Below are 258,757 nucleotides of genomic sequence, written 5' to 3'. Positions count from 1 at the left end.
CGGCCTCTTCTCTCTTTTCTCCCTTCCCAGTTTGCCCCCTCCCCCGACCCCCTTCCACCTCTCCGCGCTTTTTCTCCCATTCTTTCCTGCTTTTTTCCTCTTTCTTTACTTATACTCCCTCTCTTCCCTTTTATTTATTTGCCCCCGTTCTTTACTTATTTCTTTTTCTCCTTTCTGTATTTCCTCATTTACCTCCTTTTGCCCCAGTTCTTCTTTTTCTCTCTTTGACTTCTTTCTTCCCCCTTCGTTTCCCTCATTGTATTTTCCCTTCCCTTTTCTCACTTCAACACACCCCCTCTTTCACCTCAATTTTCTCCCCTTCTCCTCACTTCGCTTATCTTACCCTATTTTTCAAACTTATTCTCCCTCATCTTTTCTAGCCTTCATCTGCCACCGTAGGTGATCTCTACCCTTACCCTTTCAAGTCATTTGTTGATTGGCTCTTCATGAGCACAGGAGTGTCCTTAAACTGCCAGCTGAGGGGTTCTTGGCTCTGAAAATGAGGTTACTCTGGAGTGTCTGGTGTGAGGTTAAAGGTCATATTTATGGAGAGCACGGCAGGTTGGTGCCAGGGATCATACCCCAGCTTTGTGAGATGAAGGAATGTGTGCTGTGGTAGACTTTCAGGACCTGGAGACTTGGAATACTTTGAATATCTAGGATTCAATAATTATTTGTTCCTCCAAAAATTTAAAGTATTTATTATGTTCAGTTTTCACATAAAATTCAAATGGATTTCAGTTTCAGTCGGCTCACTCCCCTGCCCGCCCCGCCCCCGTCCCGTCCCCGCCCCCCGCCCCGCCCGCGCCTTCAGCTCGCTTCCTACACAGGTCCACAGCCCTTGCAATAAGGCAGTATATAGTGCCATCTTGTGTTTGAGACATCGAACATTTCCTGCCTGGGAAACATCTTTGGGAGAGCCCTGAGGTGCCTTCTGGTACAATACACACTGCATTGGTTCTGAGTAACAGAAAAGGGAAGGAAGATCTTTTACACTAAGAGGTCCCAAGGCCAAGCTGTACACCTGGACACCAATCAGGGAAGAGCCATCCTCTTTCTAGTGGAGCTACATTTGCCTCAGTCCCTGTAGACTGGACTGCCATAGATTTGAAATTCCCTTCACATGCCACAAACATCAGCCCTGTGATTAGGAGCAAAGGGCAGTCAACAAACTCGTGTTCCCAACTGGTCTTATATGGGATCTATAAAGCTCTGTGGGCCTTATATGGGTCCCCACAGTTTCTGGAAATGGAGGGAGGGCAGTACTCTCTCTGCTGTATGAGTCAGAAAACCAGAAACAAGCTGTATATCTGGCTTTTGACAAGATCCCAAGACCAGAGATGAAAGAAGCATTTGAAGTTCATTGTCCAGACCAGCAGAGCTAAGGGTATAGTCTCTGTATATTGACAGATTGCTGAGGATTCTTTGGTTTGATCTCTCAAAAGCCAATCCTTTAGATGCATTAATTTTCCCTTTTCTTCTTGATTATCTTTTTAAAAAGTGTTCTTGGGTAAAAGCCAGAGAGGCAGTAGAATATGAAATTTCATATGCATCGTGTAGACTTATACCCTACTGAATTGCTTTCAATTACAGGTTTTATGATTTCCCCTCTTGTTTATAATTATTTTATGTTAAATATTTTAACAAAATATATTAGCTCCATAAATGTTTATTTAAGTTATGTTTTCAGAACCACTGGGGCCTTTTGCTTTTATATGTGCTTTGGTCATCTTATCTTTATGCATAACCTTGGGATGAGGTCCTGGTGGAAGTATTTTCTTATTGGCATTAATCTCAAGAGTTTGTCCCCTTGACATTTATCTTGTTGTTGTCCTTGCTCTCAAATAGTATTGTTAATAACTCAATACAGCTTTGCATACTATACCCAGGCTGATCAAGAGCAAATATAACTAAGATATAGAAAAATCCAGATAGTTCAGAGATAGAGCTCAGAAAGCTGCCATGTGTTTGCATACATGTCTAGCTTGTATTGAAATATAGCCTACCTCCACTGAAAGGCTGACTGGAGAGGGCTTTTTGGCTCCTCTCTGTGAAGCCTTGCTTTGCTCACATATATTGTGTTGGATAGGGAGATTCCAAGCAGAAAAAGGTTTTTGCTTAAACCCAGTGGTCAGAGAGGGGGACGCTTTCAGAGAGCACTGGTGACTTTCTAGGTGGAGCAGAAAGCAGATAATAAGGGGTCCCTCCTTCTCTGATGAAGTCATTTGACAATCACTTTGCATTTGCCCTGTGCCTGGTATAGTGTTAGTGGAGATTCAAGCCCCCAAAGAACTCTGTGTCTAGTGGGCAAAACAGATGTGTAAACAGATAAAAACAGTACAAACAGAATGTGATGATGGAGGCTTGGTGTGTGTGTGGGAATGTGGAAGAGGGGTTAGCCCTGGAAGGTGGGAAAGGCAATCCAGGTGGAGACAGTGGAGAACAGAGGCCTGGAGGTGAGAACAGTGTGTATGCTAGGGGCCAGATGTGGATTAGAAAGCAGGTCAGTGTTACTAGAAAAAAAGATGTGAGAGATAGAACAGTGAGAGTGGAGGCTGGGACGGGATATGGGGACCAGGTATCAGGGAGCCTCATGTGAAACATTAAGGAATTCCTCCTACTTTAAAACTTTGTCATGCATTTAGCAATTATTTTTAAAAAAGAACAGTTATCATTTATTGAGTCTGAGCTATATGCCAGGTACTTTACATATATTATCTCATTTAGTCCTCATAACAACTCTATGGAGTAGGTATTATGATAGTGATGAAATGGGCTTGGGAAAAGTTAAAGAAACTCTCGGGTCACATAAATAATAACTAGTGGCATTTGAATTTGAATCCACAGCTTTATGACTTCAAAGCTTGTGCCTTTAACTACTAGGCAACTTTTTAATGAGGGGTTTACCAAGCATTTACAAAAGCATAATATCTGTTTTAAGAAGACTGCATACTCAATGATGGATTTACTGACAAATATATTTAAAGGTTTTTTATCTATGCTGTAGAGAACCAAGAAGAAAATTGACAAATCTGGTATAATAAATAGTATTATAATAGCTGAATTTTTGATTACCTACCATGTGCCAGGCACTGCGCTAAGTGCTTTACATGGCATCATTCAATTTAATTATCACAACAACCCTTGTGTGATAGATATTACAATCATCCCCACTTAAGAGATGAGGAGACTGAGACACAGAGAGGTCATACAGTTCCTCTAGAGAATAGGCAGCTGCCCTCTATGTACTTACAGTCTAGTTAGGTTCAAATTAAAGCACATGGCAGTGATTTTTAGGCAGACCTATTTCCTTACCATCGATATCCAATTTTATTAAACTTTCTTAACTGGGAAAAGAAGATTATCCTTCCTGAAATTTTTCACAATTGTTTATCACACATTTGTAGACTTTATATCTAGTAAGGGTTTAAAAACTTCTAGATCAGCAGTTCTTAACCTTGTTTTTTGTGCAAAAGGCCCCTTTGATAGTATAAGGAAGCTTATTGGACCCTTTCTCAGGAGCAATGGTATTAGATACATAAAGTGCACAGGATTAAAAAGGAAATAATTATATTGTTATACAATTATCACAATATTAAAAATATATTTTCTCTTACAAAATAAAGATTCATGGTTTTCCTTCTTTTTTTTTGTCTCATTTTTTCCTCTCATTTATTCCCCTCCCCCCTGCACCACCCCTTCTCCCAGTATCCCCCGCCCTTAGTTCATGTCCATGGGTCAGACATATAAGTTCTTTGGCTTCTCCATTTCCTATACTATTCTTAACCTTCCTCTGCCTATTTTGTAAACTACTATTTATGCTGCTTATTCTTTGTACTTTTCCCCCCATTCTTCCCCCTCCCCCTCCCCTCTGTTTTACTGTTCATAGTTTTTGATCTATTTCTTAGATAAGTCTCTTTAATATTTCATACAATAAGGGCTTGGTGAAGACAAACTCCTTTAACTTTAACTTATCTGGGAAGCACTTTATCTGCCCTTCCATTCTAATGATAGCTTTGTTGATAGAGTAATCTTGGATGTAGGTCCTTGCTTTTCATGACTTTGAAAACTTCTTGCCAGCCCCTTCTTGCTTGCAAGGTTTCTTTTGAGAAATCAGCTGACAGTCTTATGGGAACTCCTTTGTAGGTAACTGTCTCCTTTTCTCTTGCTGTTTTTAAGAGTCTCTCCTTATCTTTAATCTTGGGTAACTTAATTATGAGGTGCCTGGGTGTGCGCTTCCTTGGGTCCATCTTATTTGGGACTTTCTGAGCTTCCTGGAGGTCCTGGAAATCTATTTCCTTCTCCAGATTGGGGAACTTCTCCTTCATTATTTTTTCAAATAAGTTTTCAATTTCTTGCTCTTCCTCTTCTCCTTCCGGCACCCCTATGATTCGGATGTTGGAATGTTTAAAGTTGTCCTGGAGTTTCCTAAGCCTCTCCTCATTTTTTTGAATTATTTTTTCTTTTTTTTTTATTTATTTTTTCAAATACATTTGTCTCTGCCTACCCTGCACCACTTTCCCTTGCCCCTCCCTCCTTCCCTCCCTCAGCTCTTACCCTTTGGTTTTGTCCATGAGTCCTTGCTATATGTTCCTTGACTTTCCCCTTCCCATCCTTTTCCCTGCCCGCCTTCCCTCCTTCCCTCTTGTCTCTGTTGATTTCTTTTCCTTTCAGTGTTTGAATTCTTTTTTCTTCATTCTGTTCTGGTTGAATGTTTCTCTTCCTTCTGCTCCAAATCATTTATTTGAGTTCCGTTTTCCTTCCCTTTACTGTTGGTTCCCTGTATATTTTTCTTTATTTCATTTTGCATAGGCTTTGCCTTTTCCCCCATTTTGCAACCATACTCAACCAATTTAGTAAGTATCCAGATTACCAGTGTTTTGAACTGTGCATCTGATAGTTTGGCTATCTGTTCATCATTTTGTTCCAATTTTGGAGCTTTGATCTGTTCTTTCATTTAGGCCATATTTCTTTGTCTCAGTGCCGAAGATTTTGATATATAAATCTTGTTATTAATGTGGTGACTAACAAGATCTAGATGCAGCTCTGATAACCATGGTAACTCCAAATTAATGATGAGTGTAAATATATTTAAAGGCATCTATAATGACAGCAATGTGAGATAAAGCTCTTTTTGATTTCTACTGGTGACAAAATCACAGGTACTGCTTGTATTACTGTGATCTGTTCTCTGCATTTGTAATTGAAAGAAATTTAAATGTCAGTTAAAGATTGTTGAAAATAAAGGTATAGTGTTTTTCCATTGAAGCTTATTGTGCTCTGAATTTTTAAGAATCTTTATTTTAGACCAACCAATTATAATATTGATAACAATAGTTAACATGAATGAGACTTTGCTATATTCAAGTCACTGTGCTAAGGGGTCTTATAAATGTTTTCTATTTCTTTCTCATAGTAAGCCTATGATGTTACCTTGTGTTACAGCTTTCACAGAGATCTAATTAATTTTCCAAGGTTATACAGTTGGCAATGGAAGAAAATGATAGAAATTTATTTTCTCACATTTCTGGGGGCTGGAAGTCCAAGATGAAGGTGTTGGCAGGATTGGTTTCTACTGAGGCCTCTTTCCTTGCCTTATACATGGCTGTCTTCTCCCTGTGTCTTCATATGGTATTTCATTGTATGTGTTTGTGTCCACATTTTCTTTTTTTATAAGGACAACTGCCATATTGGAATAGAGCTCACCTTAATGATTTCATTTTCAAATATATTTTATTATTTATGCTATTATAGTTGTTCCAATTTTCCCCATTGTCCCCCTCCACGTAGACCCCCACTCCCTCAGGCAATCCCCACACTGTTGTTCATGTCCATGGGTCTTGCATATGTGTTCTTTGGCTACTCTATTTCCTATGCTGTACTTTACATACCCATTACTATTCTGTAACTACCAATTTGTACTTCTTAATCCTTTCACCTTTTTCACTCATCTCCCCAATGCTCCTCTCCTCTGGCAACCATCAAAACTTTCTTTGGCTCTGGCTGGTGTGGCTCAGTGGATTGAGTGCTGGCATACGAACTGAGGGGTCACTGGTTTGATTCCCACTTAGGGCACATGCCTGGGTTGCAGGACGGTCCCCAGTTGGGGGTATGGAAGAGGCAACCGATGGATGTTTCTTTGGCACATTGATGTTTCTTTCCCTCTCTCTCTCTCTTCCCCTCTCTTTAAAAAAATAAATGAATAAATAAAATCTTTAAACAAACTTTCTTTGTATCTATGATTCTGTTTCTGTTTTGCTTGTTTGTTTATTTTGGGTTTTAGATTCAATTGTTGATAGATATATATTTATTGCTATTTTTATTGTTCACATTTTTTATCTTCTTCAAGAAGACCCTTTAACATTTTGTGTAATACTATTTTGGTGGTGATGAACACTTTTAGCTTTTTTTTGTGTGGGAAGCTTTGTCCTTCAATTCTAAATGATAGCTTTGCTGAGCAGAGTAATCTTGGTTATAGCTCCTTGCTTTTCATCATTTTCAATATCTCTTGCCAATCCCTTCTAGCCTGCAAAGTTCTTTCTGAGAAATCAGCTGACTGTCTTATGGAAGCTCCCTTGTAGATAACTACCTGCTTTTCTCTTGCTGCTTTTAAGAGTCTCTGTATTTAAACTTTAGCTTCTTAATTATGATGTGTCATGGTGCGGGCTCTTTGAATTCATCTTGTTTGGGGCTCTGCACTTCCTGGACTTGTATGTCTACTTCTTTCACCAAGTTAGGGAAGTTTTCTGTAATTATTTTTTTCAAATAGGTTTCCAATTTCTTGCTCTTTCTCTTCTCCTGACACTCCCATGATGCAAATGTTAGTACACTTGATATGTTGTCCTAGAATTTTCTTACACAATCTTCATTTTTTTTAGATTCTTTTTCCTTCTTGCTGTTCTTTTTTTTTTTTATGTTTTCTTGTTGTTCTGATTGATTGTTTTTTGCTTCCTTATGTTCCAAATTGTTGATTTGATTCTCGGCTTCATGCACTCTACTGTTGATTCCCTGTAAATTGTTCTTTATTTCAATTAGTGTATACTTTGTTGCTTTCTGGATTTTTTTTTTATGCTCTTGAGGTCTGCACTAAGTTCCTTGAGCATCCTATAAGCAGTGTTTTGAACTCTGCATCTAGTACGTTGCTTGTCTCCACTTTGTTTAGTTCTTTTTCTGCAGCTTTGTTCTGTTCTTTCATTTGGGCCATTTTTCTTTGTCTCATTTTGTCAGCTTTCCTCTGTTTGCTTTTATGTATTAGGTAGAGCTGCTACATCTCCCAGGCTTGATAGAGTGACCTAATGTAGTAGGTGTCCTGTAGGGTCCAGTGGCACAGTCTCCTTGATTACCCATGCTGGGTACTCAAAGTGTGCTCACTCTTCTGTTGTAGGTGAACTTTGATTGCTGTTGGCATGTCCAAGGCCATCTGTCAACTATGGTCTCTCTGGGTTCGCACAACACAAGCTACGAAGAAATCTGTGGATGGCTGCTACTTGTGCTGGGCTTGGAGTTACCCAGGAGAGGCCAAACTGAACAAAGGCCAGCTGCTGCTAGTGCCAGGCCTGAGGCATCTTCACAAGAGGTACATGGCTCACTGAAGCCAGGTGCTGATTGTTTGAGAGAATTTAGGAAAATCTGAAACATGGGCCAAGGCAAATCTTTTGTATGGAAAAAAATCACTGGAAACAACTTGAGTGGGCCTGAAAGTTGGGTGGGGCAGGACCTTGGGGAATTACCAGGGTGGGGAAAATACACAATCCTCAGCTAGGTTGTGAGCTAGGTTGATGAGGCCTCAGATATGGCACCTGCCTGCTGGCTCTGTGGCTCTGTGTCGGGGAAAGCTCAGAAAAGTAACAATAGCCTCTGCCATACTTCTGTCTGGGAGAAAGCTGTCCCCCAGCTCTTTCCCTGATGCTGGACAATTCAGTTCCTCCATGTATGTGTCCAACACCTTTTAATCTGCTGCCCTGGCACTGGAGCTCAGAGAGAGAGAGTCCAAGTAAGTCTGCATGTGTGCCCTTTAAGAGGAACTGCCTGGGATTTCAGCAGTTTCTGTCTTCCACAGACTCAACCCCCTCTGGTTTTTGCAGACAGAAGTTATGGGGACTTCCTGGCACTAGAACATTGGGCTGAGAGGCCTGGCTTGGGTCTGGGACCCCTTGATTCTGAAATATCCCTCCCAATTTTTATCTGCCACACATGAGTGTGTGATCAGCCCATTCCGCAACTCCGCCCCTCCTACCAGTCCTGCTGTGGTTTCTTCTATATTTCCGTAGTTGTAGGACTTCTATTCAGCTCAATTTCTGATGTTTCTGAATCATGGTTGTTATAGTTTACTTTCAATTTTGATGTGGTTGTGCGAGGAGGCAAGCCATCTTGATCAGAAGTCCTATGACTTCATTTTAACTTACCTCTTTAAAGCACCCAACTCCAGACATAACAAATTCTGAGGTACCTGGGGTAGGACTTCAACACTTGGGGCACTTGGGGTTTGTTGGGGAGCAATATAACCTGTAACTGACCCCAACCAGAAGAATTCAGATTTAGTAGGTCTCAGGTAGAGACAAGGGGTCTATAATATTTTAAGTTTTATTCTTTAAAAGATTTTATGTATTTATTTTTAGAGAGGGGAAAGAAGGGAGAAAGTGAGGGAGCAAAACATCAATGTGTGGTTGCCTCTCACCTGCCCCCTACTGGGGACCTGGCCTGAAACCCAGGCCCATGCCCTAGACTGGAAATCAAACTGGCAACACTTTGGTTCACAGGCTGGCACTCAATCCATTAAGCCACACCAGCCAGCATGTGATCTATCATTTTTAATGGTTCCCAAGTGATTCTTATAGACAACCAGGTTTAGGAGCTATTATATTCCCAACCATAAACTTTTTAGCACAGTGCTTAGGCATGGTAGATTCTCAAAAAGTATTCATTGATTGATTGACCAAGGGAAAATAAAATATGGAGATGTGTAACTGGGAGAAATTTTAAAGTGTCTTTAGTGAACATCAGTAGAAATTAGTTTGAGATCTCAAACAGTATCGACATCTCTGCTTGCAGATAAGGAGGTGGGCCAGATAATGTCAGTATCTATCCCTTCTTCCTTTCCATTTTTTTCTATGCAAAATAATAAGGTGCAAATTTATATGCAAGTATTAAGGAACATTAACCAAGAACTGATATAGAGTTAATAAGAGAACAAAAGTAAGATTCTATATATGTAGGATATTTGAGTCTTTGTGATTACAAATATATTTCTATATGGAGATTCGCCTCTGTGTGAATATTGTGTATGTGTATGTGTGGGGATATTGTGTGTGTACATGATGTGTATTAGTAAGAGGTATTTGTGTAGAAAGGTGTGTGGAATGGCACTTTTTAAAAAAAAATATTTTTAGAGAGAGGGGAAGGGAGGGAGAGAAACATCAATGTGTGGTTTCCTCTCATGCACCCCTTACTGGGGACCTAACTGGCAACCCAGGCATGTGCCCTGACTGGGAATTGAACCAGTGACCCTTTGGTTCACAGGTCGGTGTTCAATCCACTGAGCCACACCAGACAAGGCTGGAAGGACACTTTTATCAGGTTTCTTAATCTCATGTGAGAGTCACTTTACTCTTCCCCTGTAGAGATCAATAAATGATTACCATTATAATATTTTTAAAAATTAGTAGTAATAATAATATAAGTCCTTGGTACTCAAGAATCTCTAGCTTTTGGATCTTTAAATACTTATTTATTTTACTATCATTTGGTTTTCCATGCTCCTATTACAACTTGGATTTATTGTATTCAGAATTGACACATTTTCCTCTTGCTTAAATTCAAATACTTCCTCCTGTGGAATGATTCCAACTACAATTGTTGGCAGTGGTTACTTCTAAGGAGGGGGTGAGGTTAGGTGTGGGGAAAAGAATGAAAGAGAGGCAGATTTTAGTTTTATCATCTACCACAAAATTGATATGTTCTGTTTATCTAAATTAAATATTTTTTATTATAAAAGTAATAAAATTCCTGGCTGGGTGACTCAGTTGGTTGGAGCATTATCCTGTACACCAAAAGGTTGCAGGTTCCATTCCCAGCCAGGGCACATATCTAGGCTGAAGCTTTGCTCCCTTGTCTGGGAGGGTACATGAAGCAATCAATATTTCTTTCTCACATCTCTCTCTCTCTCCCCCTCCCCTTTTCTCTTTCTAAAATCGATGATCTTATAGTAAGCCTATGAGGTAATCTTGTTTTACAGGTATTGAAGAAGCCTCAAAATTCACTCAAAAGCAATGTTTTCCAGTCAAAATTGAGGCATAGGTAAACACACTTCACCTCCTTGCACAACTACAGTAAAAATTACAACTAGACTACAAAAGAAATATCATCCAAGTTCGTCAGAATCGAGCTGTATGGAAGTCCAACAACCACAGATTTAAAGAAGCCACATTCATCCAGATGGGTAGGAGGGGCAGACACTCAGAGAGGCACAGAGAGGTGCAGAGACGTGGAGTAGCTCAGAGAGGCATGGAGAAGCAGGACTGTTGGTCCCATATTTATGTGTGGTGGATAAAAATCATGAAAAATACCTCAGGAACAAAGGATCCCAGCCCCACACCAGACCACCCAGGCCAGGGTTCCAATTCCAGGAAGATAAATCCCCATAACTTCTGGCTGTAAAAACCAGTGGTGGTTGGGGCAGTGGAAGAAACTGCAGGATTCTCAGGTGACTCCTTTTAAAGGGCCTGCAATGGTTTTAGGACTTACACAGACCCACCGCCTCTGGGATTCAGTACCAGGGCAACAGCTGGAATGGCACCAGGAGCATACAGGGAAAAAAATATGTGACTGGTATTAGGGAAAATGCTGAGAGAGAGCTTCCTCCTGGGAAAATCTCCGGAGGCCAGGCAGTGGCACTGTCTCCTCTTTGAGCACCCCACACAGATCCCAGAGTGGTGACATGGGTTACCTCACCCTATCGACTACCTAAGGCTCCACCACATATAACTTACAGGTGCACTTTTCTATAATAGGCCACACTACAAAGACAGGGAGTCAAAGCAGCTCTACCTAATACACAGAAACAAACATAGGGAGGCTGCCAAATTGAGGAGACAAAGAAATATGACCCAAATAAAAAAACAGACCGGGGGTGCTGCTCCGGGGAGGTTTTGCCCTCATGCCCAGCGGAGGTGGCCACGGCACTGGAGATGCAAGGTGTGACGGGGCCTGCCCCATGTTCCCCGGGATGGCGGCTTTGAGTCCCACAGGGTTTGCATTCACTGAGACTAACAGCATCTGGTGAATGTGAGCCTCAGGGACTGGTGGCTGGGTGAGCTAACAAAGGAAAATGAACTAGGGGGAAACCTAAGGAAGAAGCCATATAGAATATAAACCTCTCAAAAGTCTATAGTAGAGCTAAAGAAGAGGACAATCAACCAAGGGTCATCCATCTGAAACTGTAATTGGCTCACTTATAATCCCAGGACAAAGTTATAGATCACAACTCAAGCCTAAGCCTCCCTTTCCTAAGACCTCTACAGAGATGTTTGATATAAAGTCTTGGGCTGAGTATGTTGTGGAATGGGCTGCAAAGGACCCATATGGCTTCCTTACAACAGTTATTTTGGCCCTTACACTATTGTTTCTAGCAAGTGCTATACTGTTATGGAAGTGGGCTAAGATAATTGAGGCCAGGGAAAAGGAGCAAAAGGAAAAACAAAAACTTCAAGAAAATATTGCAAAAACTAAATGACTAAAAAAGGATTGAAGGAATGAACAGGAACCATAGAAAACTTATTTGGGAAATAACGCAGCTTTGGAAGGACCCTCTAAGGTTTCTTTTCTGGATTTATGACTACTCAGTAAACAGTCTGAGCATAAGATTCATGTCAGTTCTGACCCTTACTATAGCAACTTAGGCTTTAGTATTGAAGTCTGTTGACAGTTACTGTAGATTGGCATTTATTATGCTACAGATTCTTTATAACTGACTTAGTAATTTGCCATTTTGAAGCTTATTTACTGAAATTTAAACACCCTGTGGGGGGAAAATGACTTCAGATTATGAACTCTGTTCAAATATTGGTTCAAAATGGAGTCTTGTTCTGGACGAAGGAAACTAAGAATGTAAAACTGAGAATTTTCTTGATGTGAATAGTGTGCTTTGGCTTAAAAGAGATCCATTACATTAATTGCATCTTTTATACTTATTGTTTATTTCTTAGAATTATTTCTGGTTTCCTCAAAGCAAAATATTATTAATCAATGAGTATTTCTGAATTTTCTCATTTTAGCCTTTGAGATACTGGTAATTATCAGATATTTTGCATTTTTAAATTCTAATTTTATTAAAAAATTCTATTATCTTGACTATATAGAATACCACCTACTGGATATAACAATTTTTGTACTTATCAATACTGCCATTTATTTAGAAATGACTTGTTGAATAGAGTAACACTGATTTAAAGCTTGCAATAAAAATTCCAAACCTTGTAGAAAAAAAAAACAGACCAAAACTCTAGAAAAAGAACTAAATTAAATAGAGATAAGCAACCTATCAGATGCAGAGTTCAAAACACAGGTTATCAGGATGCTCAAAGAAATCATTGGGTACTGCAACAGCATAAAAAAGACCCAGGCAGAAATGAAGGTTACATTACATGAAATAAAGAAAAATCTACAGGGAACCAACAGTGGAGGGGATGAAGCCAAGAATCAAATGAACAATTTGGAATATAAGGAAGAAAAATACATTCAATCAGAACAGCAAGAAGAAAAAATAATTTAAAAAATGAGGATAGGTTAAGGAGCCTCTGGGACATCTCCAAACATACCAACATCCAAATCATAAGGGTGCCAGAAGGAGAAGAGGGAGAACAAGAAATTGAAAACTTATTTGAAAAAATAATGAAAGAAAACTTCTCTAATTTGGTCAAGACAATAGACATAGAAGTGCAGGAAACACAGAGAGTCTCAAACAAGATGGACTCTAACGGGACCATACCAAGACACACAATAATTAAAATGCCAAAGGCTAAAGATAAAGAGAGAATCTTAAAAGCAGCAAGAAAAAAGCAGATGGTTACCTACAAAAGAGTTCCCATAAGACTGTCAGCTGATTTCTCAAAAGAAATTTCGCAGGCAAGAATGAACTGGCTAGAAGTATCCAAAGTGATGAAAACCAAGGACCAACAACCTGGATTACTGTGTCCAGCAGAGCTATCATTTAGAATCGAAGGGCAGATAAAGTACTTCCCAGACAAGATAAAAATAAAGGAGTTCATCATCAACAAGCTATTATATGAAATGTTAGAGGGAATTATATAAGAAAAAGAAGATCAAAACTATGAACATTAAAATGGCAATAGATTTACAACTATCAACAACTAAATCTAAAAACAAACTAAGCACACAAGCAGAATACGAACAGAATCATGGATATGGAGATCATTTAGAGGGTTATCAGTTGGGAGGGGAAAGGTATAGAATGGAGTAGCCAAAGGACTTGTATTCATGACCCATGAACATGAACAAAGGGGGCATTGCTGGAGAGAATGGTTATACTGGGAGGAGGGGGGCCAAAGGGGGAAAAATTAAGACAACTGTAATAGCATAATCAATAAAATATATTTTACAAAAAGAGCAACTTTTATCTTAGCCTCTCTATTTATAGAACTCTTTCATAGAGGTCATATATTATTACATCCTAACATCTACAGTGTTTTCTTCTGGAGCTCACAGTCTGGTATTTCAGTGAGTATGTATGTATGTGTATTATTAGATAAAATTGTGGCAGAAGAAAGCACAGGGTGGTAATGGGAGGAATTAATAGTGGGCATACCTAACCCAGACTGGAAGAATCAAGGAAGGTTTCCCGGAAAAGGTGATGCTTGAACTGAGTCATGGATTGGGAAGTCAAAACATTTTCTAGTGCCTAGTAAGTACACCTAATAAGATAGTTCACTTAAAAACACTTAGTGCCTAACAGATAGTATGGACTTGATAAATTATAGATTTCATTATTACCTGCTCCTTTCATACAAACTTGAATGACAACTTGTGTTTTCTATGAGGAATAAATGTGATAATGCATGTAAGGTACTTAAGATAGTGTCTGGCACATAATAAGTTCACCGTAAATTGGGCAGCTGATTGTGTTGTTGGTGGTGGTTTTATTACTTTTAGATTCTACTTCACTGAGATGGAATATTCTGTCTCTGATTTTCTGGTTTGTCTGACTCTGCTGTCTGTCCTGTCACATTATTTCAGATATGATGTCTCCAAGCATGCTTATGTTTGGAGCTATTCCTTATAACAACCATTGGTCCAACCATTAATACCACTATCACTGACCATGTGGTGTACTTAAGTTATGGTCTTCAAAAGCATACAGAAAATAGATGCCCTGATCATAGAAGAAATGAAGCAGAACCATGGTTGCCTTAGAAAATTTTTTCTGTGTAATAATAGGATTGTCTCTGGTTTTCAGAGCAGTACAGCTCCTGTATTGCTAAGCTGCAGGTGGTGGAAGTGAATCAAAAGCCTACCCCACATTTTTGGTACTTTCCTTGTCTGGATCAGAGGGTAGAGTATATGTAAGTCACAAGTGTGCTCCTTAGCCAAATCCCATCTCTCCACCAGAGCCAGTAGAAACTCCTTCCGCACTAGCAGTTGGAAGTCATTTTCCTTCCAGTTTCCCTAGCTAGTGCAACCCTTACCAGGGAGACCCAAGTCAGGGGGCTCCCGCTTCTCAGTTCTTGCCTTGCTTGCAAGAGAAGAATTCAGTTAAGAGACAAACATATATAGTGGAATGAGATAGCAATTTTATTTATGAAAACACACAAGCATGAAGCTGCAAGCAGATACCCAGCTAATCTCAATGCCTCACATATAGAGGAAATAAACTTGTTAATAAATTTGTTGGTTTGTTAGTAAGTTTATTCTATACATTTGAGCACCTGGCTACAAGGGCACTCAGCTAACCTGAGTGCACAGACTATTGGGGCTCAGGGGTTACATACTTTAGTGAGTTTCTAGGTTCTCCCTCCTTCTCTCTGTTCCAGACCTCGAGACAGTTACAAAGGCTTTCTTTTCCAGCTAGTATATATGATACACACATAATTTCAAGGGCTCCCTTCCTCCCGCACTATCATAGTTTTGTTTGTGATGTTTGGAACACCTGGCAATCTTAATCAAACTGGGCTCAGGACTGCTGAATCAATGGGTGAGACAGGTTTCCCTTTTGTTTCTAGCCTCCTGTTTTAAGCTCTGTATTAGATTGTACTGGTCAGGTTCCCTGTTTTATTTCCCCTTCATTCCTGGCTGCTACCTAACACAACTCTTAGTGTTTGTTGGGTTTTTTTTTTTTTTTAGCTTCATGGATATTTTAATGGGCATTTGTAAATGGTGGATATCAGATATTGCTACCTCGCTGCCTTACTAACCCAGGATTCCTTTGGATATAATCTATCTTCTCACTAAAGACTGCAGTGAAAAGACACAGAAGTCCTTGGCTTTTCCTTTGTCCTTTGTTACTAGCTTTGCATCCATTCTAGGGATCTTGTTTTTACCGGTCATCTGATTTTACCCAATGCAGGAGCCCTCTTCCTTTTTATAAGAAAAACCAATGGGGTAAAAATGGGGACAACTGTAATTGAACAACAATAAGAAAGTAAAAATAATTAAAAATAAATAAATACTTTTTTAAAGAAAAAAACCTGTGTTGTACTTTCCCGAAGCCTTGATCTCCCCTGGAAAGAAGGAGTGTAAGGGCAGAGGGAAGCTGACTAAACCTCGGGGGGGGGGTGACTGTCAGGGTGTGGGGGTGAGGAGGATTGGGTGGTGGGGATGCTGCTTTCTGTCTTCTTTTTTTTTTAATTCTTAGTCAGCAACTCTGGTTTTACTACAAAGTTGTAAGTAATAATTTCATAGAGAGGCAAGCAGTTTCATGAGAAGAGAAGAGGCTTGGAAGAGGGAGAGCTGGATTCTGACATGTACTCAGTCACTGTGTGTCCTTGAGTATCCTTTTTAAAAAGGATATCCTGAGTATCCTTTTTAAAAAGGATATCCTTAATATCCTTTTTCTAGTCCAACATCCAATAGGATCCCACGCTGCATTTGGTTGTCATGGCTCCTTGTCTCTTGTAGTCTTTGATAATTCCTCAGTTTCTCCTTAACCTTTCATCACTTTGATACTTCTCAGTAGTAAAATGTCCCTCCATTTGAGGTTGTCTGACATTTTTTTCTATCATGATTAGAGTTACACTTTTTTTGGGGGGGCCAAGAAAGCCAAATAAATGATGTCATGCCCTTCTCAATGCATCATATGAGGAGATGCACATCAATATGTGTTATCTGATCACGTTCACTTTAAGCACTTAAGGTGGTGTTGACTGGGTTTCTCCACTGATCTATTTTTCCTTTAGTAACTAATAAGTATTTTGTGGAGAGGTATTTTTAAACTATGCAAGTACTTTGTTTCTCATCATAATTTCGTACAAAAATTTTAGCATTCATAAGTGCTTATTACTGGGGTATCCTAATGGTGAATTCCTATTTCCCTCATTCCTTTTACATTTATTAATTGAAAATCTTTTATAAGAGCTGTACATTATCCTTCCCTCTCAATATATTTATTAAATTATTAATATTAGTACAAATTCATGAATATTTATTTTATTCTACAGAATATAGTCCAAAACTGTGATTATTACTTTTGTTGTTTAAGCTTCACTTTCTTCTTCTTTGAGTCAGGAACACTGACGATTGCCTTATTAAACTGTCCTCATTAAATCTCATCACAAGATCTTCAAGAGCATTGTGTTCCTCATTACGGGAGTTAAGAATTGATGCTAAGATGGATGCTTTGAGGCAGGGCAGGGACCTCTGATATTCCGGAGTGCCCAAGTTCTGGGTTAAGAAGCAAAGATAGTCAACTGGCAAGACCCTTTGGTAAATATTCTGCTCCTGCTCCATCAGGATGCTGGCAACTTCCTCAGGAAACTGGATGAGGGGCTGCAGATCAATCAGTTCCTTGCTGATCCCAGCTGAACTTGAAGGGAGGGCACTGGAATTGGCCACAGATGTGCCTGATTGGCGTTCTTCAGGTCCATCCATGCTGTTGCAAAAGGTGATATTTCATTCTTTTTTTATGGCCAACTCGTATACCATTTTATATGTACCAAGATGTGCACTTGTCTATTGATGGGGACTTGGTTTGCTTCCATATCTTGGCTATTGTAAATAGTGAAGCAATGAAAACAGGTATTCCCAAAAGTGGAATAGTGGGGTAAAGAGGCAATGTCAAAAGGCAATTCCTTTTTTAATTTTTTGAGGAACCTCCACACTGTTTTCCATAGTGGCTACACCAATTTACATTCCCATCAGCAATGTACAGGGCTCCAACTTCTCCACACCCATGTCAATCTTTGTCTTCCTTGATCTTTAAAAAAATTACAGTCATGCTAGTGGGTGTAAAGTGGCATCTTGTGGTTTTGATTTGTATATCCCTAGTGACTAATGATGTTGAGCATCATTTCATGTTCTTATTGGTCATTTGTCTATATTCTCTTGAGAAATATCTATTCAAGTTTTTACCCATTTTTGAATTGGGTTGTTTTTGTTGTTGAGCTTTATATAAAGTCTAGATATTAATCTTATCATATATATGATTTGCAAATATTTCATTCTGTTTCCTTTTGTTTGCTGATAAGAGTTCTTTGATGCACAAAAGTTTAAAATTTTGATGAAACCCAATTTGTCTATTTTTTCTTTTGTTGCCTTTGCCTTTGGTGTCATATCCAAGAAAGCACTGCAAATCCAATGTCATGAAGCTTTTCCCATGTTTCATAGTTTTAGATCTTACACAAAGGTCTTTGACTTATTTTGGATTAGTTTTTGTATATGATGAGGTCTGCCAGGAAAAATCCAGCCATTGTTAATATAACAAGAACAGTATGTGTGACATTGATGTAACCTGGCAGCCAAGGAGAGTGGATTGGAATGCACATGCATGAAAAATGACGACTTCATTGTACTAGTCAGTGGGGGTGGTAGGTGCCATTGAGTGAGCATGTGTACTGTGTGACCCTCACATTCAAAATGACTGAATGAGTAAAGCAGCTTATCTGCATCAGATTTTGTGTTAAGCTTGAACATTCCTCCACGGAAACTATGTGGGTAATACAGAAGCCTACAGCTATGGGCAAATGGTGATTGGCAGCTTCATCACAACGAAGTGCCTACTCATGCATAATGTCTTGTGCAGAGTTTTTTGACAAAACAGTAAATTACCAAGGTGACTCAGCCCTCATAGAGCCCAGATTTGGCACCCTGTGACTTCTGGCTTTTCCTAGAACTAAAATCACTTTTGAAGTGGAAGAGATTTCAGATCATTGATGAGATTCAGGAAAATACAATGGGGCAGTTGATAGTGATTCCAACAAAGAATTTTGCAGAGTGTTTTCAACAATGGAAGAGATGCTGGGAGAACTGTGTGAGGTCCCAAGGTGCCTACTTTGAAGGTGACTGAGGCATCAATGTCCTATGCACAGTGTTTCTTGCATCTTGTATCTACTTCAATACATGTCTCTATTTTTCATAGTACATGGCTGGTTACTTTCTGGACAGATCACGTATGATGTAAGAGTCCACCTTTTTTTTTCATGTGGATATCCAATTTTCCTAGCACTATTTGTTGAAATGATTGTCCTTTCCCCATTTAATGGTCTTGACATCCTTGTCAAAAATTACTTGACCATATATGCAAGGGTTTATTTCTGGGCTCTCTATTCAATTCCAGTGGTCTATATGTTTTTCTTTTTTTTAATTAATTGATTTATTTTTTCATATACATTTGTCTCTGCCTTCCCCCCACCACTTTCCCTTGCCCTCTCCCTTCCTTGCTCCCTCCCTCCCTCTCTCCCTCAACTCTTCCCCTTTGGTTTTGTCCATGAGTCCTTGCTATATGTTCCTTGACTTTCCCTTTCCCTTCCTTTTCCCCCGCCCCCCTCTCCTTCCCTCTTGTCTCTGTTGGTTTCTTTTCCTTTCAGTGTTGCTGATATTATTTTCCTTGCATCTTTGTATTGTTGCTTAGGTTCCATTTACAGAGGAGATCATAGGGTATTTGTCTTTCGCTCCCTGGCTTATTTCACTTAGCATAATGCTCTCCAGTTCCATCCATGCTGTCGTGAAGTTTAGTAGTTCTTTTTTTCTTTCTGCTGCGTAGTATTCCATTGTGTATAGGTACCATAATTTTTTGATCCAATTATCTACTGATGTGCATTTAGGTTGCTTCCAACAGTTGGCTATTGTAAATTGTGCTGCTATGAACATTGGGGTGCATAGGTTCTTTTGTATTGGAATTTTGGTATTCTTAGGGTACAGTCCCAGCAGGGGAATCACTGGATCAAAAGGCAGTTCCATTTTCAGCTGTTTGAGGAAATTCCACACTGATTTCCACAATGGCTGCATCAGTCTGCATTCCCAAAACAGTGTACTAGTGTTCCCTTTTCTCCACAACCTCCCCAGCCCCTGTTGTTTGTGGATCTGTTTATGATGGCCATTCTGACTGGTGTGAGGTGGTACCTCATTGTAGTTTTGATCTGCATTTCTCCGATGGCTAGTGATGCTGAGCATCCTTTCAAATGGCTCTGAGCCCTCTGTATCTCCTCCTTGGAAAAGCGTCTGCCCAGGTCCTTTGCCCATTTTTTGATTGGATTGTTTGTCTTCTTGGAGTGGAGTCGAGTGAGTTTTTTATATATCTTGGAGATCAAACTTCTATCTGATGTATCATTAGCAAATATATTTTCCTATAGAGTTGGCTCCCTTTTCATTTTGCTGATGTTTTCTTTCGCCGTGCAGAAGCTTCTTATTTTGATGAGCTCCCACTTATTTATTCTTTCCTTTATGTCCCTTGCTTTAGGAGACATATCAGTGAAAAAATTGCTGCGTGGGATATCTGAGAATTTCCTGCCAATGTTCTCCTCTAGGACTTTGATGGTGTTGCAACTTATATTTAAGTCTTTTATCCCTCTTGAGTTTATTTTTGTGTATGGTGTCAGCTGATGATCCAATTTCAATTTTTTTGCATGTAGCCGTCCAGCTTTCCCAACACCATTTGTTGAAGAGGCTATTATTTCTCCATTTTATGCTTCTGCCCCCTTTCTCAAATATCAGTTGCCCATATAGACCTGGGCTTATTTCTGGGCTTTCTATTCTGTTTCACAGGGTCTATGGATCTGTTCTTGTGCCAGTACCAGATTGTTTTGAGTATAGTGGCTTTGTAGTAGAGTTTGATGTCCAGTATTGTGATCCCTCCTACTTAGTTTTTCTTTCTCAAAATTGCTGCAGCTATTTGGGGTCATTTATGGTTCCATATAAAATTTTGAAATGTCTGTTCCATTTCTTTGAAATATGTCATTGGTATCTTAGTAGGGATTGTGTTGAATCTATAAATTGCTTTGGGTAGTATGAACATTTTGATGATATTAAGTCTTCCAATCCATGAGCATGGTATATGCTTCCATTTATTCGTGTCTTCCTTAATTTCTTTCTTCAATGTTGTATAGTTTTCTGCGTACAGGTCTTTTACCTCTTTGGTTAAATTTATTCCTAGGTACTTTGCTTTCTGTCTTCTTATCTGAGCTGATAATCCAGGCAAATCGCAGAGCGCAGGGCAGGAGGAAGGCAACCATCTTGCAAAGATCTCTTGCAAAGTCTTCATATTATTTGTAGATCCCAGGCTGATTAGGGTTCCCTTACTTAATAAAATATAAAGAATGGCTTGTGTTGTTGCTCTTTTTCAATATCTTTCCCAAGGTGTATCTCCCATCTTATATTAGCTTTCAAAAGCTTGGTAATGTGCATTCAGATTTATCTATTTGCCCTATGTTCCACTCCTTGTATTCCATCACCTCTGGAATCCTGGATTTGGTTTATCTATCCCTTTGTCACTCCTCCAATATGTTGACATACAGGCAGACTCCAACTTGTACACCGGGTGAGATCTCAAAGTTCATTCTGAAGTCAATTGTTTGGAAGGTGACATATATTTTTTATTGGAGAAAAAAAAACTTTTTTAAATGATTGTTATATTTCCAGGCCAGTCCACAAAAGATTTCTTTTAGCTTTAATGTACTAGAACTGTAGTCCATTTGCGATGAAAACGTAGAAATCTTACTAATTCAGCAAATACCAGATGATGGCCCAATGGAATAAGAAATGCTTTTGCTTGACTGCTGGCTGGCCCTGGAATCAAGGATTTGGAATTAGATGAGGTAGATGAGGACTTTTATGGAATTTGGAAGGCTGGAGATGGTCATAATACCAGTTCTTCATTATTTCTAAGTTTACTTCAAAACTGACAACTTTAATTAGTAATGACTACTATATACTGAGCACCTACTGTTTATCAGGCAAAGTGCCAGACAGTTGACATACCTGCTTCTCATTTTACCATCAGAACAGCACTATGAGGTAAATACTATAAGGACCTTTATTCTATAGATGAGGAGACTAAAGCTCAGAAAGTTAATGAGTTTGATGCAGGTTACTCAGATAGCAGAATTGGAAACCAAAGCAGTAGTTTCCCAGTCTCCAAACCCGTACTTTACAATATGTACCTGGCCACCATTTTCTTTTCCTTATCTGGAGCACTATTCCTTGGGCTATTAGCCATAATTAGAGTTGTTTATTTCCTAAAGGAAACAAATATCAGAGGAATCAAGAGCAGTGGAAGGAGGGAGAAAGGGAAGCAAGAAGAAAAATTCAATTAAAAAGTCAACTAAAAATTCAGGTACAGAAGTGCTTCTCAACTGTGCTGTGCATACAAATCACCAGATGCTTGTTAAAATGCAGAGTATTACTCAGCAGTTCTGGGGAGGGGCCTGAGATTCTACATTCCTAACAAGCTCTCAGGTGATATTGCTCCTGTTGGATCACGGGCAACGTTTTGAATAGCCAGTCTATATGGTGCAAATGACAAATAGACAAAAAAAATTAAGCATCATTAACACCTCATTCCTAACTTAATCAGGATCAACTTTTACACTAAATAGTCACCAATTATTACATTTTCTCCTGTAGGCTGTCCCCAGTCCATTGCCTCTGCTTTGGTTCTGCCCATCTGTTTTAGCTTATGCTGAAGTACTTTTTTATTGTTATTCTATTACAGTTGTCTCATCTACTTTTTAAAATATAAGTGTTAAAGACATATGTGCGTCTTCTACCACTCTGAGCTTTAAGCAGTCTCAATCAGGCATTGGTTTCCCTTGGCACAAGAATAAGTCTCTGGCTATGGGATTCCATATCTCAAGAGCTGTTCTTAGCTCTCTCTTTCTACCACTAGGAACAGTCGTATGACATATAACACTGTTGTCCCAGCTCTTTTTAATTTCCTTTCTCAGAGCTACTGCCTTAATCTGGAGCAGGAAACAGCCTGGATTTTTAGAGTCCAGATATTTATTTTTTTGCTGCATAGTTGAAATAATACCAAGAATGTACTTAAGGCAGCCATTGAAAGGTTCTTTGCAGAGTCCTCCTGGCAATTCAGAAAGCCAGTAAAATTTTTTTCCTGGAAGGTTGTTTGCTTTATCTTGACACCTTCTTTACTCCCTACCCTCAAGATTTTGACTGTAATCATTTTGAACCATTCAAGTTTTTCTTCTATTTTTAGATTTTCTGACTCATTCCTCCCCAATAACAAGAATCAGGGAGGGCCTTCTAGCCAAGCTCTATGTTTTAAAGTAGGAAATAATTTCTCACAGTCTCTACAAATCAACTTGATGATCTGTAGCCCACAATGACTTCACTGCTTTTACACCCTCTCTCTCTAAACCGTGGCATTTCTAACACCCTTTGCATGTAAATATTCTTCTAGCCACCACTTGAATATACTAGACAGGTTCACATTTCATTATGGGATAAGTAAAAACTGCTGAAAAACACTTGCAATCTTCTCTTTGTAACTACTATCCATTAATCTAACTTTTAACATATGGAACAGAAATAACCCTTCAAATGTTTTACAATGGCTGTCATATTTTCCTTTAACCATCTCTTTGCTAGACCAAACATGCCCAGTTCCTAATCAGTACTTGATAGTTTCTTGACCCTTATCTAGATGCACTATAGTTTGTAATTGTTCACTTTAAATATAGTCCCTAGAAATGGACATATTACTCCATGTGTGTTTGACCAGTGCTGAGACCATTAGGACACTTCCTTCCTGTGAAATTCTAATGCAATTTTATGATTGCTTTGGCTTAAAGAGTAAGTCACTTCTTCACATTTATCAAACTCCTACTTTGGATCAGATACTTAATATTTACTAAGCAACTTTTCCAAAGGTTCAGAGGTAGAGGTTCTCTGTTCTTTCTTAATGCATGGCTCCAAGAGATGGTACAGCTACCCTCCTCCATTCCTTCTTACCATTATCTAGTGTCCTCCAGGTCTCTCACTTACTGAGGACCTCTGCACCTCACTTATTGTCTCCCCAACACTGGCCACCTTCCTGAATGACTTCAATATCCTTGTAAATGACCCATCTAAAAGTTTCATCCTTTTTTTTCTTTGTTTTAATTTTATTTTTAAATCATGTTTATTCTATTACAGTTGTTTCAGTTTCTCTCCCTTTGCCCTCCTCCACCTATTCCGCCCCCCTCTACCCGCCTCCCACAGTCAATTCCCACTCTGTTGTCCATGTCCATGGGTCATTCATACATGTGTTTTGTTAAGTCCATTCTTCTTTCCACCATTGTCCTCTTTCACCATCCCCTCTGGTCACTTTCAGTCAGCTCCATGTTTCCTTTCCTGTGGTTGATTTTGTTTATTAGTTTATTTTGTTGAATAGATTCCTCTTATATGTGAGATCATATGGTATTTTTCTTTCACTAACTGGCTTATTTCACTTAGTATAATATTCTCCAGTTCCATCCATGCTGTCGCAAAGGCAGAAGTTCCTTCTTTCTTTCTTTCTTTCATTTTTTTAAATGCAAATTGATTTTATTTATTTTTTTAAATGTCAAGATCCATTATAAAATATTAAAAAATTTAAATCCATTATAAAGTGTCAACAATTAAGACCAGAAGATACCAGCACAGAAATAAATCAAGTATATCAATGAAATAAAATGAGTATCATAGAAACAAATGTATATATCTGCCTAACAATATAATATAGGATTAAATTGATATTTCAAATCAATGGGGAAAATAAGGCTTATTCAACAAATAAGGTGCATAGACCACTAGGTGCAATAGGGTATAATAGACCCTATTATATGGATATTATTATGCTTCAGGATGTCCTGCATTTCCCTCAATGCCTCTTTGTTCTTTTTGAGTCTATTTTAATTTTCTTGCTCTTTCTGGGAGCATTTTTCTTCCTTATCCTCCAGCTCGCTGATTTGAGCCTCTGTTTCATCTATCCTGCTTTTGATTCCTTCTACTATGTTCTTCAATTCAGAAATGTTATTCTTCCTTTCCTCTTGACTGTTATTGATAGTTTCTATGTCCTTTTTCATGCTGATGCAGTTTGCAGTAAGTTCCTCATAGTATCCCTGTAATTCTCTCTGAGCTCACTGAGCTCATTGAGCTTCCTTAGAACTGTTTTTTTGAACTCAATATCTGATAGTTGACTTGCCTCTATATCATTTATTTCTCTTTCTGGGGATTCCTTCTTTCTCTTTGACTGGGGGTGTTTCTTTGTCTTCCTATTATTTGCGAGGCTCTTCTCTTTTGCTTCTGCTTCTTAAATTGATCTGTCTTGATTTCCTGAGTTTGTGGTATGAACGCCTATGGTAGGAGACCGCTGTTTTTTTGTTTGTTTGTTTGTTTGTTTGTTTTTTGTGGATCTGCCTCTAATGATGTTAGATGTTGACCCTGTCTGACTTTGAGCAGTCTGTTTGAGACTTTCAAGAATCTATACCTCTGTTGCTGTCTCCTTCACCTGTTAATCTAGTCACTCTGCACTCAGCAGGCCTGCTTAGAGACACCAAAGGGTAGGGCAGAGTCCCTCCTGGGGGCCAGGCTATTTGGACCTCTCACACTGCTGTCACTCAGGGTAGTGGTTGGCTGAGGAAGATCGCTGCTGCCATAGAGGGGAGGAGTGGGCACTGGGATCCCACTGGCTACTCTCTGAGTTCTCTCCCCTAAGCCTCCTTCCCCAGTCTCTCTTCAGGTGGCTCCAGGCCACTCTGTCCCTGCGTTTGCCAGAGCCCAGGGTAAGTAGCTGTCAATAAAATTTATGAGTTGGGCCTTTAAACAGCTCTTTGCATCGCCAGCCGCCTATCTCTGGCAGAGAGCAACCCTGCTGCTTTTTGTAGCTAGCTGTTATCTGTAAACTTTTCTGGGCTCTGGTGCTCATGACATAGCTGGGAATCCCCACCTATGGTTCAGACCCCACTATTCTCAGGGGAACCCAATTGTTGGTTTAAATATCCATACAGTGCTGCCTCCCATGGGCGCTCCGCCTGCCTTCTCGAGTCTGTACAGCACTCCTCACCAGTTAGGTTGTGCTAAGGCCAATTCCTCTGTCAGAGGTTTTAAGGCTCCTCCCTCACTATTGTTCAGTTGTTTTCCAGGTTATTTCTCCATTTAGTTGCAATTCCAGTTTGGTCCTGGGAGGAGGTCAATGTGACTTCCATTCAGTCCTCTGCCATCTTGAAGTCTCCAAATTAAATATATATATATATATATATATATATATATATATATATATATATATATAGTTCAAATACATTTATCTCCAGTTTCCTGCCACCACTTTCCCATTATTATTTTAAATTATGAGAGATTATGTCACAACTGTATTTGTACTTTGACCCTGGTTACATATGTGCCCTATCTGATGTCTAGTCCTTGATCAGGAATGATAGTAGTACTCATTGCCCATGAAAATTAGATCCATTTTTTACTGTTTTATGCCATACTTTCCAAGAGCATACTGTTATTAAATAAATTCTTTGGTAATAAATTAAGTATGTAAGATCTGAGTCAACCACAGACAGCATAACTTCCCTTTCAGAAAGACTTTCTGATTTCATGACCATGTTCTTGGGACCTGAAACTTTCCATTTGGAGTTTGCCTTGACATGATCCTCCTGGTCAACAACTGAGCCGTCAGTGCATATTGGCACAAACCTCTTAAATATCCACAGGTTTTTATTTCTTCTTCCCTCTTTGTAACTTTACTTTAAAAAAAATTTAATTTAGCATTTTGTTGGTGTCGCTGCTGCCAAGCTGGATCATCATCTGCTGTCCTCACTGAGCTCATTGGGCATCATGTCTAAGGAACTGAAGAGTCTGTGCAGCGACTCCTACCTGGAGCTGAGGAAGGATTGGTACCAGCATTTCAGTGGCAATAACAAAGAGCATGAAAAATTACTGAAAGAATGTTGCCCTCTATATGGGGGGAATCTTTCTTTTTTTTACAACCAAAGAGCAAATATTTGAGCTCTTTAATAGATGTGGTGATGTCAGGAGTGTATTTATGGCTTGGATAAAATAAAGAAAATGACATGGGATTTCTGTTTTGTAGAATACCACAATAGAGCTGATGCTGAAAATGCCATGTAGTTCCTAAATTGGACCCTCTTAGATGACTATATCATCCACACAGACTGGGTCTAGGCTTTAGAGAGGGCAGACAGTATGGCCATGGCCAATCTGGGGGCCAGGTAAGAGATGGGTTTCATGAAGACTTTGGTGCTGGCAGAGGAAACTTTGAAAAAGAAGCTCAGGCCCATGATAAAAGAGGAATGCCTTAGTGAAAAGCCTTCAGCTCTAGCCCCTCAAAAAGTTTTAAAGAATTTCAGGTAAACAAATAGCTCATTATCTCATAACAAGTTTAAATTACTTTATTTGTTGATCAGAAATGCTTTTGATATATTTTTCTCTTTGAAAAACAATTAAATGGCATAAACACGAATGTTCTTTTATACTTGTATTTTTGAGGCTGACTGTCAGATTACCACTGTGACCATCAGGTCGTCAAAAGTAAAATTGTATTCAGGAACAAATTAGGTGTGCAAGATTTGAGTCAACAAAAGCACAAATTCACTTTTAGAAAGACATCAGTTAGATTTTATGACCATGTTCCCAGGACTTGAAAATGATCAATTTTTAGAGCTTGCATGAAATAAAGTCAAATAAATGGAAAATTTTTTAAATGAACAATAAAACAATTAAAAAAATAATTATGTACACTTAAAAATTATCAAAGGAATAAGAAGCACATTATTTTTTTAAAGATTTTATTTATTCATTTTTAGAGAGGGGAAAGGAGGGAGAAGGAAGGGGAGAGAAACATCAATGTGTGGTTGCCTCTCATGTGGCCCCACTGGGCACCTGGCCTACAACCCAGGCATGTGCCCTGAATGGGAATCGAACTGGTAACCCTTTGATTTGCAGGCCAGCACTCAATCCACTGAGCCAAGGTGACCTTATTTTAAAACATAAACAATTACAGAAGAGTTTTTAATGAAAGCAAAAATCCTCCCGCCCAACTCTTCCTACCTTAGACTTATTTCCTGGGCAATAACTTTTCATTCTTGGTAGTTCTTTTTCTTTATTTCTTTCCTGGTAGTTTCCTCCAAATTATGAATAACATGATTTTCTATACTATTTATTTTCATTTTAAACATTGGTTATTGACTTCCTGCTTTCATAGATAAGGATTTAGCTCAGTTACACTCCCATTTACAAGTCTCTCCATCCTAATATAGTTTACAATAATTTACTTACCTTTTCTATTGTTATATAACATAGGTTAGGAAACTGTGTCCTTCATGAAATTATCCAGCTGCTGAATCAACTAACCTTATGGCACACACTATGTTTGGATGTCCTATTATGTAAGAAAATACATTATTTTATTGTTTGAGCCAGTTTGTTAACATATAGCTGAATGCACTCTGATACCAAACTTTTTTTAAAAATTTCATCCTTGTGTAAAGGATTTAAATTGCTCCCTTGTGAACACAAGCATACCTCAACATGGTTCATGCCTTTTCATCTGCAAAGTTAGGTAAAATCACGTTTTTACTCCTGACTCCTTCACCCTGTGACCTAAGGTCATCCTCTTTGCTCAATAAGAATCTTTCTTGGGCGGGAGAGGAAAGGGGATGCTTATTTTTATGGAAGACTACTAGGTGCTGTGCACTTTGCTAGAGGCTTTAAAACACAATCTCCTTTACCTTTAAAAACCCTGTGCCCATTACTTAGGTGAGATAAGTGACTATTGGCTAGGAAAGGCTCCAACTAGTAAGTGTCAGAGCTGGGTGTCAAATTAAGGGAGTCTATGCCAAAGTTGGTGCCCTTAATCATGGACTCTGTTGTCTCTTCCCCTCACTTTCAGTCAGATTACTAGGTCCAAACCTATGAGTTTCCTTTATCTCAGGAAATTCCACTGACCACAGCATATCTGAGCTCTCTCCCCCGTCAAAACAAGCTTCTCAAATATATTCTCCTTTCTGCCTTGCTGTCTAGGAGCACACAAACTCCACATTTAATGCAACCCAGCCATATTTATCTTTACTCTCTGGGAGAAAGAGGAGCACCTGGCATGCATTTCTGGCCAATTTAGCAAACTTAATTACAACAATGGAGTTTACTAATTATTTAGCATCTTCCCTTTGCAAGTTCCCTAAAATAGATTAAAAAAGAATTTAAAAGTCATGGGATTAAAATTTGCTTCTTATCACTGGAGGTTCCTGGAGGAGCGCCTTGGCATTATTTCAACCACTCCTTCTTTGATGAGGCTAATTGATAGAGAAAACAAGAAAATGGGAATATAATTTTGAATTTTTTAAGATGTTAGCAAATCATTAAACAAAGTCTCTCCTGAAACCCTTATATTACTTACCTTTTAGTGCTATTTAATACTGTTGCTCTTTTTTTTTTATTCCATGACACCACACTTTCCCATTTCCTCTCTATAACTATTCTTATTTTGGTTCTTCCCACTTTTCAAATTCTCTCAGATGGTCCCATTCATTCTACTGTCCCTATTTCTTATCTTTGCTCTGATGACATAAAAAGCTTATCTTGAGGCCATAACTTTACTCCAAACTTTAAAAATCCCAGAGGTACTTCAAATTTAACATATCCAACACCAAACTCATTATCTCCTCCCCAAACTTGTTCCTTTTGTTATATTCTTTGTCTCAAATGATAACATTACCCAGTCACCCCCACACCAGTAATCTGCCAGTCATTTTGCCTCCTTACTTTCTCTTAACTCCCCTCATAGCTATACACTGACCCAATCTTGATTTTACTTCTCAAATATTTCTCCATTCATCACATACTTAGTAGCTGTAACCAACCCTTAGCTGAACTCTCTGCCTCCAGTTTTCACCCTATCCAACTTTCCACACAGCCACCAGAACTAGCTTTTTAAAGTGCAAACATGATAATGTAACACCCCATTGCCTAAAAAATGGAGTTCAAGCTTTGTCAGGACCATACAGATCTCCTCAAAGTTGCCAGATTCATCTCCCAGCTTCAAACCTCACTCATAGCTAATGTTTCAGCAATACCAAAATGCTTGCAGCCTTACATTTCTCCAAACATTTCTATTCCTTTGCTCATGCTGCAGCCTCTGCTTTGAAGCCTATCTCTCCACTGTTTACTCCCCCCACTTTGCCTGGCTGACTACTTACCATCCTCTCAGACTCAGCCCAGGCATAATCTCTTCAAGGAATGCTTCCCTTAACCTAACACCCTGTCCTGGACTGGGTTAGATACCCTCCTTCTGTGCTTTCAAAGTGTCCTGAACTGGTCTCCATTGCAGCACTTGTCCTGCCATATTTTTCTTGTCTGTATGCCTGTATCCTTCATTTGACTATGATCTTCCAGAGGGCAGTGACTACCCTTTATTCAAAATTGTATCCATCACATCATGTACAGTACCTGGAACATAGTAAGAAGCCAATTAATGTTTGACGAGTCAGCTATTTTGTGGCTATAGCACACTGTCGGCTCATTGAACTGACTTATAACACCCTTATTCTTTTTTTCCTACAAAAATCATTACATAGTGTGGTAAGTACAATGATAGAAGTAAAACAAAAAAATAGAACTGGGACTCCTAACTTGCCCTGAGATGAGGGGAAATAGAGAAAATGTACTAATTCAAATTTAGGATGCAGTGATAGAAGTAGAATTATGTAAAACCAGAGAAGAGATAGTTTGGGTTTATTCTGTATGGTTAAACTATACCTGAAAAACATTTCAACCAGTGAGCTAAGTTGGATTATTCAATAAATAATGCCAGTGGTTTGGAAAAAGAAAGCCAAACCTCATGAATGGTTGAAGGAACAGGAAAGGTTTAACCAGGATAAGGAAGCCTATAAGGTATTTAATGGTTTTCTTAAAATATTCGAAGCATTGAACTATAAGTAGAATTGTGTCCTCCCAAAAAGATATGTTGAGCCCTGGCTGGTGTGGCTCAGTGGATTGAGTGCCAGCCAGAGAACCAAAGGGTCACTGTTTTGATTCCCAGTCAGGTCACATGCCTGGGTCGCGGGCCAGGTCCCCAGTAGGGGGCGCGTAAGAGGCAGCTACTCATTGATGTTACCCTCTCTCCCTCCTTTCCCCTCTTTCTAAAAATAAATAACTAACATCTTTTAAAAAAAGATATGTTGAAGTCTTAACCCCTGGAACATCAGAATGTGACCTTATTAGAGTATGGAGTCTTTGCAGATGCAATTATTTCAGATGAGGTCATATTGGCATAAGGTGGGCCCTTAATCCCACATGATTGGTGTTCTTATAAGAAAAGGGAATTTAAGTCACAAGGGGAGTAGACCTCCATGCAAAGACAAGGGCAGAGATTGGAATTGTGCTGCCACAAGGCAAGGAGCAAGAACCCCCAGAAGCTAGAAGAAGTCAGGAAGTGTTCTCCCCTAGAAACTTCAGATGAAACATAACCCTGGCAACACCTTGATTTCAGACTTGTAGCCTTCAAAACTGTGAGACAGTAAATTTCCGTTGTTCTAAACCACTCAGTTTGTGGTACTTTGTTACAGCAGCCATGGGAAACTAACATAAGCTGTCATGGAGTAGAGGGAGCAGAATTGTTCTGTGTAATTCCCAATGAATTGAAGATACGGAGAGACAGAAATGCTTCTATGCATTGAATAGAAATCGTGTAGTAATGCTATCCAAAGACAAAAGGAGCTGCTATGGGAACTGACAAGCTCCCAATCACTGGAGGTCCAGGATAAAGATTTGTGTGACACAAAACAGAATAATAATAATAATAATAAATAATACTAATATTACAATTTCCACCCCATCCTGATTTTAACAAGCCAACTTCAAAAATATTATAAATATGTGAATGCTGATTGGATAATTGATATTAAGGATTTAGTGTAAAAAATAGGTGAAAATAATGTCTTAATGTTTATTGAGAGAGGGAGGGAGGTAGAGAGTGTGTGGGGAAGAGAGAGAGAGAGAGAGAGAGAGGCAGAAGGAGGAGAAAGAGACATCTTATTTTTTAAAGATGCACACAGAGTAAATGATATGTCTAGGATTTGCTTTAAAATAACGTGGAAGAGGGAGAGATGAGTTAATATACAGATGAAACATGATTGGCCATGTGTTGATAATCGTTGAAACTAGGCTATGAATACATGCAGGTTCACTTATACTATCCTCTCTACATTGTGTGTTCAAACATTTCATAATCAAATATTTTTTAAAAATAGCTACCAGTTACCATATACTGAGCACTTATGATGTCTGGAAACCCTGCTAAATACTTTTAAAGCATTATTTAATTTATTTAATTTAATTTAATCATAGCACATAAAATAGACTTAAATAAAAGGTGACATATTCCCATATCAAAACGCATAGTACTGTAAGGATATTACCTTTGAATTATTCTGCATAATCAATTATTACCTTTGAATTATTCTGCATAATCAAGATATTTTGAATTATTTTAATTTGTTTGCATTGTTTGAATTTTCTAAAGAATATATCTGTGTCAATTTGTATACTTAAAAGAAATCTCCACAATGGTCCAATGAGGCACTAGTGTTTCAATTTTATAAAAAAAGAAACTAAAGATCAGAAAGTGAAGTAAGTTGCTCAAGGTTGCACAACTACTAAATAGAAGTAGGATTTAAACCCAGCATTCTTTGACACCACTGTTGTGTGCTTTCAATGCCCTTGTTATTGAAGGTGTTGCCCAAGGACCCGAATTATCATAGGAGAGTTCCCTAAAAATGCACACTCTCACCCCCCTTCCCAGACCTATGAAATGAAATGCCACATTAAAGTTTTTAAAAAATTGTGCTATACTACTATCCAGGGTATTTAAGAACTGGTAGGATGATTAGACCCAATCAAAGGTTTTAAACCCTGGCTGTTCATCTGAACTAATTTAGTGTTGCAGGGAGCAATGTGTTGTGGGAGCACAGTGGTGGAGTACAGGGCTCCTGGATCTGAGGGTTACTGACTGGAGACAGCTGAGGAGGGAGTGGGCTCTGAATCCTGCAGAGCCCATGTCAGGGTTGTCATGGATGGGAGGAATAAAGGCGAGTCATTGCAAACACTTCTATTTTTGCCAGGAGAGGGGACAAGGCTCTTCCCTCTAGGGGAGAAGGCCCCAAACCCCCATGCCCAAAGGCTTTTTTTGAGAACCATATGCACAGGGGTGCACATGCAAAGCTCATCAATCAATGTCAAAAAGCTATATTTACAGAAACAAAAAAAGATCATAGATAACAAGTGGAGGAACACAAGAGATCTGCCTCAGGTCAGGGTCTATGAATAATGTAAATCTCCTTCCCAGTATGAGCCGGTTATCATCACTTTTAAGGGAAGAACAAAGCATACTTAGAGGAACTTACTTCTAGGCCTGATTGTCCCTGGGAACTGCCCGATCCAGTTTAGAGCTGTACCTGTTTTTAGTATTGTTTCAAGCCTGAGCCAGCCAGGCAAGGCAGAGCCACCAAGAGATAAGGAGACTGACTTCTTTCAGATAGAATGAGGACTCTGGCCATGTCCAAGCCGAGCTGAGGAGTGAGGGCCTTTTTGCCCTTTCTCCGTGTCCCCCAAGTCCTTCTCCCGCTGCCCATACTGGCTGATGTCTGACTTAAGTCATCTTTCCTAGTGAAGAACTTACCCGTCATCAACAACCTATCATCACAGGACCAAGCAGGGTGATGTGAGGGAGGCAGGGACTGTGCCCTTGCCAGAGAGACAGGTTTGTCTCCTCAGTGGCCTGTTTTCCCAAGGCCTCCTTGATTATTTCCAGCCTTGGGGCCCTCTCACCTTTCAGCAGGGCTACAGTCCCTGAAACCAGACAGGGCGTTTCCCAACATCTTAGGGAAATTTTAGAAATACTGATCTCAGATTGTACTGTATTGTACCTCTCAGGTGGGTCCTGAGAATCTATATTTACAGGTATCCACAGATGAACTATCTGTGTTGGGAAGCACTGGAAAATGAGACCTGTAAATATCTTTTTCAACTCTTAGATTATCACATTCCTGATAAGTTTGCAAGAAAGAGCAAAGAACACAGTTATGTGCAACTGTAGAAAATTACATACCAGTTCACTGAAGATACTAATTTAGAAGAGACTTTAAGTTTTTTTTCCTAAGGAAATATAAGCTTGAAGGAGTGAAAATGGAGTCCAGATGGACAGAATGAGAGGATTAGCAAATATATCAAAGCATATGATCATTAATAGTAATATGAATCATCATATTAATACTAATATCTGGGGTGGCCAAGAATTTGTGGTTCAAAGGATATCAGAAGACCAGTGTGTCTGGTTTGTAGCAAGCAGGGGAAAAATGAGCAAGTATAGCAAGATGGAAATAGGATGAGATTAAAGGGGTAAGCAGGGGCCAGTCATTGCTAAGTCTTATAAAACAGTTTAAGTAATTTGAATTTTACTTTAATGGCAGTGAGAGGATGGAATAAAATAATCAGATTTTCATTCTGGAAAAAAATCACTCTTGTTGCAGTATTTATTGCAAGGGGAAAAAAGGAGAAGGGGTAAGACCAAGATAAGACTTGATGATTGATTAAATGTAGAATGTGAGAGAGAGGAAAGTGTCAAGGATGATATCCTAATATCTGGTATAAACAGTGGATGGTACCATTTAATGATACTGGGAGGAGGACTTCAAGATGGCGGAGGAGTGAATAGAAGTCACATTGAACTCCTCCCAGGACCAATCTGGAATATAACTAAATTGTGGAGAAATCACTTGGCACAAACAACTGAACAATAGCAAGAGAGAACCTAATAACCTCGGACAGACAGAAGAATCAGTTTTAGCACAACCTAATTCATAAGGAGTGCAGTAGAGACTTGAGAAGGTGGGCAGGGCACCCACGGGCAGCAGTGCCAGAGGGATATTGAAATGGCCAGTTGGATCCCCCTGAGAAGAGTGAGGTATAAACCATAGATGGGGATCTCCAGACTATAGCACCAGAGACCAAAAAGTGCACAGGTAACAGCCAGCTGCGAAAAGCGGCAGGGTTGCTCTCTGCTAGAGACAGGAGGCTGGAGATGCAAAGAGCCATTTAAAGGGCCAGAGCATAAATTTCATTGGCAGCAACTTACCCTGGGCTCTGGCAACGGCGGGAGCAGAATGGGCTGGAGATGCCTGAGGAAAAACTGGAGAAGGAGGCTTTGGGGAGAGAACTGAGAGAGTAGCTGGTGGGATCCTGGGCCTGAGTCATCCCCTGTGCAGCAGCAGTCAGCAGGCTCAGTCAGACCACTCCCCCGGAGTGACAGCAGTATGAGATGACACAATAGCCTCACAACCAGGAGGGACTCTACTCTACCCTGGCCCTATGATGCGTAAGCCTGATGGCTGAGTACAGAGCGGCAACCAAAGATAGTAGATCCCTGGCTAAAGGGGGCACAGATTGTTTAGAGACACTTGAGGAGAGTCTGGAGATGAAGGTTTTGGGGAGAGAACTGAGAGAGCAGCCGGTGGGATACCAGTGCTGACTCCTCCACCATTCTGCAGCAGCCATCTTGCTCAGGCAACCACTCCCCTGAGCAAGAACAGAGAGAGAGGACCCAATAGCCCTGCACCCAGGAGGGACTCTGCCCCACCATGTGGTGCCTATGCCTGACTGCTGAGTACAGGGTGACTAGATTAATAGCTGAAGGAGACAGCCACAGAGTAGGTTCCTGGAAGTCCCAAACAGACTGCATAAGGTCAGACAGGGTCAACATCTGACATCATCAGAGGCAGATCCAGAAAGAAAAAACAGCAGTCTGCTACCATAGAAGTCCACGCCACAAAGTCAGGAAGTCCAGACAGATCAATTTAAGAAGCAGAAGCAAAAAAAAGGAGAGTCTCACAAATAATGGGAAAACAAAGAAACACTTCTCATTCCAAGGGAAAGGAGGAATCCACAGTAAGTGAACTAAAAGAAATAGAGGCAAGTAAACTATCAGATATTGAGTTCCAAAGAATGGTTCTAAGGAAGCTCAATGAGCTCAGTGAGCGCAGAGAGAATTACCAAAAATGACAGGTAAACTATGAGGAACTTACTGCAAACTATATCAGTATGAAAAAAGACGTAGAAACTATCAATAAGAGGCAAGAGGAAATGAAGAATACAATTTCTGAATGAAGAACACAGTAGAAGGAGTCAAAAGCAGGCTAGATGAAGCAGAGGATTGAATCAGCGAGCTGGAGGATAGGAAGCAAAAGGCTCCCAGAAAGAGCAAGAAAATGAAAATAGACTGAAAAAGAATGAAGAGGCATTGAGAGAAATGCAGGACATCCCGAAGCATAATAATATCCTTATAATAGGGATATCAGAAGGAGAAGAGGAGTAAAGGATAGAGAACCTGTTTGAAAAGGTAATGATGGAAAACTTCCCTAATTGGAGGAGAGAAAAAATCACACAAATCCAGGAAGCACAGAGGGTCCCATTCAAGAGGAACCCAATGAGGCCCACTCCAAGACTCATCATTATTAAAATGACAAATACCAAAGACAAACAGAGAATCCTAAAGGCAGCAAGGGGAAAAGAGGTAGTAACATATAATGGAGTCCTGATACGGCTAGCAAATGACTTCTCAACACAAACACTACAAGCAAGAAGGGAATGGCAAGGAATATTCCAAGTAAAGAAAAGCAAAGGCCTGCAGCCAAGACTGCTCTACCCAGCAAGGCTCTCAATTGAAATGGAAGGTGAAATAAGGAATTTCCCAGACAAAAGAAGCCCAAAAGAATACACATCCACCAAACCAGCACTGCAAGATATGCTAAAGGTACTGCTTTAAGAAGAGGAAGAAAAACTATCTGTGAATACCCAGTTCCTTTCACAGTCATTAATACTTGATGTTACCAATATTTTTAATACTTACTAATTTGATTGTGTCAATGATGTGTTATTTTTTCTGAGCTTTTATTTATTTTCTTTAATTTTATTTCTTTATTTTTCAAATACTAATAATTTTATTTCCACCTTCCCACCACCACTTTGCCCTGACCCCTCCCCCACCTCCCTCCCTCAATCCTTTCACACTTTGGCTTTGTCCATGGGTCCTTTATACATGTTCCTTGACTTGACCCTTCTCTTCCCTTTGCCCACACCCCCCTCCCTCCTTTACTCTTGATTCTATTGGTTTCTTTTTTCTTTCAGTGTTGATGGTTATATTTTCCTTGCTTGTTTGTTTTGTTGGTTAGGTTCCACTTACAGATGAGATCATATGGTATTTGTCTTTTGCCTCCTGGCTTATTTCACTTAGGATAATTCTCTCCAGTTCCATCCATGCTGTCATGAAGGGTAGTAGTTCTTTCTGCCTTTCTGCTGCATAGTATTCCATTCTATAAATGTACCATAGTTTTTTGATCCATTCATTTACTGATGGGCACTTAGGTTGCTTCCAGCACTTGGCTATTGTAAATTGTGCTGCTATGAACATTGGGGTGCATATGTTCTTTTGGATTGGTGTTCTGGGATTCTTAGGGTATAATACCAGCAGTGGAATGGCTGGGTCAAAAGGCAGTTCCATTTTTCACTTTTTGAGGAAATTCCATACTGTTTTCCACAGTGGCTGCACCAGTCTACATTCCCACCAACAGTGTACTAGGCTGAGCCTTGCCAGCACTTGTTGTTTGTTGATCTGTTTATGATGGCCATTCTGACTGGTGTGAAGTGGTATCTCATTGTGGTTTTAATTTGCATTTCTCTGATGGCTAGTGATGCTGAGCATCCTTTCATATGTCTTTGGGTCCTCTGTATCTCTTCCTTGGGGAAGTGTCTGTCTAGGTCCTTTGACCATCTTTTAATTGGATTGTTTTTCTTCTTGGAGTGGAGTCATGTGAGTTCTTTATATATTTTGGAGATCAAACCCATGACTGAGGTACAACTGGCAAACATATCTTCTAATACAGTTGGTTCTCTTTTCATTTTGCTGATGTTTTCTTTAGCCATGCAGACGCTTTTTACTTTGATGAGGTCCCACTTGTTTATTCTTTCCTTTATGTCTGTTGCTTTAGGGGACATAATGATGTGTCAAATAATACTTGATTATTTGTTGAAAGTAAGCCTTTTTTTTTAATATTTCTTGACTATTTCTATTATTTTAAAAAGCTTTAAATGACTTTTTGGTATCCTTTATCCATTTTTTATTAAATGTTTATAGAATATTTTCCCTAAAAATACTATTAACCCTTTTTTAGATGCAAATACTTTCCTAGTCTATTACTTGTCTTTTATTTTTTATCTATATATTACTGTATAGTCTTAAATGTTTAATATAGTCATATTGTCAATATTTTACTTTATAGCTTCTGGGTTTGAACATGTTACTTCAGGGTAAGAAAAATATTATTGTGTATTTTCTCCTAAAACTCCTTAGATTTCACATATTGATTTTTAACTCGAATATTTTTTTGTATAATTAGTGAAGTAGGCTTCTGTATCTTTTATTTCGAGTAATAGTGGTCCATGGACTTTGTTAAATAAGCTTTATTTTCCCAATTGCTTTGAAGTATCAATTGGATCATATATTACATTTTTAGATAGATATATACATTTGTTTCTGGAATGCTTATTATATTTCATTGATCTACTTGATTATTTCTGTGCTGTTGTCATATTCATCGAGATAAGAAGTTTCTGCAAGGCTAGAGAAAGCATCAGCAAAATGAAAGGAGAACCAAATGTATGGGAAAACATATTTGCCAATGAGAACTTGGTTGAGGGTTTGATCTCCAAAATATATAAAGAACTCACACGACTGTGCTCTGGGAAGACAGGCAATCCAATTGGGGAATGGGCAGGGGATCTGGGCAGATACTTCTCCCAGGAGGACATACATAGGGCCCAGAGACATGTGAAGGGATGCTCAGTACAACTATCTCTCAGAGAGATGCAAATTGAAGCCACAGTGAGATATCACTTCACACGGGTCAGAATGGCCATCATAAATAAATCAACAATCAACTAGTGCTGGAGGAGTTGTGGAGAAAAAGGAACACTGGTGCATTGTTGGTGGGAGTGTTGAATGGTGTGGCCCCTATGGAAAACAGTTTGGAATTTCCTCAGAAAGTTGGAAATGGGACTGCCTTTTGACCCAGCAATTCCACTGCTGGGATTGTACCCTGGGAAACCCGAAACACCAGTTTAAAAGAACCAGACACACCAATGTTCATAGCAGCATAGTTTGCAATAGCCAAGTGCTGGAGGCAGCCTAGATGCTCATGAACAGATGAGTGGATCAAGTGACTGTGGTACATTTATAGAATGGAATACTATGCAGCAGAAAGGCAGAAAGAACTACTACCCTTTATGACAGCATGGGTGGAACTGGAGAGCATCATGCTAAGGGAAATAAGCCTGAGGGTGAAAGACAAACACCATATGATCTCACCTATAAGTGGAACCTAATCAACAAAACAAACAAGCAAGGAAAATATAACCAGCAACATTGAGAGAAAAACAAACTGACAGTAATGAGAAAGGAGGAGGGAGGAGGGTAATGGGGAGAAGAAGGGGAAGGATCAAGTCAGGGCACATGTATAAAGGACCCCTGAACAAAGCCAAAGTGGGGAAGGACTAAGGGTGAGAGGTAGGGGTGGGTGGGGCAAGGGAAGGTGGTGGTGGGAAAATGGAGACATATGTATTTGAAGAATTAAAAATAAATAAATAAAAGTTAAAAAAATTATAGTGGGAGGAGTAGAAACTAAGAGTTCTTTTTTTGGTCGCATTATTTTAGTGCTGTCTCTAAAGCACCCACATGGAAATGTTAAACAGTTGTATACGCAAGTCTGGACTCAGGTGAGAGTTCTGAACTGGAAAGATAAAATGGGGATTGCACTTTAAACCATGGGACCGGAGGGGGTCACCTAGGGAATGAATGTAGATGGAGAATACAGCCAAGGATAAAGCCTGGGCCACCCAAACTTGGGAGGTAGAGGAGCAGCAGGAGGAAACAACAGAGCCCGAGGAACAGGTAGTGAGTTGGCAGAAAAACCAGGAGGATGTGGTGCCACAGCAGCCAGACTTTAAGTGACCTCCTGTGTTGATTAGGAAGACATGGCCAACAAGTAGATTAGCCTTGGATCTGAAGACTAATTAAAACTCCAGGAAAATGTTTACCAACATAATATAGATATCCATCATACATGTTTATTGTAACAAGCAGAGAAATTTAGATAAATTATAAAATGAATAAAAGCAATACTAAAATATCAAAGGAGAACAAAAAGTACCTGGAGCATACCATTTCTCCATACTAGGAGCATATTTACTTTGAACCACTGTTTCTTAAGCAGCCAACAGACCCATTCACAATTAGTTTTAGAACAATACCTTATTGATTAGCCCATGCCAAAAGTACTTATCATCCTGTTAAGATCCTCCTGGTTACAAAAGCTGTCCATAAAGCACCCAGACAACCTCTGGGTTTCAGAGAACCAGCTGCTTCTTTTACAAGCAGTATGAAGGTTCCCTTCTGCAGAAGGAACAATTTTCTTATGTAACAAAATTTTCCTTCTGTGCTTTTTCCCTCAGAAACAGACTGGACTCTGCTTCTCTCTGTAGAAAGTAACCTACAGCTGTTCCCCTCTCCTTCCCCTTTCCTTAGCTGGAAAAGAAAAGAGCCCATGAGCTGTCCCTTTCGTACTCTAGGACTGTGGTATAGTAAGTCTCCCTCAGATTAATTCAATTAAACATTTCAAGCTGAAGCTGTCAAACATCTTCCCTCCCCTCCATGGGTCCGATTTATTTTGTTAATAAGATCAACACATATTATATGCAAAAGTAACCATGCAATAATTATAAGCAAACAATTTCATCACGTACTCCCAGCCCATTCTGCATTTCCTGCCAGATACAAAACATTTACTTTCATGCATTTACAGTGATATTTGCATAAAATCACTGAAAGTGGGGATATGTTCAAAGCAGCTGCTTATGTGATGTTATTATTAAAATCTCCCCTCACCCACACACACTATTATTTGTCTATTCAGTTCATACATTGAAGGCCTCGTTAAAATTAAAATATTATTTACCAATAGACAAATAAAGCTATTAACAGTAAACTCAAATTAACTAATCCTTAATCAGTGAGGTCCTTTGTAAAAGAGACACAAAAGCAGTTAAGTTTTGATGAGGAAAGGAAAGGTACAGAATATGGGCTGCTGCCTGGGGAGGAAAAGTAGGGTTCAGCACTCTGTAGATTGCTCTGGTGATCCAGGGACTTGTCTGAAAGCACTGGCAGTTTAGGTAGAGGGGACACTGCTAAAAAGTGAAGGAAAGGGTAGTTTCTAGAAGACTATAAAAGCCACTAAAAGCAAATCTTTATGTGTCAGTTCTGCCAAGAGCTAGTTAGCTTGTTCAAGCATGTCTGAGATGAAAATGGTCACTTCTTTGCATTTTAGAAAATTCTCCAGCTCTCTGCAGGGATCATATCAAATAAGGTTAAAGAATTCTCAGGGTTCAATTGACTCAACTATGGGGGGGCGGTCTGAAGCATAACTTTAAAAACTTTTTTAAACTACAAAAGAGATACTCATTTTAGAATATTCAAACAGTTATAAAATATGTAGGACCAATCCCTAAAGATTCCCCTCAACTCCTACGACAATTTTAGGCTCACTATTTACCGTGTGCCCCCCGCCCCGATTCTTTTCTGTGCATTACTGGCATATACAAATGTCTAACATCTTATACAAATACCAAAATATCTATTATGCATATGTTCTTGTTCTTTTATTTTCTTAAAATTTGTTTTATTGTGGAAAAATATAGGTATAGTAGTCCCCCACCTTATCCACAGGGGATATGTTCCAGGAGGTCTGAAACTACAGATATGACTGATTCTTATATATACTGTGTTTTTTCCTATACATACATACCTATGATAAAGCCTGGTGTATAAATTAGGCACAGTAAAAATTAACAATAGCCAGTAATAAAGTAGAACAATTGTAATAATATACTGTAATAAAAATTATGTGAGCGTGGTCTCTCTCTCTCAAAATGTTTTATTGTACTTCTTGTGATGATGTGAGAAGACACAATTCTTATGTGATGACATGAAGTGAGGTGAAATTTTCCATTTAATATTTTCAGACTGTGATTGACCTCAGGTAGCTGAAACCATGGAAAGCTAAACCATGGATGAGGGTGGGATCTTCCCTAACATAAAATTTACCATTTTAACCATTTTTGAGTTTACAGTTAGTGGCTTTAAGTACATTCACAATGTTGTGTGACCATCCCCTCTATTTCCAGAACTTTTTCAACATTCCAAATAGAAATTCTGTACCCATTAAACACTAAGTCCCCACTATCTCTTCCCATCAGTCCCTGGTAACATCTATTCTACCTTGTCTCTATGCTGTCCCTTCTTTTAAACTTGTTTTTGAAAAGGTAATACGCAGATTTTATTTAAAAATTCTAACAATAGGAAGGGCATATACAATGTCAAATACTTTTGCCTCCTATGCTTAAACCCCAGGCAACCAGTGTAATCAGGTTCCTGGGTATCTTTACTAAAGAGTCTTTGTATAAAAAAGCATAAATGGACATATGCTATCCTTTCTTTTTTTTTTTTTTTTGAAATTGCCAAGGCTATTGAGAACAGTCCAAATCTATTGCTAGAGATTTTATAAAATTGTAGAAATGGTCCTTCAAATCTGAAAATATTTGCAAAACAGGAAATGATTACACAAAAGATTAGAAAGAAATAAGTAAAACCTAAAAATTTCCCATGTAAAACACCAGAATTTTGTTCACATGCACAAGAGGAATATGTTAAAATTCATTGATTATCATCAGCATGAATTTTTTTTTTTTCTCCTTAAAACAAGGTGGTTGTGAGTAGATAAACTGGGCAACGGTCATTCCAGAATCTCTCCTTCACAAGTTGGCTTTCAGAGAACTGGCCTGCACAGAGTGGCCTCCCATTTTGGCTATGAAATCTACGTCAGCTTCCAGGTGTCTTTCTGGATTAATGCTTTTAACGCACCACCTCTCCAGCCAGGGGCTTCAGCTCCTGTCCCCCACCCTGCCCAGTCCCCAATCCTTAAATATGCTGCAACCTATTCCTTCAGACCAAGCTGTTGGCTTTCTTAAGTAAAGTCTACCCCCAGGTAAAACATTAATGAGTTCCATTGATAATATCAAAGCAGGTTAATTCACACAGCAACCCTATTACACAGGCATCATCATTCTTTACATGGGTCACACAAGCAGGTTAGAAAATATTCAAACCTTAGTCTAACTATTTCAAGACCAAATATGGCCATCTAATCAGTCCATCCCCTTCTGACTATAAGTGGGAGAATTGCTTCCTTCTCAAAGCCTTTGGTCACCATTCTGTACTTCAGTCATGGGATTCTGGATACTGTAACTCCAAGGAGGGGCTATGCGACTCCTTATGAGAACTCCAGGTTGGGCTAAGTGTTGGATTTGCCTTTGAGGGGAGACTTCTTTCCTAATACCTTCTTAACTGTGTACACTGTGGCTGCAGTGTCATGGGCCATCACCTTCAAACCCACTGACCTGGGGTCCATCTTGGGGCCAACACTAGCCCAGGGCAAAAGTGTGGAGCCCAAATTTTGTCTTCGGGATCTTGCCACCCCTTCCCTTTCCATAGCCTCTGATTTTGGTATTTCTTGCTTTATTCCATGTGTGATGTTTATCCTGAAGAAGTAAGGATTTAGATGCGCTGGAAGACGATGGGCTTGGATATTATCTTTGTTGAGTTATACCCTGGTCTCAGGCAAAGGCGGGGGAGAGTGAGCTAGAGACGCCTGAGGAAAGACTCCATCCCTCCTTTTTTTTTACAGAGTAGTAACCAACCATACACAGGTTTCTTTTTTCATTTAACAATATCTGATATGTATATGTAAATAATGAATATACAATATGTATATAATGTATATATATAAAATGCACATATGTATAATTCTTATTTATCTACTCTCTTATGCTAGGGTCAGCTTACTTCTCTCCAATTAACTTTTTAAAAATTAATTAATTTTTATTTTTGCAAAAAACACATAACATAAAACTTACCCTCCCAACAATTTAAACTGTACAGTACAATATTGTCAACCAAATGCACATTGATGTGTAACAGATTCCCCAGGACCCCCCCAATCCTGCATGACTGAAACTGTATTCCACGTCTCCCATCCCCTGAGCCCCAGGCAACCTCCATTCTACTTTCTGTTTTTATGAGTTTGGCTACTTTAGATACATCCTATAAGTGGGATCATGCAGTATTTATAATTCTGTGACTGGCTTATTTCACTTAGCATATTATCCTCAAGATTCATCCATGTCATAGCATATGGCAGGATCTCCTTTTCTAAGGCTGAATGTATATGCCACATTCCACTGTATGTATTGCCACATTTTCTTTATTTACTCATCTGTCAGTTGACACTTAGGTTGCTTCTCACTCTTGGCCATTGTGATTAATGTTGCAATGAATATGGGGGTGCAAATATCTATTTGAGGGTCTGCTTTCAATTTTAAATATATTTCCAGAATTGAGACTGCTGAATCATATGTTAGTCCTATTTGTAATTTTTTGAGAAAACTGCAGACTTCTGAGCTTTTTCCATAGTGGTTGCACCATTTTATATTTCCACTGACAGTGTACAAGGGCTCCGATTTTTCACATCCTTGCCAACACATTTTCTTTCTGCTTTGTTTCATTTCTTAATAATGGTTATTCTGACAGGTGTGAGGTGATATCTGATTATGGTTTTGAACTGCATTTCCCTGATAATCAGTGATGTTGAACATTTTTTCATAGGCTTATTGGCCATTTGAATATCTATATCTTCTTTGGAGAAATGTCTATCCAACTCCTTTCCCTATTTTTTTAAATCCTCACCTGAGGATATATGTATTGATTTTAGGGAAAGGGGTGGGGAGTTAGCCGGGGAAGGAGAGAGAGAGAGAGAGAAATATTGATCAGTTGCCTGCCATATGCACGCTGACCTAGGATTGAAACTGAAACCTAGGTATGTGTCCAAACTGGGAATCAAACTCAGCAACCTTTTGGTGTCCTGGTGGATGCTCCAAGCAACAGAGCTACCTGGCCAAGGCCTCTTTGCCCATTTTTATTTGGTTATTTATCATTTTGTTATTGGGTTGTAGTTCTTTATATATTCCAGATATTAACCCCTTATCAGATATATGATTTGCAAATATTTCCTCTTCATTCTTGTCTTTTTAGTCTGTTGATTCTTTTGCTGCACTGAAGTTTTTAAGTTTAATGTAGTCTCACTTTTCTATTTTTGTTTTCCTTGCCTGTGCTTTTGGTGTGCCTCATTAACTTTTACTTCTCTTAGGGCCAGACTTTCATCAGGATGACCTGGTTGTGATTTTTTTTCTTTTGGGTTTCCATCCCAATGTTCTCTAGCACATTGTTTAACAGGGGTATTGCCTAATTACTATTAGTTCCCTACTGGGATACGCCCAGAGTTACTTTAATTTTTCTGGACTTGTTCGCATGCATAGTAACGGAAAGCCTATATGTGTGTGTGTGGGGGGGTGTTTTGTCCCATTTTTTAACTTCTTTCCCTTTCATCTTTCCTTTACCGCATGTTTGGAACAGAAACTACCCTATACCTCCTCTCTGCTCTGGAATCCTCCTTGTGAGAGGGGCGTGGTCTCTGAGCCAACGACAGGTCAGCCAAGAGGCTGATTTCAGACTAGTGAGGCTTCTAGGTTCCAGATGAACCAATTAGCTTACTAGGGACATTGAATAACTGGATAGCTGGCATCTTTTTTATTTTGTCCTCTTAGTAAGGACCCTCTTGTTGTGCCCATAAAAGATTTGAATGTGCAAATAAAACTTTACATTATTTTTGTTGTTGCTGTTGTTTTGAAAATTTTGGTGGCTTTAGTCCATCCCACGGCTTTTTACTAAGGCCAATAAAACACAGCCATTCACCCTTTGTAATAGGAAAGAGGGGTTGGGTTTCCTTCAATTGTCTGCCTTTTTCTGTCTCCTCCACTATTTTTGTTTTACTCTGTAGTTAACTTTGCATAGAGCAGATTCATCGGAGGACCTGTGCTGTGGATCTAGGCTCTTACCTAATTGCCGGTTGCAATGGCCTTTTTGTTGTTCTAACCAGGGAGTTTGTGTGTCCAGGGGGGTGACGGGTGGGAGAAGAGTTTCGCCAAAGTCTGCTTTCTGTATTTCACACACATTCTTTGCCCGGCCTGTCTCCCCTCTCCCCTCTCCCCTCTCCCCACTTCCCACTCCCCTCTCCCCTCTCCCCTCTCCCCTCTCCCCTCTCCCCTCTCCCCTCTCCCCTCTCCCCACACACTCGCGCGCGCGCGCGCGCGCGCACACACACACACACACACACACACACACACTCGCGCGCGCGCCCGGCCAGCCCCTTTCGGTGTCTTCCTTCAAGATGACAGGGCGCTGGAGGAAAGGCTGCTGGAGTCAGCTGGTAGGTACAGTAGTAACCCGAACCCCACCCACCCGCTGCCTTTGCTTGCTCAGGTTTCTTTGGTCACTACTGTCCAGGGAGAAAACAAGTAAACGCGACTCCAGAGGAGGGGCTAGGGAGCTGGGAGCTGCGGGGGCGGCGGAAGGTGAGGCCAGGAAGGTGGTCGAGTGCCCCTGCTGCTGTGGACCTTCCCTATGCTTCGTCGGAGCCTCAGACCCAGCTCTGTTTGCCCCATCACACCCGCCTTTTCTAAGGGATTGTCTTTTTTTTCCCCTCTGCGGCGGCGGAAATGACAGTGTGGTGCTGCCTTGGTGTCATGGTGCTACCCTTGGGCTGCGGGGGCGAAAACTCTTAAGTTTGGCTCCAGAGACCCAGGCGCAGGAGCGTTGCGGCTGTGTTGCTGTCCGTGGCGGGGCGCACAGGCTGGGGGATCCCGGTTGCTGCGCGGCGGCAGCGTCTAAGGCGAAGGCGGGCGGCGGCCTAGAGGGGCGGCGGTAGCTGCGGCGGCAGCCCGCGAGCTCGCGCAGGAGCCCGAGCCAGGTCGCAGCGGAAGCAGGCAAGTGCCCTGCGCTCTGCGGCGCGCTCAGGAGATGGCTGGCACCCGGGAACGCTCTGGGTAAAACGTGCCCCTTCGCCACGGTCCGCGGGGTCGCTCGGCCCCCAGCCCCACTAGGCTCGGCCCCAGTTCGGGCCGCCTCTCAGGTGTCGCTGGAGCCCGGCGCGGGCCGAGGGCTCCCGGGCTCGGCGGGGCAGGGTGACGGGGCCCCGCGAAGCTCGAGGCGGCCGCAGGAGCCCCGGCCCGGCCTTGGCACCCTGTTGAGCTTTTGGAGCCCAGGCGCCTGTCACTGCTGCCCTCCTGGGACGGAGTCTGCACTCTGAGGTGCGGGCAGGAACGATCCTAGGCCTCCGGCACAGCCTGGCAGGGCCCGGCTTTGCCAGTCTAGCCACTCTTTCCCAGGAGCGCCTTCCCACGCTCAGGCGGCCGGCAGCCTCCTCGGCCCAGGCGGTGCCCTCCGCGGTGGCTGCTGTGGCAGCCAGGGATGCTGCAGACACCCTGCCAGCAGGGAGGCCTGGTGAAACTCCATCCTTTTCTGCCAGGGGAGCGATCCTTTATTCTCTGTCTGGGTGATTCCTTATTTCTGGCCTTGTTCTGAAACCAGCTCAGTGGGAGAGAGAGGGAAACTTATGTCCACTGGATAGACTGCGACTGAATCGCGGAGAGGTGGGGGTTTTCCATTTCTGGTTCATAAGAATTAAGTAAGTAGTGGCAGAGTAGGTTTATAGAAACATCTTTGGTGATGATAAGGTTTAGGTTACTTACCACTTTGTGTGCAGCACTTTATTTCTTGGAGGTGTTTCTCAGAGTAGGAAATTTGTATCCTGGAGTCCCTGGGTTCTTCACTCCCACCCGCCTCTTCCACACTCCCCACCCGCCTTCACACTCATTCACTTTCCTCCTGCAATATCATACTATCTGCCCACCCAAATCTCCTACCAGAACCTGCCCTTCCTGCATAGCTTCCCTCCATCAACCTGTTTATTCCCAGCTTCCCAGCCACGTAGTCTCTTGCTTCTCAGCCACTTTTCCTTTTTCAGGATTTCTGAGTGTGGTGCGGGCGGTAAGTGATGGTTTGTATATTTCTGAGGAGCTCTTATAAAAGAATATATTGGAGACTATGTAAACAGATAAGTACAGTGTGATTCTTCTGACTCTCAGGTTGGGCCGTAGGGGTTGCCTTTAAACCTCTTCTCTTCCCTCCCAGTGCTGTAATCAGTTATCTGGCCAGGCTCCAATAGAAGGGAAATGCCGAAGAGAGAGAGTTCCTCACCTACTTCCCGCTCTACCTCTAACCTTCACATTGCCCCCAACCCTCTCCACTCATCTTGCCCTGATGGAGAAACATTATGCTATTTTTATATATTTCTGCCAAATCAATTAACTTAATACAGATATGTAATGTGAATTAGTTTTTCCTGATTGTTCCCCACAGCTTGATTTATGTGGTTGAAATACAGGTCAAGGGCCAAGATGATCAGAGAGCTCATCCTAAATCTGATGTTTCTCTCTTCCCTCTTCTCTCTTCTCTCTTCTCTCTCTCTCTCTCTCTCTCTCTCTCTCACATACATACACACACACTCACGCACGTATGAGACTTTATGGTCTTAGGACATTCCTATGACCTTTCTTTCATAGTTTATGCACTTGTGTAAAAGGCATAATACTGTGTACTAAGTATTGTGAGCATTGTTTTGGTCTTTCAAAGATAAAAGGGTTCTATAAGTTTTTAGCATTACATTTTTCAAAGAAAGTGTTTCATTTACTTTTTTATTGGTAATAATAGATTGACTGGGTGTAAGTAGAAAACTTAGATTCTGGAAACCTTAATTTGCCATTATTAGTCCCCCTGGAGCCAAATCTTTCACAGTACTTAGGTCCAAAGTCTGCTCCCCCCGCCCCCCGCTGCAATGAACATACAATTAAACGAAACATACATAAAACTAGATATACAGAAGAACGATGATTATTTTAAGTCGAAGATTAAATCATATCTAATGTACTCCAACCTAACAATTGGAGTCAGGCTCATTTGAAAACCTCACCCATTTTTAGCCTTTAAGGGGGCAATTAGTTAATTTCTATTAAAAAGTGGCATAAATAATTTTAGGCATGGCTATGTAAGTATGATCAGTATCTAGCAGTGGTGAGTGAATAATGTTTATTTAGTAAGTGCCTACAATGTGCAGATATTTCTGCTGACTGGGCTGAGGCCCAGCCTTGGCCTAGTATTTTGGCCTCCTTGTTTGAAGCCTAACTCCTTACTTGCAGCTCCAGGATTAGGACAGGCAAGGGCTGTGAGGAGCAGGGGTAGAGGCTAGGGACATGAAGGGATGATTGTTTCTCTATTGTTTACTTTCCTGGCTACTAGACTTCTCATCTAGCATGTTGTGCCTTGCATGGCCATCCCCTAGGAAGTACTGCCGCAAATCAGATCGACTTGATTGCTTCACAAATGTATCATCTGAACAGTGCAAGTTGATTTAGGTGAAGTTGGTTTAGTTAATCCCTCCTCTTTAAGTGCAGGACAACCTGCTCCAACTTGCAGATCCTAAAGCAGTGCCAAAATCGTTTTAGGTAGTGAGCCTATCCATTTCCTCATCCTTCCTCCCATAAAATCTGCTGACTCCATGACAGTTGAGAAGGAAACTCTAGGAGGAGTATGTCTTTATCATTCACCAAACCTCATTGGGTTGGTGAAGATGTGAGAATGTCTTCTTTTCATTGTATCCTTTAGCACTAAGTTTCTCTTTCCCAACAGGAACACAAAGCCCTAAAAAGAAGGTAAAGACAGGGCTGAGTCACAGAATGTGTCTCAAATGGCTGTTCTTAGAGGTACCTGCTTGGCTTTCTGTGTGTCTGTCACTCAATTTTTATGGATTTTGGAAACTCCCTTGCTGTTGGGCCATGGGATCTGGGTGCTAGTGGAGGCACCCAGGGGGTGCTGCATTTTCATTTACCATTAAGTTTTTGACTTCTGTGCAAAGGGGAACATGAGACAGTGTGTTTGCAAAGCAACTCCAGACTTAAGCTGGGTGTCTTGACTTAGAGTCCTGCATCATCAAAATATGACATGTAACATGTTGATACTAGATATATGATAGTTCAGGAGAGTTCACAGTTGTTCACTTTTTGATAAGTGAAATTTTGGTACCAAGGTGGTGTTGCACTAATGTTTGTGTTTCAGGTCTATCAAAAAATATGTTAATCACTGAACAGGGTAGAGAAAAGACTAGTAAAGTGTTTCTCAACCATTTTATTGGATCATGATAACAAGGAAGAAAACCAGATAAATGGTGTTGAGAAAATTAATTTAAACCCAATTATCTCCCTGTGCAGGCTACTAGTCCACTTTTCATATTCCCTGTTTTCCAAGGATAAACATATGCTTCTCTCTCCATTTTTCATGAAATAAAAGTCTGCTAAGAGTCTTCTGTGGGCATTGGAGGTCTGTAGTTGTTTCTACCATTTGTCTTTTTTCATCTTCCTCTTCTCCATGGCCATAGGCAGACATCTTTTCAAAAGTCAAATCTCCCAGCTTTTTCATTTTCCTTATAAATCCTATAGGCTTCTAAAACTATCATATGATTAGAGTGTGGGTGATGGAGGGATTCTGAGTAATGTGACAATATCCTACCACTCCGTTCTCCATGTGGGGTTCACCTGAATGCACACTAGGGCGTTGGTTTAACCTAAGTGGGTTAGCAAAGTGTCCTTTGTGAGACTTGTCCTCCTAGGGTTCTTGTCTCCCTGCAGAGCTCTGACAGACTGACCTTGGGCTTTGTCTCAGCCTCTTTTCTGCAGGTCAGACTCCTTTAGCTGATGAAAAGAACAGCGTCTCCAGTCTCTGGATTTTCCTCTTACAGAGACCAAATGATCTGATAACAAACTTATGTAATCTAAAATCCTCCTGTAAGAGAAAATACCAGTATTTACAATTTGCTTGGTTAGGAGCATAATGTTTGGGCATGGTATACAGTGCTAATGCAGGACAGTGAAGTATCTGAATGTATGTAGTCAAGAAGTAAATGGTTTATGATCCAGAATCCTCTATCACTTTGTCTATAGCCCTTTGTTCAGTGTTGCTAGGATCCATGTGGTTCCCAGAGGAGGAAAAGCTTGATTTCAAATAGGCTTCTGTTCTCTGTCCCTTGTTTCTGACCTGAACTTGGGGTCCTTTCAACCTAACATTCAACAGCATGCCCTACATACATATACTGCCAATTTTATTCTGTGGAAGTAGAGGTGCCTGTCCATTCAGGTGTGCCACTAAACATTTAAACATTTACAAATGTTTCTTTGGGTGACAGAGATTGGGAAAAACAGTCCTAGAATGGATGGAAAGCTGTATTGGTAGCAGTAATTAAGTTTGTTCTCCACTTTTTCCCTAACTTTGCAATTGCCAATACAATCTGCATTAAGATAAAGGTGTTATGAATTGTATTTAGAATTCCTGACAATTATCATGTGTTACCTTGGCAAATCTGTTTCCTGGTTACTTAGATTATATTTTTTTGCAGAATATTTAGTACTTTTAGTTCTGCTATTGTGATGCTCATTTTAATGTTTATGATGACTATATTGCATAAAATACCCTATGATTGGATTTAGGATATAATTATTGTAAAGAAAATATTATTAAATCCACATAGTATAAAATATTAAGTAGACTTTAATACCCTATTAGAAAGAAAGTGACTCTGATGATCTCTGCCACTTGATAATCAACTTCTAGTTCTGAGCTCTCCCTGTGCATGATGAAAGCTTTAGAGTAAAGAAGAGAGACAGTACCTCCCTTGGGGAGTTCCAGTCTAACAGGGGAGACATATGAGTACAATGAATACCACAATCAGACACATGGTCCTCCAGAAAAATTGTGGGGGAGTGTGATTGTCCTCTATTATGTCAACCATGTGTTTGGGATAAATTTTCAAACATTTATTGCTTTCCTTAGTAACTTGTTTCACATCTGTCATCTGTGAATGCATGATGAGAATATATTTATAAAGCAAATTAATTATTTTATTCTATCTGATCCTCACAAGAACTTCTGAGATGGGTAAGTCAGGTAGTTTTCATTTGACAGATGAAGAGGCTGTGGCCCAAATAGTTTACAGGCTTTACCTAAGATCACTCAGCTAATTAATTTTAGAGTCAGCACAACGACCAGGCTTTATCATGAGGATCAAATGAGATACTGGCTTTGGAACTACTTGAAAAGTATAAAATGGTACACAAATGTAAGATGACTGTTATTGTTAATTATGCTTACTGACCAACTAGTCTCTTATTTGGGGGTTTCTGTTTTCAGCCTTTATCCTTTCTCAGTGAGAATTCTATGCATTGGTTGCCTTTTGTGTTCCCGAATGATCTTTTTTGAGCTCCAACAAGGTTTTTTTTTTTTTGTTTTGTTTTGTTTTTTTGTTTTTTACCCATTAATAGTATTCTAGGATTTTGTTTTCCTCTTTTTCAGTTCCAAAAGGTGTTCTCACTCATTTATACACCTATGTCCCTTTAGTTGCCTCTGGAACACTTATATCTTTCTTGAGTTACAACAGGCAAAACTAGGTACTGCCCTTCATCATCTTGGCTTAGCCAAGGAAAATTAATGCATTTTGTTTTTTTTCCAGTTCCTCTCATGATGATGCCCATTGCTTGTTAGTCTTGCTAGTCACTCTAATAAAAATAAGAATTGTGTTTTGAGGGGCCAGTTTTAAATAATCCAAGATGTTTTTTCCTATGTGATAACAGATAGCAAGAGCTCTGTAATAATAGGATGTCAGACCTAGAAAGCATCTTAAAGAGATAGTCTGGTGATTTTAGTCCAACTTGAATGACATTTTATAGTTAAGGATAAAGCAGACTAAGTCAGGACTTATTTGCTTATATCCAAGGCAAGGAGACAGTTTCTGGCATTTTAAGGAAGAGCTCTTAGGACATTAATGCTGATATTCCAAATAATATTTATTTTATATTAACTTTTAAAACAAATCCAACAACTCAGCTCAGTTTTCTCTCTACAGCCCAGAGGTTAGGCTTGGTTTCATACTCATGGCTTTTCTCTTAAGAAGGGGAGAAGGTGGCTCCTCACGGAGGTAGTGAGAACCCAGAGCCATGCTCTGCAGATATAAAAGATGAAAACTAGTTAGAATATAAACTTTTGAAATAATTGGGTACTTAATTATGTTAAAATAACATTTGAAATAATAGAATTCTGCCAAGTACAGATAATGAGTTCTCTCTAATCAGAATTAACTGAATGCTGGATTTGAATGGTGATACTGAAATTGGTCTTTTCATTTTGTAATGTAGAATGTATTATTTTTATCTTAATCACCTGCTTTTAAACTCCTCTTTTCTATTTCAACCTACTCACACAGCCTTATACCTTCTTATATTTTATTCTCATCAACTTTTTTTCAGAGTCTGAGCCTGGGAGGTGCGGGATGAAGATCAGCCATGGATAAACAATTTTATAACAGAGCAAGGGCAAATACATAAACATGCTTGTTTGACAACATGGAAGTAACTAAATTATATGGGAGGAAATAAATCAATGTATATGGACGTGGACATTTGTTTCTTAACATAGCAATTGGACTGTCCCATGCATTTCATCAATGCATTTTTATGACAAACCATTGTGTTTTCTGGAAAATGCTTTATTATTACTTGTCATTGGGTCACACCCTATCAGGCTCACATCCTGTATTTATTCTTAGCAGACACCCTGATTCTGCATAGATTAGTGATTCACAAACTTTGAAGTTGCAACACCCTGCCATTGTTTTATTTTTGTTATAGCATTCCCCCCTGTACTCTCTAAAAGTATTTTGTGACATAGGCATCAAATATTTTTAGGAGTTTTATATTTTTAAATGGATAAAATTGGGAGCTGAAAATTTTCTAACACCCATTGGTCATTAAAGTTATTTCAGAATATTGCAAAACCCAGACAGGCAATCACATACCTAGAAAGACAATTGAAAGGAGTAAGCTATCCAGAAGAGTTTAAAAATGCTACATAATTACATATTTCCCAGTATAGTATAGTAGTTAACAGTTTACATTCTGGGGTCAGACCTGGGTTTGAAACTTTTTAAAATTGAGATATAATTCAGTATGATACTATTCACCATTTAAAAATATATAATTCCTTGGTTTTTAGTATATTCACAAAGTTACAACCATCATTACTATCTAATTTCTGAACAATTTCATCATCCCAAAAGAAACTCCATAGCAATTAGCAGTAACCCTTTATACCCTCAATTCCCTAGCCCTTGGCAACCACTTAATCTATTTTCTGTTTTGATGGGTATGCCTGTTATGGATTTCTCATATAAATGGAATCATATACAATTTGAGTCCTTTTATGACTGGAGTCTTTCTCTTTAAGAATAATGTTATAGTTTGTATTAGTACTTCATTCCTATTATTTATTTATTTATTTATTTGAGAGAGGGGAGGGGAGGGAGAGAGAGAGAGAGGGAGAGAAACATCAGTGCCAGAGAGAACACATTGATCAATTGCCTCTTGTAAGCATCTCATCTGGGGACCAAACCCACAACCCAGGCATGTGCCCTGATTGGAAATAAAACTGGCAACATTTCTCTTTGTGGGAAATGCCCAACCAACTGAGCCACACCAGTCAGGGATCATTTCTTTTCCTTTGAGATGAACTTAGAGAACATTATTCTAAGTGAAAGAATCCAGTCATAAAAGTCCTCAAATTGTATATGATTCCATTTATATGAGAAATCCATAACAGGCAAACCCATAAGAACAGAAAATAGATTAAGTGGTTGCCAAAGACTAGGGGATTGGAGGGAAAAAGAGTTACTGCTAATCGGTATGGGGTTCTTTTGGGATGATGAAAACATTCAGAAAATAGTTAATAGTGATGATTGTATAACTTTGTCAATAATATTTCATTATATGGATATATCACATTTGTTTATCCATTCATCAGTTGACGGACATTTGCGGTGTTTCCATCATTTGGCTATTATGAGTAATGCTGCTATGAACATTGTTTACAAGTTCTTTTTAAAGTCTATCTTACCATACAGAAAGTTCCCCATTCCGGCCACCATCTCTGTTGCCTGGAGCGTGGGTCTGTCAGCATCTCAGAGGTTTGCTTTTGTGGATTTCAGAAAAGCAATAACGAGTTTTGGATTTGGGCTCTTGAGACAGTGGAGGCCTGCCTGTCATGTTTCTAGCCTGCTGTCTTTCTCTCTTGTAAGCGTTGAGACTATTAAAACTGCTGTTTTGGATGTGCAAAAAAAAATATTTTTTTATTGTTGTTCAATTACAGTAGCCTCCATGTTTTCCCCATTGCTCTCCCTTGCTCTGCCCACCATCCCTCTCCCACATTCAATCCTCCCACCCTATTGTTCTTGTCCATGGGTCCTCTATACATGTTCCTTGAATTGACCCTTCCCCTTCATTCCCCCATTATCCCCCTCCCTCCTGCACTCTGGTCACTGTCAGTTTGTTCTTTATTTCCATGTCTCTGGCTCTATTTTGCTCACTTGTTTGTTTTGTTGAATAGGTTCTGCTTATAGGTGAGATCATATGGTATTTGTCTTTCACCTCCTGGCTTATTTCATTTAGCATAATGCTCTCTAGGTCCATCCCTGCTTTTGTGAAGGGTAGGGAAGGGTAGGAGTTCCTTCCTTCTTTCTTCTGTATAGTATTCCACTGGGTAAATGTACCACAGTTTTGTGATCCATTCATTTACTGATGGGCGCTTAGGCTCTTTCTAGCACTTAGCTATTGTAAATATGCTTATATGAACACTGGGGTGCATGGGTTCTTTTGAACTGGTGTTTCAGGATTCTTAGGGTATAGTCCCAGCAGTGGAATTGCCAGGTAAAAAGACAGTTCTATTTTTACTTTTTTGGAGGAAATTCCATACTGTTTTCCACAGTGGCTGCACTAGTCTGCATTCCCACCAACAGTGTACTAGGTTTCCCTTTTCTCCACAACCTTGCCAGCACTTGTTTGTTGATTTGTTAATGATGGCCATTCTGACTGGTGTGAAGTGGTATCCCATTCTGGTTTTAATTGGCATCTCCCTGATGGCTAGTGATGTTGAGCATCCTTTCATATGTCTCTGGGCCATTTGCATGTCCTCCTTGGAGAAGTATCTGTTCAGGTCCTTTACCTATTCTTTAATTGGATTGTTTGTTTTCTTGGTGTAAAGTCATGTAAGTTCTTTATATATTTTGGAGCTCAAACCCTTGTCTGAGGTATCACTGGCAAAAATATTTTCCCATACAGTTGGTTCCCTTTTCCTTTTGCTGATGCTTTCTATAGCTGTGAAGAAACTTTTTTATTTGATGTAGTCCCATTTCTTTATTCTTTCCTTGATATCCCTTGCTCTAGGGAACATATTGGTGAAAATATTCCTGCATGGGATATCTGAAATTGTCCTGCCTGTGTTCTCCTCTGGCACTTTTATGGTGTCACAAATTATATTTAAGTCTTTTATCCATCTTGAGTTTATTTTTGTCTATTGTGTAAGTTGGTGGTGAGTTTAATTTTTTTTTTACATGCACCTGTCCAGATCTCCCAACATTATTTATCAAAGAGGGTTTTTTCACTCCAGTTTATGCTCCTGCCCCCTTTGTCAAATATTAATTGACCATAGACCATAGATACATAGGTTTGTTTCTGGACTCTCTTTCTGTTCCATTGATATATGTGTCTGTTCTTATTCCAGTACCCAACTGTTTTGATTACAGTGGCCTTATAATTTAGTTTGATATCATGTATTGTGATCCCTCCTACTTTGTCTTTCTTTCTCAAAACTGCTGAAGCTATTTGGGGTCATTTATGGTTCCATATAAATTTTTGAAATATTTGTTATATATCTCTGTGAAATGTCATTGGTATTTTAAGAGGGATTACATTGAATCTATAAATTGCTTTGGGTAGTATGGACATTTTAACAATGTTAATTCTTCCAGTCCATAAACACAATATATGCTTCCATTTATTTGTTTCTCCCTTAATTTCTTTTTTCAGTATTCCGTAGTTTTCTGAGTACAGGTCTTTTACCTCCTTGGTTAAGTTTATTCCTAGCTACCTTGTTTTTCTTGTTGCTATAGAAAATGGAATTTCCCCCTTAATTTTGATTTTGGATATTTCATTTTTGTTGTACAAAAATTCCTTCTATTTTTGAATATTGGATTTGTATCCTACTGTTTTGCCAAATTCACTTATTAGATCAACCAGTTTTGTGGTGCAGTCTATGGGGTTTTCTACGTACACTATCATGTCATCTTCAGACAATGAGAATTTTACTCCCTCCTTTCCAATTTGGATGCCTTTATTTCTTTTTCTTGTCTGATCGCTGTAGCTAGGACTTCAAATACTATGTTGAATAGAAAATGGTGACAACGAACACCATTGTCTTATTCTTGGTGTTAGGGGGGAAACTTTTAGTTTTTGTCATTGAGTATCATGTCAGCTATAGGTTTCTCATATATGGCCTTTATTATATTGATGTATGCCCCCTCTACTCCCACTTTGCTGAGTGTTTTTATCACAAATGGGTGCTGTACTTTGTCAAATAGTTTGTCAGCATCTATTGATATGATCATGTGATTTTTTTTTACTTTCCTTTTGTTTATGTGATATATTATATTTATCGATTTGTGAATATTGTACCATCCTTGTATCCTCGGAGTGAGTCCCAGCTAATCATGGTGTATTATCTTTTTAATGTATTGCTCGATTCGGTTTGCCAATATTTTGTTGAGGATTTTGGCATCTATATTCATCAGCAATATTGGCTTGTAGTTTTCTTTTTGTTATGTCTTTATCTGGTTTTGAGATTAGGATGATGTTTGCCTCATTAAAAGAGTTTAGGTGTCTTCCCCCTTCTTTGGTTTTTTGGAATAGTCTGTGAAGGACAGGGGTTAGCTCTTCCTTAAATGTTTTGTAAAATTCTCCTGTGAAACCGTTCGGTCCAGGATTTTGTGTGCCAAGAGTTTTTCCATTACTGCTTCACTTTTACTAGCTGTTACTGGTCTGTTCAGTGTTTCTGACTCTTCTTGATTCAGTTTTGGAAGATTATATTTTTTCTGGAAACTTGTCGTTATCACCCAGGTTTTCAAAGTTCTTGGCATATAGTTGTTCATAGTAATTTCTTACAATCCTTTGTATTTCTGTGGTATCTGTTGTTATTTTTCCTCTTTCATTTTTGATATTCACTTGTGCCCTCTCCCTTTTTTTCCTCCTGAGTCTGCTTAAAGGCTTGTTGATTTTGTTTATCTTTCCAAAGAACCAGCTCCTGGCTTTGTTGATCCTTTGAATTGTTTTTTTAGTCTCTATGTCATTTAATTATGCTCTGATCTTGATTATTTCCTTCCTTGACTCACTCTGGGCTTTGTTTGTTGCTGTTCCTCCAGTTCTTGAAGATGTAGTGTTAGGTTGTTTATTTGAAATATTTCTATATTTTACGTAGGCCTGTATGGCTATGAATTTCTTTCAGGAGTGCCTTTGCTGTGTCCCATAAGTTTTGCACTGTTGTGTGTTCATTTTCATTTGTTTCCAGGTACTTTTTGATTTATCCCTTGATCTCATCATTAACCCATTCATTGTTTAAAAACGTGTTATTCAGTCCTGTGAATTTGATTGTTTTTGAGTTTTTTTTCCCTTGAGGTTGGTTTCTAGTTTCAAGCCCTTGTTTGAGAAAATGCTTGTTAGTATTTCAATTTTCTTGAATTTGTTGAGGCTTGTTTTGTGTCCTATCATGTGGTCTATCTTTGAAAATGTTCCCTATGCCTTTGAAAAGAATCTGTATTTTGCTTCTTTGGGGTGAAAAGTTCTGTATATATCAATTATGTCCATTTGATATAATGCATCGTTCAGTTCCACAATATCCTTGTTGATCCTTTGTTTGGAAGATCTATCCATTGTTGACAGTGAGGTGTTAAAATCCACTACTGTAAGTGTGTTGCTGCCTACACCTTTCTTGAAGTCCTCTAACATTTCCCTTACATATTTGGGTGCTTCTATGTTGGGTTCATATATGTTTACAATGTTTATGTCTTCTTGATGGGTCAACCCTTGAGTATTATGCAGTGTCCTTCTGTGTCTGGGAGACTGAGCACTAATAAGAATAGGAAATTGGAACAGTGTGAAGAGTGAAAGTAATATGTACATGGTCTTTGTTTTGAAATCAATTTTGTTGGATATAAGTATTGCTATGCTGACTTTTTCTTTCTTGTTCATTTGCTTGGAGTTTTTTTTTTTTTTTTCAAACCCTTCACTTTCGGTATGTGTAGGTCTTTTGATCTGAGGTGGGTCTTTTGTAGGCAGCATATGTGCGGGCCATGTTTTGTTGTCCATTCAGTGCCCTATGTGTTTTGATTAGAGCATTTAATCCATTTACATTTATTGTTATTATTAGTAGGTATTTACTCATTACCATTTTTCCCCTTTGTACCTTTGTTCCTCTCTCTCTCACTCTTTTCCTTCATCTCTTTAAAACAGTTCCTTCAGCATTGCCATGCTGGTTTGGTAGAGGTGTATTCTTTTAGCCTCTTTAGTATGGGAAACTCCCTATTTTACCTTCCATTTAAGTGAGAACCTTGTTGGGTAGTGTTTTTTGCAGGCCTTTGTTTTTCATTACTTGGAATATTTCTTGCCATTCCCTTCTGGCTTGTAGGGTTTCTGTTGAGAAGTCAGATGCTAGCCATATTAGGGCTCCCTTATATGTTACTACCTCTTTCTCCCTTGCTGCCTTTAAGATTCTCTCTTTGTTTTTGAATTTTGCCATTTTAATTATGATGTGTCTTGGAGTGGTCTGCACTGGGTTCCTCTTGAATGGGACCCTCCATGCTTCCTGGACTTGCATGAGTTTTTCTCACACCTCATTAGGGAAGTTTTCCATCATTACTTTTTCAAACATGTTCTCTATCCCTTGTTCCTCTTCTTCTCTTTCTGGTAGCCCTATTATATGGATATTATTATGTTTCAGGGTGTCCTGCAGTTCTGTTAACCACTCTTCATTCTTTTTAGTCTTTTTTTCTTCTTTCTGTTTCTGTCTGTGAATTTTTTTATGTTGTCCTCCAGCTTACTGACTTGATCCTTTGCATTATCTATCCTGCTTTTAATTCCTTCTAGTGCGTTCTTCAATTCCGAAGTTTTATTTTTTTCATTTCCTCCTGTCTCTTATTCATAGTTTCTATGTCCTTTTCCATGCTGATGTAGTTCAAAGTTAGTTCCTTGTAGTGTCCCTGTAGTTCTTTGTAATTCTCAGTGAGCTCAGTGACCTTCCCTATAACTATTGTTTTAAACTCAATGTCTGTTAGTTTACTTGCCTGTATTTCATTTATCACCCCTTCTGGGGATTTCTCCTTTCCTTTCAATTGGGGGTTATTTCTTTGTCTTCCTCATTTTAGAGGAGACTCTTCATGTTTGTTTCTGCTTCTTAAGTATCTTCTTTGACTCCATATCTTTGTGGTGTGAACTTCTATGTTAGGAGATCTGTGGGATTCAGTGGTACAATCTCCTTGATCTGCTGAACTTGATGCTCTTTGAATGCTCTTTGTGTTGGCTCTCTGGATGTAATTGGGTTTTGATTGTTGTTGGGTGGTCCTTTGGTGGGTCCTTCCCTCCAGCTGGCTGACTGTGTCACCACACACACCACATCTTGTAAGTTGTTGTGCAGATGCTGCCAGACCAAAACCACACAGCTCAGGAAAGAAACCCATACCAGTAAAAACAGCTCCCATCCACAATCCCACTATCAACAGCAAATGAATCAGTAATAATAAGGGTGTAAAGAGATTAAGGCTATTATAAGAAAGGAGAAGCATATATGAGATGACTAACTGTAAGAAAAATGATTTTGAAAAGATAGAGGGAGACTGAGCACTAATAAGAATAGAAAATTGGAACAGTGTGAAGAGTGAAAGTAATATTTACATTGTAAATAAAAAAGATAATGAAGAAGGCAGAATGGAGTAAAAGAAGGAAAGTGTATAATATTAGGTTTAAACATAAATTTTAAAAAGATTAAGTGGGAGAGAGAAAGAAAAAGGAAAAAAAAGTAAGTAAATAAAAAATAAGGACCTAATTGGAGAAGAAGATCCACCACAGCACTGTCAACAACAAATGAGCCAAGATTCATATAGGTGGGATGAGAGCAAGGGGGAGGAGGAGGAAGGAAAGGCTTAAGAGATGTCTAGAAGAAAGGGAAGTGATTTTGATGTGTACAAGTTTTTGAGTGAGCATGTCTTCACTTTTTCTCAACCATTTGGTAACTTTACCTTTATCCTATTGAGGAACTGCCAACTATTTCCCAAAGCTGCATGATTCTATATTACCACCCACAATGTATAGGGGTTCCCGTATCTCCATATCCTGATTGACAATTTGGTATACTTAAAAAATTACAGTTATCCTAGTGGCTGTGTAGTAGTATCTCTATGTGGTTTTGATCTATGTTTTCCTAATGGCTAATCATGTTGAGTATCTTTTCATATGCTTATTGATGATTTATATATCTTCTTTTGAGATATTTCTATTCAAATCTTTGCCCATTTTTTCTTTTTATTGTTGAGTTGAAAGAGTTATGTATATTTCTAGATACTAGACTGTATCACATGTATAAATTGCATATATTTTTCTCATTCTTTAAGTTATCTTTTCACTTTCTTGATGGTATAATTTGCAGCACAGAAATTTTAAATTTTGATTAAGTATGATTTATCTATTTTTCCTTTGGTTGTTTGTACAGTTGGTGTCATCTAAGAAACCGTTGCCTAACCTAAGTTCATAAAGATTTACAACTATGTTTCCTTCCAAGAGTTTTATAATTTCTGCTCTTATATTTAGATCATTGATCCATTATGAGCTAACTCTTATGTATGGTGAGAGGTAGGGCTCTAAGTTTATCCATTTGCATGTAGATATCCAGTTTTCCCAACCTCATTTGTTGAAAAGATTATTTTTCTGCCATTGAATGGTCTTGGAACCCTTGTCAAAAGTCAATTGACCATGAATATATGAGTATATGAGTTTATTTCTAGCCTCTCAGTTGTATTCTGGATTTAAATCTTAGCTCTGCTTCTTGCAAACAAGTGTAACCCTGGACAGGTTACCTTTCTTTTAAAATATAGTACATACATTTTAGAGGGATGTTATGAAAATTAAATGAGGTAATGCATATAAATGTATGTAAAGGCCATTATTTAGTTCCTGGCACATAGTAAATGCCCAATAAATTTTAAGGGGAAAGATACTTAGATAATCAGGGAAGTAGGAAAAATGGGGAATAATTAAGGATATTGAATAAATAAGGATAAGGATATTAGGAGTCATTAGATTAGAATCATTATAAGGTAGCCTTATAATTAAGAGATGAGATGAACAGATGTTTGAAGAAATTGAAAAAAATATTCAGCTCCCCCAAATTAGCTAAAACAGTTACCCCATGATTGGGGACCCCCCAAAACTGGGAATTATCTTCTGGAGGACAGGCCCTTTGTAGTGCAGGCTTCCCCCATTATGTAAGTGTTCTAGGGATCCATCTGTATCAGTGTACCAGCTGGCATTGTAGTGAGAGGCTGTATTCACCTTCAGTGAATTTTGTTTGAAGACTCTTTCAATGCATTTGTCCATTTCATGATGGGTGATTTATGTGTGCAACTTCCCACACTGTGCTCAGTGTTGACCAAAAATGGCATGACCCCCATGCCCCACCCTCCCTATTCACCTGATCTCACCTCGTGTGACTTTTGTATTCCTGGATTTAAAAAAAAGTCCTCAAAATGAAGCATTTTACTGATGTGGAAGAGGTGAAACAAACAAAAGAAAAAGCAGAATCACTAAAAGGCATCAAAATCAATGAGTTCAAAACTGTTTTGAGCAGTGGAAAAAAATATCTCGATAGGTGTATTGCATCAAATGGAGGGTACTTTGAAGGCAACAGAAGTTTAAACATGTAAGAATAAATACACAATCTTTTACAAATAAATTCTGATTTTTTGGGGTCCCCCCTTGTATGATGATAAAATAAAACCATATAGAAAAGTTACTTATCATAAGCAACAGACTGTAATCACCATGAATTATTCATTATAGAGCTGAAATCAATTAAGGTAGCTTATTTTAGAGCACTGTGTTTGACCTTTTTCTATGTCAAGGATACTTATGAGAACATATTGAATGCTATGGCCAATCCTCCCCCCATGAAAATGCACATATGACATAAACACAACATTCTTCAAACAGTTCTAGAAGATTCAGAAATCCCTAGTTAAAAATCCTATTTTGATTTTATCTAAGGCAATCCTGACCCATACCATACTTTCCCAAGCTTAATTTCAAAGTGATGTTCAAGTGTCACACTTACTTGGGAACAATTTTTATGATTCCAGGAAAATTTATAGAGCTTTTCCTTAGTACAGAAGAATTTATACAACACCATCTTAAGACTTAGAATACTTAAAAGACAGTTAGGTACTCCAGTTGTTTTATATAGGTTTCAACACATAGACATATCTTTTAGCAATGCTCCTGACCAATTGTCATTTTGGTGGGAGGCCATACTCAACCCTCTCATGTAGCTTTCAACACAGACATTGAGGGATGAAGGCATGCAGTCCTAGAAGAGAGAGTAATAGAAATGCATTGTGAGACAGAGATAAGCTTAGAAGAAAGGGATCTAATTCAAGAAGGGACTCATAATAAGAGGTAGATTCAGAGAAACTCAGAGGGACACAGAGACAAAAATAGAAGTAGATATATGCTATTTAGAAACCCTCTTGTAAATAGTTAAGATAAACTTCAGTGAAGGAGGTGAGGTGATTGAAATAAAGATATAGAGAAAAGAGTACAGGTATTGTGACACAATGTTCTGAGTATGTATGTTCTTAATTTATTTACTTAGCAATGCTGAGCACCAAATTCTTAACTATAATGTGAGTATTGTAGTAATATCTTCCTCACAGCCTTCTTCATAGAATTTAATGAAATAAAGTGTGTAAAGTATTTAACATAAGACTCAGAATACAGGATGTGCTCTATAAATGTTAGGTCCTTTTCTGACTCCTTCTACTTTAAGGAATCTTTTATTTAACAATTATTGAATACCTGGTGTGTGTGAAGCACCATGCTTTGAATGAAAATATGAAATAGTTCATGCCTTCAAAGAGCAGAGAGAGTTACCTGAAGACACAGATATGTAAGTGAAATAAAACAGAGTGTTCTGGAAGCCACAAGTGGTTGAGGTGATAAACACGCAAATGAGAAAACTGGTTTTCTAGACTTAGATGGTGATATTCACCAGATAAGAAAAACTGAAAGAGGTGCAGGTGTTTTTTTTTGTTTGGTTTGGTTTGTTTTTTGTTTTTGTTTTGTTTTTTGCAGGGAGGGAAGAATAACAAGTTAACTAATAGACATGTTGAATTGAGCTGTGGAGCTATCAAAGGCAATATTCCTGCCCTAAGTGGAAGTTGGAACCTATCATCTCCCAAGTCTCTTCTAATCTAAAATTCTATGATATATGTACATTTTAATTGTTTTACTTTATCTCTGTAGGTGAATGCTGATAGATGTTATAAGCTACAGAATATTAGGCCACAATTTTTAAGCAATGCAAAATAAAAAATACTGCATGTCTTATTAAAAAAGTGGTTATACAAACATTTGAACTTACCAAAACTACTGAGAGTGACAGCTTTACAAATATATTCTTGACTTTTACAGCCCAGTTTCCTATAGATTTCTACAAAATAGTTCAATATACTTATAAGGTTTGATTTAGAAACAGCTTTTAGTTATACATCTATTTTACTTTTGCAGAAGGTATAATCGTACTCAGTATTTTAAGTATCCTGTGAGAACGCTATCTGTGGGTATCTCTGACAGATGATCAAATCTGAACAAATATCAATGGCAGAGTCACATTCTCAATCCTTGTTGAGTGTTTCCAATGATAGTGAGAAGGCGAACAAAAGTTCAAAAGCAAAAGGATGTCTCTGACTGGTGTATACCAGTTGGTTAGAGTGTCATCCCATAACCAAAGGGTTGCAGGTTCAATTCCCCATCAGCGCACATACCTATATTGTAGGTTTGATTCCTGGTCAGGACATGTATGGGAGGCAACCAGTTGACTTTTCTCTCTTACATTTATATTTCTCTCTATCATTGTCTCTCTAAAAGCAATGAAAAAAATTCTCTGGTGAGGATTAAAAAGCAAAATGATAAATAGGACAAACCCTTTCAGTCAATAAGATATGTTATATTGCTCCTTAGATAAATATAGCTTAGAATATTTATGTGTGTTGATTTTAATTAATGGAAAATTTATGGCAACAAGTATGTATATGTTCAGTTCAGAACTATCTGTGAGAGAAGAAATAGATTGGCCAAGTGGTTAGTTTCTTTTTGGTTGGGTGACTTCTTTTACTCTAATGGACACTAAAGTGAAGACTACCATGTCGTGACTGGTGTGGCTCAGTTCACTGGGAATTGTCCCACAAAACAGAAGTCTGCCCATCTGATTCACAGTCAGGTCACATGCCCAGGTCGTGGGTTCAGTGCCAAGTTGGGGCATATGAGAAGGAATTGACTGATGTTTCTTTTTTGCATCAATGCTTCTCACCCTCTCTTTCTCTCTCTTTTACCCTCTCTCTAAAATAAGTAAATAAAATCTTTAAAATGAAGATTACCTAGGGATCCAAGATGATGGAGGAGTAACTGGAAGATAAGCTAACCTCTCCCTAAGACCAATCTGGAATTACATCTAAATTGTAGGGAAATCATCCTGAATGACCAGCTGAAAACTAAGTAGAGAGAAGCCTTATAACCAAGGACAGACAGAGGAAACAACTTCACCACAACGAGACTGGTAGGGAGTGCGGAGGCTGTGTGAGAGGGCTGGCTGGGCTCCCACAGGTGGCAGCTGAAGTTCTGGAGGGATATTTCAGCAGCCATGGGGTTCCTCCTGAGAAGTGTGGGCTCTAAACCTCAAGCTGGTCTCCCCAGTCTACAGCACTAGAGGTGGAAAGGAACCAGAAAACATCCAGCTGTGAAAAGCAACAGCTTCTCTGTCTGCCAGGGGGAGGTGGCTAGAGACATAGAGAGCCTCTTAAAGGGCCAACACACAGAATTTCATTTGCAACCACTTACCTTGGGTTCTAGCAGAGGGATGGCAGAGTGGATTACAGACATTTGAGGAGAGTCTGGGGTGGGTAGCTCTGGGGAGAGAACTGAAGGAACAGCCTCCAGGATCACTGTGTGAGTCATTCCCCATACTAAAGAGGACACCTTTCTCAGGCAGAGCACTTCTCTTCAAGTGACATCAGCCTGAGGGAAAGCACTAGTCCTGCCTGCAAGAATTACTCTGCCACACCCTGTGGAATTTAAGTAGCTGCTGATTACAGTAGAAGCTATATCACTAATTAGTTTAACAACTAAGGTGGATCTCTGGGAGCTCTATGAGACTTCAGCTGACCCTCCATTGGACCTGGTGCTGATAAAATCCAGGCTTAGTGCACAGCTTTGTTCTTTCTGCACACAAAGAGGCTCAGCAGAGGGAGCCACACACCGTGGATGGCTGATAGCTCCAAACAGGTGGACCAGAGCATCACAAGCAGTGTCTAACAAAAGCTTACAAGAGAGTCTTTGAAGATCTACCTGATACATACAAACAAATACAAAGAAACACCCAAAATGGGAAGTCAAAGACACAGACCTCAAATGAAAGTACAAGAGAATTCTCCAGAAGAGCTAGATTAAATGGAGGCAAATAATTTATCAGATAGTTTAGAGTAATGACTATAAGGATTCTCAGCAGCATGGAAAAGACAGAAATGATAAAAAAGGACCAGTTAGAAATATAGAATGCAATATGTGAAATAAATAATACACTGGAAGGAACAAATAAAAGGTTAGATAAAGCAGAGGATTGACTCAGTGATTTGGAAGATTAGGTAGAAAAAAACAGGCAGAGCAGCAAAAAGAAAAAAATAATTAAAAAATGAAGAGAGCTTAAGAAATGTCTAGGACAAAATGAAGCATAGCAACATCCACATCATAGGAATACCAGAAAGAGAAGAGAATGAGCAAGGGATCGAGAACCTATTTGAAGAAATAATGACCAAAAAATTTCCTACTCTGGAGAATGAAAAAGACACGCAAATCAAGGAAGCACAGAGAGTCCCAAATAAATTTGACCCACAGAGGCCTACACCAAGACACATCATAATTAAAATGACAAGGCTTAAAGACAAGGAGAGAATCCTAAGAGCTGCAAGAGAAAAGCAGGTAGTTACATTAAAAGGAGCACCAATTACTGTCATCTGATTTGTCAACAGAAACATTTCAGGCCAGAAGGAGGTGGTGTGAAATATTCAAGGTGATGAAAAGCAAAAACCTACTCTAAGGCCACTTTACCCAGCAAGGTTATCATTTAAAATTGAAGGAGAAATAAGGAGCTTTCCAGAGAAGAAAAAGCTAAAGGAGTTTGTTAACACCAAACCAGTGCTGTAATAAATGTTAAAGATTTGCTTTAAGAAGAAGAAAAAGAGAAAAAAAATAAAACAGAGGAAAATAGTCTAACAATAAAATGGCACAAAATACATATTATCAGTAATCACCTTAAATGTAAATGGTTTAAATGTTCCAACCAAAAGACATAGGGTAGATGAATGGAAAAGAAAACAAGACCCATATGTATGTTGCCTTCAAGAGACCCACCTCATATCGAAAAATACAAAGAAACTAAAAGTAAGGGACTGTAAAAAAATATTTCATGCAAATGGAAAGGAAAAAAAACAGCTATCTGTACTTATATCTGAAAAAATAGAATTTACAACCAAAGCTATGGTAAGAGATGAAGAAGGACACTACATAATGATAAAGGGAACAATCCAACAAGAGAGTATAACCCTAGTAAACATTTATCCACCCAGCATAGGAGCACCTAAATATGTGAAGTAAATCTTGATGGAAATAAAGGGAGACATAGACAGAAATACAGTCATAGTTGGGGATTTTAACACCCCGTTGACTTTAATAGATAGTCTTCCAGCCTGAAAATCAACAAGAAGATGGTGACCTTAAACAACACACTAGATCAAATAGATTTAATTTATATCTTCAGATCATTTCATCCCAAAGCAGCGAGTATGCATACATTTCAAGTGCACATTGAATATTTTCTAGAGTAGACCACATGTCAGGACACAAAACAAGTCTCAATAAATATGAGAGGATTCAAGTCCTATCAAGCACCCTCTCTGACCAGAATGTTATAAACTAGAAATTAATCACAAGAGAAACACTGAAAAACATACAAAGACATGGACTAAATAACATGTTCTTAAACAATGAATGGGTCAAGAACAAGATCAAGGAAAAAAAATCAAATGATACTTTGAAACAAATCAAACTGAGGATACAAGAATCCAAAGTCATGGGACACTAGGAAAACAATCCTGAGGGAAATTCATACCATTATACACTTATCTCAAATACACAGGCGCGCACACACACACACACACACAGAAAAAGCCCAAATACTTTAACTTTACTTTTAAAGGAACTTGGAAAAGAACAACATAAAAAACCCAAGGTGAGTACAAGGAAGGAAATAATAAAGATAAAAATGCAAATACATTAAATAGGGAGAATCAAGATGGCAGAGGTGTGAGTGGAAGTCACACTGACCTCCTCCCAGGACAAATCTGGAATTACAACTAAATGGTGGAGAAATCACTTGGAAAAAACCACTGAACAAGAGTGAGAGAGGAGCCTTATAACCTTGGACATACAGAAGAATCAGCTTTAGCACAACCTAACTGGTAAGGAGTGCAGTACAGACTTGAGAAGGTGGGCAGGGCCTCCAAGGGCAGCAGCACAAGAAGGATATAGAAATGGCCATTTGGATCCCGCTGAGAAGAGTGGAGTATAAACCATAAGATGGGATCCCCAGCAGCAGAGCCCAAAAGTACATAGATAACAGCCAGCTATGAAAAGTGGCAGGGTTGCTCTCTTCCAGAGACAAGCAGCTGGAGATGCAAAGAGCTGTTTAAAGGGCCAATGCATACATTTTTATTTACATCCACTTACCCTGGGCACTGGCAAAGGTAGAGGTGGAGTGGCTGGGCACTCCTGAGGAGAGACTGGGGAAAGAGGCTTTGGGGAGAGAGCTGGGAGAGTGGCTAGCAGGATCTTGGTGCTGACTCCTCCCACATATGGCAGCTGCCATTGTGCTCAGGCAGACCACTCCCCTGATTGGGAGCAACATAAGAGAAACCAATAACTCTGCTCCCAGGAGAAACTCTGCCTCTCCCTGTGGTGTCTCTAACCTAACCTGCTGAGTGTACAGTAACTACATAAACAGCTGAAGGAGACAACCACAGACAGTGGATTCCTCAAACACACTGCCTAAGTACAGACAGGGTCAACAGCTGACATCATCAGAGGCACATACAGAAAGAAAAAAAAAACAGTGGTCTCCTACGATAGAAGTTTACACTACAAAGTCAGGAAATCAAAACAGATCAATTTAAGAAGCAGAAGCAAAAGAAGAAGAGTCTCATAAATAATGGGAAGACAAAGAACCCCCAGTTGAAAGGAAAGGAGGAATCCCCAGAAAGAAAACTAAATAAAATAGAAGCAAGTCAACTATCAGATATTGAGTTCAAAACAGTGTTTTTAAGGAAGCTCAATTAGCTCAGTGAGCTCAGAGGGAATTACCAAAAACTAGAGGGAAACTACGAGGAACTTACTGCAAACTATATAAGCATGAAAAAGGACACAGAAACTATCAAAAAGAGACAAGAGGAAATGAAGAGTACAATTTCTGAATTGAAGAACACAGTAGAAGGAATCAAAAGCAGAGTAGATGAAGGAGAGGATCAAATCAGGAAGCTGGAGGACAAAGTAGAAAAAAGCTCCCAGAAAGAGAAAGAAAATGAAAAAAGACTCAAAAAGAATGAAGAGGCACTTAGGGAAATGCAGGACAAAGTGAAATGTTATAATATGCATATGATAGGGATACTGGAAGGAGAAGAGGAGGAGCAAGGGATAGAGAACCTGTTTGAAAAAGTAATGATAGAAAATGTGCCTAATTGGAGGAGAGGAAAAGTCACACAAGTCCAGGAAGCACAGAGGGTCCCATTCAAGAGGAACCCAAAGAGGCCCACTCCAAGACATATCATCATTAAAATGGCAAATATCGAAGAAAAAGAGAGAATCCTAAAGGCAGCAATGGAGAAAGAGGTAGTAACATATCAGGGAGCCCCGATATGCCTAGCAGCTGACTTCTCAACACAAACACTAAAAGCCAGAAGGGAATGGCAAGAAATATTCCAAGCAATGAAAAACAAAGGCCTGCAGCCAACACTGCTCTACCCAGCAATGCTCTCAATTCAAAAGGAAGGCGAAATAAGGAGCTTCTCAGACAAAAGAAGGCTAAAAGAATACACCTCCACTAAACCAGCATTGCAAGATATGCTAAAGAGACTGCTTTAAGAAAACGAAGAAAAAGAGTCTGAATACCCAGCTCCTTTCATGGTCACCAATACATGATATTAACAATATTTCTAATACTTATTTATCTGATTGTGACAATGATGTGTTATTTTAATCTTTATTATATGTTGAAACTAAACCTGTTTTTTTTTTTGTATATTTCTTGCCTATTCCTATTATTTTTAACAAGCTTTAAATGACTTTTCGGTATTTTTTATCCATTTTTTTATTAAATGTTTGTAGAATTTTTTCTCAAAAAAACCCCCAACTATTAACCCTTTTATAAATGTGTTGCGAATACTTTCCTGTTCTATTACTTATCCTTTAACTTTTTTAACATGAATATTAAAGTATAGTCTTAAATGTTTAATATAGTCATATTGTCAATATTTTACTTTATAACTTCTGGGTTCAATATTTTTGTTCAGGGTGAGAAAAATATTATTTTGTATTATCTCCTAAAGGTCCTTAGATTTTACATATTGATTTTTAACTCACCCGAATATTTCTTGTATAATGTGTGAAATAGGGCTCTCTATTTATGTTATTTCAAGTAATAGTGACCTATGCACTATATATATATTTGTTTTTTTGGTATTTGCAGTCTTTATTTTCTGACTTCCTTTAAAAAATGTCCAGGTTGTTTCAGCTTATTATTTTTATTTACTTCTTTTTTAATTTTTTTTATTGTTCCAATATATTTGTCTCCATTTACCTGCCACCACTCTCCCCTTTTCCCCCAACTCCCACCTTCCTGCCCTCAATCATTCCCCACACTGGCTTCATCAACTGGTCCTTCACACCTGTTCCTTGATCTGACCTTTCCCCTCCCTGCTACCCCCCTCCCTTACTCCCTCCCATCCCTATTGGTTTCTTCTTTCTTTCAATGTTGCTGGTCATATTTTCCTTACCTGCTTGATTTGCTAATTAGATTCCACTTATAGGTGAAATCATATGGTATTTGTCTTTCAAAACCTGGCTTATTTCCCTTAGCATAATGTTCTGAAGTCCCATGCATGACATTGTGAAAGGTAATAGCTTTCTTTCTTTCTTTCTGCTGCATAGTATTCCATTGTGTAAATATACCATAGTTTTTTGATCCACTCATTTACTGATGGGCACTTAGGTACCTTCCAGCACTTGGTTATTGTAAGTTGTGCTGCGATGAACATTGGGGTGCATAGGTTTTTTTGAATGGGTGTTTTGGGATTCATAGGGTATTATCCTATCAGTGGAATTGCCGGGTCAAAAGACAGTTCCATTTTTAACTTTTTGAGGAGATTCCATACTGTTTTCCACAGTGGCTGCACTAGTCTGCATTCCCACAAACAGTGTACTAGGGTTCCTTTTTCTCCACATCCTGGCCAGCACCTGTTGTTTGTCACTCTATTTTTGATGGCCATTCTTACCGGTGTGAAGTGGAATCTCATTGTGGTTTTAATTTGCATTTCTCTGATAGCTAATGATGATGAGCATCCTTCCATATGTCTCTGGGGCATGTGTATGTCCTACTTGGAGAAGTGTCTGTCTGTTCAGGTCCTTTGACCATTTTTTTTATTGGATTTTTTGTCTTCCTGGAATGGAGATGTGTGAGTTCTTTATATATTTTGGAGATCAAACCCCTGTCTGAGGTATCATTGGCAAATATATTTCCCCATACAGTTAGCTCCTTTTCATTGCTGATGTTTTCTTTAGCTGTGCAGAAGCTTCTTATTTTGATGAAGTTTGAATTCTTTATTCTTTCCTTTATGTTCCTCGCCCTAGGGAACATATCAGTGAACATATTGCTGCGTGGGATAACTGGGAGCTTCCTGCCTATGTTCTCCTCTAGGACTTTTTGCTGTTAAGTCTTTTATCCATCGTGAGTTTATTTTTGTGTATGATATTAGTTGGGGGTCGAATTTCCATTTTTTCACGTAGCTGTCCAGCTCTCCCGACACCATTTGTCAAAGAGGCTATTTTTACTCCATTTTATGCTTTTGCACACTTTATCGAATATTAATTGACCATAGAGACATGGGTTTATTTCTGGGCTCTCTGTTCTGTTCCATTGATCTATGTATCTGTTCTTATGCCAGTGGCCTTGTAATATAGTTTGATGTCAGGTATTGTGATCCCTGCTACTTTGTTTTTCTTTATCATAATTGCTGCACCTATTCGGGGTCGTTTATGGTTCCACATAAGTTTTTGAAGTGTTTTTTCTATGTCTGCAAAATACATCATTGGTATTTTAATAGGGGTCACGTTGAATCTATAAATTGCTTTGTGTAGCATGGACATTTTGATGATGTCAGTTCTTTCAATCCATGAACATGGTATATGCTTCCATTTATTTGTGTCTTCCTTAATTTCTTTCTTCAGTGTTGCTTAGTTTTGTCTGTACAGTTCTTTTACCTTCTTGGTTAAGTTGATTCCCAGGTACTTTATTTTTCTTTTTGCTATAGCAAAGGGGATTTATTTCCTGATGTCTGCTCTGCTATTTCATTGTTAGTGTACATAAATGCTTTAGATTCCTAAATATTGACTTTGTATCCTGCTGTTTTGTGAAACTCACTTATTAGGTCAAGTAGTTTTTTTTGATAGACTCTATGAATTTTTCTATGTACACTATCATGTCATCTGCAAGCAATGATAGTTTTACTTCCTCATTTCTAATTTGGATGTCTTTTATTTCTTTTTCTTTCTGATAACTATGATTAGAATTTCCAATACTATGTTGAATAGAAGTGGTGAAAGCAGATATCCTTGTCTTGTTCCCGATCGTAGTAGGAAAGCTCTTAGTTTTTGCCCATTGAGTATGAGATTGGCTGTAGATTCTTCATATATGGTCTTTATTATGCTGAGGTAAGCCCCCCTTTAGCCCCCTTCTGCTGAGTATTTTTATTATAAATGGGTGCTGTGCTTTATCAAGTGCTTTTTCTGCATCTATTGATATGATTATGTGAGTTTTGTCTTTTGTTTATGTGATGTATCATGTTTATTGATTTTCAAATATTGAACCATCCTTGCATCTCTGGGATAAGTCCCACTTGATCATGGTGGATGATCTTTTTATTGCTGGATGCAGTTTGCCAATATTTTGTTGAGAATTTTAGCATCTACATTCATCAGCAATATTGTCCTGTAGTTTTCCTTCTTTGTTGTGTCTTTTCTGGTTTTGAGATTAGGATGATGCTGGCCTCATGAAAAGTGTTTGGGAGTCTTCCCTCTTCTAGGATTTTTTGGAATAGTCTGAGAAGGACAGGGGTTAGCTCTTCCTTAAATATTTATAAAATTCTCCCATGAAACCATCTCGTCCAGGGATTTTGTGTGCCGGGAGTTTTTTGATTACTGTTTCAAATTCACCAGCTGTTATTGGTCTGTTCAGGCTTCTGCTTCTTCATTCAGTGTTGGAAGGTTATATTTTTCTAGAAATTTGTCCATTTAATTGAGGTTTTCAAATTTCTTGGCATATAATTGTTCATAGTAATTTCTTACAATCCTTTGTATTTCTATGTTATCAGTTGTCATTTCTCCTTTTTCATCTGATATTATTTGAGTTCTCTCCCTTTTTTTTCTTGATGAGTCTGCTTAAAAGCTTGTCGATTTTGTTTATCGTTTCAAAGAACCAGCTCCTGGATTGTCAATCCTTTGAATTGTTCTTTTAGTCTCTATGTTATTCAGTTCTGCTCTGATATTGACTATTTCCTTTCTTGTACTCTCTCTGGGCTTCGTTTGCTGTTGTTTCTCCTGTTCTTGAATCTGGAGGCTTAGGTCGTTTATTAGAAATGTTTTTGTCTTTTTGTGGTAGGCCTGTATTGCTCTGAACTTCCCTCTCAGGACTGTCTTCTCTCTGTCCCATAGGTTTTGGACTGTTGTGTGTTCATTTTCATTTGTTTCCAGTAACTTTGTGATTTCTTCTTTCATCTCATTATTGACCCATTCATTGTTTAATAGTGTTCTATTCAGTCTCCATGAGGTTGAATGTTTTTGAGTTTTTTCCATGAGGTTGTTTTTAGTTTCAAGCCTTTGTGGTCCAAGAAAATGCTTGTCATGATTTTGATTTTCCTGAATTTTTTGAGGCTTGTTTTGTGTCCTATCATGTGGTCTATCTTTGAAAATGTTATGTACATTTGAAAATAATGTATATTTTGATTCTTTGGGATGAAAAGTTCTATATATGTCAGTTAAGTCCTTTTGATCTAATGCATCATTCAGTTCCAAAATATCCTTTTTGATATTTGTTTGGATGATCTATCCATTTTTGACAGTTGGGTGTTAAAGTCCCCTACTATCACTGTGTTACTGTCTGTATCTTTCTTGTAGTCCTCCAAGATTTTCCTTATATATTGGGGTGCTCCTTTGTTGGGTGCATGTATGTCTACAATGTTTATGTCTTCTTGATGGAGTCTTCATTTGATTATTATAAAGTGTCCTTGTAGGTCTCTTTATGTCCTTTGTTTGAAATCTATTTTATCTGATATAAGTTTTGCTACACCTACTTTTTTCCCCTGCCCATTTCCCTGGAATTTTTTTTCCCATCCATTTGCTTTCCATGTGTGTAGGTCCTTTGTTCTGAGGTGGGTGTCTTATAGGCAGCATATGTGAGTGTCACATTTTCTTATATATTCAACCACCCTATGTCTTTGATTGGAGCATTTAATCCATTTACATTTAAAGTTATTATTGATAGGTACTTATTAATTTTTTCATTTTGTATCTGTGTTTTTCTCTTTCTCAGTCTTTTTCTTCATCTTCTTAAACCAGTCCCATTAGCATATCTTGTTGTGCTGGTTTGGTGAATTTTTTTAACCTTTTGTCTTGGAAAGTCCTTACTTCAGCTTCAATTTTAACTGAGAGCTTTGCTGGATAGATTAGTCTTGGCTGCAGGCCCTTGCTTTTCATGACTTGGAATATTTGTTGTCATTCCCTTCTGGCTTGTAGTGCTTCTGTTGAGGAGTCAGCTGCTAGCCATTTCAGGTCTCCTTTGTATGTTACTACCTTTTTCTCCCTTTCTGCCTTTAGTTTTCTCTCTTTTTCTTTGATATTTGCCATTTTAATGATGATGTGTCTTGGAGTGGGCCTCATTGGGTTCCTCTTGAATTGGACCCTTATGCTTCCTGGACTTGTGTGACTTTTTCTCTCCTCCAATTAGAGAAATTTTCCATATTACTTTCTCGAACAGGTTCTCTATCCCTTGCTCCTCTTCTTCTTCTGGTATCCCTATTACATGGATATTATTACCTTTGAGGTTGTCCTGCATATCCCTCAATGCCTCTTCATTCATTTGAGTCTTTTTCCATTTTCTTGCTCTTTCTGGGAAGTTTTTTACCTTGTCCTCCAGCTCACTGATTTGATTTTCTGTTTCTTTGAACCTGCTTTTGATTCCTTCTACTGTGTTCTTCAATTCAGAAATTGTATTCTTCATTTCCTCTTGCCTCTTATTGAGAATTTCTGTCTTTTTTCATATTTATGTAGTTTTCAATAAGTTTCTCATAATTTCCCTGTAGTTTTTGGTAATTTTCTTTGAGCTCACTGAGCTCATTGGGCTTCCTTAGAATCACTGTTTTAACACAATATCAGATAGTTGACTTGTCTCTATTTCATTTAGTTCTCTTTCTGGGAATTCCTCCTTTCCCTACAACTGGGAGGGTTTTTCTTTGTCTTCCTATTATTTGTGACTCTTCTTTTTTGCTTCTGCTTCTTAAATTGACATGTCTTGACTTCTTCACTTTGTGATGTGAACTTTTATGGCAGAATACTGCTTCTTTCTTTCTCCTTCCTTCCTTCCTTCCTTCCTTCCTTCCTTCCTTCCTTCCTTCCTTCCTTCCTTCCTTCTTTTCTTTTCTTTCTTTTCTTTTCATCCATCTGCCTCTGAAGATGTAAGCTGTCTACCCCATCTGACCTTGGGCAGCCTTTAAGAGACTACTAGGAATCTGCTTTCTGTGTCTGTCTCCTCTAGTTGTTAATTTTGTCACTCTGTCCTCAGTAGTCAGGGCCGAGCAGAGTCTCTCCTTTGGGCAGGACTATTGGGTCCTTTCACACAGCTGCTACTCAGGGGGGTGGTATGCCCAAGTAAGATGGTAGCTGCTGAATGTGGAGGGTGATTCAGCACCAGGGTCCCACTGGCCACTATCTGAATCTTCTTCACAAAATCTCCTTCTCCTTTCACAACAGTCTCTCCTCAGGCGGCTCCAGCCCACTCTTTTCCCACCTCTGCTGCAGCCCAGAGTAAGTGGCTGCCACTATAATTTTTTTTGCTGGCCCTTTAAATGGCTCTTTGTGTCTTCAGCCGCCTGTGTCTAGCAGAGAGCACCCTGCTGATTTTCACAGCATCCTGTTATATGTGTACTTTTTGGGCTCTGGAGCTGTAAGCTGGAGATCCCCACTTATAGTTTAGACCCCACTCTTCTCAGGGGGATCCAACTGGCCATTTCAATATTCCTCTTGTGTTGCCACCCCTGGACACACAGCCCACCTTCTCAAGCATCTACCACACTCCTTACCAACTAGGTTGTGCTAATGCCGATTACTCTGTCTGTCCAAAATTTTAAGGCTCCTCTCTTGCTATTGTTCAGTTTTTTCCAGGTGATTTCTCCACAGTTTAGTTGTAATTCCAGGTTGGTCCTAGGAGGAGGTCAGTATGACTTCCACTCAGTTTCTGCCATCCTGAATCTCCTTATATGTGGAATAAGCCTATTTTCCCCATTGATTTGAAATGTCAATTTTATCATATATTACATTGTTAGATATATACATTTGTTTCTAGAATACTCATTTCATTTCATTGATCTACTTGATTATTTCTGTGCAGGTATCATAATTGCTGAGACTTTATAATGTATTTAATTTTTTTTAAATTTTTCATAATGGTTCTTGACATTTAAAAAATAAATAGCCCTGGCTGGTGTGGCTCAGTGGATTGAGCACCAGCCTGTGGACCAAAGGGTTGCTGGTTTGATTCCCAGTCCAGGGCACATGCCTGGGTTGCGGGTCAGGTCCCCAGCAGGGGGCCCATGATATGCAACCACACATTGATGTTTCTCTCCATCTCCTTCTCCCTCCCTTCCCATCTCTAAAAATAAAATAAATAAAATCTTTAAAAAATAAATAAATAAAATCAATCTGCATTTTAAAAAAAGAAAGAAGGAACTCCTACCTTTTGCAACAACATAGATGGAACTGGAGAATATTATGCCAAGCGAAAAAAGGCAGTCGGTGAAAGACAAATATCATATAATCTCACCTATAAGTGGAATCTATTCAACAAAATAAACCATAGACAAGGAAACATGGAGCAGACTTAAAGTGACCAAAGGGGATGGGGAAGGAGGACAATGGTATGAAGAATGAGAAGGGACTAGACAAAGAACATATATGAATGACTCATGGACATGGATAACAGAATGGGAATGGACTGTGGGATAGGGGGGCAGGTTGGGATGGGAGGAGGAGGGAAAAGGGGGAAAAATTGAGACAACTGTAATAGAATAAACATGATTCAAAAATTAAAAAATTAAAAAAAATACGGCAAAAAAGAGTTCTTAGATGTAACACCAAAAGCACAACCCATAAAATGAAAACCAGCCTTCAGATCAAGACAGAAGGAGGACAGCCACATGTCCTGTCAAGGCGATGGGGAAAATGCAAAAGCTCCATTCTCATCTTATTTCTGTGGAAGTCACGGTACCCCAAGGTAACTGAGCACAGAAGGACAGGTGAGCCTCCTGCTTGGTCATCCCATTAATGTGCCAGAAATGTGGCATTAGGGACCGTGGCAGAACTCACCCTAATGTGTCTCTCCTTAATGCTGGTAGTGATATTTATCCCTTATAAAAAAGTCATAATCCTAAAAAAAGAAGTAAATGAAATAATAAAAAAAATGCTTCAAAAGATCAATGAATCCACGAATTTGTTCTTTAAAAATATAAACAAGACTGACAAACTTTTAACTAGACTCATGAAGAAAAAAATAGAGGACCCAAATAAATAAAATAAAAAAAATGAAAGTGGAGAAATTACAATTGACACAAATAAATACAAAAGATTGTATGAAAATATGAATAACTATATACCAAAAAACTGGGTAGCCTGGATGAAACGGATCAATTCCTAGAAACACACTATTTTCTAAAACTAAATTAGGAAGAATCAGATAATTTGAATAGACAGATTACACCTAGTGAAATTGAAGCAGTAATCAAAAAGTTCCCAACAAACAAAAGCCCTGGACCGAATGGTTTCACAGGAGAATATTACCAAACATTTCGAGAAGAACTAACACCTCTTCTTCTGAAACCATTTCATAAAATTGAAGAGGAGGGACGTCTCCCAGACTCGTTTTATGAGGCCAGCATTATGCTAATTGAAAAACCAGATAAAGATACTACAAAGAAAGAAAATTATAGGCCAATATCCCTGATGAACATAGACTCTAAAATCCTCAACAAAATATTAGCAAACCAAATACAGCAATGCATCAAAAAGATCATACACCATGATCAAGTGGGATTTATTCTGGGAATGCAAGGTTGGCACCACAATCAAAAATCAATGAATGTGATTCATATAAACAAAATGAAGGATAAAAAACGTATGATCATATCAGTAGATGCAGAAAAAACATTTGATAACATTCAGAACCCATTTATGATATAAACTCTCAGCAAAGCTGGATTAGAGAGAACCTACCTAAACTTAATAAAGAGCATATGTGACAAACCCACTGCCAGCATCATATTCAATGGGCAAAAACTACAAGGGTTTCCCACAAGATTGGGAACAAGACAAAGATGTCTGTTTTCACCTCTCTTATTCAATATAGTACTGGAAGTCCTAGCCACAGCAATGAGAAAGAAGAAGAAAAGCAAGACATCCATATTGAAAAGGAAAAAAATAAAATTGTCATTATTTGCAAATGACATGATACTGTACACAGCGAACCCCAAAGATCCCACCAGGAAACTACTAGAACTGATAAATGAATTCAGCAAAGTAGCAGAATACAAAATTAATATCCAGAAATCAGTTGCATTTTTATGTGTCAATAACTAACAGGGGTCAAAATTAAGAAAACAATCCCATTTTCAAAATAATTCCTTTAAAAATTCCTTTAAAAATAATAAATACCTTTAAAAATAATTTAATAAATTCCTTTATAATTCCTTATAAATTCCTTAATAAATTCCTTTAAAAATAATAAAATACCTAGAAGAAACCTAATCAAGGATTTAAAAATGTGTACTTTGAAAATTATAAGACACTGAAGAAACTGAAGAAGATACAAATAAGTGGGGGCAGATACCATGTTCATAGATAAGAGGACTTAACATCATTAAAATGTCCATACTACCCAAAACAATCTATATACTCAGCACATTTCCTATCAAGATTATAGTGATGTATTTTACAAAACTAGAACAAATATTTCAAAAATATATGGAACCAGAAAAGGTCCAGCATAGCAACAGTGATCCTGAAAAAGAAGAACAAATTTGGAGGAATCACACTACCTAACATCAAACTATAAGGCCATAATAATCAAAAAAGAATGGTACTGGCATAAAAACAGACACATAAATAATGGAGCAGAATAGAGAGCGCAGAAGTGCATGCATACCTTTATAGTCAATTAATGTTTGACAGAGCAAGGAAAAACATACAATAGGCTAAAAGCACTTTATTCAATAAATGGTGTGGGGAAAATTGGACAGATACATGCAGAAAAATGAAACTAAACCACCTTCTTACACCACAAACAAGAATAAATTCATAATAGATCAAAGATTAAATGTTAGACCCAAAACCATAAAAATCATAGAAGAAAACATAGGCAGCAAAATCTTGGACATTGCTCATAGCAATATTTTATCAGGTATATCTCTCCAGGCAAGGGAAATAAAAGAAAAAATAAATACATAGGGATACAGTAAACTAAAAGTCACAGAAAAGGAAATCATCAACAGAATAAAAAGACAACTCACTCAATATTCTCTCATTCAGATATTCACCAATACATCTGATAAAGTGTTAATATCCAAAATTCATAAAGAACTTCCAAAACTCAACATTATAAAAACAAACAACCCAATTAAAAAGTGGGCAAAGGACCTGAATAAACACTTTGCCAAAGGGCACATACAGATGGCCCATAGATGTATGAAAAGATGCTCAACGTCACTAATCATCAAGAAATGTAAATTAAAACCACCATGAAATATCATCTCATGCCTCTCAGAATGACGATCATCTATACATCAACAAACTGAAAGTGCTGGCAAGGATGTGGAGAAACGAGAGCCCTTTTGCAGTGTTGGTGGGAATGCAGATTGATGCAGCCACTGCGGAAAAGCTCTATGGAGATTCCTCCAAAAATTAAAAATGGATCTGCCTTTTGACACAGCTGTCTCACTTCTGAGACTATATCTGAAGAAACCCAAAACAGTAATTCAAAAGAACATAAGCACCCATATGTTCATTGCAGCATTATTTACAATCATCAAGATATGGAAGCGGCCCAAGTGTCCATCAGTAGGTAAGTGGATAAGACAACTATGGGACATTTACACAATGGAATTCTACTCAGCAGTAGAAAAGAAGAAAATTTTACCCTTTCTAGAAGTATGGATGGACTTGGAGAACATTATGCTAAGTGAAATAAGCCAGACAGAGAAAGACAAATACCATATGATCTCACTCATATGTGGCATCTAATGAACAAATTGAACTAACAAGGAAAATGAGGACAGGCTCATAGATGGAGAGCAGGATGACAGCTAAGGTTGGTGGGGGGAGGAGGTTAGGGGGTGGAAGGAGTGAGCAAAAAGGAAAAAGGACTCATGGATGATGAACAACAAGTGTGGTGATTGCTGGGGGCAGGGAGTATAAGGGGACCAAATAATAGTTGAAAAATATAATAAAGATTAAATTAAGAGAAAGAAGATTACCAGATCTGAAAATTTTTGGCTTCTCACTTTGCTAATTTATATCTAGATCTTGATATGTACCTTGTTATGTTTTAGGAACTATGAAAAGACATATGGAGAGGTAAGCTTCATAGCAGGCTTGTGCTAGTTCAGCAGGTGTTAAAACCAACTGAAGCCACAAAGTAATTTGTTTTCATTACTGATCAGCAACTATTGCTGAATAAATTGAAAATGTGAAATCATTGCTCATTTAGTTGGATGAAATGAAAAATTTTCTGAAGGTGAGGAGATAAAGTGAAAATGAAAACTATTATCTTTTGTTTCTAGTACCTCAGTTTACTTGAAATGGGATGGAACAGAAATTTCTATGTGTTAATAAGAAGTAATTCAAGTTCACACTCTGAAGATCTTATTATCCTGCAAATAAGAGCTACATTTTTCTAAAGCTCTCTCTTCTTTTTATGGAGGCTCACAGAATGGAATCATTTCAAGAACTGGAGAGTTAGTTTGTAATATAGCCTTGTTTTCCTTTCACTAGATGTGTAATAGGAGCAGCCCCTATATTTTACCTTGAAATAAAATACAGAGTAATATTGGAGAATTGAGGTACAGAATTTTGCAGGGCCTCAGGCTCATCATAGTCGAAGACAAAAAATGTCAGTGGACAGTATGAGAAGGAATGATGTATGCCAGTGTTGTGAATTGGAATAGTAGTGTTAATCAGTAAACCAGGATTCAGAGGTGGCCACTGGGTTCTATTTATTAATACAGGAAAATAAACTCAGGCATTTGTCAAAAACAAGGTTTGAGGGGGAGAAAGTCTTTCTAATTAATTCCTGAATCGCTTTCCCATTACTTCAGCATTCCTGGGGAATCCAACTTGTAAAGTCCCATTGGTTAGTGAATAATTATATTGCATCCACTTTCCCTTAGAAGTGCTTAAGGACTCTTGCTTTGTATTCCTTGCAGGTGAAAGCCCAGCTTCTGTGGTTGTTAATGCCTCTGCAGGATTATTTTCACTAAAGATGGAAACACTGGAGTCTGAATTGACCTGCCCAATCTGCCTAGAGTTGTTTGAAGACCCCCTTCTGCTCCCTTGTGCTCATAGCCTCTGCTTCAGCTGTGCCCATCGCATCTTGGTCTCCAGCTGCAGCTCTGGTGAACCCATTGAACCCATTACTGCTTTCCAGTGCCCTACATGCAGGTATGTTATCTCGCTGAACCACCGGGGCCTGGATGGCCTCAAGAGGAATGTAACTCTGCAGAACATTATTGACCGCTTCCAGAAGGCTTCAGTCAGTGGGCCTAATTCCCCAAGTGAGAGCCGCCGGGAGAGGACTTACAGGCCCAGCACCACCATGTCTAGTGAGCGAATTGCTTGCCAGTTCTGTGAACAGGACCCACCAAGGGATGCAGTGAAAACATGCATCACCTGTGAGGTCTCCTACTGTGACCGTTGCCTGCGGGCTACACACCCCAACAAGAAACCTTTCACTAGCCACCGCCTGGTGGAACCAGTGCCAGACACACATCTTCGAGGGATCACCTGCCTGGACCATGAGAATGAGAAAGTGAACATGTATTGTGTGTCTGATGACCAGTTGATCTGTGCCTTATGCAAACTGGTGGGGCGTCACCGAGACCATCAGGTTGCATCACTGAATGATCGATTTGAGAAACTCAAGGTAAGGGATCTGGGAAATATCTCTTATATAACTTTGTCTCTTTATACAATTATATATTTAGCAAGTTCTCTAATAAAATGGGTCACTTTTAAAAATATGGCAAATTAATTAATTCCACTTGTCATATAAGCCTTGTGAGGAATAACCTACTCACCTGCAAGCTTCCACTGGAACCTATTTCATCTATTGCATAAACCTGCTTGCATATGACCAATTCTGAGGAAGTTAGCCCATGGCCCACCACACCAGTAGTCCACTCAAGGAAACAGTAACTTCTTTCCTCTTTAAGTGACATATTGCACACTGCATATCTTTGTGCTGATTTGCATATTTATGTGTATAGCCATGGGAAGGTTGGGTATATCTCTGTGTAGGTATGGGTGGAGGTGTCTGAGTATATCTCCATAGGTGAGATATTTTTATGGAGGATGGTAGTGTATGTTTGCATACTCAGTACTCTAAAAAAAAAGTTTGGCACTGGCTGCTACAAATGCCCATCAAGCTCTTGACATGGGGCTAACTCTAAGCCTGCTTTAAAAAACAAAAGGAAATAAAATTAAAATTAAAAATATCAAAACAAAACAAATGAAACTTCAGGGTACCATGAAATCAGGAGGAATGATTAAATACCTGAAATAAACATTTAAACTGAAGGCCATAAATATTCAATCCAGTATTAGATTTTGTGCCAGTGTTCATTTTTGTGGTTTATGGACTGAAGCACTTGTTTGCAGTCCCCGCCTTAGAAGTTCCTAGTCTTTCATTTGTGGTCAGTAGGCAGTTTTCTGAAGTTGTTGGGCCATATAATATTTATGTGCAATTCTAAGCACCTATTATTAAAGCCCTGTTACTTCATGTTGATGTTTAAATGTCAGATCCAACAAATTGTTTTATTCCGATTGCCTGCCTGATGTGTGATTTACCTTCTCTTAAAAAGGGAGCAACTTAGAAATTTTAGAAACATAGAATGTCTAAATGAGTAAGATTACCATTGCTAAATAGGGCCTGAATAAATAAGCCAAGCTCTAAGGAAGATCTAGATAGAATGGAAGGAGGTCAAGAGTGGGTAGAGAATTTCTTCTTGCCATACTCTGGAACAATCTATGTAACTTAGGTAAAATTTATGATGTTGGTGAGGACAGCAATACTCAGAATAGGATAAATATGTTCTTCCATAATTTGTGGCAAGCAATATTGACAGTAGTCACACTGAAAATGCTTTGTGCCTTTTTTATTGTTATTTACATCTAATGTTTATAAATTTGTACAAAGTTCAATGTTTTTGTTGATTTCATTCAAGGTAATATTCTCATTCATATCAAGACTGCAGAGAAGAATAATCTTATTGACTTCCATTCTTAGAATCATAAGAAATTAGGCTTTGATCTTGCTCTAGTTGAAGCCCTACACTTTAAAATGGTATAAACTGAAAGTCTGATAGATTAAGCAATTTGGTCAAAGTCACAAAATTGAAACTGGAGCTCAGCTTCTAGATTGTGAATTAAGGATCCTTCCTACTGCAACCTGCTGCCACTTTATTTTAGACCTAAGTTTTACCCCATGAAATGTATTTGAATCGAAACATTATCCTCCAGCAATTGCACATTCTTTGGGTCACAGATAAATCATTAACAGCATCAAGGAAAGGACAAATTATATAAACTTACAGCTTCATAATGGCAAGAGATGGGAGTGGTTTTGCAGGAAGAGTCGGGTATATGGAGAGGATGAAACAATCTCTGCCAAATATTTGCAGGTGTTGGAACTACAATAAGGCATTGGCCTTGAGAACTACTCCAAACAAAAAAAATCTATATCCATATGTACTATTGAGATAACAAAAGACTGGGTAGAATAAACCTGTAACTACAGAACTTCAGCTTTTTAAAAATATCCAAAAACACGAAAATATTGGATAATTGATTAGATATTTGGCATAATGCAGCTATGGCCCTTGTCTTTAGGGATGGATGAAGCACAAAAATATTTTACAAAAAGATACTTTAGTTTATAACTAATCAGTAAAATTTGGAGAATGAAAGGCCAGATTTTGAATTGTTCCCTTTAAGTTTTTAAGGAAATGTGCAGAAAAGTCTGATTATTAATTAAGTGGAAACTTTTTTTTTGCTCATTTTTGGATTGGAAAGTGGAAACATATGAATCATTACAAACCGTGAGGTTTGTTATATTGTCTGGAACATCTTGGACTTTGGGGAGGGAGAGGGAGGTGCTGCTTGTGTGTGTGTGTGTATGTGTGGAGGTCACTTTGGTTTGATGCCAAGTGTGAAAGGATATTAGTTCTCCATATAAAGCAGAGAGAAAATCTGACTTTCAGTGTCACATATACTCTCCTTCTTTAAAGTTAATTTTAATTTAGAGAAGCATCTAGGATTATCCCCTTAATCTGCTTGATTCTTCCCCAAGAAGAAAGGAGAATGCTGGCTGTCAGAAGATATGGAGGGGGATGGCCTTGAGCATACTCCCCTGGCCCTGAGGAAACCACAGCAGTTCTATCACAGAAGTGGAAGAATGATAGGTTTGACTTTCTGGTCAGTAACTGATACGGTGTTTATTTGTATTTTTTGGTTCTGAAGCTTCATTATTGGAGTTTATAACTTTCCTTTGTAAAAATGTCCCTGATTAGGATTACTGGTATCTAATACTTATTTGTTCAACAAAGAATAAACAAACCATTATATAATATATATATAATAATATATATTATATATATAATAATATATATAATATATATATATATAATAGCTGCAAGGCCAGAATAACCAGAAGCTACTCTGTCTTCTTAACATGTAGTCAAAGTGGATTATAGGGTTTGGGATACTTAGCATAGCTTATTATCCTTATTTAGTTATCCAGTCTACTTACATGTCCTTTGGAAGACTACTAGTGGTTTAATTAATTCTCCAGTTTGAAAGAATAACTGTGTTCATGACAGTTACTATAGTAGTAAGACCTATCAAAGTAGTTATATTTTCTATTACCTATCTTTTTACTTACTAGTCCAAGTATACAAATTAGTTCATTATATGTGCTGTCTTTCTATAAAACAGTTTCACATTTTAGAGTTTTCATTGTCATATGAGTTTCTCCCCTTAGAAAATACTGATATTTTTGTATTAATAAGTGTTGACTTTATAAAAAGATGGTGACATATCTCAGCTTTATGTTATAAGTCCTGTATATCTTGGTCCTCATGCTGCCCTTCTCTTTTCCCCGCTATGACTTTCAAACATGCTACCTTCATCTACCCAGGGTAGCCTTCTAACTGTCTGCTAAACATACCATTCCCTTTTCCAACTCTGAAATTTCACTTTCACTAATGCTCTTCTTTTGTCCTGCTTAGGAATTTGACCTATTCTTTAGTGCTCAGTTGAAAACCCACAAGGCCACTCAGCATACTCCAGCAATACCATAAATCCTTTGAGGTCAGGCACAATGTCTTTTATTTATTCAATATCCTCCTAGTGTCTAGCACACATAGTCTATGCTCAAGAAGTCCAAATGATTAAATCTTTGTAATGGATTTGCAGGATGTATACCAGCCTCCCTGGCTTGCTTTGGTGCTCATCTTATAAGGTATAAATCTGTCGTGCCATTATGAATACTTCAGAAATCTAAAAAACAATCTCCTTTGAACTACTGATAATGTTAAAAACCAGAGTGTTGGCAAAAATATGACATGTCCTCAATTTTAAGTGCCTATTCATTTTCATTGCTGGATTTTCCAACTGCCTAACCCTATGTTGACATCTGTATAAATCAGATGTGATTATTATAATTCTCTTTGAGAGTGATGTCTTCCATGCCCTCAGCCTGCCAAAAATATAGGTGATGAAAACCAGGGAGAATAGAGGAATTTCCAGAAAGGAATAAACAAACACATTTTCTTTTTCTCATTACATTTCCATAAATTCATTACTACAAAAAATTCTTAAATGCAGTCACATTTACACATCAGGGATCTCGTTGTTATAAAATATTACCTGGTACTAGGATTAGCTTTTTTTTATGGGAAAGTAAAACATGCACGTGCACACACACACAGGAAGAGAGAGTGAGAGAGAGCTGAAGATTGCTAGACAAAGAAGGAAGATATGATGAGACTTGGAGAATGTTAAAAGGAAAGCTACACTGAGAATTAAAAGGTTGGAAAAATATGATATTCTAGAACCTTATCATAGTTGGTTGCTTGTCCTTCTTCCTACTCAGTCACTCTGTCATCTACCCACCTATTCTCAATCAGCCACTGCTTTCTCACAGGCATTTGTCTAATTACCCACTTGACACCCACTTCTGTCAGCCAAGACAGATACCCTTTCAATTTACCTACAAATGGGCACTTGACTGTTTTTGAACCAGTATGAATATAAATATAAGAGAAAGAAAGAGATATACCTTTATGAGACTGACTTGAGAGGGTATATTTGCATATACATGATGTGTCAATATACAAAGGTGTGTGTTTCTGCATGTATGAGTGGCTGAGAATGACTCTGTGTCTGTGTGTCTATGTGTATCTATAAATGTGTGTCACTGTGTGGAGGAGGATATAATGTTTGTGTTAATTTTCTGTGTGTGTATCTGTACATAAGTTGGATATGAGAGAACACTGAATGCAAGGCAAGTTTTCTGTGGCCATCCTAGGGAGGTTAGGACCTATTATTATACTAAAGATCTCCCTAATAAATGAGCAAGTTCATATATCCTCATGATAAGAAAAAGTCTCCAGTAGAAACTGGGGCTGGTTACTATAGGTGGGGGAACAAAAAATAAAGTTGTTTCTTGCTTTCACTCACTTAGGTACTGAGTCACAGTAACTAAATATAACAAGAGCAAAGAATTTGAGTTCAGATTTGCACTCTCTAAGGTATGGTGGTAGATGGGAGGATGAGGTTGGGGGTAATATCTGTAATGGGGTGTCTTAGCAAAATCAGCCTTCAACTCACAATTGTAAAATCATTATTTCTTTAGATTTGGCTTCTCTGTGGTTTCTTAATTATTTAGGACTTAGTCCTTATTACATATAATATGTATAAATCTTTACATGTTTTGCTTGTATATGGGGATAAAAATGCATTATATTTCATCTCCACTCAAACTGTGTGCTAAGGCTCATTTGAACCTCTGTTCTTTTCCCTCTAATAATTATATTGATTCTCTGGCTCTGTTCTCATGTAGTATTAACAGGGTCCTGAGTTGGAAGATGATTTCTATTATTTCTTAGGTTCAACAGCAAATTTAGCAAGTAGATACTCCAATTATCTGTGCTCTTATCTTTCTGTTTTTATGTCACTTCTTTTGTTCTAAGCCTTCTCCATCAGCACCTGAAAGGAGCTAACGATTGTCAGTCTGAGAACAGTTTACAAAGTGTTGACTCAGAGATTGGTCTTGGGTGGATGGAAATCCTGTGTTATCATTGGATAAAATAACATATTGCAGAAATATAATATTAGTGAGAAAATATTAAGGAAACAAGAATTATTGAGCCAAAAGAAGTGAAGTTTAAAGGGAAAGGTGATAATGACATTCAAGTTCATAAAGGTTTAATATAATGATTTAATATTGTGTTCTTTATCTCCTGCAAAGATAGAGCAGGCAATAAATTAAATTGTAGTACTAGGGATGTAAGCCAGGATTTCATTCATTCATTTACAAAAAAAATAGTGAACGCTCATTTTGTTCACTGAACACTTAAAATGTTCAAGTAATTGTAGAAGGAGCTGGGGACACAGAAAATAAGGCACAGTTCCTGCCCTCAGGTGCTCTGAGCTTAGTAAGTAAGGGAGATAGATACATACACTGAAAATTCTAATTCAGTATAGTAAGTGTCTTGGTGGAGGTTTTCACAAATACTCTGAAGCACAAAGAAGGAGTCAGGGGAAGGAACTCACAGAGCTCAGAAACAGGGAATTATGAATGGATTCGTTGGAGAAGAGAGCAAAGTGTAGAAAGATTGTGAAGAAAGAATTGAGAGGACCTGGTGAATGATTATAGTGGTTATAGACAATGGAGAGAAAGAATTTTTAAAGTGGTCTTTGAGTGGATGTCTTCAATAATGATGGTATCAGGGACAAAAATGGGGAAATTGGGAAGGGGCTAGCAGTTTTGGTGGAATGACTTGACTTTAGATTTGAGTTTGATGTGATTGTGAGTCATTCACTATTCACTCATTTATCATACTTTTACTGAACACTTATTAGATACCAAGCGCCAGAAGAGATGCAGGGGTTACAATTATAAAGACACCATAGTGCCAACCTTAGTGGAGTTCTCAGCTTAGTGTGGGGAGACAGACAAATAAGGACACAGTTACAAGACAGTGTGGTGAGTGCTATGACAGCAGAAGCACAGGAAGGCTGTGAGAGAGCCTATGAGGGATATCAAAATAGACTTTGGGTGGGCTTTTGGCCCCTCCCCCATTGGGAGAAAGGGCTACAGTAAGGGACAGGGAGTGCTCTAGTGAAGGTAAAAGAGCTTGTTCAAATATCTGGGGGAGAGAAAGCATGGGGTACTCTTAGAAATGAAAAGGCGAATGTTCTAGGAGTTAAAATTTAGACCTTTATGGTGGTTGAAAGATCAAAGCTAGAGAATTAAATTTGGTGTCTTTAGTGTGGAGATAAAGCTATGCAGTGGTGAACTAAATGAGAGCACTTCATTGAGCCTTGTGGCACACAAATGGTCTAGAAGTTCAGCATGAAAGAAGAGCAAGAGGAGGATGTATATGAGAGGCAGGGACTGAAGAAGAATAGTGCAAGTGAAATATAATTTTGAGGCCTCCAGGAAAGTAGGATTGGCTTTGACTCACTATTCTAATTGTTATCTAAATAAACACTGGATTTAGGATTTTAGTACAGATTTTCATTTAGAACATTCAAATGTAATAATTTACATGTATAAGCTAGAGATTTAACAATGTTAATGCATCTGAAGAGAGAGGAAAGAAAAACACACACAATGGATTGTGTAGCATTTCTGATAAGGTAACTGGGGAAGTATGGGTGTTTGTTGGATGATTTTAGAAAGTTCTGAAAAGAAGAGGAATGGCCACCAGTTTCACCTCGCTTGAGGACCAGTCTGTGTATCTCTAACTAACCTCAGGCAGAGTAGATCTTATATATACAATATATCATCCTGGGACTTAGCTTCTGTCTGTGTAGCAGCAAATAAATGTGTGGGGAAGGAATAAACTCTAGCATAAAGGTAATGGGCTTCCATTTGTGGAACAGATGCTGTGTCCTGCTGTTTAAAGGCTATATGTGATTAATACATAAATGTGACAGACTGAAGCAAAAGCAAAGTAAGTATTTTAAGACAAGCAGTTAAAAAAAAGACAAGCAGTTTAGAATGCGACCCCTAAAATGGTGCTAAGGTTTTGGTTTGCAGCTTGTGGAAGAGCTGGAAACATCTGTGAGCAGACAGGATATCAAAAAAGAATATGTTGAAGAATAGTAATGGGGCCACTGGCTTGGGTTATTTTTAAAAATGAAATTATCTTCTGTCAATTAAGGCTCAGGTTTGGAATGAATTCACAGTTTCTCTACCTTCCTTTCTCTCCCTGCACCCCCAAGTTTCAATTCCCACTTCACAACAGTTGGGATTTTGTCTAGGTTTAGAAAACATCTCCCATATACCTTTTATTTATTTAGTTTTAAAAATCAGCTCTGGTGGGATTTGACCCCTTGCACCTTTTAGAAAGCAAGAGTGCATACAGGTGCTCAGTGGCAATACTACATGTTTTGATAAGACATGTAGTATTTTAGGCTTCAAGACTTGCTGTTTCAGGTAAGTGTCTGTAAGTGTGCTCATATTGTTTGTATACATGTGCCTTCATGGAGCATGACAAATGGAGATCATGGTCAAGTGTGTGTCATCAGGGGAATTGCTCTGGCTTTAAGGAAGAGCTGGTGTTTTGATGTATAGTTAGGTTTCTTGAGGGAGCCAGTGAGAAAGTAACCAGACATAACCTGTGTCCAGGAAACTGGAAAAAAAAACCCTCGGCAATTACTTGAGAGGTTTAGAGAAGTTGTTTCTTTTAATGGGATGCTGTCTAGAAGAATAGCCTTGCCTGGTTTACTCAGAAGTAGCAAAACATTTTCCTCTTTAGCAAGGGCATAAAGAAGACAAAGAGGCTAAGTCTGTATGACATAAATGAAGTGGAACTTGGGTAAAAATGTCATCGGTGTAAGAGACTGCCAATTTAGCTAACTTGGGCCTTGTAAAATCTCAATTATACAAATAAACCTAATCTCAATTTGTGCTGTTTAGACACATGTACAATTTTGTGAGAGCTCTAATGATACAATCATCTAAAGCGGAAGATATTCTCATAGTTTCATATCTAAAATGGCTTCTCTAATCTTCATACACGAGAAACACAGGCAGACTCAGAGGTAACCTCCTGCAGCAGGAAATGCGAGCTTCATCCTGCTCCCCGTGCCAACCTCCTGTCTCTGTTTCCTCCCAGCAGATATCTCCATTCCAATCCCTACCACTTTGGCTTTCTCTCACTGTCATGCTTCAGCTATTCTTAGAAAACTGCACTAACCAGGCTTACACAGAGAGAACCTGGCCCAGTCATTAACTGGAATGCAGAAGAAAAAGAGCAAAGTAAACCAATTTTTTTCAAAACCAAACAAAGCAATAAAGACATGTTTAGTTTTATACAAAATTGCATATATACACATGTGTGTATACATACGTACATATACACATATCCTCTTTGTTTATTTAGCCAGAGTATAGACATGATAATTACTTGGCCAAATCTGTAAAACCTAGAGTGGCCCAGAATATCTAGTTCTAATTTATTTGTCAGGGTTGGACATAAGAAGTAAGGGTAAGGAAAGAGACTGCAAAATTGCTTCACTTCTTCCCTTCCCTGTGCATATGTTCATTACTGAGAATCAATTCCAGTTTTAGAGGAAGCATTAGTGTGAATAGCAAGTTAGTAAGTAAATACCTGGTATTTTCCTCAAATTATCTCTCATAATGTAAGAAAACAGTGGCAAAAAGTCATCAACAGATGGTGTTTTATTAACCAAAGATTTATTTTTCAAAGCATTTTCATATTAATTAAGTCAGGTTGAAATTGAAGTCATTTTGTCAGTTCTAGTTGTGTGTTGTTCAAATGTGCTGGCTTTCTGCAAATTGTTCGGGAGCACAGAACAAAATAACCATTTGACATAAATTTGTGATGGTAACCCAAGGTCCATAGTCTGATCAGACCCTAATTGTGTGTTCAGCCATGATTTTTGTTTTCAGTGGCTTTACAGAAGCTGTAAGTCTCAGTTCTGGGTCATAAATGAGGAACACATAGCAGGGACCTAAGATATCAGTTTCATGACAAGTGTTGCAACAGGTTGGATGTACTTGTTAGAAAACCTCCCCATGGCATCTTATGTTTGAATGGAAACATATTACAGTTTGAAACACAGATTTCTAATATTATATCTGCTCTAAGTTCATCAGTCTACATTATGTTTACTTAATATGTCAGTATAACCATTCTTGATACATGGGGTTCACATTGATCTAGGAATCTGGACCACTCTGCAAGAGGAAATCACAAACTGATTGGGTTCATTACTAATACATACTCTCTAACTTAAGGTGGACATTTTCACCAAACTACAGCTCTATCATATTCATCTTATGGTCAAACTTTTTAAAAGGAGTCCAGACTTGAAGCCTCCGCTTTATCCATACTAACCCTGTACAGTTTGACATCTGCTTCCAAAACTCTACTGAAACTCATTTTTCAAAGATCACCAGTGACCTCTAATTACCAAGTCCAGCTTCCTTTCTTGCAGTCTCTATATATATGGCAGTGACAAATCCTTTACTGATATAAGCTTTTCTCAATTATCACCTTAGCTTAGCTCAGACCTGCATTCCCAACTGCCTTGAAGAATGCAGCTTCCTCCTAACCAGTGTCCCTGTCCTCAGACTTTCCTGTTTCAGTCTGCCCCACATATTGCTGGTAGGTTAATTTCATAATTGCAGCCCTGATTATATCATTATCTTGCTCAAAAGCCCTTGGTAACTCCTCACTACTTAAAGAAATAGGCACAAACTCCTCACTTAGGCATTCAAGACCTTCATAACAGAGCCTTGATCTCCATTTCTAGGCTTTCCCTCCTCCACTATTCTTTTGTATTCTTTGTTCCAGCCAGACTCAGAGTCTTTTGAAGTCTGGCATCTCCATGGGCTATTCCTTAGTGCCAAAGAAGGGAAACTGAGATATGATGCAAAATTTTGATGAATACCAAACTTAATATACCATTTTTCCTAAACAAATCTACTGATAAATATAAAATGTTATCAATAACAATAACAACAAAAATAACCAGAAGAAAGTATGGAATACTGTAGCAAAGCTGTGAATGAAGGCTACAGTCCTGGGTTCCAGCCCTAGCTTTGCCATATACTAATTATATGACTGTGCAAAAACACTTTACCCCCACTCTAAAGCTCAGTTTTCTCATCTGCAAAATGCTAACATCTCCTACTTAATGGGTTTTTATGATTATTCAATTATATATATGAAAATGTCTAGCATAATGTCTGGCAAGTAGTAATCATTCAATATAGTTTTCTTAGTCTGCTCATCTGTAAAAGAAAACAATACATGTAATCCCTATGTCACAGGATTATTATGAGGGCAAAATGAAATATTGATTGTGAAATACTTAAAAAGGTTAAAAATATTACAGAAAACATTAAATTGTATTAATGTCATTAAAGTCCTACATCCACAAAGTCATGAATGTCAACTTTTTATTAAGTGGCACCAAGATTACTTAAGCCTATCACATGGGCACAATTATTCTTTGAAATAGTATATTTGCCAGCCGACTGATTTCTACATGGTACTGATTCACAAGCTCATTGGATGTATGTTTTTTTCCCCCTCTTTCCCTTTTCCATCTTGCTTCATACTCTGCAATGACAGCAAACTCTGGAGATGAACCTTACCAACCTGGTTAAGCGTAACAGCGAACTAGAAACTCAAATGGCCAAGCTCATACAAATCTGCCAGCAGGTTGAGGTATGTAACAGAAATATTTGTGATTTCTTCAGAGGACCTGTATAGATTCTTTGTGTGTGTGTGTGTGGGGGGGAGCTTGAGTCAGTTTGTTTATTTATTTATTTACTTACTGAATCTCTTCACCTTTTTCACTCAGCCTCCCAGCCTGCTCAACTCTGACAGCTGACAGTCTTTTCTTAGTGTCTATGAGTCTGTTCCTGTTTTGTTTGTTAGTTTATTTTGTTTATTTGATTCCACATATGAGTGAAATCATATGGTACTTGTCTTTCTCTGACTGGCTTCTTTAACTTAGCATAATGTTCTCCAGGTCCATCCATGCTGTTGCAAAAGGTAAGAGTTTCTTTTTTTATGGCCAAGAAGTATTACATTGTGTAAATGTACCATAGCTTTTTTATTCACCCATCTACTAATGGGCATTTGGGCTGCTTCCACATCTTCACTATTGTGAACAACAACGCTGCAAAGAACATGGGGGTGCATATATTCTTTTGAATTAGTGTTTTGGCATTATTTGTATATATTTCCAGAAGTGGAATCGGTGGCGGTGGGGGGGGGGGGTTGAGATTTGTCAGAATGTAGCTCAGCCATTTGGAATGAAGGACTGACTGGTAATTCTATGAAGTCTCATACCTTTAGGATGCTTGTGTTCCAAGATAGGTATTGTTAACCAAAAATAGGTAGGCAGTGGTGATAAGTTGTTGAGACAACAATGCAAGAGGCAATCCCCTCTCCTTTCTAAATAACAGGCAGTATGAGAATCTGATATAAAGTGTGTTTCTTCCTTCATCAAACTAGATATTATAGCTGCTTGAAGAGATTGTTGTGATGCCATAGAGAAGTTGGGAATCTGGGTCCTCATCGTAGGGTGAGGCTTGCTCAGTGCAGTACTGTTTGTGCGACAATATTATCAGGAGTGCTTCTCCTCTTCCTAGCCTCTTCTGTCTTTTTCCCCATCCTCCTTACCTTGTCCTCACTCATCACTTTTCCACTTATTCTTGTCATCAACAAATGATGTCTATGTTAAAGCTGTGAATTATAAAGTGTTACACAAGTACACAGTTTTAAAAAAATGTTACATCAAATCTCAAAGCACAGCTTACAAAAGGAGTCAAACTCTTCTTAAGTGGATGGAATAAAAGGAAGGTATTATTTCTTTTTCTCTTGAGCATGAAACCTTAGCTGTGGCATTTGGTTTTCCATTGATTTTGTTGGAAAGCTGATGGTAGTGCTTAAAGTATAAACAAAATCAGGTAAAATATTATAGAACTCCATGTGGGTCAGATAAAAGTGTTTCTAACTCTGTATATTGTACAATCCGATAGTCTAGTTCTAATCTTACTTGTATGACAAAGAAATGTAATGGTTCCAGTTTTATTTTAATCAATCAAAAGATTTTATTATGATCTCATCCCTTAAACCCACCTGGGGATTCCTATTTAAGGGAGTGTAGAGAATCTTGTAAGACAAAGAATCTTATTTTATGGGCAATCACTCATGGTTGTTTGGATTTCTTAAAGTATTGGGCTACTTTTTTTTTGTACTTTTTTACTGAATTTATTGGGGTGATATTGGTTAATAAAATTATAGAAGTTTCAGGTGTATCATTCTATAATACATCATCTGTACATTGTATTATGTGTTTATCACTCCAAGTCAAGACTCCTTCCACCAATATTTATCGCTCCTATACCCTCTTATATCTCCACCCACCTAACTTTTCCTCTGGAAATCCCCATACTGGTGTCTGTGTCTTTTTTTTTTTTCCGCTTAATCCCTTCACCTTTCTCAGTCAGCCCTGCAATGCCCCTCCCCTGTGATAGATGTCAGTCTCTTCTCTACAAATGAGTATGCTTCTATTACGTTTGTTAGTTTATTTTGTTCATTAGATTCCACATATGAGTGAAATAATATGGCATTTGCATTTCTTGGACTGGCTTATTTCACATAGCGTAATGCTCTCCAGGTCCATCCATGCTGTCACAAAGTTTAAGATTTCCTTCTTTTTTATGGCAAGTAGTATTCTGTTATGTATATGTACCACAGTTTTTCTACCCACTCATCTACTGATGGACACGTGGGCTGCTTCCAAATCTTGGCTATTGTAGATAATGCTGCAATGAACATGGGGTGCATACATACTTTCAAAGTAGTTGTATGAGATTTCTTCAGCTATATTCCCAGAACTGGAATGATTAGGTAATGAGACAGTTCCATTTTTAATTTTTTGAGGTAACTCCATAGAACTTTTCCACAGTGGCTGCACCAATATGCATTCCCACCAATAGTGCATGAGGGTTCCTTTTTCTCCACATTCTTGCCAACACTTGTTTGCTGATTTATTAGTGATAGCCATTCTGACAAGTGTGAGATGATATCTCATTGTGGTTTTAGTTTGATTTCCTTGATGATTACTAATGTTGAGCATCTTTTCATATATCTATTTGTCATCTGTATCTTGGATTGTTTTTTTGTGTGTGTTGAGTTTTATAAGTTTCTTATAAATTTTGTATATTAACCCCTTATCAGATATATCTTTGGCGAATATGTTCTCCTATTCAGTGGGCTGTCTTTTAATTTTGTTGATGGTTTTCCACGTTGTGCAAAAAAATTTAGTTTGATGTTTTCCCAATTGTTTATTTTTTATATTCTTTCCCTTGCCTGAGGTGATATATCAGAAAAAAAAATATTGCTATGAGAAATGTCCAAGATTTTTACTGTCTATGTTTTCTTCTAGGATTCTTATGATTTTGTGTCTAACATTTAAATCTTTAATCCATTTTTAGTTTATTCTTGTGTATGATTTAGGAAGGTGGTCTAGTTTCATTTTTTCCACATATTTGTCCAATATTCCCAATATAATTTATTGAATAGGCTGTTCTTACCCCATTGTATGTTTTGCTGCCTTTGTCAAGTATTAATTGATCATAGAGGCATGGGTTAACTTCTGGGCTCTCTATTCTGTTCCATTGATCTATATGTCTGTTTTTATGCCAGTACCATGATGTTTTGATAACTATGGCATTATAGTATAGTTTGATATCAGGTGGCATGATTCCTCCAACTTTGTACTTTTTTTCCAAGATCGCCATGCTATTTAGGGTCTTTTGTGGTTCCATATATATTTTTGGAATATTAGTTCTAGTTCTGTGAAATACACCATTGATATCTTGATGAAAATTACATTGAACCTATAGATTACTTTGGGTAGTATGGATATTTAAATGATGTGAATTCTTCCTATCCATGAACATGGCATATGCTTCCACTTATTTGTGTCTTCTTCAGTTTTTTTCTTCAGTATCATAATCTTTTTGAGTACAAGTCTTTTACATCCATGGTTAAATTTATTCCCAGGTATTTTATTTTATTTTTTAAATTTATTTATTTTTAGAGAGGGTAAGGGACAAGAAAGAGAGGGAGAGAAACATGAAAGTGTGGTTGCCTCTCGCACACCCCCTACTGGGGACCTGGCCTGCAACCCAGGCATGTGCCTTGATGGGGAATTGAACTGGTGACCCTGTGGTTGGCAGGCCGGCACTAAATCCACTGAGCCACACCAGCGAGGGTGGTATTTTATTTTTTGATGCAATTATATATGAGATTGTTTTCTTAGTTTCCTATTCTGATAGTTCATTATTGGTGTATAAAAATGAAACTGATTTATGGATATCTATTTGATATCCCTCTGCTTTCCTGAATTTATCAGTACTAGTACTCTTTTATGGAATCTTTAGGGTTCTCTATATACAGTATCATGTCATCTGCAAATAATTACAGTTTTACTTCTTCCTTTCCAATTTGAATGACATATTTCTCCTTGTCTGATTGCTGTGGCTACAACTTCTAGTACAATGTTGAATTAGAGTGGTGAAAGCAGACATCCCTGTCTTGTTCCTGATCTTAAGGGAAACATTTGTGAATTTTTCCTATTGACTATAATGTTGGCTATGGGTTTGTCATATGTGGCCTTTATTACATTGAGGTATGTTCCCTCTATTCTCAATGTGATAGGAGTTTTTATCATAAGTGGGTACTGGGTGTTATCAAATGTTTTTTCTGCATCTATTAATATGATCATGTGGTTTTTATCCTTCATTTCGTTTATGTGGTATGTCACGTTTATTGATTTGCAGATATTGTACCAACCTTCCTTCCCCAGAATAAATCTCACTTGATCATGGTGTATGATCTTTTTAATGTATTGCTGGTTCCAGTTTACTAATATTTTGTTGATTTTGTTGTGTCTTTGTTCATCAGGGATATTGGCCTGTAATTTTCTTTGTAGTGTATTTATCTGGTTTTGGAATTAGGATAAATCCGGCCTTGAAAAATTATCTTGGGAGTCTTTCCTCCTCCTGAATTTTTTGGACTAGTTTGAGAAAGGTAATTGTTAATTTTTCATGAGATGTTTTGTAAAATTCACCTGTGAAGCCATCCAGTCCAAAACTTTTGTTTGTTGGGAGTTTTTTTTTTTTGTTTGTTTGTTTTTGTTTTTTTCAATTACTGCTTCAGTCTCACTAATCGTAATCTGTCTGTCCAGATTCTCTGATTCTTGTGGGTTCAGTTTTGGAAGATTGTATGTTTCTAGGAATTTATACTTTTTATTCAGATTGTCCAATATGTTGGCATATAGTTCCTCATAATATATTTTTTACAATCTCTTGTATTTTTGTGATGTCAGTTTTTACTTCTCTTTCATTTCTGATTTTATTTATTTGCATCCTTTCTGTTTTTCTTTCTTGTAGAGTCTGGTTAAAGGTTTATCAATCTTGTTTATCTTTTCAAAGAACCAGCTCTTGGTTTCATCAATCCTTTGTATTATTTTTAGACTCTATTTTGTTTATTTCTGTTGTGATCTTTATCATTTCCTTTCTTCTACTCATTTTGGGCTTTGTTTGTTGTTCCATTTAGTGTAAAGTTAGGTTGTTTATTTTAGATTTTTCTTGTTTCTTGAGGTAGTCCTGTAATGCTATGTATTTCCCTCTTAGGACTGTTTTCACTGTGTCCAATATGTTTGTGGTTGCTGTGTTTTCATTTTTATTTGTTTCAAGATATCTTTTTAAATTTTTTATTATTTTTATATTTTATTGTTGATGCTATTACAGTTATTCCACTTTTTCTTCCTTTCCCACCTCCACCCAGCCTGCCACCCACTTCCATAATCAATCTTATCACTATTGTTCATGTCTGTGCATCCTTCATATATGTTCTTCTACTAATTCCTTCACCTTCTTTCAATCAGCTCCCACCCCCTCTCTCCCCTCTTACAGCTATTAGTCTATTACCTGATTTCATGCCTCTGGTTCCATTTTGCTCATTAATTTATTTTGTTAATTAGATTCCTCATATAAGTGAGATCATATGGTATTTGTCTTTCACTGAGTGGCTTATTTCACTTAGCATAATGTTCTCCAGTTCCATCCATTCTTTTGTAAAAGGTAGGAACTCCTTTCTTTCTTTCTCTTGCATAGTATTCCATTGTGTAGATGTACCACAGCTTTTTTATCAACTCATCTACTGATGGGCACTTAGGCTGTTTCCAAATCTTAGCTATTGTAAATAGCACTGCTATGAACATGTGGGTGCATAAATTCTTTTGAATTGGTGTTTCAGGATTCATTGGGTATATTCCCACAGCAAAATCGCTGGATCAAAAGGCAGTTCCACTTTTAGTTTTTTGAGGAAATTAAATACTTTTTACCATAGTGGTTGTACCAGTCTGCATTCCCACCAACAGTGTACTCAGGTTCCCTTTTCTCCACATCCTTGCCAGCACTTGTTGTTTGTTCATTTATTAATGATAGCCATTTTAGCAGCTGTGAATACCTCATTGTGGTTTTAATTTGCATTTCTCTGAAGGCTAGTGACATTGAGTATTTTTTCATGTCTATGGGCCAGCTGAATGTCCTCTTTGGAAAAGTGTCAATTTAGGTCCTTTATCCATTTTTAATTGGATTATAATTCTTCCTGCTGTTGAGTCATGTTAGTTCTTTAAAAAAAAACATTTTATTTATTTATTTTTAGGGAGAGGGAAAAGGAGGGAGAAAGAGAGGGAGAAGAACATAGATTGGTTACCCCTTGCATGCCCCCAACTGGTGACCTGACCTGCAACCGAGCCATGTGCCCCAATCAGGAATTGAACCAGCAACCCTTTGGTTCTCAGGCCGATGCTCAATCCACTGAACTACACCAGCCAGGGCCATACTAGCTCTTTATATATTTTGGAGATTAAACCCTTGTCTGATTTATCGTTGGCAAAAATGTTCTCCTGTACAATTGGTTCCCTTTTCATTTTGATAATGGTTTCTAATGGAATTTTTTTTTAATTTGATATAGTCCTATTTGTTTATTTTTCCCCTTTAATCCCTTGCTCTAAGAGATATATCAACAAAAATATTGCTGCATGAAATATCTAAAATTTTACTCCTTATGTCTTCCTCTAGGATTTTTTTGGTATCATGACTTTATTTAAGTCTTTTATCCATTTTGAGTTTATTCTGGTGTACGGTGTATGATTGTGGTCTAGTTTCATTCTTTTTACATGTCCAAGTCTAGTTTCCCAACACCATTTATTGAAGAAACTGTTTTTACTCCATTGTATGCTCTTGCCTTTTTCTGTCAAATATTAATTGACCATAGAGACATGGGTTTATTTCTGGGCTCTCAATTATGTTCCATTGATCTGTGTGTCAGTTCTTATGCCTGTATCAGAGTGCTTTGATTACAGTGGCCTTATAGTATGGTATAGTTTGATATCAGTTATTGCGATCCCTCCAACTTCGTTCTTCCTTCTCAAAATTGCTGAGGCTATTCAGGGTCTTTTTTGTTACCATATAAACTTTGGAATATTTGTTCTATATCTGTGAAATGTGCCATTGGTATCTTAATAGGAATTATGTTGGTCTTTAGATTGCTTTGGGTAGTATGGACATTTTAATGATGTTCATTCTTCCAATACATGAGCACAGTTTATAATTCCACTTATTTGTATCTTCCTCAATTTCTTTTTTCGGTGCCCTATAATTTTCTGAGCACAAGTCTTTTACCTACTTGGTTAAATTTATTCCTATGCACTTTTTTCTTTTTTTACTATTACTATTACTATTGTTTTGAGGTATCTTTTGATTTCTTCCTTGATTTCATTTTTAACTTATTCAGCACTTAGTAACACATTATTTTTCCTCCATATATTTGCATATTTTTCTGGGGTTTTTTTGTGATTGATTTTTAGTTTCATACATCATGGTCAGAGAAGGTGCAGGATGTGATTTCAGTCTTCTTAAATTTATTGAGACTTGTTCTCTGTCATAACATGTGTTTTATCCTAGAAAATGTTCCATGTGCATTTGAAAAGAATGTACTACTTTGGTGTGAAATGCTCTGATGATATCAATTAAATAAATCTCTGACTAAGTGTGCCATTTAAGGCTGTTGTTACCTTGTTGATTTACTGTCTGGACATCTATCCCTTGATGTTAATGAGGTTTTGAAATCTACCACTATGTAACTATTACTGTCGATCTTTTCCTTTTTATCTGTCAAGATTTGCTGTACATATTTAGGTACTTTTATGTTGGGTACAGAAATGTTTACAAGAATTATATCCTCTTTTTGAATTGCTCCCTTTCTCATTATGCAGTGCCCTTTTTTGTCTCTTACTATATAGCCTTTATTTTAAAATCTACTTGGTCGGGTATAAGTAATACTACCCCAGCTCATTTTTAATTCAAACTTGTGTGCAATATATTTTCCACCCTTTAATTTTAGTCTTTTTGTATCTTTCATTCTATGGGGTATCTCTTGTAGACAGTATATGTATAGGTCTTGTTTTCATATCTGTTCAGCTACCCTATGTCTTTTGATTGGAGCTTTTAACACATTTACATTTAAAGATATTATTGATAGGTACATATTTATTGGCATTTTATTCTTTTAGTTATGTCCCTTTTCCCCTTTTCTTTTTCTTCTTCTTTTTAAAGAAGACCCTTTGACATTGTAGTCCTGGTTTGGTGGTAAAGAACTCCTTTAGTTTTTTCTTTTCTGGGAAGCTCTTTATTTCTCCTTGAATTGTAACAGATATCCTTTCTGGGTAAAGTAGTATTGGTTTTAGGCCCTTGCTTTTCATTACTTTGAATATTTCACACCACCAATCCTTTCTGGCCAGAAATGTTTCTGTTGAGAAATCAGCTGACAGTCTTATGGGAGCTCCCTGGTAGGCAACTGTCTCTTGCAGCTTTTAAGTTTCTCTCTTTGTCCTTAACCTTTGCCATTTTAATTATGATGTGTCTTGATGTGGGCCTCTTTGGGTCCATCTTGTTCATGACTTTCTGTGCTTCCTGGACTTGTGAGACTTTTTCCTTTACCAGGTTAGGGAAGTTTTTGGTCATTATTTCTTCAAATATGTTCTAAATCACTTGCTCTCTCCTTCCTTCTGGCACCCCTATTATGCAGATACTGTTATGTTTCATGTTGTCCAAAAAATCTCCTAAATTATCCTCATTTCAAAAATTTTTTTTGTTGCTCTTAATTGGTGTATTTTTGTATCTTGTCTTCCAAATCTTTGATTCACTCCTCTACTTCATCCAATGTACTGTTTATTCCTTCTAGTGTATTCTTCATTTCAGATACTGTATTCTTTATTTCTGACTGGTCATTTTTTTATAGTGTCTATGTCTTTTTTTTTTCATGTTTTTGAGCATCCTTATAACCAATGCTTTCAATTCTATATCTGGTAAATTGTTAACCACCATTTCATTTAGCTATTTCTTCTGGACATTTCTCCTGTTCTTTCATTTGGGACTTGTTTTTTGTGTCTTCCCATTTTTGCTGCCTTTTTTGTTTGCTTCTATCTGTTAGGTAGATATGCTATGACTCCTAATCTTAGTAGTTTGGCTTTATGTAATAGGTGTCTTGTGGGGCCCAGTGGTGCTGTCTCCTTGATCACCTGAGCTCGGAACTCTAAGAATGCCCGTTTTGTGTTATGTGGGCCTTTCTTTGGTAATTGAGTCTTGATTTCTTATTATTTTATTTTATTTTATTTTATTTTAACTCATGTTTATTCTATTGCAGTTGTCTCAAATTTCCCACTTTGCCCTCCTCCACCCATCCTACCCTCAACCCCTGCTCCAACAGTCAATTCCCACACTGTTGTCCATGTCCATGGGTCATTCATACATGTTCTTTGTCTAGTCCCTTCCCCTGCTTTCCACCATTGTCCTATTTTTGAACATATTCCAGTTATAGGTGAGATCATATGATATTTCTCTTTCACTGACTGTCTTTTCACTTAGCATAATATTCTCCAGTTCCATCCATGTTGTGGCAAAAGGTAGGATTTCCTTCTTTATTTTCCTTTTAATGCAGGTTGGTTTTATTTATTTACTTTTTTAAATGTTAAAATCCATTATAAAATATTAAAAATTTTAAATCCATTATAAAGTCTCAGCAATTAAAACATAACACCAGCACAGAAATCATCAAGATCAATGAAACAAAATTAGCATTCTAGAAACAAACATATATATCTGACTAATCAATTGGAAAGATAGGCTTATTCAACCAATAAGGTGCATGGACTGCTATGACTTGAAATACAACAAATACAGAGCCCTATTTCACACATTCTACAAAAAATATTCAGGTTAGTTAAAAATCAACATGTAAAATCTAAGGAGTTTTAGGAGAAAATATAAACTAATATTTTTCTTACCCTGAAGTAACATATTCAAACCCAGAAGATATAAAGTAAAATCTTGACAATATGACTATATTAAACATTTAAGGCTATACAATAATATACGTATAAAAAAGTTAAAGGACAACTAGTAGAATAGGAAAGTATTTGTGATACATCTTAAAAAGGGTTAATGGGTTTTTTTAGGGAAATAACTCTGCAAACATTTAGTCAAAAAATGGATAAAGAACACCAAAATGTCATTTAAAGCTTTTCAAATATAATAGAAATAGGCAAGAAATACAAAAACAGGTTTAGTTTAAACAAATAATAAAGTAACAATTAAAATAACACATCATTGTCACAATCAGATTAATAACTATTAAAAATATTGGTAATATCAAGTATTGGTGACTGAAAGGAACTGGGTATTCATAGATCCTTTTTCTTCATCTTCTTAAAGCAGTCCCTCTAGCATATCTTGCAATGCTGGTTTGGTGGAGGTGTATTCTTTTAGTCATCTTTTGTCTGAGAAACTCCTTCCGCCTTCCATTTGAATCAAGAGCCTTGCTGGGTAGAGCAATCTTGGTTGCAGGCCTTTGCTTTTCATGACTTGGAATATTTCTTGCCATTCCCTTCTGGCTTGTAGTGTTTCTGTAAGAAGTCAGCTGCTACCCATACCAAGGCTCCCTTCTATATTACAACCTGTTTCTCTGTTGCTGCCTTTAGGATTCACTCTTTTTCTTTGATATTTGCCATTTCAATGATGATATGTCTTGGAGTGGGCCTCATTAGGTTCCTCTTGAATGGGACTCTCTGTGCTTCTTGGATTTGTGTGACTTCTCTCCTCCAATTCTGGAAGTTTTCTATCAATACTTTTTTTCAAACAGGTTCTCTATCCCTTGCTCCTCTTCTCCTTCTGATATCCCTATTATATGAATATTATGTTTCAAGTTGTCCTGCATTTCCCTCAATGCCTCTTCATTCTTTTTGAGTCTTTTTTCATTTTCTTGCTCTTTCTGGGAGCTTTTTTCTACATTGTCCTCCAGCTTGCTGATTCGATCTTCTGCTTCATCTAGCCTGCTTTTGATTCCTTCTACTGTGTTCTTCCATTCAAAAATTGTATTCTTCATTTCCTCTTGTCTCTTATTGATAGTGTCTATGTCCTTTTTACCCTGATATAGTTTACAGTAAGTTCCTCATAGTTTCCCTGTACTTTTTTGTTTTTCTCTCTGAGCTCTCTGAGCTCATTGAGCTTCCTTAGAACCATTGTTTGGAACTCAATATCTGATAGTTTACTTGCCTCTATTTCATTTAATTTTCTTTGTGGGGATTCCTCCTTTCCCTTCTACTGAGGGGTGTTTCTTTGTCTTCCCATTATTTGTGAGACTCTTCTTTTTTGCTTCTGCTTCTTAAATTGACCTGTCTTGATCTCCTGACTTTGTGGTTGGACTTTTGTGGTAGGAGGACACTGTGTTTTTTTTTTTTTCTTTCTGTATCTGCTTCTGATGATGTCAGATATTGACCTTGTCTGACCTTAGGTAGTCTGTTTGAGAATTCCAGGATTCTACTGTCCGTGGCTGTCTCCTTCAGCTGTTAATCTAGTCACTCTGCACTCAGCCGTCCAGCTTAGACACTACAGGGCAGGATAGAGTCCCTCCTGTGGGCAGGTTTATTGGGTCCGTTCACTCTGGTACCACTCAGGGGAGTGGTCTGCCTGAGCCAGATGGTGGGTATTATACGGGGAAGGAGTCAGCACAGGGATTCCGCTGGCTACTCCCTCAGTTCTCTTCCCAAATCCTCCTTCCCCAGTCCCTCCCTAGGCATCGCCAGCCCATGCTGACCCTGCCCTTGCCAGAGACCAAGGTAAGTGGCTGCAAATGAAAATTTATGTGTTGGCTCTCTTAAAGGCTCTTTATGTCTCTAGCCACCTGTCTCTGGCAGAGAGCAACCCTGTCACTTTTCGCAGCTAGTTGTTTTCTGTGTCCTTTTGCGGTCTGGTGCTGTTGGCTGGAAATCCCCACCTATGATTTTGACCTCACTCTTCTCAGGGGATCCAACTGGCCATTTCTATATCCTTCTGGTGCTGCTGCCCTTGGTCACCCTGCCCACCTTCTGGAATCTCTATTGCACTCCTTATCAGTTAGGTGGAGCTAAAGCTGATTCTTCTGCCTGTCCGAGGTTATAAGGCCTCTCTCTCGCTATCGTTCAGTTGTTTGTTCCAGGTGACTTCTCCGCAGTTTGGTACTGGAGGAGATCGGTGTGACTTCCATTCACTCCTCCGCCATCTTGATTTTCTGAGTCTTGATTTCTATTGGCCTATTTGTACATGGGGTCGACCCTCTGGCTGGTTGACTGTGAGAATCAACTTCAACCATGGAATTCAAGCTGCTCTGCACAGTGCTGACCATATGATGCAGAATTCACCTCTGTAAGTCTTGTGCCTGCCTAGATCTCCCTATGCAAGCTGTGAAGCTTATTGGATCCTGCTCTATGTTATACGAACCTGGCCACTGCACGTGTTAGTGCTGGAGCCTGTTGGGGGGGACTCTGGTACAGGGTAATTTCAGGTGCTGCCTCTGACTGGACCTTGGCAACCTGCTTGGAGCAACAAGTGATCTACCATTTTTGGTCTCTTCTACTGTGCCTGGATGCTCATGAGAAGTATAAAGCTGTGTTCCATGGCCATCTTTTATCAACACTGGACCTGGTTACAGGTCAGCAAAATTCCCAAGGCACCCTGAATTTTTCCTCTTCCTTTCTCTGTGTGCCTGGTGCCTGTTAGGTTCAGTTACTGAAAGAGCCTCTGGTGTTACTTGAGTTGCTTGAGGGAGGTTTTCAGTGAGTCCCAGGTAGAGATGAGTGGTGTTTAGCAGATTGATACAGGTTTAAATTCAGTGTCAGTATTGGTTCTAATGCCACTCAGTAAGTGTCCCTGTGTAAACCAAGTCTAGCTGCCACAAACCCCAGACTCTACTCGTGTAACTCTAGTCTGGTTCACTTCCCTCTACTAGATCCTAGGATAAATGGCTGCAAATGAAATTTTATGCATTGGCCCTTTAAGAGGGCTCCTGTGTCTCTAGTGTACTCCTCTCTCTGGTGGACAGAATTCTTGCTGATTTTCACAGCAGACATTATGTGGGTACCTCTTCCTCATTCTGGTGCTCTGGGCTGGGGAGCCAGCTTGGGGTTTAGACTCCATGCTGTTCAGGGGGAACCTCCTGCAGCTGAGGTATCCCTCTGGAACCTCAGTAACTATCTGTGGGAACAAAACCAGCCCTTTTCACATCTCCACCCTTCCTACCAGTCTTGATTTGGCTTCTTCAGTAAATCCTTGGTTATAAGACTTCTCTTCAGCTAGTCTTCAGTTGGTTATTCAGGCTGATTGCTTTATAATTTAGTTATAGCTTCCTCCTACTCTGATGTGATCCTGGATCCCAGCAGTTAGTCAAGTATTATGTTTCTTAAAGTATGCTATACTGGTATGATATACTTGTATGGCAGCAATTTAATCACTGCTGTATACTCCATTTGTGGAAGAGAATGGTGTTATATGTAGGGTACATAGGATACCAATTAAACTCAGGTGTGATTTTGTGCAATGGCTGGGGGATTTAGGAAGAAGCATAATGAATGGGGGAAAAGAATACTGGAATGTAAATTGAAAAGCTAGGTTCTAGACTTAAGTGTGCCATTGAATAAGTCATTTAGCCTCTCAGCTTCAATATCATTACCTATACAATGAGCAGTTGAACTGACTGCATGACCTTTGATGTCTCTTCTAGATTTCACAGATCATGATTCTGTGGATGGTTACTTTCTTTATTGCTTTCTTTCTCTTTTCAGTCTCATCCTTTCCAAGGGGAAAGACATAAAACAGAAGGCATTTTAGAATGGTTTTCAGCTAATCAGAATCCCTCTATGTTTCGCTGTATCAAAGTTTCTAATTATGCTGTTATATTACAGTATAATAAACCCACACTGGAGAATAGACAAGGAAGTATTTTAAGTAAGAGACAAGATAAAGAATCCCTTGGTTTAGAATTTGCATGGTTGAGGGTGGGGTAATAGCTAATAGTGAATAAATTCTGGTTATAAATTATAATCATTACCTTCCTCATTCTCATTGAAAAGACTATTAAGTATAGAGAAATTTGTAGTCAATTTAGAAAACTAAGCAATTTATTTTCATTGTTTGTTCACTTCAGGACCTCTCTAACATCTTATATTACTTCTGGGAAGGTTGTCACTCTGGCCAGCCTTGCCCAAACCTAGGCTTGTTCCCACATTTCCCAGCCCATTGAGCCAATCAGACCTTTATATTCAGGGCCATTCTCTTTTCAAGTGACAAGGAGCTAGTCTTGTAAAACAATGTACCATTGTGTTAATAGAGGAGTTCTCATTCTTGCCTTCTAGGTAACAGGTGATATTTTAACACCACCTTTCTGAAGTTAGTATTCCTGCTTAGCTTTCAAAGGATGACACTAGTGCTTATAAATGTAAGCAAAGTAGGAGGGAAGGGCAGCCCCATCATGAACCACCAAAGGAGGTATTTAAGAGGCTCTCTTAAGGAACCGTATTAAATTCATCCTGTAGGTCATTGTTTGCTCTGGCACACAAAAGGTCACCCTTTATTAATAGCTATGTATTGCATTGTACCAAGTTCAAAGAAAAATGACATAAACACAGTATTTATATTGGAGAGCTTACACAGTACCCAAATCCATGCTGATGTGGATACACATGTGCAGGAAATATAGACAATAGAATTAAAATGTTAACAATTGGAAAAGAGTTATGAAATATTTCATTCTGTGTCAAGGGTGAGATTATATTTTGGGAGTTAACTTCAGTTTAAGATTCTGTCATTGACAATGGCCTTACAGGATGCTTATGGAAGACCATGGCTGTCCTTTATGACATCATCCCTTCTGAAAGGTTAGGGATGTGCCCTAAACTTCCCCATAATAATAGGGTGAATCCACCGTACTTATTATACACATTCAACACAGAGCTTGTATGTCCAGGAGCCTTCAGAACAAGTCACAGCATTAGAAATGCAGTTTAAAAAAAGTACTAGAGACTTTATAAATGCTTATAACTACTTTGTAAAATTAAGTAAATAATAGTATACTGTCCATCATGAAAGCCAGACACTGAAGGGTGATTTGAAAGTATATCAGTTTATCTATCCAGATTTGTCTATAGCAAATTATATTCATAGTATAAACCAGGCATTTCACATTGGGTGGGGGTGGAGTATACCAGCTAAGTCACTTCTGAGAAGACTGAAAGAAGCTATTTTCCTGCCAAACCTGTTCCCCTTCCATATTGTCTGCAAATGTTTTTGTTACAGATTGACTTTTCATAAAGGAGCTGTAAATACTGCCTCCCTCTCCTAGTTCTTTTTCCCTGTTCTGTATTCTGCTCAGAAAGTAAACAAAGCTGCAGTCTTCCTATTATTACAAAAACAAAGATTAGGATCACCACAGATTTGTTAGCGGAAGTCTTTGGTAATACAGCCTGTTGTAGATGCTGCCCAGCTTTCAGAATTCAATGAATAAGCAGTTGGAAACTTTTCTTTTGGGGCTGGAGAGCATGGGAGGGAGGTTAAGGCAGAACCAAGACTCCATTAATTTAGTTGCAAAAGGTCATGCTTTGACTTTGTAACTTTGGCCACTTGATCTCTATTTGTATTTCCTTGTCTTGTCTCATCAGGCATCCTTTGTTTACATTTCCAAAGGAAATATCTGTTTAATGCATATCAAAGCAAAATGTATACTAACAAATGACTGTTTCTTTTTGGCTTCGAAGATGGTACATTTTTATAAATAATTAGCATTCCTGAAAATATTGAGAGGAAGAAAAATAGTTAAATATTTCATAATCAGTCAACATTTCTTGAGCAAGCACTATGTACTTACTGCAGTGAGAAATTTGAGGGCTACAAAAGAAACATTTTTGATGGCCTCCAGGAACTTTTCATCTAGCTAGGGAAAACACAGTGTCTAGTGAGAAAGAGGAGTATTTATAAAGCAGCATGCAGTACAGCATTGAGTACAAATGAATGTAGTGTAGCGCCTCCATGTTTACTTATTTAACCTTTTTGTTAACTTTTAGAGCACTTGAGCATATTAAAGCACTTCCCTGGATATTTTGTGTGTCACCTGTTTTCCACCCCTCCAAAACTGCTATTGTACCACAGGTTAGTCCATCCTGGAAGCTCCATGGGCAGATCAATTTCTTTCTGGCTCTTCTCAAGTCTCTTAAGGAGCTCAGTGACACTGCTCTTTAGCATTAAGAGAGAAAAGAAAAGAAAGAGATGAATTGTAAGAGAAGGAGGAGCTTTCTGTAGTTTGGGAAATTTCAGGTTTCTGTCTTGTCACCAGGTCTTAGCTTCAATAATTTTCAGAAGTCTTTCTCTTAGAGTTCAAACTGTAGATGGCTTGATGTTCTCTCCTTTCTGCTCCCATTGCTTGCTAAAAGGGGACTTGTTTTGGGAAAAGCAAGAATCGAGGCTGACTGCTTCTCCAAGCATTAAAATAGGTGTTTTAACAGAAATTAATTAAAAAAAACACTGCTAATAGGTGATTTCGGCAGATGATCCTTAAATGTTTTTGAGTTGTCCAGCTAAAAGAATAGAGTCTAAATCATTAAAGCACAAATGTTTGTTGGAGGAGTCCTCTCCGAGCACTGAGGACATGATAAAATAAAGGAGTGATTACAACAAAGTAAATGTAATCAGCAAAAATTTAATAAAGAAAATGAATTTTAGTCAAATGTTGAAGGAGGAAAAATAAATTACTCTTTCTGCTGAGACAGAGAGCACACATGTTAGTGGAGGTAGAAATGAGCAAATTCTATTGGCAAAATGATACTCTAACCCCTGAGCATACAATGGGTATACAGAGATAAATAGAAATGGTCCCTGCCCCCAAAGAACTTACCTGACAGGTAAAGTGTCAAATATAATGTGAAATGATAATTACTGTAATGAAGGTAAGAGAAAGATTACAAGCTAGCACAGAGAAAGAAACGCCTCAGTCAGCTTTAGGGACTTAAGAAAGACTGAATAATGGATTTTAAAATAGAGTTAATTTGAAATAAAAGTAGAATTTTGCTAACAAAAATGAGATAAAGGAATGAAGGGGACTACATGCAAGAATATGGAAGGGTAAACAGCATATATGTATTCAGGGAACTACCAGATTTTTGGTTCAGCCAGAATGTGAAATGTAAGAATCATTTCAGGAGCTGAGTGTGGAGAAGTAGTTAAGGCCTAGATAATGAAAGGCCCTGTATACCATGTATAGATGTTCAGACTTTATCCTGAAGACTCTAGGAAGCCATGAACAGATTTAAAGCAGGTAGATAAGATCTGCCTTTCAGGATTGCTCTGGTAATCCTGGATGAAGCCGTGTGGAGCAAGGGTCAAGGATCAAAAGTGAAAGCAAAGAGACCATTTAGGTGGGAGAGACCAAGGCCTAGCTTAAGGCAGTGGCAATAGGGTTAGGGAGGAGGAGATAAATTCAAAACATTTCTAAGGTGGAATCAATATTTCCTAGTGATTAGTTAAATGCAATGGGTGAAGAGGTGAGAAAATGGTAGGATGATCCACAGGTTTCTGGCTTGGGTAACTGAATGGATGTCACTTTTAAATAGGTTAGCAAATACAGACAGAATTCTTCTTAGATATGTGAGGTTTGTTGTGCTGTGGGTCAGAGAGTCAAGTAGGAAATGCCTAGTAGGCAGCTGACTGGCTAGACCTGGAAGCCAGGAGAGAGGTCTGGGAAAAGGATGAAGACTTGAGAGTCATTGGCATCCAAGTAGCACTTAGAGCCACAGACAATACATAGAATGAGAAGGCAGCCTAGGATAGATTAATACAATTGTTTGTCATTTGGAATACACCAACAAATTCATCTTCCAAAAATAAATGGAAGACTGTGGAGCCTCCTATGAAATTACTAAGGGACTGTGCATTTAAAAAAACTGAATATCAGAAATAAATTATTCATTGGTGGAAATAATTGACATTTTAGATATTACCTTCATAAAGACTAAGCAATGCTTAATAAAGATTTCTTATGTTCTAGGGAAGCACTTTATATCTGTTAACCAATTTAATCTTCATAGCAAGTCTATGAGGGAAATGCTATTATTATTCCTGTTTTACAGATAAAGGCATTGAAGTACAGAGAGATTGAAATGATTTGTCAAGGTCATGCCTGTAGGTAGCACGGTAGGGATTTTAATCCAGGCACTTTAACTCCAGAGCCTGTACTCCTAAACACATAATTAGACTTCCTTTTGTAAAGCCAAGGTACACACCACTTGAATGTCCCTTGTTCATCACCAGTAGTTCCTAAGCCATCCCATGAGAATGACTTGTAGTGTGTAAGGGGTATGAGATAGGGATGTGAATTCTGGAGGAGAGTAAAAGAGAAATGGTAAAGAGCAGCTCTCTGTCCTAACAAACCTTTGTGGGGTAGGGAGAAGAGGAGATGGCTACTAGTAGAATTTGCAAAATGAGACAGTAGTGCCCACTATCCAGGTACTTATTTGCTCACATTATTTTTGTGCCATGAGACTCGAGACAGGGTTGAAAACAGAGTGGGCATCTCCAGGTATCGATACTGACCCCAGATATACAGTCATTTTACTGTGGGACATGCACTGCCTTCCTGAGACTGCCTTGCTGGATCCTCTTTCTAGGGTTATGCATGACCTTCTTGTAAGGTCAAAGAGGTCTCAATACAATGCAAGATTTTCTTAACAGTCACAAAAGTGTTTGGCAATAAAGATTTACTGTCAAAAGTGTACTTAATCTTATCACATTTAAACAGAATATAAATAATAAATATACTACTACAATGAATATATTTATTCTGTATATATTCTGTTTGTCTGTATATATGTAGATATATATATTCATTGTAGTAGTATATTATTTATATTCTGTTTAAATGTGATAAGATTAAATACACTTTTGACATATATACACTTTTATATATATATATATATTTATATATAAAGACTATATATATAAAGAGTGGCTACATTGTTACTATTAATGGTGGACCCACATCCTTTGATGGGATGATTACTGAGGAGTGCATGTAGTCCCAAGGAATAAGCTATTTACTATCTCAGAACAGAAAGAAAATCCTACAATTTAGCCCATTCCCAGTACTTCTCCCACCTAAGTCTAAACTTGAATCCAGATTTACCCAATTTCAAGTTCTAGGAATTCTTGTTACTCCTAAGAGTGGCTCATTTAATCCTCACAGTTACCTTATGAGGTTATTACTGTTATTATTCTCATTTTACAAGTGGGGAAACTGAAGCACAGAGCAGGTAACTAATTTGTACATACACAGGGAGTAAGTGGCAGAGTAAGGGTTTGCATTCAGTCAGACTTTAGAGTTCATGCTCTTAACCACTGTGCTGTATTAAAAGTGAAGGGCAAAGCTAACAAGATTCATCAATCAATGGGTCTGTGTGCAGTGTTTTGCAAGTTGCTGGTTATTGTGCCTATGGTCTGGGTAAGAACACATGTTTGTCTGTATTATAAGTCTTAGTGTGTTGCGTAAGGTGTATGTTGGTGTGGAAATGTCATAGTATGTGTCAAGAGCACTATTTGGGCATACCTTTCTTCATGGTGACAAGCTTTCTATAGAGCATGTATCTTAATGCCCTTGCACATGCTATGCATCTGTCTGTTTCATACATAGATAGCTACTTTGGGTGTTCATCTCATGTGTATGGTGGGGTGTATTGTAAAGAATATATATGAGGAAAGAAGAATATATGTCCAGTGAGATAATTAGTGGTTAAACTGGGTGGTGAGCACTGCTTTTATCCTTGGCATTTTCAACATATAAAGGGAGAAACTGGTACATACCTGGAGGAGTTTGCTTTTTGTTTCCTCTGATTGGAAACACTGTGTTCAGAGCAGGTTTCCCCCCTTTTCTCAGGACTGTTTCATCTTCTCTTTATTAACGTCAAAGGCACAAGATAATCATTGCCTTTGGAATCATTTCTAAACCAATAAAACTTTAGCTAAAAGATTATATTGTGCCAATGGAATTCCATGCCACATAGAATCACACAGTTCCACCTTTATCTCCTGCATGCCCAATCTATATATGGGTAATTGTGCACTGGAACAGCACAGAAGAGGTATAAGTGCACATAGTTGTCTTAGAAAAAAGCTCAGGTAGAGGGGCAGGCAAAGGGCATGAGGAGGATTAGAGTAGAGGGTGAGAGGACTAAGCAGGAAAGAATCACACTGGTAGATGGCAAAAAAGTATGTGAAAAGTAAGTAGAAAATAATCACAATATGCCCGTTTACTATATAGTGCACATACAACAAACATCTTGCCAAATTTGTGGGGTGTTCTAGCATATGAAGAGCTTTGAATCTTTTGGCCTCCTGGGTCTATTTTGGGATTCTGATGGCCACCCAGTCATCAGTCAAGAAAGACAAACTATTCGCTTTCAAATGAAATAGAATTTATATTATAGTGAGTGGTAGCACAGAAAGAACATTTATATTTAAGTCAAAAATCTGATCTCACAGATAAGTAGGAAATTGCATACTGCTGGCATGCTAGGGAGTAAAATTAAACATCATCATGCTTTCACACTCCATTTCTGTTGAAACCAGGTTATTGGCAACAAACCATCCTAAGAAAAAAACAAAAACCCTGACCTCCAGTGAGTACTGCCAAGCCCCATGCTTAATGCTAACCTGCTATACAGCTAGCTAACCCAGTGATACATCATTAGCCAAGGAAGAGAAAGCAAATGGTGTTTCCAGAGTTTGGATATTTATTAGTTATGGTCTTGAAAAAATAACTACCCTTACAGAGAGTCAATAATCCCTGTCTCATTTTTTTCTTTGTAAGCCTTTATCAAAAGGTATTTAATTTATTAAATACCATTGTGTGCTCAGCATTGTGCTAAGCACTGCAAAGGACTAGAGCTGGTATGCAACACATTATCTTTGTCTTCAAGGGCATTATAGTATAGTTGGGGAAGTGAAACCAACAGTATGAAGCAATATTAAACAACACAAAATAAAATAATTGAGTGCTAAATTGTGTCATACCAACTATGAGTGCTGTTATGAGTCTAGAGGACAGGGATATCAAGGCTAATAGTATCATTGATATCATCAATAGCTAACATTTATTAACACATACATGTTCCAGGTCTTGTGCTAAGTGCTTTAAATGTATTAGCTCATTAAATCCTTTCAACTACCTCAGAGATATGCACTACTATTATCCCCCACTTTTCAAATGATGAAACTCAGATAATTAAGGGGAGAGATGAAACATGAGACTTAGAGAGGCAAAGAAAGACCTCATCACAAAGGACCTTAAAAGCCATATTAAGAAGTTTGGAATTCATCCTGAAGTTAGAGGAAAGCCAATGAAAAGTTAGTATGAAGCTGTTTTAAACATGGGAGTAATGTGTTTTTTAAAAGATTATGCTGTCTTACTACTAGATTAAGAATATATCAGGACCATACAAGACCAGAGACAAAGGGACCAGTTAGGTGACTTTTGTAGCACAGTGCCTGTTACACAATAGAAACTTAATGCATATTTGATGTTTGGATGGATACATGGATAGATTAATTTAGTGAAGATATTCTAGTGGACAGAACTAGTGAAGTAGCAATAAAGGATAGATTTTAATTATATTTAGGAGGGTAAAATATATGGCATTTCATGATTAATTGGATGTGTGGAAGATGAGAAAGAGAAATTTAGAATGATACCCGCCCAGGATTTCTGAAAGGCTGGTGATGCCATTAATTCATTTAAGGAACATTAGCAAAGAATCAGATTTAATGCAAAAGAATGTGGGAAGGATATGAGTTCCATTTTGGAAACATTGAATTCGTGGTGCTTGTGGTTATGCAAATGAAAATCTCTAGTAAGCAGTTACATATATGAGTCTGACTTTCAGGAGAGGGATTTAAGATGGAAATAAAGATAATTGAGGCAAATAGGGATCTTTTAGGGATAATGAAATTATTCGAGAATTGGATTGTGGTAATGGCTGAAAAATTCTATACATTTATAAAAAAATTATTGAATTATCCACTTATAACACATGAATTTTATGGTATGTAAATTATATTTCAAGATAAAGACACTAGAAAGAAATAAAAATATAAGCCAATATCCCTGATGAACATAGACACTAAGATCTTCAACAAAATATCAGCAAACCGAAGACAGCAATGCATCAAAAAGATCATACAGCATGATCAAGTGGGATTTATTCCAGGAATGCAAGGTTGGTACCACATTCACAAATCAATAAACGTGATTCACCACATAAACAAAATGAAGGATAAATACCACATGATCATATCAATAGATGCAAAAAAATGCTTTTGATAAAATCCAGCATCCATTTAAGAAAAAAAAAAACTCCCAGCAAAGTGAGATTAGAGGGAACATACTTAAACATAATAAAAGTCATATATGACAAACCCACTGCCAGCATCATACTCAATGGGCAAAAACTGGAAGTGTTCCCTTTAAGATCAGGAACAAGACAGGGATGTCTGCTTTCACCTCTCTTATTCGACATAGTACTGGAAGTCCTGGCCACCAATATCAGACAAGAAGAAGAAATAAAGTGCATCCAAATGGTAAAGGAAGATGTAAAACTGTCCCCATTTGCAGATGACATGATACTGTACATAGAGAAACCTGAAGATTCCACCAAGAAACTATTAGAACTGACAAATGAATTCAGAAAAGTAGCAGGATACAAAATTAATATCCAGAAATCAGTTGCATTTTCATATGCCAATAATGAACTAACAGAAAGGGAAATTAAGAAAACAATCCCACTCACAATTGCTTCAAAAATAATAAAATACCTAGGAATAAACCTAACCAAGGACTTAAAAGACCTGTACTCAGAAAATTATAAGACACTGAAGAAAGAAACTGAAAAGGTACAAGCAAGTGGAAGCACATACCGTGTTCATAGATAGGAAGAATTAAAACATCATTAAAATGTCCATGCAACCCAAAGCAATCTATATACTCAGTGCAATTCCTATCAAGATTCCAATGACATATTTCACCGAATTAGAACAAAAATTTCAAAAATTTATATGGAACCACCAAAAGTCCCTGAGTAGCAACTGTGATCCTGAAAGAGAACAAAGTTGGGGGAATCATGCTACCTAATATCAAACTATACTACAAGGCCATGCTAATCAAAAACAGCATGGTTCTGGCATAAAAAACAGACACACAGATCAACAGAAGGTGTGGACCTTTGTAGTAAATTAATATTCGACAGAGGGAGCAAGCACAAGGACTAAAGATAGTCTATTCAATAAACAGTGTCAGGAAAATTGGACAGATATGTGCAGAAAAATGAAACTAGACCACCTACTTACACCACACACAAGAATAAATTCAAAATGGATCAAAGACTTCAATGTTAGACTTGAATCCATAAAAATTGTAGAAGAAAAGATAGGCAGTAAAATCTCAGGCATTGTTAGTAGCAATATTTTTTAAAAGTTTTATTTATTTATTTTTGGATAGAGGGGATGGGAGGGAGAAAGAGAGGCAGAGAAACACCAATATGTGCCTCTTACTGGGGACCTGCCTTGCAGCCCAGGCATGTGTCCTGAGTGGGAATCGAACTGGTGACCCTTTGGTTGCAGGCCAGCACTCAATCCACTGAGCCACACCAGCCAGGGCAAGATTTTATGATATATCTCTCTAGGCAAGGGAAACAAAAGAAAAAAATGGGACTACATCAAACCAGAAGATTTTTGCACAACAAAAGAAAACATCAACAAAATAAAAAGACAACCCACAGAATGGTAGAACATATTCACTGATACATATGATAAGGTTTTAATATCCAAAATATATAAAGAACTTACAAAACTCAACGTCAAAAAAACAAACAACGCAATTAAAAAATGGACAAAAGACCTGCATAGATACTTCTCCAAAGAAGACATACAGTTGGCCCATAGATGTATGAAAAGATGCTCAATGTCATTAATCACCATAGAAATCTAAATTAAAACCACAGTGAGATATCACCTCAAACTTGTTAGAATGGCTATCATCAATAAATCAACAAACCACAAGTTCTGGTGAAGATGTGGAGAAAGGGGAAGCCTTTTGCACTGTCAGTGGGAATGCAGATTGGTGTAGCCACTGTAATCAGTATGTGCTATCTAAAAAAGCTAAAAATGGATCTGCCTTTTGACCCAGCAATCCCACTTCTGAGAATATAGCTGAAGGAACCAAAAATGCTAATTTGAAAAACATAAGCACCCCTATGTTCATTGCAGCCTTATTTACACCAAGATACGGAAGTAGCCCAATTGTCCATCAGTAGATGAGTGGGTAAAACAACTATGGGACATTTACACAATGGAATACTACTTGGCCATAAAAAAGAAGAAAATGTTATCCTTTGTGACAGTATGGATGGACCTGGGGATCATTATGCCAAATGAAATAAGCCATTCAGAGAAAGACAAATGCCATATGATTTCACTCATATATGAAATCTGATGAACAAAGTGAACTAACAAGGAAAATAGAGACAGACTCATAGATGGAGAGTAGGATGACAGCTAATGGGTGGGTGAGGAGGTGGAGAGATAGAAGTAAAAGGGAAAAGTACTCTTGGGCATGGACAACATTGTGCTGATTGCAGGGAGGGGAAGTTGGGGGATTAGGATACTAAATATAATGGAAATAATACAATAAAAATTTTTAAAAAGTAAATCACTCATATTTCAATAAAGTTCTTAAAAATTATAAAAATATAAAAGGTAAGCAAGTCACTGGCCATACAAGTGTGGACAAAAGTAGGTTTACAGTTGTGAGGACACAAAACATGGAGTTTAGTCTTATATTATTTATTAATTACTGTATTATTTTCCATGTGAACAACTGTAAACCTACTTCTGTTTCACCCTGTATAGGTGGTATTGAGGCCTTAGAAATGGATGAGATAAACTAAGACTGAGTTCTTGTGATACAACTCTTGTTATATCCAGCCATGTAATATGAACAATAGAAACATTTATGGAAGAAGATACAAGATGCAAGAAACATTAAACATAGAAAGTGATGCCTCAGTCCCTTTCAAAGTAGGCACCCTGAGACTTCACACAGCTCTCTCAGTGTCTAGTATCTCTTCCGCTGTTCAAAAAACTGCAACATCCTTTGTTGGAATTGCCATCAGTTGCTCCATCATATTTTCCTTAATCTCATCAATGGTCTGAAATCTTTTCCCTTTCAGAGATGATTTTAGTTTGGGGAAAAGCCAGAAGTTATAGGCACCAAATCTTGGCTCTGTAGGGGTGCTGAGTCACCTGGGTGATTTCCTGTTTCACCCAAAAACTTTACATGAGATGTGATGCATGAGTGTACGTGTCGTCGTGATGAAACTGCCAATCACCAGTTACCCATAGCTGCGACTGTTTTCATTGTATTGCATCTCTCAACTGAGAACATTAAGGTAGTACTCCTTATTAATCATTTGGCTTGAAGGGGCATACTCATGATGGACAACACCTACCCAATCAAAAAACACAGTTAATGTGGTCTTGATCTTGCTGTGACTTTGCCGTGCCTTCTTCAGGCATGGAGAAACAGACAACTTCCATTGGGTCGACTTGGCCTTTGTTCCAGATCATAACCTTAGACCCATGATTCATCTTCAGTTATGACCTGACGAAATCTGGTTCATTGGTAGTGGTTTGAATCAAGTCATCAGCAAGTATAGCACAATGTTTCTTCTGCTCTGGTAACAGAAGCCATGGAACAAATTTTGCCAAAGCATGTTTCATGCCAAGATCCTGCATCAAAATCTCAGACACAGTAGTCTTTAGAATTCCCAGGCCAGCTTCTAGTTCTTGCACTTTCAGCTGCCGAACTTTGTTGCAGCCCATACACATTTAACATTCTCAGGTGTTCTGTTTGTTGCAGGCCTTCCAGAACATGGATCGTATTTAACAAATTATTGACCCCCTTTAAAGCATTTATGCAACACTTTTATTTGTGCTGCACTCAATGTATTGTCCCTGAAAGCCTTCTGAATCAACCAGTTTCCACAGAGGAATGTTCAAGCTTAATGCAAAATTTGATGCAGTTTCCTTGCTCTACTTGCTCAGTCATTTTGAATGTGATGGCCACACAGTACACATGCTCACTCAAAGGCATCTACTGCCCCCACTGACTAGTAAAGTGAAGTCATCATTGTTCACGCATGTGCATTCCAGTCCACTCTCCTTGCCTGTCAGGTTACATCAATGTCATGCAAACCATTCTCATTATATTAACAATGGCTTGACTTTTGCTGGACAGACCTCATCTCTCTCTCTCTTTCTCTTCTCTCTCTCTCTCTTTCTCTTTCTCTTTCTCATACACACAGACACACATATCCAATATTATATCGTTGTATTATTAGTGATATTAATCTTTTATCTGTCACCTGTTGCAGTTTACATTTTATCTGCAGTTTTTACAGTTTATCATTTATCTTTATTTTTCTGTATGACTTTTTTTTTGTCACTTGTGGAGGGAGATCTTCTTTCCTTAAACTTTCTTTTCATATTTTCAGTGATTTTCTTTTTTCTATTTCAAGTCTTTAATATATCTGGAATTTATTTTAGGATATGAGGCTTTGAAATTTATTTTAGGATATATAGTTTTGTTTTCTTCCAGATAAATTGCTACTGTGGCATGATCATTTATTCACATATCTTTTTCCAATTCAATACATATGCCAACTTTGCCATATATTGGGTTTCCATATGTACTTGGACTTACTCTAGACTCTACTCTGTTCCATTAACTCTATTTTTTAAATATTTTCTATTCTTATGCCAATCCCTTGCTATTTGTTATTATAGTGCCTTTATGGTAACTTTTGATATTAATATTTTAGGATAAGAAATATCTGATACTTCTTTGTCATAATTTTCTTTTTTATATGTTTTATTTATTTACTTTTAGAGAGAGGGGAAGGGAGGGAGAAAGAGAGAGAGAGAGAAACATCAATGTGTGGTTGCCTCTTGCCATCCCCCTACTGGGGACCTATCTGCAAACCCAGGCATGTGCCCTGACTGAGAATCAAACCAGCAACCCTTTGGTTTGCAGGCCAGTGCTCAATCCACTGAGCAACAGTAGCCAGGGCTCTTTGTCATAATGTTTTTCCTATCTTGGATAGTTTGTTCTCTGTATGAAGTTTAAAATAATTTTATCCAGTTATAAAATATACTGAATTTAGAATGTGATTATCATTGTATTACAGTTATATATTTATTTTGGGAAGAAATGATGTAAATCTTCCCAAACAAAATCATCCTGTATCTCTGCATCTTTTTTAGGTTCTACCTTTGGGAACATCTCTTTAATATTTTATTGTCTTTTTCAAGTAGACACCCTTCTTGTTAAATTGATCCTTATGTATTTTATGGTCTTTTCTCTGTTGTGAATGAGTTATTACTTTTCTATTTTCATTTTAAAAATCATATGAAGAAAAGTTCTTGATTTTGTATATTATCTTGTATATAATTATCTTACCAAATTAATAATTTTAGATTAAAAAGGCTAGAGTCTCTTAGGTGCATTTGAAATACTTATATTTCTTCTTTACCAATATTTATACCAATTATTTAATTTTCTTATTTTCTTTTTTTTTGCCTCAGCTTAAACATTAAAAACACTGTTGAATAATAGTGGTGACATTAGATAGCCTTTCCTTGTTCCTGATCTCAGCATGATTTTAACGTTTTCTCCATTTAGTATGATGTTTGATATTTGTTTTTTAATCATATTTCAGTATTGTCTTTCTTTAGAGTTTTTATTTGGATTGGCTGCTAAATTTTGTTTTTAAAACCCTTAGAATGTATTATAGCACTGTATGTTAATATATTTTCTAATGTTGAATCATTCTTTTACTTCTGGAATAAACCCTGTTTGGTTATATTATTTTATTCTTTTGTTGCCCTTTTTATTTCATTTTCTATTTTATTTAAAGTTGTTTTTTTGTGTATATTCAGAAGTGAAATCAATCTGTGTTCTTACTGCTTCTGATTTTTTTTAGGTTTCTGGTACTGTGGTTATACTAGATTCACTAAAAGTGTTTGGGATCTTTTTATCTTCTCTGTGGTCTTAAATAGTTTAAACACCATGGGAATGATCTGTTCTCTAAAGAGTTTATGGAATTCATCTCTAAAATCATTTGAACTTGAATTCTTTTAAGAATTACACATATTTAATCATTTACTAATCTGGACTAAAGTTTCAGTGTCTCGAGGTTTTGTTACTTTGGGGTAGGGGGTAAAATTAGGTAATATTTAACAGATTTTTCAACCGTGTGACATAAGTTGTGCATACTATTCAAATATAATTACTTTTATATCTACTCAGTGTTGTGCTGGAGCTGACTCACTACTTGGCACATTTCTTCCTGTCTTTGGGTTAGTGACTACATGTTGGTAGCTTTAAGTCCACCATGGTGGGAGTTTTTATACAATGAAAGTCAGCAAGCACTACAAATAGTGGCTTTTTCTGAGATCCCATTTTAATGTTTACCAGCACACTGTTGTCTGTATCTATGATTGTATCTCTTCTTCCACTGTTAATATTGTGTTTTTTGTTTTGTCTTGCTTTCTTTCCTTTTACTTAACCAGAATTTTCAAAGAACACACTTTTGATTTTAGTTATCATTTGACTGTTTCATTTTTAATTCATTAATCTCAGCTTTTTAGAAATGAAATTCTTCCTTTGGATTTATTTTATTTTATTTTATTTTCCTTTTCCAGTTTCTTAAGTTGAAAAATTAATTCATTTATTTTCAATCTTTAGTCATTTTCCTGAATAGAACTTTAAGTGTATCCTATACATTTTATTATTAAATATATGTCTCTTCATTATTTTCTGTAAAATTAAAAATTTTAGTTTTTAATTTTTATTTAATTCCAAAATTATTTAAAAGTATTTTTCTAAAATTCCAAGTGAATAAAGATTTAGGGATTCATATTTTTATTATTTCTTTCCTTTTTACAGAATTATGACCAGAGAAGGTAGACTAAAATTTCTTCTTTTCTAAATATATCAGTACTATGTCATTTTTTGTGGCTGAGTACATGATCAATTCATCAGTGTTCCATGAATAGAAGAGAAGAATGTAACCTCTCTTGAATAACACAGTAGTTAGGGGCACTGACTGCCTGTGCAGTTAAAAATCCCTGTATAACTTGACTGCCCCAAAACTTAACTGCTAATAACCTACTGTTGACCAGAAGCCTTACCAATAACATAAACCATCGATTAACATATATTTTATATGCTGTATGTATTATATACTGTATTCTTATAATAAAGTAAGTTAGAAAAAAGAAAATGTTATTTAAAAAAATATAAGGAAGAGCCCCAGCCCATGTGGCTTAGTTGGTTGTGCACCATCCCACAAACCAAAACCTCAATGGTTAAATTCCTATTCAAGGTACATGCCTGGGTTGTGGGCTTGGTCCTCATTTAGGGCGTCTGTGGAAGGCAACTGGTCAATGTTTCTCTCTTGCATCGATGTTTCTCTCGCCCTCTCTCTCTTTCTTAACCTCCCTAAAGTCAAAAATAAAATTATAATTTAAAAAGTAAAAATTATAAGGAAGGGAAAATATATTTACGGTATTTATTGAAAACAATCTGTGTGTAAGTGGATCTATGCAGTTCCAACCCATGTCATTTATGTGTCAACTATATTTTCTATCAGAAACAAAGTTCTATATGTAACTATTACATTGTTTTATTGATAGTTTTTATTCAAATTCTCTTTATCCTTGCTTATTATTTTAGTGTAAAATCTGCTTCATCAGTTGGTTTCACACTATATCTTTTTATCTTTTAATTTTACCATTTCTCCTATTTATGAGAATATTTGTTTCCTAGAAGTGCAACTCATAGTTTAAAACAAAGGCACATTTTAAAAGTTATTAATACATATTGTCAACAATCTCTGTTCATCAAGTCAATTTACACTCCCACCAGAAATGTGCAAGGGAGCAGATGGGGGCTTTCCTATATTTTCTTCTACCATGCTGTTTCAAAATGCTATGAATTCAGTCACTTACACCCAACTTTTTTGGTCTTTTATCTAAGAGAAAAATTTTTGGATGTCAGGAAGTTGAGAGGAGGAACTTGTACTATATTATGGTTAGGGTCAACAAAACTGACAGATGTCATTCAATAAACCTAATAATTCGGTTGCAAATAAGACTGTTGAATCTTTGTGGCTTGGGTTGCTTCAATACAGAAAGAGGTCAGAGAAATCAGAAGCAGTTTTGATTAAGCAATTAAATATCCCTTTGTTTGTCCTTAAGGAGTTCCCTCCACAATTGCTGCTGCTCCCTCCCTTGCATCCCCTAATTTTTTTACTCCTTTTGTTATGCCCAGTGATAACTTTTTCTTCTCTCCAATATCTCCTTTAAAACTTCTTTCCTGGCCCTGGCTGGTGTGGCTCAGTGGATTGGGTGCTGACCTGTGAACCAAAGGGTCGCCAGTTCGATTCCCAGTCAGGGCACATGCCTGAGTTGGGGGCCGGGTCCTCAGCTGTGGACATACCAGAGGCAACCACACACTGATGTTTCTCTACCTCTCTTTATCTACCAATTCCCCTCTGTCTAAAAATAAATAAAACCTAAAAAAAAAAACTTGTTTTCTGGGACACTGAAATCTACAATCCTTCATGAATGAATGAAAACTGCTTTACAGAGATCTGCATTTTTATAAATGACATAGATTTCCGAAAGTAGAATTTTAAGGGTCAGTAATTACAGTGGAAGGGGTACATGGTATTGATGGAATCTTCTATCTTTATCACTATGAAACAGCAGTATTTAATTCTTGATTAGAAATATACATGGCCTTTGAGACTGCAGGCGAGTTCGTTCCTGCACTGCTCAAATTTTTCAGAGGAAAAGGATTTCTGGCCAAGATGGAGGCAAAGGCAGAAGCGCTTTGCCTCCTCACACAAATATAGAAGGAATTACAACCAGATTCCAAAACAAATAACATCCAAAGCTATCAGAAAATCGAGTTGCATGGAAGTCAGATAACCAAGGATTTAAAGAAGCCACAATCATCCAGATGGTCAGGAGGGGTGGAGTCATGGAGATGGGCAGAGACACAGTGTGACGTGGAGAGGTGGTTGCAGTTGTGGAATGGATGGTCCCACATTCACATCTGGTAGATAAAAATCAGGAGGGATACCCTGGGAGCCAGCAGTCCCAGCCCCAGGCCAGACTGTGTGGCCAAGGGTGACAGCACTGGGACGATAAACCCCATTATCGCTAGCTGTAAAAACTGGGGGTGGGGTTGGTGCGGCAGAAGAAAATGTCATATTTTTGCTGCTTAAAGGGCCTGTATGGACTTAGAACATATGCAAATCCACACACTCTGGGTTTCACCAACAGGACAGCAGCTGGAAGGGCACCAGTCACATATGGGGAGTGGGTGAAGTGACTGGAAATTGAGCAAGTGCAGGGGAAACCTCCAGAAGCTAGGCAGTGGCATTATCATCTCTCTGACCCCTCCCCAGACCCTCCATACACACAGAGCCACAAAGCACTGAAGCAGACCACACTGCCCTGGGGAGTACCTAAGGCTCTGCCCAGTGGCACTTAACAGGTGTGCTAAGGCAGGGATTCAAAGCATATTTACCTAATATGCAGAAACAAACACAGGGAGGCTGACAAATTGAAGAGACAAAGAAATATGGCCCAAATTAAAAAAAAAAGAACTAAATGAAATGGAGATAGCCAACCTAGCAGATGCAGAGTTCAAAACACTGGTGATTAGGATGCTCAAAGAACTCATTGAGTATGGCGAAAACATAAGGGAAGAAGTGAAAGTTACAGAAAGTGAAATAAAGAAAAATACACAGGAAATCTACTGTGAAGGGAAGGAAGCCTGGATTCAAATCAACAATTTGGAACATAAGGAAAAAAAATAAACATTTAACTAGAACAGAAAGAAGAAACAAGAATTAAAAAAAAAAAAGATGATAAGCTTAGGAACCTCTGGGACAACTTTAAACGTACTAATATGTGAATCATAGGGGTGCCAGAAGGAGAAGAGGAAGAACAAGAAATTGAAAATTTATTTGAAAAGATAAAGAAAACTTCCCTAATTTGGTGAAGGAAATAGATACACGAGTCCAGGAAGCACGGAGAGTCCCAAACAAGTTGGACCCAAAGAGGACTACACCAACACACATCATAATTAAAATGCTGAAGGTTAAAAATAAAGAAAGACTCTTAAAAGCAGCAAAAGAAAAGCAGAGAGTTGCCTACAAAGGAGTCCCTATAAGACTATCAATGGATTTCTGAAAAGAAACATTTCAAGAAGGGACTGGCAAGAAGTATTCAAAGTGATGAAAAGCAAGGACCTAGATTACTCTATCTAGCAAAGCGATCAAGCAGATAAAGTGCTTCTCGGACAAGGTAAAGCTAAAGGAGTTCATCATCACCAAGCCTTTATTATGTGAAATGTTAAAGGGACTTATTTAAGAAAAAGAAGGTAAACTAAAAAGGCAACAAATTCACAAATACCAACAACTGAGTCTTAAAAAAATACATACAAACTAAGCAAAAAACCAAAACAGAAACAGAATCATAGGTATGGAGATCCTTTGGAGGTTTATCAGTGGGGAGGGGAAAGGTGGACAATGAGGAAAATGGTACAGGGATTAAGAAGCATAATTGGCAGGAACGAAATAGACAGGGGCAGGTTAAGAATAGTATGTGAAATGGAGAAGCCAAAGAATTTACACCCACGACCGATGGACATGAACTAAGCAGGGAATTGCTGGAAGGAAAGGGTGTACTGGGGTGAGGGGAGCAAAGGGAGAAAAATTGGGACAACTGTAATAGCATAATCAATAAAATATACTTAAAAAAAGAAAAAGAAATATACATGGCCTTTGAAAAATCAGTATTAAACTCCTCTGTATAAAGTATCTGATTCAAACAAATGAACAGTAATGCTGCATTTTTATATAATTGGGGAAATTTAAATATGGAATAAGCATTAGGTGAATGATATTAAGGAATTACTTTAACCATTGTAATTATACAATGAAATATCCTTTTATTTTTGAAATGCAAACTGAAGTATTTAGAAGTAATATATAACTATATGAATAATATAATGTCTTGGATTTGCTTTAAAATAATTTAGAAAAAAAGGGGAAAATAGATCAAACAAGCATAACAAAATGTTGATGGCTATTGAAGCTGGGGAATGGGTACCTAAGGTTTCATCATATTCTCTAGTTTTAAATATGCTTTGAAATTTTCATAATAAAAGTGTTTAAAATGGTAAATGTGACATTATGTTCACTGCAAGCAGTAACACATACTAAATGGTATAAAGAAAACTTTAAAATTTTTTTCTTATACACTCTCCAGTCAAAATCTTGTGTGGCCTAGTTTATTTTTTGTCTACCAAACCCATTTCTATTAAAGTCCTATTTCCCTACTCTTGGGACGAACCCAGTTTTCTCCAGGCTCAATTTATCTTCTTTTTTTTCTTTGTCACACTGTTCAAAGCTCCTCACTTAGGAGAAGGTGACAACAGGGGAAGATCAAGGTGCGAGAAATAAACCATATTATTGACCAAAGACAACTAACAGGAAATTGGCTACTAGTAAATTCATCCTTTCTGAGAAAATAAATTTGGGATCTGGTTCTGGAAATGTAAGATATGAATTCTAAGGGATCATAGACCTGAATTTATGTAGTATATTTAGAACAAAGTCATTGTAAAAGTTAACTCACTATCCTCATAACACCAATTCAGCATTGTAGGTTCTAGATAAGATTAAGAAGAGTGATTTATCCATATTTAGAGAAAGGAAGTCATTTCATAATAACTTAAGCCTTTAAATGATTTAGAAACACATTCGTGTGTGCATATGTACACACAACTTATAAGTTCCAAAGCTATCTTACTTAATCAACAAGAAGTTACTAAAATATCTGTTGTAAATGATAAACCACCAAGAGTTGAAATGCCAGCCATCCTTTTTTGCAGTAAAATGAGTAAGTATAGACATTAATCAAAGCCTGAATTTCAGCTTTCTGGGAAAGTAGTACTCCATGTATATAGAGTAGGAGAGTAGCAAGTTGGGTTCTGGGAGGAATTGGTAAGGCTATTTAACATTTACTTTGTTCCAGTTTCTCTGCTAAGATGTTTATCTCTATTATCCCATTTGATTTTCACAACAACCTCTGAGATAGGTAATATTGTTTCTATTTTACCTGTCAGGAAGATGTGATCAGAGATGTTAAATAACTTGGCCCAGGTCACTCAGCTTGTAAGTGTCAAAGCTGGAATTCAGACTCAGTCCTGCTTGACTTGAAATCCAGAGCTCTTCTCACTCTACTTTTTGCCTTCTAGGAGAAAAAAGAACTGAGAAGAAATGGAAACATAGCACATGAAAATCCTCAAAAAGAAAAAAAAAAGAAGAGGGTGTTTTTTGCCTCTAAAAATATAGTTGTAGTTACAAAGAGATTAATCAAAGGGCAAGATTCCTTTCATGGTTAGAATGAAACATGGGGAATCTGAAGGAACTCTGGCCTTGGAATTTGCCTAGCTTGGATCGTAACTCCATCACTTGATAGTTTTATATGCTTTTGATAATTCACTTTATCTCTCTGAATCTTGGTTTCCTCATCCATAAAATGCAGATACTATTGCATGCTCATAGGGTTGTTGTGAAAGTCAAATAAAGAGATCAAATATATCTGAGAACACTCTCTAGTCTAAACCATAACAACTCTATAGGCATAACTACACAACTGTAATGAATGATTTTTTAAAATATTTTTATTTATTTATTTTTAGAGAGGGGAAGAGAAGGAGAAAGAGAGGGAGAGAAACATCTATGTGTGGTTGCCTCACATGCGCCCCCTATTGGGGACCTGGCCTGCAACCCAGGCATGTACCCTGACGGGAATCAAACTGGCGACCCTTTGGTTCGCAGCCTGGTGCTCAATCTGCTGAGCCACACCAGGCAGGGCATGAATGATTTTTTTTATTAATAGTAATAAGGTGTTAAGATGATCAGCTGTTTGGAATTTCCCAGCAAGCTGAGATTCTTTTCCTCTGCTTTTTATTTTCTCTAAGAAGCCACTGACTTCCCAAAGGAGCTGAGCCCTGATCCTTAAGCAGAAAGTAAACACCCAAAGTAAATCACACTTGTGCCCCCTAATACCTTCACCGTTTATATATAGGTAAAGCAGCTTAAGAGCAACATCAAGGACGGACTTATAAGGGAATAGAATCTTCAAAACGGTAGCTCTTTGAGAAAATTTAGGGGTGAAGGACACATATCTACCTGCTTTGCCCCAGTGATGGTGGCAAGAGATTATGAATTATAGGCATTACAGGCACACACACACTTACTCACACGTGTCAGCCTTGGAGCTCTTCACCATAATGGAGCGCTGATTAGGATAAAATCCCTGGATAAGCTGTGTAACCAAGGGCAATCTCTGACTTCAGTAACCCTTTTCTAATACTACACTATGTTTATATTTCTGACAACTGTGTTTTATCCTTCTTAATCAATATCACAGACAGGCTAACTGCAGGATTCCCTGCTCTGTAGAGCAGGATTTGAAAGGTGCATTTCATCAGTGCATTAACAAGTATTTTAATGAGGCTCCAACATGTAGAACTCTACTCTACTTGGAGCTCAGAGTAGAGGACAGACAGGGAGCAATGCTAAGGAGACTAAAATATTATGTAATAAAAGTACTATATTTTTATAAGTGAGGGAATGTGTTGGGTAGCTTTTTTGCTTACACATATATTTCATCTAGATACAATCTAATATCCTTTGCACTCTGAGCCTATAGCGTTAATTATGGGGGAGCCCAGAGCAGAAAAATAGAGAATAACAAGCTCAGGCCAGCCAAATTCCTTCACAGCCAAGAATCTGAAATGGATCAGTGTTTTCTCAGAAATAAGCAATTGACCTCCCTCCTGGCATCAACCTTTTGCTGTCAATGGAGGAAGTAGGTGAGGGACTGGCTTATGGTAGGAAGAGAGGCCATCTTACCCTCAGAGAGCAGGAGACCCTTGTGTAGCAGTGTGGAGGTAACTACATTTGGGATTGTGGGCTAGGTGCTTAGGTATGGGAAGAATAAGAAAAGGATCACGGTAAACACTCTCTCTTTAAAAATTACATCATTTTAAAATCTTTATTGTGTTTTTTCCATTACCACTTAGTCCCCTTATACCCCCTCTTCCCAGCAATCCACTGTTGTTCATGTCCATGAGTACTTTTTCCTTCTTGCTCAATCCCTCTACCCCTAACCTACCCCCCACTAGCTATCATCTTCTCTCCATCTATGAGTCTTTCTCTGTTTTGCTTGTTAGTTCAGTTTGTTCATTAGAGTCCATATACGAGTGAAATAATATGATATTTTTCTCTGACTTGCTTATTTCATTTAGCACAATGTTCTCCAGGTCCATCCATACTGTTGCAAAGGGTAAAATTTCATTCTTTTCTACTGCTGAGTAGAATTCCAGTGTATAAAGGCCCCATAGTTATTTTATCCCCTCATATACTGATAAACACTTGGGCTGCTTTCATACTTGGCTACTATAAATAACACTGCAATGAATATAGGGGTGCTTATGTTCTTTCAAAGTAGTACTTTGGGTTCCTTCAGATATATTCCCAGAAGTGGGATTGCTGGGTCAAAAGGCATATCCATTTTTAATTTTTAAAAAGATTTTATTTATTTATTTTTAGAAAGGGAAAGAGAGGGAACTATCAATGTGTGGTTTCCTCTTGCCTGCCCACTGCTGGGGACCTGGCCTGCAACCCAGGCATGTGCCCTGCACTGGGAATCAAACTGGCGACCCTTTGGTTCACAGGCCAGCACTCAATCCACTGAGCCACACCAGCTAGGGCTCCATTTTTAATTTTTTGAAGTATCTCCATACTGGTTTCCACAATGGCTACACCAATCTGCATTCCCACCAACAGTGCAAAAGGGTTCCTGTTTCTCCACATCCTCACCAGAACTTGTTGTTTGTTAATCTATGGATGATAGCCATTCTGACAGTATGAAACAATATCGCATTGTGTTTCTAATTTGCATTTCTATAATTATTAGTGATGTTGAGCATGTTTTCATATGTCTATTGGCCATCTATATATCCTCTTTGGAGAAGTGTCTATTCAGGTCCTTTCCTCATTTTTTAATTGGGTTGTTGGGTTTTTTTTTTTTTTTTTTTTTTTTTTTGGTGTTGAGTCTTTTAAGTATTTATAAATTTTGGATGTTAATCCCTTATCAGATGTATCAGCAAATATGTTTTCTCATTCTGTGGGCTGTCTTTTTGTTTTGTTGATGATTTCCTTTGCTGTGCAAAAACTTTTTAGTTTGATTAAATCCCATTTGTATATTTTTTCTTTTGTTTCCCTTGCCTAGGGAGATATGTCCAATAAAAAATTTCTACAAGCAATGTCATACATTTTCCTGCCTAGGTTTTTTTCTAGGATTTCTGTGGTGTTGGGTCTAACATTGAAGTCTTTGATCCATTTTGAATTTATTCTTGTGTGTGGTGTAAGTAGGTGGTCTAGTTTCATTTTTCTGCACATATCTGTCCAATTTTCCTGACACTGTTTATTGAATAGACTATCTTTAGTCCTTGTGCTTGCTCCCTCTGTCGAATATTAATTTACTACAAAGGTCCACACCTTCTGTTGATCTGTGTGTCTGTTTTTTATGCCAGAACCATGCTGTTTTTGATTAGCATGGCCTTGTAGTATAGTTTGATATTAGGTAGCATGATTCCCCCAACTTTGTTCTCTTTCAGGATCACAGTTGCTACTCAGGGACTTTTGGTGGTTCCATATAAATTTTTGAAATTTTTGTTCTAATTCGGTGAAATATGTCATTGGAATCTTGATAAGAATTGCACTGAGTATATAGATTGCTTTGGGTTGCATGGACATTTTAATGATGTTTTAATTCTTCCTATCTATGAACACGGTATGTGCTTCCACTTGCTTGTACCTTTTCAGTTTCTTTCTTCAGTGTCTTATAATTTTCTGAGTACAGGTCTTTTAAGTCCTTGGTTAGGTTTATTCCTAGGTATTTTATTATTTTTGAAGCAATTGTGAGTGGGATTGTTTTCTTAATTTCCCTTTCTGTTAGTTCATTATTGGCATATGAAAATGCAACTGATTTCTGGATATTAATTTTGTATCCTGCTACTTTTCTGAATTCATTTGTCAGTTCTAATAGTTTCTTGGTGGAATCTTCAGGTTTCTCTATGTACAGTATCATGTCATCTGCAAATGGGGACAGTTTTACATCTTCCTTTACCATTTGGATGCACTTTATTTCTTCTTCTTGTCTGATATTGGTGGCCAGGACTTCCAGTACTATGTCGAATAAGAGAGGTGAAAGCAGACATCCCTGTCTTGTTCCTGATCTTAAAGGGAACACTTCCAGTTTTTGCCCATTGAGTATGATGCTGGCAGTGGGTTTGTCATATATGACCTTTATTATGTTTAAGTATGTTCCCTCTAATCTCACTTTGCTGGGAGTTTTTTTTTTTTTTTCTTAAATGGATGCTGGATTTTATCAAAAGCATTTTTTTTGTATCTATTGATATGATCATGTGGTATTTATCCTTCATTTTCTTTATGTGGTGAATCACGTTTATTGATTTGTGAATGTGGTACCAACCTTGCATTCCTGGAATAAATCCCACTTGATCATGCTGTATGATCTTTTTGATGCATTGCTGTCTTCAGTTTACTAATATTTTGTCAGCGGTTTAAACATCTACGTTCATCAGTGATTTAGCCTATAATTTTGTTTCTTTGTAGTGTCTTTATCTGGCTTTGGAATTAGGATAATACTGGCCTCAGAAAATGAGTTTGGGAGCCTTCCACCCTCTTGAATTTTATGAAATAGTTTGAGAAGGAGAGGTGTTAGTTCTTCTCGGAATATATGATAAAATTCACCTGTGAGGCCATCTGGTCCTAGGCTTTTGTTTGTTGGGAGTGTTTTGATTACTGCTTCAATTTCATTAAGTGTAATCTGTCCAGATTCTCTGATTCTTCCTGTTTTATTTTTGGAAGATTGTATTTTTGTAGGAATTATTCATTTTGTCCATGTTGTCCAGTTTTGTTTTGTTTTTTGGCATATAATTGTTCATAATATATTCTTACAATCCTTTGTATTTCTTTGGTGTCAGTTCTTTCTCCTCTTTCATTTCTTATTTTATTTATTTAGGTCCTTTTTTTTTTGATAAGTCTGGTTAAAGGTTTGTCAATCTTGTTTATCTTTTCCAAGAGCCAACTCTTGTATTCATTGATTTTTCATATCATTTTTAGACTGTATTTCACTTGTTTCTGCTCTAATCTCAATTATTTCTTTCCTTCTGATCACATTGGGTTGTGTTTGTTGTTCTTTTTCAAGTTCCTTTAGCTGTGAAATTATATTGTGTGAGGTTTTTCTTTTTCTTTTTTTGAGATAGTTCTGTAATGTTATGAATTTCCCTCTTTGGTTTGCTATCCCAGTGTCCTACACTTTTGGATTATTGTGTCCTCATTTTCATTTGTTTCAAGGTATCTTTTGATTTCCTCCTTGATCTCGTTGTTTACTAATTCATTGTTTAATAACATATTATTTAGCTTCCATATCTTTGTGTATTTTTTCAGTGTTCTTGTGATTGATTTCTAGTTTCATAGCATTGTGGTCAGAGAAGATGCTTGATATGATTTCAATTTTCTTATGTTCATTGAGATTCATTTTGTGTCATAACATGTGGTTTACTAGAAAACATTACATGTGCACTTGAAAAATATTTTCATTCTGCTGCTTTGTGGTGAAATGCTTCGAAGAATTAGATTAAGTCCATTGGATTTAGTGTGTTATTTAAGACCGCCATCTCCTTGTTGATTTTGCTGTCTGGAAGATCTATGTATTGAAGTCAATGGGGTGTAAAATCCTCAACTGTTCCTGTATTTCTGTTGATCTCTACTTTTATGCCCATCAGTATTTCCTTTACATATTTAGGTGCTCCTATGTTGGGTGTGTAAATGTTTACTAGGGGTATATCCTCTTGTTGCATTGTTCCCTGTCTGGCAGCCTTTTAAGGCTGGACAGGTCACATGGGATTCGGGCAGAGAAGAAAATACGCAGAGCCTTGGGGATGCCTGACATATCTTTATTCAGGGGTGGGGTGATCCACATATGCCACAAATCACATGTCATGGTGAGAGAAGTCCTGTCTCCCTTATATACTAAATGCACACAATTCCAGCAGGGTACCAAGATTAAATAACAGAGTGTAATTCTGTGCATGCAGGCCTATACTCAAGGTTATGTGAATACTGCTTAATCATAGTTGCCTGGACATCTGGGTAAGAGAACCTGAATGACTCCATTTTTCCTATAATCTACCCCTATAGGGTTCCTCACCATACAATCTATATGAGGGTGTCTTCTGCGAGGGTCCCTTGGTGAGGAAGGCAGAGCCGTGCACTCAAATGCTGCCAAGAGCAGTATAAGCTGTAGCAACACTCAATCAAAACACAAGCACTGCCACCCAAAACAGCAAGGACCCACCGCCATTCAGTTGTTAGGGATGCCCGCCATTCCTGCAGCAGGTGACCTGTTAGGCATTTGATAGCATAGGTCTCAGAAGCTAATGCCCAGAGAGCTTGGCTAACACTGTGATGAACATCTGGAATGTACACACAGTATTTGGCTCCAACTAGGGCACACACTCCACCTTGTGATGCAGTGGGCATATCTAAGGTCATATGATTTTGTAAAGCTACTTTTCTCAATTGATACACTTCCTCATTTAAGAGGCTTAAGGAATCATGTGTTGCATTCAACACATGAGCAGTGTGCAAAGCCAAAGCAGTTGTCTCAGCCTAAGTGACTATAGAAGCAGCTTGAGGAAAAAAAATGGCTAATGGGAGTACACTTTACCCAGTATCTCTCCTTAAACACTTCCCAATTGGTTGGCCGGATTACAAGAGTTTTCTGAACTTGAGCAGACAAATAGAGCCACCCCCAGGAACAAAGGCCAGTCCAATTTCTGGGCAAGTAAGGCCACCTATGTGAGCCACACACCCAGAGGGTCCCAGTGGGAACTGTAGCTCACGCATCATTCCACACCTCCCAGTAATGCTTCAGAGTATGAGTCTGACACAGACCTATAGGAATCCAGCCCACTTGGGCTTGTCCTTTGAGGTTCTCAATACAAAGAGGAGTTGGTCCAGCCAGCTCCATGGCCTCAGCTGTGAGCCACCCCGAGTCATCCCATATGGACTAGCCAACTAATGGCCTGGGCTGGTCAGACTGTTTCTTTGCCTCAGCATAGATGTCAGTCCAGGTGGCATTCCACAGGGAATGTGCACTGTTCCACTGGTGCTGTAACTAAATCCAATTTAAGACAGGAGCTGGATAGATGCACCATGGGAGGCTGGCAGCTATGCTCAGGGGAATTTCAGTGCAGACCCAACACGTTGATTGGTCAGTCAGTGAGATATAGGCATGTACTCAGTCCACTAAGGTGCTACTTTGTACTCTAGGGGCGAAAAGACAAAACAGTTATATGCACCAATAATAGAAAATCATAATCCTCAGGCAAGACACAAGCAAGTTTCTGGTCAGCCAACAACACAGTGGCTGGCGGAGAGGCCTTCCTGAGCACAAATACCTTACCTTTCATGCCTCCACTGGGGGTTCAGCATCTACTTGCAACAACAGTGGAGAACTCATAATGGGCCATAACAAAATCACAAAGGTGCCACAAAAGCATTTCATGGTTTGTTGGCCCTGGGTATGTTACCTGCAAGATTGGGGTCCATGTCCCAATCACTCAGGGCACTATTTGCAAGTTTCTCTCCACCCTTGTCCCCAAGGGGAAACAAGAACTATCCAGTGCCTGTGGGGAGCTTTTATTTCCCAAGGCCACATCCAAATGGACATTTGCCCTCACTCCAGGCCCTCAGGAGCAGGCAAGAGAATATTTCCTTGTTTCCCCATGCCTGGTTTCTGCAAAGCATCCTTAGTCTATACCTGCAGCTGAAGTGGAGCTGCTGTCTGGCGGAGTAATGCTTCTACTGGAGCTGGCTCCTTCCTCCAGCTCCTCTCATTTAGAGTCCGGGGGACAGCCCTCAAGTGTTTCATCCAACCCCCCAGTGTAGGGGTGGCAGCCATGGCTCACAGGCCCTGCTTTAAGACAACATTGTACTGTTCAATCATCCCAGCAGCTTGGGGGTGACAGGCCACATGAAATTTCCAGTCAATCTTCAGGTCTCGGGTCCATTGTTGTACCAAGGCCCCTGTAAAATATGTCCCCTGATCAATTTCAATGATCAAGGGTCGCCCATAGGCAGCACATAACTGCTCTAGCGCAGCGATCACCAACTTTTAATCTGGGTGGCATGCAAGGTATGCAGTTAACAGTCCAGTGGCTGTATCTGCACACATGATTGCATACTTATACCCCTCTGCACTAGGCAAGGGTACGATTACGTCAACCTGCCACCAAGTCAGCGGTACCTGTCCCTGCACCACCTGCCCAATAGTTCCCACAGGCCTCTGGGGATGCTCTTGTGAGCAGACAAAACAGGTCTCACAAGCTTCCTATACCTCTGCTAAGGTGACAGGCAACCCCCAACTTTTTATAGTAGCCCACATGATTTTCTGTACAGCATGTAAGAGGCGACGTTGTAGCCACTGGGCTAATTCCCTTCCTGATGGGCTGGTGGGCACTGTTTCCAGCCATCGCACCTTGGCTAGTGTGTGAACCTCATCATTCCCAGGGGAGGCAAGAGGGGCATACCCAGTCACATGATATACAGTGATTTGTTTCTGATGGCCTAATTCCCATAGGTCTTGCACAAAGCCTGCTCCCATAATGGCCTATGCATAACCATCCATTTATTTGCATGCCATTTAGAGATTCATAACATTAGCCCCTGGTACACTGCCTAACTATCTGTGCAAATAGTTAGGGGTGGTGCTTCATTGGCAGCCACGAGCCACACAACTCACAGTTCAGCCCACTGGCTACTCTGACCTGCTCCAGTATCAAGCCAGATCATGTCTTTTTCTGGTTGAATTGCCACAGCAGCTCACATAGCAGGCTGGCTGCTGCTGGACCCACCAGTATACCATGAATCTGAGGGAATAGGTGCCCACCCTTCATGGAAGGAGCTAGTTTCCATTTCTTCTATAGGGACAGGAGCAAGGACCAACACTTCCTGCAACTTGACCCATAGGGGGCTAGTCAACAGAGTACTCTTTTGTTGCAGATAAACCCCCCACTTAGCCAATGTGGATATCTGAACTGTCCCACTGTGAGGCTTGGCCATTCAGTCTCAGGCCCACCCAGCAATGGGATAAGTGGTCCTTACAGTTACTAGGGTAGTGCCTATTATAGTCTCTGTGGACAACAAGACAGCATACACTGCAGCCAGGTGCTTTTCAATCAGAGTACCATACCTCTACTCCTTTCCATATTTGGGACCAGAAACCCAGGGGCTGACATAGCTATTCCAATCACTGCCACAGACCCCTCCCAAAACCTTCTTGGGTCACATGCATATCTAGCTCACAGGGTCTAGCAGGATCTAGAGCATGCAAGTCCTAAGCATGTTTAATGATGTGCTTTGCTCCTTGGGATGTTTGTTCCAAGGTTGGGGTCCATTTCCAGGCTGCTCCCTTTTTTACCAAAACATACAAGGGGCAAACAACTTAAGCTAGGTGGGGGACAAAAGCTCCAGTATCCCAGCAGGCCCAAAAATGTTTGGAGCAGTTTCACAGTTGTAGGGGTCAGATATGCCTGAATTCTACTTGTCACCACATCAGGGATGACTTTTGTCTTACCTGACCAGACAACCTCCAAGAATTTGACAGACATTTCAGGCCCTTGCAGCTTGGCTTCGATGACTGCTCAGCCACATGACTTCAGGTGAGACAGCACTTGTAGCACTGCTTTCTGTAATTCTGTAAGAGATTCACTGATTAGCAAAATGTTATCTGTGTAATGGAAGAAGCATACTTCTGCAGGCCATGGCCACTTAGCCAGGTCCTCCACCACAAGCCTGTGGCAGATGGTTGGGCTGTGCAAGTACCCTTGAGGGAGCACTATGAAGGTCCATTGTCAGCCCTCCCATGTGAAGGCAAACTGATCCTGACTCTCCAGAACAATATCAATGGAGAAAAGTGCATTTGTTAGATCAGCTACAAAGTGGTAAGCTCTCAGCTCATTAGTTAATTAGTCCATCAAGTCCACCACAGAAGGGACCACTACATGCATTGGGAGAACGACCTTATTAAGCTCCCGGTAATCTACCATCATTCTCCACGTGCCATCTGGCTTTCTCACTGGCCACATGGGGGAGTTAAAAGGTCTGTAGGTGGCCCTAATTATCCCCACCTTTTCCACCTCTCCTATAGTTCCTATAATTTCCTCATGTCCCCCGGGCAACTGGTATTGTTTCACTGCCTTTACCTGTTGTGGAGGTGGCAACTGCACAGGGAGGGGTGTGATGTGCAACATTTGCCCACAGAATGGTTTTTACCACTTGCACTCGCAGGCAAAACTATCCTGCAGTGGTTTGTAGCCATAATCCTTGGAGCACATCAATACCCAAGATATACTCATGAATAGGGGATACATAAACAGTATACTCATGAGGGGAGCAATCACCCAATACCCAGTGATCTGCCTGAAAAAGATGGCTTCTGCAGTTTGGGGAATGGCTCAGCACAGGGATCTTGGCAACTGTTTCTTCAGTTCTCCTCCCTAGAGCCACCAACCCCAGATTCTCCTCAGGAGTCGCCAGTGTAATCTGTCCTCCATCTGCTGGAGCTCAGGATAAGTGGCTAAAATTTTGTGCATTGGTCCTTTAAGAGGCTCTCTGCATCTCCAGCCATCTATCCCTGGAAGACAAAAACCCTGTTGCTTTTTACAGCTTGTTGTTATCTGGGTTCCTTTCTGGTTCTGGCACTGTAGGCTGGGGAGCCCAGTTTGGGGTTTAGACCTCACACTTCTCAAGGGGACCCCCAGGCTGCTTTAATATCCCTCTGGAACTTCAGTTACTGCCCATGGGAGCCCAGCCAGCCCTCTAGTGTGTCCTCCATACTCCCTACCAGTCACATTGTGTTGATGTGGCTTTTTCTGTCTATCCCTGGTTATAAGGCTTCTCTCCATCTAGTGTTTAGTTGGTTATTCAGGATGATTTCTCTACAATTTAGTTGTAATTCCAGATTGGTCCTGGGAGGAGGTTAGCCTCCCTTCCACTTACTCCTCCACCATCTTGGATCTTGTTGAAACATGGTAATCTCATGAAAGTAAATCATGACCCAATATGTTACATATAGGAAAAGAAACACAGAAATGGAATAGAAATATACCTGATGATAATACCATGCTTGCTTGTTAGTTCTGCAGAAAACCCCCAAAGATATGGTGATTATAACAATAGTAGTCATTGTGAGCGTCATCATCATAGTTTTAGTAAAAACTACTATCAGATATTGAATATCAATATCCAGAGGGATTCAAGATGGTGGAGGCGTGAATGGAAGTCACACTGACCTCCTCCAAGGACCAATCTGGAATTACAAGCACCTGGAAAGAAACTGTACAATAGTGAGAGAGGAGCCTTAAAACCTCAGACACAGGAGTAGACTTTGGCACAACCTAACTGGTAATGAACGTGGTAGAGGCTAGAGAAGGTGGGCTAGGCACCCTTGGGTGGCAGCACCAGAGGGTTATTGAAACAGCCAGTTGTACCCCCCTAAGAAAAGCAGGGTCTAAACAATAACGGGGATTTTCAGCCTATAGCACCAGAACCTATAAAGCATACAGACAACAATCAACTGTGAAAAGCATAGTGGTACTCTCTGCAGAATCAGGTGGCTGGGGACACAAAGAACCATTTAAAGGGCCAAAGCTAAAATTTGTAGTGGCAATCACTACCTGGGCTCTGGTGGAGGTGGGAGCAGCATGGGCTGGAGCCACCTGAGGAGACACTGGGGAAAGAGACTTTAGGGAGAGGACTGAGAAAGTAGCTGGCAGGGTCTGGGTGCTGACTCACCCCCCATTCCACAGGAGCCATCTTGCTTAGGCAGACCACTTCCCTGAGCAGCAGCAGCATGAAAAGACACAATAACCACACCCCCAGGAGGCTCAGCCCAGGCCCGGGTGGTGGACAAGCCCAACTACTGTGTACAAAGCAGCAGTTGCAAATAGTAGATCCCTGGATAAAGGGGATTCAGAGTGGTCTAGAGAAGTTTGAGGAAGCTCTGGAGATGGAGTCATTGGAGAGAGAACTGAGGGAGAGGCTAGGGGGATCCCAGTGCTGACTCCTCCCCCATACAGCAGCAGCTCTCTTGCTCAGGCAGAGACTACTCCTCTGAGTGGCATCAGTGTGAAAGGACCCAATAGCACTGCCCACAGGAGGGACCCTGCCCGGCCCTGACTGCTGAGGGCAGAGTGATTAGATTAACAACTGGAGGAGACAGACAAAGACAGTAGATTTCTGGAAGTCTCCTAAAGACTACCTAAGGTCAGATAGGATCAACAGCTGACATCATCTGAGGCAGATCCAGAAAGAAAAAAAATGGTCTCTTAACATAGAAGTTCACACCACAAAGTTAGGAAGTCAAGACAGATCAATATAAGAAACAGAAGCAAAAAAAGAAGAGTCTCAAAAATAATAGGAAGAAAAAGAAACACCCCCAATTGAAGGGAAAGCAAGAATCCCCACAAAGAGAATTTACCCCGTTAAGTGACCATACTCTCCCACAAATCTAAAGAAACATAAAATCAAAGTTAAAAATAGCTGTGCTTGATTTGGTTATTTTTGTATAAAGCTGGAAGGATCATCTTTAATATGTTGCAGTCTTTGACTTTAGAAAACAAAAAGAAGATAATCTCATCTACCCCTTCCTTTTATATATTTGAACTTTTGTGCCAAAAAGGATGTTGTTGCTGATGGTGGTTGCAGTGGTAGCATGTGTGGGTGAGACACTACCCTTTAATGTATAATCTGGATTAATACCTTAGTTTAGATGCTGCCACTGGAGATGCTACATCTGTTTCATTAACATCTTGTTTTCTTATATTTTCCCAGCTTTATTGAAATGTAATTGACATTTAACATTGTGTAATTTTGAGGTATACAACATGATGATATATTGATATATATATGTATATGTATGTATGTATGTGTGTGTGTGTATATATATATATAGATAAATAAATGATGATGACAACAAGGTTAACACATTCGTCACCTCACATAGTTACCCTTTTCAGTGGTGTGAACATTTAAGTTCCACTCTCTTAGCCACTTTCAAGTATATGATACAGTATTGTTAATTAACTATAATCAAGGAATCTAAAAAAGTCAAACTCATAAAAATAGAGAAACCATTGTGTTTTCTTGAATGCATTGTTATAAGAGAGTAATGACTTTGTTGAAGCTCAGCAGGTAACAAAACTGTTCATAAGTCCTTTGTAATCTCCCAGATGTTTAATTTACCTCTCACTTTTTCTTTCTTTTTTAATTATATTTTATTGCTTATGCTATTACAGTTGTCCTGATTGTTTCCCCTTTGCTCCCTCCACCCAGCATCCCCTGCTCCCTCAGGCAATATCCCTGCAATTATTCATGTCCATGGGTCATGTGTATTAAGTTCTTTGGCTACTCCATTTCTTATACTGTACCTTACATACCCATGGCTATTCTGTAACTACATATGTGTACTTCTTAATACCCTCACCTCTTCACCCATTCCCCCACAGCCCCTCTTCCATCTAGCAACTATCAAAACGGTCTCTGTATCCATGATTCTGTCTCTGTTTTTCTTGTTTGCTTAGTTTGTTTTTTAGATTAAATTGTTGATATAAATTTATTGCCATTTTATTGTTCATGGTTTTTTAAAAAGATTTTATTTTTATTTATTTTTAGAGAAAGAGGAACAGAGGGAAAAAGAGCGAAACATTAGTATGCAGTTGCCTTTTGCATGTCCCCTACTGGGGACCTGGTTCACCACCCAGGCATGCGCCCCAACTGAAAATCAAACTGGCGATACTTTGGTTCGCAGGCTAGCACTCAATACTCTGAGCCACACCAGCCAGGACCATTCTTCATAGATTGATCTTCTTTTTCTTACATAAGTCCCTTTAACATTTCATATAATAGTGGTTTGGTGATGATCAACTCCTTTGGCTTTCTCTTGTCTGGGAAGCTCTTTATCTGCCCTTCGATTCTAAATGATAGCTTGGCTGGGTAGAGCAATCTTTGTGTAAGTCACTGCTTTTTCATGGCTTTGAATATTTCTTGCCAACACCTTCTAGCATACAAAGTTTCTTTTGAGAAATCAGCTGACAGTCTTATAGCAATTACCCTGTAGGTAACTAACTTATCTTGCTGCTTTTAAGATTCACTCTTTATATTTAACCTTTGGCATTTTAATAATGATGTGTCTTAGAGTAGGACTATTTTCAGCCCTCTTCTTTGGGACTCTCTGTGCTTCCTGGACTTGCATGTCTATTTCCTTCACCAAATTAGGGAAGTTTTCTTTCATTACTTTTTCAAATATATTTCCAATATCTTGTTCTTTCTCTTCCCCATATGGTACCCCTATGATGCGAATGATGGACCTCTTGAAGTTGTCCCAGAGGCTACTTTCCTCATTTTTTGGATTCTTTTTCTTCTTGCTCTGGTTGGTTGATTTTTGCTTCCTATGTTCCATATCATTGATTTGATTTTCAGCTTCATCTACTCTCCTGTTGTTTCCCTGTAAATTTATCTTTATTTCAATTATTGAATCTTTTGTTTCTGACTGGATTTTTTTTTAATGCTGTTGGTGTCATTACTAACTTCCTTGAGCATTCTTATAGCCAGTGTTTTGAACTCTGCCTAGGACAGATTGCTTATCTCCATTTCATTTAGCTCTTTTTTCTGGAGTTTTGATCTGTTCTTTCATTTGGGCCATATTTCTTTTTCTCCTCATTTTGGCAGCCTCCCTGTTTTTGTTTCTATGTATTAGGTAGAGCTGCTCTGAATCTGTGTCTTGGCAGTGTGGCCTAAGGTAGTATGTGGCCTGTAGGGTGCAGTGACACAGCCTCCCCATCAAGGTGCCCCCTTCATGTGGGCTGAGTACATGTCTTCCTCTTGTAGTTGAGCTTTGGTTGCTGTTGGCAAATCAATGAGAAGGATTTACCCAGGCCACTCAGCTGCAAGCCACCAACTTCTGCCCTCTGGGGAGGATTGGCTGTGCAGGGACAAGGTGGTGGTGCTCTGATGTGGTCTGAAACTGTCCACTGGGTGCACTGGCCCTGGGGTTTCCTGGGTAGTGCAGGCCAAAGTCATCCCCCACCTATGTTCTGCCTAGGACCACCTGTCTGAGCTATAAGGCAATCTGAGATGGCTATTACTTGTGCTGGGCTCTAGGCTGACTGCTGCTAGTGCCACACCTGGGGCTCACTGAGGTCAGCTATTGCTAGTTTGATAGGATTTAGAAAGTTGTGAAGCATGAGCCAAGACCAGCCATTCATATGGAAAAGCACATCTGTAGGTCCTTATGTTGGGTGAAGAGGAGTCTCTGGGGATCTCCAAGGTGGGTCAAACTGCTAGGCAGCCGTAGCTGGTGTGGCTCAGTGGATTGAGTGCTGGCCTGCCAAAGGGTCGCTGGTTCAAATCTCAGTGTAGGGCACATGCCTGGTTTGTAGGACAGGTCCCCAGCAGGGGGCGTGCAAGATGCAACCACACATTAATGTTATTCTCTCTCTCTTTCTCCCTCTCTTCTCCTCTCTAAAAATAAATAAATAAAATCTTTTTTAAAAAGTTGGGAGGTATCTTTTTAAAAAAGCAGTGCTAGACAGATTAATGGAGTCTCAGGTATGGCATCAGCCTGCCAGCTTTGTGGAGGAGAGCTTAAAGGTACAATGGCCTCTGCAAGAAGTTGTGGGGACATCTTCCTGGCACTGGAACCCTGGTCTGGGGGCCTTATGTGGGGCTGAGACTCCTCACTCCTGAGATATCTCTGCATAATTTTTATACACCATATGTGGGTAAGAGACCAGCCCATTCATTGTCTGCGCCCCTCACACCAGTCTTGATGGATATGGTTTCTTTAATTTCATGGTTGTCAGACTTCCATTCAACTTTATTTCTGATAGTTATATGAGTGATTTTTTCTGTATTTTAGTTGTAATTTTGATGTGGTTTGCAAAGAGGTAAGCCATGTCTGCCTATGTTGCCATCTTGTGTGGAAGTCCAACACCTCACTTTTTCTTCTCTTTTCCTTTGCACAGATAGTGACTGCATGTTGAGTGAAAGCCACCATAGTCTATTTTCTCTGATGTTGTGGAGCCTGAGCAGGTGGGATAGTGGTAATTAAATCATCCTGTGCAACAATGGAATGTTAGAAGTTTGTTGTGCCTTCCCACTTTTTTGAGTATTGTGCCTGCTTTTTCTTTCCACCTGTTCTCAACTAAGGTGTTAATTAACAATGGTTAAAATATTTACTGTTAAGATCCTCATATTTTATCCAGTTACACTCAAAGTCTTCAAAGGACAGCACAGGTGTCCATGACATGTCTGCAACCTCAGTTTCTAGCCTTACTTTCTTCCCTTGCATTTGTCAGGCAAATATGCTTTACCTAAGCACATTCTCTACTTTCCTACCTGTATTTTTGCTCATGCTACTCATATCATTCTCCTTTCCTGGAATTCTCTCCCCTTAAAACTCACTTCTGGACTTCTGGCCAAGATGGAGGCATAGGTAGATACACATTGCCTCCTTGCACAACCAAAAGAAGGACAACACCAAATTTAAAAACAAAAAATAACCAGAACTGCCAGAAAACTGAACTGTACAGAAGTGCAACCACCAAGGAGTTAAAGAAAAAACATTCATCCACACTGGTAGGAAGGGCGGAGATGGGCAGCCAGAGCATAGAGGATGTACAGCAGGTGGCAGCTGGAAGACCAGGTGGGCAAGGCACCAGAGCTGGCAGACTGGGTGGTTCCACATTTGTGTGTTGATAAACCGAGAGGAATAGCTGGGGAACGAGACAGACCATGCAACACAGGGTTCCAGCATAGGGAAAGAAAGCCTCAAAGCCTTTGGCTATAAAAAGCTGTGGGGGTTGTGGTGATGGGAGAAACTCCCAGTCTCACAGGAGAGTTTCCTGGAGAGACCCACAGGGTCCTAGAGAGTACACAAACCAACCCACCCAGAAAACAGAGCACTAAGAGGGCCCAATTTGCTTGTGGGTAGTGGGGGAAGTGACTGAAAGCTGGCAAGAGCTGAGCAAGTGGCATTGTTCCCTCTTGGATGCCTGCCCCACATACAGTGTCTCAACATAGCAACCTGGGTTGCCCTGCCCTGATGAATACATATGGCCCAAATGAAAGAAGAGGTCAAAGCTCCAAAAGTAGAACTAAGTGATGAAGAGATAACCAGCCTATCAAATGCACAGTTCAAAGCACTGGTAATCTGGATGCTCACTGAATTTGTTGAGTATGGTCGCAAAATGGAGGAAAAAGTGAAGGCTATGCAAAGTGAAATAAAAAAAAATATACAGGGAACCAACAGTAAAGGGGAGGAAACTGGGACTCAAATCAACAATTGGGAGCAGAAGGAAGAGATAAACATTCAACCAGACCAGAATGAAGAAACAAGAATTCAAAAAGATGAGGAGAGGCTTAGGAATCTCTGGGACAACTTTAAACGTTCCAACATCCGAATTATAGGGGTGCCAGAAGGAGAAGAGGAAGAGCAAGAAATTGAAAATTTATTTGGAAAAATAATGAAGGAGAACTTCCTCATTCTGGGGGAAGGAAATAGACTTCCAGGAGCTCCAGGAAGCTCAGTGAGTCACAAAGAAGTTGGACCCAAAGAAGCACACACAAAGGCACATCATAAGTACATTGCCTAAGATTAAAGATAAAGAGAGAATCTTAAAAGCAGCAAGAGAAAAAGAGACAGTTACCTACAAAGGAGTGCCCATAAGACTGCCAGCCAATTTCTCAAAAGAAACCTTGCAGGAAAGAAGGGACTGGAGAGATGTATTTGAAATCATGAAAGGCAAGGAACTACATCCGAGTTTACTCTATCCAGCAAAGTTATCATTTAGAATAGAAGGGCAGATAAAGTGCTTCCAAGATAAGGTAAGGTTAAAGGAGTTCATCATCACCAAGTCCTTAACGTATGAAATGTTAAGGGGACTTATCTAAGAAAAAGAAAATCAAAAACTATGAACAGTAAAATGACAACAAACTCACAACTATCAACAACTGAACCTAAAAAAAAAGAACAATAACAAACTAAGCAAACAACTAGAACAGGAACAGAATCATAGAAATGGAGATCAGAGGGGAGGGGTGGGGGGAAGAATAGAGGAAAAGGTACAGGGAATAAGCAGCATGAATATAGGTATAAAACAGGATGGGAGAGATTAAGAATAGTATAGGAAATGGAGAAGCCAAAGAACTTACGTGTATGACCCATGGACATGAACTAAGGGGGGGTGCTGGGAAGAGGGGCAGTGCAGGGGGGAAGAGAATAAAGGGTAGAAAAAACATACATACATACATACATACATATAATCTTTTTAAAAATTCAAAAACAAAAAACCAACCCAAAACTCATTTCTGTGTGTCCAAGTCTTTGCTCATCCTTCAAGAGCACCTCTGCTACATGAAAATTTCCCTAATCCCCTGATTGTCCTTTTCCACAGGCAAAATTAGTTTTTTTTATAAGATCTTTTTTTAATTATCCACTTAAAATTTATTTATTTTTTTAATTTATTTACTTATTAAATACATTTGTCTCTGCCTCCCCCCGACCTCTTTCCCTTGCCCCCTCCCTCCTTGCCTCCCTCAGCTCTTCCCCTTTGGTTTTGTCCATGAGTCCTTGCTATATGTTCCTTGACTTTCCCCTTCCCTTCCCTTTCCCTGCCCCCCAATCCCTCATGTCTCTGTTGATTTCTTTTCCTTTCAGTGTTGCTGGTCATATTTTCCTTCCATCTTTGCATTGTTGGTTAGGTTCCGCTTATAGGTGAGATCATATGGTATTTGTCTTTCGCCCCCTGGCTTATTTCGCTTAGCATGATGCTCTCCAGTTCCATCCATGCTGTCGCGAAGTTTAGTAGTTCCTTTTTTCTTTCTGCTGCGTAGTATTCCATTGTATATATGTACCATCACTTTTTGATCCAATCATCTACTGATGGGCATTTAGGTTGCTTCCAAAAATTGGCTATTGTAAATTGTGCTGCTATGAACATTGGGGTGCATAGGTTCTTTTGTATTGGCATTTTGGTATTCTTAGGGTATAGTCCTAGCAGGGGAATCACTGGATCAAAAGGCTGTTCCATTTTCAGCTTTTTGAGGAAATTCCACACTGCTTTCCATAGTGGCTGCACCAGTCTGCATTCCCACCAACAGTGGACTAGGGTTCCCTTTTCTCCACAGCCTCGGCAGCACCTGTTGTTTGTGGATCTGTTTATGATGGCCATCCTGACCGGTGTGAGGTGGTACCTCATGGTGGTTTTGATCTGCATTTCTCTTATGGCTAGTGATGCAGAGCATCCTTCCAAATGCCTCTGGGCCCTCTGTATCTCCTCTTTGGAAAAGCATCTGCCCAGGTCCTTTGCCCATTTTTTGATTGGATCGTTTGTCTTCTTGGAGTGGAGTCGAGTGAGTTCTTTATATATCTTGGAGATCAAACCTCTATCTCATGTATCATTAGCAAATATATTTTCCCATAGGGTTGGCTCCCTTTTCATTTTGCTGATGTTTTCTTTAGCCGTGCAGAAGCTTGTTATTTTGATGAGGTCCCACTTGTTTATTCTTTCCTTTATGTCCCTTGCTTTAGGAGACATATCAGTGAAAATATTGCTGTGTGGGATATCTGAGAGTTTCCTGCCAATGTTCTCCTCTAGGACTTTGATGGTGTTGTGACTTATATTTAAGTCTTTTATCCATCTTGAGTTTATTTTTGTGTATGGTGTCAGCTGATGATCCAATTTCAATTTTTTGCATGTAGCCATCCAGCTGTCCCAATACCATTTGTTGAAGAGGCTGTTATTGCTCCATTTTATGCTTCTGCCCCCTTTGTCAAATATTAGATGCCCATAGAGACCTGGGCTTATTTATGGGCTTTCTATTCTGTTCCACTGGTCTATGGGTCTGTTCCTGTGCCAGTACCAGATTGTTTTGAGTATGGTGGCTTTGTAGTTGAGTTTGATGTCCGGTATTGTGATCCCTCCTACTTGTGTTTCTTTCTCAAAATTGCTGCGGCTTTTCGGGGTTGTTTATGGTTCCACATAAATTTTTGAAATGTCTGTTCTATTTCTGTGAAATACATCATTGGTATCTTAATAGGGATTGCGCTGAATCTATAAATTCCTTTGGGTAGTATGGACTTTTTGAGGATATTAATTCTTCCAATCCATGAGCATGGTATATGCTTCCATTTATTTGTGTCTTCCTTAATTTCTTTTTTCAATATTGTATAGTTTTCTGCATAGAGGTCTTTTGTGTCTTTGGTTAAATTTATGCCTAGGTACTTTATCTTTTTTCTTGCTATATTGAATGGTATTTTTTTTCTGATTTCTTCTTCTTCTATTGCATTGCTGGTGTACAAAAATGCCTTTGATTTTTGAATGTTGACTTTGTATCCTGCTGTTTTGCCAAATTCACTTATTAGGTTGACGAGTTTTTTTGGTAGAGTCTACAGGGTTCTCTATGTACACTATCATGTCATCTGCAAACAATGATACTTTTACTTCCTCCTTTCCTATTTGGATGCCTTTTATCTCTTTCTCTTGTCTGACCACTGTGGCTAGGACTTCCAATACGATGTTGAAAAGAAACGGTAAGAGTGGACATCCTTGTCGTGTTCCCGATCTTAGTGGGAAAGCTTTCAGCTTTTGCCCGTTGAGTATGATATTAGCTGTAGGTTTTTCATATATGGCCTTTATTACGTTGAGGAATGCCCCATTTATTCCCATTTTACTGAGTGTTTTGATCATAAATGGGTGCTGTACCTTATCAAATGCTTTTTCTGCATCTATCGAGATGATCATGTGGTTTTTGTCTTTTCTTTTATTTATGTGATGTATCACGTTTACTGATTTGCGTATATTGAACCATCTCTGCATCCCTGGGATGAATCGCACTTGATCGTGGTGGATAATCTTTTTAATGTATTGCTGGAGGTGGTTTGCCAATATTTTGTTGAGGATTTGAGCATCTATGTTCATCAGGGAAATTGGCCTGTAGTTTTCTTTCTTTGTAGGGTCTTTATCTGGTTTTGGGATCAGGGTGATGCTGGCCTCATAGAAGGTGTCAGGGAGTCTTCCCTCCTCCTGGATTTTTTGGAATAATCTGAGAAGGACAGGGGTTAGCTCTTCCTTAAATGTTTTGTAAAATTTTCCTGGGAAACCATCTGGTCCTGGGTTTTTGTGAGATGGAGTTTCTTGATGACTGCTTCAATTTCCCCAGTCTGTTCAAGCTTTCTGTTTCTTCCTCTTTCAGTGTTGGAAGATTATACTTTTCTAAAAATTTGTCCATTTCATCAAGATTTTCAAATTTCTTGGCATATAATTGTTCATAATGGTTTCCTATGATCATTTGTATTTCTGTGGTATCAGTTGTTATTTATCCTCTTTCATTTCTGATATTATTAATTTGGGTCCTCTCCCTTTTTTTCTTGATGAGTCTGCTTAAAGGCTTGTCAATTTTATTTATCTTTTCAAAGAACCAGCTTCTGGATTGGTTGATCCTCTGAATTGTTCTTTTTGTCTCTATGTCATTCAGTTCTGCTCTAATCTTGACTATTTCTTTCCTTCTACTTGCTCTGGGATTTATTGGTTGTTGTTTCTCCAGTTCTTGAAGTTTGTAGTGTTAGGTCTTTTATTTGAAATGTTTCTTTCTTTCTTAGGTAAGCCTGTGTTGCTATGAACTTTCCTCTCAGGACCGCCTTTGCTGTTTCCCATAGGTTTTGGACAGTTGTCTGTTCATTTTCATTTGTTTCCAGAAATTTTTTGATTTCTTCTCTTATCTCATTATTGACCGATTCATTGTTTAATCGTGTACTGTTCAGTCTCCATGAGTTTGCAAGTTTTTGAAGTTTCTCTTTGAGGTTGATTTCGAGTTTCAAGGCCTTGTGGTCTGAGAAAAAGTTTGGTATTATTTCAATTTTCCTGAATTTGCTGAGGCTTGCTTTGTGTCCTATCATGTGGTCTGTCTTTGAAAAACTGCCATAAGCACTTGAAAAGAATGTGTATTTTTCTTCTTTGGGATGCAAGGTTCTATATATGTCAGTTAAGTCTCTTTGATTCAGTGTGTCATTCAGCGCCACGATATGTTTATTACTGTTTTGTGTGGAAGATGTGTCCATTTTTTACAGTGGGGTGTTGAAATCCCCTACTATCAGTGTGTTGCTGTCTATATCTTTTTTGAAGTCATCCAACAATTTCCTTATAAACTTGGGGGCTCCTATATTGGGAACATATAAGTTTACAATGTTGATGTCTTCTTGATAGATTCTTCCTTTAAGTATGATGAAGTGCCCCACTGGGTCTGTCTTTATACCTTTGTTTTGAAATCTACTTTGTCTTATACAAGAATGGCAACGCCAGCCTTTTTCTCAAGCCCATTTGCTTGGAATATTATTTTCCATCCCTTTACTTTCAATCTTTCTAAGTCTCTTGCTCTGAGGTGGGTCTGTTGTAGGCAGCATATGTGTGTGTCATGTTTTCTTATCCATTCAGCTACCCTGTGTCTTTTGATTGGGGCATTTAGTCCATTCACATTGAGAGATATTACTGATAGAAACTTACTCATCTGTTCTCTTTGTACTTGTGTTCCTCTCTGTCTCATTCTTTTCCTTCATCTGCTTAAACCAGTCCCCTTAGCATATCTTGGAGTGCTGGTTTGGTAGAGATGTATTCTTTTAGTCTTCTTTTGTCTGGGAAACTCCGTATTTCTCCTTCTATTTTAATTGAGAGCCTAGCTGGGTAGAGCAGCCTTGGCTGTAAGCCCTAGCTTTTCATGATGTGGAATATTTGTTGCCATTCCCTTCTGGCTTGTAGTGTTTCTGTTCAGAAGTCAGCTCCTAGGCATATCGGGGCCCCCTTGTATGTTACTTTCTCCTTCTCCCTTGCTGCCTTGAGGATTCTCTTTTTGTCTTTGACATTTGCCATTTTAATGATGATGTGTCTTGGAGTGGACCTCCTTGAGTCCCTCTTGAGTGGGGTTCTCTGTGCCTCCTGGATCCATGAGAGCCTTTCTCTCCTCAAATTAGGGAAATTTTCCATCATTACTTTTTCGAGGAGGTTCTCTATTCCTTGCTCCTCTTCTTCTCCTTCTGGTGTCCCTATATACGGATATTATTGCGTTTCAGGTTTTCCTGCATTTCCCTAAATGCCTCTTTATTTTTTTTTTGAGCCGTTTTTCCATTTCTTGTTCTTTCTGGGAGCTTTTTTCTACCTTGTCCTCCATCTCACTGATTCGATCCTCGGCTTCTTCCAGCCTGCTTTGGATTCCTTCTACTGTGTTCTTCAATTCAGAAATGGTATTCTTCATATCCTCTTGTGTCTTCTTGATAGTTTCTATGTCCTTTTCCAGGCTGATATAGTTTGCTGTAAGATCCTGATAGTTTCTCTGCAGTTTCTCATAGTTATCTTTGAGCTGGCTGAGCTCATTGAGCTTCCTTAGAACCATTGTTTTCAATTCCATATCTGATAGTTCCCTTGCCTCTATTTCATTGAGCTCTCTCTGTGGGGAGTCCCCTTTTCCACTCATTTGAGGGGAACTTCTTTTTCTTCCCATTTTTGTGAGAGTCCGTTAAGTATTTTTTCCTTTACTTTTCTTTCTGGGCTTGCCTCTGATGATGTCAGTTGTTGACCCTATAGGGCCTTTGGTTGTTTGTTTGAGCCTTTCAGGAGTCTAATGCCTGTGTCTGACTCCTGCTTAGAGCAGCTCTGTGACCCCTTCGGTCAGAGCTGAGCTATTTTTTGGGATCTCTCTGCGCTCTCACGCGGGCTCCTTGAGCGCGTTCCCAGCGCGGCAGGGTCCCACACTTGCCTGGGCCCGCATGTGCTTGCCCCAGACCAGGGGGCTTATTCGCGACTTCGCGTACTTATCTGGCCCCCCTGGCACGCGAGCTTCGTGGCACTGGTCAGTTAGGGTCTTCTATTGTGTATTTTCCCAGCTTTTGGCTCTTTGGGTGCGTTGGTTGCCCTCGCCAAATGGGGACTACGGAAATGGGAGGAAGTCAGCTCTAGGACTCTCCGGTTAATCCTGTTTCTGGTCTCTCCTCCAGGGACTCTGGGCAACTCTACTTATTTTGTGGGCCGCTCTGCAATGGCGGCGGGCAGGTCAATTTACGCCTGCCCTTGCTGCTCTGTGCACTCCCTCGCAGGCCGTATGGGTGCCAGTCTGTGTGAGGCCTTGCCGGCAGGTGCAAGCGTTCGCCAGCCCATGTGGGTCACACCCACGCTCGCCAACCCTCGCTGGTCACTCGGCACAAGTGTGCACGCCTGTTCTGGGTGTTTTGGGGGGTCTATGTTTGCTTTTCAGCTTTTGGCTCTTTGGGTGTGTGGCCTCTTCCCGCGCAATGGAGACTACAGCAAGGAGAAGGGGTCGGGGCTCCCTGGTTCCTCCTCCCGTTCTTTCCCCAATGCCTTCGTTTGTAGTCTCCCCTCAGGGGCCTCTGGGCATTTCTGTGACCCCCTTCGGCCAAGGATCCAACCCCAGTGCGGACTGTGTTTCAATCGCAGGCAGTCTGGTTCATGCGCGCCCTGCTTCTGCCTCTTTGGGGTCGCACCTTTCCAGCCCACAATGGAGACTACCGAAGCGGGAGGGAGTCGGGACTCCCCGGTTCCTCCTCCCGTTCTTTCCCCAACGCCTCCGTCTCCAGTCTCTCCTCAAGGCTCTCTCAGCCAGTCTGCACTCAGCCCCGCAGCTCACACACATACAAGCTGTGTGCGGAGCGCACAAAAGGCAGGTTAATTGATTCCCTTATGCCTGAGCGAGATGGTAGCTGCAGAGTGGGAAGTGCGTTATCACCCGGGCTCCACCAGCCTCCGTGTCAGTTCTCTTCACAAAGTTTTCCTCACCAGTCTTTTCCCAGGCACCAGCCCACCCTGCTGCCACCTCTACCCAGCGATCAAGGAAGGTGGCTGCCGCTGCAACTTTTGCGTTTGCCCTTTAAATGTCTTTTTGCGTCCCCAGCCTCCTGTCTCTGGCAGAGAGCGCCCATAAGCTTTTTGGGGTTGCGTTTTGTCTGTATTTTCTCGGCTTTAGCTGCTGTAGTTTAGGGGTTCCTGTTTATGATTCAGACCCCTTTCTTCTCGGGGGGAGCTAACTGGCCGTTTCAATGTCCCTCTGGTGTCAGTGCCTGTAGGCACCCAGCCTACCCTCTCAAGCCTCCACCGCAATTCTCACCCGTTGGGATGTGTCAGAGTAGAATCCACCGTCCGTGGCACCAAGGCTCCTCTCCCATTATCGCTCCACTGCTTTCCAGGTGATTACTCCATTATTTAGTTGCAATTCCAGTTTGGTTTTGGGAGGAGGTCAGCGTGACTCCCATTCACTCCTCCACCATCTTTCTATCCCGACGCATGTATCCAAAATTTGTTTTTTCTGCTCTATGTTCTCATAGAGCTTTGCTTGTATTCTCTTATATTACTTGTTCTACTATTCCTTAATTAGTAATTAGCTGAATTCACACTCATCTTTCCCACTTGATTGTAAGTGCCTTGAAGGCACAAGCTAAGACTTTTTCACCATTCTGTCCTACTTAGAAACCTATTTAGTGTCTTGTACATGGTGTAGGCACTCAATCAATGTTTGCTGAAATAAAAAGTTCATAGACTTGTGCTTGAATCTGAGTTTTGACCTCTTATCTTCTCCTCTGAACATGAACTTCAGCACCTGCTCCAGCTTCACAAACTACCAGACCATGGGCTCTGTGCAGTCATACAGCCACTGTGCCCAGCTGGCCAGCAGCAAAACCAGCACATATGCAGGCACTGGTAGCTCATGCTCCCAGATCTGTGTCCCACTCCAATAAAGGAGTCTCGGGATCCAGGGGTCTGGCTTTCATAGGGGGCATCTAGACTAAGAAGGAGAGTATGCAATGCCTGAATGACTGCCTGGCCTCCTACCTGGAGAGAGTGAGAAACCTGGAGGCCAATGATTGGAGACTGGAGAGCAAAATCCTGGAACACATGGAGAAGAGACCCCAGGTCAGAGGCTGGGGCCATTATTTCAAGACCGTTGAGGATCCAAGGGCTCACATCTTTGCAAGTTATGTGGACAATGTCCACATAATTCTGCATATTGACAATGCTTGTCTTGCTACTGATAACTTCAGAGTCAAGTATGAGTCAGAGTTGGCCATGTACCAGTCTGTGGAGAGTGACATTAATGGGCTCCAAAAAGTCAGTAATGACACCTATATCACTTGGCTGCACCTGGAGCCAGAGCTGGCCCAGACCTGAGCAGAGTGGCAGCATTGGGCCCAGGAGTATGAGGCCCTGAACATCGAGGTCAAGCAGGAGGTGACATCACCACCTACCACTGCCTATTGGATGAAGGGGAGGACTTCAATCTTGGTACTGCCATGGAAAATAGCCACTCCATACAATGCATCGAAAAGACCACCACCTGCAGAATGGTGGATGGAAAAGTCATGTCTGAGGTTAAGGACACCAAAGTTCTGAGGCGTTAAGGGCAACAGAAGTGGGGCACCCCTTGGAGGGGGAAGGAGGTCAATAAAAAGTTCAGAGATCATTGAAAAAAAACTCCCCCAAGTGATCTTTAAAAATGTCTTCTTAAAATCTTCTAGGTGGAAGAGGATGATCATTTTGGGCAGAAGGTTTCAGTGTATAAACTAGGCCGATGTTGACTGTGTAGAGTGGAGAACCCTGGGATGGAGATGCTAACAGCAAGTTGTATTACACTATTAATGACTTTCATTTGAGTCCAGGTATAAGGCTCTACCAGTACTTCATCCATATTTTTCCACCTGTACAGGAAATCTCAGTTCTTTCTGGACTCATGTATAGTAGTCTGGAGGACTAATGGAATGACTGAGCTGAAAGAAGGGAAATAAGGAGACATTTTCCATGGGAGTTGGGTTAGAGGGAGGGCTGATGAACTTTAAACCCAATAATAAGAGACCTATAGAATGAGTGTATGGGAGATTGCCCAAGAAAATATCAAATAAGCTCTCTGAAAGAAGTAAAGGTAAAAAGGTCCAATCAATTTGCATTTCAGTACAGAATAGAAACAATTACTAAAATAACTTTTTGCCATCTTTTGAACCTTTGCATCTTGTAGTGACCAGCAGTAAAATCCTTCAAACAGAGGATGTGTGTGTCTGTGTCAGGAAAGAGTGGAAGTTGGGGGAGACTAGGTCTAACTCTAGGTTTAATCTTTGGGCTGGAAGGTAGGAAAGACATTCAGTAAATGGAGTATGGTGGGCAATTGGGAAAAAATATTCAAGTCAAATTCTTGATGACCTTAAGAAGAAAGAGCATAGAGTGGAGAAGAGGACCTAGCGGAGACTTCACAGGACCACCTATGTTCCCAGGTGCTAAGCAGGGGTGTCCAACCTTTTGGCATCTCTGGGCCACACTGAAAGAATAAGAGTTGTCTTGGGCCATACATTAAATACATTGCAACACATAATCACAAAATAAAGCCTCATAATATTTAAAGTAAATTTACCTTTTTGTGTTACGCTGCATTTACAGCCATCCTGGGCTGCATGCAGCCCGTGGGCTTCAGGTTGGAAACCTCTGTAAGACCTTGGAAGACTGGCACTGAGACTCAGTCTTAAGCATCAGAAACTGCCCCATAAGTCTTTTGGTGGAGGGGAGATTTAAACAAGTAGGTTGCCAAGATTATCATCATAATATTTTCAGGGAGCATAGGTTTTCCCACAGACATGAAGCCATTTAGTCAAACCCACTAACAAACCAAAGAGCAAATGCCAAATAAAGTGCTGGAGTCTTCTACAAATCAACCAACAACCTAAACGACCAAGAATGCTTATCAAGATGACCCCAGTTGTTTTCAACTAAGGGAATAAGCAAATGAAATACAGCACTGTATTTTCGGAGAATACAGACTAGGAAACTCCCAGGGCTTTCAAGTGCCTTCCAAGCAATTTGAAATGTTTTATTCACATCATTAACACATTTTTTTCCCTGGAGTATTTTCTGTTAGAAAACACTTAAGAACCCTGCTCTTTCAGGCTGCTTCTTGACATGGAAAGATTTTAATGTCACTGCTCTACTTTAGTTTGAGATTTTGCCTATTCAGCCAATTTTCCACTCTGTTCTCCTAGTTGAGCCTGGCTGTTAAATCTCTCCCAGTGCAACTGTCCAAACCCCAACTTAGCTCCTTCATGTCAATCTACATTTTCTCTACAGAATACATTTATTATAGTATATTTTCTAAAGTTTGGCATTCTTATCTTGATTTTTCCCTTTGTTAAATCAATCAGTAAAAGCTTAAGTGTTGTGTGTAAGTCATTGTGCCTGTAACAGCAGGTAAAACAAAGAGACATAAAAACTTTTCTCAAAGAGCTTGACGTCTAATTGAGAATTTTCAGGAAATGGAGTGCTTCTTATATTTGACCTTTCTTTTCTATTCCTGTGGTCTCCTTGGCTAGGCCACATTCACTCACAGTAGCCTCCTAAATCATCCCCAAGCCTCAACCCACTTCATCTTTAAAAAAAAAAATTAAAGACATTAAAAATGGAATAATATTATTTAACTACCAAATATGTTAGTTTTATCATGGTTATAAAAATGAAAAATAATTTAACACTTTCTTATGAAGTGTTTTTAACTCTGTTCACCTTTCTAAGGTGGGTTTTGCAAAAAAATTAATCGAAGAGCAATTGTGGCAATTTTTTCATAAACTAAAATTTATTTATTTTAAATCTTTAATTTATTGTAGTGACAGTGGTTAATAAAATTACATAAGTTGCAGGTGTAAAATTCTATAATATATCACCTGTACACTATATTGTGTGTTCACCACCCAAAGTCAACTCTCCTTTCATGAGCATTTATCTCCACTTTACCACCTTCTACCTCCCCCTAGCCCCTTTTTTCTCTGGTAATCATTATACTGTTGTCAGTGTCTATGATTTTTTTTTCTTTTGCTTAGTCTCTTCACTTCTTTTCACTTGCTTAATGGAGCCCCCAAACACTCTCCGTTCCAACAGCTGCCAGTCTGTTTTTGTATCTGAGTCTGTTTCCATTTTGTTTGTCCATGTATTGTGTTCATTATATTCCACATATAAATGAAATCATATGGTATTTGTCCTTCTCTAACTGGCTTATTTCACTTAGTACTATACTATCCAGGTCCACTCATGCAGTCACAAAGGTGTTAAGATTTCCTTCTTTTTTTTACAACCAAGTGGTATTCCATTGTGTAAGTATACCACTGAGTATTTATACACTCATCTATGGATGGGCACATGGGATGCTTCCAAATCTTGGCTGTTGTAAATAATGCTGCAATGAACGTAAGGGTGCACACATTCTTCTAAATCAGTGTTTTGTCATTCTTCTGATATATTCCAAGAAGCAGAATCACTGGGTCATAAGGCAATTCCATTTTTAACTTTTTTAGGAAAATCCACACTGTTTTCACAGTGTAGACACTGTGACGCACCCATCTTCTTCATTACACCAACAGTACATGAAGGTTCCTTTTGTTCCCACATCCTCACCAACACTTGTTTGTTGGTTTATTGATGGTAGCCATTCTGACAGGTGTGAGGTGATAGCTCGTAGCAGTTTTAACTTGCATTTCTCTGATGATTAGTGACGTTGAGCATCTTTTCGTGTGCCTATTGGCCATCTGTATGTCCGCTTTGGAGAAGTGTGTATTCAGATCCTTTGCCCACTTTTTAATTGTTTTGTTGTTGTTGTTGTTCTTTTAGTATTGAGTTTTACAAGTTCTGTAAATTTTGGATACTAACCCCTTATCAGATGTATCATTGGTGAATATGTTCTTCCATTCAGTGGGATGTCTTCATTTTGTTGATGGTTTCCTTCATTGTGAAAAAAGTTTTTAGTTTTATGTAGTCCCATATCTTTGTTTTTTCTTTTGTTTCACTTGCCAAAGGAGACATATTAGAAGAAATATTGCTGTAAGAAGTGTTCAAGATTTTACTGCCTATGTTTTCTCCTAGGACTTTTATGGTTTTGAGTCTAACATTTAAATTTTTAACTTGAGTTCATTATTGCATATGGTTTAAAAAGTTCCAGGTTTTGCACATATCTGTATAATTTTCCCAGTACCATTTATTTAATACATTATTTTATGCCGTTTTATGTTATTGCCTACTTTGTCAAATATTAATTGACCATATAGGTAGGTGTAGGTTTATTTCTGGGCTTTCTATTCTGTTCAGCTGATCTATATATCAGATTTTATGCCAGTCTCATGTTGTTTTGATAACTGTGGTAGTATGGTTTCATATCAAGTAGAATGATTCCTCTTTGTTCTTTTTCAAGATTGCTGTGGCTATTTGGGTTCTTATGTGATTCCATATAAATTTTCAGAATATTTGTTCTAGTTCTGTGAAATATGCCAGTGGTATCTTGATGGAAATTACATTGAACCCATAGATTGCTTTGGGTAGTATGGACATTTAAATGATGTGAATTCTTTCTATCCATGAACATGGTATGAACGTTCACTTATTTGTATTTTCCTTAGTTTCTCTCTTTCTTCAGTCTTATAATTTAATGCATACAGGATTTTTACATACTTCATTAAATTTATTCCTAGATATTTTTGATGCAATTATAAATGTGATTGTTTTCCCAGATTTCCTTTCTGAGAGTATATTATTGGTGTATAAAAATGCAATTGATTTCTGGATATTTATCCTTTATCCTGCTACTTTCCTGAATTCATTTATCAGTTCTAGTAGTTTTTTTTTTTTTTAGTGAAATCTTTAAGGTTCTCTATATATTGTTCAGAAGGGGTCCCCAACCCTGTTAGGAACTGGGCCACAAAACAGGAGGTGACTAGCAGGCAAGTGGTGAAGCTGACGTTACTACCTGAGCTCCACCTCCTTTCAGGGAGGGTGAGCAGGCATCCTATTTCTGCCTGAGCTCCACACTCCTGTCTTCCACCACCTCCAGTCCAGGAAATATTGTCTTCCACAAAACTGGTACCTGGTGCCAAAAAGTTGGGGACCACTGTTGCACAGTATCATGTCATCAGCAAATAATGACAGCTTTATTTCTTCCTTTCCAATTTGGGCACCTTTTATTTTTCTTCTTGTCTGATTGCTGTGGCTATCACTTCCAGTACAATGTTGAATTAGAGTGGTGAAAGTGGACATCCCTGTCTTGTTCCTGATCTTAAGGGAAACACTTGTAAATTTTTCCCATTGAGTGTAATGCTGGCTGTGGATTTGTCATATATGGTTTTTTTAAGTTGAGGTATGTTCCCTCTGTTCTCACTGTGCTGAGAGTTTTTATCATGAATGGGTGCTGGGTGTTTTCAAATGCTTTTTCTCCATCTATTGATATAATCATGTAGTTTTTACCCTTCATTTTGTTTATGTGGTGTATCATATTTATTGATTAGTGAATATTGTACCAATTTTCCATCCCCAGAATAAATTCCACTTGATCATGGTGTATGATCTTTTTAATGTATTGCTGATTTCAGTTCATTAATTTTTTATTGAGGATTTTTGCACCTATGTTTATCAGGGATATTGGCCTGTAGTAATCTTTTTAAATTATATTTTATTAATTATGCTATTACAGTTGTCCTGATTTCCCCCACTTGCCCTCCTCCACCTAGGACCCCCTACTCCCTCAGGCAAACCCTCCACCATTTTTCATGTCCATGGGTCATGTGTATAAGTTCTTTGCCTACTCCATTTCCTGTACTTTACTTTACACCCCCATGGCTATTCTGTAACTACCTATGTGTACTTCTTAATCCCGTCACCTCTTCACCCATTCTTCCCCTCCCCCTTCCATCTGGCAACCTTCTGGAAACTAACTTCTCTTCTCTTGCTTTTAAGAGTCTCTCTTTACCTTTAATCTTTGGCCTTTTAATAATGATATGTCTTAGAGTGGACCTCTACATCCAGCATAATTGGGACTCTGCATTTCCTAGACTTGCTTTTGTATTTCCTTCACCAAATTAGGGTAGTTTTCTTTCACTATTTTTTTTTTCAGATAGATTTCCAATTTCTTGCTCTTTCTCTTCTCCTTCTGGCACCCCTATGAGGTGAGTGTTGGACTTCTTGAACTTGTCCCAGAGGCTGCTTATACTTTCCTCAATTTTTAAAGATCTTTTTTTTCTTTTTGTTCTTTTGCATGGTTATTTTGTCCTTTCTTATGTTCCAAATCATTGATATGATTCTTGGCTTCATCCATTGTACTGTTTTTTTTCCCTATAAATTGTTCTTTATTCCAGTCAGTGTATCCTTCATTTCTCACTGGGTCTTTTTTATGCTGTTGATGTCCTTACTAAGTTCCCTGAGCATCCTTATAACCAGTGTTTTGAACTCTGCATCTGATAGGTTGTTTATCTCCATTTTACTTAGCTCTTTATCCAGAGTTTTGTTCTGCTCTTTCATTTAGGCCATGTTTCTTTATTTTTAAGACTTTATTTTATTTTATTTTATTTATTTTAATTTTTAATTTATTTTTTCAAATACATTTGTCTCTGCCTACCCCCCACCACTTTCTCTTGCCCTCTCCCTCCCTCCCTCCCTCAGCTCTTCCCCTTTGGTTTTGTCCAGGAGTCCTTGCTATATGTTCCTTGACTTTCCCCTTCCCTTCCTTTTCCCCGCACCCCCTCCGTCCTTTGCTCTTCTCTCTGTTGATTTCCTTTCAGTGTTGCTGGTCTTATTTTCCTTGCATCTTTGCATTGTTGGTTAGGTTCCACTTACAGGTGAGATCATATGGTATTTGTCTTTCGCTCCCTGGCTTATTTTGCTTAGCATAATGCTCTCCAGTTCCATCCATGCTGTCGCGAACTTTAGTAGTTCTTTTTTTCTTTCTGCTACGTAGTATTCCATTGTGTATAGGTACCACAATTTTTTGATCCAATCATCTACTGATGGGCATTGAGGTTGCTTCCAACACTTGGCTATTGTAAATTGTGCTTCTATGAACATTGGGGTGCACAGGTTCTTTTGTATTGGCGTTTTGGTATTCTTAGGGTATAGTCCTAGCAGGGGAATCACTGGATCAAAAGGCAGTTCCATTTTCATCTTTCTGAGGAAATTCCACACTGCTTTCCATAGTGGCTGCACCAGTCTGCATTCCCACCAACTGTGTACTAGGGATCCCTTTTGTCCATAGCCTCGCCAGCACCTGTTGTTTTTAGATTTGTTTAAGATGGCCATTCTGACCAGTGTGAGGTGGTACCTCATGGTGGTTTTGATCTGCATTTCTCTGATGGCTAGTGATGCTGAGCATCCTTTAAAATATCTCTGGGCCCTCTGTATCTCCTCCTTGGAAAAGCGTCTGCCCAGGTCCTTTGCCCATTTCTTGATTGGATTCTTTGTCGTCTTGGAGTGGAGTCGAGTGAGTTCTTTATATATCTTGGAGATCAAAACTCTATCTGATGTATCATTAGCGAATCTGTTTTCCCATAGGGTTGGCTCCCTTTTCATTTTGCTGATGTTTTCTTTCTCTGTGCAGAAGCTTCTTATTTTGATGAGGTCCCACTTGTTTATTCTTTCCTTTATGTCCCTTGCTTTAGGAGACATATCAGTGAAAAAATTGCTGCATGGGATATCTGAGAGTTTCCTGCCAATGTTCTCCTCTAGGACTTTGATGGTGTTGCGACTTATATTTAAGTCTTTTATCCATCTTGAGTTTATTTTTGTGTATGGTGTCAGCTGATGATCCAATTTCAATTTTTTGCATGTAGCCGTCCAGCTCTCCCAACACCATTTGTTGAAGAGGCTATTATTGCTCCATTTTGTGCTTCTGCCCCCTTTGTCAAATATTAGATGCCCATACAGACCTGGGCTTATTTCTGGGCTTTGTATTCTGTTCCACTGGTCTATGGGTCTGTTCTTGTGCCAGTACCAGATTGTTTTGAGTATAGTGGCTTTGTAGTATAGTTTGATGTCCGGTATTGTGATCCCTCCTACTTTGTTTTTCTTTCTCAAAATTTCTGTGCTCTTCGGGGTCGTTTATGGTTTTCTACAAATTTTTGAAATATCTGTTCTATTTCTGTGAAATATGTCATTGGTATCTTAATATAGGCCATGTTTCTTTGTCTCCTTGTTGTCAGCTTCTCTGTGTTTGTTTTATATATTAGGTAGAGCTGCTTTGACTCAATGTCTTGGTAGTGTGGCCTAATATAGTAGGTGTCCTGTAGGGTCCAGTGGCATAGACATCCCTATCACTCAAGCTGGGTACTCAAGATGCCCCTTTTGTGCCAGCTGAGTACACCTTCCACATGTAGTTGAGCTTTGGCTATTGTTGACAGGTCAATGGTAGGGATTTACCCAGGCCAGTCAGTTGCAAGGACTGGCTGTGACCACTGACCACCAACCTCTGCCCTCCTTGGATGATCAGCTGTGCAGGGTCAAAGTAATGGGGCTCCAACATGGTCTATAGTTGTCCACTGGGTGCATTGACCTTGGTAGGGAAAAGCCAATGTCAGCCACCACCTGTGTTTTGCCTGGGTCACTTTGCTTGAGTTATAAAACAATCTGAGGTGGCTGCTACTTATGCTGGGCTTGGAGAATCCCAGGTGAAGCCAAGCTATGACTAATCTGGCAGCTGCTAGGACTCACTGAAGTCAGCTATTATTTATTTGATAGGACTTAGGAGCCAAAACCAGCCATTCATATGGAAAAGCAGCTTGGGTGGGCCCATACATTGGGTGGTGTGTAGCCTATGTAGACCTCCAAGGTAGATTACACAGTGTTAGCCAGGTTGATGGAGTCTCAGATATGGCACTAGCCTACCAGCTCTGTGGGAGAGGGTTGGCTCAAGTGGATAATGGCTTCTTCTCGCCCCAGTGTCAGACACTTCAGTCTCTCCCTTCAATCTGTCACCCCAGTGCTGTAGCTCCAAGGGAGCAAGCCTGAGTAGGCGAGTCTATGTGTGGGTTCCCCAGGAGGAACTGCTTAGGTCTCCAGCAACCTCCTTCACCAACTCAATACCCGCTGGTTTTTGCATCCAGAAGTTGTGGTGATTTATGTTCCTGGCATTGGAAATCTCTGGGATGGGGGGCCTGGTGTGGTTCTAGGTCTCCTTAGTCCCAAGACATCCCTCCTGAATTTTTATCCACATGGGTGTGGGCCCAGTCCATTCTGCATCCACACACACCCTACCAGTCTGGATAGATGTGATTTCTTCAATTCCGTAGTTGTCAGACTTCCATTCAACTCGTTTTTGTAATTGTCAGACTTCCATTCAGCTTGATTTCTGATGTTCCTGAGTGATTATTGTTCTATATTTTAGTTGTAATTTTGATGTGGTTGTGCAAAGGGCGGAGCCATGTCTCCCTACATCACCATCTTGACCAGAATCATGGCCTGTAATTTTCTTTGTAGTGTCTTTATCTGATTTTGAAATTAGGATAATGCTGGACTCAAAAAAATTAGCTTGGGAATCTTTCCTCCTCTTGAATTTTTTGGAATAGTTTTAAAAACATATGTGTTACTTCTTCTTTAAATGTTTGGTAAAATTCACCTGTGAAGCTATTCCATCCAGGCCTTTTGTTTGTTAAGAGTTTTTTGATTTCCTGCTTCAGTTTCACAAGTTGTAATCTGTATGTCCAGATTCTCTGATTCTTCCTGGCTCAGTTTTAGAAGGCTGTGTGTTTCTAGGAATTTTCCTTTTTTGTCAAGATTGTCCAATTTTTTGGCATATAGTTCTTCATAAAGTTTTTTTACAATCCTTTGTCTGTTGTTACTTCTCTTTCATTTCTGATTTTAAGTATATTTTATTGATTATGCTATTACAGTTGTCCCATTTCTTTTTCCCTTTTATCCCCTTCTAACCTGTACCCCACTCCCTCCAGCATCCCCCCCCTTAGGTCATGTCCATGGGTCACACATATAACTTCTTTGGCTTTTCCATTTTCTGTACTATTCTTAACCTCCCCCTGTCTATTTTGTGCCTACCAGTTAGGCTTCTTATTCCCTGTACTTTTTTTACCCATCTCTCCCATCCCCTCCCTGCTGATAACCCTCCATGTGATCTCCATTTCTGTGATTCTGTTCCTGTTATAGTTGTTTGCTTAGTTTGTTTTTGTTTGTTTTCTTAAGTTCTGTTGTTGATAGTTGTGAGTTTGTTGTCATTTTATTGTTTATAGTTTTGACCTTCTTAGATTAGTCCATTTAGCATTTCATATAATAAGGGCTTGGTGTTGATGAACTCCTTTAACTTTATTTTATCTGGGAAGCACTTTAACTTCCCTTCTATTCTAAATGATAGTTTTTCTGGATAGAGTAATCCAGGTTGTACGTTCTTGCTTTTCATGACTTTGAATACTTCTTTCCAGTCCCTTCTTGCCTGTAAGGTTTTCTTTGAGAAATCAGCTGATAGTCTTATGGGAACTCCCTGGTACGTAACTCTCTCCTTTTCTCTTGCTGCTTTTAAGATTCTCTCCTTATCTTTAATCTTGGGTAATTATTTATGATAGTTTGGTGTGTTACTCTTTGGGTCCAAATTCTTTGGGGCTCTCTGGGCTTCCTGGGCTTGCATGTCTATTTCCTTCACCAGGTTCTGGAAGTTCTCCTTCATTATTTTTCCAAATAAGGTTTCAATTTCTTGCTCTTCTTCTCCTACCTCTGGCACCCCTGTGATTCATATGTTGGAGTATTTAAAATTGTCCCAGAGGTTCCTAAGTTCTCCTCATTTTTTTTTTTGAATTCTTGTTTCTTCAGTCTCTTCTGATCAAATGTCTATTTCTTCTGTTCCAAATCATTGATTTGAGTCCCAGTTTCCTTCCTTTCACTGTTGGTTCCCTGTATATTTTTCTTTATTTCACTTTGTATAGCCTTCACTTCTTCCTTTATTTTGTTACCATACCCAACTATTTCTGTGAGCATCTTGATTACCAGTGTTTTGAACTCTGCATCTGACAGGTTGACTATCTTCTAGTCGCTAAGTTCTTTTTCTGCAGTTTTGATCTGTTCTTTCATTTTGGGCCATACAGCTTTGTCTTGGCTCACCTGTTATGTTGTAAGGGGTGGGGCCCTTTGCCAGGCTCCACTCCTGGTTAATACCTCAGGGCAAATAACTCAGGGCAACCCACTTTGCTGTGTTGTGGCACTGTATGTGGGGAGGGGTCAGGGAGGGAACAATGATGCTTGCTCAGCTCTTGCCTCACTTTCAGTCACTTCCCCGGCTACCCACAAGTAAATTGCTCCCTTCTGGTGCTGATTTCTGGGTGGATGGACTCATGTATGTTCTAGGACCCTGTGGATCCTTCCAACAGACTCTTCTGTGAGACTGGCAGTTTCGCTTGCTGCCACAACTCCCACAGATTTTTATAGCCAGAGGTTTTGATACTTTATTTCCCTGTGCTGGAACCCTGGATTGAGTGGTTTGCCTCACACCCCAGTTTTTCCTCCTAGTATATTTGCATGTGAAAGTGGGTCCACCAGTTGCCACCTTGCCTGCCTGGTCCACCAGCTTCCCCCTTGCCATGCATCTTCTCCACCCCTCCTGCCCATCTCCGCTCCTCATACCAGTCTGGATGAATGTTTCTTTTTTAACTCCTTGGTTGTCGAACTTCCACACAGTTCAATTATCTGGCAGTTCTAGTTGTGTTTTTGTTTTTAGATTTTATTTATTTATTTATTTATTTATTTATTTATTTATTTATTTATTTATTTTTAGAGAGAGGGGAATGGAGGGAGAAAGAGAGGAAGAGAAACATCAATGTGTGATTGCCTCTCGCTGCCTCCTACTGGGGACCTGGCCCACAACCCAGGCATGTGCCCTGACTGGGAATCAAACCAGTGACCCTTTGGTTTGCAGACCGGCACTCAACCCACTGAACCACACCAGCCAGGGCTGTTTTTTTTTTTGTTTTGGTTGTTATCCTTCTTTTGGTTGTGAGGAAGCAACGCATATCTACCTATGCCTCCATCTTAGCCGGAAGTCATTTCTGATTTTATTTATTTGGGTGCTCTCTATTTTTTTCTTGATGAATCTTGGTAAAGGTTTGTCATTCTTGTTTATATTTTCAAAGAATCAGCTCTTGGTTTCATTGAACTTTTGTATTGTTTTTAAGACTCTGTCTTGTTTATTTCTTTTCTGATCTATATTATTTCCTATTCACTTTGTGCCTCATTTGTTGTTCTTTCTTTAGTTCCTTTAAGTGTAAATTTAGATTGTTTATTTGAGGTTTTTCTTGTTTTTTGAGGTAGGCCTCTAGTACTGCAATTTCTCTATTTTGACTGCTTTCACTCTGTGTGACCATATGTTTTGGGTTATTGTGTTCTCATTTTCATTTGTTTCAAGTTATCTTTTGATTTCTTCCTTGATCTCATCTTTTTTTTAAATTTTATTTTAATTTATTTTTTCAAATACATTTGTCTCTGCCTCCCCCGCACCACTTTCCCTTGCCCTCTCCCTCCTTCCCTCCCTCAGCTCTTCTCCTTTGGTTTTGTCCATGAGTCCTTGCTATATGTTCTTTGAATGATCTCATCTTTAACTCATTATTTGCATAGTAACACATTATTTATCCTACATGTCTTTGTGTCTTTTTCACTTGTTTTCATGTGATTGATTTCTAGTTTCTATTTGCTGTTCTGATTGCGTCTTTTCTGTTACTTTGTCTTCCAAATCACTGACTCAGTCCTCTGCTTCATCCAACCTAGTCATTATTCCTTCCAGTGTATTTTTCATTTTACATATTATATTCTTATTTCTGACGGGTTCTTTTCTATGGTCCCTATGTCCTTTTTTATGATTTCTATCTCTTTTTTGAGTTCTCATTAAGGTCCTTCTACTTCCTTATAACCATTTTTTTAACTTTATATCTGGTAAATAGCTTGCCTCCATGTCATTTAACTCTTTTTTTTTTTTTTTTAGATTTATCCTGTTGTTTTATTTGGGGCAGGTTTCTTTGTCTTCCTATTTTAGCTCCCTTTTTATGATTGTTTCTATGTATTATGTAGATCTACCATGCTTCCCAGTCTTAGTCTGTTGACCTTATGTAGTATGTGTCCCACAAGGTCCAGTGTTTTTATCTCCTTGATCACATCACCTGGGTGCTCCAGGAATATCCCTTGTGTGGCTCCTCCTGGTGTAATTGAGTCTTAATTGCTATTGGCCTGTTTGTGTGGGGATTGACCCTCAAGCTGAGTGACTGTGAGGATTGATCCTGATCACAGTGTACAAGCTGCTGTGCATGTCCTGACCACATAAAGCACAATTCTCCTCATCATATCTGATGCCTGCCAAGATCTTCCTTTTGATATGCTGCTTGTGAAGCTAATTGGATCTTGCTCTGATGTTATCTGGAGCTGTCTACTGGTTGTGTTTGTTCTGGGACCTCTTGGGAAGGAGTCTGGTGGAAGCCAATGTCAGATGCTGCCTATGACTGGCCCTGGGAAACCTGTTTGGAGCTACAAAGTGATACACAGTTTGTACCTGTCTTTGCTGGGCCTGGGTATTGGCATGAAGGAGCAAGCTGTGTGCTAAGACTGGCTTTTACCAGCACTGGGCTCAGAGGCAAGTCAGCAAAAGTTCAAAGACACCCTGAGATTCTCTTCCAATTGCCTCCATCTGTCTGCTGCTTATTAAGCTCAGTCACTGAAATAGCCTCTGGTAGTGGTCAAGTTGTATGAGGTAGATTCTCAGCGAGTTACCTAGTAAGGTTGCATAATGTTCACCAGATGATACAGGCTCAAATTCAGTGAGTCTGAGACCACTCACAAAACATTCCAGGGCATATAAAGTCTACATGACACCTGATGGTTGCCTGCAGACTTTTATGGTGGGGCAAGATCTCAAGGGGTCATCAGGGTGAGGCCAGGTGGGTTTGTCAGGCCCAAATAGACCAGGATTTGACCGTGTAAAGGGAGGCTGCAGCACTGATCAGGAATGTGAAGGAGGAATGGCCCCCGTCCTAGTGCCATACAATGTAGACTGTCCCAGATTCTTCCAGGAGCCCAATATCAGCACAGTGAGACCACTGGGAGTTAGTAGGATGGGACTAGTCGATCTCCCATGAAGGAGAGGACCTTGTCAGGCTTTGAGGACAGTGGGAGAGTAGCCCCTGCCCCAGAGCCACACAGTTCAGTCTGACTTGGACTCTGCCCCAACCTCAGCAGGGTAGGGCCACCAGTTGTCCAGAGCGTGGTGTCACCTGGAGCCTGTGAAGCTAATTAGATTCTGCTCTGATGTTATCTGGAGCTCGCTACTGGTTGTGTTTGCTCTGGGACCTCTTGGGAGGGAGTCTGGTGCAATCCAATGTCAGGCACTGCCTGTGACTGGCTCTGGGCAACCTGTTTGGAGCTACAATGTGATACATAGTTTGTACCTATGTCTGCTAGGCCTGGGTGTGTGTGGGATGGGGCTATTGGATCTCCCATGAAGGGGAGGCCCTGATCAGGCTTGGAGGACAGTGGGAGAGTGACCCCTGCCCCAAAGCCACACCATTCAGTCACTGATGCCCCCTGAGCCTTCCCAGACCTCTACACCCTGACAAAGGCAGCTGACTCCTCATAAAGGCATGCACTATGCAGGGTGGGGTAACAGGGCTTCCAGAAGATGGGTCTATTTCATTTCCCCAGGCTGATGCCGTAAGGCGGAGAGTGCTCCACCCAAGAAAGATATCATCTGCTGGGCAAGAGAGTGACTAAGCACAGGGACCCAGAAACTGTCTGATCGGTTCTCTCCCCAGAGCCACAAATCCTATTTTCTCCTCACACGACTTTAGTTCACTCTGCCCTCCTTCTGCAGGAGCCCAGGGTGACTTACTGTGTATGATATTTTATGTGCTGGCCTTTCAGGAGGGTACCTGTGTCTGTAGCAGATCCTGTCTCTTGGCACAGAATCCCCACTATTTTCACCAGATTTTATATGGGCACCTCTCCCCAGTTTTGGAGCTCTGCAATGGTGAGCCCAGCATTCAGTTGAGTCCCCCATACTGATAAGGGGAAATCTTTACTACTGATATATTTCTCCAGAACCTCAGCCACCATCCATGGGAATAGGGCCAGCCCTGCTTACATCTCCACACTTCTTACCAGTCTCCATGTGACTTCTTCTGTAAATCCTTGGTTATAAGGCTTCTGTTCAGCTAATCTTCAATTGGTTATTCAGGATGATAGTTCTATATTTTAGATGTAATTCCAGTTTGGACCTGGGAGGAGGTGAGTGTAACATATACCTAGTCCACTGCCATCTTAGATCTGGACCCAGTTCATTTTTTTAAAAAATGTTAACTGTGCTCATATTCTCACTGTCTTACTCTCCTTCTCCCAAAAATACTTTCCAGAGGTACTATAGTACCTGAAGTACAAGGTTCAATAGTATTAGCTTTGACTCAAAATTTTATCTTTCTCACCTTTTTAATATATGTGCTATCTATATTTCAGGTTCAGTTCGAGTCCCATTTCACTCAAGTATTTTTTCTCCACTTCCCCACCAAGAATTATATTTTTCTCTAGTTTCTGTAGATTATATTTTACATCACTCATTGGTATTTATTTTATGCTGACTTGACTTGTTTGTTTTATATGTACATGGCTTTATACCATACAAACTGCAAATTTATTGAGAGCATTGCACAACAGGTATGCTTAATATATGCTTGATGATGAATATGGTGATGATTTTTTTTCTGGTTTCAGGGTATATGATGGGGCAAAAGAAATATTCTGAAGGTAGGAAGATGAATTAATGAGGCTGTTACCATAATAGTCCAAAAGGGTGATAAGGACTTCAACTTATTGGTCCTTGGATCAGAGCCTCATTGTATTACCAGAAGAACATTAGTGAAATTGAAAAGAAAAGCAGGACCTTGGGACTGCTGTGGATTTATGTGGGGGACGAGGCAAAAGTAGAGGTAACTGAACCTGAATAACTGCAGTAATGACAGTAACATTAACAAAAATGTGAAAATCAAGGATGGAAGCCAGATTTAGAGGGAAGATGATGAGTTTGTTTTTAGACATTCTGAATTAAGAATAACTTGTCTAACTACATGAATATGTCTAGCAAGCAGTGAGATATTTTCCCTTCCAATTCAGTTCAATTCAACAAATGTTTACTTAACATCTACCATATGCCACTCACTATCCTTGTGATATAGTCAAGACAACCTTTGGCCTCCAGAGCTCGTGTTTGTAGGGGGAAGACAGGCTAATAAATATCTGTGATACAATGTAGTAAATGGTGTAATCAAATTATATATAAAGTATTATAGGAATTTAAATAAGGGAACAATTGTTTTCAAAGCAAATGAGAAGTAGTTGCAGAAATGATGAACTTTGAGCAGAGCCTGGAAAGATAAGTAGAAGTTTGTTCAATAAACAAATAACAAAGTGACTTACTTGAAAGGAGGGTCTCAAGCAAAAGCAGGAGACATGGAAGTGCAGGTAGTCTAGGGGAACAACAGGTAGTCTGACTGAAGAGAATGGAATAACAGAATAAAGATGTAATGTGCAAAAGAGGTAACAATTGTCAAAAACTGGAGGCAATAATTTTGTTACATTCCACTCAGAAGGAATATAATGTGACAGCTAAATGCATGGACTCCAGTCAGACTCCCTGGGCGCAAATCCCATCTCTGCCACTTACTAGAAGTGTGTTCTTGAGCAAGTCACTTACTCTGTCTGTGACCAAGTTTCCTCATCTGTAAAATGAGACTAATGATACATGCCTTACTAAGTTGTTTTGGTGATCGAGAGAACTAGTACAGTTGTATCTGTAGGGGATTGGTTCCAGGACCCCTTGCAGATACCAAAATCTGTGGATACTCAAGACTCACATAAAATGGCATTGTATTTGCATATAACCTACACATATCTTCCCTATACATTAAATATCTCTCAATTACTTATAATACCTAATACAATGTAATTACTATGTAAATAGTTATTATACTGTATTGGTTAGGGAATGATGACAAAGAAACAGTCTGTACATGTTCAGTACAGACACAACCTTCATAAGCTTAACTATATAGTACACGTCAGCAACAATGTAATGTATTTTTTCCTCATATTTTCAATCCATGGTCGGTTGAATTCAAGGGCATAGGACCTGCAGATATGGATGGCCGACTGTACATGTAAGCTGATTAGGACAGTACCTGGCATATAATGAGTGTTAATGCAAAGATTAGTATAAGGGCTAAATTACAGGAAACATGGTGGTAAACCATTGTATACTACACTATCAGCAGCCTCAAAAAGAAACTATAAATAAGAATGCTCTAAGTCTCCAGATACTCTAAGCACAGATCCAAGGAGCACTAGATGAATCTCTTATTCTCACATGAGTAGGAGTTACTTGAGAAGTGAGATTATTTCCTTGGAAAGGTAGATCCAATTTAGGGAAAGGGTGAAGAGTCAGAAAAAATATTAGAATGGACCCAGTGTGACTGTTCATTCATAATAAATGGAAGCTCTCTTTGTAACATTCCCCCTAGAAAATGGAAATAAAACAAAATAAGGTTGAAATTCAGCAAGTGTATTTTACTTCAGTTAAGAAAGAAACAGAAAATTGGCCTACAGGAACCTTAGAGGATGAGAGAGGATGCAGAGCAGGGCTCAATGACAGGTATTTTTCTGGGCTTAGAATATATAAAGGAACCCTCTAAAGAGAGCTAACAATTGGAAATGCAATCCTACCTTGCTAATGAAGCACATCTAGCCCCTTGAGATTTGATGCTCTCAAGTAACCCATTATCTATTCCTCAGCCTTCTAGAACTCTGTTTGAGTGATCCTTGAATAGACTCTTGGAATAATTGTGCTTCCCTGTGTGATTGTTCTATGTACTGCTGAAATGGAACTGAACCTCGTCCACCCAGCCAGCCAGCCCAGGGCTCTCACTTGACAGAACTTGTTTTGAATTCTGGTCTTACCACTTACTATCTGTGTGATATTGAGCAAGTCACTAAAATTCTGTGAGCCTCAGTTTCCCCATCTGCAAAATGGGAATAAAAGTACCTCTATATTGTAAAATGGTTATGATAATTACATGAAATAATTGATCTCTAAAGTAGTTGGCACATTAAGTGCTTAAAAGATATATGTTGATTTCCCCTTCCTTTCCCTTTACACTTGAGCAGCACAAAGACCCTCTGCTTTCATTTAACCCTTCTGGGAGCTTGATATCATCTAATGTCAATACTATTGAAGCTGGAAATAAGGAAAAACAAGTACATGGGAAGACAATAATGAATGGTGGCTTTTTTTTTCCCAAACCCACACTGATTTTGTAGTGGAGATACTTTGACATAGCAAGTGTCTCCAAATTGGAAAGGTATTCAGATACTGGACAGTCCAAGGTGAGAAATATCTATGAAGACATGGTGACAACTGTGTGAAAATATACCTACACACACATGTATTTAATGTGAAGATAGAGCTGTACTTTCATATGTTTTAAAATTAGAAGGGAATAAAGAAAACTGAAAATATGTTTGTTAGGATGGTAAAAATATGTTGTTGTAGTGTTATCTTAATATTGTGAAGCCTGTGAAGAAGGATACTCTTTCCATGACATGCTTAAATCTCCTTACCCTCTTTCTAAAAGAACAGCAGGAGAACAGGGTGCTGGAGTAAAGGGAATTGCACAGTGGGAATAACATGCCCGCATCTCATCTGTCCTTCTGCCCAGCCTTCCATTAACCATCATGATCTACCAGAATCCAGAGATTTTCCTGTCTGTGGTGTTTCAATGCCCTTGCATCATTAATATCATCATCTCTACCCTTCTTCTAGGAGTGGATCTTATGAGGGAGGTATGGAAGGAGTAGTGCATGCTTAGCTGTCAGTCCAAACCATTCAGAGAGCCAGCAAGGGGCAAAGGCAGCAATCACTGTGTAACATTCTGGACTTTCTTGGCAGGTGAATACTGCTATGCATGAGGCAAAACTTATGGAAGAATGTGACGAGTTGGTAGAGATCATCCAGCAAAGGAAGCAAATGATTGCTGTCAAAATCAAAGAGACAAAGGTAAAGCACAGTGCTTCAGTGAGGCCAAGGCAGAGTTGACTTTACAAATTTCAAGGTTTCATCCTGAAGTTTCCAGTTTGAATTTGGATCATGAAAGCAAGAAGAAATGAAGTTTTAGGGAATGAAGCAAGGAAGCTATATCTTGCTTAGTGCTATAAATACCATAAAAATGCTGGCAGTTCTGGGGTGTTGGAAAAATTCTGTATCTTGTCCTAGGTGGTGGTAACATGGATGTGTGTATATGCAAAAAATCATTGAGTTGTCACTTCAACTTTAGGTGCTTTATTGTATGAATAAGTCAATACAGAAAGAAAGAAATTAGTGGTAAAAATGTGGGCCAGAATTATGGAAGGACCATGCATGCCCTAAGTACTTTGGGCTTAATCTGAAAGGCATTGAAAAATCATTCTAGTTTCTTAGGAAGAGAGAACACTGATTGATATGGCAGAGGTGTGCAGGGTATATGAGAATGGGATGATACTGAAGTCAGGGAAGCAATTTAGGAGGCTTATGGAATGATTCTTGATGTGAGTTGATGAAGACCTAAACCAGTAAAGTGGCAGCACAGTGGAAGAGAAGAACATAACAGGCATCTTTAGAAAGGAAAGGATGGGAATCATTGATTAAGTAGATAGAAAAGATGAAGGACAGAGAGAAGACTTCCAGGCTTTTACTTGGGAACTAAAGAATCATGATCAAGAAAGCCATGTGTGAGCCTCCATGCATCTGTATGGTTTTTTGCTTGTTGGATTGTTGGTCAGTGTCATGATTATAATCTAATGCTGTGTGTACAATGTTAGAAGTTATGAGAGCCCAGAATGATGACCAATATTTTATGCCATGCTGGGTGGATCCAACTAACATAGAAACTGAAGTTTTTGAGAGCACAGATGTGTGAGCATACATGTATGTGCAAAGTTACTTAGAGAAATATATACATAGAAATGTAGAACCTTATAAAAAAAGAGGAGATACATTTTATTAAACATGTTTGTGAAAATATGTTGACAATAAAATGGAACCAATGGTGATCCCTTGGTGGTAGGGTTTCTTTTTATAATTTTTATTTTCTACATTTTCTGTATGAGCATGCATTGCTTTTATGACCAGAAAAATTAATGTTATCAATAAAAAAGAGGAGTTAGACAACCTAGAGTATATGACTGTGTTGCAGGATAAGTAAGCAGGCTGTAGGTGGGAGGAGGGGTTGGCATGACAGACATAGAGGGCAGAGTGAGAAAGTGAGTGGTTAGTACAGCAAGCAGATGGATATTAATATTAATAGGCCTTAATTTTAGAATCAATACAGCACATCTCCTTCATATTATTTTATTATTTTTAATTAAGCACTGGATGTTTTTTTTCTTTCTGTTGCTAATTCCTTTAAGGTTATGAAACTGAGAAAGTTGGCACAGCAGGTTGCTAATTGCCGCCAGTGTCTTGAACGGTCAACCGTCCTCATCAACCAAGCGGAGCATATCTTGAAAGAAAATGACCAAGCACGGTTTCTCCAGTCTGCAAAAAATATTGCTGAGAGGTGAGCTCCTACTATTATTTTGACATGCCTGCTCTTATGAAAAAGGACCAGCTTAAAATCACTTAATTCTGTTCAGGCATGTATTTAGGAGCTGATACCTGAAGAGTTTAGCATCCTCAGTGATTGAATGCCCTGCGGATTTTTGGCACTCTTCTCTGTCTTTGTAGCCTACTAGTGATGGGGGGTACCATATCCTGCACAGAGTCCCCCTGGGTTGCCATGGATGGAGGAAAATAAGTCATTCCAGACACATCTCCATTTGCCAGGCAAAGGGGCGGCAATTCCCTCCAATGGAGAAGGCCCCAAGCCTTTCTCTTGAAGTGACTTTTATGCACAGGGGTATACAGCATGCATGCAAAGCTCATCAATCAATGTCAAAAGTCTGTGATAGAAGGAACACAGAGATTTGCCTCAGGTCAGGGTCTGGTAGACAGAGTGGCGCCCATTTGGCTCTGAAACCTGGGAAACTGATCACATTCTATGCCCGACCCCAGACATCAGTACTCATTAACTCAAGGGCATTCTTAACAAAGTAAGTTTCATAAGATTTAATGTATTCCTTTTCCAGGCCTAATTGTCCCCAGGAACTACCTGATCCAGTTTAGGGCTGTACCTGCCTTTAGTATTATTTCACTTACCTGGTCAGGTGGTGGGTAGAGCAGCCAAGAAATAAGGAGACTTTCAGATAGAATGAGGACTCTGGCCATGACAAAGTTGAGGGGTGAGGGTCTTTTACCCCTTCTACATGTCCCCTAAGTCCATCCCTGATTGCCCGCATGTGACTGTGCCGGTCTTAGGTTGCTCCTGCCATTGAGGGGTTATTACCCATCATTGACTAACCAGCCATCCTCCAGGGTGGGGTCAAGCAGGGTGATGTGAGGGAGGCAGGGGCTGTGCCCCAGCCAGGGGGACAGGTTTTGTCTCCTCAGTGGCCTATTTTCCCAAGGCCTCCTTGCTCAGCTCCAGCCGTGGAGCCCCCTCGCCTATCGGCGAGGCTACAGTCCCTGAAACTAGGCAGGATGATTCCCAACATACTAGTTATTCATTTGCAAAGAATTTGAGGTCTAAAGTAAAACATTGTTCAGCATATTCACCAAGGCTTCAAGGGGCTATAGGGGTCCATTAGGCCAGATTTCACCTCCTTATATCTCCCTGTGATTCACTGAAGACCTTGGCTCCAGGTTCACAGTATTCTTTTCTACTGCTTCTGCCTTCATTCTTGGTGATGTTAGCAGTATCCACATGGCTTAGCCATCTAATAACCTAGCCATCTAGTCTCTGGCTCCTTGCCATGTCCTCTTCCAGTGGCCCTCACTTCTACTCTATTTAATCTACCCACTTCCATAGCATACATGCTAAATCTCACTATCACTCATAATTGCACATAAATCATAAATTAAAATATTCTACTTTCACACTACAACCTCTATACTTAAGCTGTCTGTTTTTCTTTCAGTACATCTATTCTTCAGCTTCATAGGGACCTCTAAATTCTTACTCCTACCTATCAGCTACTGACTGTTTTCATTGCTTTCTTCGCTTCTTTTTTTGACCTATTTAGGGCCTATGATTTCTCACTTCAGCTACTCTCATCAATACCACCAGTTCCCTCATACCACCATCTTTTTATCATACCAGCCTAATAAAACCCCACCCAGCTATTCCCATCTTCTTCATGGCTATATTTGAGTTGCAGAATACTGGTGGAGAAAATCACATAACCACTTCCAGTCAAGATGGAGGCATAGATAGACATACTTCACCGCCTTGCACAATCATAAGAAGGATCACAACTAACTTCAAAACTAAAAGCAACCAAAACTGCCAGAAAATTGAACTGTATGGAAGTCTGACAACCAAGGATTTAAAGAAGAAATATTCATCCAGATGGGTAGGAGGGGTGGAGCCAGGGAGCTGTGGCAGAGAGGACATGGTGTGGCGGCAGCAAGGTGATGGCAATGAGGCAGCAGCAGCAAGCAACCAGGAGAACAGGCAGTCCCGCATTCACATGTGATGGATAAAAACCAGGAAAGACACCTGGGGAGCAAGCGATCCCAGCCCCAGGCCAGACTGTGCAGCCCAGGGTTCCAGCACCAGGAAAATAAAGCCTCAAAACTTCTGTCTGTAAAAACCAGTTCAAAAAATTGAGAAGAGAATGAGAAGATTCTGGGACATCTCCAAACATGCAAACATCTGAATCATAGAGATGCCAGGAGAAGAGGAAGAGTGAGAAATTGAAAACTTATTTGAAAAAAATAATGAAAGAAAATTTTCTTCATTTGGTAAAGGAAATAGGTATACAAGTCCAGGAGGCACAGAGAGTCCCCAACAAGTTGGACCCAAAGAGGGCCACACCAAGACACATCATAATTAAAATGCCAAAAGTTAAAGATAGAGAATCTTAAGAGCAGCAAGAGAAGAGAGTTACCTACACAGGAGTTCCCATAAGACTGTCAGCTGATTTCTAAAAAAAACACTTTACAGGCAAGGAGGGATTGGCAAGAAGTATTCAAAGTCATGAAAAGCAGGGACTTACAGCCAAGATTGCTCTATCCAGCAAAGATATCATTTAGAATTGAAGGGAAGATAAAGAGCTTCCCAGACAAGAAAAAAACTAAAGGAGTTCATCATCACCAAACCATTATTATATGAAATGTTAAAAGGAGATATTTCAGAAGAACTCCCTTTACTGATCAAAACTATGAACAGTAAAATGACAAAAAACTCACAACTATCAACAACTGAACCTAAAACAAAAAACAAAAACAAAAACAAAGTAAGCACAAAACTAGAATGGGAACAGAATCATAGAAATGGAGATCACATGGAGGGTTATCAGTGAGGAGGAGGAAGAGGGAGAATGGGGGAAAAGTTACAGGGATTAGGAAGTATGATTGGTAGGTACAGACTAGACAGTGGGGAGGTTCTGAATGGCATAGTAAATGGAGAAGCCAAAGAACTTATATGCATGACCCATGGACATGAACTAAGAGGAGAATTGCTGGAGGGAAGGGGTATAGTGAGTGGAGGGGGGCAAAGCGGAAATATTGGGACAACTGTAATAGAATAATCAGTAAAATATACTTAAAAATAAAAGAAAAAACTCATAACCATAGAGATTGGTACTACTATGCTACAAATTCATGGCCTCTAATCTCACCTGGGCCCTTGGTACTGACCTGAAATCCTTTGGTGTTGCTTTGATCAGCTTTCTTTTTCCTTGTTTCTATAATGGCTATTTCAAATTTTCCATACTGATCTCAAAATTGCAACCCTGCCACCTTCCACCTCATGCTCAGCAAATGACTTTACCTCCTATTTTGCATAGAGATTGGTAGGCATGAAATGATAAATTCCTCAGCTTCTCATATAAGACTCCTGGTCATACCAACAACCGCATCCACCATTTCACCTTCCTTTTGGTTATAATGAAAGAGGTTCTCCTTCATTTTTGCTTTGGTAGGATGCGTTCTTTTTTTCAACAACTTCTTTTCCTCCCCTACTCTAGTTGATTTCACATCTACTTTTAAATTCATTCATGTCTCTTCTATAAATAATAAGAATAAGAATAAAAATAAGAATAAGAATATCCACAGCTTTCTTCTAACTCCAAATTCATGTTGCTATTGCCCTTTCCCTCTCCTTTTCTTCACAATAAACTTCTTGAAAGATTTTCCACTTCCTCACTTCTAATTTATTCTTAAATATTTAAAAGTTATTTATATTGAAGCAATACTTGTACAGTTAAAGAGTCAAATATTACAGTCATATTGCAAGAAATAACTACGTCCTTCTCACCCCAATTTCTGCTCCTCAGCAATACTACTATTGAATATTTACTTGTTGCTGGGCATCATTCTAAGCCTTTATAAGTATTAACTCAATCCTCAAAAAATATTATGAGATATACACTGTTACTATCCCCATTTTCCAAATGAGAGAATGAGCCTCAGAGGGATTATGTGACTTGCCTAAGGTCACCCAACTAGTAAGGAGTAGATGCAGGTTTCAAACCTAGGAAATCTAGTACTATAGTCTACACGTTTGCAACAAAGCCAGGCAATGTTAGCTGTATTAGGTGTTTCTATTGGCATCATTTTTATGTTTCTAAATAACATTCTCATACTACTATTTTTCAATTTCATTTTATTTTTAATTTAAATTTTTATAGAATTTATGGGAGTGACATTGATTAATAAAATTACATAGGTTTTCAGGTGTACAATTCTATAATACATCAACTGTACGTTATATTGTGTGTTCACCACCTAAAGTCAAGCCTACCTCCATCACCCTATTCCCACTATACCCTCCATTACCTCCCTCTACCCTCCTTCCCTTCTGGTAATCACCATGCTATTATCTGGGTCTATGAGTCTTATTTTTTTATTTTTATTTTTTGCTTAATCTCTTCATCTTTTCACACAGTCCCGCAACCCTCTTCTATTCTGACAGCTGTCAGTTTTTTCCCTATATATGCCTCTGTTTCTATTTTGATTGTTAGTTTATTTTATTCATTATGTTCCACATATAACTGAAATCACATGGTACATGTTTTCGCCTAATGGGCTTATTTCACTTAGCATAATTCTCTCTAGCTCCATTCATCCTGTCACAAAGGGTAAAATTTACTTCTTTTCTATGGCTGAGTAGTATTCCATTATGTAAATGTACCAAAGCTTTTTATCCACTCCCCCACTGATGGGCACCTGGGCTGCTTTCAAACGTTGGCTGTAGTACATAATGCTTCAATGAATATGGGAATTATTACATTCTTTTGAATTCATGTTTCAGGTTTCTTCACATATATTCCTAGTAGAGGAATTGCTGGGTCAAAAGGCAGTTCCACTTTTAATTTTTTGAGGTAACTCCATATTGCTTTTCACAGTAGCTGCACCAATCTCCATTCCCACCAATAAACAATACATGAAGGTTCCATTTTCTCCACATCCTTGCCAAGACTTGATGTTTATTGATTTATTTATGGCAGCCATTCTGACAGGTGTAAGGCGATATCTCACTGTGGTTTTCATTTGTATTTTCCTAATGACTACTGACGTTGAGAATCTTTTTTTTTTAAATTTTTAAAAAACTTTTTAAATCATGTTTATTCTGATTGTCTGAATTTTTCCCCCGTTCCCCCTCCACCCATCCCACCCCACCCCTCACTCCCACAGTCAATCCCCACTCTGTTGTCCATGTCCATGGGTCATTCATAAATGTTCTTTGTCTAGTCCCTTCCCCTCTTTCCACCATTGTCCTCTTTCCCCATCCCCTCTGGTCACTTTCAGTCTGCTCCATGTTTCCATGCCTGTGGTTTATTTTCTTTGTTAGTTTATTTTGTTGAATACAGTCCACTTATAGGTGAGATCATATGGTATTTGTCTTTCACCAACTGGCTTATTTCACTTAGCATAATATTTTACAGTTCCATCCATGTTGTCGCTAAATGTAGGAGTGTCATTTTTCTTTCTCTCTCTCTTTTGTTCTTTATTTCTTTCTTTCTCTTGCTTTTTTCTTTTCTTTCTTTCTTTTTTAAAATGTAGATTGATTTTATTTATCTTTAAATTTCAAAGTCAGTTATAAACTATTAAAAAATGTAAAACCATTATAAAGTCTCAGCAATTAAAACAACATGACACCAGCAAAGAAATAATCAAGTAGATCAGTGAAATAAAATGAGCATTGTAGAAATAAATGTATATATCTGTCTAACAATGTAATGTATGATTAAATTGATATTTCAAATCCATGGGGAAAGTAAGGCTTATTCAACAAATAACGTTCATGGACCATTATTACTTGAAATAAAGCAAATATTGAGCTGTATTTCACACACTGTAAAAGAAATATTCAAGTGAGTTAAAAATCAGTATGTAGAATCTAAGGAGTTTTAGGAGAAAATACAAACAAATATTTTTCTTACCCTGAAGTAAAATATTCAAACCCAGAAGCTATAAAGTAAAATATTGACAATATGACTATATTAAACATTTAAGACTATAGAGTAATATACATATAAAAAAGTTTGAGGACAAGAAATAGAATGGGAAAGTATTTGTCACACATCTAAAAAGGGGTTAGTTGTTTTTTTTTTTTTCTAAGGGAAAAAATTCTACAAACTTTTAATCAAAAAATGGATAAAGAATATCAAAAAGTCATTTAAAGCTTTTTAAACATAATAGAAACAGGCAAGAAAAAAACACAAACAGGTTTATATTCAACAAATAATAAAGGAACAATTAAAATAACACATCATTGACACTATCAGATTTGTACATATTAAAAATATTGGTAACATCAAGTATTGGCAACTGTGAAAGGAACTGGGTATTCATAGACTCTTTTTTCTTCATCTTCTTAAAGCAGACCCTTTAGCATATTTTGCAGTATTGGGTTGGTGGGAGTGTGTTCTTTTAGCCTTCTTTTGTCTGGGAAACTCCTTATTTTGCTTTCCATTTGAATTGAGAGCCTTGCTGTGTAGAGCAGACTTCCTTGCAGGGCTTTGCTTTTCATGACTTGGAATATTTCTTGCCACTCCCTTCTGGCTTGCAATGTTTCTGTTGAGAAGTCAGCTGCTAGCTGTATCGGCGCTCCCTTGTATGTTAGTACTTCTTTCTTTCTTGCTTCCTTTAGGATTCTCTGTTTGTCTTTGATACTTGTCATTTTAATGATGATATGTCTTGGAGTCAGCCTCATTGAGTTCCTCTTGAATGGGACCCTCTGTGCTTCCTGGATTTGTGTGACTTTTTCTCTACTCAAATTAGGGAAGTTTTCCATCATTACTTTTTCAAACAGGTTCTCTATCTCTTCCTCATGGTCTTCTCCTACTGATATCCCTATTAGATGGATATTATTATGTTTCAGGTTGTCCTGCATTTCTCTAAATGCCTCTTCATTCTTTTTGAATCTTTTTTTCATTTACTTTCTCTTTCTGGGAGCTTTTCTCTACCTTCTTCTCCAGCTCGCTGATTCAATCCTTGGCTTCATCTAGCCTGCTTTTGATTCCCTCTTCTGTGTTCTTCAATTCAGAAATTATATTCTTCATTTCCTCTAGCCTCTTGTTCAGAGTTTCTATGTGCTTTTTCATGCTGATAGTTTGCATTAAGTTCCTCGCAGTTTCCCTGATGTTTTTTTTTTTTTAATTCCCTTCGAGCTCATTGAGCTTTCTTATAACCATTGTTTTGAACTCAATATCTGATAGTTTACTTGCCTCTATTTCATTTAGTTCTCTTTCTGGGGATTCCTCCTTTCCCTTTGACTGGGAGGTATTTCTTTGTCTTCCCATTATCTGTGAGACTCTTCCTTTTTGCTTCTGCTTCTTAAATTTATCTGTCTTGATTTCCTGACTGTGTGGTGTGAACTTTTATGGTAGGAGACCACTGTTTTAACTTTCTGGATCTGCCTCTGATGATGCCAGATATTGTCCCTGTATGACATTAGGCAGTCTGTTCGAGACTTCCTGGAATCCACTGTCTGTAGCTGTCTCCTTCAGCTGTTAATCTACTCAGGTGCACTCAGCAGGCCATCTTAGACAGCACAGGGCAGGCCAAGTCCCTCCTGGAGGCAGGATTATTGGGTTCTCTCATGGTGCTGCTGCTCAGCAGAGTGGTCTCTGACTGAGCAAGATGGCTGCTGCCACATGGGGGGTGAGTCAGCACTTAGATCCCACTGGCTACTCTCTCAGTTCTCTCCCCAAAACCCACTTCCCCAGTCTGTCCTCAGGCGTCTCTAGCCCACTCTGTCTCCGCCCTTGCTGGAGACCAGGGTAAGTGGCTACAAATAAAATTTATGTATTGGCCCTTTAAATGGCTCTTTTTGTCCCCAGGCCCCTGTCTTTGACAGCATGCAACCCTGCCACTTTTCACAGCTGGCTGTTTTCTGTGTACTTTTTGGGCTCTGGTGCTGTAGGCTGGAGATCCCCAATTTTGGTTTAGACCCCACTCCTCAAGGGGATCCAACTGGCCATTTCAATATTCTTCTGGTCCTGTTGCCTGTGCGCGCCCCGCCTGCCTTCTCAAGCCTCTACCACACTCCTTACCAGTTAGATTGTGCTAAAGTAATTCTTCTGTCTGAGGTTATAAGTCTTCTCTCTCGATACTGTTCAGTTGTTTGTTCCAGGTGATTTCTCCACAATTTAGTTGTAATTCCAGATTGGTCCTGGGTGGAAGAAAGTGTGACTTCCATTCACTCCTCCACCATCTTTGATTCTCTAGCCTCTTTTCATATGTATTTGCCATCTGTATGTCCTCTTTGGAGAAGGGTCTGTTCAGGTCCTTTGCCCAATTTTTAATTGGATTGTTTTTTTTTGTTGTTGTTGTTGTTGGTGTTGAATCCTTTATAAGTTCTTTATAAATCTTGGATATTAACCCCTCATCAGATGTATATTTGGTGAATATGTTCTTTCATTCAGTAGGTTGTGTCTTCAATTTGCTCATGGTCTTTTGCTGTGCAAAAACGTTTTAGGTTGATGTCGTCCTGTTTGTTTATTTTTCTTTTGTTTCCTTTGCCCAAGGTGACATATCAGAAAAAATATTGCTACAAGAAATGTCGAACATTTTACTGCCTATGTTTTCTTCTAGGATTTTTATGATTTTACAACTTACATTTAAGTCTAATACATTTTCCCAGCTCCACCTATTGAAGTGACTTCAATGTCACTTCATTGACTTTATTGAAGTGAAGTGAAGTGACTCACTTCAATTCAGTAAAGTGAGAATGGACTTTACTCCATTGTATGTTCTTGCCTTCTTTGTTGAATATTAATTGACCATAATGGCATGGGTTTATTTCTGGACTCTCCAGTCTGTTCTATTCATCTATATGTCTCTTCTTGTGCCAACACCATGCTCTTTTGGTTACTATGGCCTTGTAATATACTTTGATAACAGGTAGTATGATACCTCCAACTTTGTTCTTCTTTCTCGAGATTGCTCATGCTGTTTGGTGTCTTTGTGGTTCCAAAGAAATATTTGGAATATTTGCTTGAGATCTGTGAGATATATATTTAGTATTTTAATAGGAATTGCGTTGAATATGTAGATTGCTTTGGGTAGGATGGACACTTTAATGATTTTAACTTTTCCTATGCATGTACATAGTATATGCTTCCACTAACTTGTATCTTTTTCAATTTCTTCCTTCAGTATCTTATACTTTTCTGAGTATATCTTTTCCTTCCTTGGTTAAATTTATTCCTGGGTACCTTATTTTCAGTTGCAATAGTAAATGGGATTGTTTTCTTCATTTCTCTTTCTTATAGTTCATTATTGGTATATAAAAATGCCACGAAATTCTGAATATTAATTTTGTATACTGCCACTTCACCAAACTCATTTATTAGATCTAGTAGTTGTAGCTGGACTCTTTTCAGATTTTCCATATACAATATCATGTCACCTGTGAATAATGACAGTTTCACTTCCTTTTTTCCAATTTGGATGCCTTTTATTTTTTCTTGTCTGATTCCTGTGGCGAGGGCTTTCAGTACTATGTTGAATAAGAATAGTAAAAGTGCACATTTCTGTGTTTTTACTGATCTTAAGGAAAATACTTTTACTTTTTGCCCATCACATATGATGTTAGCTGTGGGTTTCACATATATTGTCTTTATTAAGCTGAGGTATGACCCTCTATTTCCACTCTGCTGAGAGTTTTTATCATAAATGGGTGCTGGCTTTTATCAAATGCTTTTTCTACATCCATTGATATGATCATGTGTTTTTTATCCTTCATTTTATTTATGTGATGTGTCACATTTATTGACTTGTGAATATTGTACCAAACCAGAATAAATCACACTTGATCATGGTGCATGATCTTTTTAATGTATGAGTATTGCTGGTTCTGGTTTGCTAATATTTTGTTGAGGATTTTTGCATCAATGTTCATCAGGGATATTGGCCTTTAATGTTGTTTGTAGTGTCTTTATCTGGTTTTGGACTTAGAATAATGCTAGCCTCGAAAAATGATCTTGGGAGTCTTTCTTCCTCTTGAATTTGTTGGAATAGTTTAGGAAATATAGGAGTTAGTTCTTTGAATCTTTGGTAAAATTCACCTGTGAAGCCATCCAGTCCAGGACTTTGTTTGCTGGGAGTTTTGTGATTACTGCTTTGATTTAATTAGTTGTAATTGTTCTGCTGAGGTTCTCTCATTCTTCCTAACTCAGTTTTAGAAGATTTTATGTTTCTAGGAATTTATCCATTCAACCAATTGTCCAATTTGTTAGCATATAATTGTTCATAGTATTTTCTTACAATCCTTTGTATTTCTGTGGTCTCAGTTGTTTTTTTGCTTCATTCATTTCTAATTTTATTTATTTGGTCCTCTCTTTTCTTGATGAATCTGATTAAAGGTTTGCCAATCTTGTTTATATTTTCAAAGAACCAGATCTTGGTTTCATTGACCTTTTGTGTTGTTTTTTTTTTTAAGTCTTTATGTCATTTATTTCTGCTCTAATCTTTATTGTTTCCACCCTTCTACTTACTCTGAGCTTTGTTTGTTTGTTTTTTTCCCTACTTCTTGTAGGTGTAGGGTTAGATAGTTTATTTGAGATTTTTCTTCCTTCTTTGTTTTAAAGATTTTATTTATTTATTTTTAGAGAGGGGAATGAAGGGAGAAAGAGAGGGAGAGAAACATCAATGTGTGGGTGCATCTCGCATGCCCCCTACTGGGGACCGGTCCTGCAACCCAAGCATGTGCCCTGCACTGGGTATTGAACTGGCGAGCCATTGGTTCACAGGCCATGCTCAATCCACTGAGGCACACCAGCCAGGGCATGATTCTTCTTTCTTCTTAAAGCATTCCTGTAATACTATGAATTTCTCTCTCCAGACTGCTTTTGCTGTGTCTTATAGATTTTGGAGCATTGTGTGTTCATTTTCATTTGTCTCTATTTTTTTTGTGTGTGTATATTCTTTTTTTTTATTTATTTTTTTATTAAATTAATTTATTTACTTTTTAAATACATTTGTCTCTGCCTTCCCCCCACCTCTTTCCCTTGCCCCCTCCCACCTTCCCTCCCTCAGCTCTTCCCCTTTGGTTTTGTCCATGAGTCCTTGCTATACGTTCCTTGACTTTCCCCTTCCCTTCCCTTTCCCTGCCCCCCCCCCCCTTCCCTCTTGTCTCTGTTGATTTCTTTTCCTTTCAGTGTTGCTGGTCATATTTTCCTTGCTTCTTTGCATTGTTGGTTAGGTTCCGCTTATAGGTGAGATCATAAGGTATTTGTCTTTCGCCCCCTGGCTTATTTCGCTTAGCATGATGCTCTCCAGTTCTATCCATGCTGTCGCAAAGTTTAGTACTTCTTTTTTTCTTTCTGCTGCGTAGTATTCCATTGTGTATATGTACCATAATTTTTTGATCCAATCATCTACTGATGGGCATTTAGGTTGCTTCCAACACTTGGCTATTGTAAATTGTGCTGCTATGAACATTTGTCTCTAGATACCTTTGATTTCTTCCTTGATCTTGTTAATCCATTCTTTGCTTAATAGCATGCTATTTAGCCTCCATATGTTTTAATTTTTTTTTTGTTTTTTATTACAACCTATTTCTAGTTTCATACCATTGTGGTCAGAGAAGATGTTTGATAAGATTTCAATCTTCTTGAATATTAAAACTCGTTTTGTGTCCTAACATGTGGTTTATTCTAGAGAATGTTATAATATGTGCACATGAAAAGAATATATAGTCTGCTCCTTTGGGAGCAAATGTTCTGTAACTATTAGTTAAATCCATCCAATCCAGTGTGTCATTTAAGGTCACTGTTGCCTTGGAGATTTTTTCATCTGGAAGATCTATCTATTGATATCAGTGGGGTGTTAAAATCTCTAACTATGACTATATTGCTGTCGACATCTCCTTTTATACCCACTAAGCTTTTCTTTATATATTTAGATGCTCCAACTTGGGTGCATAAATATTTATAAGGGTTATGTCCTCTTGTTCGATCAATCCCTTTAGTATTATGTAGTAACTTTCTTTGTCTGTTGTTATGGCTTTTGTTTTGAAGTCTATTCTGTCTGATAAAAGTATCACTATTCCAGTATTTTTTTTTCATTTTTATTTACATGGAATGTTTTTTTCCATCCATTCACTTTCAGTCTGTGTGTATGTTCTTCTGAAGTGGTCCTTTTATTGACAGCACATATATGAGTCATGTTTTATTATCTATTCAACTACCCTATATGTTTTGATTGATGCATTTAATCCATTTACATTAAGGTTACTATTGATAAGTACTCTTTTATTGTCATTATATTTTTTAAAAGTTTTCATTTTTCATTTTTTAGATTATCAGACATTTTTAAAATTGTTTTTAAATTTTTTTATAGTTCATATACATTTGTCTCCATTTTCCTGCTACTATTTTTCCCTGCGCCATCCACCCTCACCTCCCACCCTCAATCCTTCCCCACTTGGCTTTGTCCATGGGTCCTTTATACATGTTCCTTGACATGACCCTTCCCCTCTTTTCCCCATTACCACCCTCCTTCTTTCCATCTGGTTACTGTCATTTTCTTTTTTCTATCAATGATGCTGATTATATTTACCTTTCTTGTTTTTTTTATTAGGTTCCACTTATAGGTGAAAACATATGATACTTGTCTTTAACCCCCAGCTTATTTCAGTTATCATAATGCTCTCCAGGTGCATCCATAAGTCGTGAAGGGTAGAAGCTTGCTCTTTTTATCTGCTGCATAGTATTCCATTGTGTAAATGTACCATAGTTTTTTGATCCATGCTTTCATTGATGGGTACTTAGGTTGCTTCCAGCACTTGGCTATTATAAATTGTGCTGCTATAAACATTGGGGTGCATAGGTTCTTTTGAATTGGTGTTTTGGGATTCTTAGGGTATAATCCCAGCAGTGGAATGGCTGGGTCAAAAGGAAGTTCCATTTTTACCTTTTTGAGGAAATTCCAAACTTTTTTACACAGTGGCTTCACCAGTCTGTGTTCCCAGCAGCAGTGTACTAGGGTTTGCTTTTCTCCATAACCTTGCCAGCACTTATTGTTTGTTGATTTATTTATGATGGCTGTTCTGACCTGTGTGAATTGGTATCTCATTGTGGTTTTAATTTGCATTTCTCTGATGGCTAGTGATCCTGGGCATCCTTTCATATGTCTCTGGACGCCATGTATGTCCTCCTTGGAGAAGTGTCTGCTCAGGTCCTTTGCTCACTTTTTAATTGGATTGTTTGTTTCCTGGAGTGGAGTCATGTGAGTTATTTATATATATTGGAGATCAAACCGTTGTCTGAGGTATCATTGGTAAATATATTTTCCCATATGGCTGGTTCCTTTTTTTTTTTGCTGATGTTTTCTATAGCCATGCAGAAGCTTTTTAATTTGATGTAGTCCCATTGTTTATTCTTTCCTTTATATCCCTTGCTCTAGGAGACATATCGGTGAAAATATTGCTCCGTGGAATATCTGAGAGTTTCCTGCCTATGTTCCCCTCTAGGACTTTTATGGTATGGTGACTTATATCTAAGTCTTTTATCCATCTTGAGTTTATTTTTGTGTATGGTGTAAGTTGGTGGTTGAATTTCATTTTTTTGCATGTAGCTGTCCACATTTGTTGAAGAGGCTATTTTTACTCCAATTTATGCTTCTTCTCCCTTTGTTGAATAGTAATTAACATAGAGACATGGGTTTATTTTTGGTCTCTCCATTCTGTTCCATTGATCTATGTGTCTCTTCTTATACCAGTACCAGACATTTTTGATGACAGTGGCCTTGTAATATAGTTTGATATCAGGTATTGTGATTCCTCCTACTTTGTTCTTCCTTCTCAAAGTTGCTGCAGCTCTTCGGGGTCAATTATGTTCCATATGAGTTATTGAAATATTTATTCTAAATCTGTGAAACATGTCATTGATATTTTAATAGATATGTGTTAAATCTATAAATTGCTTTGGATAGTATAGATATTTTGATGATGTTAATTTTTCCAATCCATGGACATGGTATATGCTTCCATTTATTTGTGTCTTCCTTCATTTTTCTCTTCAATGTTGTATAGTTTTCTGCATACAGGTCTTTTACCTCCTTGGTTAAGTGTATTCCTAGGTACTTTATTTTTCTTGTTGCTCTACCAAATTGGATTTTTTCCTGATATCTTATTCTGATATTTCATTGTTGGCATACAAAAGTGCCTTCAATTTTTGAATATTGACTTTGTATCCTGCTGTTTTGCCAAATTCACCTATTACGTTGAGTAGGGTTTTTTTATTTTGTTTTGTTTTGTTTTTGTTTTTGTTTTTGTTTTTTTTTTTGGTGGAGACTATCGGGTTTTCTATGTATACTATCATGTCATCTGTAACAATGAGAGTTTTACTTCCTCCTTTCCAATTTGGATGCCCTTTATTTATTTATTTTTCTTATCTCATCACTGTGGCTAGGACTTCCACTACTATGGTGAATAGAAGTGGTGAAAGCGGACATTCTTGTCGTGTTCCCAATCTTAGTGGGAAAGCTTTTAGTTTTTACCCATTTCATATGATGTTGACTGTATATTTTTCTTCTATGACCTTTATTATGTTGAGATATGCCCCCTTTATTCCCACTTTGCTGAGTGTTTTTATCATCAATGGGTGCTGTACCTTATCAAATGCTTTTTCTGCATCTATTGAGATGATCATGTGGTTTTTGTCTTTCCGTTTGTTTATGTGATGTATTACATTTATTGATTTGCAAATATTGAAGCATGCTTGCATCCCTGGGATGAATCCCACTAAATCCTGGTGGAATATCTTTTTAATGTATTGCTGGGTGCAGTTTGCCAATATTTTGTTGAGGATTTTAGCGTCTATATTCATCAGTGATATTGGACTGTAGTTTTGTTTCTTTGTTGTGCCTTTATCTGGTTTTGAGATTAGAATGATGCTGGCCTCATAAAAAGAGTCTGGGAGTCTTCCCTCTTCTTGGTTTTTTTGGAACAGTCTGAGTAGGACAGCAGTTATCTCTTCCTTAAATGTTTTGTAAAATTTTCTTGTGAAACCAACCCATCCGGGGCCTTTGTGTGCTGGAAGGTTTTTTATTACTGCTTCAATTTCACCAGCTGTTATCAGTACATTCAGGCTTTCTGTTTATTCCTCACTAAGTATTGGAAAGTTATATTTTTCTAGAAATTTGTCCATTTCATTGAGGTTTTCAAATTTCTTGGAATATATTTTTTTTTAGTAATTTCTTATGATGCTTTGTATTTCTGTGGTGTCCCTTGTAGTTTCTCCTCTTTCACTTCTGATATTATGTATTTGGGTCCTTTCCCTTTTTTTCTTGATGCGTCTACTTAAGGTTTGTCGATTTTGTTTATCTTTTCAAAGAACCAGCTCCTGGATTTATTGAGCCTTTGAATTGTTCTTTTAGTCTCTGTGTCCTTCAATTCTGCTGTGATCTTAATTGTTTCCTTCCTTCTATTCACTCTGGGTTTTGTTTGTTGTTTTTTTTCTAGTTCTTGAGAATGTAGGGTTAGGTTGTTTATTTGAAATGTTTCTATGTTTTTTAGGTAGGCCTGTATTGCTATGAACTTCCATCTCAGGACTGCCTTCGCTGTGTCCCATAGGTTTGGAACTATTGTGTGTTCATTTTCATTTGTTTTAAGAAACTATTAATCAATATATATTTTATTGATTATGCAAATACAGTTGTCTCATTCCCCCCCTTTATTTCTCACCACCTTTCATCATCCCTCTATTCCACACACTCCCTCCCCCAGTTTACATCCATGGGTGGTACATATAAGTTCTTTGGTATCTCCATTTCCTATGCTATTCAGAACCTCTCCCTGCCTATTTTGTACCTACTATTTATGCTGATTATTTTCTTTACCTTTTCTCCCATTCTTACCCCTCCCCCTCCCCTCTGATCTTCACTTCCATGATTCTGTTCCTGTTCTAGTTGTTTCCTTAGTTTGTTTTTGTTTTTGTTTTTAGATTTAGTTGTTCATAGTTGTGAGGTTGCTGCCATTTTGCTGTTCATATTTTTTCTTCTTCTTTTTTTTAGATAAATCTTTCTAACATTTCATGTAATAAGGGCTTAGTGATGATGAACTCCTTTCACTTTATATTATCTGGGAAACACTTTTTCTTCCTTTCCATTAGAAATGATAACTTTGCTAGATAGAGTAATCTTGAATGCAGATCTTTGTCTTTTATGACTTCAAATACTTCTTTCCAGCTCCTTCTTTTCTGCAAGGTTTCTTTTGAGAAATCAGCTGAAAGTCTTATGGGCACTCCTTTGTAGGTAACTGTCTCCTTTTCTTTTGCTGTTTTTAAGATTCTCTCCTTATCTTTAATCTTGTGTAATGTAATTATGATGTGCTTTGGTGTGTGCTTCCTTGGGTCCAACTTCTTTGGGACTCTCTGAGCTTCCTGGATCTCCTGGAAGTCTATTTCCTTTATTAGATTGTGATAGTTCTCCTTCATTAGTTTTTTGAGTAAGTTTTCAATATCTTGCTCTTCCTCTTCTCCTTCTGGCACCCCTATGGTTTTGAGGCTTTCTTTTCCTGCACTGGAACCCTGGGTTGTGTGGTCAGTCTCACTCCCCAGCTGTTCATTCGGTTTATCCTCATGCAAATATGGGATTTCCTTGTCCTCCAGCTAACATCTCTTCCACCCCGTTCAAGCCACAGCCTTGCCATACATCCTCTCCGCCCTCGCTGTCTGTCTCCACCTCTCCTACCAGTCTGGATGAATTTTTCTTCTTTAGCTCCTTGATTGTCGGACTACCACACAGTTTGATTTTCTGGCAGTTCTGTTTATTTTTTGTTTATAAATTGGTTGTTATCCTTGTTTTGGTTGTGCGAGGGGGCAATGCATATCTACCTAACCTCAATCTTGGCCAGAAGTATTCCAGATACTTATTGATTTCTTCTTTGATTTCATTGTTAACCCATTCATAGTTTAATACCATGCTATTCAATCTCCATGAGTTTGAATTTTTTTTAAATTTTTTTCCTCGAGGTTGGTTTCTAGTTTCAAGCCTTTATGGGCTGAGAAAATGCTTGTTAAGGTTTCAATTCTCTTGAAATCATTGAGGCTTGTTTTGTGTCCTATCATGTGGTCTATTTTTGAAAATGTTCCATGTGCATTTGAAAACAATGTATGTTTTATTTCTTTGGAATGAAAGATTCTATATATATCAGTTAAGGCCATTTGATCTGATACATCGTTCAGCTCCACAATATCCTTGTTGATATTTTGTTTGGAAGGGGTATGCATTGTTGACAATGGGATGTTAAAATATCCTACTATCAGTGTGTTGCTGTCTATGTCTTTCCTGAAGTCTTCCAAGATTTTCCTTATGTATTTGGGTGCTCCGCTGTTAGGTGCATATATGTTTACAAGGTGTCTGCCTTCTTGATATATTCTTTCTTTGAGAATTTTAAGTGTCCTGTGTCTCTTTTTATGACCTTTGTTTTGAAATCTACTTTGTTTGATATAAGTATGGTTACCCCTGTTTTTTTCTTCCTGTGCATTTGCTTGTAATATTTTATTCCATCTCTTTACTTTCAGTCTGTGTCAGTCCTTTGTTCTGATGCGGGTCTCTTGTAGGCACCGTATGTGCCAGTCGTGTTTTCTTATCCATTCAGCTACCCTATGTCTTTTGATTAGAGCATTTAATCCATTTGCATTTAAAATTATTATTGATAAGTACTTATTCATTTTTTCCCTGTGTACCTGTGTTCCTGTCTTTCTCACTCTTTATCTTCATCTTCCTAAAGCAGTCCCTTTAGCACATATTGTAGTGATGGTTTGGTGGAGGGGTATTCTTTCAGCCTTCTTTTGTCTGGGAAACTCCTTATTTCTCCTTCCATTTGAATTGACAGCCTGGCTGGGTAGAGCAGTCTTGGCTGCAGGCCTTTGCTTTTCATTACTTCGAATATTTCTTGCCATTCCCATGCAGCTTGTAGTGTTTCTGTTGAGAAATCAGCTGCTAGCCATATCAGGGCCTGCTTGTATGTTATTAACTGTTTCTCCCTTGCTGCCTTTAGGATTCATTCTTTGTCTTTGATATTTGCCATTTTAGTGATGGTGTGTCTTGGAGGGGGCCTCATTGGGTTCCTCTTGAATGGGACCCTCTGTGCTTCCTGGATTTGTGTGACTTTTTCTCTCCTCCATTTAGGGAAGTTTTCCATTATTACTTTTTCAAAAATGTTTTCTATCCCTTGCCCTTCTTCTCCTTCTAGTATCCCCATTATACTGATATCATTACTTCTCAGGTTCTCGTGCATTTCCATAAACACCTCCTCATTCTTTTTTAGTCTTTTTTCATTTTCTGGCTCTTTCTGGGAGCTTTTTTCTACTTGTCTCCCAGCTCCCTGATTTGATTCTGTGCTTCATCTAGCCTGCTTTTGATTCCTTCTCCTATGTTTTTCAATTCAGAAATGGTATTCTTCATTTCCTCTTGCCTCTTGTTGATAGTTTCTATGTCCTTTTTCATGCTGATACTATTTACAGTAAGTTCCTCATAGTTTCTCTGTAGTTTTTTGTAATTCTCTCTGAGCTCACTGAGCTCATTAAGCTTCCTTAGAACTTTTGTTTGGAACTCAATATCTGATCGTTTACTTGCCTCTATTTCATTTATTTCTCTTTCTGGGGATTCCTCCTTTCCCCCTGATTGGGGGGAGGGTGTTTGTTTGTATTCTCATTATTTGTGAGACTCTTCTTTTTTGTTTCTGCTTCTTAAATTGATCTGTCTTGATTTCCTGACTTTGTGGTGTGAAATTCTTTCGTAGGAGACCTGTGAGATTCAGTCATGCAGTCTCCTTGATCTCCTGAACTTGTTACCCTTTAGATTCCTTTTATTCCATTTATGTTCACTCTCTTGTAGTAAGTGGGTTTTAATTGTTGTTTGGTTATTCTTTGGTGGGTCCTACCCTCCAGCTGGTTGACGGAGTGTCACTCTGCCCACCGCGTCGTGTGTGCTTTTGTTCAGGTGCTGCCAGAACAAAACCATGAAGCCCAGGAAACAAACCCACATTCACAAAAATAACTCCCCCCTGCAATCCCACAATCAACAGCAAATGAACCAGTATTGATAAGGCTGTAAAAAGATTAATACTAAAGAAAGAAAGGAAAGGAATAAACTATTAATATAAAATCAAGTGACTTAATATGCACAAACTTGAAGGACCCGAAATGAACATTGAAAAGCTATGTATTAAATAAAATATCACAAATCATGTAGACGACCACAGTGGATTTCATCTTGGTAACCTGTAGTATTTAAGGCTATTTTTTCTTTCTGGATCTGCCTCTGATGATATCAGGTTTTGACCCTGTGTAACCTTAGTCAGTCTGTTTGAGACTTCCAGGAATCTACTGCCTTCTGCAGTTGTTAATCTAGTCATTCTGCACTCAGAAGTTCAACTTAGCCACCACAGGGCAGGGCAGATCCTTCCTGGATGTGGCTATTGTTTCCTCTTATGGCACTGCCACTCAGTGGAGTGGTCTGCCTGAACAAGATGGCTGCTGCCACATGTGGGATGACTCAGCATTGGGATCCCACTGGCTACTCTCTCAGTTCTCTCCCAAAGCCTCCATCTCCAGTCTTTTCTCAGGTGTTCTAGTCCACTCTGCGCCCTCTTTAACCAGAGACCTACTGTCTGTGGCTGCCACTCTGCACTTAGCAGCCAGACTTAAGCACAACAGGGCCAGGGCAGAGTCCTTCCTGGGCAGCTCGGGGCGGGGGTGCTATTGTATCGTCTTACGCTGCTGCTGCTCAAGGGACTGGCCTTTTTGAACAAGATCTGCATGTGGGATGACTGAGCACGCAGATCTCACCAGCTATTACCTTAGATCTCTCCCCGTAGTCTCCTCAGGTGTTTCTAGCCCACTCTGTCCCCGACTTTTCTGGAGCCCAGGGTAAGTGGCTGCATATAAAAATTTATGCATTGGCCCTTTAAATGGCTCTTTTCATCTTCAGCTGCATGTCTCTAGCTAGAGCAACCCTGTCACTTTTCATAGCTGGCTGTTATCTGTGTACTTTTTGGGCTTCAGTACTGTAGACTGGAGATCCATGCTTATGGTTTAGATGCCACTCTTCTCAGGGGGGATCCAGTTGGCCATTTAAAAATCCCTCTGACACTGCTGCCTGTGGCCACACAACCAGCCTTCTCGAGTCTCCACCACACTCTTTACCAGTCAGGTTGTCCTAAAGATGATTCTTCTTTCTGTCAGAGGTTATAAGTCTTCTCTCTCGCTATTGTTCAGTTGTTTGTTCCTGGTGATTTCTCCACAATTAAGTTGTAATTCTAGATTGGTCCTGCAAGGAGGTCAGTGTGACTTCCAGTCATTCTTCTGCCATCTTGCCTGACTCCAAAAAGATTTTATTTATTTATTTTTTGGGAGAAGGGACAGGAGGGAGAAAGAGAGGGAGAGAAACATTGATGTGCGAGAGATACATGGATCTTTTGGCTCTCACATACCCCCAACTTGGGACCTGGCCCACAACCCCATCATGTTCCCTAAGTGGGAATCAAACCTGTGATCTTTCAGTTTGCAGGCCAGTGTTCAATCCACTGAGCCACATCAGTAAGGGCTATTGTCATTATATTTTTCTATATCTATGTTCCTCTATATTTGTTGTTGTTGCTGTTCTTCTTCTTTTTCTCTTCCTCCTGTTCCTCCATTTCCTCCTCCTACTACTTCAAGCAGGTCCTTTAACATTTTTTCAATACTGGTTTGGTGGTAATAAATTCCTGAACTTGTATAACTTTTTCCTTCACCAGGTTAAGGAAGTTTTCATCCATTAAAAGGACATGGTTTCCATGTCCTTTTTAATGCTTACTATCTCTTTAAGTTCTTTTTTTTTTTTAAGATTTTATTTTTATTTTTTATTTTTAGAGAGAGAGGAAGGGAGGGAGAAAAGGAGGGAGGAAAACATCAATGTGTGATTGCCTCTTGCATGCCCCCTACTGGGGACCTGGCCTGCAACCCAGGTGTGTGCCCTGACTGGTTGGGAGCACGAGCATTGATGTTTCTCTCCCTCTCTTTCCCTTTCTCTGAAAGTAAATAAATATGACCTTTTAAACAATAAACCCTTCATTTGGAATCTTGGTTGCTTCCATTTCATTTAATTATTTTTCTGGGGATTTGTCTTATTCTTTCATTTAGGGCATATTTCTTTGTCTTTCCATTTTGTCTATGTGTATTAGGTAGATCTTCTATGACTCCTAAACTTGTTATGATGGCTTTATGATGTTGGCGTCTTTTGGGGCTTAGTGGTGCAATCTTCCAGATTATCTGAGCTCAGTGTTCCAGGAATGTTTCTTGTGGGTTGTGTTCCCCTTCCTGTTGTAGTTAAGCCTTGAATGCTGTTGGCCCTTTTTGGGTGGAGTTAACCCTTTTGGCTGGTTGACTGTAAGCATAAATCTCAATCACTGTGTATGAGTCACTATGCATGGGCTGCCCCCTGATGCATAGTTGTTCCCAGCAGATTCAGGTGCCTGCTGCAGTCCCCCTTTGGGTGTGCCACTTGTGCAGCTAATTTGGCTAATTTGAGCTCTGTTGTAGTCTGAAGCCCCCCTAATGGTTGTGCTGGTTCTGAGTCCACTTGGGCAGGGTTCAGGTATAATTTAATGTCAGATGTTCTGTGTAACTAGCCTTGGGCTACCTACTTGGAGCTATCATGCTATTCAATGTTTTTAGCTGCATCTACTGGTCCCGGGTGTGCCTGGGAGGGGCCAATCTGTATATAAGGGTCAGCTTCCTCCAGCTTAGAGCTGGAGGCAGATCTATAAAATGTCTGAGGCTCCGTGAGGTCCACCTCCACCTGTCAGCTACTCCACCTCCCCCTGAAGTTGCCTGGTCTTTCTCCAAGGAAATACTTCCTTGGAAAGAAAAGGAATTATTTTCTCCCAGTAAAGACTGTAGAATGAGCCCCGGCTGCCATGACCCACAGACCCTTCAACAGGTCACGAGCTCAGTAAGGAAGGGTTACTGGGGTCAGGAGGAGGGGCCTTGTTGGTTTTCTACTGGGGGACTCATGGTCAGACAATCAATGAGGGGAAAGTGACTCCTACTCCAGAGCCATGCCCATCAGTCTCTGCCAGTCTCCATCTCTGGCTCCTTCAGGAGGAGCATGCTACAGGTTCAGGTTGGGTGCAGTTAGCCATCCTCTCTGCAAGAGGAAGCTCAGCAGGGTGGAGCCACTGGGGCTAGGGGACAAGGGAGGACAAATCAAAATAGTCTTCCATTGGCAATGGTGCAGGAGGGGGCCAAGCACTTCATCTCAGTCCCAGATAATAGCCTCCAAGGGAGTCACACTCCAAATGTCCCAGCTCCAAGCAGCACTACCTCACTCTACCCCCTCTTCTACCCACCCACCCTGCCCTCCACAGATCTGAGCTCTTTAGGATGAGGCCATGGAGACTTGAGAGAACAGATCCAATCTCTCATTGGGGGTGGTGCCAGCAAGCCTGTAGGGGGGGCGCTTCTTCCCTTTTCTGGGCAAGAACCCCTGAGGTAAAGGTGCACCAAATGTCCCAGCTTTGAGCAGCCCTCATACCCCACTATACCCAGCAGGACTAAGCTCAGCAGGGCAGGACCCCCAGCTGCTAGAAAGGCAGGTCAAATGAGTACCCTATTGGGGGAATAACATGGGCTGAACTCACAGGAGAGATAGGAATGCCGCCACCCCCCCCCCCCCCGATGTAGCCACTCAACCAAGCACCTGCCCATCTGATTCCCAGACAAAAAGCCTCTCATGGAGACATGCTCCAAAAGTCCCAGCTCTGCCAGGCACTCTGCTCCCCCAGTATTACTGAACTCAGGAGGGTGAGGCCACAGGGACTGTAAGGGCAAGCCAAGTAATTCAACAGGTCATAGGAAGGGCACTGGCTTTGCACTCAAGGTGGGTAAGAATGGTCCCCTTTCCAAAGCTACACAATTCACTGTCTGAGTCTCCACCTAGAGCTTCTGCAGATAAAGAGCGCTCCAAGAGTTCCTGTTGGGTACAACCAGCAGGCCCCTGTGCAAGACCTGAGCCCCATAGAATGGTGTTGCCAGTAGAAGGACAGTGCACTCCTCAGTCTGGTGCTGTAAAAATAGGAGTGCTTAACCTGGGAAGGTGGCATCTGGGTGTCTAGCAGACTCCCTTCTACCCCAGGTGACTGAATCCCCACTGATTTTCACTACCATGTGCTACTCGGACTCCTCTGATTTTCACTACCATGTGCTACTCGAACTCCTCTTCTTGTCTCTGTTACTCTGGGTTGAGGATCCCTGCATGGGGTTCAGACCCTGCACTCCTGGTGGGGAAGGAGTTTGGCAGCTGAGATATCCCTCCAGCTGAGCCACTGCATGTGGGTGCAGGAGCCAGCCCTTTCCACATCTCTGCCCTTGTTACCAGCCTCTATGTGGCTTCTTCTATAAATCCTTGGTTATAATATTTCATCATAGGTAGCCTTCAGTTGGTTATTCAGGTTGATTGCTCTGTAATTTAACTGTAAATCCTGTTTGGCACAGGGAGCAAGTGAGTGTACCTTCCACTTACTCTTCTGCTATCTTATAATCCATACCTACCTTTTTTTTGTTAAAAAAAGGAACTGTCTTAAATGGTTAAGGCTATACAGTTGAGAAGCCAGTGAACATGGGTTCAGTAATATATTTGTCCCTGTCCCTTACTGACTGTGTGACCTTGGCCAAGTTACTTAACCTTTCTGTGTGTCAAGTTTCTCATTTACAAAATGTAAATAATGCTTACTACACATGGTTATGGTAAGGAATAAGTTAGATAATGTATGTAAAGTCTCTATGTAAAAATACTAAATTCTCAATAAATGTTAGCAGTTGTGTTGTTAGTCATTCAGTTATTCATTTAACAATTATATGTATTTACTATGTGTCCAACACTGTGCTAGGAACCATGGGAGATATGAGGTGCAAAATATGAGCCCTGTTTTTATATGCTTATAATTAGTTGAGGAGATAAAACTAGCATAACATTTTACAATTAGAGAATAATACAATTAAAGGTAAATGTTATAAAAGATCAAATAAATTACAGTATTTAGGGAGAGGCTTTAACAGCCCCAGTGTGCTGGCTTGTTGATTAGCATAAAAAAATAGATGGGGAGAAAAAAAATAAAACTGCTCTTACTAGGCCTTCAGAGGTCTAGTTTTGATTCTGCCTGCCAGATAGAAATTGATGCAGAGGGGAAAAACATCCTGTATTTACTTCTGAAAATTAAGACAGGATGGGGGAGTGTGTTTCATAGGGGAACATATGTGAATAAACATGATATAACCCATAATTGGTTCTTGATTATTAACATTAAAATATTTTCATTGGCAAACACAGATATGATATTTTTCACTTAATTAATCAAGCCCTACGAGTCATATATTTTTAACTTGTTAAACCAGAAATCAAATACTGGATAAAGGCTGCAAACCTATTTTGATGTACATTGATGTACTTTTCTCTTTTGCAGAGTCGCTATGGCAACTGCATCTTCTCAAGTTCTGATTCCAGACATCAATTTTAATGATGCCTTTGAAAACTTTGCTCTAGATTTTTCCAGAGAAAAGAAACTGCTGGAGGGGCTAGATTATTTAACAGGTGTGAAAATACTGTGCCTCTTTTCCTGTTTTAATTCTTTTCTTTTGTTGTGTTTATACTTTAAAATAATCTAAAAAAAGAGTATTTATAATTAAGATGCTTTTGTAATCTATAAAATGATACATGTATCTTTTTAGGTAGAACACACTTTAGTTAATGTAACAGAAAACAAAGATGATTTGTCAAATATATCTGGGGGCAGAATAAGTATACCACGCATACTTAAAGGTAAAAAACAAGAAGTTGCTGATGGATTTCTCCTTATGAGCCTATCAGTAATAGATTGTTACTTGTTACAGGGGTAGAACTCCGGTGACAATGATAGAATATTAGTGAGTGCTCCACATAGGTACAGATACCACTTAAATAGTTTTAAGGAAATTAAAGGATTAGCAAATTGGGAAGAAATATGTAAGAAATATCAGGCTTGTAGATAGTTTTCTAAAATGAGGGAACACAACCAACCTTTTAAAAATGCTGGCTACATTCAGGATTATTTGAATAATTATTTTATGAGGAAAATACACACATATAATAACTTTGTATGTGTAGTTATTTTTGTCAATACATTAAAATAACTGTCATTTATTGAACACCTACTATATGCCAGATACTGTATATTAATTTTATGTCATGAGTCCTTGCAACAAATCTATGATGTAATTATAATCTCTATTTTACAGATGGGGAAACACATATTATTTGCACTTGGTTACACTGCCAAACTTATTTTGAAATAAAAAGAAATAGGTTGTATGACCAGCAACAGTGAAAGGAAAAGAAATCAACAGAGACAAGAGGGAAGGAGGGAGGGGAACAGGGAAAGGGAAGGGAAGGGGAAAGTCAAGGAACATGTAGCAAGGACTTATGGACAAAACCAAAGGGGAAGAGCTGAGGGAGGGAAGGAGGGAGGGGGAAAGGGAAAATGGTAGGGGGGAGTCAGAGACAAATGTATTTAAAAAATAAATAAATAAATAAATAAATGCTTGGGGGAAAAAAGAAATAGGTTGAAGGTCATATGATAAAAAAAAAACAAACTGTGTGACCACTTTGACCTACTATTTACCTGTGTTTGTTTAGACAGCATAGACAATCAGTCATTCATCTCAATAACTTAGGCTTATATATTTGTCTAAAATATCTTTATCAGTGAAGCAAAAGTGAGTTGGGGGAACATGAGCTCTTAGCTCTTTGCTTTAAGTTGTGCTATGTGCAATCTAAAACTGTTTATTAAAATGTCTCCATGACATGTTGGGTTGGGCAGTATGAGTAATGATTGTAAAGTTCCAGAACAGAGAATGTGTTTTCCTTACCTTCTTTTCCACCTTTCCCTACAGCCCCAAACCCACCATCTATCCGAGAGGAACTCTGTACTGCCTCCCATGACACCATTACAGTCCACTGGATCTCGGATGATGAGTTCAGCATCAGCTCCTATGAGCTTCAGTACACCATATTCACTGGCCAGGCTAACTTCATCAGTAAGTCATGGTGTAGTTGGGGCCTGTGGCCAGAGATAAGGAAATGTAAGGAAGCAGTAAGCTGCTCAAGATTGGCCGGGGCGCCACGAGGCAAGTGTTTGTAAGACATGTTAGGTTGTTTAGAACAGTGTTTTGTAGACAGTGTAAGTTCCCCCAAGGCCTTGCAAAGGGCTTACTGAAGTGTTGCCTATCAGCAAGTTGTCTATTTTCTTGCAGGGAAGTCACTGGGGCCACTCCCATTTGTTTATGTAATTCTTAGCCTTTTGTCAGTTAATCCATGTCACCCCACTCCAAAGTCAGAACAGAGCTCATAATTTGTTCCTGGGTAGCTAAATCACCATCATTGCTAATCCTGTATGTGTGAACATCTCTATCCTTGACTCTTCTTCCACTTCATTATCATGGTAAAATACAATACATTATGTTCAAAGACTACTTACATCTTTTACCATATCCATTTGTGTATTAGTGAATATAGTGACAGGCCTCCTGCCTCTGACACTCTCCCCTTTATCCCTTCTACCTTTCCTCCAAGAATTACACCAAATATAAAACTGTGTCGGTGGGCCACAAAATGAAAGATGTTCAAAAAACAGTCATTTAGCTCTCACATTATGGTTTCACCTTCTGATGAATTGAAGTAAGAACTTAACTCATTGATTGCCAGACAAGAGGGTTTGAGGTGCAAGTTCTCCTCCATGCAATGGGGAAAAATGGAAATGAAAGCAGAATTAAAACTGGATTCAACATTGGAACTGATTCCAACCCTAAGTTTGCATCTGAATAGCTGCAAAATAGTATTTTCTTTTACCTGTGTGTTTATGATTCTGTTTCTGACTTCATAGGTTTGCATGAGAGGAGTTGTGAAATCCTCGCAATAGGCTTCCTTTTCCTGAACTGTGACAATTCTGGGCCACATATTGGGGTGGAGAGGTGAGAGGACATTTGGGGTCAAACGCTCAAAAACACTTGCCTCGTGCAGCTCCAGTCTAAGCCACTTTGCCCAGGTAGCTGTGATCTTGGGTGTTCCTGGGTGTTTTTTCAGTTTGTGAAGTCATAAGTTCTCAGGCCTTCCCAACATGCTGTTCTGCACTTGCCTCTCTTGTTCTGGAAAGTTTTAGAACCAGCAACTGTGCTTCTTCTTCCTGATTTTGGAAGAATGCTGATCTCTTGGAGTTGAGAATAAGTCCAAGAAGTGGCAAAGATCTAAAGGCTGTCACCTCTATTTTCAAGTATATATAGCTCTTTGTAAAGAAAAGCTTAAAGGATATTTCTTAATAGGAATAAGAACACAGCATCTTAGAATTCAAAGGGATGACCTTAGAAGTCAATTAATCTAATCTTCTCTTCTACCAGAAATGCAGCAGATTATCCTGTCTCTGATTGAACATTTCCAGTGATGGATCGCTCACTTCTAACAAAACAGCCCATTTAGTTGTTGTGCAGATATAAATAATTGTCAGTACTTCTTTATAACAGGTCTCATTCTTTCTCCTAGTAAATGAAGACAATAATACTTTACATGTATATTATGTTTTGCCATTTACAAACACTCCCATATACATAATCTCATTTAGTCCTCATGAGTTCTTACTTACCCTTATGAAATAGATGATATTAATTCTACTTTTTCGGTGAATAAACTGAGGCTCAAGTTTAGTGAGTTGTCCAAGGTCACAAAACTACAAGCTAATAGAGTCAAGATTTGAATCCAAGTCTCTCAGATTTCAAGCTTAATGCTCCTTGTATTAAACAAAAGCTACCAGTTAGTCCTCAGCCTACTCTTTCACGCTTCACTAACAACCCTAATCAATCTTTCACAGGGCAGTTCCTCAGATAATTTTAGGTAGCCTCGTGTCCCTTCTAAATTTTGTCTTTTCCAGGCTAAACATCCTCAGTTCTTCGAACTGCTTCTCATGTTTCAGACCCTTTACCATCCTAGTATCCTTCTTATGAACACACTCCTATTAGTCAAAATGCTTTATAAAATGTGGTTTGAAAAAAAATGAATACACTGCAAAAGTAGTCTGACCAGTGCAGGGGATAGTTGAATTATTTCTCTTGTGTATTAGCTCATACCACGCCCCTCCTGCTTGGAACATTTTTCTAAGAGTAGCCATATTGACTACAGAATGTTGGCTGAGCATATGATCAGCTGACATCCCTTTGAATTTTAAATCATATTACTATTCAATTGATTGTCTAAATGGAAATACAACAATTATATTCATTCCTATTACATTTTATCTGGTTAGCTTTGATTCCTCATTCCAGCCTACCAATATCCTTTTAAATCAAGATTCTGCCTTCCAATAGATTCACTTCCCCTCCCAGCCTGCCTGCCATGTCTTTCCTCTGATCATTGACAGAAAAGTGGAATAGGACTGGGACAATAGCAGACCATGAAGCGAAATTTTTTTATTTGAAAAAATAAATTAATTAATTAAAAAAAGAAAAAAAATATCTTTCTTCCTCATCAAACCTATCCCACCACACTCCTGTTCGAACATCAGTCAAAATTCTTTTCTTAAATATATTTTAAAGCATGTATTTTTATATTTTTAATTTATTTTTTCATTCAAATACATTTGTCTCCGCCTTCTCACCACCACTTTCCCCTGCTCTCCCTCCCCGATCTCCCTCCCTCAGTCCTTCCCCACTTTGGCTTTGTCCATGAGTCCTTCATATACATTCCTTGAACTGACCCATCCCTTCCCTTTCCCCACCCACACCCCCCTCCTTCTTGCTTGACTCTGTTGGTTTCTTTTTTCTTTCAATGTCACTGGTCATATTATCCCTGCATTTTTGTTTTGTTGTTTACGTTCCACTTATAGGTGAGATCATATGGTATTTGTCTTACACCCCCTGGCTTATTTCGCTTAGCATAATGCTCTCTAGTTCGATCCATGCTGTCATGAAGTTTAGTAGTTCTTTTCTTCTTTCTGCTGCATAGCATTCCATAGTGTAATGTACGATAATTTTTTAATCCAATCATCTCCTGAAGGGCATTTAGGTTGCTTCCAACACTTGGCTATTGTAAATTGTGCTGCTATGAACATTGGGGTGCTTAGGTATTTTTGAATTGGCGTTTTGGGGTTCTTAGGGGATAGTCCAGGCAGGGAAATCACTGGAACAAAAGGCTGTTCCATTTTCAGCATTTTGAGGAAATTCCACACTGCTTTCCACAATGGAGGCACTAGTCTGCATTCCCACCAACAGGGTACTAGGGTCCCCTTTTCTCCACAGCCTCGCCGGCACCTGTTGTTTGTTGACCTGTTTATGAGGGCCATTCTGACCAGTGTGAGGTGGTACCTCATAGTGGTTTTGATCTGCATTTCCCTGATGGCTAGTGATGCTGAGCATCCTTTCAAATGTCTCTGGGCCCTCTGTATCTCCTCCTTGGAAAAGCGTCTGCCAGGTCCTTTGCCCATTTTTTGATTGGATTCTTTGTCTACTTGGAGTGGAGTCGCGTGAGTTCTTTACATATCTTGGAGATCAAACCTCTATCTGATGAATCATTAGCAAATATATTTTCCCATATGGTTGGCTCCCTTTTCATTTTGCTGATGTTTTCTTTCGCCATGCAGAAGCTTCTTATTTTGATGAGGTCTCACTTGTTTATTCTTTCCTTTATGTCCCTTGCTTTAGGAAACATATCAGTGAAAAAATTGCTGCGTGGGATATCTGAGAGTTTCCTGCCAATGTTCTCCTCTAGGACTTTGATGGTGTTGCGACTTATATTTAAGTCTTTTATCCATCTAGAGTTTATTTCTCTGTATCGTGTTAGCTGATGATCCAATTTCAATTTTTTGCATGTGGCCGTCCAGCTCTCCCAACACCATTTGTTGAAGAGGCTATTATGGCTCCATTTTATGCTTCTGCCCCCTTTGTCAAATATTAGATGCCCATAGAGACCTGGGCTTATTTCTGGGCTTTGTATTCTGTTCCACTGGTCTATGGGTCTGTTCGTGTGCCGGTACCAGATCATTTTGAGTATACGGGCTTTGTAGTAGAGTTGATGTCCGGTATTGTGATCCCTCCTACTTAGTTTTTCTTTCTCAAAATTGCTGCAGCTATTCAGGATCGTTTATGGTCCCCTATACATTTTTGAAATGTCTGTTCTATTTCTGTGAAATATGTCATTGGTATCGTAATAGGGATTGTGTTGAATCTATAAATTGCTTTGGGTAGTATGGACATTTTGATGATATTAATTCTTCCAATCCATGAGCACGGTATATGCTCCCATTTATTTGTGTTTTCCTTCATATCTTTCTTCAATGTTGTGTAGTTTTCCGCATACAGGTCTTTTACCTCCTTGGTTAAATTTATTCCTAGGTACTTTATTTTTCTTGTTGCTATATCGAATGGTATTTTTTTCTGACTTCTTCTTCATCTATTATATTTCTGGTGAACAAAAATGGCTTTGATTTCTGAATATTGACTTTGTATCCTGCTGTTTTGCCAGATTCACTTACTAGATAGAGTAGTTTTTTTGATGGAGTCTACAGGGTTCTCTATGTACACTATCATGTCATCTGCAAACAATGACAGTTTTATTTCCTCCTTTCCTATTTGGATGCCTTTTATTTCTTTTTCTTGTCTGACTGCTGTGGCTAGGACTTTCAATAAGATGTTGAAAAGATGTGGTGAAAGAGGACATCCTTGTCGTGTTCCCGATCTTAGCGGGAAAGCTTTTAGTTTTTGCCCATTGAGTATGATGTTGGCTGTACCTTTTTCATATATGGCCTTTATTATGTTGAGGAATGCCCCATTGATTCCGATTTTGTGAGTGTTTTGATCATAAAAGGGTGCTGTACCTGACTGAATGCTTTTTCTGCGTCTATCGAGATGATCGTGTGGTTTTTGTCTTTTCGTTTATTTATACGATGTGTTACGTTTATTGACTTGCGTATATTGAACCATCCCTGCATCCCTGGGATGTATCCCACTTGATCCGGGTGGATAATCTTTCTAATGTATTGCTGGATGTGGTTTGCCAGTATGTTGTTGAGGATTTTAGCATCTACGTTCATCAGTGAAATTGGCCTATAGATTTCTTTCTTTGTAGGGTCTTTATCTAGTTTTGGGATTAGGGTGATGCCTCATAAAAAGACTCTGGGAGTCTTCCCTCCTCTTCGATTTCTTGGAATAGTCTGAGAAGGACAGGGGCTAGCTCTTCCTTAAATGTTTTGTAAAATTCTCCTATGAAACCGCCCGGCCCAGGGCTTTTCTGTGCCTGGAGTTTCTTTATGACTGCTTCAATTTCCCCAGCTGTTATCGGTCTGTTCAAGCTTTCTGTTTCCTCCTAATTCAGTGTTGGAAGATTATACTCTTCCAGAAATGTGTCCATTTCATCAAGGTTTTCAAATTTATTGGCATATAATTGTTCATAATAGTTTCTTACAATCCTTTGTATTTCTGTGGTATCAGTTGTTATTTCTCCTCTTTCATTTCTGATATTATTTATTTGGGTCCTCTCCCCTTTTTTTTCTTGATGAGTCTGCTTAAAGGCTTGACGATTTTATTTCTCTATTCAGAGAACCAGCACCCAGATTCATTGATCCTTTGAATTGTTCTTTTCGTTTCTATGTCATTCAGTTCTGCTCTAATCTTGATTATTCTTTCCTTCTACTTGTTCTGGGATTTATTTGTTGTTGTTTCTCCAGTTCTTGAAGTTGTAGTGTTAGGTCTTTTATTTGAAATGCATCTATCTTTTTTAGGTAAGCCTGTAATCCTATGAACTTCCCTCTCAGGACTACCTTCGCTGTGTCCCATACGTTTTTGACTGTTGTATGTTCATTTTCATTTGTTTCCAGAAATTTTTTGATTTCTTCTCTTATCTCATTATTGACCCATTCATTGTTTAATCGTCTACTGTTCATTCTCCATGAGTTTGCACATTTTTGAAGTTTCTCTTTGAGGTTGATTTCCAGTTTCAAGCCCTTGTGTTCTGTGAAAAAGTTTGGTATTATTTCAATTTTCCTGAATTTGCTGAGGCTTGCTTTGTGTCCTATCATGTGGTCTATCTTTGAAAAACTTCCATCAGCATTTGAAAAGAATGTGTGTTTTGCCTCTTGGGGATGTAAGATTCTCTATATTTCAGTTAAGTCCATTTGATTCAGTGCGTCATTCAGCTCCACGATATCCTTGTTGATGTTTTGTTTGGAAGATGTGTCCATTTTTGACAGTGGGGTGTTGAAATACCCTACTATCAGTGTGTTGCTGTCTATATCTTTTTTGAAGTTGTCCAAGGTTTTCCTTATGTATTTGGGTGCTCCTATGTTGGGTGCGTATAAGTTTGCAATGTTTATGTCTTCTTGATAGATTCTTCCTTTAAGTATTATAAAGTGTCCCTCTGGGTCTCTTTTTATGGCCTTTGTTTTGAAATCTATTTTGTCTGATATAAGTATTGCAACCTCTGCTTTCTTCTCTTGTCCATTTGCTTGGAATATTTTTTTTCCATTCCTTTACTTTCAATCTGTGTAGGTCTTTTGTTCTGAGGTGGGTCTCTTGTAGGCAGCATATGTGCGGGTCATGTTTTCTTATCCATTCGGCTATCCTGTGTGTTTAGATTGGGGCATTTAGTCCATTTACATTGAGAGTTATGACTGATAGAAACCTATTCATTTTTCCTCTTTGTATCTGTATTTTTCTCTTTTTCGCTCTTTTTCTTCATCTTCTTAACCAGTCCCTTTAGCATATGTTGTAGTGCTGGTTTGGTAGAGATGTATTCTTTTAGCCTTCTTTTGTCTGGGAAACTCCTTATTTCACTGTCTCTTTTAATTGTGAGCCTTGCTGGGTAGAGCAGCCTTGGTTGTAGGCCCTTGCTTTTCATTACCTGGAGTATTTGTTGCCATTCCCTTCTGGCTTGTAGTGTTTCTGTTGAGAAGTCAGCTCCTAGGCTTATCTGGGCCCCCTTGTATGTTACTTTCTCCTTCTCCCTTGCTGCCTTGAGGATTCTCTTTGTCTGTGATAGTTGTCATTTTAATGATGATGTGTCTTGGAGTGGGCCTCCTTGGGTCCCTCTTGAGTGGGGTCCTCTGTGCCTCCTGGATCCATGAGACCTTTTCTCTCGTCAATTTGGGGGAATTTTCCATCATTACTTTTTCAAAGAGGTTCTCTATCCTTTGCTCCTCTTCTTCTCCTTCTGGTATCCCTATTATACGGATATTTTTACGTTTCAGGTTGTCCTGCATTACCCTAAATATCTCTTCATTCTTTTGGATTCTTTTTTCCATTTATTGTTCTTTCTGGGAGCTTTTTTCTACCTTATCCTCCATCGCACTGATTCAATCCTCGGCTTCATCCAGCCTGCTTTTTATTCCTTCTACTGTGTTCTTCAATTCAGAAATGGTATTCTTCCTGTCCTCGTGTGTCTTCTTGATAGTTTCTATGTCCTTTTCCGGGTTGATATAGTGTGCTGTAAGATCCTGATAGTTTCTCTGCAGTTTCTCATAGTTATCTTTGAGCTGGCTGAGCTCATTGAGCTTCCTTGGAGCCGTTGTTTTGAATTCAATATATGAATTCTGTGGGGATTCCCCTTTTCCACTCATTTGGGGAGAACTTCTTTTCCTTCTCTTCTTTGTGAGAGTCTATTAATTAATTATCTAATTTATTTATATTTGCTTCTGCTTCATTTGATCTGTCTAGATTTCTTGGCTTTGTAGATTAAACTTCTATGGTAGTAGGTGGGTTATTTATTTATTTATTTATTTGTCTTTACTTTTCTTTCTGGGTCTGCCTCTGATGATGTCAGTTGTTGACCGTATCTGACCTTGGGTCGTTTGTTTGAGCCTTCCAGGAATCTACTGTCTATGTCTTATTCCTGCTTTGGGCAGCTTTGTGACCCCTTAGGTCAGGGATCCACTATTTCTGTGGATCGCTCTGCACTTTCACACCAGTTCTTTGAGCGCCTTCGCCCCTGCCAGGGATCAGCGGACTCGCCTGACCTTGGGCTCTCCTGGCACCAGGCACAGGCTCCGGCACTGGTCAGTTTAGGGTTTTCTATTGTGTTCTTTCCCCACTTTTGGGTCTCTGGTGGTTTGGCCTGCCCACGCAAAATGGAGACTACGGAAATGGGAAGAAGTCAGCTCCGGGACACTCTTGGTAATCCTCTCTCCATTGTCCCCAGAAGGGTCTGTGGGCAGCTCTGTGTCCCCTTCAACTAGGGATCCACTATTTCTGCGGACCGTAATTGCAAGCCTTCTGGCTCCTGTGCCACTTCCGCCTCTTTGGTATGCGGCCTGCCTGCACAAATGGGGACTACGGAATGGGAAGGGACTCTGCTCTGGGGATCTCAGAAATTCCCCCAGTTGTTTCCTCAACCCCTCCATCTCCTCTCTCCTCAAGGGTCTCTATGCAACTGTGTGTCCCCTTTGGCCAGGGATCCTCTATTTCTTCCATCCAGTCTGCACTCATTCCACATGCCCACAAGCTGTGTGCGGAGCACACAAAAGGCAGGTTAATTGATTCTCTTATGCCTGGGTGAGGTGGTAGCTGCAGAGTGAGAGTCGAGTTATCACTGGGGCTCCACTAGCCACTGTCTCTGTTCTCTTCACAAATCTTTCCTTGCCAATCATTCCTCAGGCACCAGCCCACTCTTTTGCCGCCTCTACGCAGAGATCAAGGAAGGCAGCTGCCACTGCAAGTTTTCGCGTTGACCCTTTAAATGTCTCTTTGCATCTCCAGCCACCTGTCTCTGGCAGAGAACACCCTAGTTTTTCATGGTTGCATTTTGTCTGTGTGTTTTCGTGGTTTCAGCTGCTGTAGTCTAGAGGTCCCTGTTTATGATTCAGACCCTCTCCTTCTCAGGGGGAGCCAACTGGCCCTTTCAATGTCCCTCTGGTGCTGGTGTCCGTGGGCATCCAGCCCACCCACTCAAACCCCTCCTGCACTTCTCACCAGTTGGGATGTGTGAGAGTTGATTCCACTGTCTGTCTGCGGCTCCAAAGCTCCTCTCCCTCTATCATTCCATTGTTTTCCAGGTGATTTCTCTACTATTTAGTCGCAATTCCACTTGGGTCTTGGGAAGCGGTCAGCTTGACTCCTCTGCCATCTTTTTTCTGCATATTTCCCATCTAGTTTTTAAAGGTTTTTAAATCATGTTTACTCTATCACAATTGTCTCAATTTATCCCCCTCTACCCTCTCCACCCATACCCCCACCCCTGCTCCCACAGTCAATTCCCACTCTGTTGTCCATGTCCATGTGTCATTCATATATGTTCTTTACTAGTCCCTTCCCCTTCTTTCCACCATTATCCTCTTTCCCCATCCCCTCTGGTCACTTTCAGTCTACTCAATGTTCCCGTGCCTGTGGTTTATTTTGATTGTTAGTTTATGTTGCTGAACAGATTCCACTTATAGGTGAGATCATATGGTATTTGTCTTTCACCAACTGGATGATTTCCCTTAGCATAATATTCTCCAGTTCCATCCATGTTGTCACAAATGGTAGGAGTTCAATCTTTCTGTCTTTCATTCTTTCTTTCTTCTTTCTTTCTTTTTTAAATGCATATTGATTTTATTTATTTTTTAAATGTCAAAGTAAATTATAAAATAGTAAAAAATTTAAAACCATTATAAGGTCTCAGCAATTGAAACAAAGTGACACTAGCACAGAAATAATCGAGTAGATCAATGAAATGAAATGAGCATTCAGGAAACAAATGTGTGTATGTGTGTATTCTGTCTAACAATGTAATAAATAATTAAATCGGTATTTCAAATCCATGGGGAAAATAAGACTAATTCAACAAATAAGGTGCATGAACCACTAATACTTGAACGAAAACAAATATAAAGCCCTATTTCACAAATTATATAAGAAATATTCAGGTGAGTTAAAAATTAATATGTAGAATCTAATGAGTTTTAGGAGAAAATACAAACGAATATTTTTCTTACCCTGAAGTAAAATATTCAAACCCAGGAGTTATAAAGTAAAATATTGACAATATAACTATATTAAACATTTAAGACTATATAGTAATATACATATAAAAAATTAAAGGACAAGTAATAGAATGGAAAGTATTTGTGAAACATCTAAAAAAGGGTTAATAGTTATTTTTGTTTTTATTTTTTTAGGGAAAAAAATTCCACAAGCCTTTAATAGATAAATGAATAAAGAATACCAAAACATCATTTAAAGCTTTTTTTTTTGAAATAATAGAAATAGGCAATAAATACACAAAAACAGGTTTAGTTTCAACAAATAATAAAAGAACAATTGAAATAACACATCATTGTCACAATCAGATTAATATGTACTAAAAATATTGCTAATATCAAGTATTGGCAAATGTGAAAGGAACTCAGTATTCATAGACTCTCTTCATCTTGAAGCAGTCCCTTGAGCATATTTTGCAGTGCTGGTTTGGTGGAGGTGTATTATTTTAGCCTTCTTTTGTCTGGGAATCTCTTTATTTCACCTTCCATTTTAATTCAAAGCCTTTCTGAGTAGAGGAGTCTTTTGGCTGTAGGCCTTGGCTTTTCATTACTTTGAATATTTCTTTCCATTCTCTCCAGGTTTGCAATGTTTCTGTTGAGAAGTCAGCTGCTAGCTGTATCGGGGCTCCCTTGTATTTTACTACCTCTTTCTCCCTGGCTGCTTTTAGGATTCTCTGTTCGTCTTTGATTTTTGCCATTTTAATTATGATGTGTCTTGGAATGGGCCTCATTGGTTTCCCCTTGAATGGGACCCTCTGTGCCTCCTGGACTTTGTGACTTTTTCTCTCTTCCAATTAGGGAAGTTTTCCATCATTACTTTTTCAAACAGGTTCTGTATCCCTTCCTCACCCCCTTCTCCTTCTGGTATCCCTATTATACAGATATTATTACCTTTCAGGTTGTCCTGCATTACCCTCAGTGTCTCTTTTCTTTTTGAGTCTTTGTTTCATTTTCTTGCTCTTTCTGCGAGCTTTCCACTACCTTGTCCTCCAGCTCGCTGATTCGATCCTCTGCCTCATCTAGCCTGCTTTTGATTCCTTCTACTGTGTTCTTCAATTCAGAAATCATATCCTTCATTTCCTCTTGCCTCTTATCAGTAATTTCTATGTCCTTTTTCAGGCTGATATAGTTTGCAGTAAGTTCCTCGTCGTTTCCCTTTTTTTTTTTTTTTTTTTTTTTTTTTTTTTTGTAATTCTCTCTGAGCTCACTGAGCTCATTGAGCTTCCTTATAACCGTTGTTTGGAACTCAATATCTGATACTTGCCTCTATTTCATTTAGTTCTCTTTTTAGGGCTTCCTCCTTTCCCTTCAAGTGGGGTGTATGTTTTTATCTTCCCATTACTTGTGAGACTCTTCTTTTTTGCTTTTGCTTCTTATATTGATCTGTCTTAATTTCCTGACTTTGTGGTGTGAACTTCTATGGTAGGAGAACACTGTTTTTACTTTTTAGATCTGCCTCTGATAATGTCAGAAGTTGTCCCTGTCTGACCTTAGGCAGTGTGTTCGAGACTTCTAGGATTCTACTGTCTGTGGCTGTCTCCTTCAGTTCTTAATCTAGTCACTCTGCACTCAGCAGACTGATTAGACAGCACAGGGTGGGACGGAATCCCACCTGGAGGGTGCTGTTATTGGGTCCTCTGACACTGCTGCCACTCAGGGGGTGTTGTCTCTGCCTGACCAAGCTAGATGCTGCCGCATGAGGGAGGAGTCAGCACCGAGATCTCCCAGGCTCCTCTCTCAGTTCTCTCCCCAAAACCTTCTTCCCCTGTCTCTCCTCAGGCATCTCTAGCCCACTCTGTCCCCGTCTTTGCCAGAGACCAGGGTAAGTGGCTGCAAATAAAAGCTTATATGTTGGCCCTTTAAATAGCTCTTTGCATTTCCAGCTGCCTGTCTCTGTCAGAAAGCAACTGTGCCACTTTTCACAATTGGCTATTTTCTGTTTACTTTCTGGGCTGTGGTGCTGTAGGCTGGAGATTCCCGCTTTTGGTTTAGACCCCGCTCTTCTCACAGGGATCCAACTGGCCCTTTCAGTATCCTTCTCATGCTGCTTCCCATGGGTGCCCCGCCTGCCTTCTTGAGTCTCTACCACACTCCTTACCACTTAGATTGCACTAAAGCTGATTCTTCTGTCTCCGAGGTTGTAAGGCTCCTCTCTCACTATTGTTCAGTTGTTTGTTCCAGGTGATTTCTCCACAATTTAGTTGCAATTCAAGGTTGGTCCTGGGAGGAGATCAGTGTGACTTCCACTCACACCTCCACCATCTTGATTCTCCTCTCACAGGATCTTTCTTGTCTTTCCCCATTCCATATTTATATGTTCCATCTTCAACAATGAGAATCCTGGCTTACAACATTAATACAAGTACTCATTTGTTCACTCCCATAGTATATCAACAATAGTTTCAGAATTTGCTTTGCCCATACCACTATAAAAACAAACAATAGTTCAAGACTTGTTTGCGATTCTCCTCCTGCCCCCATCCTTTGGTGTGGTTATTTTGCATTTGAAATACAGTTGAAATGCAAATGTATTGCAGTTTGCCTACTGTTTTAGTCCTCACCCTTCCCAGTTATATTGATTTCATTTTAATTTTTGAATTTAGAAAACAACAATGTGTTTCCAAAAGGCGAAACTATACAAAAAAAGATATACTCAGAGAAATGTCATTCTCTCCCATGTCCTTTTAATCCTGTACCTCCCACCCCCATTCCTTGTAGGTAACCAACTTCATTATTTTGTGGTTTTTCCTTTCAGTTGTTATTGTTTTATAGCTCCAGGCACATGTATGCATGCTTTCTTATTTGTCTTTCTTTCTTGAAAAATGTTAGTATATTATATATAGGCTTTTATATAATTTGCTTTATTCATTTAACAATGTACCCTGGACATTATTGTATATCAGTTCATAGAGATCATCCTCACACTTTTTTACTACTGCACAATACTTCATTGTGAAATCTGTTTTGTCTTGTATTGTTAGGAGTGTATCTGGAAGATCATATATTTCCCTCTTTGTATTAAAATTCCACATGCAGTTTATGATTCATACTATGCATTGATACATAGACAGCCGAACCCTCAAACATTGTCCCTGGTTCTTATCCTTTATTGTCTTTTCCTAAGAATCATTGAGCATTTCCACCAATTATTCTTCTTTTTATAGCATATCTATTTGCCCTCCATTGTGCTTCTTTTTCTAGCTTTAATTTAGAATGTTTATACTTCCTCCTCAAATTAATTATATACCCTTCATCAGATTACTTTCAAAAAATTAACTTGTTTTTATTTTCAAGCTCACTTACACCCTTTACTACAGCTACATAGAAGTGACTAAATTCACCACTGGTTTTCATTGCCCTTTCCTTTCTAACCGCTGATATAATTGTGTTTAAATAGCAGTAAACTCACTGAAAACAAGATAACAGAAGAAACATAGGTAATCCACAAATATCTATATATGTGTACATCCAAATGCACATTTTAATTGTGTATATTTTTTCTCTGTTTAAGTCAATATTTATGGTCTAAAGAGTTTCAAAATCAAGTATATAGATCTCTGATCCTTTTCCCTACTTTGGAGGAAAGAAGATTCCAGACAATATTGTGTTTCTGGGCCATCCAACCTCAAATGACTATTCAAATCAGAACCAGGAAGGGATAAAACTGTAGTGTCAAGTGAAGATATATTTTGTTTTGGTTATCCTATCACCACTTTGGCTTCCTTGTGATACCTTTGAGCCCAACTAGTCTTGGAAGTAAGAGTGAGAATGAGGTGAGAGTGTTGAGTCATAAGCCCTGAAAGAGTTGTTACCTTACAGTGACAGCAAAACATTGTTTTTCACCCTATGGCTTGTGATGTAGTGGAGTATTAAAGGGACTGGGGTTTTACTGTCAGTACCATTACCAGGTATCTGTGGCCCAGGGCAAGTTACTTTTCTTCTATCCATTTGTTTCTCGTTTGTGAAATGAGGGAAAATATGGGTCTAGGTGTCCTTTCATTTTGAGGTTCAGTGTTCCTATTCTCTACACAGGACTGCTCTATCCATACGAGGCCAGACTCAGTTCTCAGAGGATTGGAGCTTTGTGGAAAAAAAATCTTGAAACTCCATAAAAGAGATTATTCTATGATTTTATAGAGTAGTTTTTCCTATATTGTTTGGAATAAAATTGAAGTAACCTAACTTTTGCTAGTGGTTGCATTCAATTATTAGAAACAAGTTACCAGGCATGAATTTGGCTCTATGGGAGGAAGGAAGCACAGGAGGTTCATATCACTGTGTCTTCCAGGAGTCATAAGAAAACAAAATAAAATTCACTTTTGAGGGGCTTGTGATGAATTTTCAGTGTGTTTCTCATCCTATTTCTATAACTTGCTGGTTAATGTCCTTCTGTTTCCACATATTGCAGGCCTGTATAATTCGGTGGATAGCTGGATGATTGTGCCCAACATTAAGCAGAACCATTACACAGTACATGGACTCCAGAGTGGGACACGCTACATCTTCATTGTTAAAGCCATAAACCAAGCAGGAAGCCGGAACAGTGAACCTACCCGACTGAAAACAAACAGTAGGTTACAGTGATTCTGAAAGGAGACATCAGAAACCCCTTTGTACTAGGGAATACACTTAGCTTGAGCAGACATCTGCAGCTGTGCAAGACAGCAGAGGCCTGGGATAGAGGAGCTTTACTGTTGCAGTTTGTGCTTTGGTTAAGGGGTTTGTTCAAGGGCTTGGAATATATGTGGACACAGATATACATGGGATACCTTGGTGGCGTGCAAAAATGTTAGTGAAGAGTTTTTCGCTGCATACCACCCTCAAGCTTGGGGGACAGATGGGTAAAAAAATACTACACACATGTGCCACTCAACAATGGGGAAACATTTTGAGAAATGAATCATTAGGTGATTTTTTTGTTGTTTGAATATTATTGAGTATACTTACATAAACCCAGATGGTATAGCCTGCTCCACACCTAGGCTATATGGAATACCACTGTCCTATATGTGATTGATCATTAAGTGAAATATCATTATGTGGATCATGACTATATTTGTGATAATCTGGTAAAATCCAACTTCAGAGAAGCCATACTTGTTAGGAATGTTTTTGACTGCAAGTGACAGAAAATTCAACTAACAGCATAACAAATAGTTATTTGTTAGTAGCTTAAACAAAGTATATTTTCTTTGTCTTCTTAACATAGCAAGAGGCCTGAAGGTAGGGCTCTTGCAGAAGTTCTGTGATATTGTAAAAGTCCCAGGCTCCTCCTTTTCTGTATTGGATTTTTGCAACATGGTCACACTATGGCCAATACAAACTCTAGATGTCATATTTTATTTGTTTGATTGTTTGTTTATTTCAAATACATTTGTTTCTGCCTTCCCCCCACCACTTTCCCTTGCCCCCTACACCCTCTCCCTCCCTCAATCCTTCCCCTTTGGTTTTGTCCATGAGTCCTTATTATATGTTCCTTGACTTTCCCCTTCCCTTCCTTTTCCCCCAACCTCCCCTTCCCTCTTGTCTCTGTTGGTTTATTTCCTTTCAGTGTTACTGGTCTTATTTTCCCTGCATCTTTGTACTGTTGGTTAGGTTCCAACTATAGGTGAGATCTTTTGGTAGTTGTATTTTGCCCCCAGCTTATTTCACTTAGCATAATGCTCTCTAGTTCGATCCATGCTGTCATGAAGTTTAGTAGTCCTTTTTTTGTTTCTGCTGCATACTATTCCATTATGTAAATGTACAATAATTTTTTAATCCAATCATCTACTGATGGGCATTTAGGTTGCTTCCAACAATTGGCTATTGTAAATTGTGCTGCTATGAACATTGGGGTGCATAGGTTTTTTTGAATTGGTGTTTTGGGGTTCTTAGGGTATAGTCCCAGCAAGGGAATCACTGGATCAAAAGGCAGTTCCATTTTCAGCTTTTTGAGGAAATTCCACACTGCTTTCTACAATGGCTGCACCAGTCTGCATTCCCACCAACAGGGTACTAGGGTCCCCCTTTCTCCACAGCCTTGCCAGAACCTGTTTATGATGGCCATTCTGACCGGTGTGAGACGGTAACTCATTGTGGTTTTGATCTGCATTTCCCTGATGGCTAGTGATGCTGAGCATCCTTTCAAATGTCTCTGGGCCCTCTGTATCTCCTCCTTGGAAAAGCGTCTGCCAGGTCCTTTGCCCATTTTTACACTGGATCATTTGTCTACTTGGAGTGGAGTCGAGTGAGTTCTTTACATATCTTGGAGATCAAACCTCTATCTGATGAATCATTAGCAAATATATTTTCCCATATGGTTGGCTCCCTTTTCATTTTGCTGATGTTTTCTTTCGCCATGCAGAAGCTTCTTATTTTGATGAGGTCTCACTTGTTTATTCTTTCCTTTAAATCCCTTGCTTTAGGAGACATATCAGTGAAAAAATTGCTGCGTGGGATATCTGAGAGTTTCCTGCCAATGTTCTCCTCTAGGACTTTGATGGTGTTGCGACTTATATTTAAGTCTTTTATCCATCTAGAGTTTATTTCTCTGTATCGTGTTAGCTGATGATCCAATTTCAATTTTTTGCATGTGGCCGTCCAGCTCTCCCAACACCATTTGTTGAAGAGGCTATTATGGCTCCATTTTATGCTTCTGCCCCCTTTGTCAAATATTAGATGCCCATAGAGACCTGGGCTTATTTCTGGGCTTTCTATTCTGTTCCACTGGTCTATGGGTCTGTTCGTGTGCCGGTACCAGATCATTTTGAGTATACGGGCTTTGTAGTAGAGTTGATGTCCGGTATTGTGATCCCTCCTACTTAGTTTTTCTTTCTCAAAATTGCTGCAGCTATTCAGGATCGTTTATGGTCCCCTATACATTTTTGAAATGTCTGTTCTATTTCTGTGAAATATGTCATTGGTATCGTAATAGGGATTGTGTTGAATCTATAAATTGCTTTGGGTAGTATGGACATTTTGATGATATTAATTCTTCCAATCCATGAGCACGGTATATGCTCCCATTTATTTGTGTTTTCCTTCATATCTTTCTTCAATGTTGTGTAGTTTTCCGCATACAGGTCTTTTACCTCCTTGGTTAAATTTATTCCTAGGTACTTTATTTTTCTTGTTGCTATATCGAATGGTATTTTTTTCTGACTTCTTCTTCATCTATTATATTTCTGGTGAACAAAAATGGCTTTGATTTCTGAATATTGACTTTGTATCCTGCTGTTTTGCCAGATTCACTTACTAGATAGAGTAGTTTTTTTGATGGAGTCTACAGGGTTCTCTATGTACACTATCATGTCATCTGCAAACAATGACAGTTTTATTTCCTCCTTTCCTATTTGGATGCCTTTTATTTCTTTTTCTTGTCTGACTGCTGTGGCTAGGACTTTCAATAAGATGTTGAAAAGATGTGGTGAAAGAGGACATCCTTGTCGTGTTCCCGATCTTAGCGGGAAAGCTTTTAGTTTTTGCCCATTGAGTATGATGTTGGCTGTACCTTTTTCATATATGGCCTTTATTATGTTGAGGAATGCCCCATTGATTCCGATTTTGTGAGTGTTTTGATCATAAAAGGGTGCTGTACCTGACTGAATGCTTTTTCTGCGTCTATCGAGATGATCGTGTGGTTTTTGTCTTTTCGTTTATTTATACGATGTGTTACGTTTATTGACTTGCGTATATTGAACCATCCCTGCATCCCTGGGATGTATCCCACTTGATCCGGGTGGATAATCTTTCTAATGTATTGCTGGATGTGGTTTGCCAGTATGTTGTTGAGGATTTTAGCATCTACGTTCATCAGTGAAATTGGCCTATAGATTTCTTTCTTTGTAGGGTCTTTATCTAGTTTTGGGATTAGGGTGATGCCTCATAAAAAGACTCTGGGAGTCTTCCCTCCTCTTCGATTTCTTGGAATAGTCTGAGAAGGACAGGGGCTAGCTCTTCCTTAAATGTTTTGTAAAATTCTCCTATGAAACCGCCCGGCCCAGGGCTTTTCTGTGCCTGGAGTTTCTTTATGACTGCTTCAATTTCCCCAGCTGTTATCGGTCTGTTCAAGCTTTCTGTTTCCTCCTAATTCAGTGTTGGAAGATTATACTCTTCCAGAAATGTGTCCATTTCATCAAGGTTTTCAAATTTATTGGCATATAATTGTTCATAATAGTTTCTTACAATCCTTTGTATTTCTGTGGTATCAGTTGTTATTTCTCCTCTTTCATTTCTGATATTATTTATTTGGGTCCTCTCCCCTTTTTTTTCTTGATGAGTCTGCTTAAAGGCTTGACGATTTTATTTCTCTATTCAGAGAACCAGCACCCAGATTCATTGATCCTTTGAATTGTTCTTTTCGTTTCTATGTCATTCAGTTCTGCTCTAATCTTGATTATTCTTTCCTTCTACTTGTTCTGGGATTTATTTGTTGTTGTTTCTCCAGTTCTTGAAGTTGTAGTGTTAGGTCTTTTATTTGAAATGCATCTATCTTTTTTTAGGTAAGCCTGTAATCCTATGAACTTCCCTCTCAGGACTACCTTCGCTGTGTCCCATACGTTTTTGACTGTTGTATGTTCATTTTCATTTGTTTCCAGAAATTTTTTGATTTCTTCTCTTATCTCATTATTGACCCATTCATTGTTTAATCGTCTACTGTTCATTCTCCATGAGTTTGCACATTTTTGAAGTTTCTCTTTGAGGTTGATTTCCAGTTTCAAGCCCTTGTGTTCTGTGAAAAAGTTTGGTATTATTTCAATTTTCCTGAATTTGCTGAGGCTTGCTTTGTGTCCTATCATGTGGTCTATCTTTGAAAAACTTCCATCAGCATTTGAAAAGAATGTGTGTTTTGCCTCTTGGGGATGTAAGATTCTCTATATTTCAGTTAAGTCCATTTGATTCAGTGCGTCATTCAGCTCCACGATATCCTTGTTGATGTTTTGTTTGGAAGATGTGTCCATTTTTGACAGTGGGGTGTTGAAATACCCTACTATCAGTGTGTTGCTGTCTATATCTTTTTTGAAGTTGTCCAAGGTTTTCCTTATGTATTTGGGTGCTCCTATGTTGGGTGCGTATAAGTTTGCAATGTTTATGTCTTCTTGATAGATTCTTCCTTTAAGTATTATAAAGTGTCCCTCTGGGTCTCTTTTTATGGCCTTTGTTTTGAAATCTATTTTGTCTGATATAAGTATTGCAACCTCTGCTTTCTTCTCTTGTCCATTTGCTTGGAATATTTTTTTTCCATTCCTTTACTTTCAATCTGTGTAGGTCTTTTGTTCTGAGGTGGGTCTCTTGTAGGCAGCATATGTGCGGGTCATGTTTTCTTATCCATTCGGCTATCCTGTGTGTTTAGATTGGGGCATTTAGTCCATTTACATTGAGAGTTATGACTGATAGAAACCTATTCATTTTTCCTCTTTGTATCTGTATTTTTCTCTTTTTCGCTCTTTTTCTTCATCTTCTTAACCAGTCCCTTTAGCATATGTTGTAGTGCTGGTTTGGTAGAGATGTATTCTTTTAGCCTTCTTTTGTCTGGGAAACTCCTTATTTCACTGTCTCTTTTAATTGTGAGCCTTGCTGGGTAGAGCAGCCTTGGTTGTAGGCCCTTGCTTTTCATTACCTGGAGTATTTGTTGCCATTCCCTTCTGGCTTGTAGTGTTTCTGTTGAGAAGTCAGCTCCTAGGCTTATCTGGGCCCCCTTGTATGTTACTTTCTCCTTCTCCCTTGCTGCCTTGAGGATTCTCTTTGTCTGTGATAGTTGTCATTTTAATGATGATGTGTCTTGGAGTGGGCCTCCTTGGGTCCCTCTTGAGTGGGGTCCTCTGTGCCTCCTGGATCCATGAGACCTTTTCTCTCGTCAATTTGGGGGGAATTTTCCATCATTACTTTTTCAAAGAGGTTCTCTATCCTTTGCTCCTCTTCTTCTCCTTCTGGTATCCCTATTATACGGATATTTTTACGTTTCAGGTTGTCCTGCATTACCCTAAATATCTCTTCATTCTTTTGGATTCTTTTTTCCATTTATTGTTCTTTCTGGGAGCTTTTTTCTACCTTATCCTCCATCGCACTGATTCAATCCTCGGCTTCATCCAGCCTGCTTTTTATTCCTTCTACTGTGTTCTTCAATTCAGAAATGGTATTCTTCCTGTCCTCGTGTGTCTTCTTGATAGTTTCTATGTCCTTTTCCGGGTTGATATAGTGTGCTGTAAGATCCTGATAGTTTCTCTGCAGTTTCTCATAGTTATCTTTGAGCTGGCTGAGCTCATTGAGCTTCCTTGGAGCCGTTGTTTTGAATTCAATATATGAATTCTGTGGGGATTCCCCTTTTCCACTCATTTGGGGAGAACTTCTTTTCCTTCTCTTCTTTGTGAGAGTCTATTAATTAATTATCTAATTTATTTATATTTGCTTCTGCTTCATTTGATCTGTCTAGATTTCTTGGCTTTGTAGATTAAACTTCTATGGTAGTAGGTGGGTTATTTATTTATTTATTTATTTGTCTTTACTTTTCTTTCTGGGTCTGCCTCTGATGATGTCAGTTGTTGACCGTATCTGACCTTGGGTCGTTTGTTTGAGCCTTCCAGGAATCTACTGTCTATGTCTTATTCCTGCTTTGGGCAGCTTTGTGACCCCTTAGGTCAGGGATCCACTATTTCTGTGGATCGCTCTGCACTTTCACACCAGTTCTTTGAGCGCCTTCGCCCCTGCCAGGGATCAGCGGACTCACCCAACCTTGTGCTCGCCTGGCGCCGGGTGTGCGCCCCGGCACTGGTCAGTTTAGGGTTTTCTATTGTGTGGTTTCCCCGCTTTTGGCTCTTTGGGGGTGTCACCTGCCCGTGCAAACTGGAGACTACGGAAATGGGAAGAAGTCAACTCTGGGACTCTCCTGTTAATCCTGCCTCAAGTCTCTTCTACAGGGTCTCTGGGTAGCTCTGTGTCCCCTTCAGCTAGGGATCCACTATTTCTGTGGACTGTAATTGGAAGCCTTCTGCTTCCCACACCTGATTCTGCCTCTTCAGGGGCGTGGCCTGCCTGCGTGATTGGAGACTACAGAATGGGGAGGGACTCTGCTCCGGGGATCTCAGATAATCCTCCAGTTCTTTCCCCAACCCCTTCGTCTCCAGTCTCACCTCAAGGATCTCTATGCAACTGTGTGTCCCCTTTGGCCAGGGATCCTCTATTTCTTCCAGCCAGTCTGCACTCAGTCCACTTGCCCACAAGCTGTGCACGAAGCATTCAAAAGGCAGATTGATTCTCTTATGCCTGGGTGAGGTGGTAACTGCAGAGTGAGAGTCGAGTTTTTACCGGGTCTCCACTGGCCATAGTTGGTTCTCTTCACAAATCTTTCCTCGCCAATCTTTCCTCAGGCACCAGCCCACTCTCCTGCCATCTCTACGCAGAGATCAAGGAAGGTGGCTACCACTGCAAATTTTTGTGTTGACCCTTTAAATGTCTCTTTGCATCTCCAGCCACCTGTCTCTCGCAGAAAGCGCCCCAAGCTTTTCAGAGTTTCATTTCGTCTGTGTGTTTTCCTAATTTCTGCTGCTGTAGTTTAGGGGTCCCCCTTTATGGTAGACCCCGTTCTTCTCAGAGGGATCCAACTGGCCTTTTCGATGTCCTTCTGGTGCTGGTGCGGGTGGGCACCCAGCCCACCCTCTTGAGCCTCCACCGCACTTCTCACCCGTTGGGATGTGTGAGAGTTGAATCCACTGTCTGTCCGCAGCTCCAAGACTCCTCTCCCTTTATCGTTCCATTGTTTTCCAGGTGATTTCTCCATTATTTAGTCGCAATTCCAGTTTGGTCTTGGGAGGAAGTCCGCGTATCTCCCATTCACTCCTCCACCATCTTCTTTTCTCTCCTCATATTTTCTTTCAAGACAGGAAGTGGGGAGAAATGGATGGTATGCATGAGGAGTATTCCTTTTACAAGAAAACATAGACTTTCCCAGAAAGTTCTCCCACCTTTTCTGACTTCTGCTTCCAATTACTTCCATTTTATTTGCCACCTGTAGTAGCAAGGGAAGCTGGGTGCTGGAGTATTTAGCTTTTCTGGCCTCTACAGTGAAAGTGAGAAAGAGAGAAGTAGGGAGTGGATGTTTTGTTCACCAACAATATCTGCCACATACGAATTTTGTATAATATAGCTCTTGCCCTATAGAACAATTGGTTCTTAGTAACTTGATTTTGTCATATGAGTATAAGGAATTCCCTGTTGTGAATGACCCTGCCCAATAAATATTTCTTCTGATTTTTGGTGATGCAATAATCACTCTAATGAAGTTACTTAATTATATTATTTACATCCAAGTTGTAAGAAGGGAAAAACAATTTTGTCCTATTGCTGAGTTATTTTCAGCTTTGTTCTGTCACCCAGCAGCAATTATTTCATCAATTCTCTCACTCTGTTTCATCTCAAATACTTTTTCCCCTAAAGTCCACCCAAATACCACACCATCCAGTGAAATAAATGCTAAGTACAGAACACATCTGAGACCCTAAGAGTCCCCTTATAATTTAATAATATATGAAGGGGACAGCATATCCTTTTTTTATTGAAAATGTTGGCTTCTGGCCTGATTCCTTCATATAATCACAGCAGTCAACATGCACTGACCCAAGTATAATCATATTGGGGCTCCTCTAGTAGTGATATCCCTGGAGAACAAATAAATCTTAAATACATCCTCATGCATTTTCTTTTTTCTACTTTGTTCAGGCCAGCCCTTTAAACTTGATCCCAAAATGACTCACAAGAAGTTGAAGATCTCCAATGATGGATTGCAAATGGAGAAGGATGAAAGCTCTCTAAAGAAGAGCCATACCCCAGAGAGATTTAGTGGCACAGGGTGCTATGGGGCAGCAGGAAATATATTCATTGACAGTGGCTGCCACTACTGGGAGGTGGTCATGGGTTCCTCAACATGGTGAGTAGATCTCATTTTTCTCTTCTCTCCCCTGTTGTTAGGCTCCTAGAGATCCATTTCTATAACACATACATAATACCAGCAAGTAAATGTTAAAAGATATGATGAAAACCACTCCTAGAAAAATGTGCCAGGCTTTAAAAATAAAATCATGGAAAAATACACTGAGCTAGGAGTTGAAAATTACTACACCACTCTAATTGCTAACTTTTCTTCCTTTTTGTTTTTGTTGTTCAGTTAGAGCTGTCCCCATTCTTCCCCCCATTGCTCTCCCCCGCCCCATACAACCCCCACTGCCAGAGACAACCTGTATCCGATTGTCCCTGTACATGGGTCCTTTGTACATGTTCCTCATTCACCTACCCCCTCTCTTCCCCATTATCCCCTCCCCACTCCCTCTGTTCATGGTCAGTTTGTTCTTTACTTCCCTTGCTCTGGTTCGTTTCTGCTTGTTTGTTTTGTTGATTAGGTTCCACTTATAGGTGAAATCTTATGTTTTTTGTCTTTCACCACCTGGGTTATTTCACTCAGCATAATACTCTCCAGTTCCATCCATACTGCTGTGAAGGGTAGGAGTTCCTTCTTTCTTTCTGCTGCGTAGTATTCCATTGTGTAAACCTACTACAGTGTTGTGATCCAGTCATTTACTGATGGGCACTCAGGCTGTTTCCAACACTTGGCTATTGTAAATAACGCTGCTATGAACATTGGGGTGCATAGGTTCTTTTGAATTGGTGTTTCAGGATCTTAGCTTATAATCCCAGCAGTGGAATTGCCGGGTCAAAAGGCAGTTCCATCTTTAGTTTTGTGAAGGAATTCCATACTGTTTTCCACATTGGCTGTACCAGTCTGCATTCCCATCAACAGTGTACTAGGGTTCCCTTTTCTCCACAATCTCGCCAGCACCTGTAGTTTGTTGATTTGTTAATAATGGCCATTCTGACTGGTGTGAAGTAGTATCTCATTGTGGTTTTAATTTGCATCTCTCTGATGACTAGTAATGTTGAGTATCCTTTCATATGTCTATGGTGCTCTGTACGTCCTTCTTGGAAAAGTGTCTGTTCAGGTCCTTTGCCCATTTTTTAATTGGATTGTTAGTCTTCCTGGTGTGGAGTCATGTGAGTTCTTTATATATTTTGGAGATCAAATCCTTGTCCAGCATATCATTGGCAAACATGCTTTCCCATACAATTGGTTCCCTTTTTATTTTGCTGATGTTTTCTTTAGGCATGTAGAAGCTTTTTTAATTTGATATAGTCCCATTTGTTTATTCTTTTCTTTATATTCCTTGCCCTAGGAGACATATCAGTGAAAATATTGCCATGTGAGATATCTGAAATTTTCCTGCCTACATTCTCCTCTCTGATTTCTATAGTTTCACGATTTATATTTAAGTCTTTTTCCATCTTGAGTTTATTATGTTATTTGGTGTAATTTGGTGGTCTAGTTTCTTTTTCTTTCGCATGTACCATTCAAGATCTCCCAACACCATTTGTTGAAGAAGCTATTTTTTATCCCATTTTATGATCATGCCCCCTAGTCAAATATTAATTGACCATGGAGAATTGCGTTTACTTCTGGGCTCTCTGTTTTGTTCCATTGATCTGTATCTATTCTTATTCTAGTACCAGCCTGTTTTGATTACAGTGGCCTTGTAATATAGTTTGATATAACATATTGTGATCCCTGCTACTTTGTTCTTCTTTGTCGGAATGGCTGAGGCTATTCAGGGTCATTTATGATTCCATACAAATTTTTGGAATATTTCTTCTATATCTGTGAAATATGTCATTGGTATTTTAATAGGGATTTCATTGAATCTATAAATTGATTTGAATAGTATGGACATTTTGATGATTTTAATTATTCCAATCCATGAACACAGTACGTGTGCACATTTATTTATGTCTTCCTTAATTTCTTCAGTGTTCTATAGTTTTCTGAGTACAGGTCTTTTACCTCCTTGGTTACATTTATTCCTAGGTGCTTTATTTTTCTCGTTGCTATAGTAAATGGGATTTGTTTCCTAATTTCTGATCTTTCACTGTTGGTATACAAATATGCCTTTGATTTCTGATTATTGATAATGAATCCTGCTGATTGCCAAATTCATATGTTAGGATGATTAGTTTTTTGATGAAGTCTGTAGGGTTTTCCAAGTACACTGTCATGTGATTGCAAATAATTACAGTTTTACTTCCACATTTCCAGTGTGAATGCCTTTTATTTCTTTTTCTTGTCTGATCACTGTGGCTAGAACTTCCAATACCATGTTGAACAGAAGTGGTGAAAGCAGATACCTTTGTCTTATGTCTGACCTTAGTGGAAAACTTTTAGATTTTGCTCATTGAGTATGATGTTGGCTGCAGGTTTTTCGTATATGGCCTTTATTATGTTGAAGTATTCTCCCTCTACTCCTCTTTGCTCGTTGTCTTTATCATAAATGGGTGCTGTACTTTATCAAATGCTTTTGCAACATATATTAATATGATCGAGTGATTTTTGTGTTTCATTTTGTTTATGTGAGGTATTACGTTTTTGATTTGTGCATGTTGTACTATCCTTGCATCCCTGGAAAAAAAAATCCCACTTGATCATACTGTATGATCTTGTTAATATATAGATATATTTGGTTTGCTAATATTTTGTTGAGTATTGTAGCATCTATGTTTATCAGAGATACTGGCCTGTAATTTACTTTCTTTGTTGTGTCTTTACCTGGTTTTGTATTAGGATAATAATTGCTTCTAAAAAGGGTTAGTGAATTTTTCCTCCACATGAATTTTTTTTTTGAATAATTTGAGGATTAGGTGTTAGTTCTTGTTTGAATGTTTGGTAAAATTTGTCTATGAAGCCACCTTGTCCAGAGCTTTTGTGTGCTGGGAATTTTTGGTTACTGCTTCAATTTCATCGGCTGTTATCAGTATATTCAGGCTTTCTGCTTCTTCTTGATTCAGTGTTGGAAGACTATATAATTCTAGAAATGTGTCCATTTCATCTAGGTTTTCAAATTTCCTGGCATATAGTTGTTCATAGTAGGTTTTGAAAATGTTGGTATTTCTGTGGTATTGCTTGTAAATATTCCTTTCATTCATGATTTTATTTATTTGGTTCCTCTCTCTTTTTTTCTTGATGAGTCTGGTTAAATGCTCATCAATTTTGTTTATCTTTTCAAAGAACCAGCTCCTGCATTAATTTATCCTTTGAATTGTTTGTTTAGTCTCTGTGTCATTCAATTCCACTCTGATCTTGACTATTTCCTTCCTTCTAATCACTCTGGACTTGGTTTGTTGTTGTTCCACCAGTTCTTGTAAATGCAAGGGTAGGTTGTTTATTTGAAATGTTTTTATCCTTTTTAGGTAGGCCTGTATTGCTATGAACTTCCCTCTCAGGATTGCCTTTGCGGTGTTCCATAGGTTTTTAGCTGTTGTGTGTTCATTTTCATTTGTTTCCAGAGACTCTATGATTTCTTACTTGATCTCATTGTTAACCCATTCATTTTTTTAATAGCATGTTATTCCATCTCTATAAGCTTGAATATTTTTGAGCTCTTTCCTTTAGGTAGGTATCTAGTCTCAAGCCATTGGGATCCAAGGAAATGCTCGATATTATTTCAATTTTCTTGACTTTGCAGTGGTTTATTTTGTGTCCTATCATGAGATCCATCTCTGAGACTATTCCATTTGCATTTGAAAAGACTTTATATTTTGCTTCTTTGATGTGAAAGGCTCTGTATATATCAGTTAAGTCCATTTGATTAGGGTGTCATTCAGTGCCACAATATCCTTGTTGATTCTTTCTTTGGGAGATCTGTCCATTGTTGAGAGTGGGGTGTTTAAAGCCTCTACTATATGTGTATTGCTGTCTATATCTTTCTTTTTTTTTTCTTTCTTTATTTATTTTTCAATACATTTGTCTCGGCCTCCCCACCACCACTTTCCCTTACCCCCTCCCTCCTTCCCTCCTTCAGCTCTTCCCCTTTGGTTTTGTCCATGAGTTCTTGCTATATGTTCCTTCACTTTCCCCTTCCCTTCCCTTTCCCTGCCTGCCCCTCCCTCCCTCCCTCTTGTCTCTGTTGATTTCTTTTCCTTTCAGGGTTGCTGGTCATATTTTCCTTGCATCTTTGTATTGTTGGTTAGGTTCCGCTTATAGGTGAGATCATATGGTATTTGTCTTTTGCCCCCTGGCTTATTTCACTTAGCATAATGCTCTCCAGTTCTATCCATGCTGCCGCAAAGTTTAGTAGTTCTTTTTTCCTTTCTGCTGCGTAGTATTCCATTGTGTATATGTACCATCACTTTTTGATCCAATCATCTACTGATGGACACTTAGGTAGCTTCCAATGCTTGGCTATTGTAAATTGTGCTGCTATGAATATTGGGGTGCATAGGTTCTTTTGTATTGGCATTTTGGTGTTCTTAGGATATAGTCCCAGCAGGGGAATCACTGGATCAAAAGGCAGTTCCATTTTCAGCTTTTTGAGGAAAGTCCACATCGCCTTCCACAGTGGCTGTACCAGTCTGCATTCCCTCCAACAGTGTACAAGGGTTCCCTTTTGTCCACAGCCTCGCCAGCACCTGTTGTTTGTGGATCTGTCTTTGATGGCCATGCTGACCGGTGTGAGGTGGTACCTCATGGTGGTTTTGATCTGCATTTCTCTGAAGGTTAGTGATGCTGAACCTCCTTTCCAATGCCTCTGGGCCCTCTGTATCTACTCCTTAGAAAAGCATCTGCCCAGGTCCTTTGCCCATTTTTTGATTGGATCGTTTGTCTTCTTGGAGTGGAGTCGAGTGAGTTCTTGATATATCTTGGAGATCAAACCTCTATCTGATGTATCATTAGCGAATATATTTTCCCATAGGGTTGGCTCCCTTTTCATTTTGCTGATGTTTTCTTTTGCTGTGCAGAAGCTTCTTATTTTGATGAGGTCCCACTTGTTTATTCTTTCTTTCATGTCCCTTGCTTTAGGAGATATATCAGTGAAAAAATTGCTGCATGCGATATCTGAGAGTTTCCTGTCAATGTTCTCCTCTAGGACTTTGATGGTGTTGCGACTTATATTTAAGTCTTTTATCTATCTTGAGTTTATTTTTGTGTATGGTGTCAGCTGATGATCCAATTTCAATTTTTTTGCATTTAGCCATCCAGCTCTCCCAAAACCATTTGTTGAAGAGACTATTATGGCTCCATTTTATGCTTCAGCCCCCTTTGTCAAATATTAGATGCCCATAGAGACCTGGGCTTATTTATGGCCTTCCTATTCTGTTCCACTGGTCTATGGGTCTGTTCTTGTGCCAGTACCACATTGTTTTATGTATATGGGCTTTGTAGTAGAGTTTGATGTCCAGTATTGTGATCCCTCCTACTTTGTGTTTCTTTCTCAAAATTGCTGTGACTATTCGGGGTCGTTTATGCTTCCATATAAATTTTTGAAATGTCTGTTCTATTTCTGTGAAATACATCATTGGTATCTTAATAGGGATTGCGTTGAATCTATAAATTGCTTTGGGTAGTATGGACATTTTGAGGATATTAATTCTTCCAATCCATGAGCACGGTATATGCTTCTATTTATTTGTGTCTTCCTTAATTTCTTTTTTCAATGTTATATAGTTTTCTGCATACAGGTATTTTAAATCTTTGGTTAAATTTATGACTAGGTACTTTATTTTTCTTCTTGCTATATAGAATGGTATTTTTTCTCTGATTTCTTCTTCTATTGCGTTGCTGGTGTACAAAAATGCCTTTGATTTCTGAATATTGACTTTGTATCCTGCTGTTTTGCCAAATTCACTTATAAGGTTGAGGAGTTTTTTGGTAGAGTCTACAGGGTTCTCTATGTATACTATCATGTCATGTGTAAACAATGATAGCTTTACTTCCTCCTTTCCTTTTTGGATGCCTTTTATCTCTTTCTCTTGTCTGACCGCTGTGGCTAGAACTTCCAATACGATGTTGAAAAGAAGCGTTGAGAGCCGATATCCTTGGCATGTTCCCGATCTTAGTGGGAAAGCTTTCAGTTTTTGCCCGTTGAGTATATTGGCTGTAGGTTTTTTTAATATGGCCTTTGTTATGTTGAGGAATGCCCAATTTATTTCCATTTTGCTGAGTGTTTTGATCATAAATGGGTGCTGTAGCTTATCAAATGCTTTTTCTGCATCTATCGAGATGATCATGTGGTTTTTGTCTTTTATTTATGTGATGTATCACGTTTACTGATTTGCGTATATTGAACCGTCCCTGCATCCCTGGGATGAATCCCACTTGATCGTGGTGGATAATCTTTTGAATGTATTGCTGGATGCGGTTTGCCAATATTTTGTTGAGGATTTTAGCATCTATGTTCATCAGCTAAATTGGCCTGTGGTTTTCTTTCTTTGTAGAGTCTTTATCTGGTTTTGGGTTCAGGGTGATGCTGGCCTCATAGAAAGAGTCTGGGAGTCTTCCCTCCTCTTGGATTTTTTGGAATAGTTTAAGAAGGACGGGGGTTAGCTCCCCCTTAAATGTTTTGTAAAATTCTCGTGTGAAAACGTCCGGCCCTGGGCTTTTGTGTGCTGGGATTTTTTTGATTACTGCTTCAATTTCCCCAGCTGTTATCAGTCTCTTCAAGCTTTCTGTTTCTTCCACCTTCAGTGTTGGAAGATTATACTTTTGTAAATATTTGTCCATTTCATCAAGATTTTCAAATTTCTTGGCATATAATTGTTCATAATAGTTTCTGATGATCATTTGTATTTCTGTGGTATCAGTTGTTATTTCTCCCCTTTCATTTCTGATATTATTAATTTGGGTCCTCTCCCTTTTTTTCTTGAGGAGTCTGCTTAAAGGCTTGTCAATTTTATTTATCTTTTCAAAGAACCAGCTTCTGGATTGGTTGATCCTCTGAATTGTTCTTTTTGTCTCTATGTCATTCAGTTCTGCTCTAATCTTGACTATTTTCTTCCTTCTACTTGTTCTGGGATTTATTTCTAGTTGTTTCTCCAGGTCTTGAAGTTGTAGTGTTAGGTCTTTTATTTGAAATATTTCTATCTTTTTAAGGTAAGCCTGTATTGCTATGAACTTCCCTCTCAGGACTGCCTTTGCTGTGCCCCATAGGTTTTGGACAGTTGTCTGTTCATTTTCATTTGTTTCCAGAAATTTTTTGATTTCCTCTCTTATCTCCTTATTGACCCATTCATTGTTTAATAGTTCACTGTTGAGTCTCCATGCGTTTGCAAGTTTTTGAAGTTTCTCTTTGAGTTTGATTTCCAGTTTCAACCCCTTGTGGTCCGAGAAAATGTTTGGTATTATTTCAATTTTCCTGAGTTTGCTGAGGCTTGCTTTGTGTCCTATCATGTGGTCTATCTTTGAAAAACTGCCATGAGCATTTGGAAAGAATGTGTATTTTTCTTCTTTGGGATGTAAGGTTCTATATATGTCAGTTAAGTCTCTTTGATTCAGTGTGTCATTCAGTGACACGATATGTTTATTAATGTTTTGTTTGGAAGATCTGTCCATTTTTGACAGTGGGGTGTTGAAATCCCCTACTATCAGTGTGTTGCTGTCTATATCTTTTTTGAAGTCATCCAATAATTTCCTTATAAACTTGGGGGCTCCTATATTGGGAGCATATAAATTTACAATGTTGATGTCTTCTTGATAGATTCTTCCTTTAAGTATGATAAAGTGCCCCTTTGGGTCTCTCTTTATGGCCTTTGTTTTGAAATCTACTTTGTCTGATACAAGTGTGGCAACCCCGTCCTTTTTCTCTTGCCCATTTGCTTGGAATATTTTCTTCCATCCCTTTACTTTCAATCTGTGTAGGTCTCGTGCTCTGAAGTGGGTCTCTTGTAGGCAGCATATGTGTGGGTCATGTTTTCTTATCCATTCAGCTACTCCGTGTCTTTTGATTGAGGCATTTAGTCCATTTACTTTGAGAGATATTACTGACAGAAACTTACTCATCTTTTCTCTTTGTACCTGTGTTCCTCTCTGTCTCATTCTTTTCCTTCATCTGCTTAAACCAGTCCCCTTAGCATATCTTAGAGTGCTAGTTTGGTAGAAATGTATTCTTTTTGTCTGCTCTTGTCTGGACAACTCCGTATTTCCCCTTCTATTTTAATGGAGAGCCTAGCTGGGTAGAGCAGCCTTGGCTGTAAGCCCTTGCTTTTCATGATGTGGAATATTTGTTGCCACTCCCTTCTGGCTTGTAGTGTTTCTGTTCAGAAGTCAGCTCCTAGGCGTATCGGGGCCCCCTTGTATGTTACTTTCTCCTTCTCCCTTGCTGCCTTGAGGATTCTCTCTTTGTCTTTGACATTTGCCATTTTAATGATGATGTGTCTTGGAGTGGACCTCTTTGAGTCCCTCTTGAGTGGGGTCCTCTGTGCCTCCTGGATCCATGAGAGCCTTTCTCTCCTCAAATTAGGGAAATTTTCCATCATTACTTTTTCGAGGAGGTTCTCTATCCCTTGTTCCTCTTCTTCTCCTTCTGGGATCCCTATTATACGGATATTATTGCGTTTCAGTTTTTCCTGCATTTCCCTCAATGCCTCTTCATTCTTTTTGAGCCGTTTTTCCATTTCTTGTTCTCTCTGGGAGCTTCTTTCTACCTTGTCCTCCATCTCACTGATTCGATCCTCAGCTTCATCCAGCCTGCTTTAGATTCCTTCTACTGTGTTCTTCAATTCAGAAATGGTATTCTTCATATCCTCTTGTGTCTTCTTGATAGTTTCTATGTCCTTTTCCAGGATGATATAGTTTGCTGTAAGATCCTGATAGTTTCTCTGCGGTTTCTCATAGTTATCTTTGAGCTGGCTGAGCTCATTGAGCTTCCTTAGAACCATTGTTTTGAATTCAGTATCTGATAGTTCCCTTGCCTCTATTTCATTTAGCTCTCTCTGTGGGCAGTCCCCTTTTCCACTCATTTGGGGGGAACTTCTTTTTCTTCCTATTTTTGTGAGAGTCTGTTAAGTATTTTTGTCCTTTACTTTTCTTTCTGGGCCTGCCTCTGATGATGTCAGTTGTTGACCCTATAGGATCTTTGGTTGTTTGTTTGAGCCTTCCAGGAGTCTAATGCCTGTGTCTGACTCCTACTTGGAGCAGCTCTGTGACCCCTTCGGTCAGAGCTGGGCTATTTTTGGGGATCTCTCTGCACTCTCATGTAGGCTCCTTGAGCGCGCTCCCAGGGCGGCAGGATCCCCTGCCTGCCTGGGCTCGCCTGTGCTTGCCCCAGACCAGGGGGCTTATGTGTGACCTCATGTACTCATCTGGCCCCCTGGCCAGCGAGCTCCACAGTACTGGTCAGTTTATGGTCTTCTATTGTGTATTTTCCCCGCTTTTGACTCTTTGGGTGCGTTGCTTGCCCTCGGCAAATGGGGACTCCGGAAATGGGAGGAAGTCAGCTCCAGGACTCTGGTTAATCCTGTCTCTGGTCTCTCCTCCAGGGACTCTGGGCAGCTCTCCTAATTTTGTGGGCCGCTTCGCAATCGCGAGCGGGCGGGTCAATTTACGCCTGCCCTTGCCGCTCTGCGCACTCCCTCGCAGGCCGTATCGGTGCCAATCTGTGGGAGGCCTTGTGTCCTCTGCAAGCATTCGCCAGCCCACGCGGGTTACACCTATATCTTTCTTGAAGTCCTCAATAACTTCCCTTATATATTTGAGTGTTCCTGTGTTGGGTGCATATATATTTATAATATTTTTGTCCTCTTGATGAATTCTTCCCTTCAGTATTATGAAGTGACATTCTCTGTCTCTTTCTGTGGCCTTTGTTGTGAAATCTATTTTGTATGAAGTAAGTATTGCTTCACTGGCTTTTTTTTCCCTGTCCTTTTGCTTGGAATATTTTCTTCCAATCCTTTGCTTTCAGTCTGTGTAGTCATTTTGTTCTGAGGTGGGTTTCTTGTAGGTACCATATGTGCCAGTCATGTTTTCTTATTCATTCAGCTACTTGATGTCTTTTGATTGTAGCATTTAAACCATTAAGGTTATTATTGATAGGCACTTATTCATTGTCATTTTCTTCCTTTATATCTGTGTTCCCCTCACTCTCACTGTTTTTCTTCATCTTAAAGCAGTCCTTTTAGCATGTCTTGCAATGCTGGTTTGGTAGAGGTGTACTCTTTTAGACTTCTTTTATCTGGGAAACTCCTTATTTTGCCTTCCATTTTAAATGAGAGCATTACTGGGCAGAGTAGTGTTGGTTGCAGGCCTTTGCTTTTCATGACTTGGAGTATTTCTAAACATTCCCTTCTGGCTTGCGGTGTTTTTGTTAATACATCTACTGATAGCCTTATTGGAGCTCCCTTGTATGTTACTATCTATTTCTCCCTTGATGCCTTGAATTTTACCATATTAATTATGATGTGTCTTAGAGTGGGCCTCCTTGTTTCATCTCAATGGGGACCCTCTGTGCTTCCTGGACTTGGATTACTTTTTCCCTCATCAAATTAAGGAAGTTTTCTGTCATTAGTTTTTTAAACAGGTTTTCTATCTCTTGCTCCTCTTCTTCTCCTTCTTGTATCCCTATTATATGGATATTATTGTAGTTCATGTTGTCCTACAGCTTCCTTTACCCTTCTTCATTCTTTTTGAGTCTTTTTTTTTTTCATTTTGTTCCTCTGTGTGGGAATTTTTTTCTACCTTGTCCTCCAGCTTTCTGATTCAATCCTCTGCTTCATACCACCTGCTTTTAATTCCTTCTACTCCATTCTTCACTTCAGGTATTGTATTTTTTATTTCATCCTCTTATTGAAAATTCCTATGTCTTTTTTCATGCTGGTATAGTTCACGGTAAGTTATTTCAATTTTCCATGGAATTCTTTGAAGTTCTCACTGAGCGTCTTGAACACCATTATAACAATTGTTTCAAACTCGATGTCTGATACTTTGCTTGCCTCAATTTCATTTAGCAGGCTTTCTGAGGAGTTCTCCTTTCCTCTTGATTGGAGGATGTTTCTTTGTCTCCCCATTTTAAGTGACTCTTCTTGTTCTCTTCTGCTTGTTAGATTTATCTGTTCTGATTCCCTGTCTTCATGGTGTGATATTCTGCGGCAGGAGAGCTGTGGGACTCAGTGGTGCAATCTCCTTGATCACCTGTGCTTCATGCTCTTCTGCCGCCCTTTATGTCTTTTATGTGGTTGTAATTGGGTTTTGGTTGTTGTTGGGTCATTCTTTGGGGGTTCTTCCCTCTGGCTGACTGACTGAGTTTCACTCCGCTCTCCATGCCTTGTTTACTGTTGTATAGGTGCTGCCCGAACAAAAACCAAACAGCACAGGAAACAGACCCACATTCACAAAGATATCCCCCACCCACAATTACACTATCAACAGCCAATGCGCCAATACTAATAAAGGTGTAAAGAGATTAAGACTATTATAAGAAAGGAAAAATGAATATGAAATGATTAACTGAAAAAGAGATTTTGCGAGTATAGAGGGAGGGGCAATAATAAGAGTAAGGAATGGAGACAAGGCAAGGTAGGAAAGAAAATAAAATTTACCTTGTAGCCAAAATAAAAGGGAGGAGAGAGGGTGGAATGGCATGAGAGAGAAGAAGCATGTAGTATTAGGTAAAAACCAAAATTAAAAAAAATATATTTATATTTGTATGTATCAAATGATGGAAAAAACAGACAACTGCTACTATATATATATATATATATATATATATATATATATATATATATATAATGACCCTAATTGCAGAAAAATCTCCATCAGAGATATCAACAACCAAAGAATTGTAGAATTCATATAGGTAGAACAGGAATAAGAGGGCACAAGAAAAGAAAGAAGAGCTTAAGAGATGCCTAGATGAAAGATAAATTATTTTGAGAGGATCAAGGGAGAAGGAATACTATGAGTGTGGGATGAAAATCTGGCTAAGACAGGGAAAAAACTAACATTTAAAATGAAAAAAAGGGAAGGGCAGGATTGACAAACTGTAACAGCAACCACCTTATCCACTACCTACAAGCAAAGATTGGTAAAGGTGGAGACAGAATAGGGGTATTTTAAGAACAGGAGAAGGAATATGAGATGACTAATGACACTCACTAATAGTTTTGAGAGGCTGGAGCGGGGAGCAATAGTAATAGTGCAGAATAGAACCAAGTTGTAGCAAGAGAGAAAATAGAATTTAAAACAAATATACAGAGGAAGAGGAAGGAGGTAGTATGAAGCAAGAGAAGAGCAGTATATGAGATTTAAAATAAACTGTATTATAAAACCTTGTGCCATATTATGTCCAAACATGAAGAATATGAAATGAATGTTAAACAGCTATACAGGATAGAGGATAGTGTCTTGTTGCAACTGTCTCTATATTCTCTGCTCTTCTGGGTTTAGTAAATTGGGGCCCAAGGAGCTGTGTAGCACATAATATCTGGCACAGGGCCTTTTTCTTCTTCCCTCTGAGGAAATGTGCACAGCAGCAGGTAACTCCTGAGTCTGACCTCTCCTGCAGGTAGGAGGTTGAGATCACCTGTCTGTGAAAGGCTCTGGATGACTACAGCAAACTCAGGAGTTCAGCTCCTACATTGTAGACCACACAGTAGTCTAGATTGTTCTCACAGTAGATTCAGCTGGAATTATCCACTCTTCTCTGCCCTCTGCTTGTGAGCCATGTTGGGTCAGGTCCTCCCAGTTCCTTCAGTTTATTCTTTGCCTCTGAGATTTTTGGTTAGCAAGGCTGCTGTGTCCTGCCCACATGCATAGGCCTGTATGCCCAGGTCCCAGCCAAGCCCCTTAGGTCTCACCTCAGCTCCCCTTTTAAAAGAGTTTCTTTATGGCCCCCCCCCATGCTGTAGCTTGAGTCCCTATGGGTCCTGTTCTCTATGTGCTCCCCATCTCCAAAAATCATGCAGTCTCTCACGCTCAGGGCTGGCCACCTCCTTACAGGGCCTCCAACAAATTTAGATAAAAATTCTCTCTCAATCTTTTTCTGATGGCATTCAGAAGATCCCCTCAGCTCTACTGTAACACAGGGCAGTAAGAGGGTGCTGTCCCTGCTCTCTCCAGAGGTCTTCAGCCTCCAGCTTGCCTGCTCCTGCTACACTGTTTCTGGAGCCCATGTCTCTCAGGCCTTCTCTTGCCACTCTGGTAGCTCGCTGGACGTGTGCCAATCTACAGCCACCCAACTCTGTGCATCCAGCAGAGCTGGGCTGGGCAGCAGTGGTGGTCAACCTAGAAAGCCCAGGCCATTGGTCCCCACGTGCCCCACAGTTGATCCGATTCCTGCATTGTCCTCCTCACTCCCCATGCTCTCCTCATAGCTCCCACTCACAGACTCTCACTCTCTCTGCTCTGTATTCTGACTTCAAATTCAGTTCATGTCTGAGAGCAGATGAACGGGGCTGCCTGCTACTCTGTCACCATCTTGGAACTCTAATTACTAACTTTTTCAAGCTCTACTAGTATCAATGTTATGGATCTAAATATAAACTATTTAAGGAAGAATCATATATTCTATTTCTTACATTGTCTGTATGGTATTTAGTACAACTCAGATCATTAATAAATGTTTATTTCTCTCTCCTTTCCACTGTCTCACAGGTATGCAATTGGCATTGCTTACAAATCAGCTCCCAAGAATGAATGGATTGGCAAGAATGCCTCTTCATGGGTTTTTTCTAGATGTAACAGTAACTTCATAGTGAGACATAACAACAAGGAAATGCTGGTGGATGTACCCCCACAACTGAAGCGTCTGGGAGTCCTTCTGGATTATGACAACAACATGCTATCTTTCTATGATCCAGCTAACTCTCTTCATCTTCATACTTTTGATGTGACCTTTATTCTTCCAGTTTGTCCAACATTCACAATCTGGAACAAATCCCTAATGATCCTGTCTGGCTTGCCTGCCCCAGATTTTATTGATTATCCTGATCGGCAGGAATGCAACTGCCGGCCTCAAGAATCCCCTTATGTTTCTGGGATGAAAGCTTGCCATTAAGTTTCAAGTGAGCATATAATTCATTGGCTTTCCAGTTCAGCAGTTCTTCTGGCCCTAAACTTTAGTTAGTGTCCAATACACAAGATATAAAATAAAATTCATTTGAAGCATCCCAAATAACTAGATATTATAGATTTAATTTTGTGCATTAAAGCATGTATTTCTGTTAATGTTTTGAGTTTCTCATAACAAATTATCTGAGTAGTCTGGGTTCAAACCATTGGAGAAAAATTTAGAGAAAGCCTTTTTTGTCATTGGAGAATTAAAAATTTCCAGTGATTTAGAAGTATAAATTATATTGAAAGGAATTAAGGTAATTCTAGGTAAAAATGTAGAATGATACTCTGAACAAGGAGCTAGCTAGCTAGAAAGGGGGGAGGGTGTCACCTTTTCTTGTGTTGGCCAATTTGGCCAAGTAGAATTTTGAACTGTTAAATGATTGCATATAATAATAGTTTATCACTAAAATCTGCAATCAAGGATTTTTAATAAAGAAAACATATATATGTGTATAAAATATATAAAATGAATAAATGTCATAAAATGAATAAATGTCATTTATTCATTTTATAATTATATATACATAATAAACTTTGTAATTTATTCATTTGGGTGAGAAATATACTGGAAGGAAAAAAATTATACCATTCATCAAAATGAGTCAACATTACATGCCTCCCTCCATTCATCCCCTTTTTTCCCATCTGTCACATACATGCAATAATGACATCGATGGCAGGAAGAGCTCTAGGTTGAATTAGGAGAGATTGGGGGACAATAGTGCATAAGGGATACTATTGCTGGATAGAAAATTTATCCAGATAGAAGGGTTACATGTAACAGTTTCATCGATACTACCTAATAGAGGAGGTGCCTCTTAATTGTTAAAAATTCTGTCACAGAATATTTCAAAGCAGAGTTTTCTCTTTATTCTCAAGTACATAAAGTCACTAAAATTATACTAAAAAATAATGGATGTTCTTTAAGAATCTGTTTTATTTACTTAATCAGAATAGAGTGTTATAGATACAACTATTTGCACATAAATGTACTTGAATTTTCTTAAGAATGCCTGAGAACAGTTTGTCTTCTTAAACAGGTTAAGTAGTTACTCCTTTTGAAATTTTGTTTATACTCTATCTGCTTAGCCCACTCTTCATTGCAAATGCAGTTATAAACTTCATCCCCGTCCTCATCACTGTCGTTTAAGAGAATCAAGCTTTAAGGTCTGTGCTTTTGTCAATTTCACTGCAGGGATTAGTGATGTCAGAACCAGAGTTTTCCATTTCCAGGAGCTAAGTCTGCTTCAAGGAGTCTACTATTGGGGATTTTTTAAAACATTACTATTGTACAAAGTAGTAGCTGTAACAAGCCCCCAGATTGGAGCATTGAAACAAAGCCAGAACTTTTCTCCTCTTTCTTTCCATGACCTTGGTGAATACTGATTCATTGATTGATTTAACAAACCACTAGATGCCAGGTACCACACTGTTGCTGAAATACTGAATAAACCTAGTTTCTGCTGTCAAATGGCTTACTATTTTGTAGAAGAGACAAAGTATCTATATAAACCCTCTAAATAACACTTTTATATTATTTGTTCACCTAACATGGAAAACAAGCTGGAGGCAAATGCAGATAGCAGGCTCAAATTTACATATCAAGTGACAAAGTGAGATTTTTGGCTTTATAAATTAAAAAAAAACACCACCATATGTACTTACTGCTAAATGAGAAAATGAGCAATCTCAATAAGATTCTGCAGTGCTGGGAAATAGCTTTCTGTAATGGAGAGCTCATTGCTTTTGGACAAAAATAATTGTAGTTCCTCTGCCGTTTACTAGTGGTATGACCTAGAGCAAGTACTTCAGTTCTCTGAGACTGTTTCCTCTTTTTGTAAAATACCTACCTAACAAGGCTGTTGCAAAGATGTAAAAAGATAGCACGTGTAAACTGCTGAGCACAGCACCTGGCATTTAGTTAAGTGTATAATGAATATTAAGTTCCTCCCCACTACCTCTCCCAGCCCCTACCCCAGTAGAGTGTAGTGGTGCTTTAAAATGTATGCCTTGATTTCAAAGTTACTCTGGTTTCTCCTTTATGGTCTATCCTCAAATTCTTAAACAAAACAAATGATTTTCCCTCTTCATAAAACCTTTCACAGTCCCACCACCCCCACCGTATCGCATTTAGTAGAAGTTTACAATTACTTTAGTGTTTGGCTTTTCAAGTCTCTGTTTTCCCAGCGTCATCTTTGATGTCACTTCCCGCCTCATACTGATTACCTTAGCCAAGCTTAACTATTTACACAAGTTGTTCTCTGGGCCTAGAATGGAGACATTATAACCATTTTGATGCTTACAATAAATAAACAGTTAGAATTGGCCTCAGGAGAACAGAATGAAAATGTTAAAAGTGAAAAAAATGTTCCATCTCCACCCCAGTCCAATTTCCTTTACCTTGTCTTTGGGTCTCCCATGCCATTCATTTTTGTGTGTGTGTGCCCTTTGGATTTTAGTGCCTTGAGACAAAGTTTCAACTTCCCCACCCTACTTCTGAGTCTGGCCTGGACTACCTTTCCCCATCCTCATGCTTCTTAATCAAATTAACTTCTGGTCCCCCAGACTGGGTTATATTCTCGTTGGTGCTCCCATAGCACCCTGAGTATCCTTACCCAACCTGCCTGAGTAATAATCATATTGGGTAGCTATGTTTTTCAGAGTGTGTTCCTCGGACCACCTGTTAGAATCACTTTTGGTGTTTGTTAAAGTAATTGATTCTGAGACCCCACCCATGATCTACTTAAAGTACCTGGACACATATGTGAAATTTTACATTTTAAACAAATTTTACATTTTTAACAAGTTCTCCAGGTAATTCTGATGTATACAAATGTTTAATGTATAATAATCATCTTCCTTAATAGACTATGAATACCTAGAGGGCAGGGCCTGTGTCTTTTGTTTTTGTTGTTGTATTTTGAACACCTGACATAGTGTGTAGAACAGAGCAGTTGCCTGGCTAATGTTTATTGAACAAATGTGTGAATGAATGAATGAATGAGTGAATAATCAAAGTTACTGTTGTTTGTTGTTTCCTGGGCAGAAAAGCTTGGTTACATATCCATTTGGGTTATACTGATATTATTTTGCAGATTACCTAGGACTCATACATAAATGAGTATTGTCCTCCTCAAAAGTTCTTTGGAAGTTGACTTGGGGAATGGTCTGGAGCATGTGGCACCATTCTTTTCAATCACTTTTCCCACTTTGTTCTTTGAAGGTAGATTTAAATTTTGGTTATAGTAAAAAACACTCAGAGCTGAGTCTACTGAATAAAGTAGGAAATGAAACTGGGTTTGAGATAAGCAATGAAATTTATGAGTAAAATAATGAAATAAAAATTACTTTCTAAGAAACAACATGGTAACAAAGTACTCAGTGGGTGTGTGGTGTGCCCCAGATAATTACTTCAGTAAACTTTAGACTTTCATAGAATATTGGCAATGCCAGGGACCTTAAGAGAAGTCATTTTGAGTACCTTCAACTGAACCCATTTGAACAAAGGGAATAGGACCTGTGTTTTAACACCTTCAAGGAAGGTAACTCCATAAGTTTTTGTTGCTCTACTCAATATATTCTACCACAATTCTTTCTGCTAGCAAATTGTTCCATCTGTCTACAATTTATGCTCATTTCCGCTTTTATACTGTCTTATTGAAGAAAGCACAAAAATAATAAAAAATAAAGTTCAACCTGTTTTGAGTACATGAAAGAAATTTTAATGATACTAGTGTTCTGGCTTACTTGTAAGAGTGACTGCATTTGTATGTGTTTTTATCATGCAATTTCATTGTGTAACTTTTGATGCAGTGAAATTCAGATTGCAGCAAAATCATTCACATATTATTTTAAGCTAAAATACACTAGGTGAATTTTCTAAGGTTTCATGGTTTACATATTTATATATGATCATCTGGATGGAACATCCCATGGATGGCCTTTTGGAAAAGTTCCCATATTTGATACCCTTTCCTGTACAGAATGGAGAATGTGAGCCTGGTGAACAAGACCTACTCCCACAATTATTTCAATTCCTGAAGCCAATTGCAGCCTTGAAGCCATCAGGCTGTATTTGGCTGTGTATTACAGGTTGGCCAGGTTGAATGTCATAAGGTCAGGTAAAACTGCTTTTTATAGTCTGATTTCCCAGCTTCAGACAAATGCTGTGTTGATGGCTATAATATTTATTAGACTATCTTTGGACTATTTTTCATCAAATATTTTACCCAAGATTGTTTTTACTGAGAGCTCTGGCCCAATAGTGGCTCTCTTAGTGACAAAAATCTGAATATCTGTGGATTACACAGTTTAATCCCTCTAAAACATCCCAGCCCATCCAAAATTCTATAATATGAGTTAAATAAATATATATGTATTAATGAGTTCTTGATTGTCTCTCACTGGAATTTAAGTTTGGAGTGGGGAGATTAAAAGAAATACAGCCATGAGTTACTGGAATTATCTAAATTATTTGGGGGAAATAGGTGGAGAGTTAGGCCAAGAGGATCCAGGGTATATGGGAATTGAGATCCGATCATGAAGACTTTGATTTTAGGAGCAGTATGCATTCAGGAAGACTAAGGAAATAAATATATAGGACCCAAGAAAACATGGCACAATTTTAGGGGTTGGAGCAGAAGGTGGGAATTAAGGAAAAACAAAGAAAATCCCAGTGCTGGAAGCTGTTGATTGAGGTCAGGCTAGGGTCAGAAGTGAGCTGATTTGCTATTCAACTGCTCGTCTATAAGAGAAGCCTGGGAGGGTTAAGATATGCCTCTGATCTGGGTTTGGACATACTTGAATCAGTGGTGCTTGCACTGAGACTAAAACGGGTGTGTAATGTGAAGCAAAGAAGGCTAGTCAAGGGTAGCATCTAGAGGAGTGACTTGAAAAAGGTTGTCAGGCTAAGGGCCTATAGAACTATAGCTGAAAGGCAAGAAGCTTAAAATACAAGAGTCAAGAACTTGGAATGTTGGGGTTTGTGGTTTAATTGGAGAGCAGCCTGGGGAAAAGCCAAATCTGGGGTTATTAACCCACAGCTAAAATTTTATATAATTTTGGGGGGTGTTATAATTTTTAGAAAGACTGGCTCCATTTAATGTGCCAGGCCAGAGCAGACATTGGGTCCTTTATGTTCCCCAACCTAGGAATAGGATTGGTCGTAAAGTCTAAGAGAAGTTGTCTTTAAGTGGGGAAGAGGTGGTCTGTTACAAACATTAGGAGCAAAAGAGGCCAAGTAGGTTTTTACATGGATATTGAAAATGTATATAGCATAATGAAATAAGAATGCTTCTCCTCTGCTGAATTTGTAGGAGTGGAGGATCTAGGTGGTCTTCCTATAACTGTTGGGCACAGTATACAAATTGTAATTGTGACTGGTCTGGCCTGGCCATTCAAGAGGCATTCATTTATCACTCTTTATATTCCAAGGACTCTTTTCATTTCTGTCATGGCACATATTAAGATGAAAGTATTCCAAACATTTACAATCTATTGGGGTACACAATTTTCTTATATTACTTTATTTTGTTTTTTTATTGTGTTCAAATACAGTTGTTACAATTTTCTTGCCACCAATTTCCCCCACTCCAACCACCCCCCAATCCCAACCACAATGCTTCCATCCTTCAGCTTTGTCCATGTGTCCTTTATACATGTTCCTTGTCAACCTTTCCCCTTCTTTCCCCTCCCCATCCTCGTTACTGTCAGTTGGTCCTTTATTTCCATGTCTCCAGCTATATTTTGCTTGCTTGTTTGTTTTATTGATTAGGTTACACTTACAGGTGAGACCCTGTGGTATTTGCCTTTCACCACCTGGCTTATTTCACTTAGCATAATACTCCCCAGTTCCATCCATGCTGCTTCGAAGGGTAGGAGTTCCTTCTTTCTTTCTGCCATGTAGTATTCCATTGTGTAAATGTACCACAGTTTTTTGATCCACTCATTTACCGATGGACGCTTAACTTCTAGCACTTGGTTATTGTAAATTGCACTGCTATGAACATTGGGGTGCATAGGTTCTTTAGAATTGGTGTTTCAAGATTCTTAGGTTCTTCAAACCTAAGTGTGATTTTAATTTGAAACCTAAGTATGGCTTTAATTTGAAACCTAAGTGTGGTTTTAATTTAGGTTTTTTGAAACCTAAAACTGTGGTTTTAATTTGCATCTCTCTGATGATTCAGAGATGCAGAAATTTGCATCTCTGAAAGGATGCTGAGCACCCTTTCATATGTCTCTGGGCCCTGTGTATGTCCTCCTTGTAGAAGTGTCTGTTCAGGTTCTTTGCCCATTTTTTAATTAGATTGTTTGTCTTCCTGGTGTGGAGTCATGTGAGTTCTTTATATATTTTGGGGATTAAACTCTTGTCTGAGGTATCACTGGCAAATATATTTTCCCATATAGTTGGTTCCCTTTTCATTTTGCCGATGTTTTCTTTAGCTGTGCAGAAGCCTTTTAATTTGATATAGTTACATTTGTTTATTCTTTCCTTTATGTCCCTTGCTCTAGGAGATATATCATTGAACATATTGCTCCGTGGAATATCTGAAATTTTCCTACCTATGTTTTCCTTCTAGGACTTTTATGGTGTTGCAATTTATATTGAAGTCTTTTACACATCTTGAGTTTATTTTGCATATAGTGTAAGATGGTGGTCGGGTTACATTTTTTTTGCACGTAGCTGTCCAGCTCTCCCAACACCATTTGCTGAAAACACTATTTTTACTCCATTTTATGCCTCTGCCCCATTTTTCAAATAGTAATTGACCATAGAGACATGGGTTTATTTCTGGGCTTTCTATTCTGTTCCATGGATCTATGTGTCTGTTCTTATACCAGTACCAGACTGTTTCAATTACAGTGGCCTTGTAATATAGTTTGATGTTAGGTATTGTGATCCCCGTACTTTGTTCTTCTTTCTCAAAATTACTGCGGCTATTCAGGATGGTTTATGGTTCCATATAAATTTTTTAAATCTTTGTTCTTTATCAGTAATATATGTCATTGGTATTTCAATAGGGATTGCGTTGAATCTATAAATTGCTTTGGGTAGTTTGGACATTTTGGTGATGTTAATGCTTCCAAATCATGAACACAGTATATGCTTCCATTTATTTGTGTCTTCCATAATTACTTTCTTCAGTGCTGTGTAGTTTTCTGAATACAGGTCTTTTACCTCCTTCCTTAGGTTTATTCCTAAGTATTTTTTTTCTTGTTGCTATAGCAAATGGGTTTTTTCCCTGTTTTCTGATTGTGATATTTTATTGTTGGTGTACAAAAATGCCTTCGATTTCTGAATATTGACTCTGTATCCCACTGTTTTGCCAAATTCACTTATTTGGTCAAGTAGTTTTTGGTGGAGTCTATAATGTTTTCTATGTATACTACCATGTCATCTGCAAACAATGACAGTTTTACTTCCTTCTTTCCATTTTGAGTGTCTTTTATTTCTTTTTCTTGTCTGATTGCTCTGGCTAGGACTTCCAATACTATGGTGAATAGAAGTGGTGAAAGCGGACACCCTTGTCTTGTTCCCAATCTTAATGGGAAAGCTTTTAGTTTTTGCCCATTGATTATGATGTTGGGTGTAGATTCTTCATATATGGCCTTTATTATGTTGAGGTAGTCCTCTTTTATTCACATTTTGCTAAGTGTTTTTTATCATAAATGGGTGCTCTACCTTATCAAATGCTTTTCCCACATCTATTGATATAATTATATGATTTTTGTCTTTGTTTATGTGATGTATTATGTTTATTGATTGCGAATATTGTACCATCCTTGCATCCCTGGGTTGAATCCCACTTGAACATGGAGGATGATCTTTTTAATGTGTTTTCGGATGTGGTTTCCCAATATTTTATTGAGGATTTTACTGTCTATGTTCATCAGTGATGTTGGCATGTAGTTTTTTTTTTCTTCAATGTGTTTTCATCTGCTTTTGGGATTAGGATGAAGCTGGCCTCATGAAAAGAGTTTGGAAGACTTCCCTCTTCTTGGTTTTTGTGGACTAGTCTGAGAAGGATAGGGGTTAGCTGTTCCTGAAATGTTTTGTAAAATTCTCCTGTGAAGCTGTCTGGTCCACGGGTTTTGTGTGCTGGGAATTTTTTGATTACTGCTTCACTTTCACTAGCTGTTATCAGTCTGTTCAGGCTTTATGCTCCTTGATTCAGTTTTGGAAGATTACTTTTTCTCGAAATTTGTCCATTTCATTGACGTTTTCAAATTTCTTTGCATATAGCTGTTCATAGTAATTTTACAATCCTTTGTATTTCTGGGATATCAATCATAATTTCTACTCTTTCATTACTGATTTTATTTGTTTGGGTCTTCTCCTTTTTCTTGCTGAGTCTGCCTAAAGGTTTTTTGATTTTGTTTATCTTTTCAAAGAATCAGAGCCTGCATTAATTTATCCTTTGAGTTTTTCTTTTAGTCTCTAGGTCATTTAATTCTGCTCTGATCTTGACTATTTCCTTCCTTCTACTCATTCTGGACTTTGTTGTTGTTTCTCCAATTCTTGTAGCTGTAGGGGTAGGTTGTTTGTTGAAAGTGTTGCTATATTTTTGAGGTAGGCCTGAATTGCTATGATCTTCCCTCTCATGACTGCCTTTGCTGTGTCCCATAGGTTTTGGACTGTCGTGTGTTCATTTTCATTTGTTTCCAGAAACTTTTGGACTTCTTCCTTGATCTCATTATTAACCCATTCATTGTTTAATAGCATGCAATTCAGTCTCCATGAATTTAAATATTTTTAAATTTTTTCTTCAGTTTTTTTTCCCTAGTTTCAAATGCCTGTGGTCTTAGAATATGCTTGTTATGATTTCAGTTTCCTTGAATTTGTTAAGGCCTGTTTTATGTCTTGTCATGTGGTCTATCTTTGAAAATGTTCCATGTGCAGTTGTTAGAATGTATATTTTGATTCTGTGATGCAAAAGGCTCTGAATATAGCAGTTAAGTCCACTTGATTAAGGTGCTGTTCAGTGCCACAATACCCTTGTTGATTCTTTCTTTGTAAAATCTGACCATTGTTGACAGCAGCAGGTTAAAATCCCCTACTATATGTGTGTTGCTGTCTATATCTTTCTTTTTTTTTTAATTTAATTTTCTTCTCATTTATTGTTGTGTAGTTACATTTGTCCTGCTTTTTTTCCCCATTGTTTACCCCAACCCTGTCCCCCCGACTCCCACAGTCAACCCTCTTCATTCATGCCCATGAGCCAATTCGTGTTCCTTTGCTTGCCCCTTCCCCTTCTTTTCCCTATTATCCCCTTCCCCTCTGGTCAGTGACAGTTTGTTCTTTTTTCCTATGTCTCTGGTTCTGTTTTGCTCATTTGTTTGTTTTGTTGATTAGGTTCCACTACAAGTGAAATAATATGGTATTTGTCTTTCACCACCTCGCTTATTTCACTTAGCGTATGGTCTTCAGTTCCTCCCATGCTGTCCCGAAGGGAAGGAGTTCTTTCTTCTGCTGCATAGTATTCTATTGTGTAAATGTAACAGTTTTTTTTTTACATGCAATAATCAAATATTTTAATCTTTCTATTAAGAATAAAGGTATCTTTTCCTTGAAAACTTTGCTGACTAAAGTATTATTTTTTTAATTAATTAATTTATTTTTTCCAAATACATTTGTCTCTGCCTTCTCCCCCACCACTTTCCCTTGCTCCCTCCCTCCCTCCACTCTTCCCCTTTCGTTTTGTCCATGAGTCCTTGCTATATGTTCCTTGACTTTCCCCTTCCCTTCTTTTTGCCCCGCTCCGCCTCCCTCCTTCCCTCTTCTCTCTGTTGGTTTCTTTTCCTTTCAGTGTTGCTGGTCTTATTTTCCTTGCATCTTTGTATTGTTGGTTAGGTTCCACTTATAGGTGAGATCGTATGTTATTTGTATTTCGCCCCTGGCTTATTTCGCTTAGCATAAAGCTCTCAAATTCCATGCAGCTGTCATGAAGTTTAATAGTTCTTTTTTTTCCTCCTGCTGTGTAGTATTCCATTGTGTAAATGTACCATAGTTTCTTGATCCAATCATGTACAAATGGGCATTTAGGTTGCTTCCAACACTTGGCTACTGTAAATTGTGCTGCTATGAACATTGGAGTGCATAGGTTCTTTTGAATTAGTGTTTTGGGGTTCTTAGGGGATAGTCCCAGCAGAAGAAACACCGGATCAAAAGGCTGTTCCATTTTCAGATTTTTGGGGAAATTCTACACTGCTTTCCAAAATGGCAGCACCAGTCTGCATTCCCGCCAACAGTATACTATACTGTTCCGTTTTCTCCGCAGCCTCGCCAGCACCTGTTGTTTGTTGATCTGTTTATGATGGCCATTCTGACGTATGATGTGGTATCTCATTGTGGTTTTGATCTGCATTTCCCTGATGGCTAGTGATGTTGAGCATCCTTTCAAATGTATCTGGGCCCTCTGTATCTTCTCCTTGGAAAGTGTCTGCCCAGGTCCTTCGCCTATTTTTTTATTGGATTGTTAGTCTTCTTGGAGTGGAGTCGAGTGAGTTCTTTATCTATCTTGGAAATCAAACCTCTATCTGACGTATCATTAGCACATATATTTTCCGATACAGTTGGCTCCCTTTTCATTTTGCTGATGTTTTCTTTCACCGTGCAGAAGCTTCTTATTTTGATGAGGTCCCACTTGTTTATTCTTTCCTTTATGTCCTTTGCTTTAGGAGACATATCAGTGAAAAAATTGCTGCGTGGGATATCTGAGAATTTCCTGCCAATGTTCTCCTCTACGACTTTTATGGTACTGCAATTTATATTAAGTCTTTTATGCCTCTTGAGTTTATTTTTGTATATAGTGTCAGCTGATGATCCAGTTTCAATTTTTTGCATGTAGCTGTCCAGCTCTCCCAATACCATTTGTTGAAGAGGCTATTATCGCTCCATTTTATGCTTCTGCACCCTTTGTCAAATATTAGATGACCATATAGACCTGGGCTTATTTCTGGGCATTCTATTCTGTTCCACTCATCTATGGGTCTATTCTTGTGCAAGTACAACACTGTTTTGAGTATAGTGCCTTTGTAGTATAGTTTGATGTCCGGTATTGTGATCTCTCCTACTTAGTTTTTTCTTTCTCAAAATTGCTGCGACTATTTCGGGTCGTTTATGGTTCCATATAAATTTTTGAAATGTCTGTTCTATTTCTGTGAAATATGTCATTCGTATCTTAATAAGGATTGCGTTGAATCTATAAATTGCTTTGGGTAGTATGGACATTTTGATGATACTAATTCTTCCAATCCATGAGCACGGTATATGCTTCCATTTATTTGTGTCTTCCTTTATTTCTTTCTTCAATGTTGTATAGTTTTCTGCATACGGGTTCTTTTACCTCTGTGGTTAAATTCATTCCTAGGTACTTTATTTTTCTTCTTGCTATGTCGAATGATATTTTTTCCTGATTTCTTCTTCTTCTATTTCATTGCTGGTGTACAACAATGCCTTTGATTTTTGAATATTGACTTTGTATTCCGCTCTTTTGCGTAATTCACTTATTAGGTTAAGGAGATTTTTGGTAGAGTCTACAGGGTTTTCTATGTACACTATCATGTCATCTGCAAACAATGAGAGCTTTACTTCCTCCTTTCCTATTTGGACGCCTTTTATCAGTTTTTCTTGTCTGACCACTGTGGCTAGAACTTCCAATACAATGTTGAAAAGAAGTGGTGAAAGGGGACATCCTTGTTGTGTTCCCGATCTTAGTGGGAAAGCTTTTAGTTTTTGCCTGTTGAGTATGATGTTGGCTGTAACTTTTTCATATATGGCCTTTATTACATTGAGGAATGCCCTATTTATTCCCATTTTGCATTTTGCCGAGTGTTTTGATCATAAATGGGTGCTATACCTTATTGAATGCTTTTTCTGCGTCTATCAAGATGATCATGTGGTTTTCTTTTATTTTATTTATGTGATGTATGACGTTTACTGATTTGCATATATTGAACCATCCCTGCATGTCTGGGATGAATCCCAGTTGATCGTGGTGGATAATCTTTTTAATGTATTGCTGGATGTGGTTTGCCAGTATTTTGTTGAAGATTTTAGCATCTATGTTCATCAGCAAAATTGGCCTTAGTTTTCCTTCTTGTAGGGTCTTTATCTGGTTTTGGGATTAGGATGATGCTGGCCTCATAAGAAGAGTCTGGGAGTCTTCCCTCCTCTTGGATTTCTTGGAATAGTCTGAGAAGGACAAGGGTTAGCTCTTCCTTAAATGTTTTGTAAAATTCTCCCGTGCAACCGTCCGGCTCTGGGCTTTTGTGTGCCGGGAGTTTCTTGATTTCTATTTCAATTTTCCCAGCTGTTATCGGTCTGTTCAAGCTTTCTGTTTCTTCCTCCTTCAGTGATAGAAGAATATACTTTTATAAAAACTTGTCCATTTCATCAAGATTTTCAAATTTCTTGGCATCTAATTGTTCATAGTAGTTTCTGACTACTTTGTATTTCTGTGGTATCAGTTGTTATTTCTCCTCTTTCATTTCTGATATTATTAATTTGGGTCCTCTCCCTTTTTTTCTTGAGGAGTCTGCTTAAAGACTTGTCAATTTTATTTATCTTTTCAAAGAACCAGCTTCTGGATTGGTTGATCCTCTGAATTGTTCTTTCCATCTATATGTCATTCAGTTCTGTTCTAATCTTGACTATTTCTTTCCTTCTACTTGCTCTAGGACTTATTTGTTGTTGTTTCTCCAGGTCTTGAAGTTGTAGTGTTAGGTCTTCTATTTGAAATTTTTCTATCTTTTTTAGGTAAGCCTGTATTGCTATGAACTTCCCTCTCAGGACTGCCTTTGCTGTGTCCCATAGGTTTTGGACTGTTGTCTGTTCATTTTCATTTGTTTCCAGAAATTTTTTGATTTCTTCTCTTATCTCATTGTTGACCCATTCATTGTTTAATAGTCTACTCTTCAGTCTCCATGAGTTTGCAAGGTTTTGAAGTTTCTCTTTGAGGTGGATTTCCAGTTTCAAGCCCTTGTGGTCCGAGAAAAAGTTTGGTATTATTTCAATTTTCCTGAATTTTCTGAGGTTTGCTTTGTGTCCTATCATGTGGTCTACCTTTGAAAAACTGCCATGAGCATTTGGAAAGAATGTGTATTTTGCTTCTTGGGGATGTAAGTTTCTATATATGTCAGTTAAGTGCCTTTGATTCAGTGTGTCATTCAGCGCCACGATATGTTTATTAATGTTTTGTTTGGAAGATCTGTCCATTTTTGACAGTGGGGTGTTGAAATCCCCTACTATCAGTGTGTTGCTGTCTATATCTTTTTTGAAGTCGTTTAACAATTTCCTTATATACTTGGGGGCTCCTATATTGGGCGCATATAAGTTTACAATGTTTATGTCTTCTTGATAGATTCTTGCTTTAAGTATTATAGTGTTCCTCTGGATCTCTTTTTATGGCCTTTTTCTTGAAATCTATCTTGTCTGATACACGTATGGCAACCCCTACGTTTTTCTGTTGCCCATTTGCTTGGAATATTTTTTTCCATCCTTTACTTTCAATCTGTGTAGGTTTGTTGCTCTGAGGTGTGTCTCTTGTAGGCAGCATATGTGTGGGTCATGTTTTCTTTCTTTTTTTTTTTTGGTTTTAATTTTTTTTATTTTATTTTTTTCTTTCTTTCTTTCTTTATTTTTAAATACATTTGTCTCTGCCTCCCCCCCACCACTTTCCTTTGCCCCCTCCCTTCTTGCCTCCCTCAGCTCTTCCCCTTTGGTTTTGTCCATGAGTTCTTGCTATATTTTCCTTGACTTTCCCCTTCCCTTCTCTTTCCCTGCCTGCCACACCCTCCTTCCCTCTTGTCTCTGTTGATTTCTTTTCCTTTCAGTGTTGTGGTCATATTTTCCTTGCATCTTTGTATTGTTGGTTAGGTTCCGCTTATTGGTGAGATCATATGGTATTTGTCTTTTGCCCCCTGCCTTATTTTGCTTTGCATAATGCTCTCCAGTTCTATCCATGCTGTCACGAAGTTTAGTAGTTCTTTTTTCTTTTCTGCCGCATAGTATTCCATTGTGTATATGTTGGATCAAAAAGGGTCATGTTTTCATATCCATTCGGCTATCCTGTGTGTTTTGATTGGGGTATTTAGTCCATTTACATTGAAAGTTATTACTGATAGAAACTTACTTATCTTTTCTCTTTGTACCTGTGTATTCTCTTTCTCACCCTTTTCCTTCATCTTCTTAAACCTGTCCCTTTAGCATATCTTGAAATGCTGGTTTGGTAGAGATGTATTCTTTTAGCCTTCTTTTGTTGGGGAATCTCCGTATTTCCCCTTCTATTTTAATTGAGAGCCTGGCTGGGTAGAACAGCCTTGGTTGTAGGCCCTTGCTTTTCATGACTTGGAATATTTGTTGTCATTCCCTTCTGGCTTGTAGTGTTTCTGTTGAGAAGTCAGCTTCTAGCCATATTTGAGCCCCCTTGTATGTTACTTTCTCCTTCTCCTTTGCTGCCTTGAGGATTCTGTCTTTGTCTTTGATAGTTGCCATTTTAATGATGATGTGTCTTGGAGTGGACCTCCTTGAGTCCCTCTTGAGTGGGGTCATCTGTGCCTCCTCGATCCATGAGACCCTTTCTCTCCTCAAATTAGGCAAATTTTCCATCATTACTTTTTTGAGGACGTTCTCTATCCCCTGCTCCTTTTCTTCTCCTTCTGGTATCCCTATTATACAGATATTATTGTGTTTCAGGTTGTCCTGCATTTCCCTAAATGCCTCTTCATTCTTTTTTTGTCTTTTTCCATTCCTTGTTCTTTCTGGGATCTTTTTTCTACCTTATCCTCCATCTATCCTGTTATCCTCTATCCTCAGCTTCATCCAGCCTGCTTTGGATAACTTCTTCTGTGTTCTTCAAATCAGAAATGGTATTCTTCATATCCTCTTGTGTCTTCTTGATAGTTTCTATGTCCTTTTCCAAGGTGCAATAGTTTGCTGTAAGATCCTGATAGTTTCTCTGCAGTTTCTCATAGTTATCTTTGAGCTGGCTGAGCTCAATGAGCTTCCTTAGAACCATTGTTTTGAATTCCATATCTGATCGTTCCCTTGCCTCTATTTCATTTAGCTCTCTCTGTGGGGAGTCCGCTTTTCCACTCATTTGGGGGAACTTCTTTTTCTTCCCATTTTTGCGAGAGTCTTTTAAGTAATTTACTTATTTATTTATTTATTTTTGCTTCTGCTTCGATTTAGCTGTCTAGATTTCCTGAGTTTGTGGATTAAACTTCTAGGGTAGTAGGCAGGTCTTTTTATGTATGTATGTATGTATGTATGTATCTGTGTATGTATTTATTTTCCTCTACGTTTCTTTCTGGGCCTACCTCTGATGATGTCAATTGTTGACCTTATATGGCCTTGGGTCATTTGAGCCTGCCAGGGGTCTACTGTCTGTGTTTGACTGCTGCTTTGGGCAGCTGTGTGACCCCTTTGGCCAGGGATCCAATATTTCTGTGATTTGCTCTGCTCTCTCCTGCTGGCTCCTTGATCGTGCTCCCTGGCCTAGCAGGATCCCCTGCCAGCCTGGGCTCTCTTGTGCTTGCCCCATTCCAGGGGGCTCTTCATGACCTCGCATACTTGTCTGGTCCCCCAGGTCGGCGGGCACCCTGGAGCTGGTCTGTTTAGAGTCTTCTATTGTGTGCTTTCCCTGCTTTTGGCTCTTTGGATGCGTTTCTCACCCTCGCCAAATGGAGACTACAGAAATGGGAGGAAGTCAGCTCTAGGACTCTCTGGTTAATCCTGTCTCCAGTCTCTCCTCCAGGGACTCCAGGCAGCTCTGTGACCCCTTAGCCCGGAGATCCACTATTTCTGTGGCCTGCTCTGCACTCCCGGCTGCGTGGGTCGATTTACACCTGTGTTTTCCGATCCGTACACTCCCTTGCAAGCCTCATGGGTGCCAACCTGTGGGAGGCCTTCCCAGCCCGTGCGAGCCCTCGCCAGCCCACCCGGGTCCACACACACACTCGCCAACCCTCGCCGGCCACTTGGCGAAAGTGTGCGCGCCTGCACTGGGTGATTTTGGCCTCTCTATTGTGTGCTTTTCGGCTTTTGCCTCATTGGGGGTGTGTCCTTTTCCCACGCAATGGAGACTAGGGAAAGGAGAAGGAGTCGGGACTCTCTGGTTCCTCCTCCTGTTCTTTCCTCAACGCCTCCATTTCCAGTCTCTCCTCAGGGGTCTCTGAGCAGTTCTGTGACCCCTTCGGCCTAGGATCCACTACCTGTGTGGACTGCGTTTCAATCGCCTGCAGTCTGGTTCATGCGCACCCCACTTCTGCCTCTATGGGGACGCGCCTTGCCTGCCTAGAATGGAGCCTACCGACTGGGGAGGGAGTCAGGACTCCCCGGTTCCTCCTTCCGTTCTCTCCTCAATGACTCCTCCATCTCCAGTCTTTCCTCAGGGCTCTCCCAGACAGTCTGCACTTAGCCCCCCAACTCACACATGCACAAGTTGTGTGCGGAGCACACAAAAGGCAGGATAATTGATTCCCTATGCCTCAGTGAGATGGTAGCTGCAGAGTGGGAGGTGTTTTACCACCAGGGCTCCACTGGCTGCCATCTCAGTTCCCTTCACAAAGTTTTCCTCACCAGTCTTTTCCCAGGCACCAGCCCACCCTGCTGACGCCTCTACCCAGAGATCAAGGAGGGTGGCTGCCACTGCAATTTTTGCGTTGACCCTTTAAATGTCTCTTTGCATCCCCAGCCGCCTGTCTCTGGCAGAGAGCGCCCCGAAGCTTTTCAGGGTTGCATTTTGTCTGCGTGTTTTCCTGGTTTCAGCTGCTGTAGTCTAGGGGTCCCTGTTTATGGTTCTGACCCTGTTTTTTTCAGGGGGGTCCAACTGGCCATTTCAATGTCCCTCTGGTGCTGGTGCCTGTGGGCGCCCAGCCCACCCTCTCAAGCCTCCACAGCACTTCTCAGCTGTTCTGATATGTTAAAGTTGATTCCACTGTCTGCCCGAAGCTCCAAGGTTCCTCTCCCACTACCATTTATTGTTTTCCAGGTGACTTCTCCACTATTTAGTCACAATTCCAGTTTGGTCTGGGAGGAGGAGGTCAGAGTGACTCCCATTCACTCCTCTGCCGTCTTTAGATATCTATATCTTTCTTGAAGTCCTCTAAGGTTTTCTTTATATATTTGCGTGCTCATAAGTTGGGTGCATATATATTTACAGTGTTTATGTCTTCTTATGGAATTCTAACTTTGACTGTTACAAAGTGTCCTTCTGGGTCTCTTTTTATGCTTTTCTTCTGAAAGCTATTTTGTCTAATATAAGTATTGCTACCCCGGATTTTTTTCTGTCCATTTGCTTGGAATATTTTTTTTCCACCCCTTTGCTTTTGGTCTGTGTAAGTTCTTTGTTCTGACGTGGAACTCTTGAAGGCACCATATGAGCCAGTAATATTTTCTTATTCATTCAGCTACCCTATGTATTTTGATTGGAGCATTTAATCCATTTACATTTAATGTTATTATTGATAGGTACTTATTCATTGGTATTTTCCTCTTTTGTACCTGTATTCTTCTGTCTCACTCTTTTTCTTCATCTTCTGAAAGCTGTCCCTTTAGCTTGTCTTGCAATGCTGGCTTGGTGGAGGTGTATTCTTTTAGCCTTTTGCCTGGTAAATTCCTCATTTCACCTTACATTGCAATTGAGAGCCTTGCTGGGTAGAGCAGTCTTGTTTGCAGGTCTTTGCTTTTCATGACTTGTAATATTTCTTGCCATTCCGTTCTGGCTTGTACTGTTTCCATTGAGAAGTCAGTTGCTAGCTGTATCGGGGCTCCCTTGTATGTTACTACCTGTTTCTCCCCTGCTGCCTTTAGGATTCTCTCTTTTTCTTTGATATTTGCCATTTTTATGCTGATGTGTGTTGGAGTTGGCCTCATTGGGTTCCTCTTGAATGGGACCCTCTGTCCTTCCTGGACTTGTGTGACTTTTTCTCTCCTCCAATTAGGGAAATTTCCCATCATGACTTTTTCAAAAATGTTTTCTATCCCTTGCTTTCCGTCTTCTTCTGTTATCCATATTATATGGATATTATTAAGCTTCATGTTGTCCTGCAGCTCCCTTAATCCCTCTTCATTTTTTTATGTCATTTTTCCATGTCCTGCTCTTTCTAGAAGTTATTTTCTACCTGGTCTTCCAGCTCACTGATTAGATCCTCAGCTTCATCTAGCCTGCTTTTGATTCCTTTTACTGTGTCCTTCAATTCAGAAACTGTATTTTTCATTTCCTCTTGACTCTTGTTTGGTTCTATGTCATTTTTCATTTTGATGTAGTTTGCATTAAGTTCCTCATAGCTTTCCTTTAGTTTTTGGCAACTGTCACTGGCTCATTGAGATTCCTTATAACTACTTTTGTGAACTCAGGATCTTATACTTGACTTGCCTCTATTTCATTTAGGACTCTTTCTGAGGATCCTCCTTTCCTTTTGATTGGTGGGTGTTTCTTTGTCTTCACATTGTGAAACTCTTCCTGTTTACTTCTGCTTCTTAAGTTGATCTATTTTGACTCCAAGTCTTTGTGGTGTGAACTTCTATGGTAGGAGACCTGTGAGATTCAGTGGTGACGTCTCCTTGATTTTTGAACTTCATCCTCTTGGTATGCCCTTTATGACATATGTGTTGGCTTTCCGAATGTAATTGGGTTTTGATTATTCTTGGGTTTTTCTTTAGTGGATCCTTCCTTCAAGCTGGTTGACTTAGGGTCACCCTGTTCACCACATCTTGTATTCTGTGGCAGGTGCTACAAAAGTAAACCACAAAGCCCAGAAGACAAACCCACACCCACAAAAATACACCCCCTGCAGTCCCACTATCAACACCAAATGTACCAATATAAATAAGGGTGTAGAGATTAAGACTATTATAAGAAGAGAGAGTAGATATGAGATGACCTCCTGAAAGAAAAATGATTTTTAGAGGATAGAGGGAGGAATTCTAATAAGAGTTGGGAGTTGGAGCAATGTGAAAAGAGAAAGTAAAATTTACATCATGAGTTAAAAAGGAAATGAAGAAGGTGGAATATGTCCAAACTTGATGGACAAGAAATGAATGTTAAAAAGCTATACAAGTAAGAAAATATTGCATATCATGGAGAAGACCACAGTGGATTTCATCTTGGTATCCTCTATTATTTACCACTGTTTTTTCTTTCTGGATCCACCGCTGGTGATGTCAGATGTTGGTCCTGTTTGACCTTAGGCAGCCTGTTCGAGACTTCCAGGAACCTAACATTTGCGGCTCTCTCCTTCAGTTGTTAATCTAGTCACTTTACACTCAGCAGTCAGGCTTAAGTACCACAAGGCCATGGCAGAGTCCCTCCTGGGGTCAAGGCTATCGTTTCCCCTCTGGCTTCTGCTGCTCAGAGAGGAGCGGTCTTCATAAGCAGGATGAGCAGGATGGCTGCTGACCTATATGGGATGACTACGCACAGGGATCCCAGTGTCTATTCTCTCAGTTCCCCCTCCCAAAGCTTCTGACCCCAGTCTCTCCTCAGGAATATCTAACCCATCTGCTCCCCCCCCCTTGCCTGAGCCCAGGGGAAATGGCTATAAATGAAAATTTGTGCATTGGCCCTTTAAATCACTCTTTGCATCTCCAGCCACCCATTTCTGGCAGAGAGCAACCCTGCTGCTTTTAGCCACTGGTTGTTATCTGTGTACTTTTGGGGCACCGGTGCTTGAGGCTCGGGATCTTAGCTTAGTGTTTATACCCCATCTTCCCAGGGGAATCCAACTGGCTGCTTAAAAAAATATAGAATGCTTCATTAATTTGTGTGTCATCCATGTGCAGGTGCCATGCTAATCTTCTCTGTATCATTCCAATTTTAGTATATGTGCTACCTAGGAGAGCACTGTGGTACCCAATTTAATACTTCTGTCCAAATACCATATTTTGCTGTGTATAATATGCTCCCATGTATAATGTGCACCCACATTATAGGCCCAAAATTTCAGGAAGAAAATCATTTTAATTTTTAATTCAATTTTTTGTTTATTTATATTTAAAAACAAAACCAATTATCATGTTCCAGGGTATTGTTTTGCATATGGATATTGTTGTTGCTTTCTAAAGTTACACTTTTAACACATAAACATAAATAAAATAATTAAAAACATTTATATAGATATAAAATTAGTACTGCCCATATATAATGTGCATACTTGTTTTTCCATCAATAATTTGGGCAAAAAGTGCACATTATACACAGTAAAATACAGTAGTTTTTGATCTATAAATGAATTAGTGGTAGCTGAAAATGGAAACCTTTACTGGAAATGCTGGTATGAGAATGGATGCTCTTACCCAACTTGTACATAGGAGACACTTAGTAAGTACTGGTTGAATAGATAAGAAGAATGACAAGTGGGCCACCTCTCACATTGTGAGGTTTGTCTTAGGTGAAGTCCACATCACCACTCCTATTATCCCTCTAGGACAGGTATACCTCGTGCATCATTCCCATAACTGCCTCTCAGTAAGAGGCTATTGTAGTTCAAGGCAAGTCTGCTACGAAAAAAAAAGACAGCTAGAGGAATTAATAAATTAGCTATCAATAATGTACAGACAGAATTTGAAGTCCCAGAAAATGAAATTTTGGCCGACTTTCTCTTTGATGTATAGTGACAAGAAAAAGCCATTATGATCTGCATATCTTTTTTAAGATACTTTTTTTTAGTCCTGACTGCTATGGTTCAGTGGGTTGGGCACCATCCTGCAAACCGAAAGACCGCCAGTTCAATTCTTGGTCAGGACACATGCCTGGGTTTTGGGCCAGGTCTCCAGTTGGGGACCTGTTGGGGTTTGGGCCAGGTCTCCAGTTGGGGGCACATGGAGGGCAACCAATCGATGTTTCTCTTGCACATCAATATTTCTCTTCCTCTCTTTCTTTCTCCCTTCCCCTCTCTCTAAACATAAAGAAAATATTTTAAAAATACAATTTTTAAAATTTTATTTTTCAATTACAGTTGACATTTAATATTTACTTATATTAGTTTCAAGTGTACAGCATTGTGATTAGACAAATGTCTATATATCTTTTTGTCCAGCTCAGTGCCCTTAGTGATAATGGAGGGTGCTTTGATTACCAAAAATATGAAATTCACAGTAAGCAGCTGTCAAGCACATGAGGCAAGGTGGAGTCCAAGGTCTGACTGGTTCAGCAGGTAAAGATACAATGAATCATACCTCTTCAGAGAGGAGCTGGTGATCTCCCTTTAGTGTCCATAAATTTATCTTTTTATCTCTTGTAGAACAAATGTAAATATATTTTATCTCTATATTTATTTGCATGGAAAATATTAGAAAGGAAAAAAGCTTGTCTGGATGACAAGCTCTGACTACAGGAGGCTTGTCTACTTGGTTCACTGCTATATTGGAGGTGTCCATAATGCTGTCGGCATACAAGTTGACAACCATCAATATTTTGAAAGTCACTTGAGGGACTGAAAGGGTAATCAAGATATAACCATGAATTTTTCTGGGCTTATCATCTTACCATCAGGGTAGAGGTCTCAGATATTTTCTAAGATCAAAATTTTACTTTTGAATATACTGTGGCAAGATGGTGGCAGAGTAGGAGAATTTACCTTGCACTGCCTCCCAGAACCAAGCTGAAAATAAAAATAAAGAGGGGAACATCCACCTGAAATAAACAACTGAAGAGTACCTGAAAAGGAGATACTTAACCAAGGATGGGCAGAAACCA

The 258,757-nt window shown here is 39.0% G+C and overlaps 3 protein-coding genes and 1 non-coding gene across 5 annotated transcripts; 3 read left to right on the top strand and 1 right to left on the bottom strand.

Annotated features, from left to right (window-relative positions):
- The first annotated feature begins 11,521 nt into the window (after positions 1 to 11,521).
- Positions 11,522 to 11,731, top strand: LOC129076258 (small integral membrane protein 15-like). Its single transcript, XM_054580425.1, has one exon. It carries the CDS (start codon positions 11,522 to 11,524, stop codon positions 11,729 to 11,731), a length of 210 nt encoding a protein of 69 aa, XP_054436400.1.
- A 14,531-nt stretch (positions 11,732 to 26,262) lies between these two features.
- Positions 26,263 to 26,747, top strand: NCBP2L (nuclear cap binding protein subunit 2 like). The gene is given in 4 exon segments (XM_054580401.1): positions 26,263 to 26,403; positions 26,405 to 26,468; positions 26,471 to 26,602; positions 26,605 to 26,747. Coding segments are annotated over 4 exon segments (480 nt in total).
- A 19,081-nt stretch (positions 26,748 to 45,828) lies between these two features.
- MID2 (midline 2) lies at positions 45,829 to 237,437 on the top strand. 2 transcript variants are annotated; one of them, XM_054580379.1, is made up of 10 exons: positions 45,829 to 45,926; positions 81,861 to 82,576; positions 93,546 to 93,641; positions 172,516 to 172,623; positions 174,012 to 174,160; positions 198,602 to 198,729; positions 200,067 to 200,210; positions 214,572 to 214,733; positions 222,860 to 223,067; positions 236,598 to 237,437. In XM_054580379.1, the coding sequence occupies exons 2-10, from the start codon at positions 81,917 to 81,919 to the stop codon at positions 236,998 to 237,000; spliced, it is 2,058 nt and encodes a 685-aa protein (XP_054436354.1). In that variant the 5' UTR covers positions 45,829 to 45,926; positions 81,861 to 81,916; the 3' UTR covers positions 237,001 to 237,437. The 2 variants fall into 2 exon arrangements, with proteins under 2 accessions (XP_054436354.1, XP_054436356.1); XM_054580381.1 differs by lacking the exon at positions 214,572 to 214,733.
- A 19,360-nt stretch (positions 237,438 to 256,797) lies between these two features.
- On the bottom strand, positions 256,798 to 256,904 carry LOC129076262 (U6 spliceosomal RNA). Its single transcript, XR_008529729.1, has one exon. It is a non-coding gene; the product is annotated as a U6 spliceosomal RNA (small nuclear RNA).
- Positions 256,905 to 258,757: the final 1,853 nt, after the last annotated feature.

The sequence above is a fragment of the Pteronotus mesoamericanus genome, unplaced genomic scaffold (assembly GCF_021234165.1).
Source record: "Pteronotus mesoamericanus isolate MK-2021 breed Mesoamerican mustached bat unplaced genomic scaffold, CSHL_Meso_final contig_58, whole genome shotgun sequence".
Taxonomy (NCBI): domain Eukaryota; kingdom Metazoa; phylum Chordata; class Mammalia; order Chiroptera; family Mormoopidae; genus Pteronotus; species Pteronotus mesoamericanus.
Note: the sequence above shows the minus strand (reverse complement) of the source record. Positions and strands in the feature narration are given on the sequence as shown.

Excerpts from the sequence above, each read along its gene's own strand:
- LOC129076258 (XM_054580425.1), top strand. The coding sequence starts at position 11,522 with ATGTTTGATATAAAGTCTTGGGCTGAGTATGTTGTGGAATGGGCTGCA.
- MID2 (XM_054580379.1), top strand. The coding sequence starts at position 81,917 with ATGGAAACACTGGAGTCTGAATTGACCTGCCCAATCTGCCTAGAGTTG. Across the intron at positions 200,211-214,571 it reads TGGCCAGGCTAACTTCATCA|GCCTGTATAATTCGGTGGAT; the intron begins GTAAGTCATGGT and ends CACATATTGCAG. Across the intron at positions 214,734-222,859 it reads TACCCGACTGAAAACAAACA|GCCAGCCCTTTAAACTTGAT; the intron begins GTAGGTTACAGT and ends TACTTTGTTCAG.